At 56.5% G+C, this 270,212-nt stretch overlaps 19 protein-coding genes and 1 long non-coding RNA gene across 37 annotated transcripts in view; 6 read left to right on the forward strand and 14 right to left on the reverse strand.

Annotated features, from left to right (window-relative positions):
• TMLHE (trimethyllysine hydroxylase, epsilon) overlaps positions 1-16,373 on the forward strand; it is a 16,385-nt gene extending 12 nt beyond the window's left edge. Inside the window, exons 1-10 of one of the 4 annotated variants that reach the window (XM_032702039.1) lie at positions 274-330; positions 463-682; positions 2,312-2,390; positions 4,273-4,415; positions 5,636-5,812; positions 6,939-7,218; positions 8,284-8,403; positions 12,094-12,330; positions 12,965-13,103; positions 13,951-16,373. In XM_032702039.1, the coding sequence (XP_032557930.1) occupies positions 490-682; positions 2,312-2,390; positions 4,273-4,415; positions 5,636-5,812; positions 6,939-7,218; positions 8,284-8,403; positions 12,094-12,330; positions 12,965-13,103; positions 13,951-14,082 (1,500 nt within the window). In that variant the 5' untranslated portion in view covers positions 274-330; positions 463-489 and the 3' untranslated portion in view covers positions 14,083-16,373. Of the gene's footprint in view, positions 13-267; positions 331-462; positions 683-708; positions 2,486-4,272; positions 4,416-5,635; positions 5,813-6,938; positions 7,219-8,283; positions 8,404-12,093; positions 12,331-12,964; positions 13,104-13,950 lie in introns of those variants that run through there. The other 3 variants (XM_032702042.1, XM_032702041.1, XM_032702040.1) reach the window with 3 other exon arrangements.
• A 6,609-nt stretch (positions 16,374-22,982) lies between these two features.
• On the forward strand, positions 22,983-23,809 carry LOC116793715. The gene is made up of 3 exons (XR_004359571.1): positions 22,983-23,041; positions 23,232-23,333; positions 23,770-23,809. It is a non-coding gene; the product is annotated as an uncharacterized LOC116793715 (long non-coding RNA).
• Positions 23,810-29,403: 5,594 nt separating this feature from the next.
• On the reverse strand, positions 29,404-35,188 carry LOC116793905 (carcinoembryonic antigen-related cell adhesion molecule 1-like). Its single transcript, XM_032702118.1, has 6 exons — positions 34,980-35,188; positions 33,456-33,785; positions 33,097-33,366; positions 32,859-32,918; positions 31,636-31,684; positions 29,404-30,896 (listed from the first exon to the last, which is right to left on the reverse strand). The coding sequence occupies exons 1-6, from the start codon at positions 35,068-35,070 to the stop codon at positions 30,893-30,895; spliced, it is 804 nt and encodes a 267-aa protein (XP_032558009.1). The 5' UTR covers positions 35,071-35,188; the 3' UTR covers positions 29,404-30,892.
• Positions 35,189-42,350: 7,162 nt separating this feature from the next.
• Positions 42,351-48,031, forward strand: LOC116793904 (tumor necrosis factor ligand superfamily member 10-like). The gene is made up of 5 exons (XM_032702117.1): positions 42,351-42,651; positions 45,875-46,021; positions 46,289-46,325; positions 46,704-46,811; positions 47,129-48,031. Exons 1-5 carry the CDS (start codon positions 42,400-42,402, stop codon positions 47,563-47,565), a joined length of 981 nt encoding a protein of 326 aa, XP_032558008.1. The 5' UTR covers positions 42,351-42,399; the 3' UTR covers positions 47,566-48,031.
• A 6,061-nt stretch (positions 48,032-54,092) lies between these two features.
• LOC116794024 (H(+)/Cl(-) exchange transporter 5-like) lies at positions 54,093-83,095 on the reverse strand. Its single transcript, XM_032702339.1, is given in 22 exon segments — positions 54,093-55,737; positions 57,000-57,216; positions 58,294-58,301; positions 59,086-59,123; positions 59,125-59,166; positions 59,169-59,485; positions 60,650-60,836; positions 62,136-62,173; positions 62,176-62,270; positions 62,272-62,378; positions 62,380-62,483; positions 62,486-62,665; positions 62,668-62,677; positions 63,740-63,820; positions 64,397-64,603; positions 65,043-65,167; positions 65,831-65,888; positions 65,890-66,014; positions 67,413-67,512; positions 69,578-69,729; positions 79,134-79,283; positions 82,499-83,095. Coding segments are annotated over 22 exon segments (2,472 nt in total). The 5' UTR covers positions 82,539-83,095; the 3' UTR covers positions 54,093-55,646.
• Positions 83,096-99,267: 16,172 nt separating this feature from the next.
• LOC116794103 (regulator of cell cycle RGCC-like) lies at positions 99,268-105,680 on the reverse strand. 5 transcript variants are annotated; one of them, XR_004359689.1, is made up of 6 exons: positions 102,876-102,981; positions 102,106-102,261; positions 101,278-101,358; positions 100,894-100,956; positions 100,463-100,730; positions 99,268-99,847 (listed from the first exon to the last, which is right to left on the reverse strand). XR_004359689.1 is itself a non-coding variant. In XM_032702463.1 (5 exons), the coding sequence occupies exons 2-5, from the start codon at positions 102,257-102,259 to the stop codon at positions 99,840-99,842; spliced, it is 306 nt and encodes a 101-aa protein (XP_032558354.1). In that variant the 5' UTR covers positions 102,260-102,261; positions 102,876-102,981; the 3' UTR covers positions 99,268-99,839. The 5 variants fall into 5 exon arrangements, 2 of the variants coding, with proteins under 2 accessions (XP_032558354.1, XP_032558353.1); XR_004359690.1 differs by lacking the exon at positions 102,876-102,981 and adding an exon at positions 102,400-102,585; XR_004359688.1 differs by lacking the exon at positions 102,876-102,981 and adding an exon at positions 105,504-105,680 and having other exon boundaries at positions 99,269-99,847.
• A 166-nt stretch (positions 105,681-105,846) lies between these two features.
• On the reverse strand, positions 105,847-116,433 carry ARHGAP36 (Rho GTPase activating protein 36). 2 transcript variants are annotated; one of them, XM_032702460.1, is made up of 12 exons: positions 116,366-116,433; positions 116,090-116,241; positions 113,096-113,158; positions 111,826-112,082; positions 111,103-111,298; positions 110,522-110,577; positions 109,911-110,061; positions 109,252-109,400; positions 108,159-108,329; positions 106,940-107,037; positions 106,685-106,777; positions 105,847-106,012 (listed from the first exon to the last, which is right to left on the reverse strand). In XM_032702460.1, the coding sequence occupies exons 2-12, from the start codon at positions 116,202-116,204 to the stop codon at positions 105,874-105,876; spliced, it is 1,488 nt and encodes a 495-aa protein (XP_032558351.1). In that variant the 5' UTR covers positions 116,205-116,241; positions 116,366-116,433; the 3' UTR covers positions 105,847-105,873. The 2 variants fall into 2 exon arrangements, with proteins under 2 accessions (XP_032558351.1, XP_032558352.1); XM_032702461.1 differs by lacking the exons at positions 106,685-106,777; positions 113,096-113,158; positions 116,090-116,241; positions 116,366-116,433 and having other exon boundaries at positions 111,826-112,753.
• A 3,599-nt stretch (positions 116,434-120,032) lies between these two features.
• On the reverse strand, positions 120,033-152,408 carry ENOX2 (ecto-NOX disulfide-thiol exchanger 2). Of its 6 annotated transcripts, none has more exons than XM_032702458.1 (16): positions 152,371-152,408; positions 140,987-141,031; positions 140,894-140,956; positions 138,888-139,022; positions 137,555-137,710; positions 135,755-135,961; positions 134,020-134,253; positions 132,536-132,748; positions 130,923-131,029; positions 128,675-128,789; positions 127,528-127,709; positions 126,896-127,003; positions 126,059-126,115; positions 124,933-125,041; positions 124,609-124,694; positions 120,033-122,628 (listed from the first exon to the last, which is right to left on the reverse strand). In XM_032702458.1, the coding sequence occupies exons 4-16, from the start codon at positions 138,982-138,984 to the stop codon at positions 122,497-122,499; spliced, it is 1,803 nt and encodes a 600-aa protein (XP_032558349.1). In that variant the 5' UTR covers positions 138,985-139,022; positions 140,894-140,956; positions 140,987-141,031; positions 152,371-152,408; the 3' UTR covers positions 120,033-122,496. The 6 variants fall into 6 exon arrangements, with proteins under 6 accessions (XP_032558349.1, XP_032558348.1, XP_032558346.1 ...); XM_032702457.1 differs by having other exon boundaries at positions 152,329-152,376; XM_032702455.1 differs by having other exon boundaries at positions 138,888-139,019; positions 140,894-141,031; positions 152,329-152,383.
• Positions 152,409-156,210: 3,802 nt separating this feature from the next.
• On the reverse strand, positions 156,211-157,191 carry GPR119 (G protein-coupled receptor 119). Its single transcript, XM_032702383.1, has one exon. It carries the CDS (start codon positions 157,189-157,191, stop codon positions 156,211-156,213), a length of 981 nt encoding a protein of 326 aa, XP_032558274.1.
• A 3,114-nt stretch (positions 157,192-160,305) lies between these two features.
• Positions 160,306-167,333, reverse strand: SLC25A14 (solute carrier family 25 member 14). Its single transcript, XM_032702331.1, has 9 exons — positions 167,174-167,333; positions 166,940-167,087; positions 165,931-166,025; positions 163,900-163,985; positions 162,950-163,045; positions 162,462-162,586; positions 161,817-161,952; positions 161,350-161,430; positions 160,306-160,745 (listed from the first exon to the last, which is right to left on the reverse strand). Exons 1-9 carry the CDS (start codon positions 167,235-167,237, stop codon positions 160,704-160,706), a joined length of 873 nt encoding a protein of 290 aa, XP_032558222.1. The 5' UTR covers positions 167,238-167,333; the 3' UTR covers positions 160,306-160,703.
• Positions 167,334-168,059: 726 nt separating this feature from the next.
• Positions 168,060-170,284, reverse strand: RBMX2 (RNA binding motif protein X-linked 2; the record flags this gene model as incomplete). The annotated part of the gene is made up of 6 exons (XM_032702340.1): positions 168,060-168,894; positions 169,394-169,574; positions 169,659-169,788; positions 169,858-169,909; positions 169,995-170,110; positions 170,202-170,284. Coding segments are annotated over 6 exons (969 nt in total), but the record flags the coding sequence as incomplete, so codon positions are not given.
• Positions 170,285-170,554: 270 nt separating this feature from the next.
• On the reverse strand, positions 170,555-174,332 carry RAB33A (RAB33A, member RAS oncogene family). The gene is made up of 2 exons (XM_032701663.1): positions 173,693-174,332; positions 170,555-171,057 (listed from the first exon to the last, which is right to left on the reverse strand). The coding sequence occupies exons 1-2, from the start codon at positions 173,918-173,920 to the stop codon at positions 170,599-170,601; spliced, it is 687 nt and encodes a 228-aa protein (XP_032557554.1). The 5' UTR covers positions 173,921-174,332; the 3' UTR covers positions 170,555-170,598.
• Positions 174,333-176,334: 2,002 nt separating this feature from the next.
• MARS2 (methionyl-tRNA synthetase 2, mitochondrial) lies at positions 176,335-180,676 on the reverse strand. Its single transcript, XM_032702341.1, has 3 exons — positions 180,463-180,676; positions 179,622-179,956; positions 176,335-177,564 (listed from the first exon to the last, which is right to left on the reverse strand). The coding sequence occupies exons 1-3, from the start codon at positions 180,674-180,676 to the stop codon at positions 176,362-176,364; spliced, it is 1,752 nt and encodes a 583-aa protein (XP_032558232.1). The 3' UTR covers positions 176,335-176,361.
• Positions 180,677-180,806: 130 nt separating this feature from the next.
• AIFM1 (apoptosis inducing factor mitochondria associated 1) lies at positions 180,807-195,910 on the forward strand. Of its 2 annotated transcripts, none has more exons than XM_032701661.1 (16): positions 180,807-180,910; positions 181,980-182,119; positions 184,752-184,842; positions 185,457-185,563; positions 185,690-185,820; positions 186,379-186,469; positions 187,219-187,303; positions 188,299-188,375; positions 189,218-189,326; positions 189,971-190,078; positions 190,875-190,963; positions 191,044-191,184; positions 191,704-191,846; positions 193,781-193,905; positions 194,397-194,593; positions 195,691-195,910. In XM_032701661.1, the coding sequence occupies exons 1-16, from the start codon at positions 180,841-180,843 to the stop codon at positions 195,760-195,762; spliced, it is 1,776 nt and encodes a 591-aa protein (XP_032557552.1). In that variant the 5' UTR covers positions 180,807-180,840; the 3' UTR covers positions 195,763-195,910. The 2 variants fall into 2 exon arrangements, with proteins under 2 accessions (XP_032557552.1, XP_032557553.1); XM_032701662.1 differs by lacking the exon at positions 181,980-182,119 and adding an exon at positions 182,933-183,060 and having other exon boundaries at positions 180,809-180,910.
• Positions 195,911-200,125: 4,215 nt separating this feature from the next.
• On the reverse strand, positions 200,126-224,616 carry BCORL1 (BCL6 corepressor like 1). Of its 2 annotated transcripts, XM_032701658.1 has the most exons (14): positions 224,571-224,616; positions 217,123-217,261; positions 214,755-214,845; positions 211,965-214,583; positions 211,499-211,664; positions 211,023-211,103; positions 210,436-210,867; positions 208,279-208,508; positions 207,972-208,178; positions 207,719-207,885; positions 207,444-207,589; positions 206,507-206,584; positions 202,143-202,296; positions 200,126-201,579 (listed from the first exon to the last, which is right to left on the reverse strand). In XM_032701658.1, the coding sequence occupies exons 2-14, from the start codon at positions 217,206-217,208 to the stop codon at positions 201,303-201,305; spliced, it is 4,734 nt and encodes a 1,577-aa protein (XP_032557549.1). In that variant the 5' UTR covers positions 217,209-217,261; positions 224,571-224,616; the 3' UTR covers positions 200,126-201,302. The 2 variants fall into 2 exon arrangements, with proteins under 2 accessions (XP_032557549.1, XP_032557550.1); XM_032701659.1 differs by lacking the exon at positions 224,571-224,616 and having other exon boundaries at positions 217,123-217,505.
• On the forward strand, positions 223,923-226,144 carry LOC116794027 (basic proline-rich protein-like). Its single transcript, XM_032702342.1, has 2 exons — positions 223,923-224,713; positions 225,325-226,144. The coding sequence occupies exons 1-2, from the start codon at positions 223,923-223,925 to the stop codon at positions 226,142-226,144; spliced, it is 1,611 nt and encodes a 536-aa protein (XP_032558233.1).
• An 8,050-nt stretch (positions 226,145-234,194) lies between these two features.
• On the reverse strand, positions 234,195-240,610 carry UTP14A (UTP14A small subunit processome component). The gene is made up of 14 exons (XM_032702153.1): positions 240,513-240,610; positions 240,198-240,262; positions 239,941-240,005; positions 239,683-239,825; positions 239,423-239,578; positions 238,354-238,473; positions 237,624-237,718; positions 237,412-237,535; positions 237,246-237,323; positions 236,460-236,817; positions 235,926-236,305; positions 235,380-235,567; positions 235,213-235,312; positions 234,195-234,925 (listed from the first exon to the last, which is right to left on the reverse strand). The coding sequence occupies exons 1-14, from the start codon at positions 240,591-240,593 to the stop codon at positions 234,659-234,661; spliced, it is 2,220 nt and encodes a 739-aa protein (XP_032558044.1). The 5' UTR covers positions 240,594-240,610; the 3' UTR covers positions 234,195-234,658.
• A 1,409-nt stretch (positions 240,611-242,019) lies between these two features.
• Positions 242,020-255,183, forward strand: ZDHHC9 (zinc finger DHHC-type palmitoyltransferase 9). 2 transcript variants are annotated; one of them, XM_032702154.1, is made up of 10 exons: positions 242,020-242,047; positions 242,380-242,685; positions 249,479-249,639; positions 250,190-250,348; positions 251,193-251,330; positions 251,470-251,518; positions 251,779-251,881; positions 252,020-252,123; positions 252,237-252,404; positions 253,149-255,183. In XM_032702154.1, the coding sequence occupies exons 2-10, from the start codon at positions 242,519-242,521 to the stop codon at positions 253,249-253,251; spliced, it is 1,152 nt and encodes a 383-aa protein (XP_032558045.1). In that variant the 5' UTR covers positions 242,020-242,047; positions 242,380-242,518; the 3' UTR covers positions 253,252-255,183. The 2 variants fall into 2 exon arrangements, with proteins under 2 accessions (XP_032558045.1, XP_032558046.1); XM_032702155.1 differs by lacking the exon at positions 242,020-242,047 and having other exon boundaries at positions 242,376-242,685.
• SASH3 (SAM and SH3 domain containing 3) lies at positions 255,177-259,940 on the reverse strand. 2 transcript variants are annotated; one of them, XM_032702157.1, is made up of 8 exons: positions 259,836-259,940; positions 257,542-257,637; positions 257,151-257,300; positions 256,920-257,070; positions 256,698-256,846; positions 256,367-256,573; positions 255,961-256,111; positions 255,177-255,856 (listed from the first exon to the last, which is right to left on the reverse strand). In XM_032702157.1, exons 1-8 carry the CDS (start codon positions 259,887-259,889, stop codon positions 255,711-255,713), a joined length of 1,104 nt encoding a protein of 367 aa, XP_032558048.1. In that variant the 5' UTR covers positions 259,890-259,940; the 3' UTR covers positions 255,177-255,710. The 2 variants fall into 2 exon arrangements, with proteins under 2 accessions (XP_032558048.1, XP_032558047.1); XM_032702156.1 differs by having other exon boundaries at positions 255,177-255,859.
• Positions 259,941-260,665: 725 nt separating this feature from the next.
• On the reverse strand, positions 260,666-267,023 carry XPNPEP2 (X-prolyl aminopeptidase 2). The gene is made up of 21 exons (XM_032701913.1): positions 266,826-267,023; positions 265,973-266,046; positions 265,771-265,881; positions 265,628-265,691; positions 265,341-265,445; positions 265,114-265,200; positions 264,858-265,004; positions 264,654-264,755; positions 264,462-264,543; positions 263,900-264,095; positions 263,680-263,769; positions 263,468-263,577; positions 263,304-263,381; positions 263,146-263,217; positions 262,981-263,041; positions 262,746-262,815; positions 262,517-262,621; positions 261,759-261,818; positions 261,509-261,585; positions 261,299-261,397; positions 260,666-260,993 (listed from the first exon to the last, which is right to left on the reverse strand). Exons 1-21 carry the CDS (start codon positions 266,869-266,871, stop codon positions 260,787-260,789), a joined length of 2,043 nt encoding a protein of 680 aa, XP_032557804.1. The 5' UTR covers positions 266,872-267,023; the 3' UTR covers positions 260,666-260,786.
• Between the last annotated feature and the right edge of the window lie 3,189 nt (positions 267,024-270,212).

Here is a 270,212-nt window from a genome sequence, read left to right on the forward strand (position 1 = left end):
TCTATGGTGCCGGTGCGCGGCTCTCTATCCGCCGCCCTCCCCGCTCTCTATGGCGCGGGCGGCGCTCTGTCCCGCGGCTCCCGGTACCGTGACGGCCCCGCTCAGCCCCTCTCAGCGCCGCTGCCGTCCTGCTGCCGGCCCCGGCCCGCCCCGGCTGAATGGTTTGCGGGCGCTCTGCCCCGCGCATCTCTATGGCGGCGGCGGCCCCGCCCCGGGGCGGCCTGGGGCGGCCCCGGCCCTGCTCCCGGCCCGGCCCCGCCGCCGCCCGCGGGCTCTGGGGCCCGGCAGCGCCGCTCCGAGCACCGGGGCCGGGCCCGGGGAGCCGCCCAGGTGGGTCGGGGGGCGGCGGGCCCGCCTCGGGGCCCGTCCTGCCCTCTGGGGCTCGGGGGGCTGCGCTTGGGTCCCCTCAGCGGAGAGACCCGTTCGTAACGTGGCTTTTCCCTTGTTTTTGTTCCCCGCCAGAGGGTTCCCGACGCGCCGGTTCCCTCGATGTGTGAGAGCTTCCGAGCGGCGCGTTCGGCCTGCTGGGCGCAGGGAGCAGCAGCAGCAGCAGGAGGAGGAGGAGGAAGGAGCAGGGAAGAGCCGGGAGCAGCAGCGGAGACCCTCGGGAATTCCATCCGTTCTGCATCCCAAGCCTCGCTCCATCACCCCCCAGCTCAGCCCCGCGCCCGCAGAGCCCCAGGTGACGCAGCCCCGGGGTTCGCACAGCGATCGAGACAGATCCCGTGTATTTTCCCTCTTTTTTTTTCCCCTCTTTCCCTGGAAAAAATACCCCTCCCTGCCCGGGAGAGCTGCCTGGCCCCTCTGTGCCCGGGCAGGACCCAGGGCACATGCATGAAGTGATTTAGAAATAGGAATTTATTCCAGTAACTCTCCCCTTGGGGGTTCTACCATGAGGGCTGGTTGCTTTGCTGGAAAAAAAAAAAAAGGAATTAGAGCTTGTTTCTGTTAATCTGTGCTGCCTGGAAGGACTTTGCTCGGGATAGATACAAACAGGAGGGCTGGAATAAGGTTCTTGGAATGGGGCCTGGAGTCAGGTGGTCGGTGTGAAACGGGGTGAGCAGATCATTCCCTTTAGTTCCAGGAAAATGAAGTAGCTGTGGTGCTGGCAGTGCCTGGGATGTCTTTATTAGCTCCTTAATTTCATTGAAATCCCACGTGGGGAAGGGCTGGAAGGGGAATCTGGTTCCTGACAGCTGAGATCTGATGGAGTTGTCTGGGGGGGAGGCAGGAGCTCAACAGGGAACAGCCAGTCTGCCTTTTGTCTCTGTGGTAATTAATTGTAATTAACTAGGTCAGCTGGGGCTGTTAAACTCTGCCTGTGTCCTGTCCAAGAGGTGCTGCCATCCTGGGGGGTCTGGTTTGTCCCCTGGGCTTGTGCTCTCTGCCCCACTGGCCCTGGCACAGCCCTCAAGGCAGCTCAGCCTTTGCAGAATTCCTCTTTTCCCCAGTGTTCCCTCCACTGCAGGGAGAACTGGCAGGTTGAAGGAGCCCTTTGGAGCCAGGAGACAGCAGGACATGAGATTTGCAGACAGTGTTTCTCAGGCTGCTCGAAAACCAATTTCTTTCCTCTTTCCCTCTCTCTCTGAGGCTGTTGTGCTACTGACATTTCCCAGTTTATTATGGATCAGAAACCTTGGCTCTAGCCAGGTGCTTCCAGAAGTGAGAAAGGCCGTGTGAGTGTAAGCAGGTGGATGTTTGAAATGTTTTTCATGCTAAACTCGTAATTTTTTTTCAGAGGAGCTGGACAAACAGGCTGGATGTGCTGCAGCAGGTCTGGGCACAGCAGAGCAGGGAGGACAGTGGGTCACCTTGTGCCCAGGGGAGGTTGGCTAAAAGCTGGTGAAAGCCCCAATATTTGTGGGGGTTCCCCTTCCTTAGACCTTCCCATTGCTGACACTACTTAGTTACTTGTTTTTTTCAGCATTTTCTTTGCTCAGAATGGGGATTGTGGCTTTTCCTCAAAGAGCTTAAAACCAGTTTTAGTTCCTTCAAATGTTTCTTGTGAGACAAACTGCGGGGCCAGGCGGGAAATGCCCTGGCAGATGAGCCCCCTGTGAGGCCCATCCTTCCTTCCTACTCCTTCCACAGCATCTCCTGTCCTTTTTCTCTCTCCAAACACTAATTGGAATTCCTCAAACCACGACAGCTTTGAGTTTTCTGCTTTTCCCTCCAGCTCTGTTGCTCCTCTTCACCCTGTCAGGCCCAGCGTGGGTTCTGTACCTGCCCCTCCGTGTCGCCCACCACCTGTCTTTATGCACCTGGTAGTTCAATGTCTTCTCCCTCCTGCCCTTGTTTTTTGATTTTCAAGGGGAATTTTGTCTGGAATTCTCTCATTTCACTGCTGCCCAGGTGAGCTGTGCAAGGTCTGGACAACAGGAAGCATGCAGGTGAGGGAGCAGGAGGAGCAGGAAGAGAGTTTGCTGTTCATGTTGCTCATTCCAGCCAGGAGAGAGCTGTCAGCTCTGATTAAGCAACAAAAAATGTAAATCCTCTCTTATTCATATTTTTTGGGGGGTTTAGCTCCTCTTAGTTTTAATCTTTCTTGGAAAGATTGAACTTAAGGCCCTCTGTTGGCCTCCCTGTGGTGTAAGAGCAGCAGGAGGTCTCACTGATGAGATTTAAATACCTGGGTCACCTCACATTACCTGTGTTTGTTCCCTGCTCAGTTTTGATACTGGGAGAGGATGAAATAAAAGGGATGAGCATGGAAAGATCAAAGTAAGGCTGGAGCTGCCCCAGGCACAGGTCATGTGCCAAATGGGGTTTGTGGATGAGCTTTTCCTGGCGATTTTAGGTTCTGGGTGAGGAGGTATCAGGAGTGTGCAAACGAGATTCCTTCTGTTTTCCACCCCCCCATCAGGTAGTGGATCCAAAAGCCAAAGTAGACAGAGCTTCCCTCTTTCTCAAAGATTCATCTTAAGCTTTGTGAGTCACTGGGTCAGGGATTTAAATCATTTCTTTAAGCTTTTAAAGCCAGCAAACATCAGGGGCAGCTCCTGATTTTCTGTAGCTGTAGAATTGCTTATCAAGTTTGCACGTCAAACTGGGCTCATTCCTTTTACTCTACTAGACTTTCAAAGCTGGAGAGGGGGAATGGGGAATGGATATCTTGGAAAAGGTGGTTGGAGCCAGCTGGGGTCTGCAGCCCCTCTGCAGAGCCAAAGCTGGGCCCAGGAACCTGTGGCTGAAGTGTAGTTTCATCTCAAACCACCTTCTTTTGTAAAAACATTCCACTTTTTTCCCCCTAGAGATGTCTGGTTTGTAGGGGTTTTTTTTTCCTGCTTAACAAGTTGTTGTCTGGGAATGTGGCACCTCTGTGGATTTAGTTGTTATCACCAACTTTTGAGATCTCTGCAGTGGAGAAGCAGGTTGGGCAGCCAGAGCCCCGGTGCCTGTGCTCTCCAGATAAGAAAGCGAAGGAAAATCAGAAGTCTGGGATAAGAAATGCTTTCTGAGCCTGTGTCTTATCCAGAGATACCACATTTCTCTACACTTCAAAGTGCTGTTAAAATCCCACTGGGTTTAGACCTGGCCCCCAGAAATTCATAAACACAACGGGACGTTTGGACTGAGGCTTCGCCTCTTAAAACTTGGCAGTTTTTTGCCCTTGCTCCTTGCGTTGAAGAGTTGTTACAATTTTCCCTCTGAGAAATTGCCTTCTAATCTCTATCCTAAAATTAACCACAGTGGTTTCTCCTCCATGCCAGCTGTGTCCTTCACCAGCAGCAGAGATCTTCCTCCTCCTTGTTGTTTTGCCTGCTTTTTCTAGAGCTGACCTAATTACTGGATTCCTCTGCTACTGCTTCTCTAACCAAGGTCATTTTGCTTCCCTGATCACTGCAGTTCCATCCAGGAGTGGTAAATTCAAACTGGGAATGCTGCAGTGGGGAAAAGGCCTGCAGAGATGATGCTTTGCCCCTGTTTTGCACGAGAGTCTTGTTTTGCACATCTGTCTTTCTGGAATGGCTTTGCCCAATAAATCTTAGAATCGTGGGATGGTTTGGGTTGGGAGGGACCTTAAAATCACCAGGTTTCATCTGGTGAAGGGACACCTTGCACTGGCCCAGGTTGCTCCAAGCCCCATCCCACCTGGCCTTGGACACTTCCAGGGCTGGGGCAGCCACAGCTTCTCTGGGCAACCTGTGCCAGGGCCTCCCCACCCTCACAGGGTCCCGGGATCTCCTTTATGTCTCCTCAGGGTTGTGTCCCGCTGGGCTTTATGACCCCAATCACTTGTTCCCTGTCCCCTCTCTGTTTCCTGACTCGCAGGATGTGGTGCCAGAGGCTGGCGTGGCTGCTCCGGGGGAGCTCCGGCCGTCGGTGGCCGAGGATCGTCGTGGCGTTGGCGCGCGGGCACCACACGGCCCCGCGGCCCCTGCGCTGTGCCTGGCAGCTGCACGGCGACCACCTGGGTAGGTGTGCCTGCTCCTGCTGCTCAGCCTGCCTGGGCAGAGCAGGGAGAGTTTCCAGACCTCCTTCCCTGCGAGTGATGTATTTTTTACCTTCTGAAATCACCAGCACGCTGGTTCCCTCTGAGAATTCCCAGAGGCAGGACGGAGCAGGCTCGTCTGCTGGCGGCAAGTCTTTTATGATAAGCGAGGCAGTGCTAAATCAGAAGTCAAATCCAGGGATTCCAGCTCAAAGAGTGCATCTGAGCCCTGCCCTTTCAGGCAGCGTGTTCTGTGCTGTGCTCAGGCTCTCCTGGCAGGGAGGATCTGGTGTGTTCCCACTTCTTCTGTCCCCAGTGGTGCACGTTCTCCTGGGGCCAGTTAGATCTTGGTGCTCTGAGTCACTTGGAAGCAAAGGAAGTTGCTCAGCACTTTACAGTGGCCCCCAGAAAGGATATTGTAGTTTTCTCGCTGCAAAGTGACCTCAGATACCTGAATTTCAAAGCTGGGTGGGACTAGAGCAGGAAGGGCTCTCCTGTTGCCTGTGCTGGCCCTTCTAAAGGGCTTTGAGTATTCCCGAACTGTCCCAAGATGGAACAGGGAGAGGTTTAATGATTTTTTTTGGTTGACTCCTCTCTGCACTCCTGTGCTGGGACTCTACAACTCTGTGATGTGCAGCTCTGAATTTACCACTTGTTGAAGAGATGATGGAGGGAGGTCTGGGCACAGGGCGAGTGTCAGCCGTGCTCCTTCCCGCTGCAGGAGGGGATGTTGCAGTTTAGTGGCTTCCCACTGACAGAGGGCAGGGTTAGATGGGATATTGGGAAGACATTCTTCCCTGTCAGGGTGGGCAGGCCCTGGCACAGGTTGCCAAGAGCAGCTGTGGCTGCCCCATCCCTTGAAGTGTCCAAGGTCAGGTTGGAGTGACCTGGGCTGGTGGAAGGTGTCCCTGCCCCTGGCAGGGGGTGTAACTGGATAAACCACAAGGTCCCTTCCAACCCAGACCATTCTGGGATGGTTCTTTGAGGTGTAGACTTGATAAGAAGGGAAGCTGGTGGGATCCCTGACAGCCAGGCCTTTGCTGAGATGTCCTGCCTGGTCTTCCTCATGTGACAATTTACATCAAGAGGCGCCTCTGCGTCCCCTGTAAGCGGCGCCACAACGCGCGGGCTCTGGGCTTGCATTCTGGCCTCTGGTTTTTCTCCCTGTTGCCCCAAAGCATCCTTTGCTCCCACCCTTTGCAGAGCTCAGGTATGGGAACACCCTGATGCGCTTGGATTTCGTGTGGCTGCGGGATCACTGCCGCTCCGCCTCCTGCTACAACGCCAAGACCAACCAGCGCAGCCTGGACACGGCCAGCGTGGACCTGGCCATCAGACCCCAGGCCGTGCGGGTGGACGAGAGCACGCTCTTCCTCACCTGTGAGTGCCACAGCAGCACCTGTGCCCTTCCTGGTTTGGTTGATGGATCCCGCTCGGCTTTGCCGGGACAGGGCGGCGTTATCCCAAAATCGGGGGCTGGCTGGGGAGGCATTGAGCTGTGAGCAGGCTTTAAATGCTGCTCTTACTGTAAACACACCTCAGCCTTAAATTGTGCCTGGTTTTCCTCCCTCAGCCCTTTTTTTATGTAGAAATAGGTGTGTGCAGTGTGGGGGTGTTGGCTTGGTTTGGTTGAACACCCCAGAAGTGCAGGTGGTGAGCAGATGGGTCAGGACACGGTTGGGTTTGAGATGGTGTCATCCCTGATCACAATGCCCATTTTCTGCCCTTCTTCCTCAGTTTCCCACCTGTTTTCTTCCTTTTGGTGGAGCTTGCCTTTATTCAAGGTCTTGACTTCAGAGATTTGCTTCTCCTTGGAATCCTGTCAACCAAAACCACAGAGGCTGCACCACTTAGCCCTAAATTTGGAATTGCTGCAGCCCTGAATTTGGAGGGACTTGCAGCAGCCCTGAATTTGGAGGGACTTGAAGCAGCCCTGAATTTGGAGGGACTTGAAGCAGCCCTGAATTTGGAGGGACTTGCAGCAGCCCTGAATTTAGAAGTGGTTGCAGCAGCCCTGAATTTGGAAGTGGTTGCAGCAGCCCTGAATTTGGAAGTGGTTGCAGCAGCCCTGAATTTGGAGGCACTTGCAGCAGCCCTGAATTTGGAGGGACTTGCAGCAGCCCTGAATTTGGAGGGACTTGCAGCAGCCCTGAATTTGGAGGGACTTGCAGCAGCCCTGAATTTGGAGGGACTTGCAGCAGCCCTGAATTTGGAGGGACTTGCAGCAGCCCTGAATTTGGAGGGACTTGCAGCAGCCCTGAATTTTTGGAGGGAGTTGCAGCCACTCTGAATTTGCAGTTGTTGCCGCAGCCCTGAACTGGGAGGGAGTTGTTGCAGCAACAATTTTTTCAGGACTCGTGGCCTTACTAATAATGTTTTGGGTGGCACCAGGGTGCAGAGAGCCCATGTCCAGACGGGTGAGTGGGGTGAGGCCTGTCCTGACTGATGCCATGACCACAATCCCGGACTGCTCAGTGGTGACTGTGCCCTTTGTCCCGTGTGCCAGGGCCGGACGGACACGTGACCCGGTATGGGCTGGAGTGGCTGGTGAAGAACAGCTACGAGGGGCAGAAGAAGCAGGTGATGCACCCCCGGATCCTCTGGAATGCAGAGATCTACCGGCAAGCCCAGGTCCCCTCCGTTGACTGCCGGAGCTTCCTGGAGACAGACGAGGGCCTGAAGGAATTCCTGCAGAACTTCTTGCTGTACGGGATTGCTTTTGTGGAGAACGTCGCTCCCACCAAAGAGGACACGGAAATCTTGGCAGAAAGGATCAGCATCATCAGGTAACTGGGGTTGTCCCGGGGAGGGTAAACTTGTCTTCTCCTTGTTTGGAAAGGTGCTGTGTCCTTACCCTGTATGTTGTGTGGCATGGCCTGGTTTGCAGACAAAAGCTCTGGGTCTTCTACAGCTTCCAGCTGCCCCACTTGACCTGGGGTGGAGGATCCCACGGTGGGATCTGCCCCCTTTTGTGACAGAGCTGGGAGTCCCTGGGCTGTGGAGCTGCCCCGGGAGCATACGGTGACTTTTGTGACAGTGGGACTGGGTAGAGAGCAGGGACTGAAGGAAGTGGCTGTCTGGGAAGAGCAGAGTTTGCAAGGAGAGACATTTCCTGTTATGACTTGAGGGGTCAGGAGGGCAGCCTGGCCCTGGGAGCCAGGGACATCAAAAACCAGCCCTGGGAGTCAGGAACTTCAAAAACCGGTTATAGCTCTCACTAAAGAAAAACAGAGTGAGAAAGGTGTCTGCTGCGTTTGTGTAAAGCACCACCAGCAAGGCAGGCTGGGCAGGGAGTTTGGAGTTTTATCCAGGCTGCAGAAACAGTTTGACTTGCCTTGGAAAAGGAGGGATTTTTTGTAATGAATGGTCACTCCAAATAGGAATGAGGGGCTCCAGGGAATATCCAACCAACTTCTGTCTCCAGACATCCTCCCTCTGTAGCCCCTGAGTGCTGTTTGTCCCTACTGCTGTCCCTTCCCTCCTGTGCATGTTTGTAGGGGTGAGGTGGGTGAAAACACAGGATCCTGGGAAGAAGAAATGGGATTATTGGGTACAAGGAAGGGCTAACTGCACTTGGGCAGCTCCTTGTGTCACTGAAGTGACTGGGGATGATGCTCAGTGTGAAAACATCTGTATTTGTGGAGAGGAAGCAAGACTTGTCACCACCAGCCTTTTGGGAGGAAAGAGAGGAATTTGAATGCTTGAAGAGGGATTAGAAGCACTGTCTCTTGACTGTAAATTTTGTCAAGTTGTTTTACTTTGATTATTCTGCACTTAGGATGCAGGGGAGTAACTTTGCATGCAAGGGGGGGTCAGCCCTATCCCCACATCGCTCCATAACTCTTTTCCAGGGAGACCATTTATGGCAGGATGTGGTACTTCACCTCTGACTTCTCCCGGGGAGACACAGCCTACACCAAACTGGCCCTGGACCGGCACACGGACACCACCTACTTCCAGGAGCCCTGTGGGTACGTTGTGCTGCTGCTGCTTCCCAGACACAGGCAGAAGGCAGGAGTGAGGCCACAACAATGCCTTTCCCACCAGGAGTGAGGCCACAACAATGCCTTTCCCACCAGCACAGGCTTCCTTGTCTCCAGTGCTGCTGCTGGTACGTCCTGCTGGTCACACAGCAATTCTGGGGCCTGTCTGATCATAGGATCCCAGAATGCTTTGGGTTTGAGGGGACCTTAATCCAGTGCCACCCTGTGCTGTGGGCAGGGACACCTTCCACTAGCCCAGGTTGCTCCAGGCCCCTTCCAACCTGGCCTTGGACACTTCCAGGGATGGGGCAGCCACAGCTTCTCTGGGCAGCCTGTGCCAGGGCCTCCCCACTCTCACAGGGAAGGATTTGTTCCAAATATCCAATCTAACCCTTCCCTCCTTCAGCCTAAGGCCACTGCTCCTGTCCTATCACTGCACACCCTGGTGTGATCCCTGTGGAGTGGGGTGGTCAGTGGATCACTGTTTCTGTGCTTGGAACTTGTAGATCTTCCCAAATGCAGGCAGGGAAGGACTTGGCTGTTGGAGAGCTGGGTGTTACTGCAGTTCAGGTAGCTTTGTAGCCACACAGAGGGCTCAGGGCTGTAGGAATTTCTGTGCTACCCTGAAGCTCCTCTAACAGTCCCTTCTGAACTCCCCCTCCTCAGTCTCCAAGTGTCACACTGTTTCCAGCCTCACAGAAATCATCCATGGGTTTTATTTGGGCACGTCTGGGAAAGCCCAGCTGCTCCTGCACCCCTTGCCTCGTGGCAGCTGCTGGACAGAGCTGCTGCAGGAGTTTGCTTTGACTTAATCCTGCCTCTCTGCTGGCTGAGCTCTGTTATCTGTATCCTCCAGGAAAGGAGGGAGAGCAGCTCCCTTGGCACAGCCTGTGGTGTCTGTGCTCCTGCAGTCCCTGTGCCTCAGTCCAGCCAGGCTGGGCTTTGTGTTTTGGCAGTGCTGCAGCCCTGCAGGTACTCAGGAACCAGGCTTTCCCAGTCCTTCCCAGTTCACACCTGTGTGGGCTTTGGAAAGTAGTTGGTAGCTGCATCATTCTTTGCCATATGTGCCCTCCCAAACTGCTCTTCTCATCCAGCCTCTGGGCTGGGAGTTTTGTCCACAACTGGAGAAGGGAAGGCAGCAGCCCTCGTTGTGGTTCACAGGGAAGTGCAGGAGACTGCCCAGAGAAGCTGTGGCTGCCCCATCCCTGGAAGTGTCCAAGGCCCATTGGAAGGGGCTTGGAGCACCCTGGGATAGTGGAAGGTGTCCCTGCCCATGGCACGGGGTGGAATGACATGATTTTTAAGATCCTTTCCAACACAAACCATTTTGTGATTCCAGGATTCTATGACTTAGACTGACTTTCTAGCTTTTTTCTTTTTGTCTGCGTTCCCAAGAGGAGAATCATCTGGAAATGGCCTGTGGGAGAACAGGTGGAAGCACTGTGATCCCAAAGGGATCTAGGGACACAAAGAGAAGCCATCCAGCCACAGGGCAGGATTAGCCCTTCCCAAGTGAGGCTGGGAATTTGGTAAACATCCTAATGGGAAAAGAGCTGTAAGAACAGAGGAAGATGGAAGGTGTGAGATCTTTGGCTGCACCTGAGTTTTGGAGCAGCCCTTCAGAGCAGGAAAGGTGGATTGACCTGGGTGTACCTGGCTGTGCCCAGCCAGGCAGGAAGCTTTGGGTGGTAGTGTTTGTTCTGGAGCAACTCAGTGTCAGGAGCAAAGTAAGTGGATTTTACTGGGCCTTGAGGATCTGGAAGTGCCCCACATTTCCAGCCAGATCTAGTTTGCTTCCCTATTCCCAGTGAACCTGCAGGACCCATGTGCTTTTGTGACCCACCTGCTTGGCTGACTTGTTTTGGGAGCTCACAAAATCTTCCCCAAAGCCAAATAAAAGAAGTAATTAGTGATCAGAACTTCAGCCTTCAGAAGAGCTTTGACTGAAGTGCTCAGTACCAGAATCCAGAGCTATTTTTATACCTTTCTTTTCCACTTGGAAGAGTTCCCCTCAGGTAGGTGTGTTCTCACCTGCAGCCAACTGGAGTACATCAATCACTGAATGAGCAGAGCTGACCATTAACGCTTGGGATTCTGCAAAATCATAGTTGTGTAGGAAAACCAGGAATTTCTGGCTTTCCTAACCTCTTCTAAAGGGAAACTCCCCAGGCTGTGGGAGGCTGCAGCATTTCTCACTGCTCAGGGACCTGAGCCTGCCCTGGAGGCTTTCCCAGTGCCCTGAGCTGCCCCAGGAGCTGGTTGCCCCAAGGCACAGGGTGTCCTTTGCTCCAGTGCTCCTGGACTGACTCTAAAATCATCCTGAAGCTATTGTGGGTGGAAGGTGGTGAGAGCACTCAGGTGAAAAGGTGAGGATGGGGTGGCAGGTCCTGCCACATCACCTGCTGTGGGACTGGGATAACAGGCCCCCAAGGGAGATTGGAAGATAAAAGCTTTTCCAGAAGGTCCCCATTAATTTTCCAGCAAGTGAAAATTGGGAGTAGGTAGCTGGAGGCAACTCCTGTGTGTTTTTTCCTGGCAATGCAATGCCTGCCTTGCTTGGATGAAGGAGAAGAGAAGCTTCAGAGCAGTAATAGGACAAAAGCTGAGCTGGATGGCTTCCCACTAGGGAGGGGATGTCCTGTAGGTCAGCTCCTCACTGGGACTCCTCTGCTCCAGGCTTTCCAAAGAACCCCAGAGGCTTCCTGCCTGGCTGGGCACAGCCAGGTACACTCAGGTCAGTCCACCTTTCCTGCTCTGAAGGGCTGCTCCAAAACTTAGGTGCAGCCAAAGATCTCACACCTTCCATCTTCCTCTGTTCTTACAGCTCTTTTCCCATTAGGATGTTTACCAAATTCACAGCCTCACTTGGGAAGAGCTAATCCTGCCCTGTGGCTGGATGGCTTCTCTTTGTGTCCCTAGATCCCTTTGGGATCACAGTGCTTCCACCTGTTCTCCCACAGGCCATTTCCAGGGTTCTTCTGAGGGACTCCTGACTGCTTGTGGGAGACCATAACACATCTGCCTTTGCATGAGGGTTACCTGGGCTCCTCTTGTAGTTCCTGGACACCTCACCAGCACATCCAGCATTTTTTTAAACTATCCTGTTCTGAGCTGTTCCAGGAAGCTGGTTTTATGCTTTTGAACCTCTGTGTCCTGCTGCATGGATGGACTTAGAACACAATCATGGAATCCCAGAGTGGTTTGGGTTGGAAGGGGACTTAAAACTCACCTCATTCCACCCTGCTCCATGTGCAGGGACACCTTCCGCTAGCCCAGGCTGCTCAAGCCCTGTCCAACCTGGCCTTGGACACTTCCAGGGATGGAGCAGCCAACAGCCTCCTTTGAGTGAGGTTTGGGACTTTGGGTGCCACAAACTTGATCCTAAAGTCACCCAGACTCACACCAGGCTTTGGGAAGCAGCAAAACACGTGGGGTCAGAGGCCCGGAGAAACGGCCAGGGGGCAGATGGAGCAGGGGCAGGTGGAGCAGAGGCAGGTGGAGCTGGGGCAGGTGGAGCAGGGGCAGTTGGAGCAGGGGCAGGTGGAGCAGGGGCAGGTGGAGCAGGGGCAGGTGGAGCAGGGGCAGGTGGAGCAGCCCTCTGTGCCCGCGGGGCAGCGCCTCGTGCCCTCAGGACGGGCAGCCCAGGTCACTGCTCTTGGGTGGTGTCTCCCATAACAGCATCCAGGTGTTCCACTGCCTGAAGCACGAGGGCACGGGCGGGCGGACGCTGCTGGTGGACGGTTTCCACGCGGCGGAGCAGGTGCTGCGCCGGGCCCCGGAGCACTTCGAGCTGCTCAGCAGAGTGCCCCTGAAACACGAGTACGTGGAGAACGTGGGGGGCTGCCACAACCACATGATCGGGGTGGGGCCCGTGCTCAACGTGTACCCCTGGAACAACGAGCTCTACCTGATCAGGTAACGTCCAACGTGAGGCCTCTTGCCCGTGGGGTGGTTTTCCAGGAGAGGCTGTGAACTAAAAAACCGGCGTAGTTTTGAGGGGCATGTTTTTGAGTGTCCCTCCTGCTTCAGAGGAAGCGTCAGAACCGCCCATACAAACGTGGAGGTCGGTGCTGAGCTTTCATTTTTCACTCCTGGCATCCTCCCTGCAGCTCCATGCCCTCCCTTTGAGCGGCAGAAGAATTCAACCCTTGTCTGGAAAAGCCCCTAGGAGCTCTCCTGGCATGTAGGGAACAGGGAGAGTGCAGACTGATCCCTTCTAGAGGAAATTTGGGCTGATTTTTTTTTTTGGAACTCCAGTTTGGCTCAATGCTGAAGGTTGTCCAGCACTGCTTTGCACTTTTAGTCTGGACAACCCTCAGACTCACCACATCCTTCCATGGAAAACCAGGAAGAAGAGGTTTACCTTGACAGGAAACTCCTCTTACTCCCGGTGTTGTGTATTCCCGATAGTCCTGCTCTTGCAGCGTGACCTCCCTGGTCATGTCTGCATCCTCCCTTAAGTACTGACTAACCCTGCAGGCTCCTGAGGTTCCCTTGGAAGCAGCTGGAGTGATGCTGGGCCGTCCCTCGTCTCTTTTTCCCCCCGTAGGTACAACAACTACGACCGTGCCGTCATCAACACGGTGCCGCACGACGTGGTGCGCCGCTGGTACCACGCCCACCGCGCGCTCACCACCGAGCTCAGGCGGCCAGAGAACGAGCTGTGGGTCAAGCTGAAGCCAGGCAAGGTGGGACTTGGAGCTGGATAATGTGGGTTTGGTCCAGGGAAGGAAGCAGGGTGCTCCACGGGTGTCCTGCCGCTGAGCTAAAAGCTCCACGTGTGGCAGCTTTCCTCCCTCCCGCTGCTTTGAGGTGCCTTGTGTTATAGTAGTGGCCTCTGTGTGTGTCTGTGTGTTCCTGCTGTTCTAAAGGAATGTGAGCTTCCAGGTGAGGCAGAAATGTTTAGGTCAAGCTCTGCCTCAGGAAAGTTAGTCTCAGCTGGGAGAGAGAAGTAAGATCTTTCCAGTCACTGAAATGAGGACCCTCGGGAGCAAAGGGGATGAAACACGTAGAGTTCAGCCTTTAACTTCTTCCAGAAGATAAGTTTATTTTGATGGAACTAAATTACAGTTCTGAGGTTATATTTGACCCCTTACATGGGTGAGACCAGAGAGGCAGGAGACTGTGGCTGCCCTATCCCTGGAAGTGTCCAAGGCCAGGTTGGAAGGGGCTTGGAGCAACCTGGGCTAGTGGAAGGTGTCCCTGCCCATGGCAGAAGAATGGAATGGGAAGAGCTTTAAGGTACCTTCCAACCCAGTCCATTCTTGGATTCTGAGGTGGCCCAACCTCTGCAGTGGAGAAGCAGAGAAACAGCCCAGAATTCTTCTGTTTTAGTACCTGTCATCTTCTAGGCACAGCTCCTGGCTCCAGGTGAAAGAGCTGTGCTGGATCCCGTGGCTGCAGCCTCACAGTGTTGAACAGGAGGGTCATGCCTACCATGGCACTCCCTTACCTGCTCTTCCAGTCTCCAGGGATCTCCAGGACCTCCCTTGCCGTGGTTGCTCTCCTGCTGATGACCTTTTCCCTCTCCTGCAGGCCCTGTTTGTGGATAACTGGCGTGTCCTGCACGGCCGGGAGGCGTTCACGGGGTACCGGCAGCTCTGCGGCTGTTACCTGACCAGGGACGACGTGCTCAACACGGCCCGGCTGCTGGGGCTGCAGGCTTAGCCCAGCCCCCAGGAGGGGCAGGCAGCCCCCAGTCCCACCTCTGGGGGGGGGGCAGGCAGCCCCTAAATCCCTCCTCCAGGAGGGGCAGCAGCCCCCCAATCCCACTTGTGAGAAGGGCTCCTCAGTCCCACCTCCAGGAGGGGCAGGCAGCCCTCTAATCCCTCCTTTGGGAGGGGCAGGCAGCCCCCCAGTCCTACTCATGGGAAGGGCAGGCAGCCCCCAGTCCCACTCCGTGGTGGGACAGGAATGCTGGTGCCCCTCCCCGTGCTCCAAGCCCACCGTGCTGGTGCCTCCCCATGACACAGACACTGCACATACCTCAGACATCTCCACCCTCTCCAGGCAGCTCCCAGTGCCTGCTCAGGAGAGGGAGCAGGTGGAAGCCAAAGGTTTTGGGATCTTTATGGGACTGCCTTTGAGCACAGTCAGCTCTTGCTGTCCGTGCTCCCAGCCTGGCCTTTCCAGTGTGCCTCAGCTCTGGTTAAACCCCACCTTAGGGAGTGCTCCTCCAAGCAAGTGCCTTCAGGATTTAGAAGCTTTGCATTATTCCCTGTTCAACCTCTTTTTCAGCTGCCAATTTTAGGAATTCTTTTAGCAGAGCAGAGTGGAAATCTTCGGGATCTTCTCCTTGTCACTCATCCAAGGTGTGCTGCCTGGAGAGATCCTGGGCATTTCTGAGGAGATTTAGGTTAGAGCAGGAAAAGGGAAGCAGCAAGATCTGCATGTTGAGAAGCAGAGATGACCATATTAGATGAGGGGTGGAATTCCCACTTTCCTTGACTTCCAATGCTGCCTTGCTGGTGTTCCCTCTGCCTGTGACACTCAGCAGCCATAGTATTTGCTGACAAACTTCCCCCTGTGCCTTCTCTCCCATCCTTTCTTAAGGAATTTGTGTGAGGTTGTCATCACGCTGCCTGCTGCACAAACCTGACCTTTTGGGAATGGTTATTTTTTCCCCCCAAATTTTCCTGTTCTGACGGTATCAAAAGTGCCTTTCAGCTCCCAGGAGATGGGAGGGTAAATTGAGATCTGGCACACTGAAAGGCCACGGGGTAAGGAACAAAAGCACATCCTTTTGTTACAAGAACGTTGGAATTTCAGAACCAAGAGGGCATTTTAGGATTTGATTATTTTTCATCTTTTTTGGGGTGTTCCCTCTGCCCTGACCAGACCTCAGAGCAGGGCTGAGCCCTTCCTGGCTGTGCTGTGTGAGCTGCTCTGTGCCCACAGTGCAGGCACTGAACTTGCTGCCTTCATTTGATCCAAACACTGAATGGACAGATCCCACTGTTTCTTCTTTATAGGTTCTCCTTAGGTGCCAGTTCCACCTGCACAATTGAGTGGGGAAGTTTCACAGCTCTCCATTAATCCTGTTGAAGTAGAAAACCCCAGCAGGAGCATGTGCTGTCCCTCCCCCATCCCAGCTCCATGTTCCTGAGCTGCTTCCACCCTGTGCTGCTGCTGAGGGAAGAGTTGGTGCCCAAAACAGTCTGTTACTTGTAGAAAGGAGGGGACAAAGGGTTCTTGATCTGTATTTGGAACCCTCTTTAAATTCTTTAAGGGTTCCTGAGCTTTTTTCCTCCCTGTGCCCCTGGGATTTGAGGGAAACACTTGGGTACCGTGGGACCTTCCCTTGGAGAGATCAGCTTCTCCTTCCCCTGCTCAGAACTCCATGTTTATCAGCTGCAGGCTGGAAATCTGCTGGAAGTCTGTTTTTACTCCGTGGCACAAGGGAGACCCCACTAAAGGGTGCTGACCACACTGTCATGACAGAGGTGCCTTTGTGACAAGGAATGTGGTGACTTGAGCTGGGCTCTGCAGACACCAACCCCTTATGAACCAGCCCCAAGCCAACCCCCTCCTCACCAGGACTCTGGAACCTATTTGGGGGGAAAATTGTCCCCAGTGAATGCAGAAGAAACACATTTCCTCATATGTCAAATCCTTTACCCACCCCCACGATAAACAGGGAGTGGGGAGAGCTGTGTTTCCATCTTGTTTCACCATTCTAAATTCTTCCTGGGCAGCTTGTGAGCATCCAAAAGTCCTGTGAAGGAGCAGGACCTGGTGGCAGGTGCCACCTGTCCCATCCAGGTGTTTGCTGGGCCGTGTCCTGGAGCGGGGCCGCCGTGACAGCGGGTCAGGGTTTGTGATCCAGCTTTTCCAGCTCCTTCAGCCAATCACTGAACTGCTTTCTCCTCCTTCCCAGCACTCTGGAGATCCGATAGATGTGTTTAATACTTTTCTCAAACTAAGAAATCGACTCTTCAAATAAATCATTTATAAAGTCATCAGCCTAACAAAAGATGTATTTAAGCACTGATGAGCTTGAACTTAAGTCTGGTTTATGCAGCCGAGGGGGGAATGCACATGAGGAGCCATAACCCAGTGCATCCCAGTTGGCTTCTCCTCGTTCCTGCTTTCCCTGGCCACACGATGGCACAAGCTGCCAGAAATTGGTGTTTAAAAAAATCCACGAGTCCCATCCCAGTGCGGTCTCGGCGTTCCCGGCGGTGCCGGCGCTGTTTGTTCTGCTGTGCTCTCTCCATTTCTTTGGAGAAGCCCCGGAGTTGCTGTTCAAAGCCTCTGTGGCTGGGAACGTTTTTAAGGAGCCGTGGGATGCCGTATCCATCGTGGCAAAGGGTGGAGCAGGGAGCGGGAATGATGTGAGGGAATTGGAGAGCTCGGTTTGGGGGATCCGAGGGTGCCTGGAGGAAAGTGGAGCTGGTTTGAAGGCAGCTGAGCTCGGCCCAGCCTGGTGGGACCCGGTGTTGGTGTGTACCCCGGGATCCTCCGTTCCCATCAGCACATCCCAGGGCCCCCACTTTGGTCCCTTTTGCCACTGGGGCTGTCCCTCCCTCACCTTGTGCACCCTGAGCAATCCCCCCACCCCACACCCCCCTTCGCTTCCCTCCACTCACCCTCTCTCCTCTCCAGGCTGCTCCATTTGCCCTCCGGTGCCCCCCACATCCCTGTTTGCTCCCTTGTCCCCCCAGAACCCCAATTCCTCCCTTGAGACCCCTTGGCTGTGCAATGCAGCCCCTCCTTCAGCTTTTGGGGCTTCCCAGAGTCCTCAGCCCTACAGTGAAACCAAACCACCCTATTTTCCCTCCAGTGTGTCCCAGAGCTTTCTGCCTTCCCACAGTGCACTCCCACACCCCCTTCTCACTCCCAGCTCTCAAAATTCCTCTGGTGCAGCTTTTGGTGCAACCCCTTGGCCTTCCTCTGGTGCCACCAGGAGCCTTTGGCTCCTCACAGGACTCGGGTGAAACAGAAGTTGCTTCTACCCCAGCTGAAAATTGTTTCCTTTTTTAGCTTCACTCCTCATTTGGGGCTTGGAGCAGCCTGGTAGTGGAAGGTGTCCCTGCCCATGGCAGGAGGTGGAACAGGATGGGCTTTAAGGTCCCTCCCAACCCAAACCATTCTGAGATTCCATGGATGTAACAAACTGAGGAACAGTGGGGGAAAGGTGAGGAGGCAGGTGGTGAAAGAAAAGGTCAGGAATGGGAAGGTGAGTGTTGGGCACATGGTGGGAGGTGCTTTGGGAGGTGGGAGTTGGGGGCTGGGTTCCCCCCCTGGTGGCCGGGGCTGATGGAGCCAAGGGGTGCCACCGTGTTGGTGCTCTCCAACCATCCACATCCACCCCCTTTCTCCTAATGCTTCCCCCAGGGCTCTCCTATCCCAGCATCTGGCTTTGGAGCTCCATGGGAGTCGCAGGGTCTGGCTGTGCTCAGCAGGGCAGGAAAGCTTTCCCAGCACTCGGGGGCAGAGCCCAAACCTTCCCCAGCCCCTCATCCCTCTGCACCCTCAGTCTGGAGATGACACTTGGTCCCCAGGCCCTGATCCCAGGAGCATCTCTTCCTTAAACTGAAATTCCCTTTGCAGGAAGCTGGTGGGACATGGATGATCCCAGCCCACCTCCAAAAGGTGGAGGGAAAAGCTGCTCCCAGGGGGATGAGTGTTTTGGAGCCAGGCCGAGCCCCTGCCCCCCAAACGGGGGTGGGAGCGAGTTCAAACTCCACTGGGGGAGCTGAGCTCCAGGGATGGGGGGGGGAGAGGAGCTGTGGGAAAGGAATAGGGATGGATCTTCTGCCCTCGGGGCATAGAAATGGTGTGGGATGTCCCCTGTAACTCCCATTCGTGTAGGACCCCCCTGCCCTGCCCCGGCAGAGCCGCGGGAGCCGCTGGTCCCCGCGCGGTGCCGGAGCCGTCGCAGCTCTGCCTTCCCTTCCCATCCCCGGGAGCGCGGGGACAAGAGCGGGAGCTGTCACTGCTGCCAGGAAGGCTCCGGGAAGAGGAGGCGGCACGGAGGGAGGGGAGCCATCGGCAGCAAAACAGGCTGGGAATACCCGCGGCGTCGGGGATCCATCCTCACGGCGGCGAACCTGACGGTACAGCCTCACCTGGGCTCTCATCCCAGCGGGGGAATTTCCAGGGGATATTTGAAATCGGGGAAACTCGGGGCTGTTTTTCCTTGGCAGATGCTGCGGTGCCGTCCCGCGGAGCTGCTGGGGATCACCTGGGTGCTCCTCGCAGGTAAGGTGGCCCCGGGCTGGGCTGCGCTGGGAGCCGGTGCCGTCCCGCGGGCTCCGCGCCAGGTCCTCGCCTTCTCCAAACCCCCGGAGAGGCTTCGGCGGAGCTTTGGAGCTTTTTAGGAGGGGTAAAAAACTTAATCTGGAACGGAAAGGGGGGGGGGGGGTGTCCAAGGAGAGAGAAGGTGGGAGAGCCAGGCACAGCTCCGGGAATAAAAGTCGGCTGCAGACAGATTTACACTGGGGCTGAGAGATGTAATAATGCAAAAATAAACACATATATATTAACATATATACATATGTGTTAAAAATATATATGTAAAAGCATATGATATATGTAGACCCCCAGATTTTATTGCAGTTATGTGAGCAATGACACTGTGCTCCTTAGATACTCACTGGCTGCCTGGAAACACAAATCATAGAGTTATGGAATGGTTTGGGTTGGAAGGGTCCTTAAAACCCATCCCATTCCACCCCCTGCCACGTGCAGGGACATCTTCCGCTAGCCCAGGTGGCTCCAAGCCCTGTCCAACCTGGCCTTGAACACTCCCAAGGATGGGGCAGCCACAGCTTCTCTGGGCAACCTGTGCCAGGTCCAAATGTACAAAGATTTTTAGGATGAGCATCTGAGATAGAAAGGAAACCCATTACCCTATACTTTGATTTTGGAATGGTGTCAGTGAGCTCTGAGGGTCTGTAGGACGAGCTTTGGCCATTGCAGCTGTAAAAGATTCCTGGGATGAAGTGTTTTCTCTTTCCTTCAGCTTGTCGTTCTGCATGTTTCGTATAAACAGTGTTTTCCCAGAGAAAAAGGGTTTTTAGTCACTAAATTGTTTTTTGTCCCTCCACAGCTACAGTTTGGGGGGCTGGAAGGCACAAAAATAGCTGGTTTCCAAGATCATAAGAATGAGAAATTAAAATCACCAGGTGAACTTGATTCACCTGGACTGTCCCATCTATTTTCTTTCCCACCTGTGCTGCAAAATCCCGTATGACAATCCCCAGTGGGAGCAGCAGGACTGTTTCCCGGGCTGTTTGCTGTCTCTGGAGGTGCAGTGGGAATGCAGGTGAACAGCTGCTTATCGAGGCAGAAGGTGAGACACAATGAAGAGCAAACACAGGCTGTGCAGCCTGTGAGAATCCCCCCTGTGAGAACTGTCCCTCACTGCCAGGCTCTGAGGCTCAGGAAGATGTTTTCATCCCATCTCATTTGTTGGGAAATGTGGCTGAGAGTGTTTGGGGTCGGGTGTCTGGAGATGGACTGGGATCTCTTTCCTTCTTTTCCTCTTCCCCTTTTCTTTCCCTCCTTTAACCTCACCTTCTGATTTTTTTAAAGAATCCACTTTACAAGATCAGGCTGCAGTATTGATTTCTGCCCGGCTTTCCTAGGATCCTCATTTTTTGGAGGGGGAATGGGAGCTGTGACCTTCCCACAGGAGCTCCTCTTGAAGTCCTTGAGCACCTGTGAGAGCCCAAGTTGTGACAAGCCCGGGAATTTTGGGGAAGTGGCTGCATCCCCCAGTGCTGGGAGTGTGTGGACATGTTCAACCCCAATCAAGACTGGGAATTCTGTGGCTGCCTCATCCATGGAAGTGTTCAAGGCCAGGCTGGAGGGGACTTGGAGCAGCCTGGTCTAGGGGAAAGTGTCCCTGCCTATGGCAGGAGGTGAAGCGAGATGAGCTTTGAGGTCCCTTCCGACCCAAACCATTCCAGGATTCTATGAACTGGGAATAAGCCATGGAAATTAGGTCAGGATGACAAAACCTCAAGTAGGAGAATCCAGTTCCACCCCCCTGCCACGGGCAGGGACACCTTCCCCTAGACCAGGTTGCTCCCAGCCCCATCCCAGCCCCTCTCCCTCTCCCCAGTGCCACTGGTGCCGCTGCCTCAGGCTGTGGGAGCAGCAGGACCCCCCCGGGGAAGAGCTGCTGCTGCTGTGGGATCTTCTGTGCTGCTCCCTGGGCTGGATAACGTCACTCACAGCCATTCCACACGGTGGGAATACTCCAATGGCACCAGCTCCCACATCATCCTGCAGCACGATGGGGGCTCTCACACCCCAGCCGTCCACGCGCCCTACGTGGGACGAGTTGTGTTCCATCCATCCAACGGATCCCTCACGCTGGAGGATGTCCAGGAAAGGGACAGTGGCATCTACAGAGTGACTGTCAACGAGGAAGACAGAGAGAGCCTGGAAATCCAGCTGGAAGTCCTCAGTGAGTGGTGGGTGTGGGAGGGAGGAGCAGGACAGTGGATACAGGTAGAGCCATGGTGGAATTTGACTGTACACGGACCATCGGTCGGATCAAGGGGATTAGAGAAGGGATTTTGAGCAAAGGGTGGTGGGCCAGGCCTGAGCTTGTTTGAACCTGTCATGTATGGAGATAGCACCAAGGAGGCCTTGGAAAGAGGCTCCCACTCTGTCCTAGGGGAGAAGATCTGGTGGTGCTGCCCAAGGAGACCTTCTAGGGGGCCCGGCTGAGACAGAGGGCTGGACTCCATCCTGGAAAGGAATTCCCTCCTTTGTTTTCCACTCTTCAGTCCAGGGATAGAGGGACCAGTAGGAGGATGGAGGGACTGGTGGGATGATGGAGGGATGTCAGAGGCACCAGCTGGAGGATGGAGGGACTGGTTGGAGGATGGAGGGACATCAGAGGGACTGGTGGGATGACAGAGGAACTGGTGGGATAACAGAGGGTAGGATAACAGTGGGAGGATGGAGGGAAGATGGAGTGACCGGTGGGATGACGGAGGGACTGGTGGGATGACAGAGGGACCAGTGAGGTGCTGCACATCCACTGCCACCTGCAGAGAGTCCCTGCAGCACTCTGCCGAGGTTCAGCCAGCAGGGCCGATGGAGCTGAGCCCAGCAGGGTGGGCTTTGTGGAGGAGTCCCAGCCCCCCCTCAGCCCCCCCTGGCCCCACACTTGCTGTGTGCCGGCGCCAGCCACTGCCACAGAGATAGGAGGCACTTGAAATAGCTCAGAAGTCCCTCCTCGATATTGCTCCCGGCAATTCCCTTAATTTACTCTGGCATTATCCATCCTTGTGCTAATAATGCTGTGGCCATAATGCTCCCACAGCCCTGCCCCACCCACCACATGTAATCTGAATGGGATCTGCAGCCTTCTCCACTTTTTTCTCGTTTCCTGACACATTTCCAAATGCTCCATATTTACCCAAGTCCATTAAAAGCAATGATTCAGCTAGAAAAAAACAAACCCCAGTCCTGGAAAGCACAGCAGCAGGATGGACTTCCCAAGGGAAAGGCACCTGTGACTGTGCTGTGGCAGATGCTGTGGTGACAGTTGCAGCCCAGGTGTCCATCACGGATGCTCCAGGTCATGTTCACTGGCACAGGTTGCCCAGAGAAGCTGTGGCTGCCCCTTCCCTGGAAGTGTCCAAGGCCAGGTTGGATGGGGCTTGGAGCCACCTGGGGTAGTACAAGGTGTCCCTGGCCATGGAAGGGGTGGAAGGAGATGGTCTTTAAGGTCCCTTCCCACCCAAACCATTCCATGATTCCATGTCTGAGAGAAGTGCTGGTGTCCCTGTTCCCTTTGCAGAGCCCGTGTCCCGCCCTCGGCTCTGGAGCAGCGCTCTCGTGGCTCGGGCCGCTGGTGAGGTGGTCTGTGAGGTGGCAGAGGGCAGAGTGGACACCATCACCTGGAAGAAGGATGGGCAGCCCCTTCCCCCAGACAGAGGTTTCCACCTCTCCAACAGCTGCAGCATTCTGCACCTGAGGCCGGCGAAGAAGTCGGACTGTGGCTCCTACTCCTGCAACGCCAGCAACGGGATAAGCTGGCAAGAAACCTCCCTGAACATCACCATTGCAGGTGCTGGGGTTTCACCTCCCATAGCTCCTCCTGCTCTCCACCCTTCCATGGGCATCCCTGAGTGGTTCCATCCCATTCTTTTGCCTCCATCCCCCACAGTCTGGCCGCCCTCTCCGTGAGGTGGTGCCCACGTGTTGTTGACAGGAGCTCCCCACTGTAGGATGATCAGCAGCAATTCCTGACCTCTGATCCCACCAAGGCACAGCTCTTGGCAGGAGATTGGTCATTCCCTCTTGGAGCAGGTCCCAAGTGATGGCCCTTGGCCAAGGTGATGGTGAGCAGGTCATGGGCAGAGGGTGGTGTCTGGGAAGCCTGTGGGCAGTACCCATCCCAGGTTGGATATTTCATGGTGCTGATTTGGCTACCAGCAGGCAAACAAATGGAATCTGTCCTGGTAATGGAGGAGCTCTGTAGCCACCAGAGCCATCCAGCCAGTGTCCTGACTCCTGTCCCATCCGGGTGGCTGTTTTCCAGGTCTCTCCCGCCCCTTGAAGGACACTCTGAGGATTGCAGTGGTCGCCGTGGTCTTCGCCGTTGTCTCGGCCTGTGGATTAATCATCCCCGTCTGCCAGTCTGAAAAGCTCCGAATAAGTGAGTTGGGGGAGCTAGACCCCCATTTCCCTTGGCTGGTGGGAGAGAGGGAGGAGCATTGCTGTGGGACCCCCCCAGGTCCTGAGACACCCCCCCGGTACCTGGGTGGGGACAGCGCATCCCACCCTGGGGGCTGGCACAGGGGACTCCTGGGGGTCACAGCCATCACCCCCCCTCTCTGGGTGTTTAGGTGGGGACCTGTGGAGGTGGCTCAGTGCCTACACCTCTGGGCTGGTGTGCGTCGCCTGCATCCTGGACGGCACCGCCGGGATCCTCTGGATGCGGGAGGAAGGTAGGAGGGGGCTGTGGGGCTGTTTGGAGTGGGGGGTAAGGACCCCATGGGAGATACAGAGACTCGTGGGGGTCAGAGAAGAAGGCAGTGGTGGAGGGGGGGGGGGTCACACAGGGAAACACGAAGGGTAGATCCATCTGGAGAGATTTGTGTGTTCCCCATGTGGGATGTCCAGGTCGGAGGGGTGGGGCTGGACCACCATGTGGATTATACACCCACCTGTACAACTAATGCAGTCATTCCCCTTTCCCCAGGGCCCTTTCCCAGGGTGAGTCACAGAAGAGCAGTAAAATCATCTAGGGATGGAGAGGCTGCTTGCAAGGAAAGGCTTGGAGTCAGGAGAGGGTGGGGAAGGGATATGACGGAGAGGTACCAAGGGATGAAGGAGGTGAACAGTGTAAGAGCAGGTTCTCTGCCTCATCCTGTTGCCTTTCAGGCCCTTCTCTTGCCATCATATTGCCCGAGATCACCCTGACCTACCTCATCGTGGTCACCTTCCTGGTCTCCGCTACCGTGATCTTCCAGCCCATGATTTTCATCCAACTGAAGAGCAAAACAGGTGAGTGGTTCCACCTTGGTGGAACCTCAGTTTTTCAAAATGAAAACTCTTGTGCTAACTCGGGGCTGGTGCATCCTGCACCAGACCCTGGGTGAGGCCAGATCCCCATCCACACCTCTGGACACACGACCTCACCCCTCTCTCCTGTGTCCCTCGGCAGCTCAGTACACGATGGGCTATGCTGCTCCGGGGGCGGTGCTCGTGGTGGTTCTGATGGCCTCCTTCCTCATCAAGAGCATCTACCAGCGCCACGGTGAGCGGGGATGCCCCACCCCAAGGCTACAACTCATGTAATCCCCCTATCCCTTCAACTCAGCCATTGGAGATAAACCTGCTCCAAGGAAAAAAAAAAATCCAACAAACCGGGAGCTTCAGGGAAGCGAAATCTTTGCAGAAGCAAAGTTCAGTTTCAGCACCCCCCGTCTATTTTTACTTTGTGTTTTTGTGTGTGTGAGTGTGGGTTTTCACGGTGGCAACTTACCTTCCTCCTGCCTGTCCCTCTGCTCTGTGCTGACCCCGGGTTTCTCTGGTGGCAGGAGAAGGATGTGCCGCCTTCGTGGACATGACCCCCCTGGTGCTCAGCACGGCGGCCGTGTCGGCCCTCCCACTCCTCACCATCTTCCTCTGCTGTGAGTCTTCTTCAGCTCTTCATCCCACTCTGCTTCATCACCTCCCAGCCCCTCCCAGTGCCTCCTGCCAGGCGAGCTGGGCTCCCTCTGTCCCCACCCATCAGGCAGCCTGTGAATTATTTAAAAGTGGTTTATTTGGCTCTTGTGAGGACACCAAGAGCTCTCCATTGCCTTCTCCATTGCCTGTGTCCCTTCCCTGGTGAGCCCCAGCCACCACACCCCAAATATGATATCCCATCCCTTGCCCTTGGTGCCTCTCACGTGTTTTCCTGGGGGCTGGGATTTGTCCTTTCACAGATCACATGACGCAGGGGAGGCGGCAGGACCACGACGTCTCTTCAACGGACAAGGCGAGGTAGATCCTCTGTTCCCATTTTCCACGTGAATTCACACTGTCTTGAAGCGAAAAGAGTGGCATATGGAAATTATCCTGTGCCTTGGTTTAAGTCCTGGGCCCCAAGAAAGATGCAGACCTGGTTTCATAGCATCCAAGTACAGTTTGGGTTGGAAGGGACCTTAAAAATCACTTGGTCCCACCCCTTTCCATGGGCAGGGACACCTCCCACTAGCCCAGGTTGCTCCAAGCCCCATCCAGCCTGGCCTTGGACACTTCCAGGGATGGGGCAGCCACAGCTTCTCTGGGCAACCTGTGCCAGGGCCTCCCCACCCTCACAGCCAGGAATTCCTTCCCAATATCCCATCCCACCCTGCCCTCGGGCAGTTCTCACCCCAGTACTCATCTCAGCCACACCTTGGGGCTGTTTGGGTTTAACCACCCCCTGTGCCCTGCAGGAAAGCCCCCAGGCCATCACACCCTCCTGACCAGCTTCTCTTTGCCCCAGCCAAAACCACTGGAGGTACAGAGGGATGAGAGTCACCCCCACAGCCAAGTGTAGGGTCTTGTGCAAGGGTGGGCAGGGAGAGGGGCACACCAGAGCCCCTGTGGATCCACCAGAGCCCGGCTCCAGCAGTGCTCAGTGTCCCCTCTGCTCTTCCTTCCAGGTCCTTCGAAATGCTTCCGTCTGGCACCATGAGCACCATTCCCAGCTGATAGAGATCTTCTGGGGTGTTTCTCACTTGGCTGGGTCAACCCCAGCCTTCCCCAAGGTTTAGTAGGTTCAGGGCTCTCAGTGTCAGATCCTCTACAACATTAATAATAAATGTCAATGAAATAAACCCATTTTTTGCCTTGGTTTTATGAAGAAAAGGGAAAATGTGCATTTGGCCTCCCCGGGCCTGTTTTATTCAAAACCCAAGGCCTGAAGTAGAGAAGCACTTTTAGCAACAGCTGCAGGAGTCTCTCTTTATTTAACATTTGTGGGTAACCCCAGCCATCCACCCCATCCCACCCTTCCCATCCATCCACGTGTCACTTTTCACCCCCTGGGCAGGTGACTTCAGGGCATGTTTTGGGGTGTTCTCCCCCTAAATCCACAGGCCCTTCTGCTGCCTGTCCCCTTTAGTCTGGGACAGCATGTTCAGGGGACCAGCTCCCCGCTGGGAGGTTTGGGGGGCCAGGATCTGGGTGCTGCCTACACGGCAGGGCAGGGCAGGGCTCACTCCTTATGGCCAGCAGGAACCTGGATCCCTACCCACTTTATTTTGTTTTGCTCTTCCTCCGTGGATTTTCCTGCTTGAACAGGCAGCATCACATTCACATCTCAGCCCCCTGCTTCCCTCCTTCCCATGTAGGAAAAAAATCACAGTTCCTGGGCCTCTTGGATCAAGAAAATGGGGGGAAATCCTGTTTTCTTCACTTTTCCCGGACCCCTCTCCAAACAACCTGCCTTAGGAGGAGAATGCAATGAGTATCAGGAGCTGAGTAAGATGGAGACTTAAGAAAAGCAGACATTAAAACGAAGAGCAGGGGGTTGGACTCGGAGCACTCTGTGGTTTCAGCCCCGGGTAAGCGATGGCTTGTGGCAGGTTTGGCCATTGGGACACAAGAAAACCACAACCAGCAGCTTCATCCCTGAGTGGTCAGAGCCTGGCAGGTTTAAGGGCCATCAAACCACGAGAGGCCTCAGAGGTCAGCATGGCCTTGGCACCAGCTAATTGCCAACTGCTAATTGCACAGAGCAAATGGGGCAGCGGAGAGAGTCAGGGATGAATTAACCCCTGGATGTACCAAGGACCTCCAAAACACCCTCAGCCCACCAGGATGTCCATGTTATGTTCAGCTTCTTGCTGGCACCTGTGATCGTGCCTGTATTAGAGAGAGGAGGGGAGAATTCACCATTTCTCTGGCTATTTTAAGTCTTTTTTTTTTTCTTTTGGTTTCCCCCATCCCCTATATTCCTGCAACTGGGCCCTCAGGGGAACCTCACAGCCAGTCCAAGGGGAATGAACAGGAATTGATGGGTCCTGCTCTTTGCAAAGGGGATTTTCTCCCTCCTATAAGAATCTCTGATTAATGCTGGGTGGAAAGGAGCTTCCCTGGAGGCCATGGGCCATGTTTGTACATCCCTGAGCCTTCTGCTCTGTCTTCCTGGGAACAGTAAATTTGATTTATTTATTGACTTTGTGTTTGCTGAGCCCTTGTCAGCAGTCTCTGGCTGTCCTGTAATATCATTAAGGTTAAAAAAAAACAGTGGCTGATTTAATCTCTCAGGCTATACCAGACCTGCTGAGGGCATGCAGCTGCTCAGGACCGTGGCCAGGAGGCTTTTGGATGCTGACAAGCATGGAGAGGCCACAGGCTCCCTGGACAATCCACGTTATCTCCTGGTCAGCCTCACAGTAAGGCAGTTTTCTTGTATTTGGGGTGAATTTCCTTATTAATGTGCCCATTGCCTCTCGGCCTGTCAGTGGCACCAGTAAAAATTCTGTCTCACTCTCCTTTACAAGCACCTTTAGATATTTATCCCCCTTGATGAGACCCCTGAGCCTCCCCCAGCTCTCCCAGCCTCTCCTTGGACGGGGGATCCTTCAGCACCTGGATCATCCCTGTGGCCCTTTGCTGGACTCTCTCCAACCAGCCCATATTCCCAAGGTGCTGAGGAGCCCAAAACCAGACCCAGTCCCCAGCTGGGGACTCACCAGTGCTGAGCAGAGGCAAAGGGTCCCCTCCTGTGGTGTCACAGAATCACAAAGGCTCAGAAAGACCCCCAAGATTGTTGGGTCCAACTGTGATGCTCCTCCTTAACGCAGCCCAGGACACTGTTGGCCACCTTTGCCTCGCTGGATCGTGGTGTCCATGCTCGGTATGATGCTCGTGGTCCATGTGGTGTCCATGCTCAACATGATGTCCCAACTCAGCCTGGTGTCCATGGCCCTACAATGCCCCATCCCGGGCAAAATGCGCTCCGAGGACCCGGTGCCAGCGCCGTGTGACAGCTGTGTGAGCGGCTGATGGAACAGCCAGAAAGGCTGTGACAGGAACAATCCTGGCAGAAGACGCCTGCTGAGATGCCTGGATGCTGAGATATCTGGCAGCCAGGGCACTGCCAGCCCGGGAGCCAGCGCATCCCTGAGGATGCATCCGGGAAGTGCCACTGGGTGCTCAAGATCAGCCCCAGACACCCTGAGGAGCACGAAACCAAGAAACAGCCACAACAAACATCATCTGGAAAAGGGAAACTGAATTTAAAAAGGTAGACAACAGTCTGGGAAAGCAGGAAGAGGCAAGGAGTCTTGGCTGTTCCAGCTGGAGGATGAGAGAAAGGGCCCAGGGAAGCAAAACCAGGTCTGAGAAAAACAGGAAATCGGATTATCAAGGCAGTTTCCAGGTGCAACAGAAAGACCTGCTCCAAGGAGTGGGATCCTGCACCCCCTACAGTATCAAAAATCATTCACTTCCTACCCAAAACCAGCCTCCTACTGCAGGAATTTCTCTACCTGAGCTGCGACCCTGCTGGGGAATGATGGCCCAACTCCAGATTCCAACATGGATCATCCTGCAGGAGACTTTGTCCAGCAACAATTGGCCTGGCTCCTGGAGTGGTTGGATGAGCACTCCACTAGTGAGACTGCCACTAACACCTATATATAATATATAGGTATTTGTGTAAGGGATTAATCATAGATACACATGGTGGGAGCATGAAATACACATATAAACTGTGAGTAATCCTGTAGTAACTTGAAATGTCCACTCGCTTTACCAGTAGTAAAGGTGGAGGAAGGACACGAAGGCACAAACCAAGGATGGGAGGAGATGGATGCTGCCAAGATCTCTTCCCCAAGTACATCCCAGTACATCTGACACACTCCAGAATACAAACACAGGGATTTATTTACTCGGGGCACGTTTAAACTCATCACTTTATACACTTTATACTCAGCCTTTCCCAGAGGCTGCTTCCAATGCACTGTGTTTCCTACAGCCCAGACGTGCTTTTCTGACCACAAACAGCTGCTGAGCACAAACCCAAAGGCCACCAGATGAACTCCACAGGTGAAACCTCCCCAAAAATCCCCCCCTTCCCGGGCTAGCCCTGGGGCAGCCCCAGCCGTGCCTCTTGGGAAGTGGCTCCTCCCTGGGTCGTGCCAGGTCTCCGTGACTCAGGGAACTGAGACAGGTTAAAAATACCCTCACCCAGATTTGGAGCAGAGTTGTTGGGTTGTTTTTAACCCCAGCTGAGTGCCTCAGGCTGTCACTGCCACAGGAGCTGGGTGAGGGAGGGGATGGGGATACAGGAACCCCACAGCAGCAGCAAATGCCCTTCCCAGCAGAGCAGAGCTGGGCAACAGGATAAATCCAGCATTCCCACGTCTGCCACCAGCTACAACCCACCCCCAAGGGCTGACACTCACACAGGGGAGCACGGGGAGCAAATTCCACTGCTACCACAGGCTCCAGATACCCCGAGGGGGCATTTTCCACCCCTGAACCTCTCAGGGATGACGTGTGATAACAGGGATACCCACTGGGATAACGCACATGCTTTTATTAGCAGCAAAAGACGCTATAAAAAACACAAAGTCTCCAAAACAATTTGCAGACAACTCCCTGAAACACTTAGAAAAATGTTATTTGTAAAACTGTGTGGTTGCTTTTCACACCTGAAAGTGTAACAAGGAACATGACAACCTGCCCTGCAGCTTCCAGTGGGGCTGGAACCTCAAACCACCCAAACTCTTTTGCTTCCTTGAATCGCTCCGAGAAACCCCAGGCTGAGAGCCTGACTATCCCAGTGACCTCTCCCACCATTTCCCAATTTGCTCCCAGAAAGAGGTGTAGGAGAGCTCAGGGATGGGATTTGAGCCTCTCCCAGGAGAATTTCTGTTCTCTGAGAAAGGATAACTCTGGGGAGAGGGAACCCCCCGCTGCCCTGGCCAGGAAAGCTCTTGCAGCTCTTCAGGCAAGACCCCAGCACAGAAACACCCCCCAGACTGGTGGCTCGGAGCACAGGGAGGTCCCCAAGTGACCAGGACATCCAACACCCATTACAGAGGTGCTGGGGGCCGGCTCAGGGACCTGGGGTTGCCCCCATCGGACTGAAAGGGGGATACAAACACCTCGGGGTCCAGCACCCCAGGAGAGCATCCAGTTCTCTCCAGGGGGGAGATGCTTTCTATAGGAATAACATTCCCTTCACAGCAAAGCCCAGGAGAGCCCTGTGGACACAGCACAGGGATGGAGGGGACAGGAGGACAGGAGGGGACAGGCAAGGCTGACCTGGCCATATCCAACCAGGCCAAGGCTGCTGTCACTTGTTGGAGCAGCAAACAGGAAGCACAAGCTGGCACTGACACATGGCCAACCCAGCTGGCTCATGTTGGGAAGAGGATGGGATGTCTTCAGGGATGTCCCCTGATCCTGCCAGAGCCCAAGGAGAACAGAGGAGATGGGCTCGGGAGCATCCCACCATCATCCAGCAGCAGGGATTTCTTTGGGATTTCCTTTTGAAAACTGAACTCCTTTGCTGTTCCCCCATTCCCTGCCAACTTCCACTGCCTTCCTCCCCTGCTGGATGCACAAACAGCAAAATCCTGCCCTTTTTCCTCCCTCTGAGGGTCAAATGGAGTGGAAAGCCCACAGAGTGCCCCTGGTAAGCCCCTGGCACAGCAGGGCTGGCACCAAACAGCACTTCCCAGCATCCCCAGGACTTTGGATTTGTCCAGTGTGGATGGTGGCTCTTTCCAGAGCCATGAGCCCACCCAGGCCTCTTGAGGAAGCCAGGAGAGGGATGGAGAGATGGAGCAAGCACAGCTGTGCCCATCTCCTCCAGAGACGCGCGAGGGGCCCTGGGAAAGAGCAGGACAACACAAATAGTCCAAGCCGGTGTTTTCCAAAAACATTTGTGGGTTTCAGCAGCTTGAACACCTCAGAGGTGAGCCCGGGAGAGGGTGGGACAGGATGGGACACTCAGCATTCCCAGCAACGTCCATCACCAGGGAAGGGCAGCGAGGGAACAGCTGAGGCAGCTCTATCTGCAAGGAGAGGAGAGGTTCTCATCTGAGCCATGTCCCGGGCATGGATCCTCCATCTGCTGCTCACTTGGACCCCTCCAAGGCCTCAGGCAGCTCAGGGTGTCCCATGCTGGCAGTGGCAGTGCCAGAAGGTCTGGAATTCTGCTCTGCTCTAAACTCCACGAGATAGCTTGGCCAATTTATCCCCAGGAGGAGTTACCTGGGACCTACCTGGCTGCACAAGACACCTGAGAGCTCTCTTGTTTTCAACCAGCAGCAACGTGGGATGGGGTTTCCATCCTTAAGGACCCACTACTCTCTAGGAAGCTCTAGTTAACAGCCCAAGTGTGTGTGTGGTCACACAGAGTGAGCAATTTCTGAGAACATTTAGGAGACTCACTCGCTTCCCAGAAATCTCTGGAGTATTCAAAAGCCCACCCATTAAAGAGCATGTTCCAGAGCTAAGATAACCAGGAGCATCAGGCTCTGGGGGAGGGGGATCAAGAATATTTCCAGAGTAAATCCCAGCATAAATCGCAGTGGGGATTAAAAAAGGGAGGACAGCAAATCCTTTGAGCCTTCAGAGTGGGGAGAGCAGCCCCTCCACTGCCTCTTACCAGGAGAGGCTGGGATAGCACTCCAAGCTCCCTCATTTCTCCAGCTTGCTCAGATCCAGCCAAGGACAAACTTGGGCTTGTAGATAGTAAGTTTTGGCTGGAGAAGCAGGGCCACCCCCAGGAGGGGGCTGGAGGCATCTTACCTACAGAGCCGAAATGGCTGCTCCGTTTTCCTGCACCAGACGAAGATACCTGGGGATAAAAGCAGCCATCAGCATCATCCCAGGATCCCAGAATGGTTTGGATTGGAAGGAACCTTAAAGCCCATCCAGTTCCAATCCCCTGCTATGGGCAGGGACCTTCCACTAGACCAAGTTGCTCCAAGCCCCACCATCCCCATCTCCATTAAACGCCCTGGAGGTGGTGCTTCAGCTGGGAAACCTCAACCCAGGACTGTCCACCAGCCCTTCCCGACACAAGGCTGGGGTTTGGGGTATGGGGGAGACTCCCCCTGCCCAACTCCACGGTGCCCCACAGGTCCCAGTCCCATCAACAGCCAGGGAGGGGACCAGCCACCAGCTCTGGCCACGTGTGAGCAGGGAGAAGGGGAGTGTGATGGGATGAGCAGAGCGGGAGCCCAGCCAGGAGCTTTTCCAGCACCTCCCCAGCGCCTGGAGGCTTTTCACAGGAAAAACCTGAAATCTTTGTGCAACAACAAAACACACCTACAACATCCAGGGAGAATCTCCCACTCCATTCAAACCAGATCCAGGTCCAGGCTTGGGTGGTTCTTGGTTTTTTTTGTCCCTCAGTTGGCAATCAGAATTAAAATCCCCACTTCGCCAGCGATTAGGGATGGGATGGGATGGGATGGGATGGGATGGGATGGGATGGGATGGGATGGGATGGGATGGGATGGGATGGGATGGGATGGGCCAGAAGACACGCTCTCCAGCTCCAAAAAAGGAGGAAAAGCAAGACTGGAAGCACATTTCCCTTCTGAGGGCAGAAAACCACAGCACAGCACAGTCCCTAGAAGGGATGCGTGACCTCCCCTGGCAACCATGGGGTTTTGTTGGAGGCTGGCCCAGATCAGGACAGTCAAATATAACCTCCTGCCTGTTCTGGATGTGCAGGAGGGGTTTTCATGACAACCTTCCCTCTTGTGCCTGGGGGGGGAGGGAGGCAAAGGGAGGCAAAAGAGGACAACGGAGGACAGCAGGACCTCCTCGGATTGGGGACACCCTGCTTGAAACAACAGCTGGGACAAAGCCCAGCCCCTGCCTGTAGGATGTAGGGTGGCAAGGCCAGGTCCTGCCACATGGTACCCTTCTGGTGCACAGCACCTGCCACAGCACCCACCAGCCAGGCAGCAGGCAGGGTAAAGAGTCAGCCCAGCACCCACCAGCTGCTCCCCAGCACCCACCTGCGAGGCAGCCGACCACCACACACGCCAGGACCACGGGCAGCACCACGTTCGCCGAGTCTGCAAAGGGGAGAACCCTCATCCTCTGCACCAGAGGAAATTCAACCCCCCACCCTCCAAGCAAGAACCTGCCCATGCAGCACAGGGAGACGGGGGCAGCAGGAGAGAGAGGATCCCTCTTTGGGGGTTGTTTTCCCCCGTTTCTTTCCCTGGGCACGGGGAAGGAGACCCCACTCACGGTGGACGTGGAGCAGGAAGGAGGTCTCGTTCTGGCTCACGGCGTTGCGCACCACGCACGCGTAGTACCCGCTGTCCCTCATCGACACCCTGACGATGCAGAGCGTGCTGTTGTCCTCAAACTGGATGCGGTCACTTCCCAGAAGCAGCTCCCCATTTTTCTTCCACCAGTACAAGTCTGCCTTCCCTTTCAGGACGTTGCAGACCAGCTTGGTGTCGTCTCCCGCCTTCACCGACGAGTTGCCCACGATTTCTGGCTCGGACAGCGGTTCTGGGAGAGACAGGCGGACTGTCAGCGGGCAAACCCGCGGCTCCGCGGATGCCCGGCCACGGAGGAGGGTTGGCCGTGGCATCACTCACCAACAACGTACAGCTGGAACCAGTCTGTGGCCTCCTCCTCGGAGCTGAGGCGGTACAGCCGCCCGTCGCCGCGCCGCAGCACCATCTGCAGCGAGAAGTTCGTCTCGTTGAACCTCGTGCGGTTCTCGTAGGGGCGAGACGTGCTGGGGGGCCGACCGAAGGCATAGCGGAGGATGACGCCCTGCTCCACGCCCGCTCTGTACTCCCAGGACACCGCTCTGCCCACCCGCAGCCGTGGCACCGTGAGCAGCACGGTGCAGCCCACGGCCGACACCAGGCGCCCCGAGGCCGGGCTGAGGTCGGCCGAGTAGCACGGAGCGAGTGTGCGGGCTGGAAAAGAAACCAGGAGTGACTCCACGGCGACACAGATCCCACTTCATCCACCGGGGATGAAGGAGGTGCTGCAGGAACCCTTCCTGGCTCAGCTGCTCACAAACAGCGGCGCCGAGGAGGGAATTATTTATAGAATCGTGAATCATGGAATGGTTTGGAAGGGACTTTAAAGATCATCCAGTCCCATGGGCAGGGACACCTTCCACTAGCCCAGGTTGCTCCAAGCCTTGTCCAGCTCGGCCTTGGACTCTCCCAGGGATGGGGAGTGTTGGGAAGCAATGTGTGCCAGGGCTTCACCAGCCTCACATGGAGGAACTTCTTCCCAATATCCTGTCTGACTCTACCTTCACCAAGAAGCCATTCCCCCGCATCCTGTCACTCCAGGCCCTTGTCTCAAGCCCCTCTCCAGCTCTCCTGGAGCCCCTTTAGGCCCTGCAAGGGGCTCTCAGGTCTTCCTGGAGCCTTCTCTTCTCCAGGTGAATCCCCCCAGCTCTCCCAGCCTGGCTCCAGAGCAGAGGGGCTCCAGCCCTTGGAACATCTCCGGGGCCTCCTCTGGACTTGCTCCAACAGCTCCACATCCTTCTGCTGTTGTTCCCCGGGGCTGGAGGCAGCTCTGCAGGTGGGGTCTCACCTGGGGGGGCAGAGGGGCAGAATCCCCCCCTACCCTGCTGCCCACGCTGTGGGCATTCAGCCGTGTTGGCCGGGTCGCGTTGAGCTTCTCACCCACCCAGATCCCCAAGTCTTTAAACAGTGACACGGAAAGGCTCCTCCCATGTTACAGGGGACAGACCCCGGGGGACGGAGCTGCGGGACCCCCCGGGCACAGCCCACGGCCCGCGGGGCCCTGCCAGGAAAACGTGCCGAGAGCGAGAAAAGCCGCAAGTCCCTTCCCGACCTTCCTCTAAAAGCTTTTCCCCGGGATTAAGGCGTGCCCGAGCCTGGACTCGCCTTGGCTTCTTAAAACAGGCGCCAGGAGCAGCTCCCGGCGCCCCCAGCCCCGGAGGGGCTCGATGCTGCGGGGAGGGACCCCCGCCCGCCTTTCCCCCCGCGTTTGCCCCCAGCTGGTCCCAACTCAGCAAAACCTGCCCAGAACGCGCCGGGTGAGACCCGCGGGCACCCGCGGAGCGTGACCGACCCCCACGCGGGGGGATCGCGGGTATTTCCCCCGCTCCTCCCGGGGCAGAGACTCGCCTGTGATCCCCGGGCCGGCTGCCGCGCTGCCGGGGGCGAGGACGAGGAGGAGGAGGAAGGGGAGGAAGGGGAGGAGGGGGACGGGGAACATCTGCGGGGCCGGTACAGCGGCGGCTCCGCCACGAGACTCGGGGAGATCCGTTGGGGCGGGACCGGGCGGTTCCGGGCGGTTCCTCTCCTCCTCCTCCTCCTCCTCCTCCTCCTCCTCCTCCTCCTCCTCCTCCTCCTCCTCTCCTTTCCTCTCCTCCCCCCCCCCCCCCCCCCCCCACGCTTGCTCTCCTCCTCTTCTTCCTCCTCCTCCCTTTCTCCCTCCTTCTCTCCCTTCCCCTCCCCTACCTTCTTCCCCTCCTCATCCTCCTCTTCCTTCTCTCCTCCTCTCTTCTTCTCTTCCTCGTCTCTTCCTCCTTTCTTCCTCCTCTCTTTCTCCTCCTCTCTTCTTCTCTCTCCCCTCTTCTCCTGCTCCTGTCTTCCTCTTTTCCTCCTCTCCTCTCCTCTCCTCCTCCTCTCCTCTTACTCTCTATCTCCTCGCCTTCCCTCCTCTCCCCTCCCCAGGACATCCAAACCCAACCCACAGAACCCCCCCAAGGCCCTGGGCGCTGCCTCCTCCTGCCCCTCCCGTACCTGCTCTACCTGTCACGGGGCAAACGCCCCAAATCCCAGCAGAGAGGCACTGAGGGAATGGCCTCACCCCATCCCCTGCCCCCGGGGGTCCTTCACGGGGCAAAGGATCCCACCACAGCAACAAAAACTGGGGATTAATCATTTCCTGGAGCAGTCCTCCAGCTCCAGGGAGGGCTGTGGGAAGGACGGGACCGCGGCTGGGACATAAAGATCCCGCTGCTCCCCCAGGAGGTTCATCACGGAATGTTCCGTGGGGAACAGATGGGGAGGGAGAGGATGTTCTTCTCCTTCCCTCGGTGGTTTCCATCACTTGGGCAGCTTGGGAGGGTGAAGAGGGCACAAACAGATGTTTTGTGGCAGGAAAAGCCTGCGTGGTGCTTTGGGGGGCTGGAGGCTGGGAAACCAACCGATGAGATAGATAGATGAATAAATATAGATTAGATAGAGATAGAGATATAAAAATAGATATAGGCATAAATAGATAGATATAGATAGATATGGATATAGATATAGATATAGATATATTAGATTCAGACATAAAAACCTCAGCCAAGCCAAACTGGTTTGAGCACCCCATGCAGGAGATCTTCCTACTGAAGGCAGGCTCAGACATCCTTCTTGACACCTATTCCTGGCCCCCAGCAACCTCAGAAACATCAAACAAACAACAACAAACTCAATACCCATCACCTCTGGGTCCCCTTGGTCCCTATCCAGAGGGATATTTTTCCCTGGAGGAGCGTGGCTTGGCAGCCTGCACTCCCTCAGAGGGGAGATGCTGTGCCAGGATCACCAGTGTGGGTGAAAGCAGTGGTGTCGGGTGCTCCCAGGGCAGGCGAGAGAGGTCACACACCTGATGTGGCTGCAGCTGGGAACAGGATGAATTCACAACTCCTGGCATCTGTGTGTGCACAAAACATCAGGGAGAGCAGGGCTAGGGGTAGGACGGAGCCACCACACCCGAAAAAGCCTCGCACAAAGCTTTTGGGGTGTCTCGTGGGGGATGCTCTGCTCCCTCCGTGGGTACCAGACCCCTCCAGGACCAACCAGGGGAGCGTGGCTGCAGGGACAGGGGCTGGAGCAGGGACCAGACCCAGCATGGCCAGAGGAGGATCTCCAGAAGGACATCGAGAGGAGGAACATGGACTCAGGCAGGAGCCACGCAGCCATCCCACTAGAGGGAGTGAGGAGATCAGCTGTCCGAGGAGAGAGCTGAAGCGCTGGGATGAGGGAGCCCAACCCAGGGAAGGAGCTGCAGCAGAAAATCATCCCCTGCTGGAGCCTGGGGATGCTCCTGGCCAGGGTATGCTTGTCTTGGAGCTGCTGTCCCACCTGGGGATGTTCCAGAGGGCGTTGCTGGGTCAGCAGCTTTAGTGTTCTACATCCCTTGCTGGTCTGAGGCTTCATGGGGCTCCTCCACCCAAACTCCCACGAGCAGTACAGGAGCTGCCCTGGATCACCATGGAACGTCCCTGCTCCTCCTTTCCCTCCCTCCCTCCCCCTTGGCTCCCAAGCTCCAGGTCCCCCCACCAGCCTGAGCTCAGCAAGGGCTGTGAGCACCAGCTTGTGCCCATCCAAGCCAACCCATCCTCTCCCTCTTGGGGCCTGGCATGTGTGGGGCTGGAGCAGCTCTGGAGATGTGCTGGTGCCACCAAGCAGGGAAGGTCTCCATCTTCCCCGTGACAACAGGGACAAGCAAACCCTGGCCCCAGCTCCAGGTGGGGAGAGACCCAGGGAATGGCTGGGAGTGCTCCCAGGGTTTGGGGGAAAGGGGCTGGATCCTCGTGGCTGATTCCTCCCTGTGGCCGCCCAAATGCTGCAGGGGCCAAAACTTGCTGCCCCTCCACCCTGTGCAGCCAAAGCCAGGTGTGCCTCAACCCAAAATGTGCAAGGTTCACCCCAAAACAATGTTTCTGTAAGACAGAGGCAGGCAGGGAACACACACACCCCCCTACCCCTGTGAGCTCCCCCAGCAAGGGCAAGGGGCCTCTCCCAGCTCCACAGGCAGTGAATGGAGTTCAGCATCTTCACAAGGAGCTGGAGAGAGAATTCTGGGGAGGGGGAGGGAGGAGGGGATGGAAAAGTGCTGATCCAGCAGGAAACATGCAGTGGGAGGCTCTGAGTCAGCCCCAAGCATAGTTTCACTGAAACCACCCTCCCCAGCCTCCACATAGCTCCAGATTCCTGGGAGACAAGGCAGAGGGTCTCTGCCCTCACACATGAGAGCTGGAGAGGGACTTTGGACAAGGGTCTGGAGTGATGGGACAAGGGGGAATGGCTTCCCACTGCCAGAGGCTTCCCACTGCCAGGGTTAGATGGGATGTTGGGAATAAATTCCCTCTGAGGGTGGCGAGGCCCTGGTACAGGTTGCCCAGAGAGATTGTGGCTGGACACTTCCATTCCTGGAGGTGTTCAAGGCCAGGTTGGACAGGGCTTGGAGAAACCTGGGACGGTGGAAGGTGTCCCTGTCCATGGCAGGGGTGGATCGAGGTGAACTTTAAGGTCCCTTCCAACCCAAACCATTCTGGGATTCTGATTCTATGGAACTGAGAGCCCAGGCTGGAGAGGGGGAAGCTGAGGCACAGAAGGGAAGGGAGCCAAGGCACAGTGAATCCCCTGGCTCTGCTGGGCCTTGGAATAAGGCTGGATATGGGAGCAAGGCTGGTCCCTGGCACCAGGAGAGGGCAGGGCAGGGCTGAGCCCAGCGCAGGGTTCCCAGAGGGTGCTTCACTGTTCAAGAAGGTGAGTTCATCCTGTGCATCAGCTGGATCCACTGACCTTCCTGTTGGAGGTAGGGTGTGATGGGGAAGAGGTTTTTCCCCGAAAAACACCTCGGCACAGGAACTGATCGATTCAAACTGAAAGACAAACATCTGAGGGCACATTCCAGGGAGGTTGCAGCAGCTCCTGAGCTGCACGCGATGACTCCACGTCCCAGGGGCTGCTGTTTCCTGACAGAGGATCAGGATCGTGTGGCCAACACATGTTTGGAACCCTCAGCTGCTGGAGCCAGTGCCAGGCTGGGCTTTGCTTAAAGGAGCAGCCACGGGGAGCTGAGACCTGGCTCTGGGGCTTCCCCTGGGAGGGATGTCTTACAGTGACCCAGCTTAGGGGGGTCCAGCCTTGGCCAACACACAGACAATCCATAAAACATGGCAAATAAAATAAATTGCACATTCGACCATCCTGCCTGAAGCAAACTGAAGTGAATCCAAGGGACAGGCTGGGAAATCCTAGAGATGCAATTCCCATCTCCATGCAGGTATCCCCTGCTGGGTTTCCCCCGTCCCAGCCCCTCACTGATGGCATTGGGAGACTCCAGCAAACCCCTTTCCCGCTCCCCTGCACTTGCTCTGCACAGCAGAGCACTGAGGAAACAGATTTCCAGGCTCCACTGACCCGGCTCTCCCAGTGCACAGACCAGGAAACATTAGAAGTGAAAAACAATTCCTCAGCCAGGACCGAGGCATTTTTTTCCCTGGCTCCCACCCAGTTTTCTCTGCACAGTTCCAGTTCTGGTCCTGCCCTGACTCACAGACAAATCTCCCTCCTCCAAGGCCCAGAGAGCAGCCCCAAGCTCCGGGTTCTGGTCGCTCCTGGCTTCCCTCTTCTCCCTGGCAGAGCCCAGCTGCGTCCCTGCCCCATCTGATGGAGCAACACAGGGATCAGCAGTCCCAAGGTGCTTCAGAATGTACATCCATGTCCCACTTGCAAATCATAGAATGGTTTGGGCTGGAAGGAATCTTAAAGCTCATCTGGTTCCAACTCCCTGCCATGGGCAGGGACACCTTCCCCTAGACCAGGTTGGAAAGTAGTTTGTTTCCCAGATGGGCCTTTTCCAGCTCTTCCCTCTCCACCTGGTTCTGCAGGCCCTGAGCCTTTTTCATGAGAACAACCAGGAGGGTTGATTTGTCATCGGATTTTTCAGACATAATTAGTCATCTGCCCCGAAACTCAGTGTCCTCCCCAGACTCCATGGAAGGCATCTCACCTGGGGAAACAGCTCCTTGCCAGGGCAGGGATGGTGCCACAACAGAGCAGCTCCGGGCTCCGGGCCCCAGATACACGCTGAGCTGGCAGACAAGGGGGGAAAAAACACTCAAGGGCTTGGCAGAGGCTTTGGGGTGGAAGATCCCCTGGTCTCAGGAGCATCCAGAGTGATGCAACATGGAGGTGGAATGGGCAGGGGTTCCCCAGGGAGTTCAGGAGCCCATTCCTGCTGGAAAAGTAGAGGGGTAGCAAAGAGAGGCCAGCAAGCAGCCTGAGCTGAGAGGCTTTGGTTGGTAATAAATCAGTCCTCAGCCCTCCAGCATCCCCCCCCCTCATGTCTTTTGGGGTGCCCCCCTGCTCCTGCAGCTTTGATCTGAGCAGGTTCCAGTGCAGCTCAACAGGGGACAGGGAACAGGGGAGTGCAGCCCCCAAATTACAGCAGTGTGGCCTTTTTTGTTTAAAGAGCAAGAGACAAAACCTTTCTGCTACCCAGAAAATGCCAGAAAACCACCAGCCTCCTGCCCATCCTCTGCCTTTGCCCATCACAGCCCACTGGAGACATTCAGAGACACTGGAAACACGGGTCCAATAACTGATTAGATCCGTGATGCAAAGGCATTAGTACTGCCTGGCCAAAGGCTTTTACAACAGCAACACAAGCTGATAAAGCGACTAATTGCACCCTTTCCCACAGCTGGGAGGTCATGAGGGCAGGTCAAAGGGCTCTGCATGGAGTCAGGGATGCCCAGGGGCCATCAAGAGCAGCTGCTGCCACAACTAGAGCCCAGAGTGCCCAGGAAAGGACGTAGAAAGGGGTACAGAGTCACTTGTGGTGACCCCATGGGCTCCAACTCAGGCAGGAGGAAAGGTAGGAGCTGTCAGAGCCTTTGCCATGCTCTGCCCCATGTATGACCAGCTATGACATTGGGGCCACCCACTCCCCTCCCCATACTGCAAGTGGTGGCTGTGTTTGGGGACAGGCAGGGGACCAGCCCTGAGCACCCCCTGACAAGGGGCATCTCCTCATGTCCTGAGGGGAGACCCCCAAACAGCCTCATGTTGCCTCATCATCACCCCCCGACCCACAGGAGGGTGGGCACTCCCCTCTCCTAACGTGGCAAAGAGCTTGGCAGTGCCACACAGACACCAACACCATCCCTAAGGAAAAAGAAAACAGAAAAATAGGACTGGAAGGATGCTGGGGAGGTTTTCCTTCAAACTCCTGCCCTGGCAGTTGCAGGAAGGGACAATTCCTGTCCCCCCACCCAAGCCCAAGGTGCTTAGAGACCTGAGAGGTAGATGCTGCTTCCCCTCAGCCCCACAAAGCTATCAGGAGAAGAGAAACTGGACCTGTGCTTTCTCTTTGAATTATCCCAGAAAATCCAGGCTTAAGGGCCAAATCCTGAACCGATGTTACTCCTGAGGTATCACAGATGGCTTAGAGCCCATCATGGATCACAGCCTGGCAGAGCTTTGGGTCTCAGCTCTCACCAAGGAGAGCAGCACCAAGGGGATCCTGTGGGGGGTCAGCCCTGGGGGGCTCAGAGGAGCTCTGGCTTCACAGCCACATCTCAGTGACATGTCCCTGTGAGCTGCAGCGCTGGCCTGGAGACACTGCAGGGACAGATGTCCTGGGGACGGGATGGTCCATGGGGCAGATACTTCCAGGGTGGTGCTGGAGGTGTCTCACCCACTCCCACCTTTCTGTTTGCTTTCCAAACTACTCCGTGTTTCCATTGCAGAGCAATGGGAATGTGACCCACCTGCAGGACAGAGCTCTCAGGGTGCACAGAGGGCAGCCCTGTGCCCAGTCCGGGTGGGCAGGGTGGGCACATTCCCCCAGCATGGCCTCCAGGACATGCTCAGCAGCACTTCCCCCCTTCCTGCAAACCTGGACCTCGTTGAGCCTTTTGTGGTGGTCAGAGCTGACATGTGGCCCATCACCTAAACCCAGCTTAGGTCATGTCCCCCCCCCAGCCCTGAGACTTTGCCCTGTTCTCAGCCCAGGCAGCACAGGAGGGTTTCTTGCTGTCTGGAGCTCTGTGGGATCAGCCCAGCAGCACCCACACTGCCCTGTGAGGGTGGTGTGAGGCTTAAACAAGAATCATGGAATGGTTTGGGTTGGGAGGACCTTAAAGCCCATCATCCAGTTCTACCCCCTGACCTGGGCAGGGACACCTCCCACTATCCCAGGTCATTCCAAGCCCCGTCCAACAGGGCCCTGAACACTTCCAGGGCTGGGGCAGCCACAGCTTCTCTGGGCAACCTGGGCCAGTGCCTCGCCACCCTCACAGGGGTTAATATCCCATTAATGCCGCCCTCTGGCAGTGGGAAGCCATTCCCCCTTGTCCTGTCGCCATCTGCCCGTGAAGTGTCACTCTGCGGTTCCCTGGGGACACGCGGCATCCCCGCTGTTCCACGGCCTCGCCCTGTTCCCTGGGCCCCGCTGCCCCCTGAGCCGCAACCCCAAGGCCACCGTCGGTCTCCGTGTCAGCGCTCAGTCCCGGTGTCAGTGCTCAGTCCCGGTGTCACCGTCAGTCCCGGTGTCACCGCTCGGTCAGGTGTCACCGTCAGTCCCGGTGTCAGTGCTCAGTCCCGGTGTCACCGTCAGTCCCGGTGTCACCGCTCGGTCCCCGCGGAGGCCCCGCCCCTCCGGTCGCAGGCCCCGCCCCCAGACACGCCCTCCGCCAATCGGCCTCGCCCTGGCCCCGCCCCCGCGGGTCGCTGCCGCCGCTCGGTGCCCGGGACAGCGGGACCGGGACAGCGGGACCGGGACAGCGGGACCGGGACAGCGGGACCGGGCCGGGCCATGGCCCCGCACCCGCCCAGCGCCGGGCACTACCTGCGCTCCGACAGCGGCGGCTCGGAGGCGCCCATGCTGGCGGAGGGTCCCGGTCCCGGCCCCGCTCCCGGTCCGGACGGCGGCCCCGGGGCGGTGCGGGGGCAGCGGCGGCGGCGCTGCGGTCCCCTGTGGGGCAGCGTGGCTGTCATGGCCATCCTGGCAGTGCAGATCGCCTCCACCACCGGCCTCTTCGTCTACTTCACCATGGCCATCTCCAAGGTGAGCTTTGTCCCGCGACCCCCCGCCCCGTTTTCCGGGAGGGGCCGGGACCGGCGGCGCGGCTGCGGCCCCGGGAGGGTGTGCCGGTGGCTGCGGGAGGGCTCTGCCCGCTCCCCGCTCCGCGCCTCTGCCCGCCGGGCACGGCAGCGATCGGCACTGCCCCGGGCCCCCCGGGAGCCGCGGATCCAGATGTGGAATGGGGGGTTGAGACCGTCTCCAGCTCCACAGGGAGCCGCGGACCCAGATGTGGGGGCAGGGGAGGGGGTGGACACTGCCCCCGGCCCCCCAGGGAGCCGCGGATCCAGATGTGGAATGCGGGGTGGACACTGCCCGAGCTCCACCCGGAGCTGCAGATCCAGATGTGGAGGCGAGGAGGGAGGGGTGGACACTGTCGCGGATCCAGATGTGGAGAGACAGAGCCTTTGTCCTGGGCTCTGCCTGGAGCTGAAGGTCCTCATTGGAAGGGGGCCCTGCCCTGGGGTCCCATCAGAGTCTCCAGCCCCAGAAGTGGATTTGGGGGGATTTCCTTGGGCTCCGGGCCCCGCCGACCCCTGGTTCCTGCTTCATCTTCCCCTTCCTCCATTCCCAACTCTTCCACACTCCAGGACCCCCAAATCCTCCTCACCCACTCTGTGAAATGCTGGGACCCCCCATACCAGCACCACCACTCCCCATTCCAGCAGCTCTTGTGCTCTTACTCCTGTGCAATCCCAACAAATGTGCTGGGATCCCGCCATTCCCACCTCCCGTGGGGTCACTCGGGCCAAATCACTGACAAACTTGGCCATGATCCTGCCAACACCCTCCCAGCTCCCCCCAGCCGCTGATTCCAACCCACAACAACCCCCAGCAGCGTCAGGGAAACACCAGACGAGAGATCCACGGGGAGAGGGAAACTCGGGGCCGCCGTGGAGGGCACCCTCATCCCTGAGGGTCCAGCAAGAAACGAGTCCTGCAGTGCCAGACATTCCACAAACCGCACCGGAGACGGGGAAAAGGGAAAAGCCCAGCCCACGGAGGAATAAACAGCCTGTCTGGAGCATCCTTTGGAGAGGGCTCCAGCCCTCCTTTGGGCTTTGTTTCCATCCCTGAGTCACGTGTGATCCCGCTGTGAGGGATTTACATGAAAGGCGCCGCATGGAAGGCGCTGGAGAGAGCAGGCGAATGAGGGAGACAGAGCCCCAGGGAAGAGATGAAGGGAGGGGGAAACCACGGAAATGGACCGACTGGGGCTGATTTCAGCGGCCGGTCACTGGATCCCTCCTGAGATCTGTGCTGGGAACAGGGAGTCAGACTCCTGGAGCCTCTTTAGGCCCTGGAAGGGGCTCTAAGTTCTCCCTGGAGCCTTCCCTTTTCCAGACTGAACACCTCCAGCTCTCCCAGCATGGCTCCAGAGCAGAGGGGCTCCAGCCCTCGGAGCATCTCCGTGGTCTCCTCTGGACTCGCTCCAGCAGCTCCCCGGGCCGGGCTGACCCCGGTTCCTCGGGCACACTCCATAGCCAGCGCTCCGGGCAGCCTGGAGGTGTGTGCACTGCCCTGCCCGAACACGCACCCGCCGCAGGGATGCCACGGGAACAGCCCCATCCCTCGGGATTCACTGCCTTGGCACCACCCGGCACCCACCTGGGCGGGCAGGTGTGTGCAGGGAACACCCTCCGGGGTCACCCGCAGCCCATCCACAGGGAATCGTGCCCCCTGGCAGGTCCAGCCAGGGGCACAAGAGTGCAGAAAGGAACCCAAATCCCTTCAATCTGACATCACGTGGCTGTCCTGCAGATACAGAGTCTGTATGGATCCCAATATCCTGTGGATATAGAGGCTCTATTGATCCCAGTATTCTGTGGATCTAGAGGCTGTATTGATCCCAGTATTCTGCAGATTAGAGGCTCTATTGATCCCAATATTCTATGGATTTAGAGACTGTATTGATCCCCATATTCTCCTGATAGAGAGGCCATCCTGATCCCAATATTCTGCAGATCTAGAGGCTGTTTTGATCCTAAAATTCTGTTGATATAGAGGCATATCCACATGTAGATGGGATATAGATCCCAAAGGTGAGCACATACTGGTGTGAGGCAGTGAGTACCCACAGCTGTGGAGGGGAGGGGTCTGGGGGTGCTGGAGGTGGCCAAGCCCTGGGTGACAACCCAAAGCCTCCCGGGTCTGTCCTGGGATCTGGAAACCACCCATGTGACAGAGGTAGGGTGGCCAACGTGCCAGTGTGTTTGTTCCCAGCTCCTGGCACACTGATTTCAGGGCAGCCATTCCATCTGTGCCTCAGTTTCCCCATGCCCTAGACAGCAGCACAGTGTGGGGTGACCCTGTGGCCACCAGATGTGACGGTCACCACAGCCACACCACGGCCAGAGCGGAGCCGGGACAGCCCCGGGACAGCTGGGGAAGGGCAGCTGGCCAGGGGAAGGGAAGGCTTCCCATCCCAAACCACAAGCCAGCACAGGGAAGTGCCCAAGACCTGCCTGGGCTGCCCTGGCACTGCTCAGGGTCCCAGCTCGGCAGTTGGAAGAGTCAAGCTGTGCCAGAGCTTGTTTTGCAATCCCAGCTCAGATCTGGAAGCAGGAGGAGTGTGGCCCTGGCTGCCCAGGCACGTCCAGCCTCCTGCAGCAGCTCGTGCCTCCCGGAGCCCACGGAGCTGAGCTGGTGGGGCAGCTTCTGCCCCAGAGCAGTGAGCACTTCCTGGAGCTGGAGAAGCCTCATTTTCCCCGGGGGAGGGAAGAAGAGATAAGAAGATGGATAAGGGGAATTTTGGGTTATTTACTTTAGTGCTCTGTGGCTTGTAAGAGTCCTTGAGTCCTGCCTCCTCCTCCACCTCCACCTCCCACTTGGCGTTGGAACTCCATGAAAGGGGCTGGAGTGCTTCCAGAAGCACTGGGATGGGCTTCTGCAAAGGATCACGGGAGGACAAGATGAGATTAGCATGTCCAATCCACAAAAAAACAGAACTTTGCCTGAACTCAGATCCACCAGCCTCCTACCACCCCCTCCATCCTACACAGGAGGCACGGCCAGGTTTGCATCCTGGTGGTGCCACCTGTCCCACTGCCAGCTCTGGGACTGGGGCAGCTCAGGGTCCTTCTCTGAGCCCCCCTGATGCTGGAGGAGCCAAGCTGAAGGTGGCTGTCCCATGTCCATGGCCCCACTGGATCCCCCATTGCCCCCTCTGTCCGTCCCAGTTTGACAGCCCAGTTTGTTTCCATCCCAGCTGAAATCCCAGGCTCCGGGGAGTGTGGAAGAGCTGCGGTGTCTGCAGATGCTCAATCAGCAGCCCGAGGGCTCCAGCCTGGAGGAGCTGAGCAGCAGCCAGACCTGCCTCAAGCTGGCCAGCACCATCAAAGCCTACGTGGCCACGGTGAGCCTGGGGACCAGGGGAGGATGGGAGACCTCCTGGCTGCCCCCCTGCCTCAGTTTGCCCATCCGCCTCCCTGCAGGGGTAGGAGGGGGGGAGTGGCAAGGATGGTTTAAGGAGGGGGCTGGACCCAGGCCCTCCACAGCAAGGAGATGGTGGGGCACAGAGACAGTGTGACAAACAGGGTGACGGGGGCTTGGAGGAGGAGCTGGGTGTGGGAAACCCCTGTTTCACCTTTAACCGTGGGACCTTCTCCTCTCTGTGGCCCAGGTGACAGAGAACATCCTCCGCAGGAGCGCGGTGAAGGGTGAGTCCCTCTCCCAGCTCCGGGGAGCAGCCGGAGCTGGGATCCACGTGCACACACCGGGATGTCAGCAGCGGGGGGGGCTGGTGGGCTCCAACCCTGACTCTGGTGCTGTGAGCGGGGTGGGAGAGGGGAGAACCTTCCCACTGGGTGGTGAAGGGCACAAGTCCCATGATTGGGCTGGAGGGACAGCCATGTCCACCTGTCTGGAGTCCAGGGAACCAGGGCCATGGGATAGCTCAGACACGTTAGATAATGATTGACAAGACCCTGAATAACCTTCCTCTCTGATGGGTCAGTGGGGCATTTCCCTGCCCTGCTGGCACTGGGCTGGGTGTCCCCACACTTGGTCCTCTACAGCTGACTGTCCCTGTCCTGCAGAGGCCCGGCGGAGCTACTTCAACACCTCAGAGGGGCAGGTTCCTCCCAAAACAGCCCGGAAGCCCTCGGCACATCTCACCCTCCGCCCTCAGAGCCTGACCCAGGATGGTGAGTCGGGGCATCCCACTGGGCACCAGTGGGTTTCCAAGATGGGAACAGGGGAGAGGACTCCCCAAAGGGTGGGTGACCAGGACAAGGAGGTGGGGAGCCCCACTGGGCACCAGGTGGTCTCCGAGATGGGAACAGGGGAGAGACCTCTCCCAAAGGACAAAGGACCAGCATGGGAGGAGACGTTGGGTGGCAGATGGGGACCAGTCCAAAGCCACCTTCCTCATCCCTCTGGAGTGGGAGAGAGTTAGAGCCACCCCCTTCCCTTCACCTGAACCTGCCAGGCCGCTCCCCTCAGTGACCCTCCCTTTCCCCAGGAACCTCGGAGCGCTTCGGGAACCTGTCCCAGTCGTGCCGCCACGCCATCACCCGCTGGGAGCACAGCACCCTGCACTCCCACCTGCAGAACATCACCTACCGCGACGGGCGGCTCCGGGTCGAGCAGCCGGGCAAGTACTACGTGTACTCCCAGATCTATTTCCGCTACCGCAGCGCCGGCGCCCAGGACTCGGGCCCGCAGCTCGTGCAGTGCATCCAGTGGCAGCCACCCCACAGCCAGCCCATCCTGCTGCTCAAGGGCGTGGGCACCAAGTGCTGGGCCCCCGAGGCGGACTATGGGCTGCACGCGCTCTACCAGGGCGGACTGTTCGAGCTCAAGGCCGGCGACGAGCTCTTCGTCTCCGTGTCCTCCTTGGCCATCGACTACAACGACGCAGCTGCCAGTTACTTCGGGGCCTTCCGGCTCGACCTCTGACACCCCCTCTGCTCCCACCTGCCCGCTGATGCTCCCACGTGGCCCCGGGACAGCGGCCCAATGGCCAGAGGGTGGCACAGGGTCCTTCCCAGTGTGTATTGTCCTTTGCGGTGAGGGACGAACCAAAGAGGGCACGAGGCGCGGCTGCCCGCAGGGACCTGCTGTGCTTGGGGCCACCATCCAGGTGGGAGGAAGCCTGAGACCCTGGAAGGGTCCCCAAGGACCTACAGAGGACATGCATGATGGGACACATCCCAGCCCTGGTGGCACATCACCTCCCAGTGGCTCCCTGCAGCAGGAAGGGCACCAGGGCCACACCCGCCATGGCAAGACACAGTGTCCCCGTGATGGGGTGACCCTCCATGAGTCTGCCCCACCTCGGGCAGGGGCAGCCCCAGCTGGGCTGTGGGTGCCAGGGACCCTGGGCTGGAGGTGCTGGGGCAGCAGCCGGGGTGAGCAGGGAGCAGCGGCACAGGGGGCACAGGGCTGGCACCCCCAGAGGGGGCATAGGGCTGGCACCCCCAGGCCACTGCCTGCGGGGAGAGGGCAGATCCGGTGTCAGCCTCTGGAAAGGAGCGAAGGAGTTTCGGTTTGGGCAGATCAGAAACCTGGGGCCACGCCAGTGATGGGCTCCAGGGAGGGCAAAGAGCAGGACGGCGACGTCGGAGCAGTCACCAGCCCCGGCACCACACCCGGCACGTGGCACTGGGGAGTGTGGTGCCCCAGCCAGGCTGCACAGGACCAGGAGCTCTCCATCACTGCTGCCCAAGCACCTCTTCCCTTGGGGATTTTGTCCCCCCCAGCCCTGAGTGATCAGCGCAGCCCCTGCTCCCTCACCCCTCCAGCCCTGGCAGTCCCTCACCTGCAGGATTCCAGCACCGGGTGAGCCCAGAGGTCATGGCAGGACCTTGGAGGGACCAAACCCACCCCAGGTGATGGAGGCCACCTCAGAGGCCAAAGAGGGGTTCAGGTAGGGCCCAGCCCAAGGCCCAGCCAGACCCCGGGGTGCCACAGTGGGTCCCCACCACGCCGTGGCCAGGCAGGGGCTGCTCCTGGCTCCTGCCATTGCTCCCACAGCTTTCCAGGACTGACACCCCCCCCCTCTGCATCCTTGGCTGGGCCTGGGGGGCTGAGCCAGGTGGTTCCCACATCCCTCCACACCCCCAGGTGTTGGGCATTCCCACTCACCAGCCCCCATCTCCTGCAGGTTCCTGCTCCAGGGGGGCTGACACAACCCTCCCAGGGGCATGGTGCCACCCTGGCACCCAGAGCCTCCAAAAACTCATCCAAAGCCAGAGAGCACTGAGAGCATCCTCCTGCCACCTCCAAGGGGGTCACAGGGCTGATCCCCCCGTGGCAGGGCTCCCCTATCCCCAGTCACCACGGGGGGAGGGAGGAACAGAGGGGTGGAGGGATAGAGGGAGCTGAGCTGAGCCTCAGCTCTGCAGCACTTGGCCCTGGGGCGCGTTGGGCTCTTGCCCAAAGCAAACAAACCCGAAAGCGCATTCCAAACCCTTCCATTCCAAACCACGTTGAAAATGATCCCTTTCCCTCCACCTCTCCTCCCACCTCCTCCTGTCCCAGCCACCTTGGTGACCCACAACAGGAACGGGGCTTCCAGGGCTCTTGGCATCCCCACCAGTCCCAAACTCCCCCCTTGGTGAGCACTGAGCTCATCCCGGCTCCACATCCTGGCTCCTCTGGCAGCAGCCACGGGAGCTCAGGGCTGAACCAGCCAAGCCAGGGCTGCAGGAATGCAGCAGGTGGTTCCAAGATTTCCTTTGAAAGGGGTTTAAAGTGGACATGGCCCGATGGAGCCGGGAAGGAAGCAGGGAAAGCAGCCCCGTGTGCGTGAGCGGGGAGAGCCGGGCCCGGTGCCAGCGGGCCATGGGCCACTCCGCTTTCCTGGAAAGGAGAGGGCTCGTGGGTGGATGGATCGGGGAAGGAGAACTCCACCAGCGTCAGGGCAAAGAGCAGCCTCACCCTGTCTGGGGAGAGATGAGTGGTACAAAGAGAGATGGGATGGAATTCCTCTCTGTGAGGGCGGTGAGGCACTGGCACGGGTTTGCCCAGAGCAGACTCAGCCCCCCCCTCTGCCCCTTCCCTGCCCTGGTGCTTCCAGCAGATGGGCTCAGCCTGGCCAGGGACATGCAGCCTGGCTGACTGTTCCCACCTGGACAACCACGTGGATGGGTGGCAGCAGAAAAACCCAGCCTCCACCAAAACCTCCCTGCACAACACTGCCTGCCCCAGGACATGCTCCAGGGAAGAGAGAAGAACAAAAGTGTGGAGAGACCTGGGTGAGGATGCAACATTTTTCTCCAACTGAGGAAGCAAATAAACCAAAATATGGAAGACTTCTCATAGAGATTTTTTTTTATTATTCTTAAAGCTGTTTATTAAAAAGACATCTCACTATTTTAACTTGAGTATTCCGGACAAGTTCACTGTAGCTCCTATTGGAAAAGTCAATGGTCACTAAATCACTTTGCATCAAAGGATTGAGCTGATCCTGCTACATCCTTCCCAAAATCTGTTTTCTTTAGGCTTTTTTTTTTAAAGACAAGCAAGAGTAGAAACACCACCAATGCTTGAGGTCTTGGAAGGAGGGGTGTGGTGGAGCCACAACAGACATTTGCTTTCAACAGATTCATTACTAAATAATGTCACAACAGTCCCCCTATCTGGGGAAACTCTATTTCTGCATCACCAATTCACTTCATTTGCGTCTAACTCAGTCTGGGGAACATGCAGTTACCTCAGATACTTCTACAAACACAGTGCCCCAAGTTTCCCCTGGTACTGCACTGCTGGACATGCTCAGCAGCCAGCAGAGGCCGTGGCCTTCCCTCTGGATCCTGGCCAGATCCCTCCCTGCAGCTGAGGGCAGAGCTGGGTGAGGCCAGGGCAGGTGGGGACGTGCTGTGGGAACACAACACGGGCCCTGGGGGAACAGGAGCCTCGGTGCAGGGACCAAACCTCTCCCAAAGTGAGGAGCAGTTTGGCTTTCCAGTGCCAAGACAGGGGCAGATCATACCCACACAATCCAGGGCTGCTTTCCCAGCGCCTCCTGTGCCCAGCACATCCCTCCGGCTCAGAGCATGTGCGATGAAATAATGAAATTCCCCAAAACCGATGCTCCAGCTCCCCAGGCAGCACATCCTTGTGGTGACAGCTCCAAGAGCTCCCAACCCTTCCTTGATAGCCTTGGGCCAAAGGAGGGCAGGGTTAGATGGGATACTGGGAAGGAATTCTTCCCCGTGAGGGTGGGAGGCCCTGGCACAGGTTGCCCAGAGAAGCTGTGGCTGCCCCTGGATTCCTGGAAGTGTCCAAGGCCAGGTTGGACGGGCCTTGGAGCAACCTGGGCTAGTGGAAGGTGTCTCTGCCCACGGCAGGGTGTGGCTGATCTTTAAGGTCCCTCCCAACCCAAACCATTCCATGAGTTTATGATCCACTCCTGCTCTAAACCAGAGGGGTGGGGGGGTCACTGCTGCACTAATAACAATTCCACATTGACCTGATTTCTCCTGGCCTCTCCACGTGGACTCAATCCAGGCAGAAACTGCTTCCTGCAGCCACTGACAAAGGACCCTCTTATCTCCCTGCAGAGGAGCTGCTTTTACCTCAGTGCAGAGGAGCCCAGCCCAGGGCGTTTCACAGGCCCCGACCTTGGTCTCTAAATAAATCCTGCGTTCAAAGGCTCTTTTTTTTCCCGTTTGTTGTTACGAGCCAGCCTCATCACTACCTCCAAGTCTCCATCTCCTCCCAGACAAGATCTTGTTTTACTTTCAAGTCCCAGCCCGGCCCGAGTTTGTGGCGGAGGAGGAAATCCACTCCAAAAAAACACGTCACCGCCCCAGGAAATCATTCCTTGGGACATTGTAAATAAAGCACACAAAGAAAGGCAGCGGGGTGTGACCCACCATCGCTGCCGGCACCCACGCTCTGCCCCAGGGTACGCAGGGTACCTCACCAGCCACCGCCTCCCCCCAGGCAGTAATTCAGCCTGGAAAAAGGGGAGACAAAAACAGAAACCCTTTTGCTACAGCACGAAGGATTCGTGGAGCTGGCAGGAGGCGGGATGCTCGTTAAACCCTTGGGGAAAACATTAATGCTGGGGCACCGTGACCCAGCAGAGGGACCCGGCGCTGCTGCAGGCAGGAGCCCGGAGTTCATCCATCACGAATCACAGATGGCTTGGGTTGGGAGGACCTTTAAGGCCATTTAGTCCGATCCCATCTCAGCTGTGCTGCTCCCCAGCCCCTTCCCTGAGGTCCACTGAGGAAGTTAGGGGATTTCTTTACTCCGCAGGGGGTTTTGCTCTCCTTTTCCAGTGCCAGTTGCCTTTCCCTGCTCAGCCTCTGGCTCGCAGCAGCCCCGGGGCGGCGGAGCCGATTGCAGCGGCTGTTCTCCCCGTTCCTTCCCATTCCCTCGCAGACACATCCCCGCTGGCAGCGGCCCCGGCCCGCCCCGGCTCTGCCCTTGGGAATGACGGAGCTGTACACAAGGAAAGTGCTGAGCCAGCTCGATCCAGGCTCACGGGCCTCGTGCGCCACAGACACGCAGCTTTCCCCTTTATTATTTCCCCAGTGAGACGAGCTGGAGGCACCAGGAAAAGATAATTCCAACTTTTAAAGAAAATTCTCCCTTTTCTGCCCCGTTCAAACCCCAGCTCTAGGATGGAGTCCTGGAATCACAGACTGGTTTGAGTTGGGACCTTAAAGACCAGCTCGTTCCAAGCCCCTGCCCCGGGCAGGGAGGCTCAAAGTCACCTCCCCCCCGCTCCCATCCTGCATCCAACAGCTGAGCACAGCCAGCCCTCAAACCAGGAGACTCCCAAATATCATCTGTCATAAAAAGGATATGGTAACCCCCCTTCAGGGCCCTTCCTCCTGGGTTACTCGTCTCCAGCTCTGACCCTGCATCCACAGCTGTCCGCTGAAGGGAATCCCAGGGCTCCTCCTGGAGTAAAGAGCAAGAACTGGAAAGGGCAAAACACTTCTCAGGAGCTGGAAGTGCCCCAGGGAAGGGGTTTCTCAGTTTCTCTGCTGCACAGAGGTTTTGATGAATCCCAGACTGGTTTGGGCTGCAAGGACCTTGAAGCTCATCTCATTCCACCCCCCTGCCATGGGCAGGGACACCTTCCACTAGCCCAGGTTGCTCCAAGCCCCGTCCAACCTGGCCTTGGACACTTCCAGGGATCCAGGGGCAGCCACAGCTTCTCTGGGCAACCTGTGCCAGGGCCTCCCCACCCTCCCAGGGAAGGATTTCCAAACTAACCCTGCCCTCTGTCAGATTGGAGCCAGAAAGGGATTATTTTTGTAGAAATTAAAGGAATTCAATGAAAGCAGATGGGGAACAGCCAGGAGCTGGTATAGCCCACAGCTCACTAGGGAAGGGAAGCACCAATCCCAGTATGGAGTGATACATCCATCCACCCCTGCAACCTCCCCACATGTGCCTCATGTCCTGCATCCCTGCTGGAGCCAACACAGTAACAAAGATCAGGTAATTTTGCTGCAGGTTCCCTACAAAGAGAACTACAGCTCAGAAATAGGCCTGGAGCTGGAATGAGGATTTTCTTGGCACAGACAACCATTTTTGTGGGATAACAGGGCTTTGCAGACAGGCAGAGCAGCTCCAAAGCCCAGCTCCAAGCTCCCATTTCCACCTTGCCCACACGTTCCAGACCTCCAGCCACTAAAGCAGGAAACTTATTAGTTTCCACATGCAAATGCAAAGGATCTGCCCAGCAGGAGGCATGGAAAGGCCCTGGACTGTTGGAACGTTCCCATTCTACTCTCCCATTGGCACTGCATTTGCTTTGGCAATATAAGGACTTGAAATCCCCACCCACACCAAGGACAGAGCCTCCCTAAAGCCAGCCCTACTGGGCTGTCCCTGCCTTTCCCAAACTCTCATCCTCCAGGCAGGAGTTTCTCCAGGACACCTCTCCACTAAAAAAACAATCCAGGGGGACAGACAAACCGATGGCTGAAGAGCTGCTGGGCAGGTGTTTCCTGCCCCAAGCCCACGTTCCCAGATGGCAGAGCAGCTGCTGTCCCCTCCAACATTGTGCTCCCTGCCCTCTGCTTCCCCAGGAGCAGCTGGGATGACCCACCAGCCAGCTGGGATGTTCCATCTGGGATGACTCTCCAGCCAGCTGGATGCTTCAGACTGCACACAGATTTCCCTTCTGGCACCTCCTGCCCTTACCTTTGCACTGGGCTGCTGCAGCCTCCCCACTGGGAGAGGAATCTGCTCGTAGATTGTGGATCTAATTGAAGCAGGGACTGTATTTTTCCAAGCTGGAGCCCTCCTACATATGATAAGGTAAAGAGAAAAGTGGAAAAGCTTTGTCTTTCTGGTATTCCAAGTGTGCCACAGGGAAGAGAAGCCAGCATGTGCAGGACAGGCATCCCTGGGAAGGAGCCCCCAGGGGAGTGGGAGAAGGCAGGTTCCTCCCTGGACTCAGCCCCAGATCCCCAGAGCATCCCCCTGCCCTCCAAGTAGAACAACAACAGACATTTAAAGGCAGAGTTGCTGCTGGCCCGGGCTGAAGCAGCACATAAAGCATTCCAACCATCTCCTGCACAAAACCACAAACCAGGCCAGGCATTTATTTTCCAAGCAGAAGGAATAGGATCTGTCAGTGACATCTCGAGCTGAGGCAGCTTTGAGCTGTACAAGAATTCCAACATCGCCACGGCGCCGCTGGCTGGAAGCAGTAGCAGCAGGGACGGGCTGCTGGATGGCTTTGGAAGATAAAAGTATCTGGCTTTTGCTCCATGGAAAGATGAGGAATTTGTTTGCATTTGAGAGAGTCTGAGTTGTACCCAACTTCCAGCCAAGTCCAACCAGGAGTCCCCACTCCCCACAGAACAGGTTTATCGTGGAGCGTAAAACAACTGCGGCCGTGAGGAACAGCACCAGCTTCCCCAAGCACCCACCAAGCTCCCCAGCTCCAGGGAATGGGCACAGTTTTATTAACAGGAAAAGCATGTGGTCAGCTCTGGGACAGGGATTGAGGAGCACAGAGGGACATGGTGGACCAGGCTAGGAAGGGTTTATTGCATAGTTGTTGGCCAAAGGAGACCCGGAGCGGCGCCGCAGGGAAGTGGCCGTGTTGGAAGTTCTCCAGCTGGGATCTGGCGTGAGGAGGGAGCAGGGAACAGCACACACACCCCTGTGGACATTCTGGGTGCAGGGCTCTCTGGTGGGACAGGTGGTGGTGAGGAGGAGGAGGTCACCTGTGCAATGTCCAACACCATCGGGGGGTTTGGGGAAAGGGCAGGAACGTCAGGCTTGGCCTCTGGGATTTTCATTACATGCTCAAGGGAAATCAAGGAGGTGGAATCTTTGGGCATGGATCTGTAAAAGGGATCAGGAGGGGAATACATCTGTGAACTCCTCCTGCCTCCCTTGGGGTTTCCTGGCAAGGCAGCGGCAGAATAATTAATACATTCACTAATTAATTAAAACCAGCTTCTTCCCAATCAGAAACTGGGCCCAATTTTAAGGGGGAGGGTTGGTCTGGTGTTTTTTATCTTCTTTCAGCCAAGCAGCCTCAGCCAGCCAATTTTTAATTTTCCCTCCCCTGTTTTGGCTTTATAAGGTTCTAATTTTTCCCAAGTGGCTAATTGGGAATACACCACCCTGAGTACAGCCATGTCCCTCTGCCACCACCTGAACACTGTGCAAGATCATCCTGCTCCTTCCACACCTCTGGAGGTGCACAAACACCTTGGATTTTCCTCCCCAGGTTAGTAACAACAGTTCCAATGAAAGAAGAGGAGGAAATACAATTCTCTAACATTTTGCTTTTACTCCTTCATGGAATCTTTCCAATGCAACTTCACAAAAGCAACGTAAATAAAGTCTATTTTTCTTCTAAAAAGAAGATCCTGTTCCACAGATTCCATAGTGCAATTGGTTATCTGGTAGAAAAAAAATTATCTTCTTCGGCTCCATGGAGGAAAACTCTGGAAACAGTTCCATGGTCTCAATAAAAATAGGAAAGTCTATCCAGGATGGGCTAGAAAGTTCCATGTGTGTGGACACACAATTCCTACAGTCTGCCTCTAGTTGAAGAGGATGGACTCTGGGTCCTGGTTGGCCATCTGTGCAATGTGCTTTAGTACATCCTTTTTGGTGATGATCCCCAGCAGCTTCCTGGAAAATGAAACATGTTTTTAATGCACTGACACCCCCAGAAGGGTCCCTTGGCAGGGCTATTTGAGGCCCTTGCAGGGGCTGAAGAACCTTTTGGGATCTGAAGTGACACCTCACCCAAAGGATTCTTCCCTGTGAGGGTGGGGAGGCCCTGGCACAGGTTGCCCAGAGAAGCTGTGGCTGTCCCATCCCTGGAAGTGTCCTGGACAGGGCTTGGAGCAACCTGGGCTAGCAGAAGGTGTCCCTGCCCATGGCAGAGGGTGGCACTGGATGGGATTTAAGGTCTCTTCCAACTCAAACTTCTGGGATTCTATGAAATGTGAGACTCACAAGCCTCAGCAGACACTCCATCAGTATTTTACACTAAAAAAGTAAGGAGGTTATAACCAAAAGACTAATATTAATCACAGAATCATGGAATTCTCAAGGTTGGAAAAGACCTCCAACACCATCCAGTCCCCCCTGTGCCCCATTCCCACCTTGTCCCCAGCCCAGAGCACTGAGTGCCACGTCCAGTCTTTCCTTGGACACCTCCAGGGATGGGGACTCCACCACCTCCCTGGGAAGTTCCAATGTGTAACAACCCCTTCCATGAAGAAATTCTTCCTGATATCCAACCTGAACCTGCCCTGGCACAGCTTGAGGCCACTTCCTCTTGTCCTGTCACTTGTTACCTAGAAGAGCCCAACCCCTACCTTGCTACAAGGTCTTATTAACTTCATTAACTTCCTAACTTCTTCTCTAAAAGACCCACTTCAGTGTGTGGTGCTGCTCTTTAAAGCCCCAGCACTTGGCAGCTGGGCCTTAAAAAGGTGCCCAAAGACAGGCCAGGAATGAGGCAGCTGGGAAGAACATCCGTGGAGAGCACACGGAGCGGTGGGGGAGAGCTGGCAGTGGCTGATCCAAAGGCACCACAGCAGGGAGAGAATTCCTGCTGGTGCCATGCTCCAGGAATGGATCACTCAGTTTGCTCTCATCCTTCCCCTCCTCAAACTACTCTTATCAGCACCAAAGCAAATTCCAGGATACACATGGACAGATTTGGGAGGGGGTTTGAGCCCATCAGCTGCAGAGACCCATCAGCACAGGACCTGGGCCTCTGCCTCACAGCCCTTATCTTCCTGCTCCAGCTGGAACTGGGCTGTCACAATTCCCTTCTTCCAGGCAAAAACTGCTCCAGCATCCAGCATGGACGCCCATGGATGTCCCCTTTGCCCCTTGAGAGCAGAGGAGGCTCTGACCCGGGCCCCCAGGGCTCTTACCCGTTGTGAGTGACGAGGCACTGGCGCAATCCCAGCTTGCGGAAAATATCCACGACGATTTCCATGGGCGTTTCATCCGTCACTGTGAAGGGACTGAGGTCCAGGATGCTCCTGAGTTTCAGCACAGAGGGGGAGCTCGGAGGCAGTGGGGGACAGTAGTCAGTGAAACAAATGATTGAAGTGCTCACGATCCCGTCCTGCTTCTTCCGGGCGTTTTCTGGAAGAAGAAATATCTGATTAAATATCAGCCCTCCTTTCCTTTTCTAAATAGAAGAGCATTCCCCTTCCTCTGCCCACACTGGATGTCCTTAGAAGTCCATTCCTTCCTTTCACCTGAGCTGTTTCTTCCCCCACTGAGGGAGGGAGTATGTTTCCAGCCTTTCTTCTAATGGAATCACAGAGTCAATAAGGTTGGAAAAGACCTTTAAGATCAAGTCCAACCACCAACACAGCACCACCACCATGTTCACCACTAACAATGTCCTCAAGTGCCACATCCACACGTTTTCTGAACATTTCCAGGGATGGTGACACCACCTGGGCAGCCTGTGCCAGTGCTGGACAACCCTTTCCATGAAAAAACTTTCCCCAATATCCTAAACCTAAACCTCCCCTGGTGCAATTTCACGTCGTTTCCTCTCCTCCTGTCACTTGTTACCTGGGAGAAGAGACAGCAGAACCTCCAAGGTCTCCAAAGTTCCACCCCAGGGGTGAGACCAGAATGTGCTTTGCCCAAGGCCAAGGCTGCTACACCTCAGCATTGTGCTCTGGCCAGGTAAATACAAGTTCTGGAGATCTTTAACTTCCCAGTTTTAAAGAGGCAGTAGATAAAATGCTTTGTACTTTTATAAGTCACCAATTTGGGTCCCATGCAGAGCAGTTAAAGGACTATTTTTAAGCCCTTAACGACTTGCATAGGCTCCATGGAGGTCACTTGGGTCAGGAATGGAGAACATGTCAACATCCCTCAGACCTTCCCATGAGAGCACGCACAGGTAACGTGGGTACCTGCCACACTGCAACTCAAGAGCAGCATTCCAAGACTCCCTGGGAGCGGGCTGGCCTGGCAGCCCAAACACCAGGATCACTCTTAAGTGAATCCCTGGAGATTCCAAGGAACACAAGGGCAGGAATTTGTGGTGGTACTACAGAGCTGCCTCACAGAAGGCAGGCAATGCACAGAATGTCACAGTGCACTTGTTCCTAGATATTTTGTTCCCTATTGACATAAGCATTTGCCCAGGTACTGATTCAGGAGAGCAAGAGCAACAGTCACATGCTCCAAAAACTGTACTGAATATCCTAAAACCAAGGCAGAAATCTCACCTGAAAAGAGAGAAGGAACACGTGGAGTTGATTTGCAGACGAAGAAACTTAATTATAAAACTCCTCTAGCCCTGCCACAGACAAAGCAAGCTCAGGACCCACCTCCCTCAACCCACCCGGGCAGTGACCCAATATTCAGCACCTGGACCAACCAGACAGGTTTGAGCCGTGACCAGTTCACAAAGCTTCCCACATCCAGTCACCACAAAGCCAGGAAGGCTTTGCTCTTGCTGGAAAGGAGCCTCACACTTCACAACCATGCCTTGAAGTTCACAGACTCAGCAGAGCCACACTTAATGGCACCGGACAACTCTACAAGGATCTGAAAGGACACTGTAGCAAGGTGGGGGTCAGCACTTTCTCCCAGGTAACAAGTGACAGGACAAGGGGACACAGCCTGCAGCTGCACCGGGGAGGTTGGACATCAGAAGGAATTTCTTCACAGAAAGGGCTCGTTAAACATTGGAAGGGGCTGCCCAGGGAGGTGTTGGGAGCTCCTCATCACTGGAGGTGTTCAAGGAACAACTTGGATGTGTCACTCAGTGCTCTGGGCTGGGTGACAAGGTGGGGATTGGTCACAGGTTGGACTTGGAGGTCTTTTCCAAGTGATTCTGGGATTCCGTGACAAGCCACCCTGTCCTTCACATCCGATGCAAGCAGGAGGCACCAGGAAGCACAGCCACCAGCACGAGGGGTGTCTGAACTCCTCAGTTAATGGCAGCTGGCATTTAAGGCCTCTGACAGCAGCACTGCCCCTTACCATGAAATGATGAGGTCCCTCCTGAGGACAAAGCCCACCCAGGCGCTGGGACGCCCGGGACACCACCACGGGGGTAGCCGCTGTAGGGTGGTTTTGGTGACGATGGTCTCCACGTCCTCCACGGTCATGCTGTCCTGGGTGATGACCGTCAGGGGAGGGTCGTTCTTGCGCGGCCTCATCACGTCCATGGCCCGCGTCTTGTGCGAGAACTCCTCCTTGGCCTCCAGGAAGGGGTACCCGTTGAGGCGGATGTGGGCGTCGTAAATCCCTTCCCGCCCGATGGCGTCGGCCACCCACTTGCTGGTCATGGCTGCTGCCATCAGGGGCACGATGTACTCCAGCCCCCCCGTGAGCTCGAACATGATGACCACCAGCGACACGGTCATTCGGGTCACCCCGCCTGCAGGCACAGCACAGGAAGGCAGATGACACAAACGGGTGATTTGGGGGATTTTCCACCTGCTCCCAGGTGTGTTTCACCCGCCCTCTGCCACCCAGAGAAGGGCTGGTACCAGCACAGGTGGTGCTGTTGGGCTCTGACATGAGTGGAACCCGTGGGATGGGGTGCAAGGTTTCCGTGGGGTTTTGCCTCAGCACATTTTAATTATGCTTTTGAGATTCAAGTCCCAAAGCGACATTTCAGAGGAGTTTTGTTCCAATACCCAACCCCTAAAGGGGCACTTCAGTACTGCCCAGTGGCAAACAGAACTGTAAATGCAGTTGAACTGGATTCATGTTCCATATTTCTATGTATTTTCCCATTACATTCAAACAATCCCAGAAGGCTGGAAGGAATCTTAAAGTCTATCTTGTTCCAACCCCCTGATGTGGGCAGGGACACCTTCCACTAGACCAGGTTGATCAGATAAGTTGCATCCCCTCTAAAAAGGTCCAAGATGGGGTTTGGTAACATGTTTTTATTGCTCCTGAGAGTTTTTCCTGATAAAGTAATGCCTTAAGACTTACACATATTTTGTGGAGAAGAGGACTGGGAATTACAGGTCTGGGAGGATTGGAAAGTGAAGTTGGATCACGTGTACCCAAACCCTCAAACTCAGCCAAGAGGGAGAAGTGTTACCAAAAAACACTTGAAAGCAGAATTGCATCACAATACTTAAGGCCAGAACAGGAAGTAAAATGAATTAAAACATTTTACTTTAAAAATCCCATAGGAAAATGTAAGTCCCTGGGCAGCCTCATCTGTCCCGGCTCCCACTCTGGAGCTTCCCACCGGAGCCTGCCGTGTCCAGCACCAGGTTGGGGCTGGCAAAAGAACACCAACAGGATGAGAAACACATGGCACGTTCTGCTAAGTGTCCTGAGGCCCTGGAGGTGAAGCCAGCTTCGATGGCCTGCCACAACTGCAGCTCCTCCACCACAGAGCCACTGAGAGGCACAACAAGATGACCTTTAAGGTCCCTTCCAACCCAAACCATTCTGTGACTAAAGCTGAAAAAGACCTCTAAGATCACCCGAGTTCCAACCTCCAACCCCTACAACGCCTCTTCACGTGGCCAAGCAAAGCCCCAGCCTGCGGGCTGGCCCTGGGGAGGGCTGTGCTTACCCAGACACGCCGCGGCGCCCACCATGGCGTAGAGGCCGGGGGTGATGCAGTCGGCCCCCTGGCTGCACCAGCCGCTGAAGATGGCCCAGTCGTGGTGGTAGAAGGCCAGCTGCTCCACGGCCACCCCGAGCAGCCGCCCTGCGATGGCCCCCACGGCCATGCTGGGGATGAAGAGGCCCGAGGGCACCTGTGGGAACAACGTGTCGGTGAGCGCCAGCGCCCGGAGGCTTCACAGATGAGGGATGGAACCCCCAAACGGACACAGTTAGAGGTTTGCTGGAGTTAAAGTCACAGAACTGTGGGGTTGGAAGCATGTTTTAAAGGTCTTCTACAGGCCAACCCCCATGCAATGAGCAGGGACATAAAAACTGTCAAGGATCAGAGAATACTGGAGTGGTTTGGGTTGGAAGGGACCTTAAAGCTCATGAGTTCCACCCCCTGCCACGGGCAGGAACACCTTCTGCTAGACCAGGTTACTCAAGCCCCGTCCCCTCTGCCCTTCCTGCACCCTCGTGCTCCAAATTCTCTGCAAGAGAGTCTGAATTGTCTCCTTTCTGACCAGGAGAACCAGCCACACAATTGGTTGGTGTGGAACAGGACAAGCTCTTCTCAAAAGAGAACATAACCAACCTTCACCCTCACGCCGCTAACTCCACGCCTTTCCAACACCACCACATGTTTATTGCAGGTATGGGATTTTCCCACTCTCTTCATTCACACACCGGGTGTGGAATCATCCTTCTTCCCTGCCAGAAATTCAAACTCCACTGTGACAGGGAATTAGCACACGCAGCACAAGTGACACCCAGCAAAGCCACTGTCAGCACGTTTCAGCTCTGTTGTGCTGTTCCAGGGCTCTGAAAGCACCTGTTGTTTGAATCAGGGAATTCCCTCCCTCCCCTTTCTTTTCCACAGTGGCCATACAGCTTTGTCACACCTTGTCTGTCTCTGTTACAGACTCAATGGTTGCCTCGGAATGTCAGCGCCACCTCGGGGCACAACGATGCCAAACCTCTGTGGTGGGGTCACCTTTCGGGCAGATCCTTGAGGATGGGGGAAAAGGGAGATCTCAGCTCCACCACATGAACCCAGTGCAGGAGAGCTCAGACCTGGGCACTACAACTGCAGCTCCAGAGGCTGCACCAAATGAGTTCCAAACCATCTGAGCAAGGAACAGCTCTGATTAAGCATCTACAAATTAAGGTGTCGATTGCTTTGCAATAATTGTTGCATCTGTACCACATATATATTGAAAAGGCCTGAAGCAGGACAATTCTGGTCTGGGGAAACAGGATGTGGAGCCCTGAGACACCAGTTTTGTGACTGCATTTTGGTGTTCTCACTCAGGATGAAAGGTTTCTACTGCCCTCGGTACGAGGGCAAGACCAATAACTGCAGCCTGTCACCTCAGAGCAGAGCTTGGGGGAATCATGTCCGGTTAGGGAGGAAATTATACTTTAAGACCAGGACGTCCTTTACAGCAAGCCTCACCCTTCATGCCAAAGGTAAAGATGGTGATGAAGACTTCATGATGAGGGCCAGAGCCAGCTGCCACATGGCAGTTGTACACGCCGGGCCGGCAGCGCGGTCCGGCAGGTCGTCCCCCTTGGTGCTGTGAAACATTCACGTACTCGCAGCGCTTGGACGAGTCCAAAATCCCACAGTCGTTGAAGAGCTCTGAAATGAGCTCGCTGGTGCTCATCCTGGTGTACTCGTTGGGGAAGGCCAGGGATGGCTGTGATGGCTGTGACCACAAACACCTCAGCACGGGGTATTTGCCCAGCCGGGTTCGTCTTGCGCCGCCGGCACCAGGCGATGTTGCTGAGTATGAGAAAGCTCCCCAGAGTCCACCAAATATTCCAACAGGAGGAAGGCACCAGCTCCAGCAGGTGCACGGCATGTGAAACTCCACGTAGAAGAGGACGAGGCGGCTGTTCCCGAAGGGGTTGATGGAGCGCAGGGTGAAGGCAGCGACCAGCGCGGCGAAGAAGGAGCGCCACAGCGTCTTGAGAGGAAGTAGTAACTCACCTGAAGGCAACAACAAAGCAGATTTGGTCACTTTAACAATGTCACTGCCCCACTGCAGGAACGCAGAGCAGGGCAGAGATCCATGTCTGCTGGCTCATTCCCTCCTCTCCAGTCAAGCAGCCCCAGGGTTGATTTGGAGCTCCCAATTCCAACAGCGGTTGCAATGAGCGGGATGGGCCCTGGCCTCCCCACTTCCACTGCAGCAAGTGCCCTCTGTGATCCCTGAAGCGACTCACTCGGATAACAAAAGGTGTACACATCAGCCATGAGCTGATTCTGGAGAACTGTGTGGCTCTGCAAGGTCAAAGTGCCAAACAGCAGCACCTGCTATTGCTGCCACACAACTAGTGCTCAGCTGAGCAAATCCACTCCAGCCTCCTCTGAAAGCCATCATGGCCCTCCCCTGAGCTAAGCCTTGAGGCAAGCAGCGTGATCTTTTCACACTGAGATCAAGAGATCAAGGTTTTAGAAGCTCCTTGGGAAGAAAAGGGGGGTTGATAAGTCAGAGAAGTTTGTTCCCCAGTATCCTGGGACAGAACTGTCAGGAGAGTGGACAAGAGGAAATGGCCTCAAGCTCTGCCAGGGGAGGGTCAGGTTGGACACAGGAGGAATTTCTTCACTGAAAGGGTTGCTAAACATTGGAAGGGGCTGCCCAGGGAGGTGGTGAAGTCCCCATCCCTTGGAGGGATGGATGTGGCACTCTGTGCTCTGGTCTGGCTGACAAGATAGGGATCAGTCACAGGTTGGACTTGGAGGTCTTTTCCAACCTCAGTGATTCTATACGGAAAACACAGCTGTGGCCGTGGAGCAGTCAGCGATGCCGAGCATGGACAGACCAGGGCAAACCAACCAGTTTATGGCAAAGCTGTGGACAGACACGATCCAAATTAACCCTCCAGCACTCATAAGAAGTACCTGAACCCCCAACTAGCTTTTAGGTTGGCCTTGTACATACAGTATTCCAGAGGCCCTGCTTTCCACAGCCCAGCAGGCAGGAGCGGGCTGTGTTTTTAACCCAGCAGGGCCAGTTCTGCACTAAACCAGCTCAAGAGCCAAGGTTACCTCTTCCAGGCTGAAGAGCACTCCTCCAATGGGCGCACCAAAAGCCACCGATACGCCGGCGGCGGCGGCTGCTGACAGCACCTGAGGGAGGACAAAGGCAGTCAGACTTCTCAGCCCTCCCAACCACTCCTTTCTTCTGTTTGCCTTCACTTAAATTTGTACATGTTTATCTCCAGCCAGTGCCACGGTCAGCTGGGTCTGACCTGCCTTAAAGGCAGCAGGGAAAAGGTGGATGTGAGCCAATTCCCGAGGGAGAAGCAGCTCCAAAAAATCAGCGTTAGCATTTCAAACAGTCCCAGCCCCAAATGGGTAGAAGAGGCATCACTGGCAACTTCCTCTTCTGTTTCAACCGATTTCACCTCAGATAAGCTTCAGTACAATACAATAGCAGTAATTTCACCCCACAGAACACCCCGAGTTTTCCTGTCTCACATTCCCCCTGTGTTCTCAGCAGGGTGTAACATATGTGGAGGTGCTCTGGAGCCCTCCAAACCCTGCCAGCCCACCCAGTGGTTTCTGCCAGGTTTGGTTCAGCAGAAGGTACATTGGCACACGTGGCACACACTGGCACACGGAGAACATGCCAGAACAGAACAGTTTTACCCCCCGGGGGAAGCCCCAGAGCCACGACCTCCCCACTTTGGTGTCTCCACGTACCTCCCTGCGCTTGGCTTCGTTCTTGCGGTACTTGGTGAAGAGATGGCACAGGATGTTCCCACAGCAGCAGGCGACGTGGACCAGGGGCCCCTCCTTGCCCAGGCTCAGCCCCGAGGACACGGCCAGCACGAGGGTGATGGTTTTGATGACCAGCGTCCACTTGCCCAGGTAGCCTCTAATGATGAAACCACTTAAGATAGTTTTGATCTGGAAGTCAAGCACACAAAGCTCTACAGGCTTTCATTCAAGCCCTGGTCAGAGCTCCTGATTTACTGGGACCCTACCCTTCCCTACAGCTTTCAGAGTGCCCTCCACGAGCTATCAAAAGTAACTTAGAGTCTGTAAAAATTTCCCTCCATGTAAAGGCAGAATCAGCCACCTGAGTCCTTCCTCAGGGCCCCTATCCCTGATGGAGAAACACCCAAGCAGTACCTCCTACAGTAAATGCCAAAACATCTTAATTTTTAAAGGGATTGCACAGAGATTTTAGTACTAGACACGTTTCAGGAATGGCTTGGAGAAACACCCATACGTTAAACCACTACCTGAAGTGGAAGAAATTATTCCATAGCAGGTGTGTGTCAAGTTTTGGATGGTGGATCCCCCTACCCCACCTGAAAAACAACCCACTCTCATTCTCACTCACCTCTGGGATCCCTGAGCCACAGGCATACGGAGCAAACCCCTTCACAAGTAGCACAGCAAGAAGGGAGAACATCAAGGCCCAGACAACGTACATGAAGTAGTTGAGAATATACGCAAACGCCCCCTGAAAAAACACGGAGAGAAAATGCCCAAATTAGATCATTTCAAGTGACCCCATATCACACCTGTGCACTGAAGTGAGCACAGACAAACAGCAGGTCATCTCAGAGAGTTATCAGCCAAAAATGGAGAGAGCTACCCTAAGCCTGAGGTTTCAAGGTACATGTGCTGGGTTATGGGGATGAACCAATCCGACCTCCAAAAGCCATTCATTAAACAGCAAACAAGGTACAGGAGTAGAATCACGGAATTATTTAGGCTGGAAAAGACCTCTAGGATGATCAAGTTCAGCCTCAGCTTGGAAGTGGCTCAGTGTTGTCCCAGTCAAGCAGCTGCTCCACTGCATAGAGCTGCCCCAAACACAGGACTGGAGCCCGTGACATTCCCTCCAAAATGTTCATGGGCAAAATACCCTCCAGCACCATGTCTTGGACACACAACTAACACATTGCACCTGTAAAACTGGCAGTGTTTTGCTTCCCCACATCCTCATCTGAGGACAACACATCAGTAACTTGTTGACACCCTTGGAAGACCCCAACGATTGAGCGTTTAACCACTGAACCACCCAGAGCTTGGACTTCTGGCATCTACACCCAGATCACTCCCTGGGATGACACAGGCTGGGTAACTGGGGAATCCAGCAGCAAAAACAGCTGCAGTCACCCTCTCCATAGCCCAGGATGAGCTGGGACCAGCTCTTCCACTCGGGACACTTGTCTCTGTCGGTTGAAGGTGGTGTTGGATTTCCAGCAGCAGTGCTCATGGTTGAACCAGAACCCTGCCAAGCACACTCCTTCCTTCAGATCCGTCATCCAGTGGGCAGAGATGTCAATCAGCCCTGCCAAGGAACCTGGTTTAAAAAAAAAACAAACCCAATAGTTTAATAATCACCTTGTGCACACTCAACACCTGAAGGTCACAGCCTGCCCCACTAGTCCTGACTCACCCTCCAACACATAGAGAAACACTGGTATTTCTGCCTACAATTCATTCTGTGGAGAGCTAAAGGGGCAGATTTGCTTGATTTTGAATAATTTCAATATATTGAAAAGAGCAGGTGAGGGAACAGCACGGCTGATGATATTTCAAAGGCTGACTGTGTTCAAACCCACCCTGCATCGCCAGCAATTAATTCTTCCCAATGACACTGAAAACTGTTTATCAAATATAGCACAGCAACATTCCTGGAGGACTCAGACAAAATGTGTCACCAGAATCCAGGAGCTGCACCAACAACGCCGACACTGCGACAGGAATAACTCTGAATTTGGAAAAAAACATTTCCAATGCCAATTCAAAAAAAGAAAAATAAAGGAGGGGAAAGTTACAACTGTGCCAAGTGAAACAACGCCAGCAGAGCCGCACAGAAGTTAATTTGGATTTAAAAAGAGGAATCTTCATGCAATTTTCTATTAATAACTTCTGTGATCCCTGAAGATCACTGGGATCAGCTCTGCTCTCACCCAAACCCCCAGAGCAAAGCAGAGGCCAGGGACAGGGACCTCTGATCCATAGGAGCAAGTGGCAGCACAAGCTTCAGAGGCTGCAATCAACATTCAGCAAATCCAGCAGTTAATGACAAACTGGCCAGCAGCCTTCCTGGGTAAACATTAACAGGAGATTTCACTTTCAACCCTCGTGACAGATGCTTTGCTGCCTTCCTACCAGGAAGATCTGTATCCAAGGGATTTACTCCTGCTGCCCTAGGGCCAAAGTTTGCTTCTAAGTCATTTAAAAGGTGTCAGCCAGCCAGCCAACCTCTGAAAGAAGCTGACTTCCAAAAAACACCTCTTCCTTTTTATATCCAAGTAAAGTGGAAAAAAAAAAACAACAAAAGAGAAGTAACTCTTGCTGGCAGCCCTTGGCATTAACCTCTGCAGTGCCCACGAGGAGCACTTGGCACAGATGTACACAAAGCACAGCACTCTCCTCCAGCCCAGCATTTCCATCAGCTCTGCTTTAATTAACATTTTTATTTGTTTCAGAGCTCTGTACCAGCAGCAGCCCCAGAGCAGTGTCCAGGACAGCTCTCAGCCTCAGTTTGTACTTTGCTTTTGCACAAATGGGGCCTCAAAACACTTAAAAATAATTCTCTGTGAGCTACATTGCAGTGGCAGAGCCCTCGGTGGTGGCACAAGTGCTCACTCCAGGGACAAATCCTGCTCTAGGGACCTGCCAGGGCTTGTGGAGGAATTGATCCCGATGCTGTAGTACAGGAATTAGTTTTTCCCTGGAGGTTTGCTCTTACCTGCCAACAACCCAATGAAGAGCATCAACAACCAGCCGAGAAGGCATCGCTCACCACTGTGCAGCAGTGCCCAGGTGGACTCTTTGCTTCTGTTGGTGATCTGGGAAAGGGTTTTCAAAAGGAAACAAAAATCCATGAGAACGCTGATCCACTGTGGTGTAAATGCTCTAAGAACTACTTGGTGACACTGTCACTGTACTTTGGGGGGGTGAGGGGAGGAGAAAAAGCATCAGACAGCAGCTGCTCCTACAGCTGGTGCAGTAATGCAGCTCTGGTTGGGAGGTGTAGGAGAATGGATCAAGGGTCATGGAATCCCAGAATGAGTTGGGTGCGAAGGGACCTTGAAGATCATTCATTCCAACCCCCCTGCTATGGGCAGGGACACCTTCCTTATCCAGGTTGCTCCAAGCCCCATCCAACTGGCCTTGGACACTTCCAGGGATGGGGCAGCCACAGCTGCTCTGTGCCAGGATCTCAAGGATAGGGACACAAGGGGGTCACAGGTTTAATGCCAGCACAGAGGAATGGCCAGGCTGGGAACAGCCAATGGTGGCACTGGGAATTGAGACTCAGCCCCATCCAGATGCCCCAGGCTGAGCTGACCTGTCAGTCTCCACTGCTCCTGACAGGCGGACAAAGGGGGACAGAACAGCCATTGTGTGCCCCAAGTACCCAGCTGCCTCTCCCAAGGGAAACATTCCAGCTCACCACTATTATTCCCAGATAAAAAGGCACATTGATGCACACAACTAATGCCACTAAATGAGGAATAAACGCAGTAAGAATCCTTTCTGCCTGGATGAGCATCTGTTGGGTTTTTCCAAATGCCACACTGATCCCTGTGATGGAATCCAGGAGGGCTTGGGGTGGCTGCCAAAACTACTTCCTTTAGATTTCTTTCCATTGAACAAACCCCACACCTCTTTGGCAGCCCTAACTTCTGCCTTGACCTGATTTGATCTCTCCTATGAAGACAGGCTGGGGTTGTCCAGTCTGGAGAAGAAAAGGCTCCCGGGAGACCTTAGAGTCCCTTCCAGTGCCTAACAGGGCTCCAAGAGAGCTGGAAAGGAACTCTGGACAAGGGCCTGGAGTCACAGGACAAAGAGGAATGGCTTCCCACTGCCAGAGGGCAGGGTTAGGTGCAATATTGGGAAGGATATTCCTGGCTGTGAGGGTGGGGAGGCCCTGGTACAGGTTGCCCAGAGAAACTGTGGCTACCCCATCCCTGGAATTGTTCAAGGCCAGGTTTGGACAGGCCTTGGAGCAACCTGGTCTTGTGGAAGGAGTCCCTGCCCATGGCAGGGGGTTGGAACTGGATGATCTTTAAGGTCCCTCCAACCCAAACCATTCCATGATTCTCTGATCTCTGCAGACAGGAAACTGTGCCACACTGATGGCACCACCCTTGTACCCAGACCTGTGACGAGGCTTTGGGGTTTGGACCCTTAACCCAATAACAGGACCAGTTTTGGGGGCAGGAGGCAGCAGGGACACAAAGCCCCTTGGCTGGGTCTGCACTCACTCAAATTTTTGGGCATTATACTGTATTTCTTGTATTTGTTCCCACCCAGAGCAGAGTGTGTGCTTCTATTTGGGTCCTGTTAGCAAAGACACAAGTTGTTTGTGAGGCCCAGGGGAAAAAAATAAAGAATCAAAGAATATTTTGGGAAACAAATAGACAAGTTGAGTTCAGTCATCACCCTCCAAGAGTGCTGCCAGCAAGGCAGGAGCAGACTGAAGACATGGGTAGTTCATTCAAAGTCCCCCTTGCTGTCTGAGCAAATTCCTTTAATTGCACAGTGGTGCAAAGGGATTCTGGAAGAATTCTGGAAGAACTGCACTTCTCAAACAAAATAATTCCAACAGAAAGAGCATCTTTCACCTTTGCAATTGTGAAAGCAGAAAAACAGGCTGGTTTGCCTATTTGAAACCCACATTTTAAATAAATAAAAATCTTCAGAAGAGAAGTAGCAACTGATAAACTGCAACATGGGGGATTTAAGGCTCCTTTTCCTCTAACTGAAGCTCTCACCTCCCAGGTGAAGCTCTCTCCTTCATCCCAGGTGTCTCCAGGAAGTGCCTCCCTACCCCAGCAATCAGAACTAAGATTAACAAAGTTAATTATCCTGCCCTCAGTGCCAGTGAAGGGGAGTAGGAATTTTTACCTCCCTGTGCCTGTCCCGGTCCCTGGATTTCTCTCGCACCCAGTCTATAGTGTTAAAATCTTCATAGGTGCCCACTCCAGGAAGAGGTTCCTCCAGGAAATCCATCATGGTGCTTTTGCCATTCATCCCTCCTCCATTATATGTGGAAAAGCCTGGTGGGGGAGGAACGGGGAAAATTGAGCATTTCTTAGTTTCCTCCTTTTTTATAAAACCCCAAAACACTAATTAAGGGGGGGAAAGCACAGATTTCAGTGGAAACAAAGAGCTGCTGAGATGTTCCCGAGCTAAATACCCCAGGCACACCTTCCCAGGTGATCTGTGCCAGGTACAGCCTTCCCAGCTCCAGCAGCTCACATGGAGATGGGGCTGTTCCTGGAAATGACTGTTCAAAACCAAAGTGAATCATCACTAGATGTTGACTTTTCCCTAAATCCAGGACTTGCCATGAGGATATTTTGCCATTTGAAGTAAGCAGAGGGGAGAGGGAGAGGAGAAAGGGAATATTTGAGACCCCTCAGGAGAGCTGAAGGGAATCCCAGGTGGATCTGGTCATGGTGGGCAGGAGGGCATGAATGGGAGCAGGGAAACAGGGAAAGCAAAGCATCCAGTGGGGCATGGAAAGCAGAAATAGTGGGATTCAAGTGGGATACCCTTGGGAAACACCAAACTGAGGCTTGCAGCCTCCCTTGGTGGAGAGAACTCAGCCAAACCACTCAACCTCCTGCCTAACCTGCTCCAGCCCACAGAAAACGATGGTTAGTGTGGGTGTACACTCCCAAAATCATGGTTCTGTAAGACACTAAGTGTTTCCAGTCATCCAGAGGGAAAAAACAGAAGAGCAAAAGCCGAAATCCAATCAAAACTGGGAAGTGGTGGGGAAGAGCAGGGTTAAAACTCCCAGGCAGAAGGATAATGGTTGATATTTCACTCAGCATATTTAAGTTGCAGCTATCACCAGGGCAAAGGTGTCTCCAGATGGAAAAAACAAGGAATTCAAACAGCTGCTCTCTGCCCCATCATCTAAAGCAGGAGGGGAAAAGAGAGCTGTGATGTCTTCCCAACCCATCTCCCAGATTGGCACAGCTGCCTCTTCACAGGGAAAAAGGCACAGGAAAACAAGATGAGTCATGTACAGAACTGACAACCACCACAAAATAACCCACTTAAAAAGGCTCCTCGCTTCATCTGGGACAAAAAGAAGGTGAACTGGAGTTCTCCAGAGCTCTTCCCAATGGTGAGAGCACAGGCCATGAGCCCCAGCTTGCACTGGGAAGCAAACAGGGCACGTTTGGCAAGAGCCGCAAGGAATTCCTGGCTTTAATGACATTTTTGAGGCAAAAAGCTTGGAAATACCCAAACTGGCATCAAGGCTTCCCTGTTCAAATATCCCCACTGGAAATTCCAAGCGCTCTTCTATAAATCTGATGGACCAGACCCTCCCTGAATAAATCCCCCAGATAACAACAGCCAGCCAGGTGGGAGGCCGTGGAGCGCTGAGGTACCTGGAGCTCCTCCTGCCCGCCTGGGTAGTGCTGCCCACGGCCTCCAAGGCAATGGGAGCTGCCTGGAGCAGGGATCTGGTACAGGGGACAAGCCAAGGCCTCCTCCCAGTCACCTGCAGCTCAGAGAGTCCCACCTGCAGCCCAGAGCTGCAGCTCCTCCCAGCCAAGACCACCAAAGGACATGGAGACTGTGCCCGTGGCAGAACTGAGCTCAGCAGGCTCTGACCCAGCTCCATGGGGACACACAACATCCCAGTGCCCACCTGGGACACCAGACCTTTTCACCACAGTCATCCACATCCAATTCCCAGTTCCAGGGCCCCCCACCTCACACTACAGCATATATTTAATATCCTTGTGCTCTGGGAAAGCTGGAATATGGATTTGGGGATGGAGGGGTGGTTACTGACGGCCGGTGAGAGCATTGTGGGAAGCCAGAATCCATCCAGGCCTTCATGCCCCCCAGACAAGGAACTACCACGGCCACATTCCCAGGGATGAGGTGGCTCTGGGGGGAATGATGAGTTCACCAAGCCCAGCAATGCCAAAGACAACACCAAATCCACCTTGAAAAGCAGGTGAGTGACTCCCCTGCACACCCATCCCCAAACCAGGCAGCCCAGTCTGAGGAGTTCTTTTTGCTTCTGCAGGAATGACCAACTCTCCTAAAGTACCCCAACCATTCCCATCTCCATGCTGCAGACAGCAGGCTCTCACTGCCTATTCCATTGTTTTTTTGGCATATCCACTGCACTGTTTCCTAAAGATTAAAGGTACAGCTGTCCTAAATTAAAGTATTAATAAAGGAGAGTTAAACCCAGCAAACAGAACACCCTGAGAAGCATTTTCTACAAGAAGTTGAGATCGGGGCACTCCGTGCTCACTGTCCCAGAAAAACTGCCCAGACCAGTGACTTGAAGCTATCCTGGGAATGCTCTCCCAGCTCAGGGCTGCCACAGAGCACCACAAAACAGACCCTGAGGGCACAAAGCTGCAATGCCAGAGGGGTTGTGGGTCATGGGACCCCCCAGCAACACCCTGATGGCCCCCTCAATCCCTCAGGCACAGCCAGTGTGATCCCATCCACGATCCCATCCTCAGCCTGGGTGATGACATCCACAGCCCATGTGATCCCACATGCAGAAGGGACTCACACACTCCAGACCAGGCAGGTGCAGCTTGGAGCCTGATCCCACTCTCCAGGATCCCCAGCCCACCCAGCCCAGCCTGCCCATCCTACAGCACCAGGATTTCCATTCCCAAAGCAGAACCCCGCAGTCTCCAGCCCTACACCACAACTGTCCATTTGACAGAAGACAATGAGGAAACATCCTTATATTTTTTTCAGGAGTAATGCAGAATGATAAAATGGCTGACAGCCATAAATATTTATCAAGATCATATTTCCTGCCTTAGCTGGTTGCAAATCAAGGATCCTAGAATAACCAGATAGGAATAAAGGAGGAAAATGAGCTCAGTGATGCTTTGCCATTGCACAGGTCCCCCTGTTGGGAATGTCCAGATCTGTAAATCAGAATTAATGTCAGAGACAGCAAGTGAAAAGTGACCCTGTTACAGCTCATCTCTAAACACAGATTTCTTGGTGTTTTGATCACCTCCCCAGAACAGGTTAATTAATCCTCTACTTCAGACTCTGGCTCAGGAAGACCAGACAGGGCTTGTTAAACTTACAGACTCTGCCCACAAAGCCCCAGCGTTAGGAATGGTTCTGCCAGCAGCAAGGGGGACAGCGATGGCACCTGCAGATCCCTGCCACAGCTTCCCTGCTCCAGCAAATCCGGGGAAAGCCAGGGGGTTGCAGGCAGTGCACAACTGTTACACAACAGAAATCCCACTGCCCACCCACCCTGATCCACTGCCTTCACCCCAGCCCCAGGGCCACTACCAGCAGTTTGCCCACTGCCTCCACAGCGTGATGGACACACGGACACACGGACACGCTCCCCTTGGCTCACGCCACCTCTTCCTCCCTGCAAGTGTCTCCTCACCCTGGCTCAGCCGCTCCTCGGGAACACCTCTGGGGGTCTGCCTGTGCCATGGCCGAGGGTCAGGGGATGTTCCTGGGGCTCACAGCGGCACTTGCTGCATCCTCTTCCTCCGGACTCCGATCCCGCAGCGGCGCTGGGTTCCCCCCCCCCCCGCACCCGGCATGTCGTCACCGGCACCGTCACATGAGCCAGCCCTTGCACCTCCACGGAGGGACAGGATTGGAGAGGCACAGGGAGAGGGTCAGGCTCGCAGGCAAGGACAGAGGGAGCGAGCTCTGGCCCGGGATGGGGAATCCCGATGGTCCAGAGCAGAGGCTGCACCCCGAAGCGGCGAGCGGAGCCGCTCCGGCAGCACTCGGGACAGTTTCTTTGGCAGAATGGATTCCCCGGGACTAAAACCCATCTGCCATGCTGCAGGTTGGCAGCTGCAGGGCTGGGGCTGCCCAGGGCTTCGAGCTGGAGAAAACTCACTGGAAAATGCCGTTTGTGCTCATAAGCACCAGGAATCAGGCAGGGCAAAGTGCACACTCAGGGTGATCAGTGTCACAGAGGGTCTGGGGTGGAAGGGACCTTAAAGCTCTTCCCATTTCACTCCCTGCCACAGCAGTGACACTTTCCACAAGACCAGGTTGCTCCAAGCCCTGTCCACCCTGGTCTTGAACACTTCCAGGGATGAGGCAGCCACAGTTTCTCTGGGCAACCTGTGCCAGTTTGAAGCCATTCCCCCTTGTCCTGTCCCTCCATCCCTTGTCCCCAGTCCCTCCCCAGCTCTCCTGGAGCCCCTTTAGGCCCTGCAAGGGGCTCTCAGCTCTCCCTGGAGCCTTCTCTTCTCCAGGTGAACACCCCCAGCTCTCCCAGCCTGGCTCCAGAGCAGAGGGGCTCCAGCCCTTGGAGCATCTCTGTGGGTTCCTCTGGACTCCTCCAGCAGCTCCACATCCTTCTGATGTTGTTCCCCAGAGCTGGAGGCAGCTCTGCAGGTGGGGTCTCACCTGAGGGGGCAGAGGGGAAGAATCTCCCCCATGCCCTGCTGCCCACACTGTGGGATCAGCCCAGGCCACTGGTTTCTGGATACAGAGCACACAGCCAGGGTATGTGGAGTTTCTCATTCACCAACACCCCCAAATCCCTCTCCTCAGGGCTGTTCTCCATCCATTCTCCACCCAGCCTGGATTTGTGCTTGGGATTGCCCCGACCCACACATTGATTCCCCTTCACCCCAACAGTCCAACCCCAAAGATCCACCAAACCCGACCCTTAACCACCTTACCAGCCTGTGCATGGAGGGACACCCCAGACACGAGCACCCTGCTCCCCACCTCCCACCAGGGATGCTCCTGGCACACCAGCCTGGGACATAACCTGCTCTGCACCCCGTTTCCAAAGCTCTGCACCAAGTCAGGATGCAGCAAAGGAAACACACATTTATCAACAGTCTCCTGACCAAGGTGTCACCGATGTTACTGACACACAGACTCCTTTCTTTTCCCACCCAGCTCACAATTTCCTCACTGAATAGCTCCCAACAACTGCTCTTTGCTCACTGTCTTTCCAGCAGGCAGCCACTGGATTGTCCTTTTGTCCTCTCAGCACACTCTCCCAACCTCCTGGCCCCACGAGCACCTTTATCTTGCCATTCAATGTACACAAGAGCTCGAAGGGACTGGTGATTAAGTTCCTCCAGCTCCAATTTGCTGGTGATAACTTGTCATTCAGACATTGCCTGCGAGACTGAAACCCTACGCCCTCCACATGCTGACTTTGGTCTCACTGATTAACTGCTCTGGGGCTCTGTCTGAGGAAGGCAGGTGACAAAAAAGCCGGGGAAGATGTGCCAGCCCGAGGTTCCCACTTCAAGTTTTAATTAAATTTTTAATTTAAGATGGAGAATAACTCGCTGCTAAATCCTGTTTGTGTTCATAAGCACCAGGAATCAGTGAGGGTAAACTGTGCATTCAGATCTCTGATCGTGGAGTCACGGAATGGTTTGGGAAGGAAGGGATCTTGAAGCCCATCCAGTTCCAACCCCCTGCCATGGGCAGGGACACCTTCCACTAGCCCAGGTTGCTTCAAGCCCTGTCCAACCTGGCCTTGGACACTTCCAGGCATCCAGGGGTAGCCACAGCTTCTCTGGGCAACCTGTGCCAGGGCCTCCCCACCCTCGCAGGGGAGAATTTCTTAGATCTAACCTAAATCTCCCCTCTCTCAGTTCAAACCCTCCCCCTTTCATTACCTGCGTCAGTTCTTGCCTTTAGAGCTCAAAGAGAAAAAAACATTCAATCCTACAGAGAAAAGGAGACCTTCCACCACTGAAACACGTTTAAGTCTTCCTCTGAAAGAAAGAGAAACACAGTCCTTTGCTCCTACAATTTAAAGCCCGTCCAGAGGCTTCCATGACTCCCAAGCATTACATCTTATTCCTCCCGAGCTGGTGCTGCCTCCCCACTGCTTGAGTGGGGAAAGGGCCACTGAAATAAAACACAAGACAAACCAGCATTGCCACCTCACTTAAACACCCACCACATCCTTTAACCTATTCAGGGGAAACCACTGGCATTCAAACAGTCTTGGAAAGGGCTATCTAGGAATCCGTACGACTTGCCCTCATAACAAGGTTGGCAGAAGCAACCCCCTCATCTAGGAGAGGTTTCTTGGCAAGGCAGCTTTTCCAGCAGATTTGGCTAAAGGAATCAGGCCTCATAAATCTTATATTTCATCCAAAAAAACCCAACAATCAACAGGACTGCAGATAGAATCCAACCGACCCTGTTTTAGGTACCTATGAAGCTTTGGACAGAACTTTCTTTACAAGATCTAAAGCAAATTAAGCTGTTGGGGAGTAACAGGGAAACTTTCTCACAGAAAAGCAACAGGACAAAGACACAGGATGATGAATAAATCCCTCTGTTTTCAAAACAGGAGAAAGGCAACCCTGGAATCCCACTCAGTTCTGCTTGTCCTGGACTATTCCATGTATTTCTAAGATGTCTGGAGAAGTGGTGACTACACTTTGGGAAGTGTTTTGGGTAACCAGCATGTCTTGGGCTGACTTTAGAGACTCACAGCCGGGATACAAGGGAGCAGGAGAAAATCACTGCCAAAAAACAAGGTTTAGAGGAGGAGCAAAAGAACTGCAAACCCTCCTGCTCTAGGTCAGCACGTTTGACTTCAAGTGTCTGCGACAACACTCAGCAAGTCATTGCTCAATAACTGAGGGGAGGCAACCAGAAAACAGCTCTTTTTTTTTAATTCCTCAAGCCAAGAAGCAGCAGAGATTTGCTGCTGCACAAATGCACCTTGGACATCACATGTAGCTCTGGGCACCTTTACTGTGAAACAGGAAGGTGATACCAGTAAGATGAAACAACAACTGGGAAGCCAAATGACCAGATGACCTTCAAAGGTCCCTTTCCAACCCAAACAATTTAATGATTCTAGGATTCTGCATCCTTAAAAAGGCTGTCCCATGCCATGAACCCTTTGGCCAAGATGTAAATTCCAGCTCTGACAACAACTTCGAGAAAGCACTGCTAAGATTCCCTCATTTCCTGCTGTAACACCATTACCTCAGTGCCAAGACTGCAAGGGAAACTATAAAAGTATCAGGGGATTTGATTAAAAAGCCAAGTTTGACTCCCAAGCACGACTTAACAGCATGGAAAAAAAACCCCATGATAATCAAGGAAAGTCTTATCTGTTACATTTTACTGATAAAATGCTGAAGTCCAGACCAGAGGAGATAAGAGGGAGAGAACATATTACTTACTCATGGTGAGGTTTCAGTAACACAAACAGGCATGAGAAGCCACTGCAGTTGGGTTTAGAGCAGTTTGACTGAAACAGGCCTGAAGCACTTGGAATATCTACATTTCAGCAGCAGCAAGGCTGGTGGTCCCCAGCAGAGCCCTGCCACTGTCACTCACCAGTCAAGGCCCCCTAAGGAAAGCTCTGAGGAGCTCCAGCTGCCACACACATTCCAGGTTTACAGAATCCATCAGGCAGGAGGTGACACTTCCTCTTCTGGGCACCTGGCAGGAGCTGGAAGCTCCAGTTTTGGGTGCTCTTTCAATTTGAAAAGCCACCACCCTTACAGGAGAGTTTGACAGCACTGGAGAAGGGGCTAAGGCAGGCTGGGTTCTGGTTCCCAAAGGCATCACTACCTGGTCCCCATCCAACACCACACCAGGCAGAGGTTTGCAGGGAGAACCTCCCCAGCTCCAGTCCAACCTGTGCCCCCACAGCTTCAGGTTTCACACCTGGCACCCAAACATTTGCCAGCTGACTTCTCCTGAAGTCAGCAGGGGAAAGTCACAGGGTGAACCGAAACTGGTATCTGGGCAAGGAGCTCTTTCCCCTTTTACATTTCCTCTTTTACTTCTGTGTCACCTCTCCCATGGCCTTGAGCATCCTGTCAACACAGAGAACATCATCCAGGGGAACCACTCCTCAGGTATTTGGCCTCAGGTTGTGCCAGGGTTGGATATGATGGAAAGTTTCTTCATGGAAAGAGTTGTCCAACCCTGGCATAGGCTGCCCAGAGCAGTGGTGGGGTCACCATCCCTGAAGGAATTTAACTGCCACGTGGATGTGGCACTTGGGGACATGGGCTAGTGGTGGCCTTGGCAGTGCTGGCCTTGGCAGTGCTGGGGGATGGTTGGACTTGATGGTCTTAGAGGGCTTTTCCAACCCAAAGGATTCTGTGATTCTCAGCCCTCTGAGGTTCTGCCACCACCATCACTTCAAGCCACAGGTTCCAGTGGGGCAGAGCCCTGTTTTTTTTATAGAAGTAGCCACAGGCCTTCAAACGTCCTCAGAGGAGATGGGAGAAGCCTGTTAAACAAAGAGAGGAACAACCAAGTGCTGTTCCCAGCCAACAGCAAAACCCAGCTCAAGTCACCCACTACCACTTCTAAGCTCCATGGAATAACAATCTCCTGACAAGAAATTAAAGGATTCAGCTCCTTCTCTCTAAACATCAAACCCGAGCCCAGGTTTCACCCCAGAGAGCTGACACCACCCTCCTCTGCATGGATGGAACCCCGGGAAGAACCCATTTGGGAGGTAAATCATGCCCATAAATCCCTCTGCACAGTGACAGAGGGTTTTGAACCACACACAGATGTTTCTCTGTCAGAGCTGATGCAGCCACTACCCACACACAGTGATCCTTCCTCTGCCCAAGCCAAGTGGGCAAGGATCACATGGCCCTCACAAGACTCCCTGTGGAAAAGCTGGCAGTTTGGGCTCCTGGTAGGTGACATTTGCAGGAAGCCTGTCTTCCCTTCCAGAGGCAGAGCACACAGCTGGGAAGCAAATCAGAGGGATTTCTTTTGAATTTCTGCCCTACAGTAACAGGGGTGGGGGAAGAAGAGGACAAGAAGGTTTATGGGAAGGCACAGAGCCCCAAATGAAGTATTTCTGCTTTTACAGTAACTTGTGATAATTCACAGAGGATACAAACAGGCAGGTCTTGCTTGTCCAGTGCCAAAGCTCAGCAGACCCATGCAGATTCATCCCTCCTCCATTAATGTCACAGCTCAGACTCTTGGAGGAGGAACAGACCCTCTGGACAGCTGAGGTTGGCAGGGGAAGCCAATAAACCCTTCTCTGCTGTCACAGTGTGAGATTCTCTCCACAAGGGGAAACCTTTAAAACTACAGATAAAGAAGAAAAGAAGGGAAGGGAGCAGAGGGGAGGGGAGAGTCTCTGCAATTGCTCAGCGCTGCCATCCCTTCCCATGGCACTCACATCCCTCCCTCCTGGCACCACCAGCTCTTCCCGACAGCTGCTATTTTGGAAAACTCCAGAAAGGACTATCCAGAAGTCTGGGAAGCAAAGCAGTGGGAGAGAATATGCTACATCTCACAGCACAGGAACCACACAGAGAGGGATGCAATCCAGCACAGAATCCTGCAAACTCTTCACCTCGGTGCCAGGAAACATCAGACCCATCCTGGGCAGAGGCCAGCAGGATCCACACAGAAAACATTAGCATGAAATCCTACCAAAAGCCATCAGGAAAAACAGGGGAAAGCTCATGGGTGTTACCTCCCATCTCCCTGTCGAGTGGTGGGTCATCATCTGCCATGGATAAGTCCACAGATGCTCCGGCTATTTCCAGCATATCCTCATCACTGGTGCTGCTCTGGAAGCTCCCCCGTCGATAGCCTTTCTGATCCATGGCCAGAGCTTCCAAACCTGGGAGCAAAGGGGAGATTTTTAGAGCACAAGCATGGAACCTCATTTTCTAAGCCAACTGGACTCACACTTGACCCTGAAGACCCAGAAGCTGCACTGCCCTTCCCATGGGAAGGGTGGGTGCAGTGCTGCCACCTGAATTTCAGCCTAGAATTCCACAGTTCTGGAAGAGCTTTACAATGTTCTTGCACTAGATTTCATACTGCCATATGCCAGAAACAAACTGCAGGTCCCAGTATGGCATCTGAACCCAACTGGGGAGCCATAAACATGGCAGCAATGGGGTGCCTGAGTTCTTAAAAGAACAAGTTTAGCAACCAAGCCCACAGAGATTCTCCCTAACAGGGATCCTACATCCATCAGTCCACTGTTGGAAAAGGGCTCAAACTGGATGCTGGATAAGGAAATGTCAGCCACGAGTGAGGCTTTACCAAGGCTGTGAGACAACAATCTGCAAATCACCCCAAAAATGAGAAACAGCCCCATCTCAGCTGTGCCATCCCGTGTCACCTCTGCCATGGCTCCCAGTGATCCGACCACGATCCCGAACACACGAGCAGCCCAAAGACCTCAGGACATGCTTTTCTCTACAGAAAATCAATTCTATTATACAATCACAGAATGGCTTGGTTGGAAGGGACCTTAAAGTTCATCTCATCCCACCCCCTGCCATGGGCAGGGACACCTTCCACTAGCCCAGGTTGCTCCAAACTCTGTCCAACCTGGCCTGGAACACTTCGAGGGATGGGGCAGCCACAGCAATATTTCAAAGTTCTTGGTCTAAAAAGCCTCTCAACATATTTCTTTTTTCTCCTTTGTACCTCCCACAGGCTGTGAATGAGTTTCTGTCTGCCTATCGTGACCCAACAGAGCCAAAATGACCAAGGTCAAGGGTTAGCCAAGGCAAGTGCCATGCACCCATGTATTTATTAAATAACCTCCACACGTGCTCTCAACAGGTTTGCAATGATTTTTTTTTCAACCCCAGCCATCTCAAGGAGCCACCCACGTCAGATCATAACACTAGACCTGTTCTGTCTCTTCCTCTTCTCCAGAACAGCAAGGAAACTACAAACACACAAGCTCTGAAAACATAATAAACTAAATAAATAAATAACCTAAACTGGGGGAAAAAAATCATGTCTGAGCCTCAAAAATAGCTCTTGCCACCTGGAAGTGGGAATCTTTGCATCTCCATGAGAAGACAGACTCATAGAATCATGGAGGTTGCAGAAGGTCTCCAGGATCATCAAGTCCAACCTGTGACCACCCAGCCCAGAGCTCTGAGTGCCACGTCCAGTCGTTCCTTGGACACCTCCAGGGATGGGGACTCCACCACCTCCCTGGGCAGCCCCTTCCAATGCTTGACCACTTTTTCCAGGAAGAAATTCCTCCTGATGTCCAACCTGGCCCTCCCCTGGCACAGCTTGAGGCCGTTCCCTCTCCTCCTGTCCCTTGTTCCCTGGGAGCAGAGCCCAACCCCCCCGGCTCCCCCCTCCTGTCAGGGAGTTGCAGAGCCAGAAGGTCCCCCCTGAGCCTCCTTTTCTCCAGGCTGAGCCCCCCCAGCTCCCTCAGCTGCTCCTGCTGCTCCAGCCCCTTCCCCAGCTCCATTCCCTTCCCTGCACACACTCCAGCCCCTCAGTGTCTCTCCTGTTGTGAGGGGTCCAAAACTGACCCCAGAATTCAAGGTGTGGCCTCAGCAGTGCCCAGCACAGGGGGACAATCACTGCCCTGGTCCTGCTGGCCACACTATTCTTGGTCCAGGCCAAGTTGCCACTGGCCTTCTTACCCACCTGGGCACACTGCTGGCCACGTGTGCTTTGCTCTTGCAAACACTGATATTTTTTCAGAGAATTAGAGAGGAACCAAATATGTGGCTCAGCCTCAGGAAGGGAAAACGCCAGCCAGCACTTCCCAACGAGCTGAATTACACACTCTGCAGAAAACACTTCCTATTACACAGAAAAAGCCACGACAGCACACAAAAAAAAAAGCCTTGGAGCTGCACAGAGTGACGCATTGGGCTCTTCAGTGTGGAACATGATGTTCCTAAACTTTTAAGCCCTGTTTTCTCATTAAATTGGTGCAGAATACCCCAGGAAAGAGGGAGCCCAGGGGAGCTGGGTGCTCAGGAAGGCATATGAGCTCCCTGAGAGCACACAGACAGCGTGGCATAGAGAGCCAAGGGCAGGAGAAAGCCAGGAGTTCAAAGTTAATATTCATCAGCTAACAATAAAGCAAATTAAATGTCATTAAAGTGCTGTGGTGCTCCTCCAGTGAGTTGCTTCCAGGGAACACAGTGAGTCCAACTGCCAGCCCAGGAGTCAGGGAGGGCCTGTTCATCCTGGCAGAGAACTAAGGAAACTCTGTGCTTATGTGTTATGGGGCTCATCTGCAGTGTAACACAGTTTTACAGGGATTTTCCAATAAGACACTTTGTGTGTGTAAATACATGGGAAGAGGGGTTAAAATATGTCTGTCTTTCTAGAGTCATGGAATGGTTTGGGCTGGAAGGGACATTTAAAGATTATCCATTTCCACCCCCTGCCATGGGCAGGGACACCTTCCACTATAGCCCAGGTTGCTCCAAGCCCCGTCCAACCTGGCCTTGGACACTTCCAGGGATGGGGCAGCCACAGCTTCCCTGGGCAACCTGTGCCAGGGCCTCCCCACCCTCACAGGGAAGAGTTTCTCCCCAGTATATCACCTAAACCCATTTGCTTTCCACAAGAAGCATCAATTCCTGCCCAGGTTGCACAGGCAGCCGGACCCCTGCTCGAGGAGCAGAAACCGGAGCACCAGCACCTCCTGCTTCTCCCAGTTCCTCCCCAAGTTTGTTCTCATTTACAGCTTTAAAAACCAAAACTGAGGCAGCAAACACAGCACCTTCCAGCTGCAGCAGAGCCCAGGGAACACCTGGCAGCAGAAAGAGGACACAAGGAGGATAATTCCATGCCCAGTTCTCCCCCCAGCCCCGATGCAGTGTCAGGTTTAAGTCATTTTTTTCTTACCAAAACGCTCCCTCTACGGGCGAGCGCTGCTTTCCCAGGCTAAACCACATGCACAAAACATAAAATTTAAAAAGAAAAAAAAAAAAAAAAGACCATTCTTATGCTTATCTATTTGTTAATTTATCACCAGTCCTCATCAGTGCTGCCTCTTTCCACGGGCTACAGCACTGCCAGAACTCTCCCCCCCCCAGCAAACGTACGTACCCCAAGGCTCCCGGTGTCCCCAACGCCGGTGTGACGCCATCCTCCTCCAGCTGCCCCCATCCACCTCCTCCAGCTGCCCCCATCCACCTCCTCCAGCTTTCTACTCCGTCCTGGTGCTCCCCATGGCAGTCAAGAAAAAGGGAAGCAACGAAGCAGAACCCGACAGGGTCCCCACGACGCCTGGAAGTGACTCAGATGACAGTGCCGGCAGCCAGGAAGCTGGAGCTCCGCTGCCATCCTGCTGCCAGCCCCAGTTCGGCTGGGATGCTCAGCCCTCACCATGATTTCCAATCAAAAAAAAACAAAAACAGACATTCCAAGATTTTCTCCTTGTTTTGTGCTCCAGTGTCACCCAACAGCACCCGTCCCAGTGCCACCAGGGCAGCAGGGGAGTGGGAGTGCTGAGGTGTAGCCCCGGAGAGCTCCGGCACTGCCACACTCGGAGCAGCCCTTCCAGCACACAGGTTCAAGGTTTTCCCAGTCAGAGCGTGGAAAAAGCTCCTGTAGCATTTTCCCCGTCCCTGTCGGAGGGGAGGCTTGACCCCAGCTCCACCTGCACCACAGGGACATCGAAGCCGAACAACACCACGAGCGGGTAACAATCCCAACCAGCCACCTCCAGAGTCACTCTCGTTGTGGGAAGGAGCCAGCTTACCACCTAGTGGCTGTTTCCTCTGGAAAAGCAAAACCTGGATCACAAGACAGTGGGGTTTTTTTTTTAAAGATCAGCAAATCTAAGCCATGCTTTGACAGCTCAGGGCTCCCTCTCCTTCCCAGCCCCACGTGGCTCTTGGACAGTCCCTTCCGGCAAGTACCAGATAATAAGAATAAATAAATAAATAAATAAATAAACCTCACAGAATAAACCAACTGTAACTGGAAAAAAAAAAAAAACAAAGGAGAGGAGAGAAAAATGTAGCTGTTTAGTTGTTATGTCAACATGAGTGTTATGTCAACACGAGTGTTATGTCAACACTCGTGGTGCCTGGCTGGGAGCCAGCAGAGCCAGGCTTTCACAGAGTCCTGGAACTGTTTGGGTTGGAAGGGACCTGAAAACTCCTCCAATTCCACCTTCCTACCACGGGCAGGGACACCTTCCACTAGACCAGCCTGCTGGTCTAGCAAGCTCTCTGGGCAACGGGGGGTTGGGGTTTGTGGGGTTCCCTCACCACAAGTTCTCTGGGCAACATCACCCCTCCAGAGGCTCACGGGCCATTAAAAACCCCCACATCTCCCTCCTGAAGCAAATAAGGGGCAAACTCCATCTGCAGCTAAACTAAGTGAGCTGGTTTGGATTTTGCTGAATTCCAGCCCTCGAGACCTGGAACCCTGTGCAGGAAGATTTTTAAGGAGAAGCCTCGTGCACAGTCGTGCTGCCAAATCGATCCCCCAGGGAGGGACCAGCCCTCTCTCCCCACGCTGTGACAGCAAAGCCGCTGACTCGCCGCAGGCAAGAAAAGGCTGTTTTTCCAAGTCATTCCCTGCTCCAATTCCCTGTGCTGTCTGAAGCGACTACAGCCAGCCTCTGCTTCTGTGGATGGGAAACTACACCAAATTTACAAGGGCTGGAACAACAGGACAACGTGGAATGGCTTCACGCTGACGGGGGGCAGGGTTAGGTGGAATACTGGGCAGAAATTCTTCCCTGTGAAGGTGGTGAGTTCCCTGCCCAGAGAAGTTGTAGAAGGGTGGAAGTGTCCAAGGCCAGGTTGGATGGGGCTTGGAGCAACTGATAGCAGTAGATGGTCATCAAGGTCTCTTCTAACCCAAATCATTCCAGGATTCTATGACTGCTCCCTTCCTGGAGTGGCCAAGGGGGGCTCTGGGGCTACCCCAGCCCCATACTAGTGCAGGAGCAGAATCCTGTCCCTCTCAGGTCGTGCTGGCCCTGGCAGAAGGCTGACCTGGCCAGTGGGACTCCACCACTCCAGGCAGCCTTTTGCCCTCAGCAGCTGCTCCAGCAAAGACAAACACCCCCTGGGAATGCTGCTGCCTTGGGCCAGAGCTGTCCGGCCACACTGGCCTGAACAATAGGAGGTTTGTGAGAAACTGGGAATTCTACCAACACAAGCCGAACACAAAGACTTGGATTGTTTTAGGGCTTGTTTGGGGCTCTTTTGTTGTTCTCTGACACGTACTCACACAGGTCCCTGGAGTGCTTTGCCCTGACATCCTCCCAGCAAGGTAACAGGCGCTGTCACGAGTCTGGGTCATGGCAGAAAGCAGAGCACGAACCCTGTGACATTTTGGGTTTTCCTGGCACTTCTGCACATGGGGCTGATACAGCACTTTCTGGGATTCGCTGCTATCCTGGAGTGCACTGACACCACAGCCTTACAGCCACACCAGTATCACCTCTTCTGGAATAATCCATCACTCCCCAGAGCTTCTGCCTCTCAGCCCAGGACACTGGAACACCCAAGGGAAGGCAAACAGCAAACACACCCATCCCAAAAGCATGACAGGCACTTCCAGGCTCCAGCCATCACTCCAGCACGTGTGGACCGAGGCGATGCATAGTGAGGGCACAGCTGTGACCAAAGGCACTGCCAGCCCTGTTCAAAACCAGCATCAGTCCTCCAAAAGCCAAAAGAAACGTTGTTAAGCACAAAGGCAGCTGAGCTGGAAGCACCTGTACATCACAACTCATGATTAGGAACATCTTTTCCTAGTCACTGCCTCAGTTATCTGCTCCATCCGTTGCTTTCTCCAGGAAACCTCATTTTTTTCCTTCTAAACTTTCTGCCATTTCCATTTTAATTCTCAGTTAAAAAGCACAATGTCAGCTCAGACACCTCTTCCCAGGAGGTTCTTCACAACCACTTTCAGCTTTTCAGTTTAATATTTTGACAAAAAGCAGCCCGGCACAAAAATGCCCAAGACCAAATTTACAGGTAGCTTGTGATCTGTTGAGGGGAGGTTGCTACTGGATTTTAAGCTGTATTTTCCAGACTAAGTTCAGTTACTTACAGCAATTTCCAGACTGCAACACAACAGCTTCTCTGCCATTCCCAGCCTCTTTGGGAATCCAGGATGGTGACATCACTGACTGCAGGAGGATCACCAGAGAGCCTTGTTTTTCCAGCATAGCTGTGTGGCTGCTGTGACTCCCAGGTATCCACAGCCATCCTGGGGTTAGCAAACCCTTCCCATCATTCAGCCCTCCCAGCACACAGGAAGAGTGTGACTAACACATGACCCAGAGGGAAACAGCCAGAATAAACACATGTGGTTTCCATCGCGGAGCATCAGGAACTGATCCGGCACCGCTTTCATCCCAAAAACATCAGAGTCTTGGATAGAGGCTCCAAAGCCACCTCCTGCCAAAATGTCTCCTCTTAAACTGGATCACAACCACAGCTGTCCTCTTGGCCAGCTCCTTCCCTAGGAGAGCTCTGGGCATCAGGACATCCCCTACAGGCCCTCTTTTTGTTACGGGGATAGGCTGCTCCTTGGATGAATTTCCACATCACACAGCCCACACCAAGGAGCCACAGCCAAAGTCCACGCTGAGGAGAAGTGGAGTCAGGGACTCCCAGATGGCAGTGAAGGCACTCAAGAGGCTTCAGGACCTCTCTCCATCCTCTCCCTGTGAAAGGGTGCAGAGGGTCCAGCCCCACGACCCGCAGACTCAGTCCAGGACAGCGCAACACGTGGCAGCTCCCAGCAGCCTGTGAAACCAGCCCTGGCACATCCACCACAAAAACAACTGGAAAATGGCTTGGATGCAAGATGAGAAGATCTTAACACCTAGAACCCTAAAATCCCAGACTGGTTTGGATGGAGAGGGACCTTAAAGACCACCTCATTCCACCCCCCTGCCACAGGCAGGGACACCTTCTACCAGACCCAAGCCCCATCCAACCTGGCCTTGGACACTTCCAGGGACGGAGCAGCCACAGTTTCTCTGGGCAACAAATAAGATCATTTTCTGTTTCCCAAATAAGTGAGTTACTTGTTTGTAACTTCATTGTGTAGTATTTTGTAAACCCATTTCCAGCTTCGAGGTTACAAATGTCCCTCCTGGCAGTCACACACTGTCCATCCACCACAACCTGAGCAACACCAACACAGAGGATCTGCACCTTCAGATTACATGACCTACACTCATCCCATTCTTCCCATATCTGCTGCCTTTAATTATTTTCCTGGAATTCAAAAAGAACAATAATTTGCAGTTACAGATCTAACAGAGAAAGCTGATGCCCAAATCTCTCAGACAAAAAAAAAAAAGAAGCCACATAACCACTAAAAAAAATATCATCTCACCTCAAACACCACATCTTTTTCCCGTTTTCCTTTCCTTTTTCCCTTTATTTTTTTAAGGACTGTCATGGCTACAAAAGCAAGACTTCAACAGATATTTCCAATTATGGTCAATAGTCCAGTTTAGTGTCATGCTTGCATCAAGTCTCAGCTGGAAAGCTGTCACTCCACACTTTGTGAACACCCAGCACTGGAACTCTTCAAGCAGAACACCTTCATTTTGGTGTTGTTTTTAGGAGACATTTCTCAGAACACCCCGAAATCCAAACAGCACCACGTGGAATTGGGGTTAAGACTCATTCTGGGGGAGATGCAGCTCAGTCTCTTGCTCCACAAGGTAGAAAATACCTAACATACTGAAATATGGGCTACAACAGATTTAATGGGATTTTCAAGCACAAAGAGAACATAAAGCACTCAACTTGCACAAAATCCTGGGAGAGAACAGCCTGGGAAAGCCTCCCTGTGGTGAGGGGATGGCTTAGGGGAGGAGAGCCAGAGCCCAGGTCAGGACTGCTGCTGGGCTCCTGGGGAGCAGGAACAACCCGGAGCTGTTGCCAACTGCAGTGGGAATTACAGCTGGCACAGAGCTAGGGCTGAGCACACCAGGTACCTTTCCAACCCCTCCCTCTCCACCAAATCTGTCCTAGCTGCTCAGCACATGGAGATTTAATGCATTTCTGTCAAAGCAATGGGTTCCATCCTGCTCACAAGCACCTCCTCGATTTGAACTATACACTCTCCTTCCTTGTAGATGGTTTAAAAAACAGACTGAAGTTCCTGAAGAAGGGAGGAATAAAGCCAGCCTTTAGGAAGTGCTGGATCACAGCCCAGAGGCTCTGAACCCTGAGGCATTGAGGCAGAACAGGCTGGCACACACACCATGGGGGGACTCCCAGCATTGAAGCCGCTCCCGGGGCTCATTGAATTTCCACAGACGGTTCCAGCCTCCTCCCAAAGCAGGACACACATTCCAACCTCACCTTCCACCCGGCAACAGTACAAACTGGGACACTGCAGCATCCAAATGTTCTGCAGGAAAAGCCATGAAGAGGCAAAAGAACTACTAAGAAGGAAAAGAGGGACATGATGGAAATCTCCCAGCCCAAAACGCCCCCGGTTGCTGTGTCGGACCAAAGCACTCAGCTGGGCTCACTCCTCTCCCTGAACTCCAGGAACACCTGTAGCATCCCTTGTTCCAAATAAAACATATTCATCCACAGAGAACAAGGAATAATGGCTCCACACTGCCAGAGGGCAGGGATAGATGGGATATTGGGAAGGAGTTGCTCCCTGTGAGGGTGAGGAGGCCCTGGCACAGGTTGCCCAGAGAAGCTGTGGCTGCCCCATCCCTGGAATTGTTCAAGCCAGGTTGGACGGGGCTTGGAGCAACCTGGGCTAGTGGAAGGTGTCCCTGCCCATGGCAGAGGGTGGGACTGGATGGGCTTTAAGATCCCTCCAACCCAAACTATTCCATGATTCTCTGATCTCTGCAGACAGGAAACTGTGCCACACTGATGGGCACCACCCTTGTACCCAGACCTGTGACGAGGCTTTGGGGTTTGGACCCTTAACCCAGTGACAGGACCAGGGCTCACAGTCCCTCAGAAACACCTGCACGTGAAGCTGTGCTGCACAACCAGGAGTGAGCTGTTATCCCAGAGGGAATAATTAAAGGTGTGATGCAAGGTGCACAGAGCTACTCAACCCCATGCTGTCGGCTCTGCACTCGGGCACTCGGAGCTGGACAAACCTGCTGGATGAGTCCATGACCAGACCATGGCAAGGTCAGGCAGTGCCAGCCCTCCCCTGGCTGTGCAGCCTGGGGCTCCAGCTGCCCTGTCAAGACTCCCAGAACACCCAAATAACTTGGGATACTACATGGATGAACTCTACCCCTACCTGAACATGCTCCAGGTGAGGAATTTTGCGGGACGGGTTTGCCTTCCCTCACTGGTGACCACATCCAGCTGGAGACACAGCTGGTGCCACCTTCCACAACGAGGATGGAAGAAGAAAATAAAGGACTGGGGCAGAGGGAAAGAAATAATATGGGATCTGGGGAAGGAGGAGGGGGTGAAGGTGGATGCAAGGCAAAGGAGAAGAAGCAGGTGAGCCTTGAGAGCCGAGGGGCTGCAGGCAGCACCTCAGTCTGCAGGGCAGGTGCCACCAACACCCCACAGATCTATCCCTGAAAATGCTATTCCCAGGTGAAAAAAGAGGCTTTGTGTGCATCACTCTGCACTGAGAACCCCCCCACGACACCCAGGGGCAGCAGCACAAGCCTTGGTGCTCCTGCAGCGAGGTCTCCCCAATTTTTGGAGCCCCTCTGCTGAACCCCTCCCCAGCTCACATGCTGACAGCTGCTGACCCCAGAGCTTGTCCCATGACCCCTCCCATTAAACCAGTTGTTTGTGCTGAGCAGCTCATTATCCTCTAATTGCAGGTGGCAACGTGGCCATTGCACCACCAGCCTCTGCCCTGCCAAGGCAGCTGGAGCCAAAGGAATCCTGCATCCCTGACAAATATTTCCTGAAATATTCCTGTTACAGACCCATTTCTTACCAGCTTCATGACTTCTTGGTTGTTTTGTTTTTTTTTTTAAATAAAAAACAATCCAGGCCAAGTGGGATCGAACAAATAATGCTGGAGAAAGGCTGAAGGGATGTGTTTAGATTGAAATCAGACCCTTCCCAATCCTGAAAGGCAAAGGAGTTGCCAAGAGCACCTGGCAGTAGGAAGCAGAAGCACAGCTGTACAGAGAAGGGCACGGGAAAGGAAAAGCACCTTTGTGTAGCACAGTTTCCCCAAGAACCTCCTACAAACATGGCAGAGGAATGAGCTTTGGAATTTTAGGACCCACGGTGATTTTCCTACTTCTGAACATTCTGACAGCTGAGGATGGTGAGCTGCAAAAGAGGTTTGCTGCTGTTTCCAAGGTGTGCAGAGTAAGGGAGGGGTAGAAGGTGCAGGCACAACACAGCTCCAGCAAACAACCCACTTTTGGGTGGGAGCTGCTCCCAAACCACTTCAGCTCCTGGAGAACAACTGTCAGTGACAACGCCACAAAATCCTGGGCGAACCAAATCCAAGCCCCAAAAGGTATTTTGGTGCAGCCAAGTGTAAGGACACACACCAGGGACCATTCCCTGCCCCCTGCAGAGGGTGGGGGCCATTTCCAAGGGGGCAGCTCAGCACAGTCATGAGATGATTTGGCTGCTACATCTGAAAGAATTAAAAACAATTCTCTCTTCTACACAAGCACCATTCATGCAGCATTTGAAACCAAAAACAGTCCTGTTTTCCAGTCCTTCTGGAAACAAAACGAGTCAGAGGAGCAGCAGTGTTTGCCAGCCACATCCCTGCAGCCTCCCAGGTGCTGGTGCTTCCAGTCCTGCTCCACAAACCCCCAAGCCTGGAACATTCCCCAGTTGTGCCTTCCACAAACACCTGCTCCCCACAGATGTAAAAAGCTAAATCATTCATTTCATTCTGCCTGCACAAACCTGAGGAACAACCTCCAAGGTTAAGGAAGGGTTTAAAGCTTGGGCAAGCCAAAAGTCACAGAACCAGAGGCTGGGAACACTCACTGTGTCACAGGATTCCCAAGCTGCAGCTGCACTGTTTCTCACACCATCTATTCCTGGAGGCTCCTTCAGATGGGAGCTTTGCTTGAGCACCCAAACAGACCCAGGGGGACACCAGCTCTGCCCCCACGTGCTGCAGCAGGGGTAGACAGGAGGGAATCCTATTCTCACACACTGCCTGATCCCATTTTCCACTCCCAGCACTGGAGTTCCCCCAAGGAGAGCTCAGTGGTGATTCCAGAGGATCATTTACCCATCCAACAAGTGCCATCGGTACCTTCTCCCAAGGCTCAGCTGCTCCTGCCTCCTCTCTGTCACTTCCTGGAGCTGCTGGAAGAGAAACAGTGACTCAGGCAGGGAAGCATAGCCAGGACACAGGACCTTTCCCAGGCTGAGCTGTGGGATTAGGGTCAGCCCTGAACCCAGGGAAGAGGGGCTGGGAACACTTTAGACACTGCACACAGAACCATGGAATGGTTTGGGTGGGAAGGGACCTTAAAACCCATCCAGTCCCACCCTGTGGGCAGGGGCACCTTCCACTAGACCAGGTTGCTCCAAGCCCCATCCAACCCGGCCTTGAACACTTCCAGGGATCCAGGGGCAGCCACAGCTTCTCTGGGAAACCTGTGCCAGTGTCCCACTACCCTCCCAGGCAGGAATTCCATCCCATTATCCCACCTAACCCTCCTCCTCTGCCACTGGGGGAGTTCTCTCCCTCCTGGAACTCACTGACTCCTGTCACACCCACCTCCCTGCCCGACGCGGGGGACCCACAACTCTCCAAATCGGTGACTCCTCTCGGCTCCCAAAACCACCTTTAGCCAAAGCTCCCGCTGCGGCGGCGGCCGCGTCCCTCCCCACCGGGACCCGCGGGGGGGACGGGGGGAGAGGCCGCACCGTTACGCCGGGCTCCCCCCGGCCCCGCAGCTCCGTGCCCGCTCTGTCCGCCCGACCCAGCCCCGCCCCGGCCCCCGGCGCTGCCCTGTGCCCTCACCTGTGCCCGCTGTCCCCGCCCGGCCCGTCCCGGGCCCGGCGCCCCCGCGGCCCCTCCGGCGGCTCCTCCGGCGGGACGGGCGGAAGGGGCGGAGCGCCGTTGGGTCACGTGCTCCTTTCACCCCGCCCCTGGGCAGGGCCTATGGCGCAGGCGCACTGTGGCCGCGGGTGCGCTGTGCCGGCGCCATCTTGAGTGTGGGCACCGCGCTCTTAAAGCGGTACCGCCAAGTTATGAAAGGGAGGGGGGGTCAAGGAGAGCGGGGGCAGAGGGTCCTGGCACCTCCACGCTGCCCTATCGCCTTTCTCCCGTGGTTCGCACCCAAACTCAGAACTCTCATCACTGTTCCCCCCAGCTGTTCAACCTCTCTCCTTGTAGACACCTATCACAGACCCCCGTCACTGACCCCCCATCACTGACACCCCCATCACTGACACCCCCATCACTGACACCCCCCATCACTGCTGCCCCATCACTGACACCCCCATCACTGACACCCCCATCACTGACACCCCCATCACTGACACCCCCATCACTGACACCCCCCATCACTGCTGCCCCATCACTGACACCCCCATCACTGACACCCCCATCACTGACACCCCCATCACTGACACTCCCATCACTGACACCTCCATCACTGGCACCTCCATCACTGGCACCCCAATCACTGATCCCCTATCACTGACTCCCTGTTACCGACCCCCCATCACTGACCCCCCCCATCACTGACACCTCCCATCACTGACCCCCATTACTGACCTCCCCATCACTGCCGCCCCATCACTGACACCCCCATCACTGACACCTCCATCACTGGCACCCCAATCACTGATCCCCTATCACTGACTCCCCATTACCGACCCCCCATCACTGACCCCCCCATCACTGACATCCCCCATCACTGACGCCCCCCAATTACTGACCCCCCTGTCTTTGACCCCCTCACTGACACCCTCCATCACTGACACCCCCCATCTTTGACCCCCATTACTAACACCCCCATCACTGACCCCCATCACAGACCCCCGTCACTGACATCCCCCATCACTGGCCCTCAATCAGTGATCCCCCATTACTGACCCCCCATCACTGCCCCCCCCATCTTTGACCCCCATCACTGGCTTCCCCAGAAGAGACGCCCATCAATGATCCCGCTCCTGTTGACTCCCCCTTTGCTGAAGACCCCCCCCGTCACTGACTCCCTTCCACTGACAGAGCAGGGGCTCCCGCTGCCCCCCGGAGTGCTCCATCCCCTCTGTCCCCCAGGGCGGACCCGTCTGGAGCTCAGGCAGCCCCGGACCCCCTCCTAACCCGGCGCCCCCCAGCCCAGACCCCCCGATCCCGTAACCCCCTCCATCCTTGTCCCAGCCCGGAGGCAAGGACAGTCACCGTGCCTCAGTTTCCCTCCTCCTCACCTTGGACCAAACACTGGGACGGAAGAACCACCGGCAAGAGGTTTAAGGGGAATCTCCACCCCTGTCCGTGAGCATCCATCCTCAGCGGCATGAAGCTCCCCGGGCCAGGAGTGATGCCCCAGAAGGAGCCAAGCCCTCCCATGCAGCCCCATCAGCAGAGCCCACCCTCCCAGTCCTCCACCAGTGCCACCAGTGCCGCCAGTCCCAGTGCTGGGGGTCACTAGAGGGCAGCAGCGGTGCGGGCAGGACAGAGCTCAGCACCGGCCGGGAGCATCCCGGAGCTGCCGTTATCCCGCCGTGTCCCTGGGGGCATCTTCTCCTTCTCCTCCTCCTCCTCATCCCATGGCGACTGGCTCAAAACCCGGCTGGTTTCCTTTCCGGGTCTGGGATCGTGGCAGGTCCCGCCTGGGAAACAACCCAGGGGAACACAAAGCCCTGGGGTGATCACAGAATGATGGAATCCATCAGGGAATCATTAAGGTTGGAAAAGCTCTCTGAGATCATCAAGTCCAACCCTTCCCCAGCACTGCAAATGCCACCACTGGCCCATGTCCACAAGTGCCACATCCACACGGTTGTTAAATCCCCCCAGGGATGGGGACTCCACCCCTGCCCTGGGCAGCTGTGCCAGGGCTGGACAACCCTCGCCATGAAAGAATTTTCCCAATATCCAACCTGACCCTCCCCTGGCACAACTTCAGACCATGTCCTTTTGTCCTATCTCTTGTTCCCTGGGAGCAAAGCCCGACCCCCATCCGGCCCCACTCTCCTACCAGGAAATTGTAGGGAGCAAGAAGGTGCCCCCTGAGCCTCCTTTTCCCCAGGCTGGGCCCCCCCAGCTCCCTCGGCTGGGACTGGGCTGCTCCGTGGGGAAGGAACACAGACCCCAACCCTAATTTCCTGCCCATTGTTTTCTATGCTCAGGAGCATCAGCAGAAGGAAGAATAAATGCCCCTGGCTGGATGTTGAACACAGCCCCGTCCCACCACAGCAGGGACAGCCCCAGGCTCGTCCCAGCCTGCCAGGAAGCTGCTTGATTCAGGGAAACAGGAAGCCCTGAAATAGCAGAAGCTGGAAACACGTGGCTGGGGTGGGGGGATCTGGGAGCATCCAGTGTCCCCCCACTCGCCTGCACAGTTGGAATGCTGCTGGAGCCAGCAGAGACCAACGAATAATGGTTTCAAACAGCCAGAGGGCAAGGATAGATGGGACATTGGGAAGAAACTCCTCCCTGTGAGGGTGGGGAGGCCCTGGCACAGGTTGCCCAGAGAAACTGTGGCTGCCCCTTCCCTGGAAGTGTCCCAGGCCAGGTTGGATGGAGCTTGGAGCAACCTGGGCTAGTGGAAGGTGTCCCTGCCCATGGCAGGGATTGGAACTGGATGGGCTTTAAGGTTCCTTCCAGACCAAACCATTGTGGGATTCTGTGAACACATCCCCCCAAAAAAGCAAATATCACAGCAAAACGGGAAAAGAACTGAACTTTATAATCTAAACATTCCCTACAGCAGTTGGGTGGGCAGGACATGGGATATGCGAGGAAGGAGCATGTGGCTGAGCACTGTGCTCCCAAACCACGAGGAATTGCAAGGGGAAAAGCAGATATTCCAGGTCCAAAGATTGCTGCTGGAACAGCCTCCGGCCTCCAGGCGCAGAAATCGGGGGGATTATGTCAGGGACAGGTATTTGCAGGCTTAGCCCCTGCCTGAATGGAGGCTTGCAGCCAGGGAACGGTGACACAGGGCTGGATTCTCCTGGTGTTGCATTAATTAGTTTAATCACGAGGTTAATGCCAGCTAAGCCAGCAGAGAGCACGTCCTGGTTCCGCCGTGATCCGCTGTTCTCCCTCCAGTTCACCCCAACCCGGGTCGGTCTCAGTGCCAGCAGACAGAGGGTTTTGGCTGGGATGGGACTGGGGCTCCTGCCCTGCAGCCCGGGGCAGGAGGGCAGTTCCTAGTGGAGCGGAGGGAGTGGTGGCAGGAGAAATCCCAGGGACGGGATGACCTTACCCCGGTTCATGCCGTGCCCCGGCCGTGCTCCGGCGCTGAACGAAACTCCAGCAGCCACCAGGCACGTGAGGCTCGTCCCTTCCCGCTCCCGGGGGACTCCCCATCCAGCCCCTGGCCAAGGGAGCAGAACAATCCTGGGAAGTGACTGGGGGCAGGGAGGGGGGGTGAGGGGACAGGATGCCCTGCTGGCCACCACCACCGGCATTGTCTCTTTGGATAACTGGGGGATGAAGTCAGAGGTTGAGCAGTGGCCAAAGAAACACCAAACCCCCCTGATCGCTCTGGAGCTTGGGGGGACCCAGAGGAGGTTGCCTACTCCCATCTATGGATGCTGGCATCCCTGGGAGGGGGAAGAACCCACTCCCCACTGACCCTGCTGTGGAGCTCTCCTGTCCCCCCGGGTGATTTGGGGTCACATGGAGGCTCCCCAGGGACTTTTTCAGGAGCTGGCAGAGTCCCAGTACAGCTGAGGAATTTCCTAACCCTGGTCTGCAGGCACCAGCCTCCTGGAAAACCTAAAAGGGCCCAGTTTCTCCCTTCTTTCTTGTAAATGTGGGAAGATCCCACCATACTCCAAGGGCTGGAGCCCCTCTGCTCTGGAGCCAGGCTGGGAGAGCTGGGGGGGTTCACCTGGAGAAGAGAAGGATCCAGGGAGACCTGAGAGCCCCTTGCAGGGCCTAAAGGGGCTCCAGGAGAGCTGGAGAGGGACTGGGGACAAGGACCTGGAGTGACAGGACAAGAGGGAATGGCTTCCCACTGCCAGAGGGCAGGGTTAGATGGGATATTGGGAAGAAATTCTTCCCTGTGAGGGTGAGGAGGCCCTGCCACAGGCTGCCCAGAGAAGCTGTGGCTGCCCCATCCCTGGAAGTGTCCAAGGCCAGGTTGGACGGGGCTTGGAGCAACCTGGGCTTGTGGAAGGTGTCCCTGCCCATGGAAAGGGATGGGACTGGATGGGTTTTAAGGTCCCTTCCCACCCAAACCATTCTACGATTCCACAAAAACATGTGAGGGGGCTTTAAGGGAAAGAAAGCAGGTGGCATCCCCAGGGTTACACTGTCTCCCAAAATAGTTACAGCCTCTTACATCACTACTGCCAGACTGTCTGAGCAGCTGGGGACTTCCCTTCCCCAGAGGGTTGAGGTTCCTCTTTGAAGCACAGAGTGGCCACAACTTCTTTTAGGGGAGATCTGGTGACTCTTTTTACCCCCTCAGAGGCTGGAAAGATCCCTCTGGGATCTTTCCCAGCAACTTCATCGAGGAACATCAAGCCCTGGCGTGGGGGGTGAGGGACTATCAGCTCCCAGGCACAGACAGAAGCCCTGGCACCTGCATGGTGGCCCTGCCTTGAGAGATGCCTCCATACACGCCTTCTTCCTGGGAATATAGAGAAGGGAAAAGCAGGGAGACACAGGCAACACCTGCCCACAGGTGGTCCCTACAGTGGTGGCCACCGGGGAGGTTTCTGGCTGCCCACCCAGCAGTCAGTGAGGGAGGTGACTGTCTCCAGCCAGGGCCACTTCTGCTAAAGCTGTCCCCTCCATGTCCCAGCACATCCATCTGGGTCTCCAGGACGCCAGATCTGCTCCAGGCTGGAGCTGCATCCCCCAGCCTGGGGAAGGGGGCTCACTGAGGGCCGGGGGAGGGAGCGTGTGGGGCTCAGCGCCTGCTCCGCTGGCAAACACCCAGGTGGGCTCCGGAAAAGCTGGTTTTGCGGGAACAGCTGCAGGCAGGGGGCCCGTGCAGCCGCCCCGGCTCCGGTGATTACCCACATCCCGTCCCGCGCACGCTGCTCTCGCTTCTAAGAAAACACTCGAACCGCTGGGGACGGCAGTGGGGAGCGCTCAGGGAGCGGGGACAGCCTCGCTAGGGGCCCTGTGCACCACCACAGCCCTGCTCCAGCCTGGCCAGGGCTGGCATTCTTCTCCCTGCACCCCGACAGCCCGGACCAGCAGCTCCCAGCTGATGGCGGGGCCTCCAGAACGCCCTGTGCAGCTCTGGCACCCTCAGCTCCCAATACCTCCAGAGAGTGGGTTCCCTTCAGGTCCCTCTCACGGCTTTTTGCTGAGCCACACACCCCATCCAGCCCATCCCAGCTGCTCCTTGGCCCTGCTCCAGCTCCCCCCGCCCGTGGTGCCGTGGGCAGGGGGCCCAGGGGAGGAGTGGCAGTGTCACAGGACGTGCGTGTTCGTGCTGATTGCTTTTGCAGCCCCTCCATGGCCCGTGCACAGTGGGGCCACCTCTGACCCACAGAGCCTCCAACCCACCACCCTGCTCAGCCTCAGTACCCCCATGAGCATGGGGGGGCAGGGGTCCTCCCAGGCTACACAACAGCCCTTGGGCAACTGTCCCTCCACAGGGCAGTGGATGCCACAGCCCTCACCTCAGTGCCACCCCACCATCCAGGTATGTCCCCAAGCCCTTCCAGAGATTCCCAGGAAAAAAGATCCAGCCCCTGTCCCAGCAGAAGAGCTGCTGTGCCCAAAGGGATCTGCTTCACCAGCATGCACAAGCCATAGAATCATGGGATCATTGAGGTGGGAAAAGCCCTCCGAGATCAGAGTCCAGCCATTCCCTGTCAAAGCCACCACTAAACCATGTCCCCACGTGCCACATCTACATGGGGTTTTTTAACATTTCCAGGGATGGTGGCTCCACCACTGCCCTGGGAAGCCCGTCATGGAGATTTAGGTTGAGCTGCTGTCGGCACAGGCTGGGCAGGACAGGGCTGGCATTAGGTCCTCTGTCACCCCACACACAGTACTGGCACTGTGGGGTATCCAGTCCAATCCCACTGTCCCCCCAAGCCCCAACCCAATCAGATGCTGACAGTCAGGGGGGCAGGAGGTCCCATGAGCCCTGGAGAGGCTCCTGCACTGACGGGATGGGACGGCTCAGCTGCGGGGCGTGGGCAGCACCCCCACACCCATCCCGACCCTGAGGGGCTGCAGGAGCCCGGGCTGACACCCCAACCCGCTCCTGGCAACGCCCACAACAAACAACCTCCAGAGCTTCCCCGGGGCTGTGCTGTGGCTGCGGGGGTGTATCAGCCACAGCAGATTTGGGGCTGGAAAATATTTATTTCTGTGGCTGCTTGGCAACGTTTGCCGCTGCCACGGGGGGCGAGGGGGTGAGTGGCACTTGGGGACAGCGGCAGCCAGAGCACCACCGTGACCCATCGGGGACAGCACTGGGGGGGGTGGGTTAAAAACCCCTTCCCACACGGGCTGGGGAGGAGCTGGTGTTGCCCAGAGGCAGAACGGGACCGTGGGTGGAATAATGAACCCTGGAGTCAGAGCGAGACAGCGAGGGTGAAACGCTGCGAGCACTGACTCAGAGGGGAAAAACGTCCCCGGTGACACGGGGGTTGCTGCCATAGGCACGGTGGGGACAGTCCTCTTGTCCCCTGTCCCTGTGGCCCCGGTGATGTGGGCTGTGTGACCCCACAGAGCATCACGGGCAGATCCCTGAGTGTCACAGACACTCCAAACATCACCACCTTGCCACACACTCTCACCCCCATTTTCTGGCTGCTCCTCGGGGTCTGTTTGGGAGGGAGATCAGCAGTAACATCACACAACACGGGGACAGCAACAGCAGAAAGTGTCCCCGTGCCTGCTCTGTCCTGCCCGGGGCTCCGGGCCTGCCCAGAAGCCCCCGCTCCTGTCCTGCCCTCCCTCCCAGGGCTCGGATTAGTGCGGGCTTGGATTAGTGCGGGCTCAGCAGACTCCTGCGGCAGCTCTAAGTCCAGGGGCTGGCAGAGGACATGACCAACATCCCCCTGCTCAGCACTCGCGGACAGGGATGAGGGAAGAAAGCGAAACTGCCCGTTTCCTGCTCAGACAGTTGCAGCAGAGCCACATGTGACCCTGCTCCACACGCAGATCACAGGGAGGGAGGGAGGGAGGGCAGTGCTGCCAGCCCTGGGACGAGCAGACGCCCACGTTCCTTCTCGGTCATTCCAAAGCACACGGGGCAGCTCCTGGGGAGGGGAAACTCTGGGAGGGAAACGAAGGAGAGGAAACCTGGGGGGGACCCATCATCCCAGTCAACAGCCAAACCTCTGTCCAAGCTCAGCTTGGCAGAGGGCTGCAAACCCATATCCCGGGAGGCTTGTTCCTGGGGCTGTTCCAGTGGCAGTACCAAGACAAAGTGGTACCAGGGCACATCCATTTGGAAGCAGGATCCTCAGAGCAGTGTCACCCACCCCTGACAGAGGAGCAGGCAGTGGCCCATCTCCCTGAGCAGATGGAGTGGGAAAGGGATGGACTCTGCCCCCTCGCCCACTCCACACTGTCCAAGAGCCAAGTGGAATGGAGGACCAGGGATTCCCAGTCCAATACCCTCCTTCAGGCAGGCACACGCTGCTGAATTTGCTTCCCTGAGGTCTCTCCCTCCATTTTTCCAATGCCAGTCCCACCAGCTGGCAGCCCCAGGGCCGGGGCATGGCCCAGGCATCCCTGCTCCCCCCCCACACACAGGAAAAGGATGGACAAAGACAAACAGAGGCTTAAAATCCTGTTTATAGAAACACATTCTCTCTGTACAGCCCAAAACATCCTTTTTACAGTATTTACAGCAGCAGCAGCTGGGACAGAGGCACTTGGGGGGCAGGGATGGGCCAGATTTGGGGGTCCCCATGCAAAGCAAAGGGCCAGCAGTGGCTGCCACCACCTGTGACAGATGCCACCGGGGGAACAGGCTTTCCCAATCTGGAGGGGACACCAAGGTAACACTGATGTCCTTCCCCAAAATCACCCAGGGGGTCTCCAAGGGCTTCATCAGCGGCACAGACCTCCTCAACCCACTCAGTCCCAGGAGCCACCAGCCCCCGTGCAGGGCACAGCCCGGTGCCCACCCCGGGTTCTCCTCTCTCGGCACTGGCAGGGTCCTGCCACCACTGTCCCATGGCCGGATCCGTCCCCACCGCCTGTCCCTGCGCCTGTCCCCGTCCCCAGCATGGCCCCAGGAGCCATCCCCAGGCCAGCAGTGGGTGCAGAAGCAGAGGGTGCATCAGGCAGGCATCAGGGGGGCTCAGCTGCTGGGGATCCTCCTCTCCAAACCCCGAACCACATCTCACATCTCTGCAGGATGACACAGAGGGGAAAGAAGATGGTGAGAGGATGGCCGGGGGGGCTGCACTGGACCCCCTGGCACCACCAGCAGCAGGGTTAGAGCAGAAATCTGGGGGATGGGAGACAGCTCTGGTCCCCTTCTTGTCTCACTCCCTCCGAGCACGGCTGGGGCCTGCAGAGCAACACTTCCCACCAGCCACCTCATTTTGGATACTCAGGGAAGGGAACAGATACGGGAACTGTGCCTTACACGGTCCGTGTAGGGGGAAATATCTCATTATTTTTTTAAATCAAGTTCTCTCTGCCTCCAGCCTGTCATGCTGTTCCCCTGTGAGAGGAAGTGTGGCCCCTGCCTCAGTTTCCCCAGCAAGGAAGCTATTGGGGAGCAGCCAACCTCACCAGATCACAGAGCTGCCAGAGCTGCCCAACACAGCATCACCCCCTTCCCCAGTGACACCCCCTGGCCCTCATCAGGACAGAAACATGTGGAGAAGGAGAACACAACCCACAGACTGGGATTCCCCTTTCTGCCACCGCACAGACCCACTCTGCTCCCTCCAGATGAGATATTTCCACAGGGCTAGGATATACCACAAGGAAAAATCCTCTTTTCCTCCTGCTCACCTTTCTCCCTCAAGCAAAGAGCAGCCTCCAAGCAGGAGCTGGAGGGAGGCTGCAGGCAGAGAGCCACAGGCACCTCTGCATCTTCCCAGAAACATCAACAGCTCTGCAGGATGTCCTGTTGGGCATCACTGCCAGGACCAACATGGCCTTCATATCCTCAGTCCCTTCCCCAGGTACCAGCACCTCCAGCTCATCAGCTGGGGGAAGCTGAGGCAGCAGACAAAGGAACACACTTAAGCCTTTGTATTTCTGCCCCAGCTGAAAGAGCCTGAAGAGGGAAGTGACATCCATGAGCCCCTCGCCAAAAGAAAAGACCGAACCCGGGCTCCAAGCGCCCTGCAGCAGGACCCCCAGGCAGGAGGGGTACTGGCCAGGGGCAGTGGAGGAGCCCCAGCACGTGGGAAGTGCAGGGATCAGAGCTGGGCACGTACCCTCCAAGGCTTTATCCAGGTCCGCGATGAACTCCTCCAGCTCCTGCGTGTCACCAAGCTTAGCTAGTGGGGAGAAACATGGTCAGGTCTTCCCATTCCTCCTCTTACTTGGGAGAGGAAAGACCCCCTACCCCTTGTTCCTAACCACAGCTGCTCCAGCTGCAGCTGTTTCCATCCCAGCCAATCCATTCCTGACTGGGAACACACTAATCCAGCTTGATGGCTGTTCCAGGATCCTGCCAGAACACCAGGGCTCAGTCCCATCTCCTAATCCTGCGGGACCCCACTGACACCCCCCATACAAGGAAGCCCAATGGTCACCAAGCCGGGCTGAGCACGTGGAAGGAAGCACTGGCAGAGCCCTGGGGACAGAGCCAGGCTCACCTTTGGTGGGGTAAGTGTCGGCTGGGGTGTTGAGGTGCTCCTCACTGGAGTTGAGGCTGCTTCCTGGGGACGTGCTGGCACCTGCACACAAAAAGCATCAGTCCCTGGCCCTGGCCACAGGCACCCCATGGGCACATTGCAGGAGCAGGGACCAACCAAGCGCGTGGCACGGGGTGCCAGGTCCTCCCTCGTGCTTGGACAGCCCATCTGCTCTTCCCCTGGTACCAGAAATGCTTGGAAAAAGGTGACTGAGCTTCTTTCTTGGGCCAAAGATCACAAGAGGCTGTCTGGGCACAGTCACGAGGACTCTCAGGGTTATTACATGGAATTGAGTCCCTCTGAGCTCCCACTTATCCCAAGCCTCCTACAGTCATGCAGCAGCCAGCCCGGCAGAAGGAGCCCTGGCAGATGTTGGCAGGTCCTGGGCCAGGATCCAGTGGTCATCCCCGTAGTGTTGCTCATCCAGCCCACCAGGGATGAGTCAGGCAGCAGAAAGCTCAGTGGTTTTCCATGGAGGAACCCCAGAGCTCCCACACCAACAGACGTCATCCTCCCCCACGGCTCGTCACTCCCCAGCCCCAGACTCACTCTCCAGCTCACCCATTTTGTTCCCCAGCCCCAGACTCACTCTCCAGCTCACCCATTTCATTCCCCAGCCCCAGACTCACTCTCCAGCTCACCCATTTCGTTCCCCAGCCCCAGACTCACTCTCCAGCTCACCCATTTCGTTCCCCAGCCCCAGACTCACTCTCCAGCTCACCCATTTTGTTCCCCAGCCCCAGACTCACTCTCCTGCTCATACATTTCGTTCCCCAGCCCCAGACTCACTCTCCAGCTCATCGATGCCGCTGTCGTACACACTGTGTCCCACTTTCCTCTTCAGCTCTTCCAGGTGCTGCTGGTACTGACATGCAGGGCCTCGGTCAAAGTCCTCCATCACCTCATCAAACTCCCTGAGCAGGTCACTGAGCTCCTCAGCCATCGCTGGGGGGCAAGAAGGGGGTGTTGGAGCACCCACCCTGCAGGCAGCCCCAGCAAGACCCTCTTGGGAGCAGCCCCAGGCTGGGCACGGGACAGAGCCAGGATCCAGGTCCCCTCCCTGCAGGCAGTTCTCAGCCTTACTCTGAGCTTATCCAGCTCCTCAGACACCTCAGACATCCCTCCAGCTCATCCCACAGCTGAGCTGGTGTCCAACCCAGTACGAGACGGTCCTATCCAGGTAAGGGGCTTGATAGAATCTCGGAATGGTTTAGGTGGGAAGGAACCTTAAAGCCCATCCAGTCCCACCCCCTGCCATGGGCAGGGACACCTTCCACTAGCCCAGGTTGCTCCAAGCCCCGCCCAACCTGGCCTTGGACACTTCCAGGGATGGGGCAGCCACAGTTCCTCTGGGCAGCCTGGATGGGAGGTGGAAGGGACCACAATCCCCGGCCAGGACAGTCCGGGAGCTCCAGGCTCCATCCCGCTCCCGGGGATTCCCGACGGGATGCGCAGCGAGGTGTGGGGGGGAATGCAGGAGCAGAGTCCCTGTGGGCGGGGAGGGGGGGCTCCGGGGAGGTGGCTCGGCTCGGCTCGGCTCGGCTCGGCTCGGCACTCACCGGCTGCTCGGCGGGCTCTGCTCTGCTCCGCTCCCTGCGCTCCGGTCCCGAGGCAGCGGCGGGTCCCGGTCCCGGCGGTTTTGGCCCCAAACCGGTGATGGGGTGGGCGGGGCCTGGGCGGGGCCTCCAAGAGGCTCCGCCCCAACGGGCGCTCCCGGGGGATCCCGGGCGGGTCCCGGGATCACCCCCCCGGCCGTGCTCAGGTCCCCCCTGAGCTCTCCACACACCCCGGAGAGGTGGGTGGAGCAGGGGGGAGTCGGGCTCTGCGCCCAGGGAACAAGGGAAAAACGGCCTCAAGTTGTACCAGGGAAGGTTTAGGTTGGATATTGGGAAAGATTCCTTCATGGAAAGGGGTTGTCCAGCCCTGGCACAGGCTGCCCAGGGCAGTGGTGGAGTCCCCCTTCCTAGAAGGATTTAAAAGCCATGTGTACGTGACACTTGTGGACATGGGTTAGTGGTGGCCTTGGCAGTGTTGGGGGAGCAGTTGAACTTGGATGGTCTTGGAGGGCTTTTCCAACCTCAACAATTCCATGATTTTCTCCTCCAGTTTTCCCAGTGAGCTGTCAAGCCCTGAGCTCTGTGTCTGGGCAGCACCCTGGATCCTGCTCGGCAGCATGAGGGTAGACAGGGGCATTAAAAAAAAAAGAAGGGAATGGGCCCTGCTTTCTTTGCCATTGACCCTAAAATCACTCATGAATCCAAGCAGTTGATCCCACTCTTGCAGATACTCCCTGTTGTGCCCTTCACACAAGCCCTAAGCTTGACTTTAGATGTGAAACCCCACCAGTGCTGAGTGCTTCAAGATGGTTTTGGTGGGGTTGGTGCTGAGAACCAGCCAGAACCACTCCAACAGCAGCAACTGCCCCTGAAACACCAACCACCCACAACAGCCACCACCCCCCAAAACAGCCACCACCCCCCTCAACAACAACAGACACCTCCAAACATTAACAACCCGACAACAACCAGGGCAAAGAGCCCACGAGAACAGAACCTGGAGCATGGCAAAAGCCACTGGACTCTTCGGAGCAATGCCAAGGCTCCCTGAATGAGCTTTGCAACTGATTGGGGACGGGGTTTATTTTGTGAGGCTGACAGAGAGCAGCTCTAAGCGAGCACTGGTGTGTTCCCGCAGCCAGAGCCGGCTGCTCCTTCAGGCGGAGGAGTGTCCGTGCAGCTCAGGGAGGCCGTGGGCAGGCCGGTGCTGGGCTGCCCTCAAGCGGAGTTTCCAGCAATATCCCACCGGCACTGAGCAGTTTTAGGCTTCTGATGTGGTGGGAGAAACACCCTACAGTGATTTTCATAGTTTTGGTAGTAAAAGAAGAAAGATGGCGCTTCCCAGCAAGCCCCACATGCCCTCCCTGCCCCCTTTGTGGCGCTGGGAAAGTGAACTGCAACAGGACTTTTCCTGCAAAGAGCTGCCTCATGTGTCAGCATCCCTGTCTCATCCACAGAATCACAGAGTCAGGAATGAAGTGAGTTGGAAGGGTCCTTAAAACCCATCCAGTTACATCTCCTGCCATGGGCAGGAAGACCTTCCACTGTCCCAGGTTGCTCCGAGCCCTGTTCAGCTTGGCTGGAACACTTCTGGGGATTGAGCAGCCACAGCTTCTCTGGGCAACCTGTGCCATTGTTTTACCACCCTAAGAAGGAATTTGGAAGGTCCCCAGAGGGGCTGCTCTTGCAGCAGGTACAATCCCACCCAGCCCAGCCACTGGAGATGGTGTTGGTTTCACAGTGGACACTCGGGTGTGCTGGTGACCTCAGGAACCTTCAGCAGCCCCGTGGTGTCCCGAGCTTATCCACTCCCACAGACTCAACAGCACTGCTGGTCTCTGGAGCTTATCAGAGACCAGAGACCCGGGAGGTCTCACCAGCTATCTCACAGCACACACTCCTCCAGGAAATACTTCCCCACCCATCCCAACTGTACCCATCCTCAGGGAAGGGACCTTTGCAAAATAAGAGCCCAGCCCTGAGGCTCTGGTGCCTTTAGACCAGTACTGGGTACAGGCTGTGGCGGAATATGGAATATGGAATATGAATCCATCCTCCCTCTCAGGCCAGCAGCAGGGAAAGGGTCATCCAGCCCTTCATCATCCTCTCGGTACTACAAGATGTGCCCAGAGCTATGACACATGGGAGCATCCCACCAGCCCAAAGCTTCCTGGAGAGCTGGCCCTGGCTGCGATTCCCCATTCCACCTCTCACAGGATGTTTTGGGTTGGAAGGGACCTTAAAGATGATCTAGGATCATGGACCATCATCCATGGACCAACTCTGGATGTGAATGTAGGAAAACCCTCATGGAGCGAAGCACTGATGGAGCTTTGGTCCTTTAAACATCCCCATCCCTCCCCATGCTGCTGTTCCACCAGACACTCCAGCCTGGTTTTGTTTGCAAAAGGGCCGCCCCATCCCTGGAAGTGTTCAGGACCAGGCTAGATGGAGTCTTGGAAGCAACCTGGTCCAGTGGAAGGTGTCTTTGCCCATGGCAACTTCTCTGAGCAACCTGTGCCAGGGCCTTACCATCCTCACAATGAAGAATTTCTTCCCAATATCCCATCTAACCCTGCCCTCTGGCAGTGGTAAGCCATTCCCCCTCGTCCTGTCACTCCAGGCCCTTAAAAAAGCACTTAGATACATCCATAAGGTCCCTTTGGGGGACAAGTTGTCTCTTCTCCAAGCTGAACAGTCCCAGCTCCCTCAGCCTTCCCTCGAAAGATGGACGCTCCAGTCCCCTCAGCTCTGGGGATGGGAATCTCATTCCCCAAACTCCCATGAAGCAGATGGCAGAGGCAGGGCTGTGCCAGGGGCACAGCAGTGCTTTGGACCTGCAAGGAGGTGACAGCCCGTGCTGGTGGCTCCCGAGCACAGCTCTGCCCCACACACGCACCCCCACGGCACAGGCACAGGGCTTTCCCCCAAAGTGGGGCAGAGGACTGGTTTTTGCTGGGAAAGGCTGCCCAGTTTGTCCAGAGGGCCTGGCCAGGGCTCACTAGATGCCAACGTGCAGGTTTAGGAATGAGACGTTGCTGTAGAGCTCCGAGGAGACCGAGCTGCTCTCCAGGCTGCGTGTCCAGCCAGGCAGTGCGGAGGGAGAGTGGCCCTCTGCGGAACCCTCGCGCTCCAGGTGCCTAAGGAAGCAAAAAAATGAGAGAGATGGTAATTGCAAATGCTTCTATTGCCAACTCCACTCCCAAATGTCCTCTAGCAGTGATCCCAAAGATCCCAAAGACTGCCATCTCTGGACAGCCCCAAAGGGAACGTGAAGGCAGACAAGGAAGTGTACCATGGATTATAGAATCCAACGTTTGGGTTGGAAGGGACTTTGAAGACCATCTAGTCCAACTCCCTGCCATGGGCAGGGACTCCTTCCACTCGACCAGCTTGCTTCAAGTCCTGTCCAACCTGGCCTGGATGTGGCCTGTGGTCCAGGAAAACCCCTCACACAGGACAGTCCCTGTTTGCTGAAGAGTCACCAGCTCTACCAGGAGACCAAAGGCTCCTGAGTGTCCCCTGCTTCCAAAGATCCCCTGCTTCCAACCCCAGAGAGCAAACCCCCTCCTGCATTAGGTGCTGTGATGGTGGGACACGAGGTATTTAATCTATGTTTAATCCCACTGTATTTAATCACAGGGAAGGGCATGAGCTCCAATTCTGAGCCTCAGTGGGACTGTCCCATCTTGGAGCCTAAAAGTGGGACTGTCCCATCTTAGAGCCTAAAAGTGGATGCACAGCCACACAGGGACAAGGCAAAAAAATGCATAGAAATGTGGGCACCAAGGGCAAAGAATATTTAGAGAAGCCTGAACATGGAGCAGGTATCAGCGTGCAACCCTGAGAGGCAGGAGCAGAGGAGGGGGCTGGACAAGAAGGGACTCTGATGCTCTGGAGGGGACCTGAGGGGGGAAACAAGGAGAACAGGGAGCTCTGATGTGAAGCTGGGATGTGAAGGGCGTTTGCTGGGGAGTTCATGAGCAGAAGCAGTGGAGGGAAGAGGAAGGCTGGAGGAAGATCAGCAGGGTTGGCCCCGCGCAGGGAGGAGCCTCGTGGGGACTTACGGCACGGCAGGGAACTTCCTGCGCAGCAGGTAGTCAATGACATCGGGATCTGTCTGGAACAGCCTCCTCAGGATGTCACACTGCATCTCTGGAGACACCTGGGGGCACACACGGACACACTCACTCATGGGGGCCCCCTCGGCAGGAGGATGAGCAGGGGCAGCCGAGGACAGTGGAAGGACTCCAGGACAATACGTGGTCGTGGACACACCATGCTGGTGTCACATCCCACACACCTCCCGGGGTCTGCAGGACCTCAGCCCCTGCTTCTCCCCCAGCAACTCTGGTCTTCTGGCTCCCTGCAGACCCCCAAAATTGCTATGAAGCTTTTTGACTGAAATGTCCCATTCTCATAAGCCTGTGGGGGCTCTTGTTGCCTGCAAGTATCCTGTGGGAGGGTGGAGAGAGGATGGAGCCAGACCCATCGCAGAGGATGGGCACAAACCAAGGTGCAGCAGGGGCACCTCTGACAGGGACAAAAACCTTCCCCTGATGATGGTGCAGTCCTGGGACAGGACCTGGAGAGGTCACAGCTCCCCCTCCCCGGAAAGAAGTAAAGCCCAGCTGGATTGCAGCCCTGATCTGGCTGGTCTGGAGGCCCAGAGCTCTCTTCTTCCCATATGAGCCTTTATATGACTCTAAAGAAGCTTTTGGGAATCCCAGGGCGATGCATCCCCCAGTATGAGATGAGCACTGTCTGACTCCTGCTGAAGAGTGGATCTGAAGTGATCTGAAGTGGTCCCTCACTGCCCTCACCAGCTCTCCCTGCTGTTACATCTTGCCCACACCTGCCTGAGGCTTTGGCACTCTACCCCATGCCATCCTCTTCCAGCTCCTTCCCTGTTCTAGGCTCTCCCATTTTTCAACTTCTTTCCCCCCTCACTGGGAGCCTGGAGGAGAAACAGCCCCCAGATGCCACCCCTGCTGTTGGCCAGATGTTCCCTGTCCCAGAGGAGCTCAGTCAGATGTCACCAGGGTGGGAGGTGCCAGAGAAGAGGGGACCTCCACAGCACAACCCTCAGCTGTGCCCTTACGATGGCACCTAAATCAAGCCATCCTAAATCCATATTTACACCGTGAGGAATGAACCATGTTCCCAAAGCCAACTAGAGTCACCTGCTCCTGGGCAGGGCTGTGAACACCCCCTTGCTCTGCTGCCACTGGGAGAGTTCAGAGGGAAGGGAGGTCTGGAGATGCTGCCCTGAGGAGCCTCACCCACCATGAACAGGGCCTGGTGGTGCTCGATCAGCCTCTGGAGCACCAGGATTATGGTAGCGCTGTCCTCAAAGTTCAGGGCACCGGCGTCTTTCTCTCCAGGCTTCTCCTTCTGCAGGATGTTGGGACCAAAGACTGTGGCCAGGTTTGAAACTGTCATTTTATTCCCAGGAACCTAGCAAGGAAGCACAAAGGGAAACTGAGGACTATGGAAGTACCAGCATGGGATGTCCCAGGATATTGTCACCCACCCCAGGGCAGGAACATGAGCTGGTGGGTGGGGCTGGGGTGATGGTCTGGGTCCAGTTTGGTCCTCTCTGAGCTGGTGTCAGGACCAGCACAAAGGGTGTGAGGTGCTGAAGCACACGCTCATCCCCTCCTTGCGTCAGGGCCTCCATTCCCACATGTCCCACATTCCCAGCCCCTACCAAGGATCAATATTTCCGTATCATCTCCCATTAGGGGACAAAACCAGCACCTGAATCATGGAGAGACTCGGAGCTGTCCAGAGAAATCAAAATCAACCTCAACATACAGTCACACAAGTGACTTCATGGAACTGGGAGGTGGGAAACCAGAATTAGTCCACAAAAAATGCCCCTTGCGCTGCCTATGGACACACAGCCAGGTCTCTCTGGGGTTTTTGGCACCCTGAAAATCTCTGAGCCAGCCTGAGCCACACAGGCCTGTTGTGGACATGGGATTCATCCTGTCTTGACAGGACAAGAGGACATAGCCCCAAGCTGTGCCAGGGGAGGTTCAGGCTGGACATCAGGAGGAATTTCTTCACTGAAAGGGTTGTCAGGCATTGGAAGGGGCTGCCCAGGGAGGTGGTGGAGTCCCCATCCCTGCAGATGGACTGGAGGAACACCTGGATGTGGCCCTTAGTGCTCCGGTCTGGGTGACAAGGTCACCCAGGTGATCAGTCACAGGTTGGATTTGGTGATCCTGGAGGGCTTTTCCAACCTAAACGATTCTGTGATGGATTTGGTTTTTCCAGAGGGTTCACCTAGGCCTGCAGCAGCTCTGCTCTGTTCTAACCACTGCAGCCTGAGCACCCCTTCCCCGTGCAGTGGTTCCCTTTGGATCAGCCTCACCTCCCGGCCGTCGGCATCCCAGGAGCGCTCGGCGTGCCGGGCCACCTCTCCGAGGAAGCGCAGGAGCCGGTGCAGGGTGTCACTGTGGCAGGGGGGCAGCAGGAAGAGCAGCAGCTGGAGGGCATCCAGCTGTGCTGGCCCCTCCATGGCTGGGCAGAGAGCAGCTGTTAGTGAGGATTCCAGCCCACCAGGCACTTCCAGCCCTCCTCTACACCCACGGGAAAGAGCTCGGGAGGAAGCCAGGCTGGTGTCCCATCCTTCATCCCATGGGATGAGAGACCCCAGCAAGGGCTGTGATATGATGGTGTTGTGTATCACACAGCCCCACAGTCAAAGACTGTCCTGGTCCAGAGGGATTATTATAATCCAATTTTAAAAAAAATCCCCCAAACCCACAGATGAGAGTAACTGCCCATGGCAGTGCCAGGCAGCATGTCACCCATCCCATCATTGTCCAGTGGTTTTGGAAAAGGAGGGTGGTGAGGAAGGATCCATCCCTGGAAGTGTCCAAGGCCGGGTTGGATGGGGCTTGGAGCAACCTGGGACAGTGGAAGGTGTCCCTGCCCACAGCAGGGGGCTGGAATGAGATGGGCTTTAAGGTCCCTTCCAACCTAACCCATTCCATGACTCTGTGCAGTCTCTGCTCTGCAGGTACTCACTGGCTGTGCTGAGGAAGGCTCCATAGAGCTCTCTGGGAATCAGGGAATCCGGCATATCCCGAAGAAACTCTTTGAGCAGAGCAGCCACATCATGAACACTTTGATGCTCATCCAAAAAAACATCCAGCCCTTGGTCAAACTCCTCCCTCAGCTTAGAGATGGAAGAGATGAAAAGAATAATGCAACGGTCAGTTCTTACTCTTTGGAGGAGTCATCCTGTCAGGAGGGCCACTGCCATGGCAGGATATGAGGGTCAGCTACTCCCAATGTCCCCCCAAAGCAGGGCACCCCAAAAAGGTGTGTCAGAGCCCAATAGCCTTCTGCTGCCCTTTGGATGGGCCATGGGACCAGATGGAGCCCTTGGCTCTGAAGTGCCAACCAGGGGATGGAGGCTCATCTGCCAAAGATAGGCTGGAGGGAAGGAGCTGGACTGGTCTCCTGGCTGGAAGAAGGACCCAGCAGCAGGACCTAGGCTGCCTGTGATCCAGCATGTGCCTGGGATGTTTCAGACCTCTCCACACCAGTGCCTGTTCTATTCATCCCCATCCATACAAGCCTCTGACCTTTGGATGTGGTATGGCCACGAGGACGCAGTAAAAGTCTCCCTTTACCTGCTGAACTCTTTTCTTGGAGCTCCCAACACGGAAGATTCCCACTGTTTGGAGACCTGGGAGACAGGCAGGTTAGTGCTGTGCATCCCCACAGATCCCTGCCACCCCAGCTGGTCCTGGGAGCACCTCAGCACCGTAGCAGAGGTTCTCGTGTGCACCCTTCCCTCTCCAGGCAGCGTGGGGAAAAGGAAAGGTTGTGGAGCTGCGAGATTTTCTGGGATTGTCTGTAGGCAAGGGAGGAGAGCTCATCCCTACAGTTGCTCTGAGGGAGGGCCTGGATGTGCAGTGGGAGTTAAGGCACCAGACATGGTCACTGATACACACAGTGACATTCCCTTCTGATGCAGCTTCCAGCCCAGAGGACTCTCCACAAGTGGCTCTTTGGGAGCGTGGTCTGCCCCCAGAATTGTGGAATCATTTAAGGTTGGAAAAGACCTCCAAGATCATCAGATCCAACCTTCAAACAAATCCATGCCCTCTAAACCACTCTGGGGAATGGCCAGGCTGGAATGTCCCAGCCCACCACACAGTGGGTTTTTCCTGCCTCTCATGGGACCTGCTGGAGGCACCCACGCCCTTACCGTGCATCTCAATGTGTGTGCAGCACCTGTCCACGATCCGTGGGACCTGCCAGGTGATGGGGTTGAGGCTCAGCATCTTCTTCTTGCCCAGGACTCTCCGTGGGTCCAGCTCGTGGGGGTGTGAGAGCTGCAGTGCCTCCAGCAGCTTGGACGCGTTGTCACTCAGGTCGGTGATGGAATCCACGGACATGGCCCCCTGGGATGGAGCAGAGGGGTGGCAGGAATGACCCCACACATCCCAGTGCTCACTGCCACCTCAGAGGTTTGTGGGAAAAGGCAGCATCCCATTCCACCCCCTGCCATGGGCAAGGACATCTTCACCGTCCCAGGTTGCTCCAAGCCCCATCCAACCTGGCCTTGGACACTTCCAGGGATGGGGCAGCCACAGCTTCTCTGAACAACCTATGCCAGGGCCTCCTCACCCTCACAGGGGAGAATTTCTTCTCCATATCTGATATAAACCGACCCTCCTGACCCTGAAAGGTCCTCCTGGTAACCCTGGCTCAGTAAGAGCTCAGCTGGTGAAGATCCTCCCACCTCTCACAGTCCCTCTCCAGGGGGAGCAGGGCCATCCTCATTTCCCTGAGGGCAACCTGGGACCAGCCCTGCTTGGAGCACGACTGACTTAAATTTGTTAAGAAAAACCCCAGGAAAACCCCATTTCTTGCTGAATTCAGACCCCCCCATCCTACAGCACCATCACAGCCCGTTTTGGGACCGTACCCTTCGCTGGCTCCAGAAGCTCTTGTCCGGAAGAGTTGGGGAAAGCGGCTCCTCTGGGAAGCCCCCATCAGGTGCTCGGACACAGCTTGGGCCCATCCCAGATTTCTTCTGCCTCTGAGCCCGAAACCTGGTCACCGTGGCCTCCACCTCCAGGCAGAGCCGGCGACTCTTCCCCACGGCTTCCTGGAGCTGCCGGTGGGTGCGGTCGTTGGCAATGACCTGGGAGAGTGGGATCCCGAAGGTGTGAGGAGAGCAGTCTGGGGAACAACACGGGAGAAAGGGAAAAGCATCACTGGGGAGGGAGCTGCACTCAGTCCAGGTTTCCCGCCCCCAGGAGCAGGTGGGAAGAGCATTCCCAAGGGCCCAGGCTAACCCGGAGGAGGCTGCTGCCCCTGGAAAGCACCAGGGCACTGTGTGGTGGGACCCTGAGTGCCAGAGATCTGAGCAGGGAGGGCATGGCATGGGAAATGGGATGCTGGAGGAAGAGGAAAGAGACACAGGGGAGCTGGGAAGGAAAACTGGTCTCCATCAGAGAGCCTGTTGGAGCCTGTCCCAGTTTTTCCTGGGCTTTCTTTCATATTACTGGTTCCAACTCCATGAAGATGCCATGGTACCTATGAAGCAAAGACTCCATAAATCACCACAAATATCCAAACCAAAAGATTCTTCCCAAATTCTAACCTTCCAGTTTTCTACAGGGTTTGTCTCAGCTACATCTGCTGACATAGAACAGCCTTGGTATTAGTGGTATTCTTCCCAAATAACTGTCCCTCTCCATCCCTCTGACAAGGAGAGCTCTCCTCACCTCCAGACTCTGTACTACCCTGGGAGCACAAGCCACAAATCCATTTAGTAAAATATGAGACAATAATTTCAACAGTTTCCTTGAGTTGGCTTTGTACTGGTGTGGGGAAGCTCATTCCTGCGTGGCTCTGCTCTAGGATTCTGGGTTCCCCAGGGCTGTCACTGAAATCCTTCAAGGGATGATAAAATGGAACTGGAAGCAGCGAGACTGGGGCAAAATGGGCAGATAGAAACATTTACATGCAACATTTATAAACAGCTTGAAAATGCACGTTTATGTGCACACATATTCCATCCTTCCAGGCTCCGTCACGTTCGTGCTGTTCCACCTCACTCCAAAACCAGCAAAACAACCTGGGATGAAGCAACCTGCTGGATTCAGGCACCTCCCAACCCACCCCACCAAAAATCACCAATTCCACTTGAGAGCAGGGACCAAACCCCAGGAAAAGGGGAGGCTGCTCACCTTTCCTCTCCTTTGAGAAGCTCTCCAGCTTCTGCCGGATGGATTTACTGCCTTTGGGTCCATCTAGGAGGAGAAGAGAAGGTGAAGGTTCAGCACCAGGATCATGGGGCTGGTTCAGCATGGGCTCTCCTCACAGACACCTGTCTCTCTGGAGCCTCTGGATGTGGGGACGTTGTGGTGATGGCCACAGCCCTGAGGGATCCATGAGCCCCATGGGATGGCTGGGGAACAGTCCTGGGGATGGGCATCATCCTCCTCAGGTGAAGGGATGGAGGGACTGGCACTCAGGTACCAGGACCCCGTGGCACTACAGGAGGAATGTGGCCCAGAAAGACTTTTGGGAATGTTTTAGAGGGCACAGACATATAAAGTTGGACAAAACACCATCACCTATCCTATCCTGGTCTGGAGGACTCCCATGTTGCACATCCAGCAGCAGTGAACTGACAACTCAGTCACTGCATACCTTAAATCCTTCGAGAACACATAGAATCATAGAATCAGCTGGGTTGGAAGGGACCTCCGAGATCATCAAGTCCAACCCTTGATCCACTACCACTGTGGTTCCCAGCCCATGGCACTGATGCCACATCCAGTTTCACCTTAAACACCTCCAGGGACAAAGAATCCACCACTTCCCTGGGCAGTCCATTCCAATGCCTGATCACCCTCTCTGGAAAGAATTTCTTCCTAATATCCAACCTAAACCTCCCCTGGCACAGCTGAAGACCGAGCCCTCTTGTCTTACATAGTTGCCTGGGAGAAGAGACCAACCCCCCCCTGGGTCCCCCCTCCTGTCAGGGAGTTGCAGAGAGTGAGGAGGTCTCCCCTGAGCCTCCTCTTCTCCAGGCTGAAAAGCCCCAGCTCCCTCAGCCTCTTCTCATAGGACTTGTGCTCCAGTCCCTTCCCCAGCCTTGTTGCTCCTCTCCTCTGGACCTGCTCCAGCCCCTCAATGTCCTTCCTGAGCTGAGGGCCCAGAGCTGGACACAGCACTCCAGGGGTGGCCTCACCAGCGCTGAGTCCAGGGGCAGAATCACCTCCCTGGACCTGTTGGCCACACTGTTCCTGATACAAGCCAGGATCCATCAGCCCTCTTGTCCCCCTGGGCACACTCTGGCTCCTGTTCAGCTCCCTGTCCATCCCCACTCCCAGCTCCCTTCCTGCCTGGCTGCTCTCCAGCCCCTCTGGCCCAGCCTGGAGCTGCCGGGGGTTGTTGTGGCCAAAGGGCAGGACCCGGCCCTTGGCCTTGTGGAACCTCATCCCCTTGGAATCAGCCCATGGATCCAGCCTGGCCAGGTCCCTCTGCAGAGCCCTCCTGCCTTCCAGCACATCAACACTCCCCCTCAACTTGGTGTCAGCCACAAATTTGCTGACGATGGACTCAATCCCCTCATCTATGGACTCAATCCCCTCATCCAGATCATCAATAAAGACATTAAACAGAACTGGGCCCAACACTGATCCCTGGGGACACCACTGGTGACCAGATCCCAACTGGATGCAGCTCCATCCCCACCACCCTCTGGGTCCAGCCCTCCAGCCAGTTCCCAATCCAGCACAGGGTGCCCCTGTCCAAGCTGTGGCTGCAGCTTTTTCAGGAGTATGCTGTGGGAGATGGTATCAAAGGCTTTGCTGAAGTCCAGGTAGACACATCCACAGCCTTCCCCTCATCCACCATCACCCTATTCTGGCTCGTGCTCCTCATTCCTAAGGAATTCTCTTCATAGGAACAGATTATATCTAGTTGTTTGGGTTATTTTGTAAGATTTAGAGGAAAGTTGTGACAGCTGGAATGAGGAACATGAGTGTAGAAGCCAAAAAAATTATCCAGCAGCACATTAACCATCCAGGAAGGAAATACTGGGGGGGGGGGGGGGTTGGTACTGCACTAGTCCCTAGAGAAGCCACTGCTGCAGGGTGTCACTGCAAATGGGATCACAACAGCCCAAAATAAAATGAAATATAAAAAGAACCAGGATGTTTGTGGTCGAAGTCCCTCAGGGACTGTTGCTGCAGCCCTGGAGCAACTGGAGCTCTGGGAGGGAGAGGGGAACTTTGTTGGACTCTTCTTGAAGCCATTTCATGAATGAAGTTTCATTTCATGGCATGAAACCTTACCAATAGTAATTAAGACAGGAAACCAAACTCGGGTGTCACTTGCTGCCCAGGATGAGGCTGGGCATTGGGAAATGCTCCATCCCTGGGAGAGCTCCCCAGAGACTGCAGGGACTCCATCCTTGGGAGGTCCCAGCCCCAGCTGCCCTGGTACTGGTGACAGCCCTGCTGAAGTGACGGGGGGACTGGAAACTCTGAGCTCCCTCTGCTGGTACCCCATGACCCCAGAGGTGGTGAGCTGGAGGCACCCCCTGCCCTGCTGGGATGCCAAAATACGGCCCAGGGCAGAGGAGGCACATCAAGGGGGTAACAAGTAAACGTGGGAAGGAGTCAGTGGAAGCCCAGCTCACTGAGTTTGCTGTGAGGACGTTGGGGGACACAGGCAGCCCTGGGAACCCCGACAGGGCCTCTATGCTCAGTCCCTGTGGAGCTCCTAAATTTATCCACCCATTAATCTCCCAGCGCGTCTTCCAGTCTCACATAAGCCCCTTCCCAGCACTGGGAATTTGTGCTGGATGTGGATCCAAACAGCAAAGCCTGTCCCAACCCAGCGGCACTCAGGCAATCCCAGTGGGGACCTCGCCAAGCCGTCACATCTGGTTTGGGTTAGGGGGAGATGGGAGGCAGACACGGGCAGGGTCACATTCTCACACTCCTGTGGACATGCAAACCCCTTCCAAAGGCTGATTGAGCCCCTGGGGCTCAGACCAAAGCAGGAATGAAAAACAAAATGGACCAAAATGTGTCACAAATGTCTTTCCGTAACCATCATCCCGCAGACTGGAGTGGGGACGTGCACCATTAATGGCTCAGCCTCAGCCCTCCTGGGGCCTTAGTTTCCGTCCTCTCCCACCCTCTCCCCTCTCTCCCACCCTGTACCTCTGTCCAGGCTGAGATCCCCCACGAGCAGCTTCTCCTGCAGCCGGTACAGTGCGAGCTCCTGCAGACTGGCCCTTTCCAGCTCCGACAGGCTCTGCAGGGCCACGGGCTGCATCCCAGGGGCCTGGCACAGCAGCCCAGACAAAGGTCCTCTGGAAAACACACATGTGTGAAATAAAAGAGTCAGGAGCACACGGCAGGGATGCCAGCTTTTGGAGAGAAGCTGCTGGAAACAGCCCAGGGAGTCTCTGCAGGAGACACTTGTCCCTCCATCACCTCTCTGAAGAGCCAGAGGGGCTGCAGGTGCCCTGGACACACCATCCCACTTTGACTTTCCAAGCAAGGGCCTTGGAGGCATCAAAGGAAGAGATTTAGACTGGATATTAGGGAGAAATTCTTCCCTGAAAGATATATGAGGCACAAACTGTGGCTGCCCCATCCCTGGAAGTGTCTAAGGCCAGGTTGAACAGGGCTTGGAGCAACCTGGGACAGTGGAAGGTGTGCCTGCATGGAACGAGATGAGCTTTGAGGTCCCTCCCAAGACAAACAATTCCATGATTCTATGATTCACCTCTTGTAAATCTCAACTGCACGTCACCAGATCTCCCTTTACCCCCAGCACAGGCTGGACCACAGCCCACAGCCCCACACCAACACCCCATCCCCTCTCCCACACCTTTGGGGAGCCCTCCCTGTTGTGTGCAGCCTCCAGGAGAGCCCATACAGGGACGTGGCTCCTCACCCCACACTGACCTGGGTGCCTCCAGCCCGGTGCCTCCTGTGCCACAGGCCTGGCACCCGGCACAGCCCGGCACGGTCCAAAGAGCAACGACAGCAGACGGAAAACAGGCCCGAGGGCGGAGTACAGGCTGTGAATGGAGCCTCCCCAAAGAGGATTTGAGGTAGGAATGAAAAATACACGCCTGGAAGTCTCCAGGGATGAGGGTGAGACACCCAGGAACGGGACAGGTCTCCCGTGTCAGCCCCAGCACAGTGCTGGCCACCCCCAAGCCCCTGGGGCTGGTTCTTTTTGGCCGGGTTTTCAATTTCAATTCCTTGAGGTATTTAGAAAGTTACATAAATTTAAGAAGGAAATAAATATAAAACAGTTGTTTGGAGCTTGTCAGAAAGGGCACAAGAGAAAGGAAATTCAGCTACATCACAGCATCCCAAGCTGGTTTGGGTTGGAAGAGACGTTAAAGCCCATCCAGTCCCACCCCCTGCCGTGGGCAGGGACACCTTCCACTAGACCAGCTTGCTCCAAGCCCTGTCCAACCTGGCCTGGAACACATCCAGGGATGGGGCAGCCACAGCTTCTCTGGGCAACCTGTGCCAGGGCCTTCCCAACCTCACAGGGAAGAATTCCTTCCCAATATCTCATCTAACCCTGCTCTCTGGCAGAGTAAAATAAATGCATATAGGGGTTTTTTTTAACTCCCATCCTGCTCCCCTGGGACAGCCCGGCTGGGGAGGGCACAGGTGACACCTTGTCTGTGACAGCTGAGAGCATCTCCGTGTGCCAGGGACAGCTCCTGCGCCTCTGCCACATCTGCAGCGAAGGAGGAGCAGCAGCGCTGCCCGTCGGGAGCTCCTGGCAGGACAGAGCAGCTCCACTGCAGCTGGACGGACGGACAAATCCCCGGAGAGACACCCCCGAAGGGAATTACCTTCGTGCAGGCGAAGCTCCGCGCTCCGGCAGAGCCCACAGGCACAGCCCCTGACTGAGCGGAGTCCCGGAGGATGCGGCTGCCGCGGGGTGAGGAGGAGAAGGAATCCCGGCTGGGAGAGGGAGCAGCGGAGGGAAGGCAGGAAGGAGAAGGCAGGAAGGAGAAGTCCGGACAGGCTGCTGCTTATCTGCCCGACCGCAGGCGCCGTGAGAAGAGCCCAGTGATGTGCCCCCACCGCTGGTGCTCCCAAAATTCATCCTTCAGGAGTTAACCCCAAACACCTGCCCCTGCTTCTTGCCCCAGCTGCGGGTTTATGCCCTGGGAACAGGTGAAATGGGGAAAAGCACTCCCAGCCCGGTGGAGCAGCAGCTCTGTGGGTGTCCCTGCTGGGGACAGGGGTGGGTGATCCCTGCAGAGCCCTGTGGGGCTCCCTCAGCCTGGACAGGCACCAGGGCTCCCCGCAGGAAGGGAAATGCTGCTCACAGCAGGGGCAAAGCCAGAGCCCCACAAATCCTCCTTCACAGGGGGATGCCAGAACAGGAATCTCACTGACTCGAAAAGAGCAGTAAGGCTTCCTTATGGAATCTCATGGGGAGAAGCTCAGTCAAGCCACCCCTTCCATTCCCAAGGATTTGTGGCTGCTCTGCCAGTTTCAGCAGCAAAGTTTCTCTCTTCCCAGCTGGAAAAAAGGGCCCACATTTACCTTCCCTGTGTCCTCTCACAGCAGGACCAGCAGCTCTTGGAGCTCCTGCCTCTTCCTTCCTTTCACAGCAGCGTCTCCACTCTGTGGAGACCCCAGACGCTGGCTCTGGGGTCCCTTCCCAGCCCACAGGCAGGAGGAGAAGCAGGGAAGTGCTGGAGAGGAGCCGCCACAGCCGAGAGGAGGAGAGGGTGGATGAGAATGTGAATTTTCTGCCAAAAGAAACGAGAGCCAGAAGCAGTGTGTGGAGAGAGGGCAGGGTTAGATGGAAGGAGCCGCGCTTCCCACGCCGGACACTGTGCCTTGGCAGGGACCGACCATTGCTCAATCCTTTCCATCCTGAGCTTTCCCATCCATTTGCACCAGGACACCCACCGGAGCGCTGGCTGTTCCAGCAGGTGGAACCTGAACTGGGAATGTGCTGCCTGGACTGGTCAGTGTGGGCCAAGCAGATGGTTTCCACTTCAGCTCTCCATGCAGACCTTCCCACTGCTCCATCACGGCATCTTCCCAGTGATCGTGTCTCCAGAGGAGTCTGGCACAGGCAGGGCACAGGGATGCCCTCCACACCCACCATGGGCCTGGGGGACTGCAGAGTCCCTGCAGAGCACTGGCACTGAGGAGCTCCCAGGCCTGACAGGATGGATCTACAGCTCACAGGTTGTCCCCGGGGGGTTACAGACCCTGGAGAGCCTCACAAACCTACAGCGACCCACAAAATATGTGTTAACACCCAAAATTGGCACCTCCTTGCCTGCTAACACACCCACGAGCGCCCTGGGGACCACAGCCAAGACCTGGTGATGATCGTGGAGTGGCTTGGGTTGGAAGGGACCTTAAAGCTCATCTCATCCCACCCCCTGCCATGGACAGGGACACCTTCTACTGTCCCGGGTTGCTCCAAGCCCCATCCAACCTGGTCTGGAACAGTTCCAGGGATGGGGCAGCCCCAGCTTCTCTGGGCAACACATGCCAGCTCTGCATCTCCAGAGCATCATTCCCCAGGAGGGGAGGCTCCCTTTCACCCTTGACAGCTCCTGCTTGTTTGGGCCCCTGCTCTGCCCTTCCTGCTGCCCGAGGGATCTCTGGCTCTCCCTGTCCAGCAGCCACCAGTCACCACCAGCTCCCTTCCCCAAGGCAGCTCCATTTTGAGGCCACAGCCCCATTTGTAGCTTCCTCCCAAACACACAGCCACGGCCCAGAACCCCCTCCAGAGGTGGCTGCACCCTGGGGTGGGCTGCCCAGTTCTGTTTTCTCTGCCATCACCTCACTGCCCGTCCTTGTCACCAGTATAAACTGGTGCTGCTGAGCCACATCCACCCCGACACTGCCACAATCTGCAAAGTCCAGCTGCTCTGAGGGAGGAAAGGTCATGAATCCCAAATTCACTGCCCAGGGAAAGACATCATCAGAGAGGCTGCAGAGGAAGCAGGGAGCTCTCAACACTCACAAGGTGAAGCCCCATGGTGGTGGAAGACTTGGGATGGAGCATGGCAGAGGACCTGGGATGGAGCCCCTCCTCTTCCCTGGCAGGCAACAAACACCAGACAAAACAACGGAAGCAGCAGGGCCAAGATTTGCCCATTAAAAAAATGTTTATTCCTTAAAAATACAGCAATCATCTGCAGGGACACAACTATCCAGAACATTCTTTTAAAGGGTCTTCATCTGCTCCATCTGCAAGCACTGGGTGTCAGGAGCAGAGAGAGCGACAGCCCACCTGGGAGCAGCCTGGTCCCAATGGGAAGGTCCCTGTCACCCACCCCTGCACCCAAGCAGGCTGTGGGCAGGGCTCTCACTGTTACCCCAGTTCCAGGGGTGACCACTCCAAGCTCTCCCTGAAGACAGAGAGCGTTTGGCACCTGCAGTGGCACCTCACCTGCCTCCCTGCTGGCCAGGGAGCCCATCTGCAGGGTGGATTTCTCCTGGGGGAAACCTCAGTCCCTCTGAAAGGGCCCTGGTAGGGAAAGACCGGAGAGGGGAGGCAGCAGGACCCCACAACTGCTCTGGCCCTGACTTGCTTCCACAGCATCAGCCATTGCTCTGTAGGTCCTGGCTCTGCCCCTTCCTGCTGCCCCCAGGAACAACCCCCTGACAGCCCCAGTCCTCCCAGCCCCACAGGAGGGGGCTCTGGCCTCCCAGGGTGGCCCATCCCTATCCCAGCTCCCACCCTGCAGCTGACAGAGGCTGGGACCCAGCAAGTCCTTGTGCTGCGTGAGCTCCCACCCTGGGTTAGATCCAGCCCCCGGGCCCACTCATCCCACTGATGTCATGTCTGCCCCAGCTCCGGTGTGCTCCAGGCACTCAGAGCTCTGAAACAGTCCTGGTTCTGGAGTTTCTTCCCTGATTTTCCCAGGGACAGTCTCACTGAGCACACAGCACCCTGTCCTCTCTCCACCTGGCTGACCCCAAGGGACAGGGGGACAATAGATGTGTCTCTTCCAGGACCATCCCAGCTCCCCCAGCACCTCGGGAGAACCGGTACCAGGCTCTGCCAGCAGAAGCAACAACAAGGATGACAGTTCAACTGGGTTAGAGGGTGAAGTTGCAGGAAGAAGTCTGAGGGATCCAGAGAAACTTCAGGGCTAAGGGATCAGGAGCACAGGTATTGCCCTCCTCTATCCTTCCAGTTGCAGGGAATGACGAGGGGAGGAACAGGCAGGGCCAGCAGGTCAATACTTGACTCCGAGCCCAACATCATCAGCAGATTTTGGGGTTTTTGGTGAGGGGTTGGTTTCAACACCAGGTGTTTGCTCCGTGCTGGAGACACCTGAAGTGTCCCTGTGCTCATGTGGGCAGCACCTCAGCCATGGCAGGGGACAGGGGCTGGAGAACACCCAGCAGCAAAGACACAAGAACTGTGGATGGGTCAGAAATCAGGGAAGTGCCCAAGAACAGGTACGTAGGAACTGGGGCTTCTCCCCCAAAAACGTGGTGGGATCAACAGCCCAACTGAAGGGCACCTACACCAATGGCCACTGTGTGGGGAACAGAGGAGGGGCTGGAAGTGTGCAGCTGGAAAACTGTGACACTTGCCATCACAGGAACATGTCAGGATGCCCTGCAGAACGGGAATACTTCAAGGAATGGCTGTAAGCTCTGCAGGTGACAGCAGGCTGGGCGGGAGCGAGGATCTGCTGGAGGGCAGGAAAATCCGCAGGGATATCTGGGCAGGCTGTTACCCTGCACCTCACCAACGTCTGCAGAGGGCTGGGGAGGAGCCTGGAAGGCACTGGGAGCATGAGGAACAGCGGTGGGAAGGTTCAGGAGCAGAGAAGTCTGTGCTGGTTGTAGCTCGGTCTCCAAAGCTAAGTGGGTGGAGAGGAATCGTGTGGTAAAAACCACCAAAACCCAGGCTGATGTAGCTTCTTTGCTCCACCCACATCCATAGAAAATAAAACACCCTTCCCATGTAAGAAATTTGTTACGGATTGACCCAGAGCACAAGTGGCACTGCCAGAATCCCCCCCTGGCTCCCAGAGGCTCTGCCCCCACCTCAAATTAACTGCTAACAGGGAAAACAGCATGAAAAAGAACCAATTCCTTGGCTCTGAGAGCCCTGAGCCATCGGAATCTTCTATCTAAACATATCTCGGGTTTTATTCATAGAAATGGCTAAAAAATGCCCTTTTTTTTTTTTTTCCCCTTTTGGTGATCTAGAAACCAGAAAATGCCTCTCTGTTGTTGCTTCAGGACAGTCTATGGCTGTTCCTGCTGGTAGGAAGCTCGAGGGGGAAGAATTTGGGCACACAAATACATACAACATTGGCAGAACAGAGTCGACACGCTGGGCTTCAAAGGGTCAGGCAGGAGCTTTTTTCCCCAAATATATTGAACAGCACTTGCCCATTAACAAATAACTGATCAAAGGAGCTGCAGAACTTGAGGGTTCTTCCAGTGGTGGCTCCAGACTTTGTTTCACTTACACATTGTACCCCGGGGCCATGGAGCGTGCGAGGGAATCATCAGGAACAGGGGGAACAGCATCCCGGGTTTTCTCGGTGTCCATATCCTGCTGTTTTCAGCATTAAGTCAAAAGCTCAAGTCATTTTCAACCCATCAAAGCCACAAAACTTCCACCTCTTCTCCAAGCTGGCCCCAACCCCACTCAGCTCCTGCCGGAACGTGTTCTGGAGTCGCGTCATGAGAACTTCCACTTCCGCCGTGCAGATCTGTAAGAACACAGGGAAAACATGACTAAAAATGGAGATGGAAGCCCTGTGATGACTGGAGATACTCAAACTCAAATGGTTTCATTGCTGAAGTTCATCTGGGCTTTCCCTGGACTCGTGGGGACAATGCTGGGACACGGTGAGTTGCGCTGCTGTCCCGCTTTGGGGTGAGACGGCTGCAAGGATGAACACTGGAAGTCAGGGTAAAGGGACTGTCTGGATTTTTTCTCCTGTGGATAATGGATTAAACCTCCCAGGTATTTAAGTCACTGAACAGGGAGCACTTTTACCTTTTTTTATTTTAAGTCCCACACATCTGATGGTGCAGGAGCTGCTCCAACAGAGCCAAGTGGGGTTGCATCGGTGCAGAGAAGGAACCTGAGCAGGTGATTTGGGCAGTTTGTCAGCCCAAGGCCTTGCCAAGCCCCATTCAGGGCTACAGATAGCCTCTGAAGGGCTGTTTCATGGCTCCAAACTACCTTTGATCCTAATTTCTGTGCTCTCTGCTGACCTTCTTGGTGAGACTGATGGGCAGGGAACAGGGGGAAAGATATTCCTTGTCCTTTCCTGCTGGCAGCTTCAAGAAACCAGGTTGTACTTTCAGGTACTCCCTCTCCTCCTGCCTCGCCTCAGGCCCAAAGATCTGCTAGAAATTAAGAATAACACCCAAACTAATTTGAGCTTCTGCAGGAGTGAAGAGGGAGAGAGAAGAGCTCATGAGGAACCCAAAGGACAAGCAGGAACATCCTCCAAGGGAGCAGGCACAAGAGCCCAGAGTGTCAGGGAGCAAGAGGAGACTGATGCCACAGCAGAGGTTCAAGAGTGGGCTCTGCACAGGCCTTTTCTCCCAAGCTGGCAGCAGAAACTTCCAGCAGCCCTGCTCTGCACTGTGGATTCCAAAGAGGAAGTGCCAGAAGGCAGCTGAACGCTATGATGGCATTTTTATAAGAGCTCCAAACCAAAATAAAGGCAGCTGTTGGCCTCACAGACAAATTCCAAGCTAGAATGAGGAGATAAATTGTTAACACTGTCTTGGTAGGGCTGGAGTGAGTCAGGCCAGGGAGTCGTGTTTTCTTAGAACAGGGTAAATTAAACACTGAGTTAGAAACACAAGCAGCACAGAAGTTCCAATCCCAAGAGATGATTCCCTTGCTGCTGAGCCTCCTGTTCCTGGGAAGACAACTAAAGGACAGCAGAGGAGCAAGATGAAATTCCCTTGAACATCCGAAAGCCTTTGCACAGTTTCTCCCATTTATTCCAAAAAAGGAGTGTGAAGCCAGCAGGACACAGGAATTCTGCAGGACACAGCAGCTCCATATTGTGCCATGGGAAAAGCATGAGCATGGCTGGTTACTGCCCTCAGTCACCCCACAACCAGGGATCGACCCCTGTCTTCCCACAGACCCCCTAAAAAGGACCCCACCAACAGGATCAGAGACAGAACAGGCTCAGGGAAGGGTGACAGGATCAAAAAAACCCAAGAACTTCGCTCAGAGACAGACTGACTGCTCAGTTTAGGGAGAACACACACAAACAGGGCCATAATAGAGGGTGTGGGATGTTTGATGCACAAGGTGGTTGTTTGTTCCTCTCCTTGGAGGTCAAAAGGAAAATAAAGGGAAACTGCCCAAAGGCAGCAAACTCAACAGAATAAACAAAAACATGTATGCTATGGAGATTTTTCCCTGCCCAAGGCAGTGGTGCAGTCCCCATCCCTGGAGGGATTTAAAAGCCAGGTGGATGTTGCACTTGGGGACATAGGTTTGTGGAGAACCCCAAAGCTGAGCTGCTTTGGGCAACCTGGTCTAGTAGCAACTGTCCCTGCCCATGGCAGGGGGGTGGAATGACATGGGCTTTAAGATCCCTTCCCACCCAAACCATTGTGTGATTCCAAGAAAGTTCACCCCTTCCAGCAGATTCCTGCAGGGAACAGGTTCCTGCAGTCCTCTCTGTCCAGCCCCCACCAGTCCCCATACCCACCTTGCTGTCCAGGCGCTGCAGGTAGGAGCAGATGTACTCAATGCTGGCTCCAAAGGGATGCACGTGGAGAAACGTGGAAATTATTCCTGGGGAAAGGAACACCACAAATGTCATTGTCATGAGACAAGAACCAGCTGGGAACACCAGCCCCGGGCCACTGCTGGGGGCCAGGGCTGCCAAAGCTCGAGGTTTTCCTTGGTTCCAGGACTCCCACCTCCCCTGGGATAACCAAAGGAACCAAAGGAGGCCAGAAGGAGTGCGAGGCCACCTTGAAGCAAGTCCCCCCAGCTCAGCATCACCACCACCAAGCCCCTCAGAACTCACCAACTAGGAGAACTTCTCGTTCAGATTTCACAGGACTGTTGCTCAACGTCTTCTCCACCGGACATTCCTTCTCCTGGCTGCAGGCACAAACTCTGGATGTGCTGCTCTCCTGCAAAACAAAACCACAGGGCCCGCTGCAGGCAAGAGCAGCCACCCTGGCACACCAGGCAGAGGCAGGGGCAGGCTCAGAGCCTGCCCTGGGGTTCTCCTGTTTCTCTGAGTCACTGCACCCATCACTGCTGTATCTACTGGTTATGTTCCAAAACGCTTCCAACAAAGCACAGCCGTGTCCATGGTCCTGTGTGTGATCTACCAAGTGAGATGAAGAGCCCATGGAGTTCAGCCAGATGCCACCACACTCAGTGCACCAGCCCTGCTCTGTGACACGATGTCTGCTCCGGAAGGGCCATGTTTTAAGTAACAAAATAGAGACCAGAGCAAGAAGCCTTGCCGTGGCCAATTCAGCTGAAGAGCTTTAATTTTCAAATGCCCAAACTGAGGCAAATGCGATGGACCAAGTGCCCAGGGGCCGCCCAGGGTTTAGGATCAGACTGTCCCTGACTTGAGTTTGTGGTACTGAATTAAAAGAGAATTTGGCATAATTTATTATCTCTGAAATAAACACAAGTCTGACAGCGATGCAAAGATGGTGGGTGCACCAAAAGCAGGACTTGCTTTTATTCCTGAGTTTTATGCGGAATTCCAGTGGCCTGAGAGCTGTGGACAGCTATAATTGGGAACAGCTTCCAGTCACCAGTGAGATGGGCTGGAGGGGGGCCAGTGACAAACACAGAACTGAATTGTCCCCTGGGTTTGCTCAAATTCATACATCAGTGCAGTTCTCAGCTACATAGGGCTGAGGCTGTGCCCAAATGGCCTGAGCTTCCACATTCCAGAGGAGAAAGCAAAGCTCTGCCTGGTGGAATCTGATCCAGGGACAAGCTGAGCCTGTCCCCTCAACCACCCTCTGGGGGAAGAACCTCTCCCTTGGACATGAAGCCAATCTGTCTGTACCAGGCTCACCTCACACAAACTAACCCATAAACCACTGCTCATTTTACACTAAGGTTACTCCATCAGTGAGAGATTCTGTCTGAAATAAGAGAAAAGAAGCTCTTGGACTCACATTCCCTTGACAATCAGCTGCATCTCCCTCCTTGTCCTCTTCATCTGCCATGCTCTGCTATATATGGGCAAAGAAAGGAAAGATTACTGATGATAATCTATTATTTCTCTTCTGAGGCTCCTGCTCTGATCGTTACTGGGATATACAAAGCCATATTTAGTTCCTAGAAAGACGTTCATTGTCTTCCCTGGCTCATGGCATAAAAAAAAAGGGGCTAAAGATGGAAAATCTGAGATGAAACCCAGCATCTGGCTCCATGGGCAGAAGTGCTGCCTCATGTTTCTTGTGTAATTGTCTCTGTGCTACAGAGGAGAGGACCAAGCAAGTGCAGATTCATGCAGGGATCCACAATGAAAGCAGAGTGGATCACACCTGAGAAGCAGCACTATGCATTTACGTTTGGAATAAAGCAAGCATAAAAATATTACACCACTGACAAAAACTTTCAATTCCATAGTGGTTTAAGGAGGGCAGATCAAAACATGCCCCTAAACCACAAATCTAAAAACCAGTGTCTGATAATTGAGACCTTTTTTCTTATCTTGTAAAGCTCAGATTGCAGAAAACCCCATTCAGCTGTGATACCAGCTGTGTACAATGAGAGTTACTATTTATTTATACAGTTGTTCTCACAGGTACATGAAGCAACCAGCAGGTCCATTACTGACAGACATCCTCCAATTTAACAGCTTGTTTTTCCTCACTTTCCAAGGACAACTGCTCCTACCAGGGCTGGGCATCCTCTACAGGATTACAGAAGGACAAAGGTCCTTCACCACGCTCCTGATGGACCATGGAATCCAAGGACTGCACAAAGAAGCCCTGGATGACACATACCTGCTCCTTCAGGTTTTCTAGTAACGTTTCCACTTTTAATTTGTCTTCTTTCACTTTTTCTAACTCTGCTTCTCTCTTTTTGTATTCCTCCTGGACTTTCAAAAGATGCTGGAAGAGAAAAGATAAACTCAGTTCTTAACCTGCCTTCCACCTCCTATTATTTAAAGACTATAAAACAAAGAAGGGCTTTTCCATGAAGACCAGACAGGTCATGTCCAGAACTGCTACAAGGTAAAGCATAAATCAAGAGGAATCTACAATGTACCTTAGAAATGCCTTTGCCTATTAGCATACTGTGTAAATATGGGACAGTAATTCCATCACCAATGGCTGGATTTCCCACTTTCTTACTCAGTTATAGGGGCACACAGGCTTGGTACTTTGGAAGTCACAGTAGGGTCAAGCAAAGACCACACAAGGAATCCATGAACTATGAATCGCTTTCATGTGATTTATCAGCTCATACAGCCACCAGTCGAAATATTTGGCCATTTGGGGTTTTTTTGACAACACTGGTAACAACAAAGTCGCTCCCATTTGGATCCCGCCAAAGCCGGAGTGTTTTTATGTGTGTTTTTGCCCCCCCCAATCTCAGCCCCTTCTGCCTCCACTACAGAAAATTCCGGCCCCACCTTCTGCATGCCCTGCAGGGCCTGCTGGAGGAGCTTCATCTGCTGCTCCTTGGTGGTGTCCTCATCCCGGGAGGCTTTGCCCTGCTCCTGCTTGAGCAGCTCCACCTCGTTGCGATAGGCGTCCAGCTGCCAGCGCAGGCTGTCGTTCTCCTCCTTCAGCGCCTCCACCTGCGACACCAGCGCTGGGAACGCAACCAAAGTCAAACAACCCGGGGCAAGAAGCTCCTGGGTGCTTCTTCCCCTCACACACCACATACAGGGGCTCAGCAGCTCCCGGTGAAAAGTGCTGAGCACCCAAAGAAATGCCTCCCCAGCACTGTTTGGGATATCACAGGGCTGGAGATGCTCCCAGGGCTGGAGCCCCTCTGCTCTGGAGCCAGGCTGGGAGAGCTGGGGGAGTTCAGCCTGGAGAAAAGAAGGCTCCAGGGAGACCTGAGAGCCCCTTCCAGTGCCTAAAGGGGCTCCAAGAGAGCTGAAAAGGAACTTTGGACAAAGGCCTGGAGTGACAGGACAAAGAGGAATGGCTTCAAACTGACAGAGGGCAAGGTTAGATGGGATATTGGGAAGAAATTCTTCCCTGTGAGGGTAGTGAAGCTCTGGCACAGGTTGCCCAGAGAAGCTGTGGCTGCCCTATTTGTGGAAGTGTCCAAGGCCAGGTTGGACAGGGCTTGAACAACCTGGGTTAGTGGAAGGTGTCCCTGCCCATGGCAGGGGGTGGAACTGGATGATCTTTAAGGTCCCTTCCCACCCAAACCACCCCAGGATTCTATGATCTCCAGGAGAAGGCAGGTTGTGGGTTTGTAGTGTAACACTGCTGCTGAGCTGCTGTCTCTGGATTAGCTTCCATAGGGCAGGGCTTTGCTTTTGCCTCTGGAGAAAGCTTCCAGCTCCTCCACATCCTGCCCCATTAATCCCAGGACACTTCACTAGGGACAGCAGCTCAGACAGTGCTTTAGGTTCCCCTGACCATGGCAGGGAGCAGTGAAACACTGGCTGCAGACCCAGGCACCGAGAGGAAACGACTCCAGGGAACTGCACTGATTCTGCTCTGCCCATGACCATTTTGGGGTGCAAAACACTCAGAATGGGCCTCCTGAAAGAAACCGCTGAAGACAAGCGCTTTATGAGCTGCAAAAATTGATTTTACCTGATTCTTCCGTTTCTTTCATCTCTGATGGATCTTCTATTTCTTCATCAGACATTTCCATCTCCTCCTCTCTCCGGATACCCATCAGCTCATCGTTATGGATGTTACGGATTTCCTGGGGTTCAGAAAGTAGAGGGAATTTCAATACAGATTAGAAGGAACAGGTTGGTTGGATGAAATGTTGCTGAAATATAAGTCTGCAAAACACAACTCCGGGACACAAGAAAGGGGAAATGATTTAAAAATTGACACAGATGATTTAAATCAAGGGCAATACCCAGCACGAGTCAATCTGTCAGTTATTGACTCTTCCATCTTCCTTCTGCTCTTGTGACAAGTCAGACTTGCTGTGCAAAACACAAGGAATTCTGCTCAACCTTAAATACTCTGGAGCCAGGAAGTCCCAGCCTGAGCTGGGACAGACCAAACCAAGACTGCTACAGCTGCACACCTGCATGTACAGCAAAGGAGGTTTGCCTACAGGTCCATCTCTTAGCACTACAAATACCTGCAGCCCCCTGAGCCCACCTGTGCAGCACCAGAGTGGGGTGTCCCTTGAGCAGAGACCTCCTCAAGGTGACCCCAAAAGGCTGAGATACCCTTTACCCAGCATGTGATATGTACAGTGACATAAGAGACATTTTAAATTGCAGATGCTAGCAATGTTTTTATACATACATATATATATATATATATATATCTGTACCAAGAAGCTGCATCTTGTGTCTCCACCTTCATTTAAGAGCAGACCCTAAGCTGGGGGAGAGCAGCAAGCTGAGCCCAGGAGCAAGTGCTCTTGGAAGAGGCTTCACCGGTGGTCTCACAGCCTCTTCCCACCGGGAGAACTTACCTTGGAACAAAAGACAGCTCCAACTGGAGAGAGAGCTCCCACCCCAGCCATAGTGAGCAATCAGAAAGTAGGGAAGAACGGGAGCACTGGGGCTTGGGGTGGAGGAACAGTCTGAGTCACACTGCACCTGGCATCTCAGGTGGAGAGGAAACCTTGGCTCCTCCTTTAGCTACTACAGAGGTTTGACTCAGTGGGAATCTCAAAGTCTCAGAAGTGCACACTCATGGGGAGATCACAGCTGGAAACTTCCCAGGATAACACAGCCATTTAGAGTGTTCCACCATGGTGGAGGAGGGACCATCTGCTTGGTACCAGAAGGTACCATACCCGGCTGGGTATGATCCAGCGCCACAGATTCTTCCCAGGCAGCAGCTGTATGGGAAGGGGGGCTGGACACCCCCAATCCATGGGGATCACAGGCCTGGACATGCCCAGCCTGTGGTGATCACAGACCACCAGACTCTCAGCTTTGCCCGATTTCACTTTTGACGTCAAATAATCTTAGAGGTGAAAGACGACCCCTGGCTTTGCTGGGAGAGATGTGCCTATTCCAAGTTTGTAATAAGGAACTCTATATCCAAGAAAAACCCAGAACTGAAGGATGATTTATACTAGAGGTAAAGAATGACAACCAAAGGGACCAGGACAGTGTGGAGGAGTGGGATCAAACCTCATGAAATTGAACAAGGCCAAGTGCAACGTCCTGCACCTGGGTCACAGACCCCAGGACATCCCTTTCCCAGACCATCACTTTCCCAATGGACCCTCTTTCTTTACCTTAGCTCCCTTTTTTCTGACGTTCTGCCTGACTCCCTTATCTGAAAACATCCTCCCTCAAGCTTTCCAGGCTGTCCAGCTGCAATTATTTCCATCTCTCAAGGTCGAAATATCACATAAAAATGTGATAAAACAGATTCTGATAACATTTAGGGCTCTCAAGGTCGAAATATCACATAAAAATGTGATAAAACAGATTCTGATAACATTTAGGGCTCTCAAGGTCGAAATATCACATAAAAATGTGATAAAACAGATTCTGATAACATTTAGGGTTTGTTGTTGGTTTGTTTTTTTTTTACCATCTCTCTAGAAATCCCTCTTCCTTTAATACTAAAACCAGCAGAACAAAAAAATCAATATTTATCATTATTACTATTATTACTACTATCGCTGTGTACAGCTTCAATCAGCAGACAGGTCTCGATGTGTTGCTACGAGTAACACGAATACCAAGAGGAAATTTATTACCTGTAACACAAGAGCCGAGTGAGCAATTCCCACCTCACACTGTGAACGAAGGTGTTGTTATCCACGCGAGCATCGCGCACACTTAACATCAACATCCTGACAAGCAAGAGACCGTGCTGGAGGATTCTAACACAAGAAAAGATTACCAACCTCTGCTTGTTTGCACCACACGCTGATGTTCTTACGCTGAGCTTTCGTGAAATGGTCCCAAGCCTTTTGTTTGGAGGCAGAATGGTACACGGCCACTATCTGCTCGACTGGAGTGTCAAATCAGCAGCAAATCGGGCCCGAATAGCATCCAGAGAGGGCGAACAAGAGGAGTAAAGGAGTAAAAAAGTGGAATCAGGCAGGTGGTTTGGCTACCCTTTTCTTATAACACTGTACTGTGCTGATGCTACGCTCAGGGAAGAGGCTCAGTGCCTGGAAAGAGAAGTGTGGGCTTCACCAGGCCTCTGCCAAACACTCCCGGGTAACAACCAACTGGGAAACGGGCTCTGCTCTCAGCTGGGAAACAGGCAGGACATGTGGAAAAAAAAGGCAGCGTGTGTGTGCTGAAAAATATCCAAATTTGCTGTGCAAGGCTGGCTGGGAGTGTAAGGAGTCCAGGGGGGCAGGACTCGCCCTCCACAATGGGATGATGAGGTACAACCGTGAGTTCTGGCCCTTGGGACATCCCAAAGGACAGTGCCACAGCCTGTGTGACCTACAGGAAAAGGATCCTGGCACTTTCCATCAGCTTTTCTTGATCCTGAAATTTATTCCTTCTGTTTCTCTAGAAAATTCCCAAAGCATTTTGGATATACGAAGTGCTTCTCCTTGGCTGAGTGCTCACCCACAGCACAAAGCACATCTACCTGATTGGTTTTTTATGCTTGTGATGCAGTAGTTTTTATTTCGTAACAATTACAGCATCTCCCTGCTTCTCAGAGTAACCTAAGAGTGGCTGAGATCTCAGCTGTGTTTTAGGGAGTGGAGTTACACACTAATCTCTATAATTACTTACTCTGCAGTGCTCAATGTATGTCCCTCTGGACCGTGTGCCCATAATTTTTTACCAGTAACAGAATTTAAAGAAAAAAAGAATTAAAAAAAAAAATAATCAAGTAGCAGCTGAAATTATTAGCTATAAAATCAAAAGTTAAGAATGTTCACAACCCAGGCAAGAAGATCAAAGAAAATTAGTACAATTGTGGAGAAGGTATTCATAAAGAAGTAAAAATACTCAGATTTACTTTAACAGAGATGTGTAAGAGGCAATGAATGGTCTGAGGAACTGTTACAAAACACGTTCTGGAATTAATACAGTCCATGCCTCTTCCTTATTTCCTCATTTAATAAAGCACTGGGATTTGAAAGACCCAGGTTCTGCAACAGGCTGTTGGAAACACTCTGCTGTGTCCTACCTTTGGTGAATAAATCCTGCACACTTCGCTGAGGCACCAGATTCCCAGGAACTTACCTTGTCTGTGCACAGGAGGAGTTGAAAAGATGACAGAACTACTAACAGATGATAATTAAAAGAGGAAACAAATTCAACATTCATTCTCTCCTCCCCCCCAAGATGTGGACTCTTACCCCAGCAAAAAGTACCACGAGGAATTTTTGCCAAGTGAATGACACCTGATTCTAAATGAGCTGTAGCTGCAGGGAAGCCATTGCTACTTCTTTTCCTGGAGCCCCTTTTAGTGTGGCCTCTCCAGACTAGAAATTGAGAGTTTTCCCTACACCAGACAACCAACATCCAGTGTGGAAACACTACTCACACTGCACCAGGATCCCTGAGAGAGCCAGTTTGAACTTCTCTTTAGCTTCTTCCATCTCCTTCTCGTGAGCCGCTTTCTCGTTGACGAGCCGGCGGATGTGGCTGTTGGCCGACTGGATCATGGAGTAGAAGTTGTTGGCAGTTCTTCTGTTCACTTCCCCACGCTCTATCCAGGTCAGCAAGGTCTGGATGGCTTCTGAGAACTTTGTGTCATCTGTAGCAAGAAAGGACAGCTTTACACCACAGGTATGGGGTTGCCTGGGCAGCTTTCAGGTCCTTTCCCTGGCGCTGAAGTGCTCTCTCAACGGTCAGCTTCCTTCAGGTGGCTCATCACAACTCCTGGAAGCATGGAATGATCTGAACCCACAGCTGTACAAAGGCAGGCAAAGTCTAAAACCAAACTGATGGAGCAAATCCTCTGCTGAGGTGCAACAAGAGGAGGACCAACTGCTAGAAACCTACTGCAAAACTTCATGTGTACTCGGATGTACCCTTCTGTGAAAGGAAATACCCTCCAGCTCCAAAATCATCAGGTCAAACATGGGTCTCAGGCTTCAAACTAGGTATTAGGACTTATACTAGTCCTTTTAACCTTAACCAAAATTTTCTGGAAGAAACTTGTACTGAACAGTTTTGATCTGCACAAGTTTGTTGCACTCCAAAGGTTTGTTCAGTCTTGGGAAAATAAGATTTAGGGGAAACCGTGTCACCATGTTCCAGGATATAAAGGGTGGCTACAAAAAATACGGAAACTCCTTATTTTACAAGGAGTCACATGGAAAAGATGAGGGGGAATGGGTACTCCTGGGGAGATTCCCATTGGACCCAAGAGGTCAATTTTTCACAATGGGAACAATCAGCCATGGGAAGTGCTGGATTCCCCAGTATCTCTCTACAACTCCCTGGTGGGAAGTTGTAGCAAGGTGGGGGTCAGTCTCTTCTCCCAGGCAACCAGCAGTAGGACAAGAAGGCACACGTCTTAAGCTGCACCAGGGGAGGTTTAGGTTGGACATTAGGAAGAAGTGATTGGGGCACTGGAACGGGCTGCCCAGGGAGGTGGTAGAGTTACCATCCCTGGAGGTATTTAAGAAAAGACTGGATGAGGCACTCAGTGCCATGGTCTAATTGATGAGGTGGTGTTGGGTCATCGGTTGGACTCGATGATCTCAGAGATCTTTTCCAACCTAGTTGATTCTGTGATATCAGATACTTTCAAGATTGGGCTGGGTAGGACATTGGGCCATTTGGCCTAGACAGTGCTTTTGCCAAGAAAGGTTGGGCCAGCTGAGCCTTGAAGTCCCTTCCAACCCGGGATTCTACGAATATAAATTCAAGTACAGGTCTGTTTTGACAAAAAGAAACAATTCTGAGAGGGAGACGGCCCGGAGAGCTGCCAGGGGCAACCTCAGCTCAGCAAGACAACCCCAGGAGAACACAGAGCACTGGACAGAAGGGTGGCCACGGCCCCCCAAGAGAGTCACTCACCTTTCAGCTTCTCGGCCACCACGCTGCACTCGTGGTCGGAGTAGTGGACGACGGGCGGTGGCGAGGGCGGGCGGAAGCGCTCCTCCGCCAGCCGCCGCCGGTGCCGCTCCTCCCGCGCCAGCATCCGCTGCTTGCACTCCCACTCGTACAGGTCATCCCTGGCCTGGGCAAAATCCACGTGCAGGCGCCCCGTGTCCTTCTTGTCCGTGCTGGAGCCCAGCCGGATGCGGTAGCCTGGTGGGGATGACGAGTGGTTGTCAGAGACTGAAATGGTTCATGATTTATGCATTCTAGGAGACTTTTGCAGGCTTTTGACTTGCATTATACCTCGGAAGGACGGTTGAGCCCATCCCCCTCTCTGCCAATCTAAAAAAAAAGGTGGGAACCAGGCCAGACACAGAAACTCTGTGCAGGGCCCAGGGAGAGGCTGGAGGCTCGAGGCATGGCCCGTGACACTACCCATGGATATAATAACTCATAACTTCTTGGAGTGTGGGGGCTTCCCTCCTTCACCCCCAGCAGATCAAGGTCACCACTTCAACTGACAGACGTGGAAGCTGCAACTACCAAGTTTCATCGCTGGACCCCGTGGGCGGTGACTACAGACATCTGTCCACTCTCAGCTTTTCTTTCCCTTACTCTCCCTTAGCCTTATCCTGTCTTTCTCTCCCTTATGCATTTTCCCCCCAGGGGTTATCCCTATGATATATAATATAGATGACAACACCCAAAATGCTAACATACCTGTTCAAACAAAATTGTTAAAATAAACCCTACCTAGATATGTTTTCAGACACCAATTATTCAGTGTTGTTTCACTCTAATCCACCCCAAGGGAATTATTGATGAGAACCTGGGTTACTCCTCTCCCCCTTTTCTGGGGCGGGTCGTAACAGTGGTCAGGCTTATGTGGGGCTCCCAAGGTAAAAGGAGCCCGGGGGGGGGGAGTGGTGGTTCAGCTTTGATGGCTCCAAGGGACAAAATCCCCACAAAAGTCAAGCACACCAGCCAATTCATAAGCAATTGGGAGCAACAGGGACCCTTCAGCACTGTCTAAAGAATCAGCTGGATGCTTATCCAGGTGAGGTGGGCATGGACTCTACCTCAGCCCAATATTTTGTGGAGGTTTCTAGATGACAAAGCATTGCTGTCTGTGGAGGTAGGGACTATTTCAGAAGGATTTGTGACGGAAAGCTAGAACTCGATTTCGCTTAGGAAGACTGTAAAAGGCCTTCTCAAATGGGTTAGATGTTTTTTGTTCTCCCTTCTGCATTTCAGAGAAAGTTGCAGGGAGAAGCTGCGAGCAAGCTACCTCTCTCCCTGGCATGCAGAGAGATAACATCTTTGCAGACATGTACTAGGTCTCCTCAGGCCAGAGAGAGTGGGTGAGGAGAGAAGATACAAAAAGCCTTGGAGAAGACGGGGCACTGCCTTTTTTCCCTGGGGCCTGGTGTGTGCAGCATAGTTAAGAAGTGGTCCTTGCATCTTAAATAAACCTTTTTTTTAATCCTTCCACTGCCTTGGCATTCTCGGGAAATCCATATGTTTTACCTTACACTGTCTTTCCTCTCAGGAGCTGCTGTCACATATTTAAGCAGAAATGCAATGGCAGCAGAAGGGCAAACTGACACAGCATCAGATAAATCTGCCCCAAATCCTACTGTTCTGCCTATAAAGGCAAGATCACATCTCTGCCCCAGAATTTTAAGGTGCCATCTGAGACAAACACACCCACCAGACAGGTAAAGTGCCTTGTCCACCATGAACTCCTCAGCAAAGCGGATGTGGCAGAAGTTCTTCTTGCTCTTGCGGATAGCGATGACCTCCCCACACTGCTCAAACACCTCCATGATGATCTGCTCCGTCCCGTTTTCCGGCAGCCCTCCAACAAACACCGTCTTGCACCCCGGGGGCCTCTCCCTCGTGGCTGGAGGGGGAAGATCTGAAGAGAGAAATCAGAGCAGGTCAGGTTTGGGGTCGTCAGCACGTGTGCCTTCTATCTGTGTATCCGGGCTTAATTAGACGTTGATACTTTTGGTCTGTGTTTGGCCCAGCCACCTGTGAGAGTCTGTTCTTTTCCTGCCAAGTTGTGAGAAAACAAGCACTGGGAAACGGAAACTTCGTCCTTGAAGGAAGTGCTTTGTACAAACTACAATGAACTGGTGTCTTACTATTGGTTGATGGCCTTCCAAGGGCATTTGAAGGAGAAAGTGAAGAGGAGGGTGATGAAGGATGCCCCCAGACTCATTTAGAAGAGACCCCCTGAGGTGCAGCACTCGAGCGCGGGGCAATTCCGAAGTCCCCCCACATGTGCAGATGGGGCACCACTCACATAATGGGGGGCAGGGACTGAAGGCCTCTAGCTGGGCGGTGCTGGCCACACCTGCCCAGGTAGACATCACCAGGAAGTTGGATAAAAAGCAGATGGCTGGTGCTTGGAGTTAGACTCAGGCTTCACATGGAGGATAATGTTGCCTTTTGTGGGGACGCCTCCTAAGTAACACCTGCATGAGTGGGGGTTTTATTGAGGGCTTATTTCCCTCTCTCCTCTTTCCTGTCTCTCCGTTTCTCATTTTGTTGGCCACTTCTTTGTAATAAATATTGTTTTTGTTGAGCTTTCAACGGTGTGTGGTTTCAGTTTCAGCATCCTTCCCCGCTACAATCTGTCCACCTCTCCTGAGAGACGACCACACCTTGCTGGCGTCCTTCAAGGACATGTTTACCTGCCTGTTTCCAAACAAAAGATGTCAGGAGCCTGAAGCCCTTCAAACACCCTCTCAAGTGCAAGCACAGGCTCACTGAGCTGCTGTCACAGAACACAAGCAGCACCAGGGGCTCAAAACTTCATGGTAGGAGGTGCTATAAAATCACAGTTTAAAAAATTGTCCTAGTGTAAATAATACATGGCAAATGTATACAGAGGCTTCGCTGTGCTGCAACTGCACACACTCCAGACTTTCCTGCCTGAGCTACACCCTCCCACACAGATCCACACTATCAATGACAGACATGTCCCTGTATCATGTCTGTTTGGGTTTTCACCCCCCTGGTTCTTATCACAGAAGCAAAGAGAAAGGGTCATCAGCCAGTGTGAAGGGGATCCCTGTTTCCTGCTACAGCCTGGTGAGCCCTGTGTTTCTTCAGTTTTCTCTCTTATTTCCAACTGCCCCTGCTCTCCTTCCACTGCATTCTGCAAACCCCAGAGCACTCCCACGGCTCAGCATGGACCATGCCCCTCATCTCCAAGCCTTAGATAAAGGCTTCAAATATCCAGGGGCTGGAATGTTTTCTTCCCCATCCTTTTCAACCTAACAACTGAAGAGGCTATTTCTGGAAATGGCAAACACTCAGTGACAAGAACAGGCTTTTCCTGTTGCCCTGTCACCTTCCTGCCAGCACTGAGTCACAGCAATTCAGTCCAGACCAGACCTGCTGTGCCCAGGTACAGGAATGGCCCTTCTCTCACACACCCCCAGGTTTTACAGAAATATAAACACACAGATATTGCTACAGAGATAGGACAAAGCACAGTTACGTGGGTTAGGAGGGAAGAGAGTGCAGCTCTTGCAGTGAATGATCTCCTTCACAGCAGGCATGTCTGGAGGGATGGGAGGTGGGACGATCCCTAAGCCCGGCATCATGGGGTTGATCGGAGGGATTCCAGTCATCATCCCAAGAGCAGGATCAAAGTCTAAAAGGGGGAAAGAATAAGGGAGTCAGGGGTTTGGAGTCATAGAGTGACTGTGAACTTGGACAGCAAATGAGGTTCACTCCCACACGTGCCAGTGCAAATCAGCTGAATAAACACCAGAGAGGGAACACGGCAACATCAAACTTCAGGTTTGTGCCCTTAAAACAACTTTTTAAAACTATTTCATTGCTGATTGCCTCAGTCAAATAACTTTTCTCTGTTAAAATAAACTACTTCCTTCTCCCCTCTGTAGACACCCGCTCCCATCTAGTGTCAAGCACTTCCCAGTGAGATTTGTCCACAGAAAGACACCTGTGACACATGGGCTTGGAGCAACCTGGAGCAACCTTCCAAGCAATGGAAGGTGTCCCTGCTCATGGCAGGGGGTAGACCAAGATGAGCTTTAAGGTCCTTCCCAACCCAAACCATTCTATGATTCTATTATTCCAAGAGCACAGACTGCAGGCAAAACTTAGGGCAAGTTAAATGATGCTGTTAAAACAACCTGCTCTGTGCCAAAAGAGCAGAAATGGAATTGCAGAGTGCTGCCAACACAGACATTCCCTCTCCAGGTGAGCAGGCAAGTGTTCAGGCAGGAGAGAGCATCCTCCTTAGTGCAGCAAAGCATTGGAATGGTCAGGTCAGTTCAGGACTTTGATGTCCAAAATCCTGCACTGCTGGGAAACCAGGTACAGCCCAGCTCTGTTCTTACAGGAGCTCTTTCACCCTGGACAGGATGACTGACCCATGCATGGATATTCCAGACAAGGTGGTCATTCCTGGAACAGAATCCTTCATTAATTTCTGCCATATCCAATTTGCTGCCCTGTTGCTTTTCTCTTCATCTCCCTCCCACCCTTCCTTTCAAGCCATTCCAGTTCAGCTTAGAGCAACGTGTTCCTGGGTATCACTGGTTTCCTGAGCTCTGCATGGCATCCTCTTCCTCCTCATCCACTGCAGAATATCTAGAGGCACCCCAGAATAACTATTTGCATTTAAAAATATGTATCCTCTCAAACCAGGTCTCTAAATAAATCACTTGCAGATTTAATGTATTTCAAGCACAGCTTGTCCACGTGGTTGTGTGCGTGGTGGGTGTTTACCCAACTGCACTGAAACAGGTTATTTCCAAAGACCTGTCCAAAAGGAAAGGTGGGCAGGGCCTGGCTCAGCTCACCAGGCAGGAGGGGCTGTCCTGTCATGCCCATGGGAGCCATCCCCAGGTTGTTCATGGCGGTGGCCCAGGCGGTCGGGTCGGACATTGGCAATCCCATCGGAATGGAGTCCAGGCTCAGATTTCTGCCACCATCTGCTGAGAGGAAAATAAAAGTGATTAAGAGCTTAGAGCAGCTCCCAGCTCTGCTGCAGGGCACAAGCTGCCCAGTGAGGCTCTGCAGTGTCAGCACCCAAAACCACAGCTGAGCCTAACGCTCGGGGAAGAACCAGATGGGAAAAAACCAACCGGTGCTGTCCCTCTGGAGCAGCCAACATTTACAGCAGTCAAGTCTAGGAAAACACCTCAAAGCACCTCAGTTATGGTTTATCCACTGCAATTAACAGCTCTAAGGGGCCTTGATGAAACAGTGATGGAAAGGTAATGGGACACTGATTCCTCCCAAGAGATTTATGAACAAAGGACACACATCCAGCAGGTATAAACTGTGAAACTGCACTCAACTGAACAGAGCTGGCCAGGCTGTCCCAGCAGAATCCTCCCATTGCCACTGGAAGTCACTTCTCTTCCACACTCAAAGGGAAAAGGAAGCAAAGAACAACGTGCTGTTGTCAGCAGCAGGACCAGCAGAGCAGAACTACCAGGTAATCCAGGTGGAGCCACTGACACTACACAAACACAGGGCTTGACTAAGCATTCAAATTCTCTTCAGTGATTTGGCTGGGTCAGACACACCTTTCCCTGGCTCCCACCTGACAGACACTTGTTCTTTTTGTCTGTGCAGGTTTTAGTGAGAGGGGCCCAAATGCAGAAATGCCTGAATTTGTTCAAACATAGATGGGAAGAGGAAGGATGGGGAGGGAGAAGGAGACATGAGAAGGACAAGAGGTTCAGCTCCACGCTCCCAGTGGAGCTCTCCTGTGCTCTCTCAGCACCTCAAAACCATCCTTAAACTGCTGTAAACTGTAAAGACCCAGATTTTCCTTCAAATTTCCTTCAAATGATTTTTCTCTCCAGGGAAACAGAGTTGGACCTGTTCTCTACCCAATTACATTTCACCCTGTTTCTGCAGCCGTGGCCTTTGCACATCACCTTCCTCAGGTCCAGCCTCATCCCTCTGCACCTGGCACCTCCCTATGGAAAAGTTACTAAGGGAGGGATTATAGAGGGAGTACAGAGAGACTGTGCTGTACACACTGTAACACCTCACCTCCATGGCACGAGCAGGTGCCACATTCCCCAAGTCACATTGGTGGGATTACAGTGTTCAAGCACAATATAATCTGCAAAGATGTTATTCTGTGTGGGGGTTTTTCCCCAGTCACTCAGAGAAATCCTGAAGATGGCAAGGAAGAAATTTTCTTTGTGAGAAATTGTAAGATGGCATTGAAGAAATATTTTTGTAAGACTCCTTGATCTGATATTAAAACATCCTATGATTCATCTAACAGTTTGCTTTCATGACATTTTCTTAAATATGAATGTCTCCAGTCATTTGGGTTCATCTGCCTTATCATGCTTCTAATTATGGTCATGATTTTAATTTTGAGATACTATTCAATTAGAAAAATAAAACTATTGGGACAGCTATAGAGAATGCTAGAATGGTTTGGGTGGGAAGGACCTTAAAGACCATCCCATTCCACCCCCCTGCCATGGGCAGGGACACCTTCCACTAGACCAGATTGCTCCAACCTGGCCTTGGACACTTCCAGGGATGGGGCAGTCACAGCTTCTCTGGGCAACCTGTGCCAAGGCCTCACCACCCTCACAGGTAAGAATTTCTTCCCAATATCCCACCTAACCCTGTGAAGCCATTCCCCCTCGTTCTGTCTCTATGTTCTCCTTGCAGAGATCCCACAATCCAAGCATGGCTCTGGGCACACCAGAGCAGAGCACAGCTCTGCCTGTCCACCTTCCACACCAACACCCAGCACAGTAGCTGGATTTAGGCTATGCTACGTGGATCCCTTCCCTGCTGCCAGCAGTGGAGCTGCCCCTCAGCCCACCTGGAGGAATTGCTCTCTTCCTCTTTCCCGGATCACTTCCATCCTCGGCCGGGCTCTCCGACACCCGGGGGCCAGCGGCGCTGCCCAGCTGCAGGGACTCGGTGGGGCTGGCAGGATCAAAGGGCAGCTGGTTTAAGCCTAAAAGAAAACAAACAAACAAACAAACAAACACACTCAGAGACTTTCTTTAGACTGGTTTGTGATGCTTCAGAATCACAGGAATGAGAGAAACGCCCAGTTCCTGGTACAAGCAGCACCCCAGGCCCTGGGGGAATTGTGCCTCCTGCTTACAGGGCCCAGCCACACTTGATATGAATGATACCACCATAAAATATTACTCACTAACATCAATCCCAACACCCACACAAATCAAACTGCCTGGCAGTGTAAGCCAGGGGTGCATCTCCCCTCTATTAAGCAGCTTTTCATGCCTGGAAACTCAAGAGGACAGGATTTTTTCCTATTTCTTCCAGTACAGAAATAAATTTTTAATAGTTATTTAAGTGTCACCAGTCGTGAATTCACTTGAACTTATTTACTACCAAAAAACAAGGCATGACTTAGAAGATCTTCAAAACCAGAAAGTGCTACTGGAATTTTTATTCAAGGAGTCCAGCAGGCAGCTGCTCCCCTTCACGGTTATGGAAGGGGTTCTAGGATGCACATCCCTGAAAAGGGAAGCTCCAGACCCAGCCCACAGGACCACACTCCTCCTATGCTCATTTTTTAAGGACCTCAGTGCTCAAAGACAGAGGGCCTTGAGTCCTGCTGCTCAGGCTTTGCTATTGATAAAGAAGATCTAACAACAGTAATGTTTACTCAAGAATAAATGCAGATCGAGTCTTATAAATTAAGTAAATTGAAGGTAAAGATCTAAGCAAATTATGCAGAATTGAACTAAAGAGGACTGAAGAAAAATTGGTTTGCAGCTTCCAGTGTATTCCCTAATGCAAGGAATTACACCCACTTCAGAGTGAGTCTGAAGCAGCTACTGGATGATCCACCCACAGATCTGTGGTGGGCAGACTGCAGGTGATGGACAATTAATGGCATTTATGTGCCAGCAGAACACATTCACACCTCTCTAAAATGCTCTGTTTCTTAAACTATAGGTAACAAGACACAAGGGCTTTGTAAACAATTCCAAATTAATGGAGTCTCCAAACTTAAAGCTTCCAGTGTGCAGTTAATCACAGTGAGTTTGAGAATCACAGAATTGCTATGGTTGGAAAAGATCTTCAAGATCACCAAGTCCAACCGTCAACCAGCACCACCACCATGTTCAGCACCAAACCATGTCCTCAAGTGCCACATCCACATGTTTTCTGAACACTTCCAGGGATGGTGACTCCACCACTGTCCTGGGCAGCCTGTGCCAGGGCTTGACAAGTCTTTCTGTAAAGAAATTTTCCCTAATATCCAATCTATACCTCCTCTAGCACAGCTTCAGGCTGTTTCCTCTTGTCCCTTGTTCCCTGGGAGCAGAGCCTGATCCCCACCTGGCTCCACCCTCCTGTCAGGGAGATGTAGAGAGTGAGGTCACCCCTGAGCCTCCTTTTCTCCAGGCTCAAGAGAGGGGTCCAGTGCTCTGAACTGAGCACCCAGTTCCTCACTCCACCTTCTGTCACAATCAGCATTTGCAGGGATGCAAGACCGAAGGAGCATTAAAATATTCAGTTTGATTTACTTTCTTCTCAGCAAACTCACTCTGAACAGACAATGAAAAAAAAAAAAGAAAAAAATACAAAAACCCTAACAAATCTAGACCCACATAAAGCAAGAAAAATAACCACAATTCCAAGGGGAATCAGCAGAACTACCAGAGCACCAAAGATGACAATTATCCCGTCCCAACGCACCGCTGGGCCGAGGCATTTGTACCAAACCTTCCTCCAGACACTCTGCAGTGTTGTGATTTCCATTCCAGAGGATTCCACTTCCAAGAACTTAATAAACGTGGCTGCTGGGTGCGGCTGTAAATAGCCAAGTGGACACAGGGAGCCTGGAGGGCTCCTCTTCCGAGCCACTGAAAAGTGAGAACGCCAGAAGCGGCCAAAAAAATAACGACCATTCAGCTGGCAACAACAATAGTCACGCCCGGCTGTGCAGGACGCCCACAATGCTGTGTCTTAAATATTCCAAAGCCGAAATATCACAGAGGTCATGAGGGCTCAGGAAAACAAATCTGGAGGCCCCAGGTTAAAAATAGAGAGGCCGTACGCAGGGAAGACATGAGGAGAAAGGAAAAGGAGTAATTGTAAGGTTTGCCTCCATTATTGTCCAGGTGATGGAAAAGGTAACATTAAACTTGAACAAGAGTTTTCCCACATTTGGGAGCAGGGAACGATGTGGACAAGCAGTGATACAGCTGGACACTGGTGTCACCAGGATGGACAGACACCCTGCTCTGACAGGAGACACCTGGCACTGACCAGCACCTGAATGCCAATGGACACTGCTCACCCACTGCTTCCCAACCCAGTGGGAAGCACAGGCAGCCACTTATCCCTATGATTTCCATCCCCAGTTTGAGCTGGGATGCTTGATTACGCCCTGTGGTGCAGGAGGAGCACTTGGATGCTGCACAGGCTCCAATGGCTGTGCTGGGAGGGAGGCAGCTGGCTCCAGCAGGTAACAAGGAGTGAAAAACTCCTTTTGTTCTTGGCAAAAGGATTTTTATTGTTGTTTTTTGGGAAAAAAAACCAAGCAGATTCCTTTGGAACAGGACAAACACTGAGGAAGCTCTCACGCTGCACAGCCAGCACTCACCCTGCCAGTTAGGGCATGAGTCAAGCCTAAGAAAGTGCCCAGACTGAGTGCCCAGCTCATGCCAGAGCAGGAGGCCCACACGCCCCATGCACCCCTGCCAGCCCCAGAGACCTTCCATGATCAGACTCAGCTCAAGCCCAGGGCAGAAATTAATGCAGCTCCTGGGAAATGGATAATGTGTGTCCCAATGCTGCTGGTTAATGCTGGATTAGTGCGTCCCAACTGCTCACAGAAGGCTCCAATTCCAACCTGACATACAGGAAGAAGCAGAAGCAGTCCTACAAATGCTCGTGAGTCTTCAGCAGCAGCTCTGACTGCCCACTCCCTCCCCATGCTGTGAGCCAGCACATCTCCTGCCTTCAGCATATGGATTCACAAGAGGAGATCATTAAAATGAAGAGAGGAGACCACGGTGATGGAGAACTGAGCAGTAATTAATAAGTACTTGTTTCTCCTCTTAAGTCATTTCTACCTGTAAACACTCAGCCTCAAAGGCAGGAACCAGAAGAACAATTTAAAAATAAAAGAAAGGGACATTCCCAGAATTCATCAAGCCCCCTGAAAAGCCCAGGAAGGCAGCCAGTAATCAAAAGCATTCCTGAGGAATTCTCCTCCGGGTTATCTCCTGCACCAAAAGATCAGCCTAGTCACAACTTGTTTAAGCAGCTGGTGAGGAGCAAAGGGGAAGGGGAGGCTGGTGCAACTGCGAGTAAAACACTCTTGAAGAGGCAGGAGAACACCACTGCTGGCTTTGTGACTGGACAGACCTGTCCCAAAGGAACACCACTGCTGGCTTTGTGACTGGACAGACCTGTCCCAAAGGAACACCACTGCTGGCTTTGTGACTGGACAGACCTGTCCCAAAGCTCCCAGAGTCGTGCTCAATTTGGGGTGATGAGCAGTAGCAGGCTAAGCCTGCAGCACAGTTCCTCCAGGCATTGTATGTCACTAGGAAGAGACTGAGTAAGGAGATCCCAAATCAGCCCCTCAGCTGATCCTCACCTCCAGCTTCCCCAGCGCCCCAGAACTTGTCAGACCTGCCCTGCAGCCAGATGAGGTTGCAGGGCTGGCATGGGAGCTCAGTGTGTGCCCCAGAACCAACAGCACCGCTCAGAACACACCTCCAAAACAGCCCCCTCCAAAACAGCCCCCTCCCAAACAGCCCCCTCCCAAACAGCCCCCTCCAAAACAGCCCCCTCCCAAACAGCCCCCTCCCAAACAGCCCCCTCCCAAACAGCCCCCTCCCAAACAGCCCCCTCCAAAACAGCCCCCTCCAAAACAGCCCCCTCCAAAACAGCCCCCTCCAAAACAGCCCCCTCCAAAACAGCCCCCTCCAAAACAGCCCCCTCCAAAACAGCCCCCTCCAAAACAGCCCCCTCCAAAACAGCCCCCTCCAAAACAGCCCCCTCCAAAACAGCCCCCTCCAAAACAGCCCCCTCCAAAACAGCCCCCTCCAAAACAGCCCCCTCTAAAACAGGCCCCTCCAAAACAGCCCCCTCCAAAACAGCCCCCTCCAAAACAGCCCCCTCCAAAACAGCCCCCTCCAAAACAGGCCCCGCAAGTTTTCCTGAATTTTGATGTGCCCTTTGACCTTCCACTGGGCACCACTGAGACAACTGAGAGATGTGAGCACAACCAGCCAAAGCATCACAAAGACAGCCCAAGACACTCCTGGGAGAACAGACCAAAGGTTTGCTCCAGCCACTTCATGAACATCCCTCTTCCAAAAAATCTGTAATTTATGGGCTCTCCATCAGACACAATCGGATATGTTCGCTCACAGAGGCAGCACATGATCCCCAGACGTGAATGCAGCAACATTTTTTGTGCTGGTACAAATTTGGGGGGTCAGGTTAATGCTCAGAGGTGACTGCACAGTGGGACCAAGGCACCAGACCCAGGCTCAGTCTCCTCAGTCACAGCTTGGTTCATCCTCATGGAGAGCCCACAGCAAGAGAAGCAAGGAGGTCAGAGTCAAACCCCTCATGTGCTCCCACGGGAGGATTTGGGCTTGTTTTGAACCTCAGTTGTGTCTCCCAGAGCAATCCAAAACCAGCCACACCAGCCCAGTGAGGGCACAAGAGTACGAACAAGACCAAAAATTATTATATTGCTCCCAGATTTCCAGAACTGGTTTCCCTAGAGCCTTTTATCCAACTGACATCTCACAGGCCAACAATTCCTTCCTGTGATTCTCTGCATTAAGACACAAGACTTAAAGAGAGAAAATGTGACTGCTTCAAATGAAGCTCAAGGTGTCCAAAAACCACACTGCACGAGGAAAGGAGGAACATTTGCACCATGTTTGCACTTGCTGTGAAACTTCATTCCCACTTACATGTGGTTTTTTTCCTTCCAAGTCAATTATTTCTCCACACAAGAACTGGTTTAAAGCTGCCTTGCTTCTTCAATACCCTGTTCCAAAGTGCCTAACACTCTTCCAAAAGTGGAAACAGGACTTTCTGGGGTTTAAACAGGACTTTAAAGCTCTACGTTTACAACTTCACATGGTACCAGGGCACTGGAAGACAAGCCCACTACTGTCCTAATACAGCCTCCAGCTAGAATTCCACAAGCCAAATACTGAGAAGTCACAGAAAATGGAAGCTGATGAGATCAGGAACCACAGCGTATTTTCCTTTGCAGGCACAGGCTGGAAACTGAGCAGCTCCTTTACAGTGAATATATTTTGTGGGTAGTGCTGTCTAGAAACAGCACTGGAGAGAATGCAGCCACTCTTGGTCCCACTCAAAGAGATCCTGGTAGCTCCTCCAACAAGGACTTCTGGGATCCCAAGACCTACTTCCAGCAGGGACCATGCTTGGCACTCCCTTGCAGCACAGAGTTTGCTCCGAGAGTTAAACCAAGCCAGAGAGAAGATTCCCAACACTCTTTGAAGTAAGAAACCCTTCATTACGTCAGATTTTCCATCCTACATGTGATAAATGCCACACACAGCAGGCACCTTCAGGTCTGACTACCTCTCCCCTGTCATCTCAGCCAAGAATCAGAGCTCCAAATGCTGGATACAGAGAATGTGCTCAGAAGAAAGTTGAAGCTGCAGAAAATCCTCTCTCCTGGGCACAGAGCAGAGTAAAAGCTGACAGGCTCAGCCACTGCAAGCGTGAGGCACAAACAGAAGCACCTCTCTGTCTTTTGTGCAACCAGAACAAAGTGTCCTTGGCCATTCCAAGTTGCTCTGCTCAGGAGGGAAGGGACCAGCACTGGAGCAAGCCACGGGGGTTTGCTCAGTTTTCCTGTAGCAAGCCAGCCTGGAAAGGCCAAAATCAGCAGAATTCTGTATTTGCAGGGAAATGCTACGCAGAAGGTAAGGGGCAAGGAGAAAATCTGGTTTTCCAGCAAGTGTCAGACCAGTGTCAGCATTTCCAGAGCCACACGTGGCACAGGTGCCAGTGTGCCCTTCACCTCCAAGCACTTCCCTTACGTTTCTCCAGGGATTTTCAGAAGAGTCAGTTTTCAGGAGTGAGCCATCAGGCACTGCCATAATGCAGTGACTAAACCTTTAAAAATAAAAAACTTGGGCTAGAAGATTCCTCGCTAGAAAAAATGGATCAGGGAGGAAAAAAAAAAAAAGGAGAGATGCTTAAAGATGAGCAGAAGGTGACTCTGAGCAAGGCCTCTCCCGCAGCACAGCAGGTTGCTGTGGGTGGTCTTCCTTCTCTGGAAGTAGGTGCTGAGGTGTGTTTTATGGGAAGAGAGGCTGCAGCTTCCTGCTGGCCTAAACAGCATTAACAATGCACGGCCCCCCATTCCATTGGGATCAATCCAGGTCCATGCTGGGGCTATATATGGCTGCAGCTTTCACAGCACACACTCAGAAAGGGGCTGGAGAGACAGGGAAGATCTCAATGTTCCAGGCATAAATCAAGGGAAGTATCCATCTTCACTGGGTCCCATGCCAGACCTGGGACAGGACTTGGTTTTCCAACCCTGCAAACAGAGCTTAGCTATTTGCCTTAATTACCAGGGGAAGAAGAAACCCAAAACAATCCCTGAGGTGAACTGAAAAGCCTGGTTTAAGATCACTCCCATTATCAAGAGCCAAACACACTGGAAATCTCAATGGAAACATGGGACTGTGCTGCTCCCACGCAGACCTACTGTGCCTGCACAGGAACACAGCAACCACTGGGGCTGCCACCTCAGGATTTGGGCAAAATCTCCCCTGCTGGGTTCAGGAACATTCAGTTAAGTGGCGACAGCAGCTCTGCCACAAGCCTGGCACTGCTCTGGAACCACACACTCCAGCAGCAGCCTCACCCTGGTCAGGCACTGGAATCATTTTCCTGACATCCAGCTAGTTAATAAGCAGCAGGAACATAAAACCTCTGCCCCAAAACTCAAATTAAAACTGTTAACAGGTACTCTGACACTGTCACACACCTAAAAGCATTTCAGTGATAACACTTAAAAAGTCCATGCAGGCTGGTGCTTGTATGGTCATATTTTGGGGTGTCCTGGAACCTTATTAACTACTTTGGGTCATGTTTTGGGGTGCCCCAGGTTCTGCTGAACCCCTCAGGTGACATTTTAGGGTACCCTGGGCTCCTCTGAACCCCTCAGGTCCCCTGGAGTCCTCCAACCTCCTCAGGTCACTTTTGGGATGCCATGAAAACCTCTGAACTCCTTTGGGTTCCATTTTGGGCACCCCAGGTTCCTCTGACCTCCTCAACTCACTTTCTAGGGTGCCCCAGGTCCACCCAAACCCCTCACATTTGGGGGTGTGACAATTTGGGGTCACACCAAATTGTGACATTTTGGGGTCCCCCAGACTCCTCTGAACACTTACCAGACGTCTCTTACCCAGCATTAGGGGAACTCCAGAAATGGGCTGACACAGGCTTTACTATAAATATGGATTTACCTTTTGCCAACATTGGCAAACATATGAAATAAGCAGTGCTCAGCCTTAGCAGGGTCCCTGTGCTTTCAGGAATAAACTGGATTCTGGGATACACTGTGCCACCTGATTACACATGCTAGTTTTAAGTCCTCGAGAAATGCACTTTAGCAGACAACACCAAAGTACACCTGCAGCAATCAATCAGAACACAGAGAGAAGAGACCAGCAGGGAAGGGAGAGACACACCAAGGCTTTGAAGTTACATTTTAACCCCAACCGTTTCCTTTCAGAGACTGGTTCCCACATTCCAAAACTACCGTTGGGCTCGTGCATGTTTCTCTATTGCACTCCTGGATTAGACAGCATTGTTAGAGCTTCACAATCACCAATCTGACCCAGGGGCTGGCCAGGCACACTGATGAGAGCAGCAGAACTCCGACAGTTACTTCTGGCAACTCCAGAAAATCCGACACGGCAGCACATTCGGAGAATCCCACAACCCCCCAGCTGTTACCTGTGTACTGCACCAGGAACATGGCAAGATGCTCATCATATGTCAGTAGTCCAGCCAGTTCTCCCACTGTTCCCAGCTTGGTTATTTGCTTAAAAATCCGAGTGCCAGGCTGAGCTCCCGGGCAGCTCCCAGCAAAACGGGAAAGCTGGGACTTACTGACAGCAAAGCTACCCCAGGGCGGGCCGGGCAGCACAGGAGAGCCCAGGCTGGCAACCAGCAGCTCCACGTGTCACCATCCATCTCCAGTGACTGACACCCATAGGCAGATTCCGGGATGCAGGGGACGGAGCTGGATGAGCAGGTGGGCAGGCGATTAGCAGCGAGAGCATCTGAATTTGCCAGGGATTTCATACATCACTGTTCTAAGCGCTGGCACGCAGCTAAATAAACCCTGTTTGCATGCCCGAGATTAGTGGCCTTTGCACTGAAAGATTAATTCCTGGTAATCCTTGACAGTAAGAGGCACACTGCTCGCTTTCCTCGGTTCTGGAAGCTTGTGTTTAGAAGAAATATATTAACTTCAGACAAGCTAATTATTCTAGCAGAAAACTATTAAAGGAAAAGAAAAAAAGGCCCCTTTCTCCTTTGCCCCTGAGAATGCCGTGGTCAGTGACACCAGTCAGTGACACCAAGCTGCAGGGTTTTCACAAAAACACGTCCACAGCAAAACCAGGGAGATTTGATCAAGTCCTGCCTGAGCTGTGCTGTTTACTCAGCACTGTAACCCCAAACAAAGGAAAAAATTCCTCACCAGTGTGTGTGTGCACACATGTGTGTCACCAGCACAGCCCTTGGTGCTCCCCAACAGTGGGACCTCCACCATCCCCATCACCCAACATTATTAAATATCCCATGGAATGTTTTCAGGATGGCTCTGCCAAACCACCTTCCCTCTGCACACATGTCTAGGATTTCTAATATTGGGATTTTTCAGGGGGTGAGCAGCTTGTGTTCCATGAGGTGCAGAAGAGCAGGACGTTCCAGGCTCAGAGGGGACAGGCAGCTTGTCCATCCCATCCCTGCCCACTCTCAGCACCCCTGGAGAGCAATAACCAACACCTGCCACCTCAGAACAAGGCTCAACAGCTCATATTTTCAGAACTATCTTTTTGAGAGGTTAGGAGAAGAAAACTGTTGGGCAAAGGACTAACTGCACTATTGGGGAAGAAAAAAAACGAGGAAGAAGAAAAAAAAAGAGGGGGAAAAAGAGAGGGAAGACACAAAGAAAACTCCAGCAGAGCCAGCAATCGGGATCATCAGAAAATGCCAGTGCAAAAATCTGGACTGAGGGGCGAGAGGAGCTCACAGAGGGGCAGTACCAGCACGAGGAGCCGCTGGCTGAGAGCGGAGCAGCTGGACAGGACAGAGACGTGATGGATCTGGAATAATGTCAGCAGAAAAATTGGGGATTAGGGGAGAAATCTCACGCCATCTTTGGAAGGTGCAGGGAATACCTCGCTAGCAACACCTGATCTTTGCAATGACTCGGAGATTGAACCTCGTCCCTGCTACGAGCTCAAGTCACCCACACCAAAAACATGACCTTCAGTGCAGAAACCTGACCTTACCCCGGCTCCCACACAGCTTTCAACAGCTCAGCTCCAGGGGCCTTTTAATTACGTGGCACAAAATCCCTCAAATAAACCTCGAAGAAACAAGAGAAACCGACCCCTCGGCTCCCAGTGCAGGGAAGAGTAAGGTTGGAGTGAGAAGGAACATGAGTCGGAGGGACAAACTCCCATCCCAGGTTGCCCCAGTACTTTCCCCACCATCTCACAGCTCTGCTGCAATATTCTGCAGGAAAATATGGAAATATGCAATGGCTAATTATTGTTGCTACAGGGGAGGCAGGAATTGTGTGGACTAATGAGGAGCTTACCCAAGGATTAACGTCTGTGTAACGAACACGTGGCACTAAAGAAGAAAAACATCTGTATGCAGCATGACCTGGATATACATTGCTGGAAACAGCCAGACCTCACACACAGGACCAAAATATGAGGAAACTAAGACAGTAAGAAGCACACAAACATAAAGAAGCTTGACATAAACGCTTAAGGAACCAAATACACGTATAGATGAGTTACAGTCAAGGGATCTTTATGGAGCAGGGTTGTGGGAGAGCTGCAGCCCACGGCAGCTGTGGGTACTGGCATGAGTGTCCCCAAACCTCACCGTGCTGCCCACGGACCGTCTGCTGCAGCACCACGGATCCAGCACAGCCCAGCTACACGTGTGGGCACAGCTGAGCCTCGGAAGCTTAGGAAAGAGAGAGCACAGCCAGGTACTCCCTGGTGTGAGGCTGCTGCCACCTTCACCCCCTGCCTTTTGCAAACCACCTGCTCTTGGGGCATCACAACAACTTCCTTAAATGCAACTAATTTCTCCCTACCTTGTGCCACTTTCACGGGATCGCCAAGGTTGGAAGAGACCTTCGAGATCATCCAGTCCCACCATCACCCCAGCACCAAAACAATCACCGCTAAACCACATCCCCAAGTGCCACATCCAGACACCTCCTGAACACTCCCAGAGATGGTGACTCCACCGCCCCCCTGGACAACTCATTCCAAGGCCTGACCACTCCGACAGTGAAATAATTACTTCTAATACCTAATATGAACCTGCCCTGGCGCAACTTGAGGCCTTTTTCTCTCATCTTGAGGAAACACATGGCACAAGAACCTGACCCTCCCCTGGCTCCCCCCTCCTGTCAGGGGGTTGCAGAGCCAGAACGTCCCCCCTGAGCCTCCTTTTCTCCAGGCTGAGCCCCCCCAGCTCCCTCAGCTGCTCCTGCTGCTCCAGCCCCTTCCCCAGCTCCGTTCCCTCCCTGGACACTACCCACCCTTTTTGACGTGACTTTAACCACCGCTGAACCCAAACAAGACTTCCCACGTGGAATAAACCTTTCCAAACAAGCCTCCCCGCCACCCAGACTGGGGGAGCTCTGAGGGCGTCCCCAGCAGGACTCCCGATGCCCCGACGGCTCCCACGAGGTTGTTCAGACCCCCCCATAAACCATCTCCCCCTCCCGCCGGTGCGGCCCGGCCGGAGCTGTCCCGAAGGAGGCCGGTGCTGCCCAGCGAGCCCCGCTGCGGGGCCCACAGAGGGCGGGGTGGCCCCCCCGCACACCCGGGGAGCGCTTCGGGCCCAGCCGTGGGCCGCGGCGCTGCGGCCCGGCCCGAGTTGCCGCTCGGCCGCTCCCGCCGGGTTTCCAGCACACGGGGAGGCCGGCGCGATCCCGGCGCGACCCCGCTGCTCCAGTGCGGCCCCGCCGCCCGCACTCACCGCCCGGCCCGGCCGCTCGGTCCCGCTCGGTCCCGCACTCACCGCCCGCCGCCGCGGCCCCGCCCACGGCCCCGCGCGCCCCCGCCGCGCCCCCCCATTGGCTGCCGCCGGGCCAGGGGGCGGGGCCGGGCGCTGCGCGCGCACCGCGCCGGGGCGGTGGTGGCGTCCGGAGGGGCGGGAGCGCGCGGGGTGGGACCGGGAGCGCGCGGGGCGGGACCGGGAGCGGCGCCCCGAGAACAGCCCACCGGGAACAGCCCACCGGGAACAGCCCACCGCGACCGGCCACATCCCATTGGGACCGGCCCCCGTGGAACATCCCACCGGGAATAACCCACCGGGAACAGCCCACTGGGACTGGCCTTAGCCCACCGGGACCGGCCGCCCCGGAACATCCCACCGGGACCGGCCCCGCGGGAACAACCCACCGGGACGTTCCCCCTGGGAACAGCCCATCGGGAACATCCCACTGGGACCGACCCCCCAGAAATATCCCACGCGGAACATCCCACCAGGACCGTCCCACTGGGATCGGCCCCCTGCGAACAGCCCATCGGCACCAGCCCTATCCCACCGGAACCATTACACTGGCACCGACCCCATCCCTCTGGGACCGGCCCCATCCCACCAGCCGCATCCCACCGGCACCACAGAATCCCAGAGTGCGTCAGGTTGGAAGGGATCACAGTGGGTCGCCTGGTCCAACCTCCTTTGCTCAAGTAGGGTCGTCCCAGAGTACGTGGCAGGGGATTGCGTCCAGAGGGTTCTGGAATATCCCCAGTGAGGGAGACTCCACACCCTCTGTGGGCAATCTGTTCCAGTGCGCGGTCACCCGGCACGGTGAAGTTCTTCCGCATATTCAGCACAGGGCCCCATCCCACCGGCAGCGGCCGCGTCCCACCGGGACCGTCCCACCGGGACCAACCCCATCCCACCGGCCCCACCCCACCGGGACCGTCCCACCAGGATCAACCCCATCCCACCGGCCCCACCCCACCGGGACCGTCCCACCAGGATCAACCCCATCCCACCGGCCCCACTCCACCGGGACCGTCCCACCGGGACCAACTCCATCCCACTGGGACCGGCCCCATCCCACCAGCCGCATCCCACCGGCACCATCCCACTGGCACCGTCCGCGTCCCACCGGGACCGGGCCCCCAGGAACATCCCACCGGCACCAGGCGGCCTCTCAGCCGCTCCCCCAAGTCTCCCCGGGTCCGCTGGTCTCGTTCTTCCTCCCCCCCCCGCCCTGGTTCTGTGTCCGCCCTCCGCGGCCGCTGCTGCTCCGCGGCCTCGGGCAGAGCCGCCCCGACCCCCCGGTAGCGGAGCAGAGACCATCCCGGCACAAAGGCGTTTATTCAGCGCAAGGCAGCAGCGGGGGGAGCGCCCTCCATTCTTCCCTCTTTCCCCGCGGGACAGGATGACCCCATCCCTCCTCCCTCCACGGCCTCCCAGCACCCACTCCGGTCCAGCCGTTCCCGGGGCGCTCTGCGGTTGCTGCGGGCTGGAGCAGCGGTGGGACGACGGATGGAAGCAGGCGTGGCCTCACAAGGAACGGCTGCTGCTCCAGGCTATCCCAGAGGGATATGGAGCTATATCTATGGATGGAGCGCCAGCTAGGCCAGCCTGCGAGCGCCCCTCCAGCCCGGCTTGGGGAGAGGAGACAGGAGAGATGCCCAGCAAGGGATGCTCTGCGGCAGGAGGAGCTCTGCTTCCAGCTGCACCATGTCCTCCATGCACAGTGTCATAGAATCCCAGAAGTGTTTGGGTTGGGAGGGGCCTTAAAGCTCATCCTGTTCCACTCCCCTGCCATGGGCAGGGACACCTTCCACTAGCCCAGGTTGCTCCAAGCCCTGTCCAACCTGGCCTGGAACACTTCCAGGGATGGGGCAGCCACAGCTTCTCTGGGCAACCTGTGCCAGGGCCTCACCACTCTCACAGGGAAGAATTCCTTCCCAATATCCCATCTAACCCTGCCCTCTGTCAGTGTGAAGCCATTCCCCCTTGTCCTGTCACTCCAAGCCCTTGTCCAAAGTCCATCTCCAGCTCTCTTGTAGGCTCCCTTCAGGTACTGGAGATGTCCTCTCTCCCATCCAAGCCGCTGTGTTGTGCCCATGGCCCCAAGGAGGCTGCCTGAGCCATGATCCTGCTTGGATGGGGGATCCTGCACAGCCAGGACTCCTGCTCCTCATGTTGATCCAGACCTGGAGCCTCAGGGCACACACTGCTGCAGGCCAGCCCCACTCTGGGCAGTCGAGAAGCCTAGAAAGCAGCAAGAGGCCCACATCCAAAGTGTCCCTGTTCCCGCTGGTACCCGCTGTGAGAAGGCATTGGACAGAGGCAGGGACTGACTGTGGCAGTACCAGAGGCTCAGTGAGGATGAGAATGATCAAAGCAACAGCCGACAGAGCTCGGGTGCCACCAAGAACAGGCAGCAAAGCCCTGTTGCAGGGAGACGATGTGTTGATCCCCAGAGCTGAATCAGGCTGGATCCACCTGCTAGATCCACCTACATCCTCCCACAGAGCCTGGCAGCCTTCCCTCGGGCTCAGTCCCTCTGGCACAGCCAGGAACAGCAGCTGCTATGTGGTACCCGGTCCCAGGCCCTTCCCAGGTGGAGGGGGTTGTCACAGAGGGCCTCTTGGTTTGGTTTGTTTTAAAGGCACCTTTAGTTCTGCCTCTTCCTCTAGGATAGGGAAAGCCTTGGGACCAAGGCAGGTTCTGGATGCAACTGGATACATCCCTGAGCCTTCATGTCTGCCGGTGGTGCAAGGGCAGAGGTGGAAACAACGGCTACTTCATGCAGATCACCCTCATTTTCAGCTTAGGGTACATTTTTAGCAAATAAACAGTTTTTAAGGGAAGATTTCTTTCCATGTGGATTAAATGAGATTATTTTATGAGAATCAATTAAATATTATAACCTCTGGCAGGGACAGCCACGTGGCTACCGCTGCAGAGCAGGCAGAGTGCTCCCACGGGATGAGCAGGAAAACAGGAACACTTCCAGTCCCAAATCCTGGGTGGGACATGGCAGGTTCTCCTGCGGGAGGGATCTCCCTGGTTCCCAGGCAGCCAGTCCTCCTGCTCCCTGTTCAGCCAGTTACTCATTAACTCCCTTTGTAGCCTGGGCAAACAGCAACAGCACAACCTGTGCTGCGCCACACTCGTGGGGCTGCCCCCCAACCCCTGAGACTGCCCCCCACCCCTGAGACTGCCCCCTGCCCGGAGTCAGTCCAGCCCCCACACAGACACAGCTGCTGCCAAGCCCCTCTGTGTCCCCCATGCCCGAACCCACCCCCCTCACCTCTGCCTCTGGTGGGCACAGCCCAGAGCAGGGATGACCGTGTGAGATGGGTTTGGGAAGGGACTGGGAGTGCCTGTGGTCCAGGAGAGCTTGAGGATGTTCACACCCCTCCCAGCCTTTACTGCTGGGGCCAAGCCAAGGGGGTGGAGGCCCTACTGTGCCCCCACCTGCCGCGGGCACGGGGTCTCATTGCCCATGGAGTCGGTGCTGCAGGCAGAGGGGAGGGCAGGAGGACAGGTCTGGCAGGGGAAGCCGGGCAGTGATGGCTGAAGGGTCTTTTCCTGTGGAGCGAGTGGCAGGGCTTGGTCCAGGAGACACGAGGCTGCTCCAACGGAGGCTCTCCAGGGAAAACCTGCAACCTGGGGTGCCTGGGGCTGGTGCAGAGCTGGCTGTGCTGTGGGTCGTGGGGCAGTGGGCAGGATGGAATCTGGTAGGGAATGTCTGGGATGTCTGGGAATCAGCATCCAGATTGGTCCCGCCCCTCTGGGATCTCCTTCACAGCTGGTAGGCCTTGAGTTCATGGTCACAATGCAGGAGGGGAGCTGGAAAGCTGGAGACAGATGCTCCTTACTGAGTCAGTCCTGGAGCTGCGGGCAGGACACAGCTGGGAGAGGCTTGGGGCCTCTGCCAGGGAAACAGCGGCCCTTGCCGAGGTGGAGCAGGACCCTCCTCTTCACAGCTGCAGCCAGCTGGGAGAGCTGGAGCCGCACATCCCTCTGCCAGTAGGAATAGAGCAGCGGGTTCAGGAGGGAGTTCCCCAGCCCCAGCAGCCAGAGGAAGTGCTCGATGATTTTGTAGGGGAAGCACTTGGAGCAGAACATCAGCACGATGCTGGCAGTGCAGAAGGGCAGCCAGGAGAGGGTGAAGCACCCGATGAGCGCGGCGACCGTGCGCATGGCCTTCATGTCACTGGCAGTGCGGGATGGGGGGCAGCCCCCCGCCAGCCCGGCCTGCTCCACCTCCTGGATGTGCTGCACGTGCACCGAGGCGATCTTCAGCATGTCACAGTAGAGGTAGAGAAAGAGGAAGAGCGCGGGGAAGAAGCCGATGAAGAACATGGTGAGCAGGTAGGCGGGGTGGAAGACATGGAAGAAGGAGCACTTCCCAGAGTCAGAGAACCTCTGGAAGACCGGGACGAAGACCGGGAGGAAGCCGACGGTGGCAGCAACCAGCCAGAGCCCCACCAAGCACATCCCGATCCTTTGGCCAGTCACCAGCTGGACATAGTGGAAAGGCTTCCGGATCGCCAGGTGCCTGTCGCACGCGACCAGGATCAGGGACAAGATGGAGGCAGCAGAAGAGAAGATCACAAAAGCCACTCTGAGGGTGCAGAACTTCTGGGAAGGATAAAAGGGCTGGGAAATCTCGTCTATGGCCAGACTCATGACCGTGAAGCCAACACTGGTGTCCGCAATGGCGAGATTGAGGACAAAACAGAGCCCCTTGTTGCTGCTCTTCGGGATGAGGAAGAGGAGGACAACGGCCACCAGCACGTTGGCAGCGAGGATGAGCGAGGCCAGCAGGGCGAGGATGGCTCCCACTGCCCAGCTGCCCATGGCTGTCCCCTGCATGGCACAGCACAGGGATGGCACGACCCCAACACGATTCTCAGGCACCTCTCACCTGGGGCCTCTCAGCAGGTGCAGGTCGGTGGTAGGTGCAGCCCCTCACTCTCTGGGGAGCAGTGGGATCCTGGGGAGCAGTGGGAGCCCAGGGAGCAGCGGTGTCTCTCAGGGAAGCGGAGCTCTGCCAATGCCTGCCTGTGGAAGGGACCGCTGGACTCCCAGCACCCGCTGTGCCCACTGAGGTCCCTCCCCTCCAGCCACGTTTCCAGACAACCCTGGAGAAGAGGGGAGAGCAGCAAGCACCTGGGCAGGAAGCTGCCACGGTGGCACGTGGGGCGGTGGCTGTCCCCCACCCGGGGACCAGGGCATCGAGCAGAGCAGTTCCTGCTCAGACACGTTAACTGGGAATGGGGACAAGCACAGAGAGTTCCCAAAGCCTGGCACAGCCTGTAGGGCTCCTGGGGGTCAACACCAGACCCAGGGAAGCCTCTTCCTGCAGGGACCAAGGAATACCACCAACCCCTTGCCAGAGCAGCAGCTGTGAGGGTGACCTGGTTATGATGAGGAAAAGCACTGAGAAGGGATGTCTGCTCAAATACAGATGGAGAAACATCTCCCAGTCTGGGAACCCAGCAGGCACAGCTGGGAGTCTGTAAGATGGAAATCTTGGCAAGCACGGCAGGGAGCCCAGGGGACTCCAAAACCCAGCTGCTCCAAGAGCTGGTGTCCTCTGTGCACTCATGGATTTATGCAGAAGTAACTGGCTATTGCCCAAAATGAGCCCCTCTCTCTCCAAGAGCTCCCCCTACACAGTCCTTCAGACCCCCTGGGAACTCCAGGCTGGCCCCAGGCTCCACATGGATCATATCCAAAGAGAGATTTTGTCCGTCATCAACAGACCTCACTCCTGGGGGAGTTTAATGAGCTGTGCCATGATACTTCCAATGAAATTCATATAAGTGCTAAAAAATATAAACAATACTAAAAAATACTAATAATAATTCTGTAGATGCACAATTGCCTTACTAATCACTAGTGTATTTACCTCACTAATAGTAACTTGTAACAAAGAAATCCATGGAAGCAAAGCCGCCACATCCCTGTCTTGCAGAATCCCACAACACCCACCCATCACATCCCTTACACCCCCTGGGGTGGGTTGACCCTCACAGGCTGTGACAGTGACTGCTCCATCCCTTAGACAAAGTGCCACAAGCCCTCTCCTGCCTCATGAGCCGGAAAAATCCGAGCTGCCAGGAAACGAGGCAGGTCCGAGCCTTCCTCTGTCAAACAGTAACCTGGGGAGAGGCTGAGGCAGGACATGGGCACTGCGGTGGGGAGGGAGGGTGCAGCACACACAGGAATGGTGGGCACTGCCTGGAGCTCTGGAGCAGGGAGGCCTCCCAGGAACACTCTGGGTCTGCACTGCAGGTGGCCACAGGAAGGACTCCGGTGGCCATAGGAAGGGTTCTGGTGACCTTACACCCCTTCTTTTGTTTGCCCAGGGAGACACCCGGGGAGCCTTTCCCCTGATGCTGGAGAGGGTCCAAACGCCATGGCATGAGATCGAGGTGGAGGGAGGATTTGCAGGGCAGTGTGGAGGAAGAGCCAGCACCTCCCTGTCCTGGTTCACTGCCATTTTTATCTTTAATGTGGCAGGACCACACATATTTCTACCTTAAACACTTGGGGAGGGCTGTGACTGGTTCCCAGGGCACCTTGAACCCCTTCCACGTCAGAGTTCAACCCCAGGGACCTTCCTGGGGGTGCAGGGGAGCAGGTACAGACCACTCAGGTGTGCTCTCACACATTACCTGGCACAGCAGGGACAAGGTCAGACAGAGACACATGAACCTGAGCACGTATGACAACAGACGTTTCAGGAGCGCTTCTAGGAAGGAAATCCTGAGGTAATGAGGTCCCAGAGCAGAAGGAGCACCTTCAAAGCCATCCAGGGACACTGGTCCAACAGGAAGAAGAAGAGGGGGCAGAACAGCCTCTCACCAAGCACCTTACAGCTGAGAAATGCAGCAAAGTGGCTGTGGGGACACTTGTCTGGCATCGCTGAGGGGCTCCCTGTACCAGCCTGAGGAACAGCAGGGAAATGTCTGAAGATCAGTCCCAAAACAACTAGTGGCAGCAGCATCCCATGGAGCCGCACAGAAATGGCTCCAGAACTACTGGAGAAACCCAAAAGATCAGGAACCACAGCTAAAACACATCTCAGACTTGTGTTCATCCACCACATATGGTGGATGTATTTATTTAATAAATAAAGGACTTAGTTACTTTGTCATGTTTGGAAACCCTCAGCCAGGTGAGGCACAGGAACCTTGTTCACTCCCACTCCATCACTGCCTGTTCTTGGGAGATTGTATGGACAGTTTAATTTTGACAACAACCCTCTGGCCTGCTGAGCTGGGCCCTGCACTAAAAGACCTGTTCAAGGCAGTGTTTAAGTCTAAGAGCTCAGCACCTTCACTACACCTGCAGCTGCAAAGGCATCTCTGCCTTTGCAAAACCAATTCCCTCTTATTTTTCCCAGCTGGATTTGGCTAAACATTCCTTGTGTGATCTGCATAGAAACTCTGCTCACAGTAGGCCCAGCCAGGACACGATGCTGTCACAAGGGACCTTCATCCAAACTAAAGACACGCCACAAACAGGAAAGTGAGCAGGAACTTAAGAGCCGTTTGCTTTCATAGCCATAAACATTAATAAATAACCAAAAACCAGAAGAGGACAACCAAAATAATCCTGCTGGGTATTCTGCTCAGCACCAGCCGTGTCAGAGCCACCATTTTCAAGTGCTGAGTTCACCTTTAAACCACATTACCTGTGTTTACATCATTTACAAATGATCTAAGCAAAAATAATATAAGCAATAAGCAGTAAGCTAAGAGACCCAGGTTTGGCAAAACTGAGCTGAGAAGGCAACAGCACCACTTTCTGACACTAAGAAACTTGGGTTTATAAACACCTCTATCGTAATGAATCCTACAGATTGCTCTTACATAAATATATGGAGAAAAAAGGTATATATAGTGTGGTGAAAACCAGCAAGGGCAGACACCCCTGCAGTAAACCAGACCCAAACTCAAGCCATCCAGTCAATAAATAATTTAATGGAGTTACAGTTCGGCAATAAACATGACAATGGCACCTTCCAGGGCCCCAGCCCTGCCCTGTGGGCACGAGAGGACACCCACGCTGCCAACCCACAAGCCACAGTGCCCTGAAGGCCACTGGAATGCACAGATCTTCACAGAAGATATTCCTGCAGGCCCAGGCACACGTACACCTCCGGGTGGGAAACATGCAGCTCCTGCCACGGGCTCCCAGCTATCCCAGCCAGCTCATGCCCCAGGGACCATGCATTTGGGGGGGAGCCCAGCCCACAGGTACCAAACACCACGACATGGGGATGGTGGGATGAAGAGGGAGGCGGCAGCACAGCTCTGCTGCCAGCCCCGAGGGTGACTGTGGTGAGATGAAGGCAGCTGTCAGAACGGGAGGCGCTTCAACTGCTCGTATGTGATAAAAAACTGAAGGGAATGTCAAGGAATTAGGACAGAGATGTGTGAGGCAGCTGCCTGGTAGGGTGGGCAGAGCATCAGCACAGCTGGTGGAGACCCACATAGGGAGCTCCTTGCCCAGGCAGCACAAACTGATGTTCACAGGCAGAACAGAGCTGGGGGACAGGGGCTGCAAGGACAGGGGACAGACTGACCCAGAGCAAACCGGCCCAGCCTTGCCCAGACCACTGAGAGGAGGAGGTGGCTCCAAGCCCAGACTGGGAGCTCTTTACAGTAAATTCCCCACCCAGTTTCAGAGGGTAGAAGGGTCTGGGTCAGCACACGGGCGCTGCTGGTCCTGCACAGCGGGTCAGCACCTGCCTCAGAGCACCAGAATGCTCGCCAGGATTCCCTCCCAAACAGGAGTTGATCCAAGAACTGCAGCACCTCCCACAGCCCAGGCCAGAGGGAAGGTCTCAGCCAAGTCCTCAGAGCACTGGCTCTACAGAAACCAGCAGAGGTGCCCAGCAGGGTCACCAGTGCACCGCACTGGAGTGTCAACCCCGCTCTGCCCTTCCCAGCTCGGTTCTCCCCTTGTCCCCCATCCACCTCCCAGCAGCACACAGAAGGATACAATGATGTTCCAGGGACCCAGCCGAAGCCAGTTGGGCCAAAAGCCTTTGTAGAGTGCAAAGAAGCCCTCACTCTTCCATGTCTGGGAGGAGAAGACACAGGTGAATTAGGAGCCACGCCAGGCTCACACTCTGCCCACGTCCCCAGTGCCACGTGTGACACACTGTCCCTCCCCAGCAGCTGCAGGGAGCAGAGAGGCCCATGCAGGTGCAGCATGTGGAGCATCACTTGCAGTCTCTGAACCTAATTAACTGCATCACAGCCTAAATTTTGTCCCAGAAGGCTGGGAGGATGTTCAGGCTGACAGTGACAACCTGAGGAAGTGACTCTGGGCCCTTCCCTGTCTGTCTGACACACTCGCTGAGGACACGTTCTGTGGCTGTAGGATCTCACTGTTCCCATCAGTGTGGTGCTGGGACCCAGCCAGTCTCCCAGGACAGGCATGTGCCCACCTCTCCCCCCCCTTACCTTCACGAGGCCATCCAGAGTGCCCTTGTAGAGCTCCGTGCTGCCCACGATCGCCCGCTGGTTCATCATCCGCGTCCGCACCACGTCCACGGGGTTGGAGGCGATGGCCCCCGCCAGCCCACACGTGAAGCTGGAACTACACCCCCCAAATCAGGACAGGGACAGCCCTGAACATGGCCACTCCCGCTCAGGCAGGCACAAAGTACCTTCCACCGGATTTTATGAAAGGCATTTAGCAGTAAACAGGAGCTGCACCACCTGCCTGGTTCGTACCAGGGCACAGACGTCGGGCAACAGCATTTCTGGCCATCAGCCAGCTGAAACCAAGCTGGCATTCCATGTCACCAAAGGATTTCTGCAAGGTCCTTCCCCAGGGAGGTCTGTCTGGGCATGTGGGACCGGTTTAGTGGTGGCCTTGGCAGTGCTGGGGGAACGACTGGTCTTTAAAGTCTTACCCAGCCTTTATGATTTTGCACTTGCTGCCCACTCCGAGCTGCTCCAGCCAACAGAGCAGACCTTCGGAAGCACCGAGCCTGTTCCCTGCAGCCCCAGAGCACTCGCTCCATGAGCAAATCCCTCCAGATCCCACCTGGCTGCTCTGTTCCACACACCCCTCCACGCCTGCAGAGAGCAGCAGATACTCACACGAAGTGGGCGAAGATGGTGTCACCCATGAGGCCTGACAGGATTAAATGCTTCTTGGTGATGTCGTAGACTGGCAGCTCCACCCCCACCACGATGGCAGCTCGCTGGGCCGTGGGGACAACACCCTGTGGGGTAGGAACACCGTCACAAGCTGCTCCCAGGGCCTTTTCCTGACAGTCTTCCCCGTGTCCTCCCTGCAGCTCTTGAGGCAGACCAGCTTTGCTCTAAAGCCAAGGAAGATCCCTCCACCCTGGCAGTATTATTCCAGTTGCATTAACTGCACGCTGCTTCCGTCCTCCCAGCACACAGGAACCAGGCTGTCACCCCCTCGCCTTCCCCACAAGTTCCAGGAAAGATTCTGTCCCACAAGAGCAGCAGTTTAAGGAGCTGGAAGGGGCTCCAGGTGCTCCCAGCTAAGAGAGCACCCGCTTCCATAAGGCTTTTGTTAGTTGTGCTGCTGGTGGGGGATTCTGGGAGCTGGTGCTCACCCTCCAGAGGCCTCGGGTACCTTCCTGCTGGTAGATGTCAATGAAGCTGCCGATCATCCCGCCCTGGAACAAGCTGCCCTGAGCCTGCATTCGGATCTGGAAGGAAGGGCAGAGTCAGTGGGTGGACATCAGCACCTGTCCTAACATCAGCACCTGCCCCAGAGGGCAGGGACACCGGGGATACCAGCTCCATGGAACTCCTGGGAGCAGGAACACAGAGCAGCTCACAGCTGACACTGCTCTCCACGTCTCTCTCCCTGCAAACCACGCAGCCAATGATGGCAGCAGGCAAGGAGCAGGGAGAGCAGAGGGGTGGGAGCACAGGGACATGAAGGATGAGGCCTTCCTGCCCTGGAAGCAGCCTAAGAAGGTGGATCTACACAGGGAGAAGCATAGGGAAGTTCTCCAGGCTCTCTCAGCCCAGAGCAGGGCTATCCTGACTCCAGGGCATCAGGCAGTCCCCACTGGGCTCTGCTCACTCCACGTAACAGGCAGTGCCAGCACAGTGACCAAGGGGAGAGCAGCAGGGCAGGTGTGAGGAACATCTGGCTGACACCTGCTCACCTTGCCCAGGTCAGATAAGGCAGCATCCATCCTTCACCACAGCAAATTTCATGACCTTTGTTGCCCAGAGAAGCTGTGGCTGCCCCATCCCTGGAAGTGTCCAAGGCCAGGTTGGACGGGGCTTGGAGTAACCTGGGACAATGGAAGGTGTCCCTGCCCATGTCAGGAAAGTGGGACAAGATGAGCTTAAAAGTCCCTTCCAACCCAAACCCTTCTGGCATTCTGTGATCTTTAAGAGTTGTGCTTTTTGCTGTTAATTGCTCTGGGCTTCAGTCTCTATTTATTAGAAAAGCCCAGATTAGCAGAACTGCTGGCTCAGGGAGCACTGAGCTGCACCTCCCACAGGTCCCACAGCCAGCCAAGTGCTGGCCAGGAGCTGCCCTTACCTTCAGCACATCTGTGGGATTGGCCAGCGCAGAGGAGATGACCCCAGAGACCACCCCACAGATCACATTGATGAGCAACGTTTCATCTGCAAGCAAGGGAAGAAGGTCAGACCCTACAAACCTCACGGGAAGGGGCACAGGTGGGATGGAACAAGGGCTGGGAAGAGCAGAGCAGCTCAGCTCTCAAATCTCACAGTGAAGCTGCAGGAGCAGGGGCTGGGCAGGTGCCACAGCTCGTGGCAGGTCTGTCCCAACACCTGCCAGGGACAGGAGGTGGCAGCTGGGACACTCAGCAACTCACTCTCTCAGAGGGGCAGGTCTGACTGATGAGAAGGAAAATCACGGGACATGTGAAAATTGTGAACAATTATCTGAGATTTCAGTGTCCAGTGATGCATTTCTCATGATAGGGACAAGCCAGGAGAGAGGGAGACAGAGAGGGACAACCCAGCACTTCTCAAGGCCACCTGATACCAAATGGTTTTGGCTCCAGTGAGACCATGCAGCCACCCAGAGCCAGCTGAGGACTGGGACCAGGTGGGGAGTTAGATGGTATTAGTTCCAGGGAATAACCTGAGACTTCCAGGCCCAGTATTAGGATGATGGTTACGTTGGGAAAAGGCACAGCACTTTGCTGGTACTGACCACGACACTTCCCAGAGGAGACCAGGCCACTGGCTGCCCCAGGCCTGTAGGGAGACAAACATTCAGGCACGGAGCTCACAGCTGGAAAGGCTGGAACAGCGAGGAGGGGCCTGTGCACATGGACAGAACCAGGCAGGGAGAGGCGTTACTGGAGCAGGGAGAGACATTACTGAGGACAGAGCAACCCTGGAAAGGAGCTCTAGTGAACCACAGCATCTCCTGAGTTGGATGATCCACAAGGATCATCGAGTCCAACTCCTGGCCCTGCCCAGGACACCCCAACAAGTCCCTGAGAGCACTGTCCAAATGCTCCTTGAGCTCTGGCAGCCTTGGGGTCGTGACCACTGCCCTGGGGAGCCTGTTCAGTGCCCAACCACCCTCTGGGGGAAGAACTTTTCCTGATATCCCACCTAAACCTCCCCTGACACAGTTCCATGCTGTTAGTGTGCTGCATCTCATCCACCCACCCCGCTTTCCCAGGTTGGAATGGTGTTACAACATTCCCTCATGTCACCCCAGGGACAAAAATCACCCCTGTAGATCTCAGTGCTCCCTCAGGCAGCATCCACCAGACTCCTGCTGCTCCACTGCCCAGGGAGGAGCTGCAGAGACCTCCTGAGCAGAGGGCATGGGTCAAGGGCACTGGTGGCATCTCTCCTTTAAGTCAGGGCCAAAGCTACAGAGCTGAGTCACAAAATCCCAATCCAAACGTTGCCCAGAGAAGCTGTGGCTGCCCCATGCCTGGAAATGTTCAAGGCCAGGTTGGACAAGGCTTGGAGCAACCTGGGATAGTGGAAGGTGTCCCTACCCACAGCAGGGGGGTGGAACTGGATGATTTTTTTCTGGCTCCAAGGTGCAAAGCAGAGATAAAGGCTTAACAGAACGAGAGGACTCCCCCAAGTTGTGCCAGGGGAGGGTGAGGTTGGACATTAGGAAGAATTTCTTCATGGAAACGGCTGTCAGGTATTGGAAGGGGCTGCCCAGGGAGGTGGTGGAGTCCTCACACCTGGAGGTATTCAAGGAAGGACTGGACGTGGCACTCAGTGCTCTGGGCTGGGCAACAAGGTGGGCACTGGGCACAGGTTGGATTTGATAGCCTTGAAGCTCTTTTCCAACCTAAATGATTCTGGGATTCTCCTATGATTCCATGAAAGGAAGGACCTGGCTGGAGGGAGGTGGTTGGGTAGGGATCACGGGTTCCCAATGGGATTGAAACTGATCCATGCTACCACTGACAAACAAAACCACAGCGCCCAGTAACAGAGCTCCATTCCTGTGGGAATCTCGAGGTGGGAAGGACAGAGCAGGGAATGAGCAGAACATACAAGAGAGTGTAGGATCAGTGAGCTGGGAGGTGCCCCTGCTGCCCCATTCCCTGATACTGACCTTCCATGCGATCCACGAAGAGCCGCTTCAGGCTCTGGTAGATCCCGATCTTGATGGTGCCATAGGATGCCTGTCTCAGCAGTGCTGGGGCGATCCTGAGGGGGAACAATCCCTGAGCATCCCTGTGTGCCAGCTTCCCACCAGCCCCCAAACTGCTGAGGACCAGGCGTGTCACTGCCATGGCTCCAGTGCCCGGGATAACTGCTGGGATTGCCCCCCACTGTGCCAGGGGCTGGCATCCACACAGCGCTGGCCTTGCTCCTCATCTCGGGAAAATGGGGAGTCTCCACTGCCCCGGCCCCAGGGCTCAGGGCTGGGTGGGATCTCGGGGGTCACAGTGCCATGCAGGGAGTGGGAGTGGGCTGGGATGGGCAAAGGGGAGGGGGGAACTAGGATGGACAGGGCGGATGCCAAGACAGAAGGTGGAAGAGGAAACCCGGGGTGGGGAGAGGGTGCCAGGACAGAAGCAGGGGCCAGGGTGGGCAGAGGGGAAGGACCTGGGATGGGTGGGGGGACCCGGGAGGACCTCAGGAAGGCAAAGGGGGATGCCAGAGTGGAGGGGGGAAACTAGGATGGGGTTAGGGGGCAGACAGGATGGCAGGGATGATGCTGTGACCGAAGGGTGGCCCAGGACAAGCGGTGAGAGATGGTGGGGCAGGGAGGAAGGACCCGTGGCAGGCAGTGTGGAAGCCCAGGGTGGGTGGAAGGAAATGCCAGGCCTGGTGGAAGACCCGTGGCAGATGGGGGTACGGATGCAGGGGGGTTCCCGGGGTGGATCGCGGGGCCCAGGGCGGATGGGGGGTCCCGGTCGGAGAGTCCCGGTGCGGATGGACTGGGGGGGGCAGGGTGGATGGGAAGGACCCGTGGCTTATGGGGGTATCGGGATGGATGGAGCCCGGCGCCGATGGGATGGGTCCCTGTCCCGATGGGTCCCGGTGCCGATGGGAATCCCGGTACAGATGGGTCTCTATCCCGATGGGGTCCCTGTGCCGATGGTCCCGGTGCTCACCCCGAGTACAGGGCCCGTCCTCCCTCCTCGCGGCAGATGCGGAAGAGCGCGTGGAACATGCCCCGGTACCGCACCTCGCGGAACCGCGCGTCGGTGCTCTGCCCCTGCACCTGCAGCCGCGTCTTGGTGAGGTCCACGGGGAACGTGCCTGCGGGGACAGCGGGGACAGCGGCGTCAGCGCCCGCCGGGACCGGCCCCGGTGCCGCTGCCGCCCCGCCGGCCCCGCCGCCTCACCGAACTCGGCCACGATGGAGGCGAGCCCGCCATACACGAAGGGTTTCCAGTTGAGCGCGGACATGGCATGGCGGGCGGGCACCGCCGCCACCGGGACCGGGACCGGGACCGGAACCGGAACAGCCGCCGGAACGGCCACCGGCACCGCCGCGCCCCCCGCCGGCCCCCGGCGGCACCGCACCGGGACCGGGCACCGCCCCCCGGCACCGCGGGCAGGGCGGGGCTCAGACCCACCCGAATACCGGGAACAGGACGGGGCTGAGCATCCCCGGACACCGGGAACAGCATGGTCACAGCCCCCCGGACAGTGGGAACAGAATGGTGACCATCCCCCGGACACTGGGAACAGAATGGTGACCGTCCCCCGCCTACCGGGAGCAGGACAGGCCTAAGCTTCCCCGGGGTACCGGGAGAAGAACGGTCACAGCACTCCCGGACAGCAGGAGCAGGAAGGGGCTGAGCCCTTCCAGGTACCGGGAGCAGAATGGTGACCACTCCCCGGGGTACCGGCAGCTGGACGGTCACAGCCCCCCCGGGGGATAAGGAGCAGGATGGGGCTGAGCCCCCTGCTCAGCACACTGGGAACCCCCCGGGTCTGCCCCTGCCCCAGTCCCCATCTGACCCCACATCGGGCATCTCTGGGCTCAGTCCCAATTGTTCCATGGGGAAAATGCCCCTTCTGCCCCCCATCCCTGGAAGTGCTGTGGACTCTGTCTGGAGGGATTACTCGTTGTGGGAATCAGATCCAGCTCAAACCATCCCAAAGCCCATCCCTCTCATCACCGCTGTGCACCACCCCCCAACTCTGTATCCATCACTCCCACTTTTCCAGCCAAATCAGCCCAAAATCAGCGTCAGGAGCAGGAAGGCTGCTCCCGGGACCAGCTTCTGCCAAACAGGAATTTTTATTAGAAGACCTTTAAACACACCCACAGTGAATGGCCCCAACACAGCGGTGCATCCCTGCGGATCCATCACAGAACCTGGAGGTGCCAGGTGGACACAGGACCCACTGGCAGGCGAGGCCAGACCAGACATCCACAGGCCTCTTCTCGCACTGCAAGAGGGGGACACCCCTCAGCACTGACAGAACTGGGGGTTTGGAGAAGGGGAGCATCCTGCTGCTCCCAGCCCCCAGCTCCTGCTCCATGGCCAGCACTGAAGGCCAACACAGAGAGCCCTGGCCCAGAGCAGGATGAGATCCAAAGGGAAGCTTCTGTGAGGCAAGCAGTCCAGCTGCAGTGCCCTGGGAGCTTGGAGCAGGTGTTTGGGCAGGCTCAAGGCCTCCCTGGCCCTGGAACGCTCTCCCAGGGCTCAGTGGCGGCTGGAGTCTCTGCCAGAGCCCCGCTCCTTGTGCCTGGAATGGGGTTCCCGGGATCTGCCTCCCTTGGGGGACACGTCCCGCCGGCTGCCGTGCCCATCGCTCCTCCTGCCAGCCTCCTCCCTCTTGTCCCGCTCCTCCCAGGAGCTGCTCTGTCCCCTCTGCTCCTGGCCGCTCTTGTCCCCCCTCCTCTCCAAGGGTCGCTGGTGCCGCCGCTGCTCCTCGTCCCGCTGTGTCCTGCTCCCAGTGTTCCTGTCAGAGCTCCCGCCGGCGTAGCGCTCGTACCCAGGGTCCTCCTTCTCCTTCTTGATCTTGATCCTGGGATGTGGCTCCTCCGTGCCAACGCGCTTCCCGGCCTGCTGGCCTGGCTTCGGCTGCTCCGCTCTGCTCCGCGGCTTCTCTGGAACATGGGTTCACAACTTGCCATGGACCCAACTCCAGGAGCACCCCCAACCCCCCCACTTCACAGCACTGCCCCAACTCCCCTCCCACCACGAGTTGTTCCCCTGTACTCCCAATATGCCAGCCTGCTTCCCCCTCAGGGAGATCCCACTCCACTTCTTAGTGTGACACCCTTCTCCTCCAGCTGCGGCCACCCTGCTTCCCTCTTGAACGCTCACACCACGTTCTCTCCAGCAATGCTGGACACTTCCACTCATTTCCTTTACTCAGTAACATCATGATCCACTCTGCAGAATTTCCCAGTCCAGACAAAACGACTCTTTTCCCTCTTTGCTCTCCCCCTCCTCCCTCATTTTCAAGCACCTCCTCAGCACCTTGGAGCAACACCTTGTCCCCACCCTCACTTCGTGCCCATTTTCCTCCCTCCAACCCTTCTCTCCACCCAGACTCCAGCTCCTAATCCCACCTGGGATCCAGCCCGCCAGAACACTCCTCACCTTTCTGCTTTTTCACAGGCACATCCTCCTCCTCCGACGGGGAGTCAGACGAGGAGCGAGGCGGCGTTTTGACCCCGCAGCCCTTGGCGTGGAGAGCTCTAGTCACCTCATCCCAGTCCTCTGACTCCTTGGGGGGCCGGTAGTTGGCCACGTGGTCCACGCGGATGGTCCGTCCCTTGATCTGGAGGGGCCGGGCTCTCAGACCGCGGGCAGGTCCCCGGGAGCACCTGGGGAGCCGCGGCAGCAGCACCCGAGCCCCGCTCACCTTGATCCCATTGAAGTTGTCCACAGCTAGGATGGTGCTCCTCTGATCCTCATAGCACAGGAAACAGAACCCTTTGGACTTCCCCGTCTTTTTGTCCCGCACGAGGTTGATGTTGACGACCTCGCCGTACCTGTGACACACCGTCAGCACCCTCCGGCAGCGCCCGGGCGGGCGGCGGGGCCGGGGCTGCGGCACTTACTGCGAGAACACGCAGATGACATCGCCCTCCGTCAGCTCGTAGTGCAGCCCGCCTGCGGGGAGAGGGATGGAACAGGTCACCGGCACCGAGCGGGCCCGACCCGGCCCGGCCCCGCCGCTCCCCGGCCCGGCCCGTACCCACAAAGATCCAGGCGCTGTCCTTGTACTCCGCGTGCCACGACACCGCCTCCTGCACGCCCAGCTCCGCCTCCCGTGCGTTCAGCTCGTTGATCAGCTTCACCTTCGTCAGGGGGCTGCGGGCGAGGCACCGTCAGCGCCGGAACCGACAGAACCAAACCCTCCCCCATCCCTCCCTCCCGCTCCCCTCACAGTCCCCACACCTACTTCATGGCGGCGGCGGCGCGCACTGCGCCTGCGCGCGGCACCGCGCCTGCGCGCTGCGCGCCTAGCCGAACGGACTCGGCCGAGAGTCGCCGAGTGAAAACGATTGTAGCCGAGTGAAGACGATTATAGCCGAACTGGGCCGAGCGCGGCCCAGAGGGGCCGATTGTAACCGAAGCGGGCCGATTACAACCGAGCGCTACTCGCCGAACCAGGCCGAGCGTGGCCGAGTTGGGCCGAACCAGGCCGATTGTAACCGAACCGGGCCGATCACAGCCGAGCCGGGCCGGTTTTACCCGAGCGCTACCCGCCGGACCGAGCCGAGCGTGGCCGAGGCGCAAAGCAGGAGTCGGAGCGCAGGGGGCTCAGAGCCTTTATTGGGGTCCGGGCCAGGTCCCGCTCAGCACGGGCAGGAGCCTTTCCCGCTGGCCTCGTCCAGCCGGCGGGACTGCGGCTGGGGCTGCCCCGGCCATCCCTCGGCGTCCCGGCAGGGCAGCGAGCGCTGCGCCTTCAGCCGGCAGGCCAGGCACATGAAAATGGCGTCCACGTTCTGGCTCTCCTGCGGGTCCTTGGCCGAGGTCTCAAACAAAAGCATGTTGTGAGCGTCGGCGAACTTGAGGGCCAGGCTGGACGGCACCTGGATCAGGTCCTTCAAGTCACACTTGTTCCCCACGAGCACCCTGGGGACGAGCGGGGACACTGCGTGCCCATTGCACTCCTCAATCCATGTCTTGAGGTTGGTGAAGGAGCTCATCTTTGTCACGTCGTACACAAAGACCACGGCGTGCACGTTGCGGTAGTAGTGCTCCACCATGCTCTTCCGAAATCTCTCCTGGCCGGCCGTGTCCCACACCTGCACCTGGGAAGCGAAGCAGACGAGAGAAGAGGCTACAGGAGCGTGGCCCTGGCAGGGCCCCCTGTGGGAGTTCAGGGGGGCTTCCTGCTGTCTGGCTTTCAGAGAGTCATGGAATGGTTTGGGCTGGAAGGGACCTTAAAGATGATCCAGTCCAAGCCCCTGCCATGGGCAGGGACACCTTACTAGACCAGGTTGCTCCAAGCCTTGTCCAGCCTGGCCCTGAATACTTCCAGGAATGGGACATCCAGAGCTTCTCTGGGCAACCTATGTCGGGGCTCCACCATCCCCACTTTCTTCCCAATGCCCCATCTAATTCTGCCCTGCTTCAGCTTAAGGCCATTCCTCCTTGTCCTGTCCCTCCAGACCCTTGCCCCAAGCCCCTCTCCAGCTCTCTTGGAGCCCCTTTAGGCACTGGAAGGGGCTCTCAGGTCTCCCTGAAGCCTGCCTTTCTCCAGGTGAACCCCCCCGCTCTCCCAGTCTGGCTCCAGAGCAGAGGGGCTCTGGCCCTGAGAGCATCTTTGTGGCCTCCTCTGGACTCACTCCAACAGGTCCATGTCTACTTGTCTACCAAATCCTACACCATGAACAAGAACCCTGATAATTTCACAGAGGAGTAAGGGCAAAGAGAAGATGAGGACGGGGAGCCACCCTTTGTGTGGGAGTGCAGCAGGAGGCCTTGGACCTCTGTGGGGATGGGTGAGGAGCCATCACCCATGGCTCACCCTCACCATGGTGAGGAGATTGTAGTGGAGGATTAAAGAGCAGAACATCACAGATAGCACTATAGGGAGTCTCCACTCTAGACCATCTGTCCAGGAAGAGCAAGCAGATGAGGTGCTCTAAGGACAGAAAGGAACAGCCTTGTATTTGCAGTCCCTGGTCCTCACTGAGAATCTCAAACACCTCAACAGCTGCTTGAATGACAGCACAGCAGGGCACAGGCAGTCCAGAACGTTCCTGGAGCCCTCAATGACAACTCCCTGACCCAAGTGACAGAGGAGCCAAGAAACTCCTAAACTGGATGAGCAGTGAGGTGGATTGGGAACTGGCCAAACATCTGGGCCTAGAAAGTGGTGTTGAGTGACACCAAGTCTGGTTGAACACTGGTAAGGAGCAGGGTGCCCCCAGGGGTCAGTCTGAGTTCTCCTGGTAACATCTTGAAGCTTGGAACTGGCAATTTCCAAATTAATCCGAATCACCCTGTACCCACAGAGAGACCCCCTGCCCCGAGGTCTTTCAGAGTGAAAAATGCTGGCAAAGCAGATCTGCTGCTCAGCCCTTTCTGGGCCAGTGCCTGGGAAGAGCAGGAGAGGGAGGGTCCATCTCCCACCTCTCACCTCTTCTCTTGGATGCATTATCCTAGGAAAAGGCCAGTTTGCTGCACTGCCTCCCACTCACGCCCGCTGAAGCACAAATAATATCCAAAGGTAGAAACCCTGGCAGTGTTTTCCTGCCATTGGCCCTGAGACAGGCTCCATGCCAGCCTGCACCAGAGCTCACACTAGCACGACTCCGTGGGGCTGGAGAGAGCTGGGGAGGGCAGGGGGGAAAGACCACATCTAAAGGAGAAAGGGAAAAACATTAATGGACAGTCTAGAAGCACAACTAAAGCTCTCACCCACCAACATGAGCTTTGGTTTCATTGTGATTTCAACTTTTGATCACCCATCTGTCAGTACAGCAGCAATGTTTGTTCTTCCAGCACCAGCCTCACACTCGGAGGCTGTGGGTGCTGATCCCCCTGAACCTGGCAGGCCAAGTTCCACCACAAGCTCTGCTCCTGGATGGTTTCCTACCAGCAGCAGATCTGGTAGGAATCCAACACACCAGCCAGAGCTCTCCAGGTCTGGGGTGGTCATTCCTTACAGGTGTCACACGGGCCTTCATAGAGCAAATTCATCCTGTTCCAGTTGTCCTGCAATCACAGCTCCTGGTGCCAGCTGGGAGCAGATTCCAGCAGTGCTCCCACAGCTGCCGAGCCTGCTGCCACCGGCTCGTGGGAGCTACCGGCCTTCCAGCCTCCCTCTGCCCCCCCAGACGCCCCGGTTTCGGCACACAGCTCCATCCTCCAGCTGTGCCCCTCTGCTAGTCCAGTGTCTGGAGCTGGAGCCACCTCGATGCCCGAGGCTGTGCTGGGTGTCGGGAGGGCAGCAGTGGCTCACCCCAACCCATCGCTTCAGGCCGCTGCAGGCTCAAACCAGCCCCAGAAATAGCGACAAGGCAGCAGGGATGGATGGGTCCAGAAGCATCTCTGCTGACCACAGGCATGAGAATTCTCCCCTATCCCTGTCTCCTCCCTCCAGCTGGGATGAAAGGGAAGCCCCCAGGGGGGCTTTGGGGTGCGACATGCAGCCCTGGGGCCGGGGATGGGGTTGGGGCAGGGATGGGGACCGGCTGCCGTCGTTGCTGGGGCTGCTGCTGGTCAGCTCGGGGCCAGCGCGGGGCCCATCGGGGCCAGTGGGGGGCTCCCCGGGGCTGGTGCTGGTCAGCCCGGGGCCCGTGCGGGGCCCATCGGGGACAGAGCGGGGCTGACCGAGGATGAAGCAGAGCCCACGGGAGCCGGTGTAGAACCTATCAGGGACAGAGCGGGGCCCTGCGGGACTGATGTCAGCCAGCCCGGGGCCGGTGCGGGGCCCACCTTGATGCGCTCCCCCTCGATCTCCACCGTCTTCTCGCGGAAGTCCACGCCGATGGTGGCCTCGGTCTTGCCGGGGAAGGTGCCCCCGCAGAAGCGGAAGGTCAGGCACGTCTTGCCCACGTTGGAGTCTCCGATCACGATGATTTTGAAGATGCGGGTCTGCACGTAGGGCTCCAGCGCGGGGTCGGAGCCCGGCGGCCGCCCCCCGCCGCCGCCGCCCGCCGCCATCCCTCCCGCACCGCCGCCGCCTCACCGGCTCATGGGGGCGCGGCGCCCCGCGCACTGGCTACGGCACCGCACGGCACCGGCACCGCCCCGCGTAGCGGCACCGGCACAACACGGCACCGCCCCGTGTAGCGGCACCGGCACCGCTCCGCCCCACGCACCGGCTACGGCACCGCGCGTCCCCGCCCCGTGGAGCGGCACCGGCACAGCCCCGCGCACCGGCACCGCGTACGGGCGCCAATACAACACGGCTCCGCCCCGGGTACCGGCACCGGCACAGTCCCGTGTAGCGGCACCGGCACCGCACGGCTCCGCCCCACGCACCGGCTACGGCACCGCAGGTCCCCGCCCCGCGTAGCGGCACCGGCGCAGCCCCACGCACCGGCACCGGCACCGCGTACGAGCACCAATACAACACGGCTCCACCCCGCGCACTGGCACCGGTACATCCCCGGGTACCGGCACCGGCACGGCACGTCCCCGCTCCGCGTAGCGGCAGCGGCACCTCACGGCTCCGCCCCACGCTCTGGCACCGGCACCGCACATCCCCGGGTACCGGAGCCGGTCCCACCCCACGCACCGGTACCGGCTCTGGGCCAGCCGCCACGCCAAGCCCCAGACCGGGGATCGAGTGCTTTCAGCCCGGGCCGGCCCGGGCATCCCCAAGGGACAGGCGGGGACCGGCGGGGCTGCAGGCAGCGGGACTTGCCCCTCCCGGGAGGGAGCCAGGGACACCGAGGGATAGCGGGGCAGGAGCAGACACCAGCGCACACGAACACCCGCACGCTCCAACACGGGGGCACTGCCACCCGTGCCAGAGTGACCCTCTCCATGGCCGGCCGGGCAGCCACAGCCCCCAGGTGCCAGCATCAGAGGGACTGGGAAGGGGATGTGTCCCTCCTGTCCCCAAGGAGCAGGGCAGCAGGGTGCCAGCACCCACAGCACTAGGGCACAGGGGCTGCAGCAGGAAGGATGCTCAGAGGGATGGCAGGAGCAGGGGAGCAGGTGGCACTCGGCAGGGGAAGGGAACCATGGCAGGAGGGGATGAGGGGACCCGAGTCAGCTGAAACCGGGACAGCATCAGGCTGTGGCACAGCGAGGGTGTGGGGACTGGCAGGGGCGGGCAGACTATGGAAGCTGCACTGCTTTTGCTCACACAGCCCAGGCAACCCCGAAAGAGCTCACAGCCCCCCAAAACAGGCCCATGAAAGAAGATGACTCCTGCACTGATGGGACCTGGAGGAGCTGGGAAGGATTTACCAAAGATCCCCAGTGGTCACCGCTGCCCCAGGGTGCCAATGCTCAGCTACTTCCAGCAGCACTGACATGAAACTAGGGTGCACTAAGCCTTGCAGGAGGCAGAAAAGCCTCAGGAAGGTGAGGCTGGGCCTGAAACACATGCCCCCTTCCCAATTCTGGTGATGCCAGCAGGTCTGCACAGCCAAATGAGACTTCCTGTTCAACCTCGGTGCTGTCCTGCCCCTGGAAAAGAGTGGTCACACAGGATCATCCTCATCAAGGCTCACTCAGACTTGTTTTGGCCCACAGAGGAAGCTCAGCTGAGGGATTCAACAGATCCATGGGCACCACAGCCCATGGGCACCCATATCTGACCACCCCCAGCTACTTCTGGCCTGGCCAAAAACCTGGGAATTAAGGGTGAGATGAGGACATTGATTCTTCCTTCACAAGGAGACAACACTGAGAAGGATCAGAACCAACCCCATCCCTCCTCAGGGCTTTCTTGATCCCCCTGGATACTCATCCTGAACATCAGCCCAAGAAGGGATTGCTGGAGTGAGCGAGGTGGGAGCTGCTGTCTCTGGAAGGGATGGCTGAGCAGACTGGCTGCCACATCCATGGTTACAATGTCTTCAGAAGAGCACCTGAGGCCCCTCGCCTCAGACAAGGTAAAGGAAGGGAGTGTTCCAGCCCGGATAGGGCTTGGAGCAACCTGGTCTAATGGAAGGTATCCCTGTCCATGGCATAGGACTGCAACAAGATGGGCTTTAAGGTCCTTCCAACACAAACCAGTCTAGGATTCTATGCTTCTGTGACAGACACAGGCAAGAGGGCTCTGGTGGAGCCCCAGGACTGTGCAGGAAAACCTTCCTATTTTAAGGGGATAAATATTTGCCTCAGTTGCTTTTTACATCCCATAAAATACATCGGGGCAAAAAAAGCAGCAGTACTGAAACCTGAGGCTGTGTCTTTGGTTCAGTTACCGATTTGGCTACTCAGGCATTCTGAGGGTGCTGCCTGAGCTTCCTGAGCCCTCAGCTCTGCTCACACAATCTCCTGCCCAAGCATGTCTGGGCAGCCCCTGGCTGTCACTGGGACAGCACAGCCATAGTCAGGCCAGCTTCCCACCCCTCCACACCACGAATGGAAGGAAGGTGCTTTTAACAAAGACAACGTTTCCCAGAGTTCCTGAAGGTTTTTATTCACAGAAGCTGTTTGTCAGAGACTCGAGCTTCTTGCTTTGTGTTCTTCATAGTTTCCAACTTCTCCAGCCTCTGGAACAAGACGCCAGTGTCAGGTCCGAGCTGTCTCCCCTCAAAGGGACATGGCTTTCCATCATAGCGCGCCAAGAATGTCAGATCAGAGAGACCCCTCTCTCCTGGCTCAACAGCCAGCCGGGACAGCAGCTTGTCTGCCATGTGTGGGACCACAGGCTGCAGGAGCGTCCCGTAGACACGCAGGCATTCCAGCGTGATGTGCAGGATGGTGTCCAGCCAGAGCTGCTCCGCAGCATCCCTTCGGTCGAGTTTCCAAGGCTTGTGTCTCTGGAAGAAGCCGTTGGTCTGCCTCACACACTGGGCAACGCATTCCAAAGCCTTGTAAATCTGGAAGCCTTCGAAATAAGCAGCCACCTGCACAGGCAGAGAGGCCACCGCTGCCACGAGTTCGTAGTCCTCAGCAGACACCCTGCCCATGCCTTTTGCTTCCCCGGAATTCAGGACCTTTGGAAAACAGGGCTCTGAGAAGCGTGGGTAGGTGTTGCTGGGGTTGATGCTGGGGGCTGTTGAGCGATTCAGCAGCCCCCCGAGTGCATCCGCCAGCTCCGAATTCAGCAACTTCACCACCTTCTCGTCGTAATAGTCGCAATCCCGCTCCGGGACGCCCTGCCGCAGCAGGAAGTACCGGAACCCGTCCACGCCGTACTGCCCCACGCACGTGGCGGGGTCCACCACGTTGCCCAGGCTCTTGGACATCTTCTGCCCACGCACGGTCCAGTGGGAGTGCACCAGGATGCGCTCGGGGGGGGCCAGCCCTGCCGCCAGCAGCAGCGCCGGCCAGTACAGCGCGTGGAACTTGAGGATGTCCTTGCCCACGACGTGGTGCGCGGCCGGCCACCACGCGCCGTGGCTCTCGGGGTACCCCACCACGCTCAGGTAGTTCACCAGGGCGTCCACCCACACGTAGATGGTCTGTGTGGGGTCACCGGGCACGGGGATGCCCCACTGCAGCCGGCTCCGCTCGCGGGACACCGACAGGTCCGGCAAATCCTCGTCCAGCCAGCGGAGCACGCGCTGGTAGAAAGGGTCGGGAGAAATGGCGCGTGGGTTGTCCCGGAGCCAGTTCTGCAAGGGATCCCGGAACGCCGAGAGCTTGAACATGTAATTCTCCTCTTTGGTCCAGTGCACCTGGGATGGGAGAAGAGGAAAGGATTACGGCCCAAACGCTACGAGAACACAGGCTGACAATTTGCACACAGCATTGTCAGTGGGGAGTTTGTCACGAGCTCCCTGTGCCTGGGTGTTCTCCCACCCCATGGAAAGCCCCCGGTATCTTTCCATGACTAGTAGGAACCTCCTTGCCCAAGACACGCCTGAGGACTTGGGCACCTGGGATGGTTTGGCATCCTGCTTTTAAATACTCCCATAATCCCAGGAAGGAACACCTTTCTACCTGCCAGGTTGATGTGACATCAGGAAGGAATTGGGGAGATGAGAACACACTTTCTTACTTTCTTAACAACATAGTTTTGCTATAATAGTGGAAAATCATGAAAAGACACAATGATGTTGTAATTCCTGCCCTACTGGCACTCCTGGTGCCTGCCTTTGCTGTTCTGCTGGGGGCCATGTTCCTCTTTTTCCCCAGTTTATGCATTAATGCATCTCAGTCACTAACTCTGTTTGCTTATGGCACTGACAGCACTTCTCCCCCACTGTTAAATCCATTAAATGACACAGTTAGCTAAACCAGTGAAAAATGGTGGGTGGATGCAGTACAAGTGAGCTGTGTAAGGCACTCAGGGATCCATGGCTGGGTCAGGAATCTCACAGGGTACAAGGAAGACCTGAAGAACATTCAAAACATATTCAAAGATGAGCTGTACCCCTTCACCCCCAGGCTCCACTGGACACCAGAACCCAGACACTCTGGGGTTTATGGCATGTCCCCAGTTATCTTAGGGGCTTTCTCAAGAGTTGTTATTTGCTAATACAGCCCTTTCTGTGTGAACCAACACTCCTACACCCCGGCCTCATACAAAGGCCACAGGACCATAACCTGTGATGAGCTCTGAGCAGGATTATCTGCAGCTGCTGGATTAAATAATGTAACTCCTGACACCTTCTAGAAAACGCAGTGGCAGAGAGACTCCGGGGCAGGTACCACCGTCCTGGGCGCACCCATCCAGGCATCAAGCTGACCACAGGCAGGTGATGTTACAGTGCTTTAGGTGGGGCCCAAACCCATGTAAAGAGATCGGGTAAGTGTCCAGAGGCCACACTGAACTGTCTCACAAAACGGGTCTCAAACTCTGGACCCCCAAGGAACCCCTCAGCTACAAACACCATTATCTTCCCACTCAGCTAATTTCTCTCATTGCCACTGTAAAATACCACTTCCAGGCCAGCAGGCTGCAGAACCCCCAGCAGCTGAATCCTTGGCACGTGGCTGTGATGTGCATCTGCCAGGAGGGGTTTGGCAGCTCTCCCTCGGACCCCCACTCAGCACCATAACACAGAGAATCACAGACTGGTTTGGGCTGGGAGGGACCTTAAAGACCATCTTGTTCCACCCCCTGCCATGGGCAGGGACACCTTCCACTAGACCAGGCTGCTCCAAGCCCCATCCAACCTGGCCTTGGATGCTTCCAGGGAAGGGGCAGCCACAGCTTCTCTGGGCAACCTCTGCCAGGATCTCACCATCCTCACAGGGAAGAATTTCTTCCAAATACCCAATCTAACCCTGCCCTCTGTCAGTGGGCAGCCATTCCCCCTTGTCCTGTCACTCCAGGCCCTTGTAAATAGTCTCTCTTCATTTTTCTTGCAGGCTCCCTTCAAATACTGGAAGGCTGCTATGGGTTCTCCCCAAAGCTTCTCTTCTCCAGGCTGAACAATCCCAATTCTCCCAGCCTTTTCTCACAGCAGAGCTGCTCCATCCCTCTGATCACCTTGGTGGCCTCCTCTGGCCTCTCTCCAACAGGTCCATGTCCTTCCAGCGCTGGGAACCCCAGAGCTGGAGGCTCTGGGGGGGTCTTACCTGAGTGGGGCAGAGGGGTAGAATCCCCCCTCACACTGTGGTGATCAGCCCAGGACAGAAGGTTTCTGGACTGACAGGTGGCACTCCATTGAAATACAGGTGAGTCTCAGCCAACATGAATCACAAAAGGCTGCAGGAAGCATTAACACCCCAAATTTGGCCAGAGCAGAGCAGCAGATGCACGTGGTGCTCCCGCAGGTGCTGTTACCTCATGGCCGGTCTCCAAGGACACCTTGCAGGGGCGTCCCTGGGCATCCCTGCGCTCAGCGAGCTGGCTCTCGGACAGGAAGCTTTCCTCGGGAGTGCAGTACCAGCCCTCGTAGGAGCCCTTGTAGAGCGCCCCGCAGTCACGGAGGGCACCCCAGAAGTGCCGCACGGCCCGCTGGTGCCGGGGCTCGCTGGTGCGTGTGAAGTCGGTGAAGGCGACGCCGGCCTGGGCCAGGGCCTGGCGGAACAGCCCTGAGACGCGCTCGCAGAGCTCAGGGGGTGACATCCCTGCCGCCGCCGCTGCCTGTTGGATCTTCAGCCCGTGCTCGTCGGTGCCTGGAACAGAGAGAGGCCATGGGGCCGTGGGGAGGGGTGCGGGGCTGGACACTCCCTGCGGGGACACAGGGCCAACCTGGGGGCACTGGGAGTGGGGTCAGCTCCAGGGGTGGGGATCAGACCGGGAGGGGGGTCAGCCCCTGGGGAGGGGGTCAGACCCAGGGAGAGGAGTCAGACTGGGACGGGGTCAGTCCCGAAGGTGGGAGTCAGAGCAGGAGGGGGGGTCAGATCGCGGCAGAGGGTCAAATCGCAGGGTCAGCCCCGAGGTGTGGGGGGGTCAGTCCTGGGAATGGGAATCAAACGGGCGGGGGATCAGAGCGGGAGGGGGTGTCAGCTCCGGGAAGGAGTTGAGTCCCGGGAAGGAGGGTCAGCCCCGGGAAGGAGGGTCAGCCCCGAGGGACTGGGGTCAAACGGAGGGAGAGGGGTTCAGACCGCGGGAGGGGGGATGAGCCCCAGGGAGGGGAGTCAGCCCCGGCGCAGGGGGTCATCCCGGCCCCCCCGCTGACCCGTGCAGAGCCGCCCGGGCCCGGCGGCGCGCAGGCGGCGGTGGCGGAGCAGCGCGTCGGCCAACAGCGCCGAGTACAGGTGCCCGATGTGCGGCGGCCCGTTCGCGTAGAAGATGGGGGTGGAGAGCAGCAGGCGGCGGCCGGGCCCGGCGGCGCTGGCGGTGCCGATGGCGCGGCGGGGCGGGCGCGGGAGGCGGCGGGGCGGCCGCAACATGTCGGTGTCGGCGGCGGCGGCGGCTCCGGCACCATCGAGGCGGCGGCGCAGAGCGGCCGCCCGGAAGCGGCGGCAGGAGGCGGTGGCGGGAGGCGGCGCGTGCGCGGCGGGGCCGGGCCGGGGCCGGGCCGGCGGGGCCGCGACCGAGAGGCGACACCGGCGACATGTTCCGCTGCCGCGGGGCCCTGGCGCGCGCCCTGCGCCCCCCGCCGCCGCGAGGGCGCGCACAGGCGGGTCAGTGTCGGCACCCGGGGGGGACGGGCACGGGCACGGAGGGGGCGGCGGGCGCGATCCCCTCCGCTGCCGCCGCTTCATCCCGCGCGCGGGTCGGGACGCGCCGTCCCTCCCCTGCGGCCCCGGGAGTGGCACCGGAGGGCACCGGGCCGGGAGGGCGCGGGCGCGGCCCTGCCCGGATCCAGCGGGATGCCCCGGGAGCGGGAGGGAAAACCGTGCTCGGGACACCGCGAGTGACCTGCAGCTGCTCGGTCGCCATTCGGGTGGCTTCGGTGTGGCTGCGGTTTTTGTTACAAATAAGCGCGTTTGGGCAGAGCCGAGGCGGGTTCGGGTGTCCGCCGCGGGAGGTGGGGAGGGAGGGACAGACCCCAGACCTCTCCTGGGAGCATCGGCCCTGCCGTGAGCAGGGCTCGGAGCCGTCCCCGCCGTCGCTCCAGGGGGGAATCAACTCCGTGGAGGGGCGGGCCGTGATCAGGCCACAGTGGAACAAAACGCCGCGTAGCTGCTCAGCCAGGTGTGCTCCTTGTGTGCCGGGAGGTGCCTGCACCTGGATCTGCTCGGTTCCACGGGGGACGTGCTTTGTGCCGGCTGTGTCCTGCTGGTGGTTGACCCCGGTGGAATGAGCTCTGTGGGCAGGGAGGGGGGTTCGTGCCGCTGTGGCCATCCCTGCTGCTCACCCCGGCGAGGTCACCTGGAGCCAGGTGCATCCTCGGACAGGAGAGGCCTGGAGAAGGTGTGGGAACCACCAGCGCACGTCTCTGTGCTCTCCCAGGCCTGTGTGGCCGCAGGCTCCAGCTGCAGGCAGCCTTTTCAGCTGCCTGGAGATGCTCCTGCTATTAATTAGCTCAGTTACTCCTTGATCCTACAGATGTTTTCATATCCACGGCTGCCTGGAGCACGTTGTTGTGGCACGGGATAAATTCCCTGCGGTCGCTCAGATGTGGTGCCACGTTTTCCAAACAAGGAACTTGTTTGGTTTCAGAAATGACTTAAGTCTCTAAATTTCTGGGCGTACCTTTGTGTTGACAGTGTTTTTGTGTTGTTTTCTCCAATAAATTGTGTCCCTTAGGCACCTTGTTGCAGCGCTGGAATGTGCCCCCAGACCTGCAGCTGAGCAGACAAGTGCAGACAGGCGTGCCCGGGGAAAAAGGCAGTAATAAGTTTTTTGCCTTTATTGTGGGCTTGACCACCTTAGGAGCAGGTGCCTATGTAAGTAGAAAGGTGGTTCCTTGGGAAGAAGCCACAATCCATCTCTCCTGTCGAGCGTTTTCTGTATTCCAGCTCTCTTTACTCAGCTTTTGATCTCTGTAGCTTTGTCTCTGTTTCCTCCTCCAGAAAACTTTAAGGGGAGCTAACTGGAAATTAACTTCTTGTGATTACTTGGTTTTTAACTGTAATTTCAGTTACCTGTCAGGGTTTTTTTTACCTTAAAGGCACTCTTGGATTTCTTCTGTTATGACCAAACACAACTCTGTCTGTTGTCATGTGTGGGATTTGATACCAAAGCAAACCTTTCCTTGCCAAATCTCAGTTCAGAACATTTGTTTAACTTCTTTAAGGATACCAAATCAACTCCCAGTTTGTGAGCATTGATGTCCTACATGAAAAGAATACGGGTTTTCGGCCCGACTTAGAGAGTAAATGACACTCCCAGAGAGCTGAAGAGTAGCAGCATTGCCTGGGAGTGGATGGATCCCAAGTTTACATCAAACAAATCTGTGTTTCCAACTTCTTTCTCTTAGAGGATCATATTCATTAAAAGTTCCAAATCCCGATTTTCTCCTAAAGAAAGTCCTGGGAAAGGGGAAAAAAAAATTTAAAACAGTGCACGGAGGAAAATTTTTTTCCTATTCCCTTTAAATTTAATTCTTTCCTGTGCCCTTCTGCCCTTTTTTTTTTGGCAGCCAAGGTAGCTGAAATTACAAAGCCCACTCTGCTCTTCCTAAGGCCTGTTTAATCAAGAATCTTTCCTAATATACAGCTCTTTCCTTCTTCTCTTCCGTTGCCTGTCTTCACCTGCAGCTTTGCATTGCCATCCACTAAGATGCCCTTCTAGATCCCTGATGTCTTCAGGTGTTCCTGGCAAAGCTGGCAGCAACCTCTTGTTATACTTAATAGTGGGAGGAACAGTCACTGGGACAGGAGCTTATGTAAGATGCTTCAAAAAACATGTTTATTGGGTAGGAGGGTGGAGGGAGGGCACCTGTCTGTACCTCCCACTAAGTTACCCTTCACTTCAAACCCTCTTTGTGCTCCCCGGCCTCAGGTATTAATTTTCAAGGGGGCACTGCCAAATAATTTAAGGTTATAAATTTGATATTCTCAGGCAGTGCAGTTCTCAGTGGAGAAATCTGCCTTAGAATTAACCTTTCCACTTTAAGTAAATTAAACCAAACTGGCCACCTTTGATTTGTAACCATCAGAAAGGCACTAGTTCATTAATTAATGCACCTATCGTGGTGTCAGTAATGTCAGCATGCTGAAAAGGAAATAATAACTAAATATAAGTGTGCTGATGGTAAGAAAACTTGTCCAGTGTTATGATTTCTTTGGGGAAGAGCACTGAAATATCACCCCATGATCTGGCAAAGTACAGTTGTGTTTCTGACTAGAAAGAAGTTGACATTGTCCCGTTGGAAATATTTGTCCTGAAGGCCTCATCTGATGTTTTGCTTGTGGTTTTTCCTAAGGGATAGGTTTAATTTGCAGTATGCTGCCCTTTGGACTCGCTTAAAACCTTCCTGGTTCTGCTTGCAAAGACAGAGGTGGTTTGTTAATGTTGGCTTTTCTGTCTTTAAGCAAAAGGCTTTAAAAATACCATTCTCTTGAATTCTGTTCAACACTGACAAATTCTTGTTTCTGAAATTTTTGACGTTACTCCAGTTCCCTGGACAGGCTTTTGTCTGCCCATGATCTTTTTTTGTGCCTGGCATTAAATTCCTCCATTTTTATTTGAGACTATTTGCCATAAACCACCAACTTGTGGGAGCTGGCAAATGAAATTTGATGTTGTACAAATGCTAGAGATTATTAGCAAGGCTGAGTTTTGCCTTAAAAAGAAGGTTTGCTTCCCTCTAATTTGTTAGCCATGGGGGCAAACACTGGACTCTCACCTGCTCCCAGCACTCCCAGTGTCCAGCTCCTCTCCATTACCAGTTCTTGTTGGAGGTTAACATGACGTAAGAGATGTTCCCTCTTTGTCTGTACCACTAAATTGTACCTGCTGTATCCTGAATTTTCACAGTCAAATAAACAGGTGAGCATTCAGCTGGAAGAGATTCCGTGTCCAAAGGCTGTTACCTGGAGCAGCCCTGCTCCCGTGGCTGAAGGCACTGCTGAGATCAGGGGTGTCACCACTGCCACCACCATGCCTCTAACACCTGGCCTAGAGAAAGCCACTCAGGTTGTTGGCTCTGCCCGGCTGCTCTGCGCTTGGGAAGCTGGGAGATGCTTTTTCTTTGGATTCATCTTCCATTTCGCAGCCTTGTGTCGTGGCCCAGCTTGCACGTGGCCTTGGGGTTGGTTTGGCTGCATTTCCTGCTCTGGAACTGGGTCCTCTTGGAACAGGTTTGCAGCCAAACACCTACAGGAAGGTTCATTGCTTCTGGGAAGCAGCCAGGCATCCAAGGCTCATCAGACCAGGGGCAAAGCAGGTAATTTTCTGAGCACAGTCCCAATGGGCACCTTGTCCAGCGAGGTGTATTTTGGTCTGTGTGTTTTAACTAAAAGCAGATGGCTTTTCCAGCACGCGGGATGGACAAAAACCTGTCAGGGGGTTGGAGCAGGATGGTGCCTTGGTTCTCTAAGGTGTACAAGGTCAGTATCTCCTGTCTGTCTCCAGGTGTACAAAACATTGAAGGACAACAAGGAGCGATTCACCAGCCGGGTCTCGTCGATTACGCGACCCCAAGACGACGAATCCTCTGTGTCCGGTGGGTACCAGCCTGCTGGCTCTGGGGTCGGCTCTGTTCTCAGCCTGTGACTTCCCAGCACAGAAGATGGTGCTGGCTCTCCATGACCCAGAACCAGACTGTTTTACAGACAATCCCGAGGGTGAAGCAGGGTGTCTCCTCAGGCTGATTTCTGCTGGTTATTCCTTCTGTGATAAAAAGAGAAAAGAGCGAGCCCTGCTTTTGGCTTTTACCTTTGCGCAGTCTGACAAGGACATTGTGATTCCAAGGGGCCTCTTTCCCTGGATAGCAGAGGAAGAGGACCTGCCTGTGGTAGGAGGTGCCTTCTGCAGGAACTCAGAAATGTGTGCCTCGGCCTTTTTGGGAACTTCCCCTTCTTATCAACTGTTCCCTGGTTGGCCAGTGCAGGGTTTTTGGTCTTGCTTAGGAAAAACCAATTTGCTGAAATCTGGCTGGTTTCTGCAGGGAGCCAGCTTTGGGGGAAGCATCAACGTGGTTCTTGGGAAGGGTACGGGGGTGGAAGGTATTTGGAGGACAATTAGCCAAAGGAAGTCAGGATGTGGAAGGCCCCTGGTGAGACCCAGTTTCCCTGAGTGTTTGCAGTAAGGTCTCCCCTCTGTCACCTGCATCTCCAGGCGCTCCTGTCAAGGTCCCATCCCACGTCCCTTTCCTGCTCATTGGTGGAGGAACTGCTGCTTTTGCTGCTGCCAGATCCATCCGTGCCCGTGACCCCGGAGCCCGGGTAAGAGCTGTCCTGCTCCAGAGCAGGCCTGTGGGTGGCTGAACGCTGTGCTCGCTCCAGAGCCTCTGTGTGTGTTGCCATTTGCCTGCCACTGCTCCAGCTGATGTGTTTCCTGACCAATTACAGGTGCTGATTGTGTCCGAAGATCCTGCCCTGCCCTACATGCGTCCACCTCTTTCCAAAGAACTGTGGTTTTCCGATGATCCCAACGTGACAGAGACTTTGCGGTTCAAGCAGTGGAATGGCAAGGAGAGGAGGTATGTGGCACTGCAGGTGACAAGGCTGAAGGGGAGTGTTTAGTGACAGGGTGGCAGTGATCAAAGAGTTCTTGGGAGAGAACCACAAGCCATTGTAGGTGTGTTGGTGCTGGCAGGGCTTGAGGAGCTCTGCTTCCCACCTGAGTCTGCTCTGTACTTGATAGCTCTTGAACCTTGCTGTGATTCCCTTAGACATGTCCCACCCTGGGAATCCTGTGAAATAACTTAATAAAGGTGAAGCTCCATGGATTAGAACAGAGCTCCAGGGACACTGGATCACGTCTGATCCTTGTAACAGCTGTGATTAACCCTTACTTGATGGTTGGACTTGATGATCTTAAAGGTTTTTTCCAACCTGACCAATTCTGTGATTCTGTGATCCAAACCCCTTGAATTTCAACAGTGTGAAGACCCTGATTCTTAAGAATAGATAAATAAGAGTTCTGGAGCTTGTTATGGATGCCCAGAGTTGTCTTTGTCTCATTGGAATTGCTGAATAGCTGGATCTCTGGTATCCCAGAGCAAGTGGAACCCGTTTGGTAATGGAGCTTTTCTCAGTATCTATTTCCAGCCACCGTCATTCTACGTGCCTGTCCAGGACCTGCCCTCTGTGGAAAATGGTGGGGTGGCAGTTCTGTGTGGCAAGAAGGTGAGTACGGCACTGGTTGTTGTTCCTACAGCTTTTCCCAAGCAGAGCCTGGGCTCTAGGCTGGTACTGAACCCCTGGAGGTGCAGGGAGCGTTGGCTGGGAAGGGGGATGTGTACAAGTTTGGGAAAAGTGTGATGGAGCAGAGGTTATGCCAGTCTTAAGTGTTAAGTTTGAAAACGGGAGAAGCCAAGAGGAATAGCAGTGAGCTGAGGGAAGATGATGAAGAAGAGAGAAGGATGGGTCTGGAGTCTGGGCATGGGACAAGAATATGTAGAGCTTAGAGACGAGGTGTGACAAAGAGGAACTGGGCTGTGTTGGCCAGAGGGTGAGGTGAGGAGAGCACAGTGATCCAGGTAGTGGGTGATAAGGTGGCCAGGAGCAATGTGCAGAAGCAGCAGGAAGGCGGAGAAATTTAAGGTGAGCCTTCTGCTATACTCATGTCCTCAGTTTTTTGTATGTTGCTATGATAAGATGTCAGTGACTCCTCTTCCTGCTGAGCTGTGCTGTGTCTGAGCCCATTTCAGACTCAGACCCCGGGGAGATCAGTCTGAGCTGTGGTGACTCCCATAGAAGTTGTCTTAATTCCCACTTCCAGTCATCTCCCTTCCCACCTCCTACCCCCTTGCCCCTAAACTTAAAAGTGGGAAACTGTTAATTCCAGGTTTGCATCTCTGATCAGTAGTGCATGCAGTTTAACTCAAACAGCCACAGTGCACAGCAGCTTGAGCTTGGCTTGGTTAATCCTGCAGGTTGTACATATGGATGTTAGAGGGAACACAGTGAAGCTCAGTGATGGGACCCAGATAACCTACGACAAATGTCTCATTGCCACTGGTAAGACTTTGAGGTTTTATTCTCTTGTTCCTTGTCTTGTGCCAGGCTTTTTATTACGGTGGCATTTAGCTAGAGATAAATTCTCTAGAGCACCTCTCTTGTGGAGACAGGCTGGGAGAGCTGAAGAAGAGAAGGCTCTGGAGAGACCTTAAAGACTCTTCCAGTGCCTAAAGGGGCTCCAAGAGAGCTGGAGAGGGACTTTGGACAAGGGCCTGGAGAGACAGGACAAGGAGGAATGGCTTCCCACTGCCAGAGGGCAGGGTTAGATGGGATATTGGGAGAAATTCTTCCCTGTGAGGGTGGAGAGGCCCTGGCACAGGTTGCCCAGAGAAGCTGTGGCTGTTCCATCCCTGGAATACTTCAAGGCCAGGTTGGACAGGACTTGGAGCAACCTAGGCTAGGGGAAGGTGTCCCTGCCCATGGCAGGGGGTGGAACTGGATGGGCTTTAAGGTCCCTCCCAACCCAAACCATTCCATGACTCTGTGGTTCTATCTGACAAGTTTCTTCAGTAAGTGCAAACCCTTGGGAGAGCAGTCACACAGAGGACAGTCATGCAGCCAGCTATGCTGTTGGCTTTTGCACCTGCCTTGCATCATCCAGCTTTTCTGGGACTTCCAAAGTTTTGCCCTGTGAAGGGTAGGAAGGAGGAAAATGTGACTTCCCTGGAAGGAGCTCCTGTACAGACCAATCTCTTCAAATCCTGCCTGTGTGGCAGCAGCAAGCAGAACCAGCAGCTCTTGCTTGGGCAGAGCATTGCTCCAGCATTGGCTCCAGCATTTCTAGAGCAGTTCAGGTGGCACTGGCTGTCTCCAGGCAGTGGGGCAGGGTGTGGTGTGGGGTCACCCACTGCTCACACAGGTCAGCAGCAGGGATGGAGCATACTGCAACAGTTTGGAAAGCACAGTCGAGATCCAAGGCAGCTTTGCACTGTCTGGATAGCCAGTGCCATGGCCCTGGTGTCACTGGTCTCTCTTCTCTCCCTCCTTGTCCTCAGGGGGAACCCCAAGGAACCTGCCCGCCATCGAAAGAGCAGGAAAGGACGTACAGAAAAGGCTGACGCTGTTCCGAAAGGTAATCTCCAGGTGCTGCCAGTCCTGGGGCAAGACTGAATAAATCAGAGCCACTACCACTGCTTTCAGCTTTTAAATTCTTCTGCTCTGGCCAGGACAGCCTTGCCTTGGCACTGCTTCTCTCAGCTGGTGCCCAGGAGTGCATTGGTGGTTCATTCCTTTTCCCGGGCAGGAAACCAGGGTAGAGTCTGCTCAACCACTCACCTGCTGGCCTGAGGCCTGAGAGCTGTCATAATACATGGGATTATGGGATTTTAGATTTGGGTTTTTTTTCAAGTTTCCCTCTTATATGACTTTGCTGCACCTTCCAAAGTGAATAAAAGCCTTGGAAGATGGTCAGTGATCTTCTAAGGTCTGCTGTAGAGTTGCTTTTTGTTGGCAAACTCCACTTTTCTTGAAAATGTAACCTTCTCCTTAGTCTAGTTCAGGGAATTGATCAGGAGTAAGAAGGCGTATGAGAATCTTCTGTTCTGTGCTGGACTCCCCCTGAGGTCTGGTCTGCTTAACTGGAAAGGAAGGATGGATGATGTGAGCTGTTGCATCCTTGTTATACTGGTTGTGCTGCAGGACATTTGAGTTTAGAAGTTTTACTGTAATTGCCCTTGAAATTCAGGGGAAATGCAGGAATTTGAGATTTCCTGGTCAGGTAAAAGCTTGCACAGACACAAGGAATCCAGGGAGGTTTTTCTGTGTGACAGGCAAACAGGAGGAAGGAGCAACACATCTCCTTTTCTAAGCTGGGGAGAGAGTCATTCCTATTTCAAAGGGAGAAATTGGAGACAAATGCCTTCTGCTGCCATTCCTGTTAGAGAGGATTTGAAATGGGGGTAAATATTCTTTCAGATCGAGGACTTCCGAAACCTGGAGAAGATTTCAAGAGAAGTCAGGTCCATCACAATTATTGGTGGTGGTTTCCTTGGCAGTGAGCTGGCCTGTGCTCTGGGAAGGAGAGGTGAGTGTGTATCCTCAGCTGTGAGAGACACTGAGTGGAAGCAGTGTGATGTTAGAAACTTCTTTTTACTCCCAGCTGCTCAGTTTTTGCACAGACTTTGTGTTTGCCTGAAGGAAACTGAAATCACATGTGTTTTGTTGGCTGCAAGGCCAAGATTTTCCCAGTTTCTCCCTCATTAACTGCCCAGCAGCCCCTGACCACAGAGGTGGGAGCTCTGCAGGCCAATGCATGCTGCAAAATTACTCCACCCTCTAAAAAATCACATTTGTCCTCTGTGCTCAAAGCCACCTTCAGTCTAGGATTTCGGGGTTGGAACTGGACGATCTTTAAGATCCCTTCCAACCCAAAGCACTCCATGATTCTGTGGTAGTGAACAGCTGGATTCTGCCACTGTGCAAGGAGTGACTTTTTGGTAATTTTTCTATGTTTTCTCCAAAATACCAAGCATTTTACCTAAAAGGCTGTTATCTAGAGTTTGCAGGTGTGTATGTGAAACAGTCACTTTGTGACTCCCAGAGAAAGTCTGGGAGCCAGAACTCTCAGATTTGGAAACTTCTGTCAAGCTCCTTGTGTAAAGTCAAGCATGTGTGTCCTGACATCTGTGCTGCTGCTCTCTATCCCACTGCTCTGTGCTTCCCTTCCAGCACGAACCCGAGGCCTGGAGGTGATCCAGCTGTTTCCAGAGAACGGCAATATGGGCAAAGTCCTGCCCGAATACCTGAGCAACTGGACCACAGAGAAAGTCAGGAGAGGTGAAGCTGCAGAGCAGGGGGGTGGGCCGGTGGCTGCTGTGCAGCTCTTGCTGGTGACATCCAGCTCTGTTCTGTCCCTGGGCTCTGCAAGGTGGCCCAGGTGCAGTGCAGAGGAAGTTGCAGTTCAGGCAGCTCAGGCAGCACAGAGCTGCCATGAATCCCTGGCTTCTTGGCAGTTCCTCTGGGAAAGCTGAGCCAACAGGCTTGCTGATGCCAGTGAGGCTTTCCCTGTGGCTGTTGCTCCCTGGAGTGGTCCCTATGCCCATGCACACACCTGGGTCAGGCCAGGAGCTGTAATGTTTAGCTGCTAAAGCCAGGAAGATCCAAGACACCTTTTTGCATTTGCTGTGTTAAGAGCAGAATATTCCTGTGCGTTGGGAAGTGGAGCGGAACAGAGGGAGGAGGAATATCATCTGAGTGGGGATTGCAGGGCCTGATAACCCACAGATCTGAGTTGCTTTCCTTTTTGAAAGCTGCCTTGTCAGACCTCTGGGTCTGGCTGAGGCACAGCAATAGGTAATCAAGTGTCCTTAGTTCCTGAACACCTGTTTTGGGGAATTCTTTTGGATGTGACCTTGTTGTCACATACGACGTGTACTTTGGATTGTCATTCAAGCAGCTCCCTCAGACTTTCTATCTGGATTTCTCCTCGTGCTTCCCTCCGAGCTGTACTGGCACAGCTTAGGAGGTCTCTGTCTTGGTTCCTCGCCTGGAATCTGTCTGCACCAACCACCTGCTCCAGGTGGGATCTGCCGAGCCCTGAGCAGACGCTGAGGTGTCCTGTGCTTGTTTCCAGAGGGGGTCAACGTCCTGCCCAATGCTGTGGTCAAGTCTGTCTCTGTCTCCGGCAACCGGCTGGTGATTCAACTGAAGGATGGCCGGAAGGTAAATGGAAAAGCAGGGAGAGGGTAAAGCTTGGAGGGGCGTGGAGGGAATGAAGATCCTAACTACGAATTCCCAAACAGGTGGAGACAGATCACATTGTGGCTGCAGTAGGGCTGGAGCCTAACGTGGAATTGGCCAAGTCGGCGGGGCTGGAGGTGGACTCAGACTTCGGGGGGTTCCGGGTGAACGCGGAGCTGCAGGCACGCTCCAACATCTGGGTGGTGAGTGTGGGCACAGCTCTCTGGCTGTGCTGATGCAGCAGCTCGGGACACACGAAGTTGTGGGGCTGGTGCACTGGGGTGAGGTGAAAAAGAGCGAGTAAGGAGTAAGGAGAGCAGTTGTAGCGCAGGCCCAGAGCCTGGTCAGGCATCGCAGCCGCCTTGTTGCCGTGGTAACCACGGCGAGTTTGGAATATTTATGCTGTGTAAGAGGAGTTGGGGTAACCTAAAGATAGCCTGGATCGCTTGCTTGCGTAAGAGTCCCTTGGTGGGCGTTGTGACTTTTTGATTCCTCTGGAAAACGTACCTCATGCTGCCTTATTTTTCCAAAGATTGGTGAAAAAATGCCGAGAAACTGGGAGTTGTGTGGCCCAGGGAGTGGGACGAGGTAGTGGTGGTGTTTGGGGCTTGTCAGAAAAACGCAGTTCCTTGTTCTGCTTGTTCTCTCCCCAGCGTTTCTTTGGGCACTAATCGAAGCTGTGGCTGTCAGTGTTTGGTGCTCACTGGGTGATTCTCTTTAAGGCAGGGGATGCTGCCTGTTTCTACGACATCAAACTGGGCCGCAGACGTGTGGAGCACCACGATCACGCCGTGGTGAGCGGGAGACTGGCCGGAGAAAACATGACTGGAGCTGCAAAGCCCTACTGGCACCAGTCAATGTTCTGGTAACGTTCCTTTCTTCCTCTGGGGTTCCTTGTTTGGCCACGTTGCAGGAGCTCGGACAAGATGCACCTTGGGAAGTGTGTGTTTCCCAAGAGCAGTGAAACCACCTCAGCAAACGCCTTGTACAGCTTCATGTTCCCAGAGCCCAGGGAGGGGGAGGTGTTTGAGCATTCGCTGCTCTACCCTCACCTCTCCAAAGTGTTTATCCTTCCTGTAGGTTCCAGTTTGTCATAGTCCCATTCTGCAGAGCAAGAAGCAATAAAGAGCAGCCCTGTCCTCAGAGCAGGCTGATTTACAGGTGGAATTTAGCAGCAGCTTTTCTGTTGCGAGTATGTGACGTTCACCAGCACAATCTGTTGCTTTCAGTTGTGTTGCTGAACTGATGCTTTAGTGGCAAAGCATTGCTGCATCCAGGTGTACCTGAAAGGTTGTTTTCCAGAGAGAGGTATCAAGAAAATGGGCAATTTTGCTGTATCTTCCTGAAGTTCTTTTTGAAACAAAGCGAAACAAAATGGAACAAACTTCACAAAAAATTAAAATCCCAAAGGCTGTTGGTTCAAGGTCAATTTAACAGGATTTTAAATATAGGGAAAAGAGTTTTAGTTTTTTCAGAGAAATCCCTTCAAAAATAGGTATTTATGACCTGCTGTCATTTACCTGAACTCTTGGTCTGTCCTGCCTGGGTTGTGGGCCCAGAGCATTTCTCACTTCACTTTTAAACAAGAAACACAGAACCAGAGAATCGATGAGGTTGGGAAAAACCTCAGAGATCGTGGAGTGCAGCCAAGGACACAGAAACATCCATTTCCCAGGTGTGTTTTTCCTCAGGTTGCTCTTGGCCACAACCAGATGCAGGTGAAGGAGGGCTGTGAGTTGCAGCCCTGTTTGTTGGCAGGTGTCACTCTGGCTTTGCCAGCCTTCCTTCTCCTGTGCTGAAAAGCTGGGAAATGGCAGGATGTTCAGGACCCCATAGCAGCCTTCCAGCATCTGAAGGGGCTACAAGGAAGCTGGAGAGGGACTTTTTAGTTAGGAACCGGAGTGACAAGGCAAGGCAGAATGTGTCTTCAAACTGACCGAGGGGAAATTTAGGTTGGATATACACAAGAAATCCTTCCCTGTGAGGGTGGGGAGGCCTTGGCACAGGTTGCCCAGAGAAGCTGTGGCTGCCCAATCCCTGGAAGTGTCCAAGGCCAGGTTGGACAGGACTTGGTGCAACCTGGTCTAGTGGAAGGTGTCCCTGCCCATGGCAGGGGCATGGAATGAGATGAGCTTTCAGGTCCCTCCCAACCCAAACCACTCTACGATCCTTCCTGAGCTCTGACTGATAACTGCTGGAAGCCTGCTCTGGTCAGCTGGCATGTTATTGGTGTTCCTTGCAGCAACCCCAGTCTGTGCTGGAGGATTCTGGCTGGGAAGGTCGTGATGTACATAGATCCAAACTGTTTTGTGATGCATCTGTTCCCTCAGCATCCTGGGGAACACTTGAGACACCTGATACTTACAGGTCCCAAACCACAGCTGCTTTGTCTCCTAACAGCACCCCGGTTCAGATCCAGGTGCCCAGTTCAAGGAGGTGTTAGGACAAAGTGTTCTTCTCTTTAGTTTTTAAATACTCTCTGAAACATGCACTGAATAATTGTCCGTGCTCCCAAGCCTGGTGTGGATAACAGCCATTGCCAGAAGCTGCCACCCAGGAAGCAGCCTTGAAGGATTTCAGAATTTTGGTCAGTGAACTGTTTTTTCTGAAGCTGTTGGCCTTGGACTTGCTGTGTCTTGGCTCCTTGTTCCACCTCTGTATGCAGAGCAGACACGGTGTGTCAGTCACTCTGCGTCCGCGATCGCCCACACCACGCTGGCAGTAAGGATGGATGGATGGAATTGCCTTGGATTTGTCTCACTAACGCTACAAATTACTTTATTTCCTCTTGATTCCTAGGAGTGATCTGGGCCCCAACGTGGGGTACGAAGCCATTGGCCTCGTGGACAGCAGTTTGCCAACAGTCGGAGTCTTCGCGAAAGCGACAGCGAAGGACACGCCGAAAAGCGCGACAGAGCAGTCAGGTAAGGCCCAGGTGTGCTGGGGAGCCTGCAGGTGTTGGTGTGGGCACACACAGTCAGTCTGACCTGAGAGCACAAGGAGTCAGCAATCTGCTACTCCCTTTCTAGACCAACCTTTAAAGGCTGGGTTTGATATTAAAATGTGATTAAACCACAGCATTCCTCCAAGAAGCCATCAGGTAACTCATCTACCGACATGCAGACTTTCCCAGTGAAGCTCTATCTCCTCCACAGCAATAAAATGATCAGTTTGGGACAACAGAGACTGAAGATCCAAGCACATTTACTTTGTAATCACTGCCTGGAGGAAGCAGACTTTTCTGTCCTAGGCACTTGGGGGTGGAAGTCAGGAATTGTCGGTGTTGTGCTGCAAGTTGGGATTGTTTCATCCTTGTGTTAATGAAACTTAACTTTTGGGGGACACAGCTCTTGAGTCTGTTCTTGTCATCACATGTCCTGCCCTGGGTGTGTGACACCTCGTGTCTCTGCCTTAGGGACTGGAATTCGATCCGAGAGCGAAACGGAAGCGGAAGCCTCGGAAGTTCACATCTCTCCAAGCTCTTCACCGACACCTCAAGTCCCGAAGCAAGGAGAAGATTACGGCAAAGGTGTCATTTTCTACCTCAGGGATAAAGTCGTGGTGGGAATCGTGTTGTGGAACATCTTCAACAGGATGCCCATTGCTCGGAAGGTCAGTGCAGGATGAGGATGATGGGCAGTGGGGCTTGACAGAGCAGGGATTTCCTTGTGGAAAAATCAATCTGCCAATCCAAAGTGAGGATAAATAAATGCAGATGCTCTGTCTGACGCAGAGCTGGGCAGTATCCAGTTCACCCTGTCCTGGGTGAATTAGGGGAACTGTCCTTGTGCTTTTTTGCATGTGTGTGCAAAATTTTTACGGAAATAAATCAAGTGTGTGCTCCAAGCCTTGCCTTGGCATGGCTGAAATTCTAGGCCTATAATAAGTAGAGGCTGGAATCATGGTGATGGAGCATGAGTGAAACGTCCCATCTTTGTGCTGCTTTGTCCAATGTCCAAGTGCCTGAAACAGTCTCAAACATCATTGTCCCAGAAACAGCCACAGAGTCAGGGCTGGGACAGCCCTGAGAGGTGCTTAGTGTGTCTCCACCCCCGTGGTCTGTCTCAATCCTTGCAGGTCAGCTCAGCCAGGCCGAGGTCAAGTTTTAACACCTCTGGAAAATTTCAGTAGTTTAAACTATGGGAGTGATCCCAAACTATCCCCAGGTGATCTCTCCCAAAACGAACTATTCGTGGTAGAAGTTTTTGATATCTAATCTGAATTCTTTATGGTGCAGTTGAAACCTATTGCTTCTCCCATCCCCATGGAAGGGAGATCCTTTCCTTCTTTCCTTCCTTCCCTTAGCAGCCTTTCCCCTAAATCTGAATGTGCAGAGTCCTTGGCCTCTTTGTCTCGTCTAAAAGCTGCAGGTTCAAGCCAGGTATCCTGGCTCTGAGACAGTGCCAGGCTCACCTTCACAGAACTGAATCACTTTTTGAAGACACTTGTTCTTCCCAGCTCTAAAGGGAAACCCAGAAACAAATCCCACAGAGACAGGGAGGTTGGTTTTCCAGCTGTTCCTGTAGGCAGGTGCTGGTACGTTTAAGAGTCCCATGTGAATTTGGGTGCAGAAAGTGCTGTTGTGTTGTGGCTGTCTCAGTCTGGTGCTTCAGAGAGGATCCAAGGAGTTCTTGGCATTGGCTGTGACAGTCCTGCAGCACTGGCTGTTTATAGGATGTGCAGGATTTAATGCCTTCTCCTTCCTCCAGATCATCAAAGACGGGGAGGAGCACGAGGACCTCAATGAAGTAGCAAAGCTCTTCAACATCCACGAAGACTGAACTCTGTAAGGGGAACATGACACTAGGAGTGAGGGGGCTGCTGGCTGTGTGCATCCCTTCACCTTGGACAGCTTCCTTGGAGCACTTGGGAATATTCCACTCACCTGAGCCCAGTGTTTGCACCAATAAAGTCAGATTGTTCTAGTTACCTGCTTCTTCCTGCACCGCTGCCTGGCTGGTGAGGAAAGGGGACTGTGCTGCCAACTGGGCTCAGTTTTCCCTTGTATCAACCTTGGAGAAGCTTGCAGAGCTCCCTCTTTCCTTGCAGTGATTCCCAGCTGGGAGTTGGCAGGGCTTCAGCCCCTCCCGTGCCTCAGGTGCTCCAGCTGTCTGGGGCTCTGTGGTCCTCACTCCACAGTGCCCGTGTCTGCCTGCAGCTGGACAGCCCCAGCTCACACCCTGTGTCCCCACAGCTGGCTTTGCCCACAACACCGAGCTTGGAGAGCCTGCAGGGAAAGCTGCTGCCATTGGGATCCTTCCCAGGCACCACATCACACGATCCATGGTGCCTCTCCTGTTTGGTGATCCCTTCCCCACTATGCCCAGGGTGTCACTGCTGCTCCCCAGGCACAGGTTACCTGGGTGAGGGAATACAGGTGTGACAAGAGCTGGCACCAGATGCCACTTGGGCTCTGAGGACAGGGCTGGGAAAGGCAGGGGTGGAGCCACACTGTCCCACAGAGCAGCCATCTCGTGACACCTACATCCCACAGGAGCCCTGGCACACCTGGAGGAGCCAAAGAGCTCCCTGGGCCTGAACTGAACATTCCACCACCTGGGTGGTGTCAGCTCTGAGGAGGTGCTGCTGCTCTGCTGTCCAGGCTGCGGGGGGATATCCCCACACGCTCCCAAAAGGTGCCAAGAGCAGCCATGAGGGACCCACTGTGGTGGAAGGGGCTACTCTGTGAGCGGAATGGGGTGTGGGGGTGCTGCCCCATGCCCAGTTCCACCCAGTTCTGGGCATGGGCATTTCCCTGGTGTGGTGGTTTGACCCTGGCCAGATGCCAGGTACCCACCAAAGCTGCACCGTCACTTCCCTCCACCGCTGGACAGGGCAGAGAAAATGCAACAGAAGGTTCATGAGTTAAGGACAGGGAGAGGTCACTCAAGGTGATTCAGACTCTGACTTGGGGAAATAAGTTACCCATTGCAATCAGAACAGGATGATGACGAGTAAAACAAATCTTAAAAACATTTTCCCCACACTTCTCCCTCCTTCCCTGCAGCGCAGGGTGTTGGGAAGGGGGGTCATGGTCAGTTCAAAACATGTTGTTTCTGCCTCTGCTCATGGAGAGGAGTTGGAATCCTTCCCCTACTCCAGGGTGGAGTCCCTCCCACAGGAGAAATTCTCCATGAACTGCTCCCGTGTGGGTCCCTTTCCATGGGGTCAGTCCTTCAGGAACTTCACTAGCATGGGTCCCCTACAAGGTGACAAGTCTTACCAGCAAACCTCTCCAGTGTGGGCTTCTCTCTCCATGGGTCTGCAGGTCCCTGCCAGGACCCTGCTCCAGCACAGCCTTCTCATGGGTTTACAGCTCTCTCTCGGGCATCCCCCTGCTCCTTGTGGGCTCCTCCCCGGGCTGCAGGTGGATCTCTGATCCATCATGGACCTCCTCAGGCTGCAGGTGGATCTCTGCACCCCGTGACCCTCCCTGGGCTGTAGGGGCACAGCTACCCCACCATGGGCTGCCCCACAGGCTGCAGGGAAACCTCAGATGTGGCGTTTGGAGCACCTCCTGCCTCTCCTTCTGCACTGCCCTGGGGGTCTGCAGGGCTGTTCCTCTCCCATATTCACACTCCACTCTTCTCAGGACCCAATTCCATCTGTGCAGTAACTTTTTTTTCCTCCTTAAATCCCTCATCCCCGAGGTGTCACTGCCATCTCTGATGGGCTCCGTCTTGGCCAGCAGCAGGTCTGTCCTGGAGCTGCTGAAACTGGCTCTGACAGACATGGGAGAAGCTTCTCACTGTAAGCTCACCCCACCCCTCTACCAAAAGCTGGCCACGCAAACTCAATACACCTGGCAACTGCCCTGGGTGATGCAGGGCCTCACAGAGCCCGGGGGCCATTGTGACACAGGGGGGCCTGATGGCACCAAGGATCCATTGCAGGGCCTTGTGGCATAAAGGAAGGGGCCCTTGTGACACTGCAGGGCCTCATGGCACCAAAGAAGAAGAGGCCACTGTGACACTGCGGGGCCCTGCCCTGCCCTGCCCAGGAGCTCCCTGGGGTGCCCGCTCAAGCAGAGCAGAACACCTTGCTCGGGAGGCAACAGCTCTCTTTTCCTTCTCTCACCTGCAGGGAAGGAACCACGGAGAAGAGGAACACCAACCTGCGCCCCAAAGAGGGGCACCAGCTGAGAGACAGGACAGGGGGCAGAGGCCGAAGGTGGGATGGCGCCGGTCGTGCCAACACTGTGCCAAAGCAGCCGCCTCCATTCCCGTCCTCCCGCCCGTGCCAGCGGCAGCCTCAGGACAGCCAGGGCCAGTCCCTCCGTGAGGACACGCTGTCCTCGCCCTCCAGCACGCTGAGCTCCAGGGGCTGTCCTGGCCGTCCCTCGCTCCCGGCCAGCAGCACCGCCGCCCGCAGCCAGCGCCGGCGGGTGAAGAGCTGCTGGGCCTGCAGTGGGGTGGCGAGGCCGGAGCCCCAGCAGCAGGACAAGGACCACGGATGGTCGGATGAGGCTCCCCTTGTGCCTCAGCGCTGCAAACACATCATCTCCCGTATCCCTGTCCGAGCAGCAGCTGCTGGGAGGAGCCAGGCGAGCCCTGCCAATCCCCCTCTCCCCTTTCACGCCTACAAGGGGAAATCATCCCCCGGCCCACGGCGAGAGGTCTCTCACTGTGTCAAGCAGGAAACCCAGCCTAAGACCCCAGCACAACGGGCGGATTCAGCTGTTCGTCAACACGCTGAGCAGGAAACCCACCTCGAGACCCCCCCAGAAGGGGTGGATTCAGCTGTTCCTCAACACGCTGAGCAGGAGACACAGACAGAGGAGCAAACTTCAGCTGCTCCCCTCTTGGTTGACCAAGAGACACAGACTGAAACTCCAACACAAGAAGAGGAGATTTCACCTGCTCCTCAACTCATCGACCAGGAAACACAGATCGAGTCCCCGGTCCCACGCAGCCCCTCAGCCCTGAGCTCAGCCCTCTCCACCACAGAGCTCTGCTCTGCTCCCCCGGCTGGTCGGCAGCGGCTCCCCCTGTTCCGGAGGGCGCTCGGGGCTCTGCGCGGGGCGTTGCGGTGCCCCTGCCTGGCGGGACAGCCCGAGCAGCGGCGCGGTGCCCGGCGGGACCCCGGGGATGGCTGCTGCTCCGAGCCGGTGCAGCATCCCCAGGGCGGCACGGCGGGGACGGGGGCAGGGGCGGCACCTCGGGCGTTCCCCGCCGCTGAGGACACCGAGCCGCCCCCGTACTCGTGGCCGTGGCTCATCGAGACGAGTCTGTGACTGGCCACGGCGACTGTTAATAAAAAGTTTCGCCTTTCCCATCGTGCTCGCCCGTGCCTGGTCCATCGGGAGAAAGGCGGGTGCAGGGAAGGCAGAGAGGGAGAGCCCCTGCGCTCCTTCAGCCGAGTAGAGCCCGTGCCCTTGGCCTCTCCCCTGCCTTCTGGTGCTCCAGCTCCTCTGGTTCAGATCCCTGGGCTCGGTGCTGGCTGAATCCCTTCAGGTCCCTCCCTTCCACCCACCTGCCTCTGAGAGAACATTTCAGATCATAAATTTGGTAATTTTTCCCTAATGCTGCTCCCCCCTGCACCTCTTTGCCCTCAGGAGGAACCTCCCCAGCATGGTGGGGGTAGTAGCACCTGCACGAGCCTCTCTCCCCTCTGTTTCTGGGACCCACCTTGATGGCTCCAGTGCTGAGAGCAGTGGGAGCAGCACTGTTCCCCCCTGGGGAGTCAATCCTTGGTGGTGCCTGAGCAAAGCTTTCCTCCAAAGCTTTCCTTCCAAAGCTTACCCCCATCAGGGCATTCCTGCTACCCTTTACAAGGAAAAAGAATAACAATACCCAGAGGAGCCCCATGAGCTCCCTCTGCTCCCGAAGGGGTGAATGAAGCCAGACAGGGACTGGTTGCCTCATGGATGGGGCTGGGGGGATGCTGAGGGCAGACAGGGCTACCCAGCCATCAGTGGTGGCATCTGGCCATGGCCAGGCTTGGCTGCAGAGCTCCCATCACCAGGGTCGGGCAGCAGAGTGCCCCCAAGTTTTTCTGGCTCAACCCTGTGCAGAGACATGGGCCCTGCAGATCCCACAGCCCCCACAGCCAACCCTCTCCTTTCCCTGAGCCACAGGCTCGAGTTGACACACATGGAAACCTGCCCAGACACAGGACACAGAAGAAAGGGCAGGAGACATTGGGCCTGATGCAGGTTTTTTCTGTACATCAGTGTTTTTGACACCACAGCCTGTTGCTGCATATAATAAAACAGAAATCAGAAAGAGCAACCAGAATACACACCCAAAGGCAAAAAACCCTCGGCTTAAAGAAGGTGCTGCCGGGCCCCCAGGGGGAGGCTGGCAGTGAGGGTCCAAGGGGGGGACACGCCTGCCCTGGCTGGGGAGAAACACAACACAAAGAAAAAAACGAACCAACAAAAAAACCCCACCCAAGGCTCCCGCTGGGGAGCGGGGAGAGCCGGAAATCCCCCGATTGTCCCGTCCTCAGTCCTGTTAGCACCTGTACAATAAAACTGTACCGGCCCCGGAGCGGAGCTGCCTGCCCGTGCCCGCTCCCTCCCAGAGAGATGCTCCCGGGGACACCGGTGGGGAGCGGGGCAAGGAGGGGGCTTCTGCTGTGGAGACAGTCCCTGGGGCAGGGGGACAAGCTGCCGAAGCTTGGGGTGTGCTGGGGGGCCGTGGGCTGCCCCTGCCCGGGCGGCAGCTGCCTGGGACAGGGAGCAGCAGCACAAATGAGATGGAGGAAAGAGCCCGGGAGAGGATGGAGCAGCGGGGCTGGCTCCCGGCTGGGGCTGAGTGCCGGTGGCAGCAGCCAACTCCAAAGCCAAGGGAAGGGGCTGTCCCCAGGCTGCAAGGGCCAGGACCCTCTGGGCCTGGCCAGCCTCGGGGCACGCTGGAGAAGGGCTGGGGGACGGCCTCATCCCCTGGCCTGGAGCTCACCATCACAGTGATACAGACTCAGCAAAAACAAAGAAAACATTACAAATTAAATACTAATTAAATAAATACTATGGAAGACGTTGGGAGGGGGAGGGCAAACGGAGAGGCGCAGTTCCTGGGTGTCCAGCGGGGAGGGGCGGCGGCTCCCACCACCCCTCGCTGCCCCGTGAGCCCCGTGGAGGGGCTCCATCACCCACTGGGGCTGGATGGGATGGCAGCGGCAGCGACCGCCACTGCTCGTGGCCAAGGGATCCCGGGAAGTCCTTGGAGGCGAAGGTCCTCCCTCCCCAGCTGCAGGAGACCCTGAGGAGAGGAGGAGTGGCTGCCCAAAGACTCGGGTCCCTGCTGCTGGCGCTAAGAGAGCTGCTTCCCCTTGGTCCTTATTATTGCCTCGTGATGCCGGGAGCGACCCGTCCCCGTCAGCTGCTCCAGGCCTGGTACTCCACCGCCGAGCCCAGCAGCTGCAGCAGCTCGGGCTCGTAGTGCACCAGCTCCACAGTCTCTGCCGTGCCCGGTGCTGGCTCGGGGCTCGCCGGCACCTCCTCCTGTGCCAGCACCTGGCTCAGGGACACCTGGCGTTGGAACTCTGCCCGGGGCAGCGTGGCGATCTCCAAGTGCGGGAAGCGGGCCTGGAATATGCGTGAGGACAACTTCAGCCGCTTCAGCACGTCCGAGAAGAGGAACCAGTTGCAGGGCCTGAGAGGACGGCAAGAGGACGGCGGGTTAGGGGTGGAGGGGGCTGTAGGCACGGTGCCCACCTCCCAGGGAGGAAAAAGGGGAGCTTCCTGACAGGCATGGCACAGGCACCCATGGCAGCAGGATGTGCCTGCCCACGGAGCAGGACTGCGTGGGGGGATGATGAGCCTCTCCTGCTCCCTGAGAACATTCCAGGCTGCCGAAGCGAGGCAGCGCTGCTTCCCCAACTTCCCCAGCACTGCAGCCACAACTTCCCCTCTGTTGCCCAGAGCAGCTGTGGCTGCCCCATCCCTGGAAGTGTCCCAGGCCAGGCTGGACGGGGCTTGGACCAACCTGGGACAGCGGAAGGTGGATGGCAGGGGGCTGAAATGGGATGAGCTTTAAGGCCCTTCCCAACCCAAACCATTCTGGGATTCTGTGATGATTCTGTGAAAATAACCACCTGAGATACACCAACTGCTCTTCACCCTGTCGGAATGACTGACGTGCTGGACGTGGTGCCACCTGTGCCAGGGCTGTGGCCCCCTGTGGTACTGCCCTCTGCTCCAGGGAAGGATACTCACCCCCGGGAGACGGACACTTGGAGGTTGTAGCTGGGAAGCAGTGGCTTGTCTGAGAACTCAAACATGAAGTTGTCTGCTTCTTGCTCCTCTTCCTCCTGGTCTGAACTCCCCGGAGGGTTGAGCAGAAGGTCACAGCCGATGGTGTCCTTCCCCTCTGCAACAGGCAGGACAGAGGTTGGCCCCACTCACAGTCACACAGCAGCCAGTGCTGGCACTCCCTGGGGATGGCTCTGGCCGCTGCCACAACCCCACGAGCACCTTCCCACAACACCCCAGCAGCCTTATGTGAGCTGTGTCTCTCCTGCTCTCCCCAGCCTCTCGTCCCAGAGGTACATGGAGTGAGCGTTGGCTGCTCTGCACAGTGAGACTCTGTTCACTGACCAGGTCATGTGGAAAGAACATCCCAAGTCATGGCAGGAACCTCAGGTGTGCTGTGATCCCACAGGTGGGACAGGGCACAACCTGCACCATGAGCTACCCCACTGGCAGACCCCAGACTGTCCCTGACCTGGCCTTGGCCCCTCTGCCATGCCAGCACAGCCCTCCTCAGCCTGGAAAAGCCTGGAATAGCGAGGTAGGAGGTGGATGTAGAGAGGCTTTGCCTGCACAGGCCCTACTAAGGAAGGCACAGCAAGTGCTCTGCTCAAGAGCTTCTTCACCCAGATCCCACCCTCAGAACATCCAGAAGGTGATCCAGAGGAGCCAGCACCAGGGAGAACAGTCTTTGTTTGTGCCAACAAAGAGTAATCCAACCAAGCAAACATGAGGGGAAATTTAGGTTAGATATACAGAAGTTCCTCTCTGTGAGGGTGGGGAGGCCCTGGCACAGGTTGCCCAGAGAAGCCGTGGCTGCCCCATCCCTGCAAGTGTTGGACGAGGCTTGGAGAAACCTGGTCCAGTGGAAGGTGTCCCTGCCCATGGCAGGGGGGTAGAACTAAACCGTCTTTAAGGTCCCTTCCAACCCAAACCACTCCATGATTCTATGACTTATAGAATCCACCCTGCAGACAAAAGCTGGCTATTCCAGGAGGCACCTGAGCTTCAGCAGGACCCGAGTCCAGAGGAGATGGAGAACAGCATGCTGGATCCATAAACCATTTAAAGACAGTCAAATTTCTTATTCACCAAGCTGAAAAGCTCCTGTTGAAAAGGAGCTTGCTGCCTGGATTTTATTATTAAGAGGTATGAATAGTCTTGGTTTTGCAGAGTGGTTTCGTACCAGTGAGATAATACCGGATAACTCCAAAAACTTCCAAAAATAGAGTTTAGATTCTATAGAGAGCAGCCAGACCCAATGTGCTGGTGAACAAATAAACCAATCGTGTAAAAGTTCAACACCATGCATGAGAGAAAAGGCTAAAAACAAACAAAAAAATCTTCTGGTTGCTCCACAAGGAAGCTCCACACACCAGACTGCTCACCCGGCACGGATGGGATTCCAGTAGAGGAACAACAGCAGATGACAGGAGACACTGGTTCAAGCAGGGTCTCAGAGAAAAATAGAGTCATTTATTAGTGCTGCCAAGGGAAAAAATATCCCTAAGAAACAGAAAAGCAGAGTGCTGAAATCGTCAGAATTCGCTGTAGAATAGGACAAAAATAAGTGACATGGATATTGATCCGATGTCGCTGCTGGCAAAGCTCAGATATTAGCACTGAAAAACCTCAAGTTTCTTGAGCAATGCAGGAAAAAGAGAATTAAATGCATTTAAAGTGGTAAAAATAGGGCCCAGTGTCTGTCCTGAAAGCTCAGTCCTGTCTGTCAGGAGAGCGAAGGCTGGGACAAGGACAGGAACATCCTGTACCACCACAGGAGACAATCAGGCACAACAATGTCTGTCCCAGGTGGAGACAAACACCAGAGTGGGACTTTGTGTCTGGAGCTCCAGCAGCACCAAGTCCAGGACACTGATGACTTTTCCACACTCGGACCTCAGAGATCCCACACCCTGGCTTCCCTCATTATCCTTCTGCCCCCAGAGATTTGCAGACTTCAAGGAAAATGTGGACTACATTCCTGCCTCAAAGAATAGCAACAGCTGGAGCAGGGCCTGGAATTTCTCCTCTACACTGAGGGATGAGCAGTGCTTCAGCTGGTGGAGCTGATGGAAAGGGAGACTCCAAAGGGATGATCCGGGAGGAGCTGTTTGCTGCCTGTGACAACTGGGAGCAGCTTGGTTATTCCAGAGCAGAACCTGCCTTGGGCTGTACCCAGTCCAGGTGACCCGAGGCAACTGCTGAGGTATCTGAGCCATTTCAGGACACCCAGTAAACACGATGTAAAGAAACCAACCCCATGTTTCAGACTCGGGCATCCTGCTTTTCCTGCAGCACTGGCAGCAACCAGCGGCAGCGCCTGACAGAGCGCGGGTGACAGGGTGACACTGCCACGGCACCGCTGCTGTAAGCTGATCTCAGGAGGATGGCGAGCAAGGTCCCTTCCTGTGCCTGCTGGACACAGACCTGGCAGGGCAAGGGATCACTTCCCAGCTGGGTTAGCTCCCGCCTTGCCAGGCAGCCTCCCAAAGGCAGCACGGGGAATGCTTCGTGGATGGGGCAGAAGGAGGGATGGCATGCCCAGCCCTTGGACAGCAGCATGGCACAGCTCCATCCTGGGGTCTCCCTGAGCCAGAGATGGAAATACCCCACAAGCAACACCAAAGCCACGGGGCTCCAGAACCTTTTTGCAGCTGATATTTCCCCAGGGATCATCGCCCCCACGTCTGGGAGAACCTCTGTTCTCCACAGGGGTACCTGTTAAAGCCTGGAGCACCAGAGGTGTGAACATCAGCCCAACCAACACTGGAAGGAACTTTCCAGTACAGGAAGGATGAAATGATGCTTCCAGGGAAGGGTAGAGGCAGATCAGTGTGGAATTTGTCTGGCTTGTTAACAGCTTCAGGTTTCCCAGGAGAGAAGGAAAACCTGGCAGATGGCACCATGTGAGTAACAGGGACCCAGCAGAGACATATCCACAGCAGCCAGGACTCGGTGTGAAGTCCCACTGGAAGAGGCTGAATGTGTGGTGGTCTTTCACCACTCCCAAATAAAGAAATACTCTGAAAAGCTCAATGAAGGTCCAGGCACAGGAAAAGAAGTGCAGTCCCCAGCTCTCCCTGTGGAGATTTTCCATGTGTTAGCCAAGGATCCAAGTAAGGCCCTTTGAGCAGTGGACTGCCATCACTGTGGCATCCCAGTCCTCCTCCACCCCCAAGTAACACCTAAAGAGTCAGTGATGGTTTGCTTACTGAAGAAACAATATCTTTCTTTTTGCCTACAGGGGTGGAAAACAGAAATGTGGGAAGACAGCAGCCTACAGCCTAAGACAAGAGCTTCCAGAGGAAAGGACACAAGCAGATACCAAAACTCAAGCACAAAGCTCTCTGGGCAACTAGGAACTCAGTAGTGACCAAAGAGAGCCAAACTCTCCTATCCAGGAATTCACACACCATTTTCCTTCCTTGTTTATCAGAGAAATCCAAGTGGGAACCAGTGATAAATCAAAAAGAGTAATATCTTTAAAAATATCACCAAGAATAACTATTTTTCCTTCATAAAGGCTGGTGAGAGCTTCAAGAGTAAGAAAAGTCAAGGAAGGAGGCTGAGGTTTCAACCGTTTCCCTGGCAGGCCTGAGGTACAACAGCCTACAAACAGTGCTCTTAGGAGTGCAGAATTTCTCTTGTTCCAGAATGGAGAGACATCAGGGTCCTCCAAGGATAAGTCCTCTACCAAGAGCACTCTCCTGAATGCATCAGATTTTTTTCATTTCTAGAAGAATGTTGGAAACAATGAAGGTGAGCAACTAAAATCAACAAGCAGCCTTTCAGCCTGCCAGTGGCTGGAGGGACTCCACCGTGCCACAGGCCCATGCCAGATCCAGAACATCTTCACTGGGAAATGCCTGGTGTTGTAAGAAGAGGATCTCCCCTGGATAAACACTTCCCCTCCAAAGCAGAGGAGAGGGATGGGCAGCTCTGGAAACCACGAAGTTCAAGACTGCTATAGCTTGAAGGAAAGAGTATGTCCTTCACCTTCCTTGGGCTTACCTTGGTGACTGGTTAGCAAGGGAGCAACAAGAACTGCCATGAGAATGACACGCTCTGGGACTGATATCCAAAGACCCTCAGGAATTACCAGCAGCACTTGGGAGCCCAGTCCTGCACTTGGAGGGATGCACATATGCAGTTTTCCACAGAAAAAAATCCCTTTCAGGAGCAACTCCCAGCATGTAACACCACAGAAAAGCCTCTATGCAAGGTGTGAGTGGGGAGGGATGTGGACAAACCCGAGGGAACGATGTGTTGTTACCTGGCATCACCTCCTGCTCTGCTGCTGTCAGTGACCTGGCTCAGACTGCACTCACCTAGCACAGAGCTGCTGTAGAAGTCCCAGGCTGTCCGAGGGTCTCCATCAGAGCGGCCCTGGAGATCCGACAGGTAATCTAGAGAGGGAGAATCGAGAGGGTTAATGGAGCAAAGCACAATCCTGGTGTGCATATTCACTGATCTGGGGGGGAGCTGCTCCACCCCTCCTGCTTTTCCCACTTGGGCAAAGGCTGAACCACAGCTTGCAGGAAGGGTGTCCCTGCTCAGGAGAGGACATCACCCTAGGCCCCAGATCAGGAAATGGGAGCTGAAAAGGGAAAACAACTGACAACATCAAGTGGCTTGGAAAGAAAGGTTCTTAAGGTGGTCCTGAGCTCCAAATCAGCCCCCCAACACCTGCGTGTGGAGTTGAGCCTGGAGGAGCTCAGACAGTGGGAAAACAGGGTTTTTCGACACTGGAGATTTTCTGTCTTGTCTGTACCTGAGGACCACTACTACTCTGGCTGTCCCTTCTGTTGGGAGAACCCACAACACTCATCTTGCATGTACATACATGGTGCCAAATGCAGCCATAAGGAACCAAAAGAGCCCTTTCTCTCAGCAGCAGCATTTGGGCAGTGCTGCTTTTGCACAGAAGGCAGCACTATTTGGCAGCAAAAATATGTTCACTTAGGTTAGGCAGCAGAACCAGGGACTGTGGAACAGTGTCTCCATGCAGAGCACTGTCTTTAGCTGTGTGACCACAGCACCGTAACCTCCTTGCACACTGAAGACTGAAAAGTGACTTGTATCTTATATAGGAAACAGATACAACTCTACAGTTAAAGTTTGCGTGGTAAAAACATGCTTGTGTGACAGGACAGAGCTAAAATGATGAGTCACCTGCTGCTCCAGTCCTTTGACACCCAGATTTGGCCCTGCACGCTGCCAGAGGGGAAGGACGGGAGCGCTGTCACCCCCACACCTGGCACCTACCACAGAGGAAGCGCTTCATCACATCACTGGTGGCCAGCTTCACTGCTGTCTGCCCAGAGTACGTGGCCAGAGTGGGATCAGCACCATAGGAAAGTAGAAGCCACATGGTTTCCAGGTTGTCATTCGCTACTGCATCATGGACAGGCCTGTAAGGACGGAAGCAGAAAGAGACCGGGCGTTCGCTAAGGAAACGCTCTGGTTTGGGTTAGGACCGATTTAGTGACGACTGACAGCTCCTCCTGAAGAACCTGCCCTTGCCCAGGCATGCCCCTCACCTGGTGCCGTCCTGGGCGCTGCAGTTCACGTTGGCGCCGTGCTCCAGCAGGATGTGCAGGATGTCGATCCAGCCGCGCGCGCAGGCCTCGTGCAGGGCCGTGTACCCCGCGTTGTCGCGGTGGTTCACGTCGCTGCTCTTCTTCTGCAGGCAGTACAGCACCACGTCCTGCGCCAACGACAGCACGGTGGCCGTCACACACCGGCCTGGGGGAGCCGGCGGGGGGCACAGGGCAGGGGGGCACCAGCACTCACCTTGTAGCCCAGGCGAGCCGCTCGCTGCAGGAGGGTCTCCCCTGCGTTCTTGTTCACGATCAGCCGCCGAGCGCCAGGAGGAACGTTCTGGGCCGTGGGAGATTCCGGGGAGCTCCCTGGGCTGACCCGATGGGACTTACAAAGTGTCCACAAGTCCTGGGGCTTCTTCGGAGAGCATGTTTTGGGCTGGTTGCAGCAGCCTTTCCCCTGGGAAAGGAAGGAATACAACTCCTTGACACGTGACTCACAGGAGACCCCTTCTCCCTCTTCTCCCCACACATTTTCCCCACATCCCTCCAAGCCATACCTTCCCCTCATCACAGATCCCTGCCAGGTGTTTGGTTTTGCATTTGCGTTTTCCTGATGGTTTCTCCAGCTCTTCTTGGACGGGAGAGCTGTCAGAGTGCTCCAGGAAGAAGCCATTCCGAAAGTCTGCGCGTCCTTGAGATTTCCGGGGGGATGGGGATAACCTGCTCCTCAGCTGTAGCTCTGTGCCTTTACCCTTCCCAGACTCCTTCTGCTTCCGGTGCCTAAAATCTAAACGAAAAATGGGAATGAGGAGCTTTGGGAACAAACATTTCATTTCTAGGTGGGGATCTGGGAGATGCCCAGGTGGGTTGGTTCAAGGGACCAAGAGGATAAACTGCAGGAACAAAACTTTCCATCTCTTAGGGACAATGCTGCCTTCAGTGCCACAGCAGGTTTTGTAGATCTCCAGGAGCAGCATCTTCAGATTCCACACTATGCTGAGACTCTGAAGCCTCCACATCAAGTACCACACATAACTTCCACTTATGTCCTGCTATTGCTAGGAAGCAGGGACCACAGATCTTGTACAGAAAAATGTGTTTGGACAAGATACCAAGGTAGAACCACAAACAAAATCTCAAAGCCAGCATGTCTCAGGTACTGTTGTGCTGTTCTGGTCTCCACACCTCAGGAAGAATGGAGTGGGAATGGGAAAGGCAACCAAAATGATGCAGGAGTGGAGATGTCACCCAACAAGAGAGACTGTGACTCCTCAGTCTGGAGAAGAGAAGGTGGAAAAAGATGTGACCAAAATTTGCAAAAATCCTGAAAGGGTGAATCTTGCTCACTCAACCCTGCAGCACAAGACTTACTGACACTCAATGAAATAAGTAAAAGATCAGTTCAAAACAGACGCTTCAAGCTCCACTGCCACTGGAGGTGACTTCAGCCCTAACTTCTGAATCCAAACTACTGCAGCTCACCTATCTGAGGGCCAAGTAAGCACCCCCTGAGGAAAACTTGACAGGCAGACACTCTCAACATGTGTGGTAAACCTGCTGGAGAAAACCCTTCTGAATGCTGCTGCACTCAAACCTCCTTCCAGGCTCCTATTCTGAACAGGAGGCATCCTGAGAGCACCCCCGAGTAGCCAAGATGCCGGGAAGCCCATTTGAAACTTTGTTCCTGGTCTGACAGAGGCTCTCAGACAATGAGGTGATAGTGTAACACTGCTGAAGCAGAAACCTGGCTTGAGAGATCAGTTGGTGGGAGGACAGCGGCCACCTCTGCTCCTCAGAGCAGCTCAGCAGCACCTCAGCCTCTCCCAAGAAGTGTCAGTCTGAGCTTGGATGTGGCAGAAGGCAATAGGTCTGTGGCCACCACATGCCCTCCAAGAGCACAGCCCAAGTATGTGGAGGGCTGGCAGAAGTGCTGTCCCTGACAACTTCTCCCCCCTGCAGAAGTTGCCTTTGTGACCCCGGACACAGCTACGAGCTACAGGCACACACTGAGCCATCAGACACCAAGGGATGTGTGTCCCTGCACCGGGAGAGGGGACTGTAGGGACTGCTGCCCTCAGGGAAATGCTGATCACGGGTTTAGGTTTAGGTCTGGCAGTTGTGGAGGAAGGAGCAAGAGCAGTGGCAGAGCAGAGACAGGCACAGGCGGGCACACGGCGCGCTCCTCCTCGCACGTACAAAGTACAGAGAGGGGTTCCTCCATCACTCCACTCCTGTTAATCCTCTCACCCTCCTGCTCCCTGGTGCAAATCTGCAAGTTGCCTTTACAAAGCAAGACAAAGCCAAGAGCAGCCCAGCTGAATCATGATGGCTCCACACATCCCTCTGTGCTAGCCCGGAATGCTGAGCAGTGCTCCCAGGGGCACATGGCTTGTCCAGAAATATTCCCTGTGCTACCTCGTCCCATTCTTGTTTTCCCACGCCCTCTGTCTTAATCTGAGGGTAAGATCAGTGTCTAATTAGCCACATAAATTGCTGTTTACTGCTCTGGAATTTACTGCAAATGTTTCTGAAAGAAGAGCCAATTGATTGAAGTGGCCCATGCTGTAGCCATCAAGTCATTAAAAATGACGGAGTTTCATCATTACAAAAAAACCCCTGAAAACCCAAATCCCCCAAAAATCTCACTGTAACAAAACAAAAAATCCCCACACTGGTTCCCAGTTTGGCACCAGAACCCCCTTCCCAGGCTGTACCTCCTTTGGATTTCCGCCTCTGGTGGGGATAGCCCACTTGCTCCTCCTCCCGCTCAGTCAGATATTCCCCTGTCTGGTATTTCCGACTTTTCTGCCGTCTCCTTTTCTTCCTTTTGATGTGGCCGTCTTCCTCCTCCTCCTCCTCCTCATTGGGCTCCCACAGCTGCCTGGGTGATTCTGCTCTCCAGGGCAGCTCGCGGGTCCTCCTCGTGTAACAGCTGTTCCGCTCGGACGCAGATCTGTCCCTGTCCCTGCGGCTGTGGCAGTGGGATGTCCTGTGGGATTTGCGCAGCTTGCGATGTTTTGAGGATGTCTCCTCCTCCTCCTCTTCCTCCTCCTCTTCTTCCTGATCCTCCTCCAGCAATGGCAAAATCTCCTGACTGGTCACATCACACTCTCCCGTCACACCAGCAGAAGAGCCAGCAACGCTTCCTGCAAAAAAGCGGGATTTCTAGCTGACAAAAAAGCCAAGAGGTTCCACAAGACAAAGCCTTAAAGCAGAACAGAACACAGAGACAAGGCCACATGAAAAGGGAATGCTCCCAGACCACCCAGGACTGCCACTGGGGGCCCTGACACCAACTCACCTGACTGACTGCGCGTCCGGCTGCTCAGCACCACTGGAATGAAATCCCGAAAGTTGTTCTTGGGCTTCTTCTCCAGGTAACCTGTGAGGAAAACTGAGCCTTGAGAAAACACATCACGGGCCTGTAGCCTGGGAAGGGCAGTGCAGTGCTCCCACAGCAGGAACTGCTGCGATGGGACAAGGGGGATGGCTTTAAACTGGAAGGGATCAGGTTAGGTTGGATATAGGGAAGAAGTTTTTGACAATGAGGGTGGTAAAACCCTGTCACACGGGTTCTCCAGAGAGGTGCGGGATGCCCCATCCCTGGAAACATCCAAGGTCGGGTTAGACAGGGCTTGGAGCAACCTGGGCTGGTGGCAACTGTCCCTGTCCACAGCAGGCGGTGGAACAAGATGAACTTTAAGATCCCTTAAGGGATCAGTTTGGTCCCTCAGGCAGCCCGACCCTGCAGCAACCCCCTGCCATTCCCAAGAGTACCTTCCTCATGGCCGTCCCCTCGGTGTGCCGGAGATGGGCACTCGTTCTTCGCTGGCCTCCTGCGCTTGCGCTTTACCCTGAGGCTGTTGTGATCTGTGATGGAGCCCAGGCTGCCTCGGCCTTCCCGTTTGCTGAGCTCATGTGGATTGTCGTGGTGTTTTTGCCACTGTGAAGGGAGGACACAAGTTGAAGCTGGAGCTGCCAACTGACCGAGCTGGAGCAGCACAGAAGAGACAAAACTCCATCCCCCACTCATCACACTGGTGCCCTCCAGCGTTTTTGACACTCCAGATCCATTTTTGCCTTGGATAACCTGCGGCACAGGTACATTCCCCCACAGCCAGACAATGCCCAGAGCATGGGTAGAATGCCCTGTGCCCTCAGCCCCCCCCCACCACGAGTGCTCCCTCCTCTCCCCCAGCCCCACCTCTGCCATGACCCAGCAGTCCCAGCCCGTCCCACCCACCTTCCGGCCATGCACACTCCGGCTCCCTGACTTGCTTGGGGACTCCTCGCCATCCTGGCCTTGGCACTTCAGTCTCTTGTGGCTCTGCCTGCTATCCCCATCGTGTTGCCTCTTGGCCTTACAGCGTGTGCTGCCCTCCTGCTTGATCTGTCCCGTTCCTTTGAGCTTGGCCTCGGTGAAGGCCTGGGGAGCAGCCCCGGCCTGCAGGCAGGTCACAGACGGAAAGGACACGTCACACTCCACTCGCTCCTTCTTGACCCTGCACAGATCCACCTGCCGCACACAAGGGAGGGGCTCCGCAGCCGGCGGCTCCTGGGAGCCCTCACAGCCCGGCTCCTTGCGCTGGCTCTCCGCGGGCACCTCCGGCACCGCCCGCAGGCCCTGTTGCCCAGCCACGGGCAGGTCGTGCGACAAATATGCCGCTAACACTTGGTTTTTGGGTTTTGCATCTGACTGTTTGAGGCTACAGCTCCCCTGGGGAGCCTCAGTCTGTGCGTTGCCCTCCTGACCGGAGCCAGCCTCCGGCTGGGTGCACTCCTGACTCTTCGGAGCGTTGTCCAGCTTTCCTGTCCCCCCTTTCCCATCCAAAGCGCTGGTCTGAAGAGCTGGACCTGCCTCCAGCGGGGCTGGGTTGGCCGGCTCCTCGTAGGGCTTGGGCAAGACCCGGCAGCTCTTGCTCTTGGCTGTAGCTTCCCGTTCCTGAGGTGAGAGCCGGGGCAGCCCCTCCAGCAGGCTCTGGGCAGCTGTGCTGGGCTCTGCAGGCTGCACACTCGGGAATGCCGGGAGCTCACCTGCTCCAGCTGGCTTGCAGGGGCTGCTCTGGTTTGGGGGCAGCTGTCCTGCTGTGGAGATGCCGATGGAAAGCAGAGGGGTTTGATGGTAAGGAGACCAGCCCAGAGGCAGAAGCTGAGGATTGGAGGGTTTTCCATTGACAGGGCATCGTGGGTAGACACTTCCCTGGATGGGATTCCAGGTGGAGATGTCCTTGGACTGACACAAAGGAGCTCCCGGAGCAACTCTGCCATGAAGTCTTTTGGCAGGATCCTGCTGTCCTTCCGCGATGACCTGGTTGGCCTTCTTCCCACAGGGAACGCTGGCGCTGCGGGGCTCGCCCTGGTCGATGATGGAGATGGGCTCCTGCTTGGGCAGGTGGCGCGGGTCCCTGCCGAGGCTCATGCCGGGGTCCTTGCTGAGCAGCAGCGAGGCGGGCACTGGGTTGGCGACACCGACGTAGGTGCCGGGAATGGTGCTGATAAGTGTGGTGTTCTTCACCCAGGAGCCCTGCTCGCCGTTGCGCAGAAACTCAGGGAAGATGACCAAGGGTGGGGTGGTGCCGAGACACGAGGTGACGCTGCTGCCTGCGGCCTGGGCCGCGCGCTGGGACTTGGAGAGGACGGTGGTGAGCAGGGCTTTGCCGCTGGTGTGCACGGGGGTGAGGATGGGCATGGGGGGGGTCTTGCGCTGGCTGGGTGGGGGCAGTTTCTGGCGGTTGGACTTGGAGGAGAGATCAAGAGGCATCTCACTATACTCTGGGGATGAGACCATCTCACGCTCCAGCTGGGGAGGAGATTTCAGAGGAGACAGGGAAGTGGTAGCCCCTGGAGCGTGTGGCTCGGGAGCTGCTGGAGCTCTGGCCTGCGCTGTGGTGCCAGAGGAGGGAGCGGCACTCCCACCCGCTGCTGCCGGTGGAGCCTGGCTGGAGGGCAGGGCCGGGCCGGAGGGCAGGGCTGGGCCAGAGGGCAGGGCCGGGCCAGAGGGCAGGGCCGGGCCAGCACTGGACAGGGGAGCACTCTCGGCCGCAGCCTGGGCACCACTTCCACCTGAGGGTGGAGGGCAGCTGAGCTGACTCACCTCCACAGACACCACTTTGGCATCCGAAGCCAAGGGCCTGGTGACAGAGAAGGTGTAGGGGTAGGAGCGCAGCTCTGGGGAAGCGATAATGCCTGGCAGGCAACGCTCGTGCAGGTAGGGAGGCAGCACAGGGAGGGTGAGTGTGGAGGAGACCCCCAGGGTGGCCGGGAGTGTGGCCACGCTGAGCGGCTGCCCACAGCTGGGCGGGGGGATGTACACCAGAGACTGGTTCGGGCTTAGCACCCCACCAGCCTGGAAGGACAGGGGCAGCTTTTGCATAGCAGGGGCCTGAGACGGGGGAAAGCACACCCTGTTCAATGTGAAGGTGGCAGGAGTGGAGGCAGAGGTGTTGCAGCTGGAGACAACCACGGACAACGTCCCTTCTGCCAGCACGCCTGGCCCTTGTGCTACAGTGCTTGGGGGGGCTTTCTCCTTCCCAGCAGACTCACTCTCTGGAGCCACGGAGCAGGCTGGGGCAGCATCAGCCTGCTTGTCACTGGGAGGATCTGCTGGTGTCCAGGCAGCGTCAGCACCACTGCTCTCCTCCTCCACAGCTCTGGGGGTTGCTGGCTCCTGCCCTCTGCCATCCCCCTGACCTGCCAGAGGGCCCAGGGCATCATCTGTCACAGTCTTTCCTGCATTCTCCGGGTTTGGGTTGGGATCAGGTGGCTGCTCCTCCAGTTTGGGTCCAAGCTTTTCCTCCACCTTGCCATCAGCATCCAGCCCCTGGGCACTGCTGCTACCACCACTGACTGCTGTGAGCTCCACCTGCATTGAGAAGGGAGAAGGTGTTCCTGGGAGCTGTGCAAGTGGCTCCCAGAGAAGCAGGCAGGATCTTCCCACCCAGGACACAGAGGCAGAAGCAGCAAATAGCTCTGCTTGGCCTGTTCCATCAGGGAATGGCCTTCTTGGACCCTGCTGTGCAGGCAAAGAGCTCACCTCGGAAAGGCTGCTGCTGACACAAAACTCTTGAGACCCCAAATGCTGGGAGCTGCTTGTTTTAGACTCCTCATCAGAAAGGGGGGCTCTCCTAGGCAAGGAAAAAGACACAGCATTACAAAACCCCAAAATACCCTCCTCAGCATCCCATCCCTCCCTGTCCCTGTGTGGGACAGGGCAGCAGCTGTGCACCTTCCTTACACGGCCACCTGGCCTTATCGTGGGCCAGCCCAGCCCTCCCCACCGTGCTGTGCCACAGCCCAGAGCCACACACCCGCTCCTGTCCCCTCTGCTTCCCATTCTGACCCATCACACCTTTCCAGTCCCATCCTCCCCTGAGCCTCATCCTGCTTGTCTCCCCTTCCACAGGCACCTCATTCCTGTTCCTCCTGCTTGCTCCCTGCCCTGGCACCCCCAGCCCAGCAAAGCTGGCTGTGGGATCTCCCTCCAGTGCTAAAGCTCTCTGGACTCAGGTGGCACAGATAGGAGCAGCGGGTGTCCACAGCCATCCCGGTGTGCCACATCCTGCTGACCAGCATATCTGACCCTTTCACTCTGGAATATGATTCCTGAGTGGAAAGCCTGGATTCAGGAAAAGGACTGTGACCTCCCTGGGACACTCCTGCCCTGGCAGTATTTACCAGACAGCATTTCCCCAGTGTTTAAGGGACATTGGGAAAAGCTGCTGGTGCCAGGATAAAACAGATCAAGTCTGGATTCTGTACATGACATGATTTCAGCCGGATTTGGTCCCTACATCCTGGGCTTTCACAGCAAAGTCAGAGACATGAACTATGGGTGCAAGCTTCCTCCCTGGGCTCTGTACCCCCAGTGCCGGGATCTTGCTCCACACCCCTTGCATCAGGACCCTGCTCCGAGCTGCCTCAGTACTGGGACCCTGCTCCGTACCCGCAGCGCCGGGACCCCGCTCGCGGCTGCCTCCGTGCCGCCCGCACCGACCCTCGGGTCGATGACAGCTCGCTCGGTTCCTCCAGGCGCTCCCGACCACGCCGGCGCTCCCAGCGCTCCCCCGGACGCCCGTCACAGGCCGCGGGGCGGGGACGGCGGACGGAGCCGGGCCGCCTCGGCGCAGCCCGCGGCGGGGGGGGCGAGCGGGCCGAGGGGCCGGGGCGGGCGGGGGTCCCGGGGGTGCCGGTGGTCCCGGGCCCGGCGCGGTCCCCGCGGGGCCGGGGCGGCGCCGCGGCCGAACGCGAGGGGGAGCCCGAGCGCAGCCGCCCGCCCGCGGCCCCGCGGGGCCCGCCCGGGCACGGCGCTTCCCGGCGCTTCCCGGCGCTTCCCGGCCCGCCGATACCTGCAGGGACCCCCCCGCCCGGCCCCCGGCAGCCGCCCCGGGGCAGCCCCGAGGGCGGTGCGCGGCCTCCGCCCGGCCCTGCCGAGGCTCCTCCCGGGGCGGCGGCCGCGGGGCAGCCCGTGATGCCCGCCCGTGATGCCCGCCCGCGGGGTAGGGCCCGCGCGGACGGGGCACAAGCGCTGCCCGCGATGGGATGGGGATCGCGGATGAGGGAGCGCCCGCTCAGCCCCCTCTGCCTAGACACTCCAAAATTTGACGTGTATTGTAAGCTCGGAGCGGCGCCGAGAGGTTCGGCGGGTATCGCCATCGCAGCCGTTATCTGCGTGGCGCAGAGCGCCCGGCGGTGCTGCGGGCGGCAGATCAGCTCTGCCCCGAGCCAGAGCCGGGGCTCGTCCCTGCCCACCGCTGATCCAGCGGCCTCGGGGGACGCCCAGCTAAAACCCTCGGCACTCCCGGCCAGGAATGAGAGCCACGCGCTGCCTCTGCACACGTAAAAGCTCCCTGGCTCCGGCAAACGCGTGGAACAGACGTGGTGGGCTTGAGGAAGCCACAAACCGGTCAGTTCTGAGAACAAGACCCCCGAGCCACGGGAATGAACAGGCGATGCAAAGCCATGGGGACTGCCAGGAGCTTGGCTTGATCGATTCTGCCTCCCAGCCACTAATCCTCCCTAATCTCCTGTTTGGTGGCAAGTCACAACTCTCCCATCTGATCGTTTGGTTGGTACAAACTCTCCTGGGTCACCAAAAGCTCTTGGTTCAAGATCTTTTCCTTCCTTAGCTTTGAGAGCACAGGTCTGGTAAAGCCAATAGCACATGCAGAAAACTTGGCCTTCACCATCAAAGCTGTGGAGGCAACACAGCCACGCACAAGCAACAGATCCTCTGCAGAGACTTCGCTGGAGGCACAGGGTGTGGAGACCCTCCTGCAATGCCATCACAGCCAACACATCCAAACCCTCCCTACGGCTCATTTGCACCTCAGGCCATTTCAGACCCCAGCAAGTCGCTTTCTCCTCTCTCCTTTTTCCCCCCACCCACCACCCACGCACCTCACCTCTCCTCGTTGAGGCCACACATGCGAATCCGCTCTGTGCTGGTCCAGTTGTGCACCCCGCTGTAGAGAGGTGCTGTAGAGATCATGACAGCTGCTCCTCACCCTCTGGGACCTGCTGGGGCTCGAGGGGCCGCTCTGCCTGCAAAAGGGAAACAGAGGGTTCGGAACTCTCCCCGGGATGATCCCTTAAACAGTGCTCCTGGGAAACTCATCCCCAGCTTCGCTGCCAGGCAGACACAGAGCAATGCCTCAGGATGCCACAAGTCTGGGAGAGGGCTAGAAGGAATCAGCAGTGCCTTGGGACAGAATCCACCATCCACTCATCCTTGCACTAAATAACATTATTGCCAAAAAACCACTGGCTACCCCGAGAGTTTCACACAAATGTCTTCACACACACGCGCACACACACACACGCGCACACACACACACGCACACGCGCACACACACGCGCACAGACGCACGCACACACGCACGCACACACGCACGCACACACGCACATGCACACACACATGCACACACACACACACACGCACGCACGCACACACGCACATGCACACACACATGCACACACACACACACACACGCACACACACACACACGCACACACGCACACAAGCATCCCTCAAAACATTCCCCCACTTTTCTCCTCCCTCCAGAGGAACCTCCAGTGCCGGGAGCCGCCAGGCAGAGCTGTACCAAGGCGATGGTCTGTGACAGCACTGACACCCCCGAGGCTTAACAGGACTAAGGCAGTGTGTGGCGGGTCCAAGGGGCAAAGCCTCAAACAAGAGGGGGTCTGGAGGGAGCAGAGGTTTGCCAACAGTGCTGCCAAGGGATTATTCCCCTCCCTCCGTCAGGAAGGTGCTGATATTCCGTGGAGTTACGGGTGGAAAACAGGAGGGAATCCAGAGATTCGGGAGCATCCACGACGCACTGTCGGCTGGGTGGAGCTTTCAGGGGAGAGCGTCGCAGCCAATCGTGCAGCGCTGGGTGTTGGAGCATTGAGGAGCTCTGCTGCTCCAGGGAAAAGGCAGCGCAGGAAGAGAGGATCTCCTGCGCTAACAAGTGGACTCAGCCGAACCAAGCAGGACTGACTGCAAAAGGGAGAGAGATGCTATCAAGGAGGTTCAGGAAAATACTAAACCCCAGAGGTAAAGCAGGCACAGAGCCACAGCAATGCTCTCGGTGCAGCGGTGGGAGTGGGAATGAGCTGAAAGCAGCACGTGATCCCAAATCTCCGTCGGATGTCTTTTCCCTGACAAACTCCTGGTGACACCAGCTCTGCATGGGACGAGCAGCAGCTTGTGCCATGAAACGAGCCACACAGGGACCTTCTGGCCAGCGGCTCAAGGGACCGAGCAGTGGGACTGAACGGCTCCTCCTAACGCAGCTTCTGCCAGGTGTCCTCACTGCAGCCTGAACGTGCCAGTGGGGATCTGCCAGAGAGGAAAAAAGGGCCAGGCACACGGGAGAAACGGGGGCAAGGCAGCTGGTGTGCCAAAGAGAAGCGACGAACCCATCTGCACGTACGAGGGCACAAGTGAGCAAACAGAGTACGGAAATCAGAGGTCGGGGAAGAGGGGAAACCTGCTAAAAACACACGCTGTGAGACAGGAGAAATCCTCAATAGCGACGGGGGAGCCGGGCAGACGCCGAGGCAGAGAGCAGGGTCATACCCAAAGAGAACGAGGTGGCTTGGAGCAGGAAGGGGAGGAGTCTTTCGATGCTTGGAGAGAAATGCAACATAAAGGAAATAGGGGAACAAACAATCTGCGGGGATTTCACCATCTTAGGCTAAACTGAAAGAAGGGGAGGAGGAAGGTTCTGCCCCCGAGCACAGCAGCAGGACAGATGTTCTGGGAGGAATCAAAAGGGACCTTCTGTGCAACGGGGGAAGGGGATGCATGTGGCTGCACAACGTGGAGCAGGAGCTGGGGACAAGCAGAGATCAGGCATGACCCTGGAATAGGTCTGGCAAGGGAGGAGTGATAATGGGGTGGTACGAGGAGCTGGGAGAAACAGCACGTTTGGAGTGCTCGAGTAAGAGCTGGTCCAAAGAGCAGGCACGACAACCACAAGAGGAGAGCTGGGAGGACACAGCGACAGAGATCAACACTGTTTCATGGATTCTTGGCCTCTATCCTCTACGGACAATGTGGGACACATGCCAAAGACAGGCATTTCACAGGGAACGAAGAAGAACAGAAGAGAAAAAGAATCCAGATATGAACTCAGAGAAGGAATAAAACAGGGGCCAAGCACCAGATGTGGGCTCAAGCACAAACCAGCAGAGCAACAGCATCCTTAAGAAGGCAGACCAGGGAAATGTAGGGATGAGCAGCCTCCCAAGGCCGCTCAGAGAGAGCAACCGCAGCCTCCCTGGGTCAGAACACTGTTAGCCGAGTCGACACGAGGAAACTGAGCAAATCTCCCATCTACACTGGTGCAGCTGGAAGCGACTTTAAAGGGATGTAATTAAACTCGTAGGAAACCCTTGGAGAACACAACTAGGCCATGGCTTCACGTGCCTGCCTTCGAGTAGAAGAAGCTGTTGAAGAAACTGTTGAAGCCCTTCTCTCCCCTCACCCCTTCAGTCATGTCCCTGAAGCCCTGCACTGTCCCGGTAAACTTGACCAGGGAGTTGACTTCTGTTTAAAACCCTTTTTTCCTATATTTTTTTCCTGGCTGGACTGGTTTTAACCCATACCAGCTCCTAGATCAGCTTCACCAAGAGGGAGAGAGGGCACAGCCTGGCACAGACTCTGCTTAATCCACAACGTCTGCCAAAGGAAGTGTATATGAAACCACAGTCTTATTTTGATTTAGCTAAATAGGTGCTCAGCCAATTCTAATTAACGCCAAAGCAAACGAGTTTAGAATGAAGTAAGAACATCAACGCGGCGTTCTGCGTGGGGAAGCTTGTGTGGTATTAAAGCACCTTCACCTCCCAAAACAGAACGTGCCCTAAGAACTGCGAGCAAACTGCAAGAACACGCTCACCTCCGACGACAAGCTCTCGGAGAGGCTTGCAATGAAAATAACACAGTGAATTAAAAGAAAAGGGGGTTTTGTTCATTAAGGCAAAACCTCTCATCATTTTGCAAAAGGAGAGGATGCTACTCTGCAAACCTGCCTCTTCCAGGCTCCAGGAAAAGCAAAACAGAAGAGGTTTTCCTTGCAGTGAAAGCTTGCTTTTACTCAGGTTAGCAATGACTTGGTCGTTGCAAGGAAATTCCCTTGGATTAAGTAAAGAAATTACTCTCTCTTCTGAAATACCACTGTATGGTGATGGAAACAAGTTTCCTCAGTTGAAGGTCTTTAGGAATATTTTCTAATTACTATCTCTACACATATCCTCCTTGCACTAAAATCCCAACAGCACCAAGACAACCATCGTTTCAGTGCAGGCCAAGCCAGGGTTGCAGACAGGCTCCCCTGGCCTTCACCAACCAGCTCCCACCGCTGATGAGAATTAAGCCCAGAGTAGATTCAGAAGCCATCCCTCCCAGTGACAGAGATCCCTCGGCCGGATCAGGTCCCTGACCTGACTCAACTCTCAGCTCCTCAAGCCCTTGCCTTGGCAAACACACAAAGCAACTTTTCAGGCTGGCACCAACCTGCCAGCCACAAGTAGCCAAGGGTTTGCTAGTCACTGGGAAGTTTGGTGCTATTGGTGTTTGCCCTCACAGATGTCACAGCTACGTTGCCACCTGGTCTAACTCACTTTGATCAGATTAACCAGAGCCATGACCTCCTACAGCGTCCACCTTACGGTACCTGGGGTGGAGCCAGGCCCACTGGTGCAGGAAGAGGGCTTTTCCCTGCTCCTCCCAGAGGCAGCCACTTCTCCATGGTGCAAACACATCTCTCTGTAGGACCATGCTTCCCTGATCCCCCACAAGAAGCTTTCCATGTATTTTCCTGCTCTGTACGTTTCCAAGTACTAACACCACTTGGATGTCAAGGTGTTTACCCTTCCTGTCCCCCATCCCAGCCTCAGCACACAAGCTACACACCAAGTGATGGACACTGCCCCCGCTGCACCCTGTCTAGGCAAGTGTGAGGTGACAGGTACTGAAACACCAGCAGCCAGTCTCCTAAAATCCCCCAGCACAAGGATTCCCTCCACCTGGCTCCAGGCAGGCACATCATCCTTGACGCAGGTGGGAGAGCACCAAGCAAAGACCTGACCAGCAGCAAGGCGCACCACTGCCAGAGCTCAGCCAACAGCATGAGTTCACCCAGGGAGAACATCAGCTTTGCCTTTCCCCCTGCACAAGTGGCAGCCACGGCATGAGCCAGATCTGGGGATCCCACTGCCAGTCGCTCAGTGAAGCTCAGCTGCTCTGGAGCCTTTAGGGACACAGTAAATGCTGCCCCTTCGGTGGTGCCTCCACCCTCGCTGGCATTGAGTGGGGTAGCGGTGCAGAGGAAGGAAAGGGACTTCCCAGCCTTAGGGTATGGAACAGGAGAAAGGCCATCACATCCCTCTGCAGCAGGAGATGGGGAGGACACAGTGGCTGCCTTCCCATGGCACCGTGTGGCTCCTGTGGCCAGGGGACACCGCGGAAGGCTGGGAGGGATGCACTTTGACCCTGGAAACACACCTGAGGGAAACACCTCTGAAACATTCATTCCCAGAGCAGCAAAGCCTTGAAGGAAGGGGGTTTTATCCCCTGGATGGCTACAAAATATAAAATGAGGTCAGCTGCTGGAAACTCAAGTGGGATTCTGTGCTCAGAGCGCAGCCGGCCACTTTGATGGGAGCGGGAGCAGCGGAATGAGGCGAGATGTGCCCTGTGGCTCTTCCCAGCACTCAGGTGGGCCAGAAGGGAATAGTCTGCAGTGACAGGCAGGTCTCCCTTCCCTTGCCATAGTTTGTTCACTTTGGCAATTCTTCGTTGCCATTAGTAACACAGGCAAGGAACTATATTTGTTTTGATATGTGATGGCCTGGTGTCCATTGAAGGTGCAGAGGGCTGGAGTGAGTGCCAATCCTGAGAGCTGCCCGGGACGCCTCAGCTCCAAGCACCGCTTTGAAAACCCTCTGGAGCAAACTGCTGACAAAAAAAAATTAAAAATTAAAGAAAAAATTAAATGAAAAGCCCCACGACAGCCCTCTCACAGGACTCACAGCAGGCACGATATGCAGCAAGGGAAAAATTTAAACTAGAAAACTGAAAGAGAGAGAACAGTTTATCTTATATTATGTTACCACTCATGCAAAGGTCAGAAACTGGAGGAGAATGGACCAGGAATGACTAGAGTGGCACAAAATCCAGCAAGGATGGGCCAGGCCATCTCTGTGGCTGTCTGGGCAGAGTAGTGCCCAGCAACGGTGGCCCCGAGCCGGGTTTGGTCCCCGCTGCCTGCACAGCAGCCCCGGCCGCTGCGGAGCTGAGCCAGGCTTTGCCTACACGCATTTGCTTAAGCTGATTTAAAGACACAGTAACACCACATGTAATTATATATCCTCGGCACGATGAATTGGAAATAAAAAAGAGAAAACCCATCCTCATTTCAGAAAAAAAAATAAGTTTGCTGCACACTGGGCAGTGCTGTGATAATCGGTCCCAGCTGCTGGACAACTGGTGTCACTAAAGCCTCGCTCGCCTGCAACAACCAGGCTTGTCCCCATCAAAGCCCACGAATTTTTAAGGACTGAAAAAGAGCCATTAAGGGATGATAACATTCAAAAATATCTCTGACAAGGTGCATATCGTCCAAAATCCCACAAGCAGAGCACAGCCTCCTTTGCCCAGGAGCCAGGCTGGCATTCCAGAGCCCAGAGGTTCCAAGGTTAGCTCTGAAGGCCAAACCCCATCAGAGCCCGGGCTCTGACATCTGGAATGCGCCTCCAGACCCAGGTGACAGCAACAGAGCCAGTGCCCTCGACAGGCACCACACAGCCTCCAGCCAGCCACGGGACCAGGAGCAGCTAAACCCAAGGGCTAGCCAGGGTGATGGAAGCGGCACAGCGGGAAGGAAAGGGAAGGAAGGGAATGAAAGGCTGCTGCAGAAATGGCCAAAAAGATGCAGAGGAGCTGCGAAGGGCACAGGATGCACCGGCCCTGCCCTGGCACTGATCCCCAGACTCCGGGGGACGAGGGTGCTGGGGAGCAGATGCTCTAAGAGAGGAGAAACTTGCTTCGTCTCTATTTTAGCCTGGAAGACCTTTTCCCAGGGCTGCTCTGAGCCGGCCTCACCCAGGCTGAGATGAGGGCACCGATGTCGCTCACCGAGGAGCCAAGACCCCTCCCGGTACCGACCACACCGCCGCGGGAGGGCTGGTTTCCTCCCCGGTGACAGCGGCAGGAAGCGCCGCCTCCTCAGCCCGGTCCTGCCGCTGCCCGGCCATCACCGTGGGCACGGGCGGGGGGACCGGCCGCCCCCGCCGCCCCGCCCCGGGCGCGGGGGGCGTCGGCGCGGAGCGGCACCGCCCCGGCCCCGGCCACAGCCCGCCCCGAGGCCGGGACCGCGGGGGTTCCGCGGCCGAGCCCCCCGCCCGCGGCACGGCACGTCCCGCTCCCGAGCCCCGCGAGGCCGCGGCACGGCCCACGGCCCCGCGGGGCGGGCACCCCCCCGCCCGGGACACGGCGACCCCGCGGCCGTTCCGGGGGCTTCGCCCCGCACTCCGTAGCTCTACCCGGGGCCAGGCCCCGCGGCGCTGCCCCGCGCCGGCTCCCGCAGCCCCCGGCTCAACAGTTTGCCCCCGGGGCCGCTCCCCGGCGGAGCGTCCCGCAGCCCCGGCGGCCGCGGCCGGGTCCCCGCGCTGCCGCACCGGGGCAGCCCCGGACATGGAGGTGGCGGCGGCCGCGCTGCCCCCGGGGAGGGCTCTTCCGCCACCGCCCGGCGCCCGCGGTCGGACCGGCCCCGGGCACGGTGACGGCCGGGGCGGGCTCGGGCCACGCCGCCAAACTCCGCGAGCGCCCGGCGCCGCCGTCCCGCCGCCGCCCCGGGAGCGCCGCGCTCCGCGGCCGCCCCGCCCCGCCCCGGGACCCCCCGCACCGCCCCGGCAGCGGCAGGTGCCGCCGGTGCCGGAGCCGGAGCCGCCGCGCCGGGCAGGGCAGCGGCACCGCCGCGCCGTCGCGGGGCGGGGAGCGGAGCCGCCGCCGCCGCCGCCCCTTCGCTGCCCCCCGCCCGGCGCTGTCAGTGCCCACCGCCCCGCCGCGCCCCCGCCGCTGTCCCGCCGCAGGACGCTGCCGACCCCCCCCAACCCCGCACACCCCCCCCCGCGCCGCCCCGCCACCGCCCCCGGGGGTGTCCCGGGACCGTTTCCATGGAGACCTCGGCCGGACGGCCGGGAGGGGGGGTCGGGCCGCCCGCTCCCCCCCCCCCCCCGCCTGCCCTCGCCGACCGTGGGTGCGGGGCGGCGCGGGCCCGGGGTGCCCGGGCAGCGGGGGCCGGGGTCCGGCGCGGGGCGGCGCGGGGCAGCGGGCACGCACCTGCTTCCCGAGGCGGGCGGGCGGCGGAGGGCGGCGGGCCGGGGCGGGCCCCTGCCCCAGGCGGCGGGTCGGACCCCGGGCGCTGCGAGCGGCGGTTCGGCGGCGACGGCGGCGGCGGAGACACTGGCAGCGGCAGCCGGAGTGTGAGGGCGAGAGCGAGCCGCGGCCGCGCGGGCTGCCGGGAGCCGTAGTCCGTCCGCCGGGGCCGGGAGCCGCCGAGCCGCCCCGCGGACTGCGCGTCCCGGCGTGCCGCGCGCCCCGGCCCGCGCGGGGGGGCCGGTCCGGAGAGGGAACGGGCGGGCGCGGGGAGGGAGCGAGGGAGGGAGCGCGGGGAGGGAGGGAGGGGGCTCCGCGCCCGGCGCGGCCCCGGGAGGGGCGCGGGGGGGAGGCCGCCGCGCCCGGGGCTCGGCGCGGCACGGAGCGGAGCGCCTCGGTACGGGAGGGGGAGCCCCACGCACACACACGCCCCGCGCACACACACACACACACCCGCCCGACCCCGCGCCGGGGCACCGGCTCCCGCACCGGGGAGCGACGCTCGCTCCGCACCGGGGGGAGGAGGAGGATGGAGGAGGAGGCGGTGGCGGGGGCGGGCGCTCGCTCCACGCCCGGGCAGCGTCGGGCGCCCGGCAGCGGGCAGAGCCGGACGGGCAGCGCGCGGCGAGCGCGGCGCACGCAGCCCCGGTGCCCGCAGTCCCGATGTCCCCAGCCCTAGAGCCCTCAGCCCTGGTCCCCGCCGCCCCGATGCCCTCAGCCCCGTGCCCGCCGCCCCGGTGCCCCCCGCCCTGTGCCCGCCGCCGGGCGCGGCCGTGGGGGGGGTGGGTGTCCCCGAGCCGGTGGAGCGGGCGCGGACCCGCCTGTCCAGCCCAGGTGGGCGCAGGGCCCCTGCCCCGGCGACGATGCCGCTGGGTGACCTCCCGGGCCCGGTCCCCCCCCTGCCCGATGCCCCGCCGGGTGCGCAGCGCTGCGGGGCGGGGGCGGCCCCGGGCGGGGGTCGAGGCACCTCCCCCACGCCATGCGGGGCACCGAGCGGCACGGCACGACGCGGTGCAGCGGCCGCAAGTTTGTCACCAGCCCCTGCCCGCGGCACCGGGGCCCGCAGGCCCGGAGGCCGCCGCACCCCCGCGGTGCCCGGCCGGGCCCGCCCCGCACCGTCCCGCACCGCCCCGGTGCTGACAGCCTCGCCCGACCCGGGGCCGCGCCGCCCCCGGCCCCCGCACGGGCCTCGGAGACCGGCGGCCCCGCAGCGCCCTGGCGCGGCCCCGCCGTGCGGGCACCGGCTGCCCGGCCCGGCCCTGCCCGGCCACGCCGCCCCGGGCCGTGCCGGGCCCCGCGCAGCACCGCCCCGTGCCCGCTCCTCTCCCCCGGCCCCTCGCCCCGGCCCCGCCGCCCCCCTCCGCCTGGCCCCCGCGTACCGGCAGCTGGGGGGGCCGCGGGGGTCCCCGTTCCTGCGCGACCCGGAGGGGAGGGCGGGATCCGGCCCCCCCGGCCCACAGCGCGGGGGCTCCGCGGGGCCGGGCAGTACCGGCTGGTCCTGGGGCAGGGGGCGCGGTGCCGCCTCCCCCGAGCGGTGACACCGCGCTCCGGCGTGGAGCGGCCCCGGGGGCGGGCGGGGGCCGGGGGCTGCCCGGGGCTGGGCCCCGCAGGGCTGCGGGGTGGGCTCAGAACGGGGCGGTGCTGCGGTCACCGCGGGCCCCGATCCCGCGTGGGCGCCGGGGGGCCTCGTGGGTGTCACCGTCCCGTACCCGTGGGGCGCTGCTCGGACCCCCGTGGGCTCCACTGACGATCCCTGTGGGGTCCGTGCTACCCTGATGCCTGCAAGACCCGTTTGCTCCTGTGCTTTGGCCCATGAGGTGGTAAAAAGTCTCTTCTCAGCTCAGCGTCTTCCGTGGCCAGGGTCTCTGAGAGGTGGGCACGGGCGCCAGGGTGTGGCCACCCCTGGCTAGCACATCTGGTTGGCACCCACACCCTGGTGTCACCTGCCGGGAGTGTCCTCTGCAGCCTCAACCCCAGACCTTTCCAGTGCTTAAGGAGAGGAAAAAACATCTTACACAGGGATCGAGCTCCAATTTTTGCCGGAAAGGTCGCAGCAGCCTGGGGCAGGAGACGGCCCCTCACCCCTTTGGGGGTGTAGGGGCTTGGGGAGCAGTTTAGGGCAAGGGTCTGTGAGCAGGAGGGTGCTGAGTGTGCAGGGCATGAGATCTGGGAATTGCAGGCAGCACTCTGGGGGGTGGCAGGGTGAAACACGGGGCTGGCAGAACTGTGGGAATGCAGAAGCCGGGGCTATGCCAAGGAAGGCCATGAGGGAGGAACCTCTTCCCGCAGAGGGAGAATTACTCCACTTCTCCCCGTTATAGTGTACCTTCTCCTGCTGTTGCCTCCAGCCAGACTGCAGAGGAGATGCTCCAAGAGGTGTTTCAGGCTGGGTGATGGTCAGGAAGTGGGGCTGGCACAGCCTGTGACAGGCACATGACCCAGGTTCATAAGGACCTGACTTATTTGCATCCTGGTGCAATTAAAAACAGACAGTTTGAGTAACAGCCTCATCCTGCAGCTGCCTCACCCCATCCCTGCAGGAATTGCACCCAGGGATGCATGGTGCCGGCTGGGAGAGCTCAGCATCCCACCATTGTGTCCTCTGACACACCACTGCTTCTGCCCTGTTTAATTAGAACCTTTGAAATCTTCAGGATGGGATAAATTGCACCAAAAGCCTTTAAAAGGTGGTGCTGAAAAATTCTGTGGCTCTCATGTTCCAGGGAAATGGGAAAGTCTGAGGGATAAGGCGCTTCCTCCATCAGGGAGTGAAGTCAATCGGACACCAGTCACAGACTAACTGGAAGAAAGGCCAACAGGAATGATCTGCCGCAGCAAAAATATGATGAGGAACCCTCAAGGTAATTCTTCAAGGAAGTCAAGCCAGGCTACATACCATGGGGGGGGCTGGGGACTCCTTTACCTCCTCTCCATCCTGGGGACACATCTCCCTGGACGCCCCAGCCATGGGCAGCCCCGGCTGCTGCCTCACCTTGGCATTTCCTCCACACCACCTGCTTGAGCAGCAAGACTCCTGCCAAACTCCACAGATCTGAGGGCACCCATGTGTCCTCCAAGTGCCCAGGGCAGCCCCTGACCTGTGTGTCCCCTGCCTGCTGTGGTCCCCTGGGCCACCAGGGCCTGAGGGCTCGGCTCTGACCTGGCCTGCAGCCGCTGTTGCTGCTGCTTTTGTCATTATTGCTCCATTTTGTGTCTCTTTTTTATTTATTTCGCCCCTTCCCCCTGTTTTTTGAGTAGGATCCACATCACTCTCCCCTCCCTGAGCCAGAAACTGGAATATGTTGGCTGACACACCCAGCTGGGCATGGCACACTCTGCTCCTGCCAGGCTGCAGTGGGGAGACCCTGTCCCTTCTGGGGACCATGTTGGTGCCTGCCATCCCCAAGCAGCAGGGCTGTCAGGCCAGGGGATGCAAAAGGGCATGTCCAGATCAGCCAGGATCACGGAGCCTTCCCTTCTGGCAGGGTGGTGGTGGCTGGTGGTGGCAAGGGTGGCTTGCAGCTCCTGGCACCACGAGGAGACGGCTGAGGTGGTGCCTTGTGTGCTTGCTGCCCTGTCACGTCCACGTCACCACCCTGGACATGTCAGCTTCCACTGGGAAGGTGGGGTTGTGGCTGAGGAGCCAGGGGAGGGGTGTCATGTTGGGATGAACAGAGTGTCCACTGCTGGAGGTCTCTCACTGGGTTTCTTGGGACTTCTCTGAAGAAGGATCCTCCGTGCTGCTCCCTCTGAAGTGGGCAGAGCTCAGCTGGGTTTGGCTGGTGCAGTGACACTGGTGAGAAGTGTCACCTCTGACTACAGCCTCATGTGTTCCTTGGGCTGTCCCTGCTCAGACAACAAACATTGGCAGCATGGGTGACAGTGCAGCTAGAAGGTGACACTTTGTCGGGATGGCTGCCTTCTCCTCCCTGCTGGCACCCAGGGTCAAGGAATGGTGGGCAGGGAGGCCATGAGTCCTGCTGGGGATGTGACAGGCCAGGCTCCTGCCTGCTGTCCTGCTGTGCAGCCCCTCTTCCCCCTGCTCCCCAGGGGATCTGGGACTCAGGAGGGACATGGGATGGAGTCCCACCTCCTGCGTGAGAAACTGGATCTGTTATGAACTCAGAGGTTGACATTTTGAACCCGGCCGCTGGGGACAAAACAAGTCTGCTCCTGCCTCGGGAAGGGGACTTCACGGATTGAGGTTTTGGGTGGCTTACCTTTGGACCACCCATGGGTCCCCCACGGAGCTCGGGGCTGGTCTCCTCCTTGCACACTCCAGGCCTCTGTGCTGGCCGGAGAAGAGCGGAGAAATGAGGCATTGCCCCTGGTGAGCAGCATGGACAGGAGTCAGCAGGTACACATTGCCTCTGCTGCCCTCCTCCTCCTCTGCATCCCAGGAAAAGCCCTGGGCTGGGAGGGCACCGCTGATGGGTGAAAATGTGGGATCATAGGGATAAGGCAAGGAGGAACTGTGTTGTGCCCGGGAGCCGCGGGAAGAGCTGGCAGCCAGGGCAAGGGCAAAGTGATGGAGAGAAGGAGGATGCAGTGGGCGAGCAGAGCTTAGGGTGCCAGGGGAGCCCCAAAAAGCAGGCAAGGAGGCTTGCAGGGCCGGCAGGGGTGAGAGGGGTGCCCGCAGTGAGTCCTGGCTCCACTCCAGCCCTTTTCCGCGCAGCAGGAGGCTCTGGAGAGCAGCTGGCTGCGGGCAGAACTGGGCCTACCCCTGCTCCCAGGCTGCCACGCCAGATTCCTGCTCCTTTAGTATCCGTCCCCCAGCCCTGAGCCCCCCAGGTTCGGCCTCGGCAGCCGCCTGGGGCTCCTAATTGTAACGGCAGACAAAGAGCCGGGCTCTGACCGCAGCGCTGCGTCTGGCAGCCTGTGCCTGGGGACGCTGGAAGTGCTGCCGGCAGCCTCGGCAGTGGCCGAGCTGTGAGGGGGCCTGTGGCCCCTCAGGAGCTGGAGGCTGAAATGGCCAGCGATGCCTAAGCCGCAGGCATCACCCCCAGGCTCCTGGCTGCAGCCCCCCACCGCTGATCCCCAGGGCTGAGGGCTGTCACGCTCCACACGGGATGTGAGAGGACCTGGCTGCTGCTGCTCTGCCAGTGGAGAAGCCCCCGTGGGGGCTCCAGGTGGCCCTGGCTCAGGACAGGGCATGGGCGAGTGAGGAAGGTCGGGTTGGGAGGGGAGGTTGTGCAGAGGGAACGCGGCGGGGGCTGTAGGAGGGAGGGGCGTGGGGGCTGAGCCAGCCCTGCGTTTCCCACAGGCACCGAATGGGCACGGGTGTGTCCCAGCGTGTGTCCCAGCGGTGCTCCCGTGCTTCTACCTGCTGTCTCTGCAGCGGGAGCTCCGGGTTTGCCAGAGATCCGCTGTGTGTGGAACGAAAGGTGCCACCTCTGCGGTAGCTGTGCTCAGACGAAGCTGCTATTGTAACACTGGCCAGGGCACACGTACAGGCAGCTGCCTGCCAGGAGGACATCTGCCTCTGATCACCCCCGGCTTGGCCTCAATCCTGCCCTTTGGGAATGGTCATGTCCCCCCTGGGAGGTTTTTGGTGCTGTGGCTCTGCTGGAGCTTGGCCAGGTGTCCCCCAGCTCCCAGATGCTGCTGGTTTGGGGCTGGGGTACCTGGTCTCCCCAGGTATAGGGGTCCAGCACAGTATCTGCTCCCCACCTGGTGTCCCTGATATCCCATCCTGGCCCCCACGTGCCACTGGGGGAGCTGCAAGATGACAGCTGGGACAAAGTCATCACGGGGACACGGGGATTTACCCCTGTCCTCCCCAGGCTGGGGACAGGCAGGGACCTGCCACCTCCGGGAGACCCTGCATATGACAGCACAGCCCGACTGAGCGGGTCCCCACTCTGGAGGGGGACAAGGCTGGTGGTGGTTCCAGCCTCAGGACGTTCGGAGCCGCAGCTGCCGGTGTCCCAGCGCTGTCACCGAACCGATGTGAGGAGCAGTGGGTGACACCACAGGCACCCCGGAGCCACCGCGGGGCCCAGCCACCCGCGTTCCCGGGAATGGCCCCACCGCGGGGCGAGGGTCCCGGCTACAGCATCTCGGCGGAATCTCCGGCTCAGGTTGTGCCGTGCTGGATACGGCATCTCCATGGAAACCCCCGGCTCGGGCGGTGCGGGCTCGGGAGATGCCATCTCCACGGAAACCGCTGCGGCGCCCGGATGCGGCCGGGATGCGCCGGGCACCGGTACCGCGGAGGGAGAGATGGGGTGTCGGGGAGCCCTTGGTGGGGGGCGATGGAGGCTGAGAGGCCTGGAGAGCAGGGACCACTCCGTGCCCCGCACGGGACAGGAGCGACAGGGAAGTTGGGGGGGAGCACTCCTGTGCCTGAAATTCAAACCGCAAACCTTCCTCCCCAGCTCTCTTCGTCCTGCACTGTGCCAGGCTGAACCTCACACCTCCGTCCGGCCTGGGGGGGCTCAGCCCCTCTCCCACCCCGGGGAGTGGAGCTCAAGCACGTTCTGGGGAGGACCGTTTCCAACCCATGGGGGCTGGAGGTGTTCAGGGATCCCAGCGAGCAAAGGCACAGAACCCCAGGGATCCTGGCGTGCTCCATGATGGCCCCAGTGCTTGCACTCACATCCCGAGCTTGGGAAGCCAGAGGGACAAGATTTCAGCTGCAGAAACAGCCCAGATAAAATATTTTACAGGTTATTTATAGCCTGCATTAAAAAAAAAACAACAACACAACAACAAAAAAAGAAACCAAAAAACCCCAATCCCCCAAAAAAACCCAGCAATCAAAAAGCCTTTTGTTTGTTGATTTTACATCTGCCTTTTACTTCATCCCGCTCCCACTGGCCTCCCAGGATGGTGGGTGCAGGAGCCCGGCTGCACCGGCAGCTCCCCTGCGCTGGAGCCGTGCCTGGGCTCGGGCACCGGCTCTCCCGGTGGGTCCCTGTCCCAGGGGACCCCGCGGTGGCTGTGCCGCTGCCTTGGCACGTCCCCAGCCCCACAACAGCGCCGCCGCCCCTGCCCCGGTGCCCAGCGGCCCGCTGTGCCAGCCGGGCTGGGCGGCCCAGGGCCGGGATTAGCCCCCGCTCCCCGCTGGCACCGGGAGCTGCTCGGCCGCCCTCGCCGCGGCTCCCGGCTCCGTAAGCCCGGCTTTGACGTAGCCCGGAAAGTAGGCCAGTAAGAGCAACCGCAGCCGCTCGCAGCTCTCGGGGGACGCGGCGCTGGGGCGGCCGAGGGAAGGCTGCGTGTTCACACCGCTGCTCAGGGGCTCCCGTGGCCGAGGTGGCGGCCGGCGGCAGCAGAGCTTTTTGTCCAGGTTCTCCCCGACTCGCACCTCGTCCGGCAGCCAGAGGCCGGCCCTGCTGCCGCGGGAAGGGCGAGGATCAGGACGGGGAAGTCCTTGCAGGGAGCCGTCCTCAGCCCGCAGTCGTGCCGGGGCCCTGGGGGCTCCCCGGCTCGTTTCTGTCCCCCCTGCAAAGGGCTCCCCCAGTTGCACCTCCTCTCCCCACCTTCCCTGCCGCCCTGGGAGCTGCCAGTGGACACCCCTGGCATCCCTCTTTCCTGCAGCAGACCTGCAATTGGTTATTAACTAAGAAACCCCATGCTCCTGTGCCCAGCAAATCCACTTCTGCAGGGAAGCCAGAGGGATAAGCGTTGCCTCGATGTGGGAGCTCTGGATGAGCCTGTGCCAGAGTGGGGGGCCCACCCAGCTGCCTGGAGGGGTCAGAAGGTCAGCACCAGTGGCTCCCAGGCACCAGAATCCCTCCAACTCATCCCAGCAGCTCATTCTGATGCTTTCCCTGTTTATTTTTGAAGCATCTCTGGATGCTGAAAGCCCCAGTTCGAGCCCAGTCCAAGCCCAGCTCCTTGCAGGATGAGGCAGATCCAGCAGTCTGGCTACAGCTGTTCCCTCCCACGCTGAGCATCACTCAGGCTGCTGGACACACCAGCTATGCGTGAGGCAGCCTCAGTACGGGGATCTGCACCTTGGCAGGTCCCCTCACTGCTCCAGGTGATCCAGCTTGTGACAGCAGCAAACCCACCTGCTCCACCAGGGCCTGAGCTGCTGTCACACCTGGTGGCCCCGGTCCTCTGCAGGATCCGCACCCCAGGGGGAGACTGCCCTGGTGCCACCATCATCCTGGCCCTGCGGGGAGTCACATCAGAGTCGGGGAGGTCCCAGTTCAGGTTGGGGCAGGGCCAGACCCCGCGGGGCTCTGCCCCCTCCTCGGGGACAGAGATGGCACCACACACGGCAGCAGCAGACCATCCTTTGCCATGAGGTGGGCCAAATTTGGGGATGGAAGAGGCGTGGGGAGTACCCCCTCCCTGCAGAGAGGCAAACAGCAGGACAGCGCTCTACAGCACCTGCTGAGCCCGAACCAGCTCTGCTCTGACAGGCATCAGGCCCCTCAGGACCGTTCCCCACCCGGGTATTCTGAGCATCCCGGGGCTGGAGCTGGGGAGGTGGGCTGGGTACTGGGGCAGCCCGTACCCAGCCCGTACCAGCTGAGCACTGTCCTGGGGCTGGGGAGGAGGAAGGCAGAACCCTGGGCCAGGGCAGGCGAGGGAGGGCCCCTGCAAGAGGGACAGGGACAGCGGTGCCGCAGGGATCTCCTTGCCTCAGTCCCCGGGGTCTGAAGGGGGCCCGGGGAGGGCTGTGGGCAGGTGGAGGGGCTGGCGGGGGGCTGTGCCTGCCCCACGTGAGCCCTGCCTCCCCCTGCTCAGGCGTTTCACCTTTTACTAAAACAAACACGACACCCCCCCTCGCCCCCCCGCGACAACGCCGGGGGCGAAGGTTTCCCATGGCAGAGGGACGCGGGCTCCGAGCTGAGGCCACCAGCCCCGCGAGGGGCTCTCGGCGTCACGGCACGGAAATGCTCTCCGCTTCCTTTCCTTTTTTTTTTTTTTCCCAAACAACAGAACCGCGGCCCCATCGCAGGCCAGCGCTCTGACCCGCCCCGGGTGCTGCGGGGGCCGGAGACAGCCGGGCCAGGTCCCCGGCGAGGCCGTGGCACAGCCAGCCCCCAGCCTCACGTCAGCCCTCACTCCCCTCCCAGCCCAGGAAGGGCCAGCATCTGGAGCCCTGCGGGGTTTTGGGTGGGAATTGTGGAGTCACAGCGTACCCACCGTCAGCCTGGAGGGGTGCCTGTGCCCTAGCCCCACTTTCCCGGTCTGACCCGGCTGCAGGGCAGAAGGGCAGCCCTGGGACCCGGCAGTGCCCGGGGCCCCGGGCAGGCTGCAGTGCCAAGGTGGGAGGAGGCGTCCCTGGCATGAGGGACACGTTTCCTGGGATCAGCAGCAGCTCCAGCTCCTGCGCTGGGGCTGGGAGTGTTTCTCCAACTGGCGTGAGCACGGCCCACGTGGGAAGTGGGGGGAGAGGCCTGGAGGGATCCCTGAACAGTCCACAAGGCTCTGGCACATCCCTCTGCCTGTGCTGGATGCACCAAGCAAGCACTGAGCACCTGGCTGTCACACTCCCAGGGGTGGCTGGACTGGGAGCATGGGCTCAGTGGCAGCAAGAGGCAGAGGTGGGCAGCAATAAGTCCACGGGCTGCCTGGGGACAGAGCCAGCTCCCAGCACGTGCAGAGCAGCAGCACCACCTCATAGAGCCGTTTCCAGGTGACCACGTTTATTAATGCTGGGCAGGTACCTTGGGGCTACAGGCGGACCTGAGGAACATCCCCCCTGGGGCCGAGCTCAGCATGGCAGGGCAGGGAGAAAGCCCTTTTGGCCAACATTTAAAATACAGAGAGGTAAAAAACAGGGATATGAAAGATGAAAGCACAGGGCAGGTTGGGGGCAGCTGCTCCAGCCCCTCACTCCCAGACCTGCCCCACCACAAGCCCTTGACCAGCCTCTCACCCTCCACTCGGCCAAAGCACTGGCCCCGTGTGGGCCCCCAGGGCAGCATGGAGGGCACCGGCCATCCCAGCCTTGGGCGCTGCCAGGGCAGCCACATGGACGCAGCCCCAGGTTTTATTGCAGGGAAAGAGGAAGAAGGAACTGGACAGAACCAGGAGCTTCTCCCGGTACCTGTGCCCGCTCCAGTCCAAGCCCTTGGGCCGTGGGCACGGAGTTACCGTGCTTTGCGGTGCGGGCGGCGCCGGGACGGTGCCTGTCCCCGGGGCAGTGCCTCCTCCCTGGGGCTGGCCCCGCTGCCAGGGGCCGTGTCTGGGACATCCTCAGCCGAGATGGGCTGGATGATGTGGCCGGCACGGGTGACGACGCGAGGGGCTGTCAGCTTCTGGAAGGCACGCTGTGTGTTCCACGTGGTGCCCACGGGCGTCCGTATGCTCTGCTCGAACTGCTGGTGCCGCTCGAATGGGAAGGGCAGCTCACTGACCTGCGGGGACAGCACAGGGGTAATGTCCCTGAGCCACTCAGCCCTTCCATCTCATGCTACCCCCAGTTCCCACTGGTTCCCACTTGTCCAGGACCTGCTCACGCCCTGCTTCTGAGAGCCCAAGAGGGCTGGAGCAGCCACCACCACCACCAAAGCAGCCTCGTACATCCCTTCTCCTCTATCACCCCACTGGGCTGTTTAAGCTGGAAGCAGGGATTACAGGCAGGGATGGAGGACGTTTTGGGAAGGGACTGCCAGAGCTCTAACGCTGACCAGGTGTGACACACCTGATGTGCTGCCGCGTGGATGTTGCGCTTCTCGCTGATGATGACATGGGGCATGTGCTGGTCCTTCCGGGGAGGTGCCGGCGGCGGCTTGAGCAGGAACCTGCAGGCACACGAGGGGTCAGGGCCGGCACCAAGCTGGGCATGTCCCTGAGCTCTCCCCCACTCACCTCTTGACCTTCTTGGCGCTGGGCCGGAGCCCGGTGCCTCCCCACTCGCCCCAGCCCGGCAGCACCAGGTTCACCGGCTGCGGCTTTGCCGCCTCCTCAGCCTTGCGCTTCTCCTGGTGGAAGTCGGCGACCACGTCGTCCCCAGCGAAGGCTTCTGTGATCATCCCGCGCTGGTCGATGCCACCCTCCTGTGGAGGGACGAGGCAGAATAGGTTTAGGGGTTACTGTGGGAACTGGGAGGGACTGGGAAGGGTCTGGGTCAAATTGGGAGGTGCTGGGGCAGTGGGAAGGGGGTAAAAGTTACTGGGCATTACTGGGTGGGGGTTTAGGGTTACTGTAAGGGGGTTTAGGAATACTGGGAGTTAGTAGTTTGGGGCTTATGGTTACTTGGAAGGGGTTTAGGGTTACTGGTTTGGAGTTACTGAAAGGAGTTTTGGGGCTACTGGAAGGGAGTTTAGGGTTACTGAGAATTAGTGGTTTGAGGTCTAGTGTTACTGGTTGGTGTTTTGGGTACTCAGGAGCATGGGAGAGGCCCGTCATGCTCACCTCTTCCTCCAGGACCACAGGCAGGCTTGAGCAGTCCATCTCCTGGGGCTTCCCATCCAGTACAGCCTCCAGGCTGATCATCTTCTTCTTGTCTGTTGTTCTTTCAGCATGTCTGTCCCCAGCCGTTCTTTCCTTCTGCTGCTGCACTTGCTTCCCTGCTCTCGGGGCCACTGGCTTCTCCTGCTCTTCCACAGGCTCCTCCTTGGCCAGACCCTCCACATCCTCCATGGTCTGCACACGATGCAGCTGCTCTGAGAGCAGGAGCTGCTCCTGGGCCTGAGGGGTCAGCCCCAGCCCCGTGCTCTCCGGCTCCTCAGCACAGAACGGGGGGATGGGGCTGTCCCCCGGCCGCTCCGCACTGGCCTCAGTCTCACCAGCACCTACACATTGAGGGCGTAAATGGTCACTCTGAGCAGGGTGGGAGAGTAAGGGCAGCTCTGTGAAAACAGCCAAAAACCGCCCCTAAGCCCCCCTTCCTTTGCCCAACCCCGCAGTACTCCCAGCCCCCCCTGCTCGGCGTCTCATGCTCCTCACCGTGCCCTTCAGGGCTCCCTGCCCGCTCCTGTCGTGCCTGCCGCTTCTGCTCAAAGTCTTGTAGCAGAGCTTCCTCCTCTGACAGCTCCTCCTCTTCCTCCTCCTCAATCTCCTCCTTGCTCTCTGCAGCACCAGGCACTGTGCCATCTCTGGGACCCTCCTGTGCCTCAGGCTCTGGGGCCGGGGCGCTGGGCTTGCCCAGCATCCAGGGATTAGCCGTGCTGACCCCGGTGGGGATGGGCACGGCTGCAGTGTCCTCTTCGGGCACCTCGCACGGCTCCTCCTCAGGTGGCTCCACCTGCACCTTCTGCATCAGCTCCTTGTTCCTGGCCAGCTGTTCCTGCATGGCCTTGCGGGCCTAGGGGGCACCAAAAACTCTATCACAAGGCAGAGAACTCATTCCCACCTTCCCTGCCCACCTCAGCTTCTCCCACTTCCCCAGTCAGCACTGGGGACCTTGTAATGGCCTTTCAATGCTTATAAGAGATAGAGAGACTTTATACCACATCCTGGAGGGGTAGGACAAGGGGGATGGCTCCACACTGACAGAAGGCAAGCATAGATAGCATATGTACAAATTCCCCCCTGTGAGGGTGGTGAGGCCCTAGTACAGGGTGCCCAGAGAAATTGTGGCTGGACATTTCCTTCTCTGGAAGTGTTCAAGGGCAGGTTGCATGGGGCTTCGAGCAACCTGGGCTACTGGAAGCTGTCCCTGCCCATGGCAGGGGGGGTGGAATGAGATGAGGTCCCTTCCAACCAAACCCTTCTGTGACTCCATGATCTCACCTCCAGGTCATACTTGGCCATAATGGCCCTGGATCGGGCCCACTTTCCCTTGTTCTGGTGTTTAAGGCTCATCCGTTCCTGGGGGAAAAGAGAGAGAAACATCACGCAGAGCTCTCCAAGCAGCAGGGCCCTCTTGAGGAATGGGGCTGAGGTACCAAGGCAGCACCTGCATTCTGAGCTGCTCCAGCTCCTCCAGCCGTGCCAAGGCGGCTGCAGGGTCCGACTTGTGCAGCTGCTCGAACTCCTTCAGGGCCTGGCGCCTCCTGCTCTTCTTCAGCACACGATGGTACCTGTGGCATGAGGGCAGGTGAGGGCTCAGGGTCTGGGGGGTCTCCAGTCCTCCCCACTGCCCTGAGCCCAGCACAGGCACAGCCTCACTTCTTGCTTTTGATCCTCTTCTCTCGCCGAGCCTTGGCCTCGTAGTAGGACTGCACAGCCCGTGCCTTCTGCAGCTCTGCCCGCCGCCGGCGGGCCTGACAGGGAGCACGGGGTGAGGGATGAGGGGCACAGAGTGAGGGATGTGGAACACGGGGTGAGGGATGGGGAACACGGGGTGAGGGATGGGGAACACGGGGTGAGGGATGGGGAACACGGGGTGAGGGATGGGGAACACGGGGTGAGAGATGGGGAACACGGGGTGAGAGATGAGGGGCACAGAGTGAGGGATGGGGAACATGGGGTGAGGGATGGGGAACACGGGGTGAGGGATGGGGAACATGGGGTGAGGGGCATGGGGTGAGGGATGGGGAACATGGGGTGAGGGGCACGGGGTGAGGGATGGGGAATGCGGGGTGAGGGATGGGGAACACGGGGTGAGGGATGGGAAACACGGGGTGAGGGATGGGGAACACAGAGTGAGGGATGGGGAACACAGAGTGAGGGATGGGGAACATGGGGTGAGGGATGGGGAACACGGGGTGAGGGATGGGGAACACGGGGTGAGGGATGGGGAACACGGGGTGAGGGATGGGGAGCATGGGGTGAGGGACGAGCGGCATGGCGTGAGGGAGGGGGAACACAGGGCGAGGGATGGGGAGCACAGGGCGAGGGATAGGGAGCACAGCGTGAGGGCCCTCAGAGCCAGGGCCTGGCAAGGGGAAGCCCTCACCTCCTCCAAGCTCATGGCCTTCAGCGACGCTGTCTCCTCCGGTGTCAGCAGCGGGTCTGTGATGGGCTGCTGTGTCTTGTGGAGCAATCCAAAGATCTCCTGCTCCAGTGGAGTCCGGGCCTGTTGGGACAGAAGACACAGCAGGAGAATGAGGAGAAGAATTGCCAAGGGCCAATGCTTCTCTGGATGTCCCCAACCCTTCCCACTGCCACTGAGCAAGTCTGTGGGAAGCCCAGAGAAGTGTAGTCCCCCCTCAAGGGACTGGTGGTCCCGCTCATGGGGATCACGGGCCTTGGGCATCCTCCCAGCCACGTCAGCAGGTGAGGGCAGGTGCAATTCCTCCCATGTTAAGAGAAATGGCCTCTCAATCGATGGGCAGTGCTGACCAGGGGCACGGACAAGGAGCATGGAGCAGGGGTTCCAGGCCACCCAATGTCACATCCCTCCAAAACACAAAGGGACCTTTGGGCAGGTCAAGGTGAGCCACAGAAATGTTGGAAGATCAGCAGGGGCTGCCCCTCACCTGGGCATCCAACAGCTGCCAGTTACAACCCCATGGGAACTGATATTCAAAACCAAACGTATCCTTCTTTTGTAAGGAATGTTTCCAAGCACACAGAATTTGGCAAACCAATTCCCTCTGCCTCAGCATTTGTGGCTGAGGGACACCCCCAGGTGTCTGGCCCGGCTCAGGGATGGAAACACTGCAGGGGCTGAGACACTACAAGAAGAAGAGGGGACAGAGCAAGCTCCAAACCCTCTCCTGGCTTCTCCCAGATGGAATTTACACACCTGCTATGTGTGAGGAACACAGACTGCCCTTTCAACCCTCCAAAGCTCAGCAGGCACCTGCCCAGTGCCTCAGCCACAGGCTGGGCCTTCCTCACCTCCATCACTTCCGTCACTACTCCCAACACAGCCAGGAGACATTGAGCTGCCTCAGTCGAGCCTGGAGCCGCCCCAGTCAAACCCTCGGAGCTGCCCCAGCCAAATTCCTAGAGCTGCCCTGTGGCCAAACCCCCGACGCTGCCCCCAGCACCCCCAGGGCCGTGAGACCCCCAGCCCCCACCTTCCAGGCCGATGTCACCCTCTCCAGAGGCGTCACCGTGGGGATGTCCTGCCGCAGGGGGAACACCAGCTGCTCCGCGCGCCGGTTCTGAACGACCACCTGCTGCCACTTCCCTACATCCTTCGAGGTGGTGACGTAGGCAGCCTCCCTCACCACCTGGAGGGGGACAGGAGGGGTGGAGAAAGGCGATGCCAGCGTCAGGGAGGGGCAGGGGGCAGCGGAGTCTCAGCTCAGAGCCCCACTCTGCTCCCTGCACTCACCCTCTTAGCCTCCTCCTTGCTCAGCGGCAGCTCCACCGCCGCCTTCCGCTTCACCCTGGCCAGCTCCTTCCTCACGCTGCTCAGGGCAGATTTGGGGCGGATGGGCTTCAACAGCTCTGACAGAACCAGCTTCTCGCCAGCACCTACACAGAGACGCCACGTGAGGGGCTGCAGCTGCCCCAGCACACCGCCTGCGGTGGCTCGGGATGGGCAGCACTGTCCCTTCCCCTCGAGCCCTGCCCAGCGCTCGGACCTCACCTTTGCAGGTGACATTGAACTCGGACACCTGCCCGCCCGCCTCGGAGCGCTCCGCCAGCTTCCGCCTGAGGGAGAGGGACAGAAAATAACCCCAAGGGCTCCTCGCGTTCCCCCGGGTGCTCCAGAGGGTCTGCGGCCGGTGCCGGCGGGCAGGGGCCGAGACCCGCCCCAGCTGCCCTTTTTCCCGTGCAGCCTCACGGGCAGCGGGGAGGAAACGCAGCGTGGCTGCTGCAGGAGCCCCGGGACCCCCCACTCACCGTTTCCGTCCGGACAGGGCGCTGATCGCCTCCAGGAGCCGCCGGTGCCGCCGCTCTCCATCCTCCTGCCACGCAGCACACGTGCTCACAGGTCCAGCCCGACGGAGCGCGGCCGCGGGGATGAACCCAGCGCCCGCTCCCCGCTACTCCCCGTTACCCCTCGGTGCCCCCCGGACCCGCCTGGCCGAGCCTCGGGCCCGGCATCCCGGCCAGGCCACGCTGCCCTCCGCTGCGCCCGCCACGGCCGGGAGAACGCCCGGAGAGCCGCAGGCAGCGGCTGAGGCCGCCGCGGGAGGCCGCCCCGACCCCGCTCACCCCGTCCTCGCTCTCGCTGCCGCTCTCGGCCGCCGCCGCCACCGGGTCCTGCGGGTCCTGCGGGTCCTGCTGCTCCGCCATGGTTCCCGCACGCCGGCACTGCCGCAAAGCGCCGCCGCGTGTCGCGCCGGGCCTGCGCGCCCCGCCGCAAAGCGCGCCCGCGGTACGTCACGGTTGCCATGGCAGCGGGGCCGGCGGGCGGGGCGGGGGGACCGGAGGGTCCCGTGGGGAGATCCGGGTACACAGGCCCCCCGGCCCGGCCTCGGACGGACCCTCCGAGGGCTCCGGGCCAGCTCTGACCCGTCCTCGGGACGCCCCCGGATCGCCGGTGCTAGCCGCGGGCTCTCCGCTCCATCCGTGACCCTGTGGGTCCCTCTTCCCAGCCCCAGGGATTCCGGGATTCGCTGTTTTCCTCTCAGGAGGTGCCCCAGGGCCGCGGCCTCGGGGACGGTGCTCCCGCACCTACGGCTCCTCCCGCCCGCCCGACCCCGACTCCCGGGGGCGTTTTTGGGATTTATGGGATGTGAGGGGTTGTTGGAGCAAATGGACGGAGTTCTCAGGCACGGAGGGGTGTCTGTGTCAGTGCTCAGCCACCGCCGGGGTCACCTGCGCCCGCAGCATCCCTGCTCCTCCTCCTTCTCCTCCTGTTCATCCCGAGCTGGGCGCGCAGGGGGGCTCAGGGCAGGGGCTGGCGAAGAGAGAGGGATAACGAGCTGCTCCCCATCTGCTCCCGTCTCCATAGCAACAACCGCGGGGGGAAAAAAAGTTCCTTATTTTTCCCCTCGGATTTGAGGCTCCGGGGCCCTGCCGCCGCCGGCTGCCACATGTCCACAGGGAGCACCGTGTATGCGACACCGGGCTGGGACACCGGGGTGTTCCCCGCACCAAACCCCAGGGTCGCGGTGTGCAAAGCCAGTAAACAGGAGTGCGGCCCCGAAATGTGGGAGGGGCAGGCGGGGAACTCCCCGTGTGCTCCCCGCGGCAGAACTGGGGCTCGGCAGCCCGGTCCTTGGTGGGCACCCGGTGCGAGAGAACGGAAAAGAAAACCAGGAACGGCGGAGCTGAGCCGGTCAGGCCCCGCTGGGGCTCTGGCGGGAGCCGGGCCTGGCCAGCGACCCCCCGTGTCCGTCCCGGTCCCGCTCCCGGTCCCGATCCCTATCCCGATCTCGCCGCACCCGGCCCAGGCCCCGCCCCCGACACGTGCCGGGCCGCGCCCCCTCCCCGCCTCCCCTTGTCCGCACCGGGGCGGGGCCAGGGCCGCTGAGTGACAGTGTAACTGACCAATAGACACGCGGAAAGCTCAGAAGAGGGAGGATCCTCCTCGGAACGACAGCGCTGGCGGCCAATGGGCGGGCGGGGCGGGAGGAGCCGCCGTGGAGTGGCAGCAAGAGTGGCCAATAGGCGAGCGGGGCGGGGCGCGGGGTGCGGCGGGGCCAATGGCGGCGGCGGCCGCGCCCCCTTTGGGTTGCGGGGCGTGGCGGCCCCTCCCGGCGCGGAGGGAGCGACCGGCCCGGCCCGACCGGCACCGGCACCGGGTGAGCGGCGGCGCGGGACCCCCCGCACCCTCCCGAGCCCTCCCCTTCTGCCCTCTACCCTCTGCGGGGCGGGTGCTGCTCTGCCCTGCCTTGCCCTGCCCGGCCGCGCCCCGTCCCCTCCCGTCGTGGGGCCGCCCCGCCGCCCCCTCCCCGCCCAGCCGAGGGTCTCCCCGTAGGGCCGCGCCCCGCGCCCCCTCCCCGGTGGGTTCCCGCGGCGACGCCCCTCCTGGGCGCGGGGTTTCCATGGCGACGGCCGCCGCCCCCCGGCCCGGGGCTGCCGCCGCCGCCTCCCCGGTGCTGACCGAGCGCTCTCCCGGTTCCCTCTCCCGCAGCCGCCAGCGCAGCCCCGCGGGGCCCCGATGATGCCGGGGGCGCGGGCGGCGGAGCAGCAGGAGCAGCAGCAACAGCAGCAGCAGCAGCAGCAGCGCCCGGACGCGCGGCGGCCGCCGCCGCCCCAGTGACGGCCCCGCCATGTCGGTGATGGTGGCGAGGAAGAAGGTGGTTCGGAAATGGGAGAAGCTGCCGGGCAGGAACACCTTCTGCTGCGACGGCCGCATCATGATGGCCCGCCAGAAGGGCATCTTTTACCTGACGCTCTTCCTCATCCTCGGCACCTGCGCCCTCTTCTTTGCCTTCGAGTGAGTTCCCCCGGGGACCCCCGCGGGGCGGGGATGGGACTGGGGACCGATCCGGGGGCCTCGGGAGAGGGAGGGGAGCCTGCCATGAAGCAGCCTGGCAGAGGGGAGCCTGGCACGGTACAGCTCTGCCTGCCCAGATCTGCCTCCTGGCCCTCAGCAGACTGAGCCTGGAGGTTTTGGGAGGATGGGCCCTACCAGATCGTCCCCCCCGGCTCTGCCCATGGGATGACACTTCCCTGTGTTCGGACCCTGCAGGGTGACACTGGCCCTCTGTCCCCATGGGTCACCCTTTTCTCTGTCTGGGGCTTGGCAGTCCCGAGTGCTCCTGGCCCCGGGATGGCTGGGGTGCAAGGGCACTGCTGCTGCAGCCCCGGGGTCCAGCCTGCATTCCTGCCCTTGGGGGGACATGCAGCCACCCCTGTCAGCCCCACCAGGGAGGTGGCCCTGCTGGAGGATTAATGAGGAATGAGGTTGGTGGCTCCAAGGCTCCTGACAGGCTGACCTGCCCCCAGTGCTGCACTACAGAAGAGGTCCCACAGCCAGAGCCACCCCAGTATTTGGGGAGGGTCCAGCCACCCCTTAGATCAGCTCTGCAGCCAAAACCCTGGATCCTACTGAAGGAGAGGGACCTGCCCCCTCCTTTCAGCAATCCCTGGGAGCTGGGCTGGCATTAAAGTAATCCTACAATCAAAAAAAACAAACAAAAAGGGAAAAGCTTATGTTTGCCCCAGCCGATGCTGTGGGAGGGTACAGGACGCCCCTGTCACCTGGTTTGAGGATGAAATTGGATCAGCTAAAGAACTGCAAAACTTCCTCAGTCTCCTTGGGTTTGTTTGTGTTCTGGGGCAGGAGAAGGGCTGACACAGGATTGGGTAACACAAAAGCTTGTTAAGCCAGGAAAAGCGAGCGGAAGGAGCTGCTCCCTGGCTAAGCCCTGGCTGTCCCTGCAGAGCCATAAACCCCTCAGCCCAGATGCTGGCCTCCTCAACATCTTCCCCAGGCTAGGGAACTTGTCTCCACATCCCCTGGCCTGGCATGGCTCTCCCTAGTTCCTTGCCCAAATTATCCCTGGCTCAGTCTGAATTCTGAGGTACCAAGTGACACCACTCTTGGTTTGTTGTTTGGGGTTTTTTTTTCCATCTGAAAAGTGGGGCTGAGCCTTCCTACCTTGAAGGAAGAACTGCTGCTCCAGAAATGTTTTTTGCTGCTCCAGAAACACTGATTTGAGGGATAATTGCTCTGGCTCCCTGTGGGTCCTGTGGAGAGTGAACCACATCCCTCTCTGCTGTGGTTGCCCTCACCAGCTGCACCAGGCAGAGTGAGCTAAGGCTGTGTTCCATCCCTAGGCTGTGGTTAGCCTGGAATGTGACTAGAAATTCCTTGAGAAGCCCCTTTCCATGCTCTGGGAAGCAGAGGCCTATGGAGGGGTTGCTTGCACTGAGACATCCAGACCGTGCCTAGAGCCAGAGGGTGGGCTGTGCAGGGGAAGTGCTGCTGGGAGTAGGATCACTTTTGAATTTTAGTTAAATCATCTAAGGAAGACAAGGAAAAGTTTGGGAAAACTCCGAATACCCATTTGATTCAGTGCATAACATCTCAGTGTTTTCTGCTTGGTAAAGAGGGAGTTGTTTTGAACTTGTTTGGGGATTTTTGTGTTTGGGAGAGGGATGAGATATTGCCTTCCCATCTGGAAGGACTCCCCAGGGTCTCTTTTGCACCAACCAGGCTGAGATGAGCAGCTGGGCTCCCTACCTGCCCTGTGCACCTTCCATACACCTTAGGGAGCTTTGGGTGAGGGTCTCAACCTTGAGCTTTCACCGCGTTGTGCATTTGTCTCAGCTTTTGGCAGATTCTTTTGCGTTTGCATGCAAATTCCTGGTTTCCCCTCTTAAAACTCGTGCTACAGAGGAGCCATCCGGGTGTTAGGGTCTGGATTTGGAGCGTGGCAGTCGGTGGTGGGCGGAGGAGCCCTTCCCCTCCCTGCCCGCTCACTGCAGGGCTGCCCGTGCTGTGGTGCCTTTTCCATTCAGCTGAATCACTTGCGCAGTCACACCTTGTCTGAACACGGCTCCGGGGGTGCCTGGAGCCAGGATCTGTCTGGCTGCTCGCCCTGCGCCGGGCCGGGCTTGATCCCGGCGCTCCGGGCTGTGCTGGCTCCGCTTACAGCCGGCGCTGGTGGGGACTGGCACCCACATCAGGGGAAAAGCCACCACCGTCCCTCGCTGGCAGGGTCCTTCCTCCGCAGCCCTGGAATGACGGCCGTGCTCTTTAGGCTGCTGCTTCTGGTGGTGTTTTTTTCCTCCGAGTATCTCCGGTGCCATCGGCTGCTCCGCGGTGTCCGCAGGCGAGCGGGCTGAGCCTCCTCAGCCCTGTGGGTGGGAGTTTCCGTGCTTTGATCCCCCAATCCGCAGCGCTGTGGTCTGGGATCGCGTAAGTCTCTCCATCCGGGAGCGAACAGGACCCAGAGGCTGGTAGAGCTCAGTGCCGTACCTGAGATCCGGCTCCTCCCTCCTGGATAAGGCAGAGGGACGGAGCCGTGCTGGCTCTGGCTCCCGGGAAGGGCTCTGCAGCCACCGGGGTCCTCTGCCCAAGGGCACCTCTCTCACCACCACTTCATCAGGGAGCAGCTCCCGCTGCTCAGGGCTGGTCCCTGCAGGGTCCGAGACCTGTGCTTAACTAGGTCTGCTCCATAACATGTCCCATAAAATTCCACATCCTCTAGGCGTTATTTCAGACTCCTAACAGTAATGTCAGCCCTGTGGCTGGGCACTTAGCTGCTAACTCTGCCCATGGTGTTCCAGCATGAGAGAAGCCCATGTAAAGCACTTGTGAAATCCCTTTGGGAACGAGGATGATGGGATGCTGCATCCTCTCTCAGGCTGGGAGTTCCCTTTGCAGTTTGCCAGCCTGTCTTATGGCCTGAAGTGAGTTCCTCATGCAGCTGAAGGGAATGGGATTTCTTTTGCCTCCAGCTTTTCAGCACAGAACTTGATGTCTGTAAATGTCAGAGGCTTCTCCAATGCCCAGGTATATTTGTCACTTTGTTTTTCCTACTTTCTTAGCTTTGTAGGGATGAAAATGTGTTTGTCTTCTGATGAGTAGAAAACACCTACACTGCCCCTCATGTGACTTTATTTTTTTGGTTTGGTTTCCGAACCCCAGAGACCCAAGGCTGACAGAGGAGCCTCTGAGATGGTGTTACCTCTAGATAGATCTCTGACAAGCGCAGTCAAAACTTACACGAGTTGATCGATGCTTTTTAATCACTGTAATTTCTTTTGATAGAGGTGAGTTTGTTGGTGTCCAGAGTTCAGCTTGTTTCACTCCTGTTTGTATGTGCAGTGGCTGCTCCTGGGGTTTCAACTGACCTTTTTCTCATGTGTGGGTTCCTTCTCAGGAGATGACTTCAGCCTCCCTGCATGTCCTCTGTGACACCCTCATTCCCATGTGGATCTTGGGGTGATCTGCCTGTGTGGAAACTTGATTTTTTAGCCAGGAAAAGAGCAATAACATCAGCATAACGCATCTGTGTCCTGCCTCAGCCGGGTCAGAAGCACATGGTGTGTGCTGGCAGTTGATGTGGGTCTGTAGTGAGGGTTTCTGTGTCAGAGAGAGGTTTCTGTGGGGAGAGGTTCCATGGAGAGCTCCAACTCTGCCTGGTGCTGCTGGGAAGGGCCTGGACACAGATTTGTGGTTGTGGCACTTGCCTCTTCCACACTTACCACAAGCACAGTGGCTCCTGGACACCATCCCAGAGCTGGGAGGTGCAGATGGCTGAAGTGCCCTGGTGAGGGTCAGGTGTTTGGGGAAGATACAGCTCTGCTGGCTCTCACAGTGTGGTTGAGCCGTGGTTTAGGAAAGTTGATTTGCAGGTGAGATGTGAGTGACTGATATCATGAAGCTTGTGCTGAGCGCAGCTGGGGCCTGTGTAGAAGATGCAGTGCCCAGTGGCTGTGGCTGCAGTCCCTGTCATCCAGGCATGGTGGCTTTCCCCTTCCTTCAGAGCTTTGCTCAATGTGCTGATTACAACAGACCTTCTCAAGAGGGCACAAAATAACCAGCCAAGCACTGTAACTAGTGGCACCTCCCAGCTGCTTCTCCCCACACCCCCCCATTCCAATGATCTCTTTGTTGAGCCTTCCTGCCCCCAGCCCACCCCTCCGTGACGATGAATTGTGATAGTGCTGTTATTGTCTGCTTGTCAGTGACAAAACGCTCCAGAGCACAAATATGGTGCTGGGAGTGGGGGAGCAGCATCCTCACATGCCAACAGAGCATCTCTGTTGGCTCTGAGCTCTCCCAAACAAAAGATCTTTAAAATGTCTGTTACTGAGCAGTGAAATCATGCTGGAGATGCAGCACAGACTGAAGATACCCCAATGCTAGTGAGTACCTGAGTACCAAGTCAAGACTTTGTGTGGTTGCTGTCCCTGCTGTGGACATGTTCCCTGAAAGTCACCTCCAGAAGAGTGAGGCCCCATCAGTGCAGTGGAGAGCAGGAGGCACGTGGGGGGCTCCATGTTGGGCTCCACGTTGGGCCTTATGCAGTTTCAGTGTGGTGAGAGCTCCTCTGGCTCTCACACCTCTGCCCTCAGCTGTGAGGGGCCACAGAAGCCAGCCTAGTTAAGGGAAGTTAAGCTGAGCCCGTGTGGAAGCAGGAGGGCTGTGGCTCAGCTTTAACACAGTTCATGGATCCATATTTAAACCCACAATATGTTCATGTTGTCACGGCGGTTCCAAAAGCTGTTGTGTCAGCTGAACAAGGGTCAGGCTGCAGCCCTTTGGGGCAGACAGTGTCCAGATTTTCAAGGAATAATCACAGCATCACTGAATCATTTAGGTTTGAAAAGACCTCCAAGATGATCTAGTCCAACCTTTGACCAATCCTCATCTTGTCACCCAGTTCAGAGCACTGAGTGCCATGTCCAGTCGTTTCTTGAACACCTCTGGGGATGATGACTCCACCACCTCCCTGACCACCCTTTCCAGGAAGAAATTTCTGATGTCCAACCTGAGCCTCCCCTGGCACAGCTTGAGGCTGCGTGCTCTTGTCCTGTCACTTGTAACCTGGGAGAAGAGGCTGACCCACACCTAAACCCATATTGCATATTCCTAAACCCATATTTCTACCCCAAATGGGCTCCAGGGTTTCTGTTTACTCTCTGACTGACTTGCAGCTCTCCCTGGACTTTGCCCTTGCAGAGGGAATGCAGAGTTATCTTGTGCTGCCTGAAGACGATAAGCTCAGCCCTCTGGCTCTTTGGCTGCGGGCAAGGCTCGGCACAGGGACGTTGTTTTGGGGAACTGAGAAGTGTGCAGTGTCTGAAATTAAGGATGTTGGTGTATGGGACAAGCCATGTGCATCACTGTGGCTGCTTGGTGTTGCAGCTGTGGCCAAAGCATGCTGTAGCTCCAGTGTGCAGCCCTTCTGTCCTTGTCACACCCTGGGGACAGTCGCTGGAGACAGCCAGTGGCCCAGTGAGCGTTCCTGTGGTGGGTCTGCAGAGCTGGAAGCTGCACTGTGTTTAGGGAAGCTGTGGTGGGAATGCTATCCAGAATTAAGTAGTCAGTGCTGTGGAGCTGGTGGAAATGCCTTTGGTTGGGATGGCAGCCCCCCCAGGGAGCATAATCCCCGTCCTCTCACTGCAGTAGACTGATGCTCTCTTGGAGAGTAACTGTGGAACAGAAGGAATCTGGATGATCCACCCTTCACCAAAAAGGGTGAAGGGTGGGTCTAGGAAAGCCAGGTGCCTGAAAGCCTCAGTGCTCAGCTGCATCAGGAGGCACCCAGGGAAGCAACGTGTGAGAGGAGAGGTGAGACATGGCATGAATGGTGGGACTGGGGCGGGGGTTTCCCTTAAACCATAGGCAAGCTCTATAGGAATTTTAACCCAATATCAGTGGGGTTTTCTGAAGGAATTAGGATAAATATGTGTTTTCTTTCAGCCCAGTATGTCTCTAAACCATGACTTCTGCCCAGGCCTGTGCTGTGGTGCTCATGGGAACATGGATGTGGCTATGTGGGAGCAGCACAGCTATGATGAAATGAGTCCCATGCTCCCTTTGCACTTCCTCCATCAGCAGGATCAGAACAATAAACTCCTTGTCGAATCTTGCTGCATTTTAGAGCAAACAAACCTTGTACCATGTTCCATCTTGGGCTTGGGAAATCTTGGAGCAGGAGCCTTTCTGCTTTATTTGGAGCTTTTCAGTCCCTTACCTCAGAAAAGCCAGAGGAAGACAGACATTGCATGGGAGTGTTGCACTTCCAGAGGAACCCATTCCTGAGAAGCACAGGGTGCAGTAAATTCCAGTAATTTCTGTGGTACTGGAAGCTGCTGCCCTTTAGGGGCCAGCTAGAGATTCCCACCATCCCCATGTGCTTCCATGCCTTCCGGCATGGTAGGTCCTCCACCAGGCCTTGGGTGCTTCTTCTGGAGCTCCAACCCATCCTTTGGCAGCAGGGGTCTAACAGGCATGGTCTCTCCAGCTGCCTGGTCACATTTCTGGCACTGCCTAAAACTGGATCTGAAAACAGAACAGATGCTGGGAAGTATCTGTGCCTGGCTGGTGGAAAACACAGCAGTGCTGTGACGGTGCCTGGTCACTGGAGCTGCCCCGGGAGCATTCCCCTGTGGTGGCGAATCAGAAGGACGTGCTGAACAGCTTCTCTGCTCTAGATCTTACCAGTGCTCAGGAGCGCCGGGGCTTTGATGCCGTGCCAGGCGCTCAGCCCGGTGCCGGCAGACTCCGGACTCGCTCTGACTCATCTCCTCCCGCCCCGTGTCCACAGGTGCCGGTACCTGGCTGTCCAGCTGTCCCCGGCCATCCCCGTGTTTGCAGCAGTTCTCTTCCTGTTTGCCATGGCCACGCTGCTGCGGACGAGCTTCAGCGACCCCGGGGTGATCCCGAGGGCCCTGCCTGACGAGGCAGCCTTCATCGAGATGGAGATTGGTGAGTGTGGGGCAGCCAACCTGGGGAGGGCTGGAAAAGCCTCTGTATTTCTGGCATATTTTTAGGCTGCAATCCCTGCAGAGCCTTTCTTCCTGGCTGGACCTCCGAAAGTGAGGAGCGCCCCAATCTGCTGGCCCATTGTGCTCGGCCAAGTCTCAAAAAGGGGCATGATGTACCTGCGTCTCTCTCTGGGAACCCTTTCACCTGCTACTTTCTCTCCCATAGCCATGTACATACAAAGTTTGCTTTTGGGAAGGGGTGCAGGAAGCTTGGTGTGGTCCCCTTGATCCCTCAGGGAGAGAGGAGTGTTTATGAATGCGGGTGACAACCCCTAACCTCCTCTCAACGTGCCCATGAAAGCTCTGGCATCCCTTTTCCTGCCTCCAAGCTGCCAGGTTGGCTCTGGCTCGCATGAGCAGAGCTGCAGCCACCGGCTCTGGAGCCAACAGGCTCTGGTCCCGCTGGTAGGAAAGGCGAGGAAACGAGTTGTCGTTCTGGGCCTGTCGTGTTGTAGCAGCAGGTCCGATCTGTGCTCTGTTCTCTCTGACAGAGGCCACCAACGGGACCGTGCCGCAGGGCCAGCGCCCGCCCCCACGCATCAAGAACTTCCAGATCAACAACCAGATCGTGAAGCTCAAGTACTGCTACACGTGTAAGATCTTCCGCCCGCCCCGCGCCTCGCACTGCAGCATCTGCGACAACTGCGTGGGTGAGTGCAGGGCTGGGCCTGCTCCTGCCCTCAGCTCCTGTGGGGGAACCTTGGGGAAAGAGGGAGAGCTGTGCCTCATGCTGAGCGGGTCTGGAGTGGTGGTGTGTCCACACAGGGACAGGCTGCCTTGTCTTATGCTGCAGGAGCTTGATGTTTGCTCAGAACCTGGAGCCACGTGGTTACTCTTTGCCAGGACTTTGGCAATAACTAGCCTAACCAAGTCCAACTTCTCCGTGTGTGTGCGCGCAGCCTGTTTTTCTGTTCCACTGGACTCTGGCCTTGCTGGAGGGTTCTAGTGGAGAGTTGTGTCTTGGATGACAGCAGCTCCTTCATCAGCATGGGGACTGTGCTATCCTATGGGGTGCCCTGGTTGTTGTCCTCCTGTGTATATAATTGGCTTATGTTCAGCGTTGCTGCTCCAGGTAGAAATCCCGTTCCTCCTCTTCAGATTCCCAACCTTTGTGTGTTTATGCACTTCCACAAACCCTCTCCTGATTATTCTAGTAGGTATACAGTGGGTTGGGTAACAACCTGGGGACTCCCAGGCTTTCATCTAACCCATGTGCTGTGGCTGTTGTACCCCAGGGAGAGAAGACACACAAGGGGCCAAGTTCAAACTCTCTCTTAATGTGCAAAAAGACTCATTATGAAACGATTTTGGACTTTCTGACCTGGTCTCCCTTCCTGGATGGGGGCTGGGATACAGAGTCCTGAGTGAGCAGAGGGTTGGACTTAGGAGTCCTTATCAGCCTGGTTGATTTTTGAGGTGGGGGCTCAGGAGCAAGGATCCGGGGGTGGGCAGGGCTGTGTTGAAGGGTGCTGATCTCTGTCTTGGCTTCCCCAGAGCGCTTTGACCATCACTGTCCCTGGGTGGGCAACTGTGTGGGGAAGAGGAACTACCGCTACTTCTACCTCTTCATCCTCTCGCTCTCCCTCCTCACCATCTACATCTTCACCTTTAACATCGTCTACGTAGCACTGAGTGAGTCTGGCTGGAGGGCTGGGAAGGAGGGAGGGAGTAAGGGTACAGGCAGCGGTGGGAAACCAGAGTGATGGAGTGGGAAAGGGAATTTGATGGGATGTTCCAGAGTAAAAAATATCTCTTGCTTTTTGTATTGCAGAATCTCTGAAGATTGGATTTCTGAACACGTTGAAGGAAACCCCAGGGACATATCCTTCCACAGTGCCTCTTCTCCAAAGCTGGGGACTAGTGGGAGCTGCATTATGGATGGGCTGCCCAGGCCACTCTAACATGTATCTCTGGGCATTTTTCCACCGATGACAAGATGGGGAGCAGTTTTGTGGCTTTTGGGAGGAGGCTAAAACAGAAAACCATGGTTAGGAGAGGAAGGGAAGTTGGTGTGCTTGAGGGTCATGATAGGTGGGCTGGGCCCGCTCCCCAGCTGTTCCCAGTCCTTAACTGTTCTCACTGTACTGGAGGTGCTCATCTGTTTCTTCACGCTGTGGTCGGTGGTGGGGTTAACTGGGTTCCACACCTTCCTGGTGGCACTGAATCAGACAACCAATGAAGATGTAAGTAGACTCTTCCTCTTCCTCTGAGCCGTCACCATTTCTCAGCACGTCACAGCTATACCCACTCTGCAGGCCAAGGCAGGGCTCTGAGGGAGGGTTTCCCTGGAGCAGACCTGACCCTGTGCCTGACTGTTTCAGATTAAGGGGTCCTGGACTGGGAAGAACCGTGTGCAGAATCCCTACAGCCACGGCAACATAGTGAAGAACTGCTGTGAGGTGCTTTGTGGGCCCCTGCCTCCCAGGTAAGCTGTTGAGGGGCAGCCCTGACCTTTGCCTTCCACCAGCACTTCTGCTGGGAAAAGAGATGGGATCTGGGGAGGCATGTGTCTCTGATGGCATGGCTCTGTTCTTGCAGTGTCCTGGACAGACGGGGCATCCTGCAGCAGGAGGAGAGCACAGCTCAGGAGGGACCGTGCCCACGGGGGCCCGGCACGCAGGAGCCCCCGGCCGTGCAGGGCCCCAGGCAGGCTGAGGAGAGCAGCATGAAGCAGCAGGATGGCAGCATTCCTCTCCCCAGTGCCGTGAGTAATCCTCTTGGGAGCTGGGGGGGCTCTTGGACAGTGAGGGAAAGCTGAGAGTGGTGTAGGAAGGACAGAACAACACAGGGGGGCCGTGCTGAGAGGCTGCTGGTGAAAAACCAGTTTGGTCTGATGCTGGAAACCAGGGCCTCTTGGTTTCCTGGAGTTTCCTCAAAGGAGATCACAGCTGGCTGTGCTTTTGGAGATCAGTGCTGCCGTGAGAGCACTCAGGAGCTGTCACCCATGCAGCTAGGAGGGGCTGGGGAAGGGTGGGATGTTGCCTGCATCTTGTTCTGGTGCTGCATGTGAGCTTCAGGGCTCTCCCTGGGAAGGGTCCTCACAGGTGTGGGATCTCTGTCTTTGGAGAGCAGCCTGCTCTATGTTTGAAATTAGCCCTGCTTTAAGGATGTGGTTGGACAGGAGACCTCCAGAGTGCACTTCCCACCTGAATTATTCCATGAACATGGTGGGAAATGTTTGGGCCTGTTTGTGCTTGGGCATGATGTGCTGCTTCTCTCTGGTGGATACAGTCCAGACCACTTCTGCTGGAGCAGTCCAGTGCTCCAGCTCTCCTGAAGCTTTTGTTGTTTTTGTTGGGGGGGCCCCTGGTTTCTCCTCTTCCCAAGCCCAGCCAAGACTGCTGCTGGTGGAGCTGGAGGCAGGAGCAGAGCTGTGGGGCCTGTATGCTCAGACAGGTGCTCTGTACTGGGGTGTGTCCCTGCAGGTCACTCTGTCCTCTCTTCCCCAGGCCCTGTGCCATCCCTGAGTGACACCGAGATGCCGGAGGAGAAGCAGCGAACGCCTGGGGAGGTCCTGGTGCCCTCCCCGGACGCTGGGCGAGCGGAGCACTAGCGTCTGCTTGGAAGGGAGAACTTTCTTGTTTTGTCTAATCAAAGCTGGAAGTGATGGAGGAGAGGAGGAGGAGGAGGGCTGGATGGCAGGCACCCGATTCCCCATGGCCATTTTGCTTTAGTCATTACTCACCACGGTGTGGGCCGGCGGTGGCACGGGACAGCGAGTGTGGGTGGCACGCCCTGGTCACCACGGGGCACTGCCACTGCTGAGGCAGGTCTGCCTGCGGCCAGGGCTGGGCCTCTGGCTCTGCGGGCTGTCCTGGATGCTCCATCCTGGCTCAGGGCCGAGGCTGTCCCTCTACCTGGCCCCGGCTCTGATGGGGCAACTCATGGTCCAGCAGCTCAGCAGTCAGGGCCAGCCTGCTCCCTCCTGCTGAGGAATCCCCTGCTCCCTCCTGCTGAGGAATCCCCATGGGAAGGGGAAAGCAATCATGGCAGTAGCATCCTCTCTCCCCTCCTCCCTCCTTCCTCTAATCTGTGACGTTGTTTTGTGGTTGGCGTGGCAAGGCTTGTCAGGAGACGTTGTGGTGCCCAGAGGACCCAAACAAGCGGGAAGGAGTTCTGCTGGCAGCGGTTTTTAAGTAGCTTTCTTCCTGTGCTCCTTTACATGTGACATAGCTGGGGCAGCAGCTGGGATGGGGACCCTCCTCACCCTGCCCTGGGGCTCACACCGACCCGGGGGCTCGAGGGAAGGAGTGGGCAGCCTCCCCGACCTACACCAGCCACAGAGTGGTTGTGCCAGGGTGTACTGAGCTGCAGGGAAGGGTCTGCCTGTGCCACCGGCTCCCTGGCTGGTGCCAGGGCTGCATTTGCTGGTGCCAGGGTGTCTGCACTGAGCCCTCCCCTTGCTGTGGCACGGCTGCTGTGCAGAACCTCAGCCCCGACTCCGTGTTGTGTCCTTGCGTTCTGGTGTCCCCCATCTGCCTTGCTCTGCAGTTCTCAGCCATCCCAGACTGGCTGTGGGAGCCTTGGATCTTCCCAGGGCGTGCTGGCTGCCCAAGGATGGCTGTGTGGTGTCACTCACCTGTGTGTCCTCAGCAAAGTCGGGAGAAGAGGCTGGGGGGGATGGTGGGAGAGCTCCTCCTCCCTTGCCCCACTCCCTGTCCTGCGAGGTCCCTGCAGAGGCCCACGGTGGGGAGAGGCCATTCCGTGCCCTGGCAGCTCCCCATCCCACACCATGAGTGCTGGGCACTCTGTGCCTCCTGCAAGTGTGGGTGGGTGGTGGCAGGTGGGGGGTGTCCTGCCTGGCCAGTCCTGTGTGTGTCTCCATGATGCTCCTGCCTGGCAGCGGGAAGTCGCTGTTGCTCCGCCCCTGGCCTCATGCCATCCTGCTTTCAGCAGCTGTGTGGAGCAGCCCGCTCCCTCCGGAGCCTGTCTGTGCCTCCCACCTCGCTCCTCTTTCCTGGGCCCTCCTGGGCTGTGGCTGGCAGCTGGTGACAGTGGTGTTGACGTGGCACCGGCGCTGCCCCCTCTCCTGCGGTGCCGGGGTCTCCTCTCCTGGTGAGAGGGCAGAGCTGCTGCTCTGGCCGTGGCCATGGGTCCGCAGTGGCCCTGCAGCTGCTCCCGGCCTCCCTGCCATGGCCATGGCCCTGTAGCCAGCCCGGTCCCATCTCGTCCCCGCAGGACAGGGGTCCTGCTCCTGGCCCTGAGCACCCCGCCGGCCGTGGGAGCCGCCCCAACATGCTACTGACCAAATCTCAAATTCGGTGTGAAAAAGTGTATTTTTTGGCTCTGCTGCTCCCCATTCCATGCAGTGTGGGGAGTGCTGCCTGCTGGGACTGCCGTGCCAGTGAGGCCTGCCTGCGCTGGTTGGAGTCTCCAGAAGGAAGGGGAGGTCGGGCAAGGGTTGGGGGTTCTTTATTTTTTTCTTCTTTTTTTTTTTTTTTTAATTTTAAAACAATGAAGGAAACTTAATTGGTTTGAAAATGGCTGAGCTGTAGCCCCTGCGTGTCTGTGCTGCCCCAAGCCAGCTGCCTCTTCCCCCTTCCTTGTGCCTTTCCAGCCTCTCCATCTCACACTTCCAGTGTCTTAGCTGCATTATTTGCATCCTGCTGCCCCCCATGGCGAGTGAGGAGGGGTCTCTATGTGCCCGTGCTGAGCAGTGACAGTGAAGACTTCATTTGCCTGCAGGCATGGCTCCTGTCCCCAGCTCCCTCAAGCTTCCTGGCAAATCCAGGAGCAGCAGCGCATGCCCGGAGCACAGTGCCCTGGGGTGCCCAGAGCCCCCACATTGGGGCAGCAGTGCCAGGCAGCACCATGCAAAATGTCCTGGGGGTACAGCACCTGCCCGTGGTGCCGGGGCCAAGCTGGGCCCTGAGGTCACACCGCTGGGGCTCCTCTGTCCCCTGCCAGCAGCTGTCCCCTCTGGTCTGTCCCTGCTGCCAGGGCCAGAGTGGGAAGCAGCAGTGCCAGTGGGCTCAGGGGGACTGTGCCATGGAGAGAGCCCCCAGCTGCTCCTCAGGACCCCCCCAGTTCAGCCTCCTCCCGGCTGCCATCCAGGGTCTCCGATCCCTCGAAGCAGCCTGAGTCCCGGGGAATGTCCCCTTTGGGCTCCGAGGGTGATGGCAGGGCTTCAGAGCTGTCACCATCCTCCGGCTCACTGGCTGCTGGGAGAGGGACCGAGGCATTAGTGGTGCTGCTGGGGTGCCCAGCAGGGGGGACTGTGGGTGGTGGTGGGGGTCTCCCACTCCCTCCCCGGGGCTCTTACTGTCGTAGTCCAGGAGGAGCTCGGCAGCTGTCAGCAGCTTGGCGCGGTGCTGGGGGTCTGTGATGTGCAGCTCATTCAGGTGGGTCTCCTTCAGCTCCTTGAAGTCCTCCAGGGTCTGGTACCCATTCAGCAGGAGGGTGGGGATGTGTTCCTGGGTGGGGGATGGTGGGCAAGGATGAGCAGGGCTCGGGTGGCTCCCCTGGCCCCCGGTGTAGGTCCATGGTGGGCACTTGCCCCCACATCGCCCAGAAATGCCCCATGTGTCCCCTCTGTGCCCCTAGGGAACTCAGTGGAGGGACCCACAGGGATGGGGGATAGTGAAGGGGAGCAGAGAGGGGGTGTTCCCACTGCTGGCACCCTGGGCACGTGCTGGGTGCCACTGTTCCCCATGGCCCCCGTCCCTCACCTGCAGGTTGATGCGCTCCAGCAGCTCATGGAGGGTCTTGGGCTTGAGGCGCTTGCTCCGGCTGGAGCCCCGGCTCCTGCGGGCAGGGACTGTCTCCTCAGGGATCACATCCACGTAGATGAACTTGAAGGAGCCCACCCTGTTGTTGAGCAGCCCAGTCCAGGTGCCCACAGGCGGCTTCTCAATGATGCCAATGATGTCCCCTTTCTGGGCCAAAGGAGATGGGGTGGCAGTGGGTGCAGGCTTGGGGACAGCTGGGGAACACCTCTGCCTCAGGAGGGTCCCCAGCCACCGTCCCTCCCTCCCCAGGGCCGCAGTGGCCGTGGCTCACCCGCAGCTTCAGCGAGTCCTTGTCGTAGGGGCTGGGGGTGAAGTCGGTGTGGACGCGGGCCCGGCCGCAGAAGGGGCCGGCGTAGGCTGGGACAGTCTCCTCCAGCTGCAGGCTGTCCCGGGGACCACCAGGGCTGGGAATGTCGCTGCCTGCAGAGAAGAAGGGGGTCAGGATGTGCTCTGCTGGGGGCTCAGACCGGTGTGCTGCTGGGGCTGGGCTCACCGCTGGACATCTGGCGGCTGAGGGATGGGCGCCCGTCCTCCTCCTCCTCCAGCTCCAGGTACGACAGGGGCACCTTGTCGTGGCTCTGCTCCTCTGTGCTGCCGTCTGGGGACAGCGGGCACGGGGACCCCTCCTCCTCCACCTCTCCCTGCTGTGGGGACCAGGGTCAGGCTGGGGGAGGAGGAGCTGCCCCCCACTCACCTGCCCATGTCCCCCATACCCCCTGCTCACCTTCCCCTCGGCCAGTGCCTTCACGGCCATCCTGCCCATCTTGCGGTTCATGGTGCGGGAGATGACCGCCCGCCACTTCCTGCCCAGCTTCGTCCCACTGCTCCGCGGGGCATCCTCAGGGCTGGCACTACTGGGATCATTCTCAGGAATCTGCCAGAGGGATGGAGAGTGAAGGCAGAGCCCCCACCCCAGGCAAGCCTCAGCGGGGTCACACAGGGCTGTGAGACCCCAAATCCCACGCGTGCTAGAACATGGGCTGCTCCATGGCATGTGGGCCCCTGGTAGGACCAGGAGTTTGGGGAAACCAGCTCTGAAATAGGCTGGGAAGGGGATCCCAGGGGAGCAAGGCGTGTCAAGGGGTGCTGCTGCCCTGGGGAGGCTGGGAACTCACATTCTCCTCCAGGTTGAACTCCTTCTCGCTCGGCACGGGGGAGCTGACCTTGGACTTGGCAAAGTCCTTGAAGCTGCTGGAGCGCTGGAGGGAAAGCTGGGGGCAGGGGGAGGGGTGTGAGAGGGGCGATGGAAGGTGTGAGGGCTTTGCTCTGCACCCCCTGCCCCAGCTCCCCTCCTCCCTCTGGGCTGCTCTGCCCATCCCAGGGTGACGGAAGAGTTTTTTGGCTGGCACAGTCTCCCCTGTCTCACCCCACTCCAAGAGCTGTCATGTGCTGTGAACCCACCAGACCAAGGATGCAGAGCCCTGGTATTGCTCTCGGTGCCTGCTCTCATGCTTGGCACAGCATTCCTGGGGCAGGGATGCTCCGGTATGGAGTCTGGCACTGCCGAGCTGGGAGCAGCCCAGGGCTGTGCCACGCTGCTGTCCTGGCACATGGGCTAGGCACGTCTTGGGGGAACACAGGGCTCTGCAGCACCCACAAGTGGGCAGGCAGTGAAGGGCTGGGAACATGAGAGCAGCCACATCCCTGTTTCTGCCTTCGTGATCAACTCCAGGACTGAAAGTTTCCCGTGTTTTCTGACTGTGAGTTTCCCCCACAGCTCAGAGAGCACCCTCAGCTGGCTCACTGCCATCTTCGTGCCAAAGCCATCGAGACAGGTTGTGAATCTCAGTCCTGCTGCAGCCCTCTGCCCCTACTCTTTCCAGTCTTCCCTGTGCCCCCTGCCTGCCTCCATCTCCATGCCCTCTGGTGCCTGTCCCATATGGGAAGGGTCTCTCCATGACAGGAGCGCCCTTGGTGCCAGCCAGCCAGCATCCCAGCACAGCCACACGGTCTCGGGTCTCCTTCACCCCTGGATGCCAGAACTCCGTGTTTGGGCCGGGTGAGCTCGGCTCCCACTGCCAGCACGCTCAGAGCAGGCACCGCAGTGCTCACTCTACCACCACCACAAACTGCGATTTCCGTTCTCAAGCGGCTCTGCCGGCTCCGAGCTCCTTACGAGGCCCTTCCTGCCCCTGCTCAGCCTGTCCCGTCTTTATTCTCCTCCTCCTCGGCTCCACCGAGCATCCTTCAGCACTTGTTTTTGCCGTTCCTTGCAGAGGGCTGGCTCGGAGTGGGACACCCAGAGCACCCCTGCTGGGGCTTTACAGGGCAGGGCCACCTCCAGGTGCATCTCCGCTCCCACCCCAGCACCCTGAACCCACCAGACCCAGGAGAGTTGAACCCCCAGGAGCTCTCCCTTCAGAGATAAAACAGCTCCAAAGCCAGGAAAGCTGCTGGCCCAGCGCTGGAGAAGCCCTGGAGAGCCTGGCAGTGGGATGTGAGCCAGGGAGGCCGGGCTCTCCCGGAGCACAGCAATGAGAGGGAAGTGAGAGCGGCTGTGGCTGGGCAAAGGCAGGGGATGCCCACTGGGACCTGCCGGGCTGGATGGGTCCTCCTGGTGCAGCGAGGGGGACTTCACCCAGGTTTCCTGCGGGAGCTTCCCAGCATGGACGAGCTGCCATGGTGGGATGTGTGCCTGCCGTGGGCAGGGCCCTGGCACCAGGCACTGCCCTGCTCCCCACGGTGACCTGCCAATGCTGATGCCAGCCCAGCAGGGCTTGGCAAGAGCTGAAGTGCCAGCTGGTGTGAGACCTGGTGCAGGGGGATGATTGTGGCCCCCCCCCCGGTGACTCCAGCCTCCAGACAGGTTGTCACGGGGTGGCACACGGCCATGCCACGCTGGGGGCTCTCAAGGGGCCACGGTGCTGGCAGCTGGTGCTGCTGTGGCTCCCACCTCAGAGCGGTGCTGCCAGAGGAAGCGGCCGACACGTGACAGAGCTGCAGCCTCGACCGCAGCACCTTGCCGGGCTGGGAGCTGCACACCCGGCACCGCCGCCCCCCAGGAAATGGCAGGCGGCCGCCCACGCCGTGGGGAGGCCATGGAGAGTGGGGGCCACAGCCCCCCCCAGCAGAGCCCCACGGGTCCCACCGGCACCCTGGCTGGCACCCAGGGGACTGTGCATCCCAGGGGACTGTGCATCCCAGCCACCCATCCCACCAGGATGCAAGGCAGGGTGGGAGCTGGGCAATGCCAGGACTACGCACTGGCGAGGCCACAGTGGCTGGTGGCAGCAGGGACAGACGGATGGTAGTGCTGCTCCCACGCTGTCGCAACCCCCTGGGGCTCTGCCCCAGCTCCCTGGCACCAGCCCTCCTACTCAGTATCCCATGGCAGCCCAGGCTTGGACAACTCCGGGTGTGCAGGGACACCCGTGTGTGCTGAGGGCACCTGGATGCTGCCAGCACTCACCTTCCTGTGTCCTGGCTCCTTGTCCCCGGCGTTGGAGGGCTTGCGGCGCAGCATGGCACTGGGGCCAGAGGGCACAGCGCTCGGCAGCACCTCGGCACGTCCCGTCCCGCGGCACCGGCACCGAGCCGGGAGCGCACAGGAAGCCGGCGGTCACATGAGAGGCGCTTGCAGCAGTGCTTGGGGAGGCTGCCGGGGCGCGGGTTGGGGCAGGAGGAAGGAAACTCTCCACGGAACTGCTGCCCTGCCCGGGGCCCCCGGCGTGGGGATGGTGCCCGCGCCCTGACACCCCTCGGCCATCGTGCTGCCCCCCCGGTGGTGTTGCCCATGCTGTGCCTCTCCTTGGGGATGCTGCAGATGGCCACAGTGTCCCCCCACCCCCTGCAAAGGGTGACAGTCCCCAACCCCTCTGCCGTGCCCTTCCCTGTGCCTGCTCATCCTGCTGGCACATGATGGTCAAGCCCTCTGTGTGACACTTGGTGTCTGGCATGACCCCTGTGTCCCCTGCATCTGTAAGTCCTCCCGGCTTAGCATCACACCCAGATGGGACACGCTCTTGGTCACCGCACTGCTGGCACCTGCGGAGATGTCCCAGGTCGGGTTGACTGCCCTGCACCCTCTCACTCCAGTTTCCCCATCTTTCCCCCAGAATTACAATCTGCCCAAATCCATCTCCCCGCTGTTGGCATTGGCTTGGCTGCCCCAGGGTAGGGCAGGTGGCACAAGCAGGGTCACAGGAGTGTGGTTGGGGGCCGTGTGGGGCAGTGCCCCAGCCCCACACCTGCTGGTGAGGCACAGGCAGCACACCCGGCACAGCAGGGCACAGCCCCCGCCCGTGTTGCTCATGTTTAATCACAAAGGAGCAAATAGAACAACAAAAAAAAAAAAAAGGAAGTGAGCACAGGGGAAGAACCAGCTGCGGCAGGAGGGGGTGGCGGGGCCATGGGTGCAGGGTCAGGCCTGCAGCCCACTGAGCAGCACCGAGAGCAGCGAGGTGAGGGCCAGCATGGCCGTGGTGGCGGTGGTGGTGACGGCACTGCCCACCGGGAAGGGCTCGGTGCTCTCCTGCAGCCATTCGTACGCCTCCTGCAGCTGCTGCCGCTGCAGCTCTGGCCCCACACGCTCACGGATCTTCTTGTAGTAGGAGTTTAAGTACTGGATCTGCAGCCAGGCACAGCAGGGGACTGGAGGGGGGCTGCCCTGGATGCTGCCACCCCTTAGCCCCTTTGGCCCTCCCCGTCCAGCTGCCCCACACCCCAATCACCAGCCCCACCTGCAGATCCTGTTGCCCCTCTCCATCCACACATCCATCCTTGCTCCATCCTCATTTACCTGCTCCAACCGCACGCCATGGTCCTGGCTTCCTGTTGCATCCACTCCCCAGCCCCTGTTGCTCTCCCCAGACCCCAGCCCGATGTGCTGGCCTCACATCCCTGCTCTGCCCTCCCCCCCGAGCACCCCCATACCTGTTCCGTGGACAGGAGGCTGAGGTCGATGAGGTTGCGGTCGTAGGGCACCAGGGACACCACCTCGAAGGTCAGGAAAGGCTTCTCCTCGCTCTGGTACTGCCGCAGAGACGTGCTGTTGGGTGCCCCCAGCCCTGCTGGGGGGCCCCCCTGACTTGATGCAGCTCCCCGTGCTGTGCCACCCCTGTCACCCCGGCCCCACTGCCCTACCTTGGTCTGTGCCTCCACCACGAGGGCGATGTCCTCAATGCGGATCCCGAACTCACCGTCCCGGTAGTATCCAGGCTCTGGGGGCCAGGAGGGCGCTTGATGAGCCCTCAGCCTCAGTGGCTCCCCAAAACCACCCTAGCAGGGCCAAATCTGACCCCTGAGTGGGGCCAAGTGCTGACACCCCCTCTCTGGTCCTGGGGCTGGGGTTGTCCCGGACGGCTGAGGCACCATCCAGGTTAGTGGGACATACCGATGGAGGTGAACATGCCGGCTGCCAGTGGTACGTTGTTGGACTGGAAGCCCACAGGCCCTGCAGGGACATGGGGTGGGTAAGAATTCCAGGGACAGTGTGTGTTGCAGGGACACTCCAGCAAGGACCAAGGTGCCACACCAGGGAGAACCATGGGGCCAACACATGGATGACCCCAGCAAGGACCATGTAGTCACCAAGGCAAGGACCACTGGATCATCCCTGCAAGGATCATGGGACCAACCTGGCAGAGACTGTGGGGACATCCCAACAAGGACCATGGAGCCATCTCGGCAAGGACTACGGGGCCATCCTGACAAGGACCATTGATTGGATAATCACAGCAAGGATTGTGGGACCACCTTGGCAAGGACCATGGGGCCACCCTGGTAAGGACCATGGAACTACCAAGGCAAGGACCATGGGGCCATCCCAACAAGGACCATGGGGCCACCAAGGCAAGAATCATTGGATCATCCCAGTAAGCTGGACGGGAGTCATGCTGGATGGGAATCACACTGGCAAGGATCATGGAGTCACCCTGGCAAGGATCATGGAGTCACCCTGGCAAGGATCATGGAGTCACCCTGGAAAGCATCATGTAGTCACCCTGGAAAGCACCCCAACACACTGCAGGTAGAGGACACCCCCAGCAAGAGGCTCCACTGGGCAATGAGTACCCCCTAATGAGCTCCTATCCTCGTCCCTGTCCCCACAGCTCAGCCCACATGCCCAGCACCAGTGCTGGTGCCACCTACACTCATGGACCGAGAGGAAGTTGCCGATGCCGTGGCCGGTCCCGTGGCCGTAGTTGAGTCCAACGTCCCAGAGTGCCCGGCGTGCAAAGGACTCCACTGTTCTCCCTGGGGAACAAAGAGGTGGGTGGGATGAAGACCAACAAGCTGATGGGGCCCCCCTGCTCTCCTGCTTCCTGTGCCAGGGTTCCTGGGCAGGGCTGGGCTGCACAATGCCAGGTTTGGCACCCACCTGCTGTGTTGGATGGGAAGACGAGGCGAGAGAGGTCGATGTTGCCCATCAGCACACGGGTGTAGGCTTCCTGCGGGGGCACGGGGGGGTGAGCACGGTGGTGCCCGGACACCCACCCTGGCACATCCAGCCTTGGCTGCAACCGTGGTGCAGAGTGCCACAGGGAGTCCTGGGCAGTGCAGGGGGGTCCTGGGCAGCCAAGGGGGGTGCTGGCTGACACAGGAGAGGTTGGTACCTTCTGGAGTGGGGTGGGCTGACCCCAATGCACTGTCCGAGTGATGTCTGTTGTCCCGTCCCTGCAAAGGAGGGACGTGAACAGGGGCGATGCAGCCACAGCATTGGCTTTGGGGGCCCCTAGATGTGGGGCTGTGAGGGGGGGTCTCTGCTAAAAGCTGCTCACAGATATTGCCCTCCGGTGTCAAAGAGGTACATCTCGCCTGCAGACAGTGTCCGGCTGCTCCCGTTGGAGGGGCTGCAAGGGAAGGCGGTCAGAGCCCTCTCCCAGCTGCCCACTGCCCATCGCCCACCGCCCTCTGCCCACTGCTGCCCTGGCCATACCTGTAGTGGGCCAGCGCCGCGTTGAGCCCGCTGGCCGAGATGGACTGGAAGCTGGGCCCGTGGCTGTGCTGCTGGGCCCTGGAAGGCAGCAGGGAGGGAGGGAGGTGCTGGAGATCCCCAGCTGCTCTTCACTGGGCAGGGGGTGCCGCGGGGGCAGCACTGACCTGCGGAGGGCATCGATGTGCTGAGCCCCTGAAAACTCATCCACCTGCCCCTGCGGGACCATCTTCTCCAGCCACAGCAGGTACTGGATGACGGCCACGGCGTCCCGGACCTGGGGGTGCCCCGGCGGCACCGGGGAGAGGGCATCAGCACCCGGCGTCCCGCAGCGTCCCCGCATTGTGCAGGGGGCTGTGGGGGCGGGGACAGCCCTTACGTGGGCGGCTCGCAGCAGCTCCTGCTCCTGGGCGTTTTTCACAGCCTTGGCCGTCATGACAGGCGAGTAGCTCTCCTCCAGCAGCTTTTCCTGCGAGGGCCCCTGTCCCCTCAGGCCCCAGGGGCGGCCACAGCGCGGTGGCACGGGGCCGTCCCCAAGCCTGCGGGACCCGCGTGCCCCACGGCCAGGCTCAGTGCCGCGGTGTCGCTTCTGTACCCACCTGGGGGATGATGCCGTAGAGGCCGTAGGTGGTGTACTCGGTGCCCAGCCACACGGTGACGTTACCGCGGGTGTAGTTGCTCAGGTGGGCGCTCACCTGCCCGTATTCCTGCAGCTCCACACAGAGCGGCCCTGGGCAGCCAGAGCTCAGGGACTCCCGCGCTGCCGCCGACAGCCGCGACCCCTCCACGAACAGGCTGGGGAGGGAGCGGGATGGGGTGGGCACAGACGTGGGGCGGGCACAGACGTGGGGGGTCACCTGCTGCCCTTGGTCCCCCCGAGCCCAGCCATGCCAGCGGAGAGGAAAGGGCTGGGGGGCTCAGAAGTGATGCTGGGCTGGGAATGGGAGGAGCCCTCCGTCAGGCTGTGCGGGAAGGGAGGGTGCGGTGCCCCAGGGTGGGCTGGGAGAGGCGGCATGGATTGGGAGAGATGTGGGGCTGGGGCCTGAGGCAGCGGGGGCTGAGAGGAGGATCAGATGAGGGCCAGCTCAGGAAGGGAAGGGTGGAAGGTAGTGGATGATGAGCCCCCTCCATGCCCCGTGCCCACAGGGAAATGCTGGCCACCTTATGTTAGTGTTGGTCAGGAGGGTGTAGGAGTAGAAGACGGGGTTGTAGGGGATGTCATCTCCACGGAGGTTGAAGAGCCCTGTCAGGAACGAGACCTCTGCACCTGTGACTGCCACTACCTTCCCAGCTCCAGGGCTCGGAGCCCAGGGCACCTGCCGTGGCATCCTCCACAGCGCCGCGGGTACTCACAGGCTGTCTCCTCCAGCCCCGACAGCAGCACGGCCGTCGGGCGTCGCACGTGCTGCTCCATCTGCTGCCGGATCCCGGCAACCTTCTCCTGCCAGCTGCTCCCTGGGAGTGGGGCAAGTGATTGACTCGGTGCAGGAACCGCCACGGACGGCCCTGGGCTGGGGGTGCTGCGAGTGAGCAGCTGTAGGGAGGCCAGAGTCGTACCTGTGAATGCTGCTGGGAGGCTGTAGATCTTGCTGGAGGAGGGAGAGGGTCTCTGGTCACCCCACACCTGATCCACGAGGTTGGTCTCGAGGGGGAGCAGGGTCCGGCCGGAGCCGTACAGGGCCTGGCTGTAGCTGTTCCAGGTGGCTGGGAGGGGGGGGGAAGAAGCAGCCCACACGTGGGGGAACCTGGTAAATCCACACCCTGGGGCTGCCCTCCCATGGGCAGGGTGACCCCCAGTGTCAGCCAGCCCTACCGACAGAGAAGAGGAAGGGGTCCAAGCTGATGTTCCCCCCTACAGGAACCGCCTCCATGATCCACATGGCAATGGACTCGATCCAGGCTGCAGGAGAGAGCTGGGTGGCACTGCGAGAACACACCGTGTCCCAGCCCATGCTGAGCCCAGAGGAGGCTGTGGCAGGGGCTGGGGGGGATCCTGGGAGCGGGGAGACTCAGCAGCCCCCCATCCTGCCCCCCACTGACTCGTCCTCTGCAGCTCCCAGTTGCAGTCCAGCTCCCGCTCTGCCTGGGTCCAGTAGCGGCTGTCGGTCCACAGGGCAGCCTTGTCCTGTGTCACCACGCTGGTGCCTGCGACAGGAGCGGGGGCTCAGGAATCACCTCTCCTTCCCTCTCTGCAGCTGGCAGGGACCCCTGGGGGCCCTCAGAGAGTGGGACCATGCCCTGCCCGTGGATCCCCAGGGATGAGGACTAGCAGGAAGGCAGGTGCCAGCCTCCCAAGCAGGGAACCCAGGGTTGCGGGGTGCCCTCACCTGCGGAGCCGGCAAAGCCTGTGAGCCAGCCCAGCCGGGCATCCCGCTTGGAGATGTACTCGCTCTGGAGTGGGGATGGAGCTGTGAGAGGTGGCTGTGGATGCCAGCAGGATCCCCGGGGGCACTGGGAGCTCCTGCATTACCATGTGGGCATCCGTGGAGGGCACGATGTAGGCATGGACGCCGTGGGCCCGCATGGTGTCCCGCAGTGCCGCCAGCCGCGCCGTTGTGTTGGTGGCCGTCGGTGGCAGGTACTGGTGGCACAGGGGGACATGTGCTGGGACTGGGGGGGAACAGTATGCAGGGGGTCTCAGGGACAGGGAAGAGCAGCAAGGCAAAGCTCACCGGTGGGTCCGTGGAGCAATCCCGGATGTCATTCCTGGTGGAAGGAGCCTGTGGCACCCGCTCTGCGGCACAGCCTGTGGGTGCAGCAATAACCGGGAGCCTGAGGCTGCAGCCTGGGGTCCTGCTGGCCCGTTGCTCCAGCCCAGAACCACACCAGGCAGCTGTGACCCTCATCCCCAGCTCCAAACACCAGCTAGACCAGCTTTGGGGCTTTTTGCAGAAACCGGTTGTCCTGTGTTTTAGTCCCAGGAATAGTGGGTGGAAACCAGCGCCATTGCCCGGCTCAAGAGGAGGTAAATCTCCCAATGCCCATGGCACAGTGGGATCATCACGGGGAACAGCTGGTGCTCACCATGCCCAGGAGCAGGTGAGCCGACCCAGAGCATCCCAGCACTCGGGGTGTTGGAGGAACTGGCTGACAGCAGGGCCATGCCCAACCAGACCTGGCCTCTCCCCAGGGCTGCTTGGCACCAGGTGCCACCACCGGCACCGCCACTCCCTGGGCTCTCCATCACCAGCTGGTGCTTGGCTCTTCACCTTGGGCCAAGGGCACCCAGCTTGGGTCCATGGGACAATGCAGGGTGGGGTCACCCTCAGCGTGGGGGGGGACCTTGGGTGCCTGGTCTCTGCACCCTGGGGGGCTGCTCCTTACCTGTCACCTGCCCCCAGCCCATGGCTGGGGCAGGTGGGCAGGCTGAGCCCCTTGCCACAGTCCCGTTTCTGCCCCAGGGTCGAACCCACCCCTCCTTCACCCAGAGCTGTGCCTGGGACATCCTGCATCCTGTGTGCCTGGTTCCTGGGGGTCCCAGACGTGCCATCCCACCCCAGCACCCAGCTCACCCCTCTGGCATACCGTGGAGCAGGAGTGCCCAGGCTGTGATCCAGTGCAGGGCACACATGGCTGCCCTGGCGGTGCCCAGCAGGACAGGGAACCAGGGGACAATGTGGGTGACAGGTCCCTCCTCCTGTGTCTTTGCCCCGGGGGCAGAGGGATGGGAGGTGGGAGGGACGAGGCCCCAGCGGATATGGGGGTTGTCCTTTGCATGGAAAGTGAATCCCGCTGCTAAATAAAAGCAAACAGCAAAATCAGCACAAAGTCCAAAGATCCTGCGGGAGCAGAGGTGGGAGCATGCCAGCTCAGCCTGGCACAGCCTGACAGTCAGGGAGAAGGCAGGGAAAGGGTTTGCTCCCTGGGGAACCTCTGTTTCCTGGAGCCATGGAGAGCTGATGTGGGGTCCCTGGGGCAAGGACCAGCCACCCCCTGAGCCAGTCAGCCCCCTGAGCCATCCCTCCCCCTGGCGTGGTGCAGTCCCCACCCCAGCTCCCCAAGGCTGGGGCTGACAGACATGGTGTGTGTGTGGGTAGGTACCCCATCACCATTGCCAAGCATTACAGCTGTTGGGGGGACACAGTGCCCGTCCTCCTGGTGAGCAGGGCTGGGAGCTGGTGGGACACCCAGTGTATCACTGACACCCACCCCGGTCTGTGGCTCCTGCAACCAGCTGGGTGATGGGAACACACAGTGCTGTATCCCCTAACCATGGCTGGGCCCCTCATTTTTTGGCGTGGCTGTTTTTCTACTGCAGCTGCAGTATAGGTGTCAGCAATCCTGCACCAGCACAATTCTTACTCCAGGGAAAAGCTGAATAACACCGAGCAACACGTCAGTGCCCATCCTGCTCTCACCCCAAACTGCTGCACCCCTCTGGCAAGGCACATGCAGGATCCTGCAGTGGGTGGGAAGGAGCCAAAATCCCCAGCAGGAGCCCTGAGCTCCCAGGGATGTGGGACAGGAAGGGGATGGGAGAGGAGCAGGGATGGCATGGCAACAGTCCCCATGGGGTCCAGCTAGATGTGGTTCCCCCACCTGCAGACGGTTTGGAGGTGGTGGTGCAGGAAAACCCAGAGTGCTTTAGGGAGAGGACAGGTCTTGCTGGGTCTCCTTGGCATGAGGGAGCTGTCTGGGGGTCAAACAACATCCAATATGGGCACCCATCATCTGACTCGGGCACCCATGGGCTGCAGGAGCAGGGACAGACACGCTGCTGCTCTTCCTGCTCTGTCCATTCCTGGTCATGGAGTAACGTGGAAACCCACAGGACAGAGAAAGAGTCCAGAAGGAGTGCAGAGGGATGGGGCCCCAGCACGTGTGGTGCCACATCCCGTCTTATAGCTTGTGCAGTGACACGGAAAAGGGACTGGACTTGGGAGAGACAGATGTCTGAGCCCCCTTCTGTGTGGGGGGCAGGAACACGCACGAGGCCTTGAAAGGGAGAATGGGGTGATCTCAGTGCTGGTGAGAGCACATGGTCCTGCTGTTGGAGTACCAGGGATGATAAATCCAGAGTGCTCAGTGGGTTGGGTTAGAGACACCGGCACAGGGCACATTGGCCATGTGCCAGAATGGAGCAGCCCCGTGCAGGGAGAGAGGAGGGTGATGGCTGAGCCATGCAGGGGGTCACCAGCACCTGTCCACAGCCCAGGACCAGCAGCCACTGCTGAGGCTTCAGAGGGACCTGTGCTCCATGGGAGGATCCCGCTGGGATGTGCCCTTTGTCCCGCCAGGCCCATCAGCTCCACACCTTGCTCATCTGCCTTGCTAAAACCTCATTATGTTCGTCATAATGAGCCTTGACCCCGAGGCCTGTCACTTTGATTACACAGGTTCTTCCTCCAGTGGCTTTAATGACTCTGGTTGTGGAGAGAAAGTCTGGATGAGGGCAGAGCTGCTCCCACAGGTGCTGGAGGTGTCCATCCCTGGCATGGACATGGACCTTCAGGGATGAATGCCTGTCCCAACCCAGGGTAGATCATAGAGTCACAGACTTATTTGGGTTGGAAGGGACACGAGTTCCTCTAGTTTTAACTCCCTGCCATGGACAGGGATATCTTCCACTAGACCAGGTTGCTCCAAGTCCCATGCAACCTGGCATGGGGCAGCCACAGCTGTTTTGGGCAACCTGTGTCAGGGACTCACCACCCTCACAGGGAACAATTTCCTCCCTATATCAAATCCACAACAACCCTCTTTAATTTAAAACTGCCCTGCCTTGTTCTGTCACAATGGGGCCTGCCAAAAAGTTTGTCCCCAGAGACTCACATCCCCTCCCAGGTCAGGGCTTTCTGGAGCAATCCCTATAGGATTGTTGCTCATCACAGCCCATGAAGATCCTTGGGATGCAACCCCCATTTCCTGGGCCAGGGGTTCCTGCACCATCTCAGCCCAGCTCTCACGGGCTCAGCCTCCAGGCCAGACACAGCCAGGTCTGTGTGGGACCGTGAACTCTCCGAGCTGCTGGCCCTTGCCAGTGGCACTTCATGGCCCGTTGGACAGACAGGTGTTTACCCTCCTACTCTGGCAGTGACTGTCCAGCTGTGTTCCCCCCCCCTTCCAGCTGTGGCACTGCAGGGATTGTCCGGCTGTGTCCCCACACTGGCTGTGTCCCCACACCACCTGTCCCACTGTGTCACCGTCCGGCTGTGACCGGGTCCGGCTGTCCAGCTGTGGCACTGGGACCCTGCTCACCACGAGGTGGCACCAGGACTGCGCCGTGGAGCCGCACAGCCCCCTGTCCCGTGTCCCGCTGTCCTGTCCTGTCCCCTGTCCCTGCCCAACCCGCAGCTCTGGCACCAGCAAAGCCGGGTGGTCCCACAACCATCCCGTCCCTCATGCTGAGCCCTGGCACGCTTGTGTTATGAATGCGCTGAGGATGCCCGTGTCCAGCATCACCCTTTGGTTCCCCCTTCTCAGAGGACCCCAGGAGAGGGTGAAGGGGGGTCCCCAGCAGAGGCAGGACAGGGACAGGAGAGAGGGGAGACAGGGTGACCCCAAAGCTACTGTGATTGCTATGGCAGTTGCCCAAGGATGTGATGCAGTGCCGTGGGGTCAGTCAGGCAGCACTTTGCTGCCATCCTGCTTGTCAGTGGTACATGCTAATGCTGCTCCATCCTCCCTGCCCGGTCCCTGCCCAGGCCCGGGGGGGGCTGCACCCCTTACCATGTGGCTGCAGCCCACTCCCATGGGGTCCTCATGGTGAGGGAGGTCCCCGTCCTCTTATTCCCAGCATCTGAGCTCCACTTTGCAATGCCATCATCCCTGGTGTCATTCCCAACGCCACCATTCCCAAAGCCACACCCAAGAGACGGGGCCGCAGTTGTCCCGTCCCCGTGGGCACAGTGGCTGCACATCCCTCCTCCTCACCCAGCACGGGGGTGGGGTGTCACCAGCCGTCCCTGGGGA

The sequence above is a fragment of the Chiroxiphia lanceolata genome, chromosome 14, assembly GCF_009829145.1.
Source record: "Chiroxiphia lanceolata isolate bChiLan1 chromosome 14, bChiLan1.pri, whole genome shotgun sequence".
NCBI classification, from domain to species: Eukaryota; Metazoa; Chordata; class Aves; order Passeriformes; family Pipridae; genus Chiroxiphia; species Chiroxiphia lanceolata.

Coding starts and splice junctions, on each gene's coding strand:
- GPR119 (XM_032702383.1), bottom strand. CDS start 157,191: ATGGGCAGCTGGGCAGTGGGAGCCATCCTCGCCCTGCTGGCCTCGCTC.
- LOC116794103 (XM_032702462.1), bottom strand. CDS start 105,657: ATGGGAGTTTGGGGAATGAGATTCCCATCCCCAGAGCTGAGGGGACTG. Junction 102,262..105,503: donor GGATGTATCTAAGTGCTTTT/TTAAGGGCCTGG, acceptor CTTGCCCCCCAG/CGATGGCTGAGGAGCTCAGT. Junction 101,359..102,105: donor CGGCATCGATGAGCTGGAGA/GTGAGTCTGGGG, acceptor TTTTGTGTGCAG/GTGCCAGCACGTCCCCAGGA.
- BCORL1 (XM_032701658.1), bottom strand. CDS start 217,208: ATGATCTCTACAGCACCTCTCTACAGCGGGGTGCACAACTGGACCAGC. Junction 214,846..217,122: donor TGTGGCCTCAACGAGGAGAG/GTGAGGTGCGTG, acceptor TTCCTTGCCTAG/GAGAGCCCCCCTTTCTGATG. Junction 207,590..207,718: donor AGCGCCCAGGACGGCACCAG/GTGAGGGGCATG, acceptor CCGTCCTTACAG/GCCTGTCCATGATGCAGTAG.
- ENOX2 (XM_032702453.1), bottom strand. CDS start 149,062: ATGTTCCTGGTGCAGTACACAG. Junction 135,962..137,554: donor TCTCTTCCCTCCTAACCCAC/GTAACTGTGCTT, acceptor TTCTCTCTTCAG/ATCTTCCCCCTCCAGCCACG. Junction 125,042..126,058: donor CAGCTGATTGTCAAGGGAAT/GTGAGTCCAAGA, acceptor TTTGTTTTGCAG/GAGAGCAGCACATCCAGAGT.
- SLC25A14 (XM_032702331.1), bottom strand. CDS start 167,237: ATGTCCGCGCTCAACTGGAAACCCTTCGTGTATGGCGGGCTCGCCTCC. Junction 163,046..163,899: donor ATCCCACAGATGTGCTGAAG/GTAAGGGCAGCT, acceptor CCTTCCTTCCAG/ATCCGAATGCAGGCTCAGGG. Junction 160,746..161,349: donor TGGGTCCCTGGAACATCATT/GTATCCTTCTGT, acceptor CATTCCCTTCAG/TTTTTTATCACATACGAGCA.
- SASH3 (XM_032702156.1), bottom strand. CDS start 259,889: ATGCTGCGCCGCAAGCCCTCCAACGCCGGGGACAAGGAGCCAGGACAC. Junction 256,847..256,919: donor CAGCCGCCAGATGTCCAGCG/GTGAGCCCAGCC, acceptor TCTTCTCTGCAG/GCAGCGACATTCCCAGCCCT. Junction 256,574..256,697: donor AGGACTCGCTGAAGCTGCGG/GTGAGCCACGGC, acceptor CCTTTGGCCCAG/AAAGGGGACATCATTGGCAT.
- ARHGAP36 (XM_032702460.1), bottom strand. CDS start 116,204: ATGCAGCCCGTGGCCCTGCAGAGCCTGTCGGAGCTGGAAAGGGCCAGT. Junction 113,159..116,089: donor GGATCTCAGCCTGGACAGAG/GTACAGGGTGGG, acceptor TTCTCCTCCTAG/ATGGACCCAAAGGCAGTAAA. Junction 107,038..108,158: donor ACCACCAGGCCCTGTTCATG/GTGGGTGAGGCT, acceptor GTGTGCCCCCAG/GTGTCTCCAGAGATGCAGTG.
- AIFM1 (XM_032701661.1), top strand. CDS start 180,841: ATGTTCCGCTGCCGCGGGGCCCTGGCGCGCGCCCTGCGCCCCCCGCCG. Junction 188,376..189,217: donor GGCTGACGCTGTTCCGAAAG/GTAATCTCCAGG, acceptor ATATTCTTTCAG/ATCGAGGACTTCCGAAACCT. Junction 193,906..194,396: donor AAGCGCGACAGAGCAGTCAG/GTAAGGCCCAGG, acceptor TCTCTGCCTTAG/GGACTGGAATTCGATCCGAG.
- LOC116794027 (XM_032702342.1), top strand. CDS start 223,923: ATGGAGGTGGCGGCGGCCGCGCTGCCCCCGGGGAGGGCTCTTCCGCCA. Junction 224,714..225,324: donor CTGGCAGCGGCAGCCGGAGT/GTGAGGGCGAGA, acceptor CGATGCCCTCAG/CCCCGTGCCCGCCGCCCCGG.
- RAB33A (XM_032701663.1), bottom strand. CDS start 173,920: ATGGCGGCGGGCGGCGGCGGCGGGGGGCGGCCGCCGGGCTCCGACCCC. Junction 171,058..173,692: donor TCGAGGGGGAGCGCATCAAG/GTGGGCCCCGCA, acceptor TTCGCTTCCCAG/GTGCAGGTGTGGGACACGGC.
- ZDHHC9 (XM_032702154.1), top strand. CDS start 242,519: ATGTCGGTGATGGTGGCGAGGAAGAAGGTGGTTCGGAAATGGGAGAAG. Junction 250,349..251,192: donor CATCTGCGACAACTGCGTGG/GTGAGTGCAGGG, acceptor TGGCTTCCCCAG/AGCGCTTTGACCATCACTGT. Junction 251,519..251,778: donor TTGAAGGAAACCCCAGGGAC/ATATCCTTCCAC, acceptor AACTGTTCTCAC/TGTACTGGAGGTGCTCATCT.
- MARS2 (XM_032702341.1), bottom strand. CDS start 180,676: ATGTTGCGGCCGCCCCGCCGCCTCCCGCGCCCGCCCCGCCGCGCCATC. Junction 179,957..180,462: donor GCCCGGGCGGCTCTGCACGG/GTCAGCGGGGGG, acceptor TCTCTGTTCCAG/GCACCGACGAGCACGGGCTG. Junction 177,565..179,621: donor CCTTGGAGACCGGCCATGAG/GTAACAGCACCT, acceptor CTCCCATCCCAG/GTGCACTGGACCAAAGAGGA.
- UTP14A (XM_032702153.1), bottom strand. CDS start 240,593: ATGGCGGAGCAGCAGGACCCGCAGGACCCGCAGGACCCGGTGGCGGCG. Junction 235,313..235,379: donor AGCGCCAAGAAGGTCAAGAG/GTGAGTGGGGGA, acceptor GTGTGCCTGCAG/GTTCCTGCTCAAGCCGCCGC. Junction 234,926..235,212: donor TCCACGCGGCAGCACATCAG/GTGTGTCACACC, acceptor CTGTCCCCGCAG/GTCAGTGAGCTGCCCTTCCC.
- XPNPEP2 (XM_032701913.1), bottom strand. CDS start 266,871: ATGTGTGCCCTGCACTGGATCACAGCCTGGGCACTCCTGCTCCACG. Junction 263,218..263,303: donor GCGGCGCTGGCCCACTACAG/GTATGGCCAGGG, acceptor CTTCCCTTGCAG/CCCCTCCAACGGGAGCAGCC. Junction 262,622..262,745: donor CTTCCCATCCAACACAGCAG/GTGGGTGCCAAA, acceptor TTTGTTCCCCAG/GGAGAACAGTGGAGTCCTTT.
- LOC116793905 (XM_032702118.1), bottom strand. CDS start 35,070: ATGTTCCCCGTCCCCCTCCTCCCCTTCCTCCCCTTCCTCCTCCTCCTC. Junction 33,786..34,979: donor AGCCGGCCCGGGGATCACAG/GCGAGTCTCTGC, acceptor TTTCTTTTCCAG/CCCGCACACTCGCTCCGTGC. Junction 33,367..33,455: donor GTTCCAGCTGTACGTTGTTG/GTGAGTGATGCC, acceptor TGTCTCTCCCAG/AACCGCTGTCCGAGCCAGAA.
- LOC116793904 (XM_032702117.1), top strand. CDS start 42,400: ATGGCCCCGCACCCGCCCAGCGCCGGGCACTACCTGCGCTCCGACAGC. Junction 46,022..46,288: donor TCAAAGCCTACGTGGCCACG/GTGAGCCTGGGG, acceptor TCTGTGGCCCAG/GTGACAGAGAACATCCTCCG. Junction 46,812..47,128: donor TCAGAGCCTGACCCAGGATG/GTGAGTCGGGGC, acceptor CCCTTTCCCCAG/GAACCTCGGAGCGCTTCGGG.